Here is a 263,591-nt window from a genome sequence, read left to right on the forward strand (position 1 = left end):
GGAACATGGAAGAGAGGGGTTCTTAGCTCTTTGAAGAAGGGAACAGTGTGTTTTCATTTTCTGTTAATTATTTTTATTATTATGAAAGACAAAAGCAACAAACAGCCAAGTTGAACACATTACATTGTTCTTCTGGGCCAGTGTGAGAGTCTGGGTGTATGATCCTGTTTCTTGAAAGAGGTTTTCTTTCTTTGGTCTCACCCAGACGACTCCATCAGTCTAGGGTCAAGTTTGTACTACCACAACCCTTTCAGCCACTGTTTCTATGACAACCAAATTAAAAACAAGTGCAAAAACCTGATGAGCCAGAGGTGCTGTTGTTTTGCGGACCCCACTGTAAATTCAGCTATTGAATAACCACTCCTCTCCCTTAACAAACATTTGACCCCAGTGTGCAACTCCAAGAAGCATTTGTGAGTGCTCCAATGAACCAGGTAGAGTGAGCCAGCTCTTTTTATCCAGTTGTTTGTCTGCTAACAAATAGGGTTGTCCCCTCAGCTTGTTTGCAAGGAAAGCAAAACCCAACAAACTTAATCTATTTCCATTGAGAGTCCAGCAACTTCTGAGGGGAAGAAACTTAATGTTTTGGTGTGGTTCAGATCCTAAGCCTGGAAAGAAACTTAAGCAGAAAGATGAACTGAGAACAGTGGAATGACTGGCCATTCTAAGAAAAGTTCAGCAATTAATAACAAAAATCACATTTATATGAAAACCAGATGAACCCTCACTATCTGTGGGCATTAGTGACTGCTTTAAGGAACAGATTCAGTGCAGCAACACTTGTTTGTTACTGGAAAGAGCAAGATGGGGTGGGGCCAGTGAGTTGGTGCACTAGATTTCCCCCTCTAATTATATGAGTTCAATCTTGAGTTAATTCATACATAAAAAACAGTGTGTTCCTAACTCAGTGCCCTGTCTGCATGTATCTCATAATCAACCTGGCATGTTTGAGAGCTTTGTTCTGTTCAGCAGAGGCCCACTGCTGAATGCTGGAGGCATGCACACAAATTAATATAGGGTGGGTTTTTGTTTCTTTGAGGTGGAAATCTCAGTGCAGAGAGACTAAGGCTCTGATTCACCATTGAGTTGCACTAGTTTTATGCCAGTGTAACTCCAGTGCTATAAGATTGCAGTAATACAGTGGTGAATCAGTTTGATAATCTTTGTTACAAAAGTGCAAACAGATATTTGCTAGTTTAGACTCGGGGAATAGGGGTGGAGCACAGTAAAGATAATTCCCTCCAGTAATTGGAAAGCACCATGTGGATATGTTATATTAGAACTGGTCAGTTCTGGTTTTGTGTCTCCAAAAAAATTAAATGACCATTATGTAACAGCTTTTAGTCAGTCGCTACTTCACGTATTCAGTGACTGTTTTCATAAGTTGCATTATGTGAGAGGAGCATGGCCTCCCAGGACCTCCAGTGTTCTAGGGTAATATTTTCAAAAGAGCCTGAGTCCCATTTTCAACAGTGAATTCATTTTGAAAATGGGACCTATGTTTCTATGGTACGTCTCTGAAAATTTTACCTCTAAACTCAGCTCAGACACGTAATTTCTCTGTGGCTTTTGTTACAGAAGCAGCTCTGCAGATCACTTTGAGAACTGTTGATTTAGAAAATTTCCCACCACACTGTTGTTGTCACTATTAAAACAGTGCTATTTAAGTTGTACCAATTATTTTAAAAAGAATAAAGACCAACATTTTCAAACCTCAGTGCCTATATTTGGTTACTTATACCCCGTCGAATCAGAGTGGCCTGATTTTTTCGGAAAGACCCCCAAACCCTTATCCTTTTTGCCTCTGCTTCATAGAATCATAGAATATCAGGGTTGGAAGGGACCTCAGGAGGTAATCTAGTCCAACCCCCTGCTCAAAGCAGGACCGATCCCCAATTAAATCATCCCAGCCAGGGCTTTGTCAAGCCTGACCTTAAAAACTTCTAAGGAAGGAGATTCCACCACCTCCCTAGGTAACACATTCCAGTGTTTCACCACCCTCCTAATGAAAAAGTTTTTCCTAATATCCAACCTAAATCTCCCCCACTGCAACTTGAGACCATTACTACTTGTTCTGTCATCTGCTACCACTGAGAACAGTCTAGAGCCATCCTCTTTGGAACCCCCTTTCAGGTAGTTGAAAGCAGCTATCAAATCCCCCCTCATTCTTCTCTTCCGCAGACTAAACAATCCCAGTTCCCTCAGCCTCTCCTCATAACTCATGTGTTCCAGTCCCCTAATCATTTTTGTTGCCCTCTGCTGGACGCTTTCCAATTTTTTCACATCCTTCTTGTAGTGTGGGGCCCAAAACTGGACACAGTACTCCAGATGAGGCCTCACCAATGTCGAATAGAGGGGAATGATCATGTCCCTCAATCTGCTGGCAATGCCCCTACTTATACAGCCCAAAATTCCATTGGCCTTCTTGGCAACAAGGGCACCCTGTTGACTCATATCCAGCTTCTCATCCACTGTAACCCCTAGGTCCTTTTCTGCAGAACTGCTGCCTAGCCATTCGGTCCCTAGTCTGTAGCGGTGCATGGGATTCTTCCGCCCTAAGTGCAGGACTCTACACTTGTCCTGGTTGAACCTCATCAAATTTCTTTTGGCCCAATCCTCTAATTTGTCTAGGTCCCTCTATATCCTATCCCTACCCACCAGCGTATTTACCTCTCCTTCCAGTTTAGTGTCATCTGCAAACTTGCTGAGGGTGCAATCCACGCCATCCTCCAGATCATAAATTAAGATATTGAACAAAACCAGCCCCAGGACCAACCCTTGGAGCACTCCGCTTGATACTGGCTGCCAAGTAGACATGGAGCCATTGATCACTACCCATTGAGCCTGATAATCTAGCCAGCTTTTTATCCACCTTCTAGTCCATTCATCCAGCCCATACTTCTTTAACTTGCTGGCATGAATACTGTGGGAGTCCGTGTCAAAACTTTGCTAAAGTCAAGGAACAGCACGTCCACTGCTTTTCCCTCATCCACAGAGCCAGTTATCTCATCATAGAAGGCAATTAGATTAGTCAGGCATGACTTGCCCTTGGTGAATCCATGCTGACTGTTCCTGATCACTTTCCTCTCCTCTAAGTGCTTCAGAATTGATTCCTTGAGGACCTGCTCCATGATTTTTCCAGGGACTGAGGTGAGGCTAACTGGCCTGTAGTTCCCCGGATACTCCTTCTTCCCTTTTTTAAAGATGGGCACTACATTAGCCTTTTTCCAGTCGTCCGGGACCTCCCCTGATCCACATGAGTTTTCAAAGATAATGGCCAATGGCTCTGCAATTACATCCGCCAACTCCTTTAGCACTCTTGGATGCAGCGCATCTGGCCCCATGGACTTGTGCTCGTCCAGCTTTTCTAAATAGTCCCGAACCACTTCTTTCTCCACAGAGGGCTGGTCACCTCCTCCCAATGCTGTGCTGTCCAGTGCAGTAGTCTGACCTTGTTTGTGAAGACAGAGGCGAAAAAAGCATTGAGTACATTAGCTTTTTCCACGTCCTCTGTTGCCTCCCTCATTCAGTAGGGGGCCCACACTTTCCTTGACTTTTTTCTTGTTGCTAACATACCTGAAGAAACCCTTCTTGTTACTTTTAACATCTCTTGCTAGCTGCAACTCCAAGTGTGATTTGGCCTTCCTGATTTCACTCCTGCATGCCTGAGCAATATTCCCCATCTAGGATAATTTTTGCCTGCCTCACAGGGTTATTGAGAGATTTAGTTAACGTTTGTAAAGTGCTTAGAATCATATTTAGGTATTAGCTCTTATGATTCCTATGTGTTCAGTATTCTAGTTCCATCATACTCTATAGGTTGTATGCATTCACCGCACAGAGCAGAGTTAGCAGTGTGCTCATTCCGTCTCACTCCCTTCTTAAAAAACACCCTAAGAAGAAAACTAAATCGCAAACAGTTATGTTCAAATACCATTAAGTATCTGACTAAGCCCATGGAGCAAGACAATTTGAAGTTAGCCTACTACATAGTCACTTGAACATAAGATTGACCAGATTTACATTCCGTCAAACCTCCGTGTTAAAATGACTTCCAAACACTCAAATATCTTGTAGTTTTCAGAGTAGCAGCCGTGTTAGTCTGTATTCGCAAAAAGAAAAGGAGGACTTGTGGCACCTTAGAGACTAACCAATTTATTTGAGCATTATAGTGTATATCTATGCTGTGAGACCACGCCAAGGCACATTGTGGGCAGAGGGAAGGACATGTTTGTTTTTGTGGATTTACTTCACATCCTTAACACTGACTGAACTTATTTTGGGGTGAAAGGAGAGATTTTAATTAAACACACAAGCTAACAAGTATAAGTGGGATATGTGTGACTCTGAGACGACTGTATAAATCAAATTATGCACTGTGCTATTGGAGAAACCTTGCAAAGCAGGAGCAGGTCATATTGGTCATAGCGCCGATGGAGCTATAGCCATTTATACCAGGTGAGGATCAGACCCCCGGTATCATTCTCCAGTGCAAGCGTCGTGCATAAAACTCAATACTTCACAAATAAGACTTGGTACCTACAGCACTTTTCATCTGAAGATCTCAAAGCACTTTACAAACAAACGAATTAAGCCTCACATCTCCTCGGTGAGGTAATGAGGTGTTACTGTCCCTATTTTACAGATGGGGAAATTGAGACAGCAAGGTTACATGATTTGCAGAGGGCTACCCAGCAAGTCCGTTTTGGAAGAACAAGCAAGCGAGCACAGATCTAACACCCAGGCCTGTGCTTTGACCATGGGGCGCCTGTCTACACAGTGTGTTAGTGCTCACTAGCTGAGATGTAAATTCTAGTGTGCCCCAGTGTGTTGTACACTAAGTGTCCATGTGGACCCTGCTGTCATGCACTTAAAGATCCCTACTGTGTGTTGATGTAGTACTGTGTGCACTGAATTTACACACGAGCTGGTGCACACTACCACACTGTGTAGATAAGCCTTTGACATGTATCCTTTCATACCCATGTGGATAGCTGTGCCCATATGGGGCCTGATCCAAAACCCACTGAAGTCAGTGGAAAGACTCCTGCTGACTTCAATGGTCTTCGGATTAGGCCCATAGTAGAGGAGAGTCCCAAGCCTTTTATTTTGAAGTTTAAGGATGTAGAAATAGAAAAAGCAAACTTAAAATGGGTTCAAACCTAGCAGTTTACTTTTGAACAGACCCTGAAGCCTTTTTATTTACTTATTATTATCATTATTGTTTGGATTTATTATTATTATTATTATTTTCTCTGGAGTCTGGACCTTGACTAAACCTTGACCAAGAAAATTGACAAAGTATAATTGACTATCCCTGCAGTATTATTTGTTAGAATGGCCAGTAAAATAGCAGTCCTTTTGCTGGCAGTTAGTAAGTTGCACTGTGCTGCATGGCATTCTCTCAGCAACAGCATTGAGATACAGGAAAATGTCTGTTTTGGATGATGTCCTATGCTGAGGGCAGTGGTGTCCCACTCTGAAAATCAGACTGCAGACTAAATTTCTCCTAAAGCCTCACTTTATGAAGTGGGAGCAGAACTGGTCTTTACAGACTCTCAAAACCTATGGCCATGTCCTTCCCTCCCACCCCTTATGTCATCAGTGTGGGGACCAAGAAATGTGAAAGAGCATCCCATTAGTTTGTAGCCCTTTACCTTGTGGAGCTAGCCCTGACAATGTAACCGAATATTATGCTTGAAAGCTTGTCCCTGAAGATCGTAGTTTATTCAGCCTCTCACAGCCACTGAGAGCTGGGCTTTGGGAACATCCCAGTTCAAGTTCGCAGATGTAGGTGCACCTCCACTCAGGATACAACTAAAAGCATGCTCCTTACCAGCTGTCTACCTGTGGCTAAGTCAACTCCTCTGCCGAAAGTGAGAGTGACCTCCACAGCAAGAGAGGCAGCGTGATCTAGTAGCCAAACCACCCCTCTGCTACTCCCATGTTTCCAGAGTCCCCTGCCAGGCTAGGACCCCAGACATCCTGAGTACCTCCCCTTCCACTGACAGAGCCAGCAAGTTTTGTGCAGCTTTGTTTCCTTCTCCCGTTGCTGTTTGGGGGAGGGCATATTGACTATAAATTGAAGATAATGCTTATATGTAAATTATTTGCAAATACATTAGAACCTCCGAGTTACAAACACCAGAGTTACCAACTGACCAGTCAACCACACACCTCATTTGGAACCGGTAGTAAGCAATCAGGCAGCAGCAGAGACCAATAAATAAATAAATAAAAGCAAATACAGCACAGTACCGTGTTAAACGTAAACTACTAAAAAATAAAGGGAAAGTTCGGAGAAAAAAAGATTTGACAAGGTAAGGAAACTGTTTCTGTGCTTGGTTCATTTAAATCAAGATGTTTAAAAGCAGCATTTTTCTTCTGCATAGTAAAGTTTCAAAGCTGTACTAAGCCAATGTTCAGGTGTAAACTTTTGAAAGAACAACCATAATGTTTTGTTCAGAGTTACAAACAGTCTCCATTCCCGAGGTGTTTATAACTTTGAGGTTCTACTTTATGTAAAATGGCTCATTAGATCAGCTGGACAAAATGTCCTCTATGGAGTGGCAGGAAACTGGGTCACTGTGCATCTCTCTCACGGAAGAGGGTTGGAAACTCCCGCAAAGGATAATTTTGGAAGCAAATGACGTTGTGCCACCTTTTCATCCAGCGCAGAATGCTTGTAGTGTTAGGGTAATCACTGTATTTTTGGTGCATAATTATGAAAGTGAGGGGGTGAAAAAGGAATGAAAACACAAACTTTGTCCTTGAACTCTTCAACATCTGGCCTTACAAGATGAATTTAAGGAATTTAACACCCAGGGAGACTCATGGAAAAAAATCAGTATTTTTTTTCTTTTTATTATTATTATTTATTTTATATATTTGTACACAGACCCGTTAACTCTCTTTCTTTACCTACGTCATTTTGCTTGCCCATGCACAACCCTGAAAAGCTTATAATGGAAATATTTTTTGTATGTATGTAGTGGAAAACGCCAGTTTAAACAGGATGTTTGAGATCACAAGGACTGACCCAGAATCTGTGCCGGGACAGACATGAAAGCATGAAAATTTCATTCACAAAGGTTTTCTGAGACCACTTGTTTTTTTTTAAAAGCCTAAACAGAGTCACGCACATGCTGGCTCAGAAGCTCCCACAGAGTTTCCAGAGCAGAGCTGATTGCTTTTAAAGTTATGCAGGGCTACATCCTCAATGGACAGGAGCCATGAACAGGACTGGGAACAATTACCAGCTGCAGGAGAAGTTCATCTGCAGTGGATGCACTTTTGCCAGCTACTACCCTTGGATGGCCCAAGGAGAGAGAGACACACAGTCAATCCCATGCCTACTTGTTTTCTTTCCACAGTTTCAACTGATTTTGATTACGCTGGCGCCAAATAAATGAAAACCTCTCATAGGCATACAATCACCCGTCACTGTGAAGAAAGGAAAAATGCTTATGTACTGCATGTTTATAAATACACTTAATGAAGAAAGGATAGCTCTGTCGTTCTAACCTCGTGCTGCTGGTAGCTAGCTGAATGTCATCAGGGCAAGCTGCCTGTTGTTTTTTTTCTCTATTCCGGACGTGGTCTCTGGGATGATATGAATTGAGAGGTGGGTCCCCTCCCCAGTCCTAAAGGTTAGTGCTGATTGGAGGTAAGTGATCTGAGGCTTTTGAAAGCCAGAGTCAAGTGTGTTCCCATGCAGAGACATATTGTAACAGGATCACATCAAAGGGAGGAAGGACTCTTTCAGATTTAGTCTGAATAATGTTGCTCAGCCCAGGGTAGTAAAATGATTCTGAGGTCCTCTGCAACATCAGGGAGTGTTCTCAATGCCAAGAGAAGGGGAGAAATACAAGGGATAATTGGCATGCCCTTCTTGTGTGTGTGTGTGCGTGTGTGTGTCTGGTGTATAGGCATTAGATCATACGTTATGTGCTAATGTTCCTTGTGAAAGCATGCAAATCTTTTTGACTATTTGGCAGCAATAGAAAAGCTTTTTTTTATAAAACATGGCATTACTGTTACTTTCGGTTTGCATTGCACTGAAGAATGTGTATTTTTATCAAGTACAATACTTTTAAAGGCTACACTTAAAATACTCTTTTCCTGAAAAAGAAAAGAAAATCCCCCCCCCGCATTTTATGTGCAGAAAATAAAAGAACAAAATAGCATGAAAATATTATCAGACCATGTAAATTAAGCTTTTTGACCCTCCTTCATTGCACATCATATCTCAGATCTGCTGATACCCTGCTATTTGCATTTGACTTGGACACACAAACACTAGCAAAATGTTTGCCCTTTGTAAACTATTGTCTCTGCTCTGGTTCATAGAAATCATTAATGCAAAACTTCTCTTCATCTGAATCTCCAAAGGGCATTGAGTGGGAAAGAAAAGCTTCCAGTAAAAGGGCTGAAATGCTGTGGCAAGAGGTGATAGTGTGAGTCTTTTGTGTCTGACTGTAGGCATAATCAAATTGCGCTTCACAGTGTGCACGCGGGCGTTGGGGAAGGGCAGGAGACAGGGAGAAAGGACAGTTTGGATACAAGGACTGCAACTGAACTGCTACCCTTTGGCAGCAACGTCCTAGAAAGAGGGAGAGGAACAGGCAGAGTCCCTTGCCCTTATGCCCCCACATTGGGGGCATCTCTTTATTACGGCACAGAGAATTTTTTAACACTTAAATTGTTTTTTATTTAAATATTACATAGCTAACACAGCCTGGCCAACTCTCGCAAACTTCATGTGAGTCTTGCAATATTTGATGGTTTTTGGAAAGCCCCAAATCCTGAAGACAAATGATTCTGTGGGAATCTTGGCTTTCATTTAAAATTAACTCCAAAAGGAGGTTTCTAGCACCTATGGTTGCAGAAAAAAGTTTGAAAATGTGACCACAGTGTAATCTAAAGGCCCCAAAACCTGAACATTAACCAGATTAATTAACCAAATTAAAAGAACTTCAAATGTATTTTAAAGCCAATCTCTTGAGTTTGGGGGGCTGACTCATGATGTCGGAATGGAACGGGGTTGGCAATTCTACCGACACAACAGCAATCAGAGCTTGGTATTGACTGCAGTCCAGAGCTACGCCTTCCAAAATGGAGCATGACCTTTGGTCTCTACAGCCTCACCCACATTCTTAAACCACGACAACTACTCTGGTGTCAGTGAACAGATTTCACTGGCTATGGGGGAGAGGGGGCAGGGCAGAGTTTGCTGCATCCTTTAAATGGTAGTATTAAATTACTGTTTCCCACCACCACCATCACCAGCAGCAGCACACAACAGAGTGCTTCAGGAGATAATTGGTCTTGTCTGATGCAGGATGCCTCCTAGCACACTGCGCCTCCGTACCATCCCTTTCAGCCAGCTGGCCATGCCTAACAGCCACAATTTAACCCTAAGAGGCTACTTTCTTCCTTATTCCTACAAATAATAAAAAGGGGGAAATGGAATGCATCCCAGATATAATTGCCATCTGCACATGTGCCTTAAGGAGTTAAAACAAAGCTTCTCCCATCTGATGTGAGAGCGACAGCATGCTTGCAAAAACCACACCTGCGTTCCCAAGTTGGACATATGGATCTGATGAGCAAAGTAAAATATTACCTAAGTAGACATTTTCATAATGAACCTGACCTGTGTCTAATTTAAACCAGACCCTGATTTTAAAAAAAATGTAACTGGGGATTGTCTTTTACTTGGGGGATTAGACGAAAGTGAGTTTTGTTCACATATTCCTCAATTTAGACAATTTCATGGCTGTTGTCCAGTCATTGATATTGAGACATAACCATCTAGCCATTCCTCTTGGCTCACTGGCTTCCATACTGACCGAGCCAGTATCTCGGTGGCAATTCTTACATGATTGCCTCAGGCCAGTCTTCCAGGTTACATACTGTTTTATCCCTGATTACCTTTCAGAAGAGGACAGAAGGTTGTCGTCCCTTTCAAGGATGTACTGTAGTGACTTGACTTTAATTTAAGGCTCAAGTGGTGTAATTAAAACAAGAGTTAAGTGAAAAGAGAGAAAATAAGCTTAAAACAAACAAACAAAGGTACCTGTCATGTATCTAGTCCTGAACTTGGCAAGAGTAAAGCTATGTAAAGCAGACATGAAGGGCAGGTTTGTGGTTCAGACAATAAATTGTGACTCCGGTGATTGGGGTTCAGTACTTCATTCTATCACAGATGCCCATGTGACTTTAAGCAAATCACTTAGCGTTTCTGCCTCAGTTTTCCATTTGTAAAATTGAGATAATTTCTTGTCTGTCTTGTCTATTTAGATAGTAGACTCTTTGAGGCAGGGACTCTTGTATACGATGTGTTTGTACAGTGCCTAGCACAAGAGGGCCTGGATCTGGGATGGGGCCCCTATGCCCTATTATAATACAAATGATAAATAAGAAGTAGTGGATCTTGATTTAGTAGCAGAAGTGCAAAATTGTCACTTTATCAGAGGGCTTTCTGCTTTTCTCCTGTGACCTGTTCACCACCTGTCTCAGACACATCCTTCTTGGTTTTCCCTCTCTTTACCCCTTACAGTCCAACTATGCCTTTCACACACAGGTGCTGGGTTGTACCTTGCCCTAGGGATGCTCAACCCCTGCTCCGCCCCAGGCCCCAACTCCACTCCACCCGTTCTTCCAAGCCCCCACTCCCGTGCCGCCGTTCCTGCCCAGTCCCACTCCTCTCCTGAGCATGCCCCGTCCCCACTCCTCTCCCCCAACCCCCCTGCACCTCCTGCACACTGCAGAATAGCTGATCATGGCGGGCTGGAGGCACTGGGAAGGAGGGGGAGGAGCTGATCAGAAGGGCCCGCTGGCAGATGGGAGGCGCTGGGAGGGCATGGAGCTGGCTGCTGGTGGGTGCTAAACACCCACTATTTTTTTTACATGCCCAGCCCTTTCTCTCCCCCATGCCCAAGTGGTGTTTGCCAGGGTCTGTGCCCATATTCATGCAGGCATGGACTGAGTGCTGGTGTCTAAACAGTTTCAGTTCCTGACCTTCTGTTCTATCTCTGCATCGTGTCATCCCAAAGCTATCTCCTTTTTTGTGCTGGCCTTAATAACCATGCTTGGAAGTGTCACTAAGACCAACTCAATCTTCTTTAAAAGATACAGGGCTAATATAATTGTAAAATTCATTCTTAACATTTTTTCTGCATTCTATCAAATGTGAATCAGAGAGAGGCTAACTAATCTGTCATGGTCTCCTCTTAAGAGCAGCTTGTCACTTCAAGCATTTAACTTCCAGTGTGTTAATTTCACCTGCATCTGGATCTCTGGAATGATTCCATGAACTAGAGTGTAGGTTGTAATATCAGCAGTACACTCCTGAAGAACTTGGAATGTGGACAATGTTTGGAATAACTTCAGTTGCCATAACTATGCAATTATGGACTAGAGCAGTGGGTTATTTCCTTGCTGGGCAAGGTTTTAGCATAGGATATGTATTGTAGCCTACCTACCCTACTCCTTATACAGCTTCTGCAGAATATTTCACTTTTGCTATGTATATCAGCTAGCAAAAGCAGAACACTGTGTTGGGGCTCAGGACAACAGCCAGTGTGGATTTCACAGGAAATCTTTTTGTGATGTAGGTGGAGGTACCGTGTTCTCATAGCAGAAAGTGGAAGCTCATTTATAAAACTACCAGACCTGCAATATCCAGAGAGTGTCCATTCCTCAAACTGTTGTGGTCAATGGAAAATTTCCAGTGACTTCAGTGAGAGCAAGAATTTCTTCAAGAGTTTAATTACGCTATTTTCTACTCTTTTCTCTTTTATTGCATTGGGGTGGCACAACAGGAAATAACGCATGTGATTCTAACCGATATTTATGTTACCACTTCTAAAACATCAAGTAAAAGGAAGTGAAATCAAGCCACTTAGACAAGTACATTTCATATTTTTAAAAGGAAACAAAATGAGCCAAGTTCATCCTTAATGAAAGATGATTAGATTCAGTGGAGTCTCACCAAGGATGCATTTGACCCCATGTTTTCTTATTTTGGCTGGCATATACACAATGCTTTTATTCAAGGAGGTGTTTGCAGCCCTATATACACTGAAACTGTAAATGGCTTTTCAAAGGATCACAGCAGAATGAAGGGCATGTAGCTATTACTCTAGATCCACAAGGATTAACTCTCAAAACAATGGTATCAGACTGCAATATCAGAATGTTTTTCCTAAGAAGCCCTGAACAGCAGTGCAAACTCTGCAAAGCCTGCTTTAAACAAACTCGTTACTGAGGGCTCTGGAAGACAAAAGCAAAATCCAAACTACATGGGTTTGATTGTAAAATACATTTTAAAACCCGTGGGCCCAATCCAATGCTTACTGAAGTCATTTGGATTCCTTCCACTGCATTCAATAGGCATTATATCAGCCCTAAGTCTTTTGGAGTGGCAGTTTATACAGATCTCCTTGCTGAAGAGCACCTGTCGCAAACCCCTTTTCCTTGGCATTCTGTTTGTTCACGTGGTCTTCAGACCGTACATTGAGAGCCATTATTCTATAGATTGATGTGCTGTGTGACCGAGATCCAGGAGGAAATCCAGGGATTTCTCAAGTGACCTCACATGAGGACATTTGTCATGGGATTTTCTAGAGAAAAAGAATCTTTGAGCTGCATTTAGTTATACGTTTTCAGAGTTCCATGTGCAGTGTAGGACTTAGAAGCTCATGCAAGCAAGGAAGCACTCCAAATTCACTATGATCTCTGTTGTACATGAACCTGTGGTTTTGTTAGTTATATTATTGTAAATTATTTTCAATAAGAAATCTGAAGATATGAAACTCGATCGTACATTATATTTTCTATCATTTAAGAAATTAATTGATCATATTTTGGGTGTGGAAGAAAGAGCTTATTTCTTTTAGTTGCATTTAATAACCCTCGTAGAGATAGCATCCTGATAGTGAAGCCCTCTTTTTATCCTCAGTATGGGTGTGTACAGCATATTATATATCAACAGTGCAAATATCTACCTGCTGCCCTGCGACTCCTCAGTTCTAACGTGAAGGGACCACTTCTTGTGGTATGAGGATTCATGGTTTCCACATCAGTTCAATTCTTGGCTTCTCTGACTAAATGACCAAAAACCGTGTCAGTGTTAGTGGTTTTTGAGTTGGGCTCTCACTTGTGTTCTAGAAATTAAACTGAAACCACAAACGCACTCCATCCAACAGTGTTCAGCTAATAACAGTGTTTTGACTCTCTAGCCCACTAGATCGAGCTACCCAAACTCTTATGATTTGGAGATTCTTCCTCCTCTTGTTTTGCATTCTGGATCTGAGTCCCATACTGCATTCCACATTGAGGTTCTAGAAGATTAAGGACCATTGGTAACCCTGGAGCAAGGGGAGATCCTCAGGCTACAGGTCCAACTTTCATTGCTCAAATGGAATGTTCACCAAATCTGCATCAAGAATAAAAATGCTTTAAGAATAGAAATAATAGTAATAGTAAAAACTAAGGAGGGAAATAGGGTGACCAGACAGCAAGTGTGAAAAATTGGGACAGGAGGTGGGGGTGGGGGTTAATAGGAGCCTATATAAGAAAAGGCCCCAAAATTGGGACTATCCCTATTAAATCAGGACATCTGGTCACCCTAGAGGGAAATGAGAGAGTTCTACTGCCATGATTTATTTTTAAAGCTATTGCACCTTGCCCACACATTTGAGTGATACCAAGCAGTCACCATCCTCTCAGTGAATGCTAGGAATAGAGCCACCCATGAATTAGATAGATGGATATACTCCATGTCAAAATTTTGAAAAGCAACTACTGATTTTGTAGTACCTTTTGTAGGCCTTTGGGTACCCACCTTGAGCCACCTTCTGAAAATCAGGCCTTTTTGTTGTGGCCCAAAAACACCAAAAAGTGCTAGTCACTTTTGAAATTCTTGGCCTTCAAGTCTGTAGAAAACTTCCTAATTAAAACAGTATTTCCATACAAGCAAGGGAGCGCTCTGAATTCACTGATCTCTGTCATACATGAACCTGTGGTTTTGTTAGTTATATTATTGTTAATTATTTTCAATAAGAAATCCCAAGACATGAAACTCAAATCATAGAAAATATAATGTATGATCAAGAAATTAATTTAACATAAGCAGAGGTGTGGGAGAAAGGAACAAAACACCATGGTGTTTTTTTCAAAGCTGTACCAAACACACAGAGTTCAATCTATATGGATACAAAAGCCAGCCTTTCCATACTGTTACCTTTTGTGCTGTCATCATGTATAAGTCATGCAGCAGGAAGAAGAGGATCCTGATTTGATGCTGTGGGGAAAGGTTTCCTCATGGTTTCGAGGGTTGCTGGGGGGAAAATCACAGCTATTAGAGTCAAATTCTGTTCCCAATTACTCCAGGGTAACTCCATTAAAACAGTGGATTTGCTCTTCATCTACGTGCTGTACGTGAGGGTAAAACTTGACCCAGTAGGTGGAAAGTAATTCAGTGGTTGTAAATTATGAATCAAGGGTATTTTTCCTCCCCCTAAAGATTTTATTTTCAAGTTCCCTCTCACTCTTGGGTCTGCATTTTGAATGCTCAGCACTCTTCTGCTTGTAGGAAACCTTGTACCTCTCTGTACGTTGGCCAATGTATGATCAGCTTTTTAAGTGATATGAAGGGCACTTTCTTAACGATGATTGGACATCTCAGCCACATGGTATCCCATCCATCTATTCAAAATGCAGTTTTCTGTCAGGATTAAAGTTTAAACTAACTTCATGTTAAGGGAAACTCTCATAATGAAGTGTTCCATTTACTTCATCATAATGCCAAATACTGTGCTGCACAGTGTAAGGCAAACTGCACTGTACATGTATACCGCAGAGAAGAAAAGGAAAGAAATTATTACATTGATTTATGTAGTGCACATTGCTATACCGTCTGGGACATCAGATAAGAAGCTGCTGGCTGCATTGGGGGTGCAGGGTCAGGGTCTAATCTTCTGCATGGAAAGCAAGGTTAGTAATCACTGTGCTACTGAGCTATTCTAAATTAACTAATCTACCTCACAGATGTATGGCGGGTATTTTTGGAAGGGAGGACAGTAGGTTCTAGAAAAGAGGTGAAATCTCATTCTGCTTAAGAGAGCCTGACAACTAATAACAGGCCTGATCCAACACCCCTTAGAAGTCAGTGGAAGGACTCTGACTTTAGTGAGGCCAAATAATGTCAGTCAATGGGTGTTAGTGTATTTAGGGTCCATTCTGATTTGGAGCCTCTATAGTCCAGGTGAAGCCCTTGAGGAAATACAGATAATGACACTATCCTGGCTATACTAGCATTTGTTGTAAACAAAATGAAAGGGCATTATTTCCTCTGCCAGAGCCCTTACTGGGGGCCAGCAAAAAGTTAGTAGCAGATGGAATAGTAAATTATTATGTGTTTGACTACAAAGGAAACTCAAACCTTTTCTTGCAGGATGCACCCAGTTCACAGCTGCCATCCGCTTCAATTTAGCACATCTCCAAACCTGCAATTAACTCTCTTGAGCGTTTCACTTTGTGGAAAAGGAGCAAACGCAGACAATGCCATAAGGAGTGCACATGGAAGAAAAAGCAGGCAAATCCAGCATGGAAAACAAGGTAAATGATCCCTTTAACCATTCTTTCCTTTTGTTAAGGTAGTCCCCAGCAATCCAATCACGGCATTAAACCCTTCCTTTAAAAGAACTGTGATAATAACTTTTTGCAGTGGTTCCAGGCAACTAGGCATTGACATGCTCTTTCATCTTAAGTCTACTTGAACGACAGCATTCCTCTGCTTTATTTAGCAATAAAGGTTCATTTGTGTGATATCAGGTAAATTTTTTCATGAAGGTCTGGCATATCACTCAACCTCCTCCCTGACAGTCACCTCCACTGCACTCTATGTGAAACACAGCTGCTAAGACCCTCTTCCTTGGCCATTACTCTGACCTCATCCCTGTCTCTTTGAATCTTTCCATGGGTTTCCCACTTTCTGCTGCACCAAGATCAAGTTTTGTGTCCTCAGCTTCAAGACCCTTCACAACTTTTCCCTTCCCTACTTCTCTGCTCTTTTCTCTTTATCATGGCGCCTGATCCTTACGAAAGCAATAATGCCAACTTCAATTTCCTGATTACCAACTTCTCCCACAACCATCTTGGACCTTTCTTCCATGCTGCCTGTGCATAGAACATCCTCCCTGAAGTAGTGCTTAAGGCCTTCCTTTTCTCCCTTTGAATCCCTCCTCAACACCAATTTCTACTTCAGTGCCTACGTAAAATTTGCCATCTAACAATGGCTAGGTAGAAGGCCAGTTAGAGTAGTTAAGTATGAAAATTTTGAAAGGCACCTATGGGAGTTAGGTGCCCAATTCCCAATTAAATTCACTGGGTGTGTTTGAATGGTATGTTATCCATTCCTAAAAAAATTTCCCCCAGCCTTTATTTATTTATCATTTATTTGATAAAATGTAACCCCCAAAATGATCTGCCAGTTATAAAATTCTTATGTCTATTAGTAGCCTGCTAGCTGTCAAGGGAAGGAGAAAACTTGGGGATAAATGTTTATATATAAACATCGAGGTACCCATTGGAAGCGGTCAACATATTTCAATTGATTTTTTTTAAGGAATGTTAATTTTTTTGGAAATTTTCTGTTTCTCCATCACCCCCATCTCCTCCCAAAAAGTCCTTCTGTAGCAAGCCAAAGCTAAAAGGATTTAAAATATATATTTATATGTTTTTTGATACCCAGATAAACTACATTACAGAAGAATACTTGTGGCACCTTAGAGACTAACCAATTTATTTGAGCATGAGCTTTCGTGAAGTGAGCTGTAGCTCACGAAAGCTCATGCTCAAATAAATTGGTTAGTCTCTAAGGTGCCACAAGTACTCCTTTTCTTTTGCGAATACAGACTAACACGGCTGTTACTCTGAAACATTACAGAAGAATGTAGGCCCGAATCCTGCAAACACGTATACATGTGATTCAGAAGAATGATTTTACTGGGAGCACTTATGGAGTAAGATGTTACTTAGGAACAGTTACACATGCTTAACTTTATTCAAGTGAGCAGTCCTCTGACTGCTCACATGAGTAAAGTTAAGTATTTCAAAATCCTTTAGACGTTACCTGTGCTTAAATTTACACACATTGAGTCCCGTTGACTTCATTGGGACTACTCTCATTCATAAAGTTAAGCATGTGTGTAACTGTTTGCAGGTTGGTGGCCTTCAGTGATGAAGCTTCTGGGTACAATCCTTGCTGACAACTCATTGTGGGTAGTTGTTACAGACACATCAATTTATAATAGAATATATTTTTCTTTCCCCTCCATGCCTCCCAAACCAAACCGTGCTTGTGCAAATGTTGGTGCTGAATTTAAGGGGTGAACTATGCCACTAGATTAGAATCTGTTCAAGTCAAAAATAGCCAAGATAATTTGCAAAGAGGAGAAGAAAAAAATGAGAACTTTTTTACAGACTCATTATCCATTTGCATTATGTGTTGTTGCTTCTGTAGCATGTAAGTTCTACATATTCAATTGAATAGTTCAGGGATCCTTAAGGGAGAGACTGGAGTCTAACCCTTGTCCATAATATTTGGGAAAGAATTCTTAACCCTGTCTTATTGATATTAGTGACAGGCAAACTTCACAATGCTCTGAGGCTTTATATGAGCCCTGTAAGTACTGACAACTTTGGAATCAGATTTTTTGAAATTTAGTTCCTGCTGCCCCCCAGTTGGGGTGTACATTTGGCTCTCTTCATACACTGGCAGGAGTCAAAAAGAAAACCAGTGTCACCTTTTCAAAATGTTTTATTGAAAATAAATAATAACATATGTGAAAAGATCCACAAATGCTAGAGGATAAGTATCATAATAACAGAATAATGGTACTCAGCCTCAGCATAGCTGCGTAGATTTGTGTAATATTCTCTTGTAGTAAATAAGTGCGGAAGGGGTTAATATCTGCCCAAATTGAACAGAAAACGGAGCTGTGTAATTTATACATATCATGCCATCCATTTGTGGGGAAAATATCTTTCCAGTTGTTGGCAGAGGGCATGGCTAGAAACACCCACCGACAAGGGTGGGGGAAAATGAGGATGCTGTTAGGGGAGATAACGCTATATGTGAGGCAATATCTGCAGTTCAGGACTACGGTGTGTAAAAATGTGCAGTAAGCTTTACTGAGCCACTTACCATCCGAGATGAGAGCCAGATGACCTGCTCCTCCCACACCCACGCAATTCACTGGTAACTCTTGTTGTCGAGGCAGCCCCTGAAAAGTTTATATTATGCATCAACTTGCTACGGTATTAATTTTCTGTTTCATATTTCATGCTTTGCAATGTTATATGGCTTTTCCAGGTTACAATGGCCCATTGACATGTCTAGCCATTCCAATAATTCAATAAAAACATTCTGACGTAAGGTTTCTAATTCTTTAACTCAATGGCATCTGGCTTATAAGCATGATGAGGTTTAGTGTTTACACTGGTGGCTTTTCCATTTAAAAGTCAGAGGAAATCTACAGGTCTCATTCTAATATTGTGCTTGGTGGGAGAGGACTAAGAGAAAAGCCGGAACATTTAAGCCTGTATGTCTCCTTCCAGCAAAGAGGTAAACAAAATGAGAGTTAAAAAGGATAAAATGTCTCAAAAGCAGCAGATATGGGCAGCTTTTCATCAATCCTGTCTCCCACCCCCACCCTCCTTCCCTTCACAAAATCCAAAGGAAGCCTTGCCACATGATAGCGGGGCTGGAAGAAGTCGTGTTAGGGTGCATTGTCCATTCCTTGCCGACAGCTGTGGGAGGGGGAATGATGTCCAGGTATAGTAGGGACAGAAAGTGGCAGCATGTCTCCTGAGACAACTCTGTCACCAGGTGTAAGGGGAATCGGAAAAAACAGAATGGAAAGGCTTCCTTAAGCAAGGTTCAAAATTTGTTCAGAAGCACGTGCTTTTAGGAACATAAGATGTAAACTAGAAGTGAGCCCCAGGGACGCTGAATCCAGCCCTCTACCATCACAAGCAGCCCCCTCATACAATTGCACTCATAAATTTGTCCAGTGCAGGGACATAGACACAGGTGGGCTGGGGTGGCCACAGCCACACACTTAGCATCCAGGCCCACCTGAATAGGGGCTGGAGCTCCCTGAATCCACAAGCTGGGAGGGGGTGAGTCATCCCAGGAGGGGCAGGTCTGGGTGGGGCTAGTGCTGGGGCTGGAGACTGAGGCAGCAGCACGTGGCACTGGCTGGAGAGGGACACAGCCAGCCAGGCAGATGGACACCAAGCTGAAGTCAGCCAAAGCTCAAGCCCTGGAGGGGTCCCCCTCTGCCCCATGGTGCACCCCGCAGCCTGTGTGCCCCGGGCAGCCTCATCTTCTTGTGTCTGCTAAGCAGTAAGGGCCGGCTGGAGGGGCTGGGGAGAGGTGCCACCCCCCGCCCCATCCATCCTGTTCCCCTGCCACCTTGTCGTTGCCCACCCACCTGAAAGTCGAGGCCCACCCAGTTTTCCTGTCCTGGCTAGGCCACTGATCCAGCTCTCTCTTCAAACTAATTAAGTACTGTAGTTTTCCCTGACAACTCCTATAGGGAGGCTGTTCCAGAAACTCACCCCTCTGGTAGTTAGAAACCTTCTAATTTCCAGCCTGAATTTGTTCATGGCCAGTTTATATCCACTTGTTCTTGGTGCTGACACTGTCCATTAGCTTAAGTAGCACTTCGCCCTCTCTGTTATTTACCCCCTGATGTATTCGGAGAGAAATCACATCACATCCCAGCCTTCATTTTGCTAGACTAAACAAGCCAAGCTCTTCCAGTCTCCTCTCATAGGATAGGCCCTCCATTCCCCTGAACATGCTCTTCTCTGTACTTGCTCCAGTTTAAATTAATCTTTCTTGAACGTAGGTGATCAGAGTTTTGTAGACAGTATTCCAAATATGGTCTTACTAATGTCTTGTACAATGACATCAATACTTCTCTATCTCTACTGGAAATGCCTTGCCTGACGCATCCTGGGATCACATTTCCCTTTTTTACAGGTGCATCACATTGGTGGCTCATAATCATCCTATGATGGACCCACACACCCAGATCTCTCTCCTCCTCTGTCACTTCCAACTGATGAGCCCCCAGCTTGTAGCAGAAATTCTTATGATTAGACCCTAAATGGATGACTTTGCACTTTGTACTATTGAATTTCATCCCATTTCTATCACGCCCCAGTCTTAAAAGTCATCCAGCTCTTCCTGTGTAATATTCCAGTCCTCCTCTGTACTGACAATGCCTCCCAACTTTGTATCATCAGCACATTTCACTAGCCCACTCCTGCTTTTTGTGCCAGGGTTATTAATAAAAATATTGAATAAAATTAGTCCCAAGACCAGTCCTTGTGGAACTCCATGGGTAACCTCTCTCCAGTCCGATAATTCATCTTTCAGCACAACCCATTGCCTTCCCCTTGGTTAGCTAATTCTTTCTTCATCTTACAATTTTTGTACTGATTCCCATCTTCTCTAATGTAACTAATAATTTCCCATGTGGTACTGTCATATGCTTTACTGAAATCCACATCTATTAGATCTACTGCATTTCTCTAATCTAAAAAATCAGTTATTTTCTCAAAGAAGGAAATCAGGTTAGTTTGGCATGATCTACTTTTGGTAAACCCATGGCACATTATTTCCCGTTTACCATTTACTGTACCTCTATGGATTTAATTGTTCTTTCCTTCACAATTTGCTGTAAAGCCTTGCAAAATGCTGAGGTCAGACTAACAGGTCTGTAATTGCCTGGATCACTTCTCCACTCCTTTTTTAAACATAGGTCTAATGTTAGTTATTCTCCAGTCATATGGTACTACCCCCAAATAGGTAGTTTATTTGAAAAATCCTTGCTACTGGATTAGCAATCTTATGTGCCACATCTTTCAGTTTTCTGGGATGGAAATGATCTGATCCCTCCAAGTTGAGAGCATTAAACTCTTTACGGTTTTCTTCTACCTCAGATGTGGCAACTTCTATTTCTAGACACACATTTCTATCAACCTTCATGCCTTCGTGCACATGGTCCATATTTATCATCCTTATTGAAAACCGAGGCACAATATTTATTTAGTTTTAGGCCATACCTGGATTACCTTCAAAGTCATCCATGCCACATAGCAGGCCAACCTCACTCTTCCTAATTATTTATATAACTTTAAAAACCCTCCTGTTTATTTAATTTCCTTAGCAAGAGCTAATTCAGCTTGACTTTTAGCAATTCTCACGTTAGTCTTAAGTTTTCTAACCTGCATGGTGTAGTTTCCTTTGCTGATCAAGCCCTTTTTCCATTCTTTGTAGGCTCTCTGCTTATTCCTAATTACCTTTTTGAGGTGGTTATTCATGCAGCTTGGTCTGAAGCCTTTCCCTACTTATTTATACTTCTCTGTGTTGAGCCAAACCTTACTGAGGGGTGCCCATGACTAATTAGCACACCAAATATCACACATCTGAGAGGATGGGCCCTTGCTTTTCACTGTAGCAACAGGATGTGTCTAATACGCAGACTATACCCAAGGGCCCAATAAGTGCTGTATGTTGTGTGTCTGGAAGACCTCAAGGGATTAAAGTGATTCTAAATTGAAAGGAGGGTGAAAACTGAGAGCCTGATGTCACTGGAGAAAAGAAACCCTTTTGTTTATGTACAATTGGTCACTTGTAGGGCAGATGGAAAAAATGTGGGCCTCCCTACATTGTTGTGTCAAACCTCAAACTGGAAACCTGACCTTGAGACTCCTCCTGAGACAGACCGGTGTAATCCCCAAATCATTCTGCTTGGGTATCTCAGCAGCTTGTGGCTTTCTGCAGCTGGGTGATGATTTGCCATTGGTTACTATGATCTTCAAGGAAACAATTAGTTTCAACAGAGAGATTGGGCACTCTAAGGGTACGTCTATACTGGGATAAAAAAACCCACGGCTGGCTCAGGTCATCTTACAGGGCTCTGGCTCCAGGCTGAAAATTGCTGTGTAGATATTCGGGCCCCACAAGCCTGAGTTAGCTGACCCAGGACAGTCGCAGGTTTTGTTTCCTTGTGTAGATGTACCCTAAGAGAAAAATACTGTTGATGTGGGCATTTTCACATATTCACATAATTCATCTAATGAGGTCATGTTCCTAATTTAGCCTTTGAATGAAATTCTGAAAGCAAGAAGGATTTGCCTTTAAAATCTCAACTGTTTAGTTTCACCCTGTGACTTCTTTACTTTTTCAAAATTTGGAAACCCCACTGGAGTTTGAAGAGGACATGTTCACCTTTAGCCTAGAGTCAGATTTCAGAGTATTTAGACATGTACAATGTCGAGACCTATTTACCTGAAGTCATGTTCCAGCTAATGACGCTAGCTAATGGGGTCATGTTCCTCAGTCAGCTGTGGGAAATAAATTCTTTAACATCATTAGACCTTTGACCCCTGCCCAATACACCATATACCAAATTGAACAAATGACTACTGGCACATTAATTTGCTCTTTCATAGTGTCATGTGGCCACTTGATAATTTGCTTCATGATGTGTCAGTTTCCAGAATTAAGTATGATATTGCCTAAATGTTAAAAAGCTGTTATTAGAAAGCAAAGGACCCAAGATAATAGTCCTATGATTGTTATGCAGAACTTTATTTAGAAGAGGCAGAGTCCAGATTTTAAAAAATCTAGGAGACCAATTTTAATTAGACAGCAGCCCATAGTAATATTTTCATAAACTCCTTGGGGCAGGGATTGTTGCTGTGAGAAATGCTTCATTATCTTCCTTTATTTGTACATTGCCAGATAACCTGGCAATAAATAATGACATATATAACTATAGCTATAGCATTTCCATTACGTTTTACCTAACACCACTACAAAACGATACCTCAACACATTCAGAATTTCTGCTAAGAATTGCCAGGTGTAACCCATCTTTGTTAGTATTAATGGAGAGCTTCCTTAACTGGCATAACACAGGCCTGGGAATATAGTAGTTAATTCTTCAATTTAAGTTTAGAATGGGCCTGAAAAACAACATTCAAATCTGGGTTCCAGTGTGCTGTTCTGTGATCCCTTCCCTAAAGTTCAAAGTGTGTGGATGTTAGCAAAGCATTTTCAGATGCTGTTTTGTAGCAGAGAAGAAACTGCAGTGGCAGGATACATGTTGAAACACTTCGTTTTTTCTCTTGCATCATCTGCAGTAATTCTGAGGCGTTAAAACCAGCCCAGTTGTTGCTTCTCACATAGCATAGTTATGCCATGGCTGGCGTGGCAAACGACTGAGGTGAAGGCATTAACATAGCTCGCATTCAGCATGCAGTGGCACTTTGTCCCTAGTGCTATGCCCACAGTCTGGCTGGCCGTTATAGCATATGCTATGGCTACCTGAGTATCTAGCTGCCTGGGTGTCTGGGAGCTTTCCCATCCCTTTGATTATTAGAACAAGGGAAATAAAAAGTGGCTTTAGTTATACCTTAAGACTGGAATCATTGCTGTGTTTTATAGCATTGAGTTACTAAGGCTCCTGGTGGAAGCTTCTCTTACTTGGTGATCTAGACAATGGGTTAGAAGCAAGAGCCAGTCAAAGTGGACAAAACTGATTTTTTCCCCCCACTTTCTGTAAAAGTAAGTTGGTCCAAGCATTGCCCTCCACAGCCCTCCAGAATTTCCATGCATTGATTTCACTAGAAAAACATGGATCCCCTTGGTAAGAACTTCCTAAAAGAAATGCACATCCGATTTTGAAATGACTTTATCAAATAGAACTGAGCTAAATCATAACAAATAACTTATTCAACCAATTTTGCCTTGAATCTTGCATGTCCCTTCAATGCCTGTGAACAGATTGTGGCTTTCTTGTGTTTCTTATCAAAATAATAATTTAAAACTTATTTTTGTGGCTTGTTTGGCCAAATTGTGAGGTGTGTTGCTGTATATGATTGGCTGAATAAGCCCCATGATACTGTGGCTGTTCTCTAATTAGCTGAGCTTAATCCTCACCACCAGGTTTCTGGTGAAAAGGCTTGTGGAAAGTGAATCTGGAATTTGCTTTTCATGAGTGTTCAGATGCGGTAAGCGTAAACCACATTTTCCAATGGGCATTCATAGAGTAAAATCCATTTGGATGAATGTTCATGGAAAGGGAACACAAAAAAGGAGAAAATATTGGAAACATGAAAGTGAATTTGTTTTAAAAAATTAGGATAGGTGCTGGAAGTCAGGGTACTGGGAGTACAGCAGCACCCCCTGGCTTAACATGGTTTCCATCATAGGCAGGGTTTACCTTACAGTTTGATCCAATGGTTTTCAGCACCCGCACTATAAAAATTGTTCCAGCACCACTGAAAATTAGAACAAATATCGGAGGAAGTATTTTTGCATTATTCATCTAGCTCTATTATTAAGTAATTTGGACTCTAAATATTTGGCCAGCCTTTGTGTTTAATGGATTATAGAGGGGGGAAATACCTAGCGTCCACATCCCAATCCCAGCGTTCTTGCAGGACCCATCTGAGCTCCCTCTGCTGGTTCAGACATAGCAATTACCAACCTGATGCTGTTCCCAGCTCTGTGTTGAAACTTATATCATCACTCACACTCAGGCACCAAGCAAGGAAATAAGCCGACAGCACCATGTAAATTGCAGCTGCTTTAGAAACACAAGAGATAAGTCAATGTTAGCCAAATGGAAAGGACAAAGTCAATGGGGGAAAGCGATTTTATTTTCACACAACAAAATTAGTGTAGGGAAAAATCCAAAAGTATTGAAAGTATTGAAAGTATGGGTTTGTTATTATGTTATGGAGATATGATTCAGGTGGGGGAATCCTTATTCCTGTGTGGAGCCCAATGGATGTCAGAGGGGTTTTAGGGTCTGTGTGCATGAGTCCAATTGCAGTACTGTGGACTTAGATTGTCAGCTCTTCAGGGGAGGAACTTTGTGTTCCTATGTGTTTGTGCAACACCCAGTTCAATGGGCCATGACCCAAATAGGGGTCTCCTGTACCTACTGCAATACAAAATAATAATGACATCACAAATGTGTACCACTTTTTCTTCAGGCTACACTTTTAACTGTGTTTGTCACGTATGATGTGCAGGACAATACTCTTTCTGATGTGTTGTGTGAATTGGTTCATTTCCTCTATTGTTACTGGTTCCTTGGCAAATGTTTAATAGCTTAAAAAACCTGTTGAGCTCCAAGCTTCTGTACAGGTGTGAGGTATCATATTGATTTGCATTGAAGTGCAAAAAGGTAGTTGTCCAGTATTCAGAAGAGGTGAGAAAGGAGACAATAGCTGGCATAACAGTCACTTCATTGTTCTGACATAAGTAGCTTCCCCCCCACCCTCTCCGTACTGTTCTAACCAGAGTCAGACCAGCATGGGCTGGGCTATTCTGTTTGTAAAGGAGCTCCACTGTTTTAGACAGAAATTTAGAATATTGTGTTCTTTGATCAATCTCTTATTCACTATATCCTAAAAACTGATGAGTCTTTACTCAGTTTTCACTCCAGTAGAACTCCTTCTGAAGTCAATGGGAGCTTTGCCTGGGAAAGGACTACAGGATTTGGCCCTTTGGCAGTAACTTACAGTCTTTGTTGCCAGCTTATACAGACTGACTTCCTTCAACAAGCCCTTTGTTCCAGATTCTATAGGTTGAAATTCATAATCTCTTCTTTTAATTTTTACACTGCAGATTTTTATCCCTTTATATTCTTCTTCAACAGCTAGTAGACTTTTCCTACAGCTGATTCCTAAGGTTTTAAATGATGACATATGCGTCCTCCTTTAGCAGCCGACTAATACCAGGGTTTGAATTACTATTGAATAAGCAGCAATGAAATCTCTATCAAAATAATCGGTAGTTCCAAAAACCACAAACAACAAAACAAGCAGAGTTGTACTAAATCAGCAAGACCATTTCCAGAATGAGGGGCTGTGAGTCACTTTTTTTCCCTCCCTCTGCAAAATCTACTCTGTTTCTCAGCCTAGGGGAGGGCAGGTGGAGTGGAGAGGGCATTGCTTAGAAAGTTTTGGGTTTTTTTTAAAGTCGACATCACTCAAATCATGTGATCGGCACAGACCAATTGAAACAGGTTGTGGAAAGGGGAACAGTTAAATTTGTAATTTTGGTTGTGTGAAACACTTCTTTGGGCCTCATAAACAACCACAGAACCACAAGTTGGGTACAGAGGCAGTCACACAAGAGCGGGTCCGGGATATTGGTCAGCAGACAGGGCAAATCGTTTTGACTGCAAACCACAGAGTTTCGTAGAGTGGTAAGCATCATCAAACCACAACTGATCCGCTATTTTTTTTTTAACAATTTCAGTGTTTGTTTTAGAAAAAGAATCTTATTATCTGGCTTATGTTGCTTCAAAGGCACTAAGATAAAATAGAAAGCAATGGCTAGGAGGAGGGTTATAACAATGACCATTCTTACTTTTTCACTTCCCAAGGTGAAAGAAATAACATATTCCCCCACTTTAAAGAAAGAATAAGTTTTAAAGAGGAAACTATGGCTTCAAACAGCGTATTTGAGTCATTTCCTTCTTACCAACAGTGCTTCATGAGAGGTAAGTGCTATTCAGTGCTGTTAAATATACTTTGGACTGTCCTGTGTTTAAGAAAATGCGTGCTTGTTGCACATTTCAGGAAATGCTTATAATACATAGTTTTCCACTTCTGTTTTCTTTGAGAAAGTCTTACTGGAGCTAATGTCTGAGGTTGTTGCTTTATTAGTTCACTACTTGTCAATTCTTTAGAGATGTTATTATACCTCACTTTAGCTGTTCAAAGAGTCATGGCATCCTCACAGATTTTCCTTTTGTAAATCCAGGCACGTTATACTATTCATCGGAGTTCCCCACACTACAATAGCAGTAGCATCAACCTTTTTGATTCTTTTGGCAGAATCTTTGCTTTTGAGCTACAGCCATTAAAAGTAACAGCCAACGGCATGCTGCACATATCACAGACTAAATACAGTACTGAATGATGAGCAAGCTCATACGTACAGCCAGCAGAGCGTGATGCTGTCTCATTTTTGCTACTTTGTCAGTTGGGGTAAAGGAAGAAGAAGCATGCTTACTGGGAACAAGTAAGAAAAGCTCAGAAACTTGCTTGAAGGTAGTTGCAACTCACATAGCCCAGGCGAAGAAGAGGATCCATACATGTAGTGTTGCTTTTGGTGATATGTCCCTCTCGGATGATTCTAAATTATTGGCTGAAGCCATACCACGTCCTCTGAGCAGGGGGGAAAAAATGAAACTGCAACCTCCAGAGAAGTCTGGCTTTTCCAGACAGTGACAAAGAAGTTTCACAAGCCTGGTCTAATAATCTCACAGCCCTCGGTAGATCAGATGCTTTAATCATTAGTTATTCATATTAGTAAGCAAGTGGACTAGCGTGAGAAATGTCTCTGCATTCTTGCAGTTAGCCCCCTAAATAGCCTGATACAACTGAACTCTTTCCCCTAAACACCAATCTTCTGACTGTTTCAAGCCATGTGTGCAGGGACATGCATATTCCGTCTGAAATGAATGCAAAGCCGTACACAGATCACTCATCGATTTGGTGGTGGTGCTGTGGGAGAATAACATTTTATAACTCTTTAGTTACAGAAAGTTTCCCGGCCTCGGTAGTGTCAGCGTGAGTCATTAGTTATTCATATTAATAATCGAGCTGTGGAATGCGGAAGGCTTGTCAGCTGCCTTGTCACAACCAGCTACATTGCAAGCACCCTGTTGCTGCTGCAGCTCGGGGCCCCTCTGGTTTGAAAACAGGGTGAATGTACAGAAGAAAAATGTCATTCCAGCTCTCTTTTTACCCTGCAAATGAAAGGTTTTAAGTAGATTTCTACTGGCATCGGAAGAGGTTTCAGTCATGATGAGCCGTATGAGTCACACATTCTTACAGCATCTTCTAGCCTCTGCAGCAGAGATACTGGAGCTCTAGCAAGAAGCTGCTAACTGCTCCCCTGGCTCCTTCTGAACTAGCATTTCCTTTGGAGCAAAGGAAGCAATATTGGTAGAATAACAAGAATGATCTTCCTGCATTTAGTCAGCTTTTTTTCTAACTCGCCCAAATGTTTGTTTGCTATTTTATCTGCAGTACAGGAAGACTTATTGAGGAAATTTTGTTCATTTGATAAGGTAATGAAGAGTGAACCCTGTGGGGCAGTGCTTGAAGTACTAATGCCCAGCCAGCCTGTAGCAGAGTTCCGGAGACAATAGGAGCTATACCGAGGCACCATATTTAAGTAGTGTCAGGGAAGCTAGTAAAACACTAAAGACCAAGGGCCAAATTCTCTGCGGGCATGAATTGCTGAAGCGCTGTTACAGGTAGTAGAGCTGTGCAAGTTTACACTAGCAGGGAATTTAGCTCCAACACATTGTGTGCATAGCGAGAGTGTCCAACTGTGCATTATTATTCATTATTTATCTTAGCGTAACCCCTAGGGGCCCCAGTCTGGGCCAGGAGCCCATTGTTCTAAATGTTGCCTCGATACCTTGGACCAGATTCTGATCTCAGCTATTCTGGTATATATCCAGAGTAAGTGAGATCAAAATGGCCCACTAACTGTGCGTTAGGAAAGTTTGGGCAACAGTTCTTCAGTTGAGTTAGAAAGTGACTGTTTCATAATCACCAAAGAATAAAGCATTTAAACATGAAAGCCTATGAGAGTTTTCCAAACTTTCTTTTTTTGCTTCTTCCTCTTCTTAAATGAACTTCAGACAATTTAAAATACTTCACAAAAGTGCTGTTTAGGGCCTCGGGGCAAGAAAAATAATCATTCCTCTGGATGAATTGTTCTCACCCATATTTCTCAATAGTGTTTACACAGACTAGTCATTAGAAATGTCCAAAATAGTCTTATTTTTCCCGCCAAAATTTATTGCACTTTCTCTCTTAAGTGAAATTATGAGGTAAAAGGGAAAATAACAAGTTGTTTTGTGCCATGAATTTACTTTATCAGTCCATGCAGTCCTCTCAGAAGGAAATCCATAACTCTTTTTTAGCGTGATACTATGTGAAAATTGGGAAAAAAAGAGGGGAGTGGGGAAGCAAAACAATTGTTCCACCGTCTGTGAACAGTGACAGACTTAGAAAGCCTGACATATTAATTTAATGTGGTACACCACAAAGGATATGGCCCTTTTTCTATCGCACCACACCAGGTCCTCTCTTGTGCCACTAGGTAAAGAAATGAAGACTGTATTGAAACTTCTGCTGGAGCATCATGCATGCTGAACACATTAAAATATTTGTCAGGACTACTTCTAAGAAGTGCCTTATTTTCCTAGTGGTATGATTTCAGTGTAAGTTTGGGGTGGATGGCAGGAGTTTACGGGAAGAGTACTCCTAAGGGTCTTGCTAAACTGCAGCCAGCAGAAAGCAGTCAACCCATCTTTCTGTCGAATATGGGATTATATCATCAAGGCTCTTATGTTGTAGTTTGTGTCTGTTCCTCCTGCGTAACCCCCTATTATTGTGAAGGTTTTCTCTCCTCTAGAAACATTCCAGTCAGGTTGTATCAATGAGGTCACAGCAATGATATTTTTGGAGCAGGGAGAACATGAAAACGAATTCCCTCGGAGTTTCTTGTGGTTAAATAACATACAAAATAAGAAATAGGGATTTGAAAGCTGTTTCCTTGCATTCTTGGAGTAAAAAACATGTTACTATTACCTAATGCAGCCTAATAATTTTGCTTGTTATGAAAAAGAGAATCACAAGTCTTGTTGTACAGGTTTTTAGGAAGATGCATGTAACATGGAGTGTAATATTTTGGAAGCATAGGTTATATCTCCTCATCTTCCCTTTGTTGTGAGGTCTGGCTAGTTATTTCCATATATGGAAGAGGTTGCTTCTGGATTTTGTCTCTTTGTTTTTTAGTTAAGGCACTTTAAAGCTTGTGGATAGGTGCAATTCTCTTAGAAAAGTACATGACTTGTTGCTGTCTTATTACTTATAATTTATATTATGGTAGTGTCCAGATTGGGACCCTTTTATTCTGAGTAATGTACAGAAATCTTACTGACCTTGCTCTAAATAGTTTGCAGTTAAGGCCCAGATCTTGAAAACACTTACACATGTGCTTATCTTTACGCATTAAAGTCCATGGCTCTGACTTGTCTTGCAGTTGGATCCAGGAAGTCAGTAGTTCTCCTTGGGTCAAAAGAGTCTGTCTAATCAGAAATTCTCTATTATCTGAGTCTAGATTAAGTGTATCCCCTGGTTATGACTCACTCAAAAGCTTCTCCGGTTAGAGGGTATGAGTCTTCCTTTCATCTGAATATTTGTTTCTAAAATATTTTGGACTAATGGTGGTATAATAGCTTCTCCAACACCTACCATAAAAGCAGGTTATCTGAATAGCTTTCTTGATATCGCTCTTTGAATCTAGATGTTGAATGATATATGTGGCATGGCTTATACTTAGCAGTGTAAATAAACACACGCAGTGACTGCAGTCAAGGGTACTATTCATGGTAATAATCACCGGCCTTAGTGGTGTTTCCATGATCAGACTTTTAGTTCTAATATAGTTTTGGTGCATGTATACATTTGGGGATTGCACATTTGTGAGAATAGCCACATGCAAAGTTGATTTCCAGTATGAAGCATTCAACACTGTAACAAACATTTCCTGTAAGGATGGCCATGCAATAAAACAAAGAAAAGAAAAAACTCTGAAGAATGGATGGCATAGCATCCAACCTACAAAGTAGTCTATGGACTTCTGAGACAATCTGCTAATATTTGGGGTCCCTTGAGTGTTAAGATATGTTTCCTATTCCAAACTCTGCTTCCCTCCCAAATGCTGATCTCTGCATGGCTCATCTGTGGGGGTGTTGATCCTTAGAGAATTTTCAGAAGGGAAAGAAATAAATGAACACAGTGATGATGTCAGCCCACTAGAACCCAGTATATTATTCAGAGGATTCATATATTGTAAATATTGGAAATATCTCTGTAGAAAAGACATTTTTTTCCTCTGAGAGATATACAGCATCTGACTTTAAATTAATATTAATTTGGAAAACTCTATTCCTCCTCTTGCCCAGGTCAGTGACTTTTTTTGCAGGTGAGTAAAACAATTATATTTTCAAAATAGAAAAAAATACACATTGCCACTGAGTGGTGAGGAGAGAGAAAGACAGTTCTAGTTCTTTGCAGACTGTCAGAACTGTAACAAAAAGTTGACGAGTGTGAGCACTATAGAGTTGGTAGTGTATCTTGTGAAAAGGAAGTTGAACTAAAGAATCTCATAAAAACCACGGTGTAATAAAAGAAAAAGTGTACACAATGTCTGATTTACACAGCCTCCCCTCTGTGTTAGACTCATTTTATCTATCTATCTATCTATCTATCTATCTATCTATCTATCCACACACACACGAGTGAGTGACTCTGTGTGTGTGTGTGCATGTGTGTGTTTATTTAAAAGGCTTGTATAACATTGAGAAACCAGAACACTGGAATCACTGAGAAGAAACAGGTAAAGTATCTTGAATAAAAGATTAATAATAAAATAAAAGATTAATTTTCTGGTTAGTAAGACTGAAAGATCATATACTGGGCCTGGACACTAAATTCAGTGTCTAAGCAAGCCGTAAAAGAAGTGATGTGCTGTGGTGGCAGGGTTAGACAGGATTCACGAGCCAGTGGATATGACTGATTTACAGATACCCAAGACTGTCTCACTCTTTATCCTTTCACCAACAGTGCCCCTGGGTTACATTTCAACCAGAGAACCAGACTCTAGCTCTGATGTACTTGTCCAATGGGAAGTAAAGATATCTAATATATATATATATATATATATATATATATATATATATATATATATATATATATATATATATATATATATATATATATTGCCAATACGTACAACATTAATGCAAGAGAAGTTGCATTATTTTGACAGATCCAAAACCTGGAGGAGCATCGCACAGTTTCATTGCCAATCAGAGGTGGTGCTAGCTCATTGGGGGCCTTAACCAGGAATATTTTTGGCTCCCATCCCCCCCAACACTTACTAAAAAAAGCAAATAGGGGCCCCCTTCAGCTGCTCAAGGCCCTAAGCAATTGTTTAGTCTGCCTAGGCCTAGTGCTGGCTGTGTGGCCAATGTGTCGTCCTGTATTGGTTCTACACAGCAAAGTTTCAGTACTAATTGACCATAATAAGAACAATATGCTCATGTTTAAATGACATTTATAATCCTATGATGTTGGCAAGTTCATGGTGGTGAAAGGTAAATTAAGTATTTTATTATGAAGCGGAAGCAGACATTCTCTTTAGCCTATTATCTTTGAAGAGGGAATCTACAACTAAACATGGGAGAGAAATTACTATTGATTTATGTATAAATGGACATAATTGCTGTTAAAACTTAAGTGGAACCACTACTGAGGAATCTGTGAAGCTATATTCTCTGTGTCTAGCCTCGTCTTTGAAATCTCCACTATAAAACATTATGGAACCATATTACCAGTTGGGGATCAGGGAACTCATCATGATCTGGCCCCCATCATGCCCATACTCCACAGCTGGTGCCAGTACACGCTCTGGATGTTCAGGGGTTTGGGAGGGGCTGAAATTTCCTGTGCTGGGGCAATCCCCATCAGCCTGCTAGGGCTATTTCAAGGCACCCCTGTACTGCTCCGGTGGCATAAAGGTAGCTTGGCAAGAGAAGAGGAATCAGGCCTTTTGAATGCTCACTTTAAATACAAAGATACAGCACTGGAGTACATCTACTGGGGGAATGGAAATCCTTTTTCTTCACAGAGGGTGGACCATGGTTATAATTTGAAAACTAACTGTAAAAATGGCATCATGTCATCTACATCTATCTCTCAAAAATTTTCAGATCAAATTTGCTCAGTTTATAGTAATAGAAGGGGATATTTCTAATGGCCAGCCCTGCAAAAACAACTTGCCCTGAAAACACAACAAAGTCAAGCTGAGTTTTTTCTGGCTCCTGTTTCATTGAAAAGCAACAAAGATTCTGCAGTCAGAACTGAGTTAACAATTCAGATGAACTAGAACAGAACCTGGCTCACCCACCCATAGCTGTGTTGGCCTGCAGCTGTAACACCAGAATGAGAAACTAAAGCAAGCAACTTTGACTGAATAGGAAAGCAAATCAGTGTTGAATAAAAAGGTATACACATCACTGAATGTAACCGCATTTTAAATTTGAGTCCTACCAAATCCCTCAGTATCCACTGTGAAGCTGCAGGCCTCAAAGTAGGATTTTGGTTTCAATTAAGCTGTGTGAAATTACTGGTGCAATTAATATGTTAGCATAAGGCTCCTAATATTAACAAAGTATTCTCTAGGATTTCAAAGTGCAGTCAGAGCTAGTGACATACCACACAATCCCTTCGCTGAAGCCTTCAGATTTTATACAACTTTGTGTATTGCAATTTGAAAATCTATAAGTTTATTCAGAGTGAGGTCTGATTTTTTTTTCAAAATTACAGACACACCTCCAGTCCTTACTCTTTATGGTGAGGAGGAGCACATTGCACATTGTGAAACAAGTCCTCAAGCTGATCTAAATTCATGTGTATCCGAGAAGCTATACCAGAAATAATTTTTCAAAGAATGTGTTGTTAGCCTCTGGAACTCATTGCTACTGGATACTTTTGGGGTCAACGGTTTAACAGGATTTGTAAAAGGACTGGACAGTTATATGGATAACAGTATTCAGACTTAAAATAGCGAGACTTAAAAGAACAGGAGCTTTGGAAGTGTTATAATCCCTCCCCCTTCCCCCCCCCCCATGTTTCAGGGCATAAGCCAACCTCTACTGATTGATGGGTAGGAAGAAATTTTCTCTTGTAGGCAGGTTATTCCAAAATTGCCTTCTGCAGGATTACTACGCTTTCCTCTCTGGAGCTAGCCACTGTCAGAGCCAGGATACTGGACTAGATGTACCTCAGGTCTAATTCAGTAAACAATTCCTATGTTCCTATGACAAGCCACAAGCACATATTACACTAATGCCCTCGCCACCACCTCCCTTCTGATCTTATGAGTGTATATAATATGTATATGGAGCTGTGACAAACTAATATAACTCTCATAAAGGCCTGTAGTAATTTGGTATCTCCCCTGTATTTGATAGCTTCAGACTTGTCTGAACAAGTATCTGTCTAGCCCCTAGAAGAGCACCATATACAGCAGATTTACCTCTGTTAAATTGAGAGTTAGAGCTGGAAATGAGGCTAGAAATTTCTGGGTTGCCAATATAAAGTCTTCAAAATAAATGACTTTTCTTCCACATTGGTCCCAGCAGGATAAATTACAGGTTTAAGTACAAGATATTTATTAGTGTAAAACATAGAATTCGCTATGAAACTGGATGCAGATATTTGAAATATCCTAAAATGGCATTAGTAGATTTGATCATAAGTCTGAGAAAGTAGAGAACACTTGGAGTTGCTACCCTCACAGGAATGCTTCCAGTTCATCCTTCATACCATCTTCAGTGCTTACCACTTCTGCTTGTGAGGAAAGCTGTGTGAAATTTGTCAGTTTCACTTCACAGAGACTTGTGAAACCATGTCCTATGGTTTTGATCTATCTGGGTTTTTTACCCCATATATTTAGTTTTGAGTTTCAAATTCCAGTGAACCCAAAACTCACTCTGAATAGTTTAGAGGGTTTTTTTCTTTTTGGTTCTGATTTCATGCTGAAGTCATGAAATGATCATGATTTTGAGACACACTCGTAGTCTGTCCTCAGGTTTGGTTGTGACTGGGCTAAGATACAGCTGAAAGATGTGCATCTCAAAGCAAATCTTTCCATGAATGTGGTCTGAGTTTAAGGAAACCAGAAATCAGCTGGATTACATATGATTTGCTGCAAACATTTCAGCCAACCCATCCTTGTCAACCCATTGACCCTATCAGACCCTTGACCCTTTAATTTGCCCTTTTATGGTCTTTAAAGGGGAGAGCTGTCCATCTGTTAAAATATTTTTAAAGCTACAAGTACAGTCCCCAAATATGCAACAGATGCACAAGTTCCCCTTATGACAAATATATTACACATTCTAAATCCTGGTCACACCCTCATCTCTCATTGCATTTTAACTGCTTGTATGGTGCACACCTGTGGTGTTCAGGCAAAGCATGTGGCTTTGGGATAGTCATACATTCATAGTAGTTTTCAAATTATTTTGCACTTTTTAAAAAACATATATAAAGAGGTCTATATCAACAAACAATGATAAAGCTTCATGCACAAACCTAAATTACTTTATAGTCAGATAACACAGCTTCTGTTAGCATGTTGAGCTTAGTATGAAGCATGTAGTTTCACACCATTTTCAATGTGCATATGAGCTTTTTCACCTCTTAATGGATATGTCTGTATTTATACTTTGCACATCAAAGAGTAACATGTTGAAAAGTTACTCCTGGCGTAATTCTTAGCATGCAGTCCTGTCCTCACTGAAGTTAATGACAAGACTCCCACTGACTAAAGTGGGGCCAAGTTTTTGCCCTTTAATCTTATAGTAACTATATATAAAAACCTGAAGAAAAAAATCAAAGGTGGGAACAAGGCTAATTGTGAACCTCTGAGGGTCTACCAGTGGAGCCTAGAGAATTGTCACTAAGCCACAGATGTCTTGAACTGGTGAAAATGGGATTGTCAGAATTGGAAGGTTGCTGGGGTGTGTGTGTGGGGGGGGCGTTAATCCATAACATCTTTGCCCTAAACAATTACACATAACATATGTTATACAGCAAGTTTAAGAGTAACTTTTTCCTACTCGTAGTTATTGGATTATATTTTAAAAGTTAAAGAGAAGAAAAGTTACTAAGTGACTGGCCTGATATGGTGGTGGTCCTGAACTAAACGGTGTGAGCATTGTAGGAGTCTTGATATGAGCCTTTCTTTATCACATATCATCCTCTAGACATACATAGAAATCCCACTGACATAAGTATGAGCTCTACACAAAAGAGCAAGGTGAGGATATGGTCCTTTAACATTTACAACAGGAATTTTGTGAGTGCAACTTTAAGTTCTGTCCCTATTGCATATTGCCATATAGAGAACGCTGAAATGTGAATACATATTGCCCCTAGGCCATAAGAAGGGCAACTGAGTGTTACAATACAGTCACTAGATAATATCAGGCTTTTGTAAAGTGTTACTGGGTTTTTTTTTGTTTTTTGTTTTAAGGCCTGCATGTAAATATTTCTGATTTTGCTTAAACTGGGTGTAACAAAATTCATAGCCCGAGGAGCAAAACCAACAACAAGCTGTGACTGTGGGCTGCCAAATCCGTGTGAAGAATTTATAAAGCCCTGGACTTGTGTGGTGGTAGGAACACTGCTGTAAATGGAGATATAACCTGATTTAACGAGAACACTTACATCTGAACTAAATGCTGGAAGTCTAGCCAGACAGTAGAGACATATGCTTTCAGGAGGGTTAAGTGAATTTGTTGCCTTTCAAAGCTGACAGATAGATAACAGTGTCATCTTATCCCTAGAACAAGTATCGCACGGGGGGGCAGCAATGCAAACGTCCCTCCATCCACCTGCTAGTGCACCTTAATAGCCAGGCCTTCAGGGACCGCCTCGAGGAGCAAATGGGTACTATAGTCTACATGCCCATTCATGTTTTTGGCCTTTATGTTGAGACTGCATAAAGTAATAATGAGTGGTGGGTGTTTAATGTTGGACACCAGCCCATTGAAACCAGCGCTGTGGATGGTCCAGTGATTGGGGCACTGGTCTAGGCCTTGGGAGACCCAGCTTCAATTCCCTGCTCGACCACAGACTTTTTGTGTAACCTTAGGCAAGTCACTTAGTCTCTCTAGGCCTCAGGTCCCATCTGTAAAATGGGGATCATAGCACTGCCCTGCTTCACAGGGGTATTGTGAGTCTAAAGATTGTGAGGTACTTTGATTTCTACTGATGAGAAGTGCTATTTGAGAGTTAGGTATTATTGTATCATATACCAATAGTAACATATTTTGATCACCATTTGCCTAGGGTGCACTGCAGCACATAACCTGCAAGTGAGAAAGGTGAGTAACATCTCACTATCCAATCCCCTGAGCCATCTAGTCCTCTGCCCTCCCCCTCGCTCCCCCCCTCCCCCCGATTAAAAGGGTTAATCTCCCAAGCAAGTATGGGAAGTCTCCTGGTTACAGTATGTCAGGCTATCATGAAAACAGGAGATTAAGAAGGAGATCTCACATTTTCCTGTGTGAAGTTATGGGGTAAACTGTGAAAGCTTTATTGTGATAATCCGATCCTCTTGCTGCCTTGCAGTTCTTTGCTAAGCTCTCAGCTGCAGTAGATTGTTTTAATGAATGAAAATTCCCATTTGAAGTGTCTAAATCTATGCATGCCTGTTCTTCATGGTATGTTCAGTTCTGGAAGAAGTTTTTTCTTCTGTTTAGATTGCAGTAGTTGACAAGTGCTGTCTACTCATTTGGTTTTTACACTTGAAAGTTGTACTGGTAGGAGTGTGACTTTTTTTTTTACACAGAAATAATTATGCTCGTACAAGCCCTAGCATGGATGCAATTGTAATATACCATACTGTAATTAAAGTGCCATATACTGATATAGCTTTTTCTCCTTACTGTGTGGGCATAAACTATATCCATATATTCTTATAATTGCATCCACATCTGCAGGAGGGAGGGTGTTTACCACTTTAACTACACCAGTATAGCTAAAGCCATACAACCTCCCGGAGTGGACCCTGCTATATCTGTCTAAAGGTGCTTATTCTGGTTCTAGCTATATTGGTATAGTTAACGTGGTACAACTGTTCTGTGTAGTCAAGCCCAGATTCAAAACCCACTGATGTCAGTGGAAAGACTCCCATTGACTTCAGTCAGCTTTGGATCAGGCCTCTAGTGGGCAGCTCCCACCACGTAAAAGTCAGAGTGTTAACCACCCAAAATAAGGGTACAGTGCTAATGCAGCTCAATTCAGCAGTCTCTCATCCCGCAACTCTACAAACAAATGAGTGCAAAAGAAAAAGTAGAGAGGCTAATTCCTCTCCATTGTAGACGCTTGCCCCCTTCTCAGGAGCTACCTCTGAAGCAGTTTCGCTCCTTTTAATTGTGTTTGCCAGGGCCATTAAATAAAAATTCCATTGTATATATTGGAGATCACATTTCAGGCTGCCTGCTGACTGGAAGACTCCTTTTTACATGCTCATTAGACCAGCCTCCACCTGCTCCCTTTTTCTCTCTTACTCCCCCTGTTTCCATCTCTCTCCTATGAGAGTTTCATGCTTTCAGCATGCTCCAGCCCCCTGAGCCCTGCTTTGACTAAACGCAGCAGTTTAAGATCAAAAGCATTATTTAAACAGAAGCAGTTGGAGTTTTTTTTAGACTTTCATCTTCCCTTTCGGCTTTCAAAAAGCCCACTCCAGCCAAAGGGATTAGAAAATACAACAGGCCCACACTGCAGGCTGTTGCTCTGGATCAGCTTTGACAACCCCTGCTGTGTCACAGTGGATTAACCTAGTATCCTACAAGTTACAGGCCACACACTTTAAAACGAGAGTACAGTCTGATGGGTTCTTTTTTAAGTTCTGCAAAGATCTGCTAAGCCAGAATGCTGCCTATTTTCTGCTCTAAGCTTTTGTTATTAAGCATGCTGGGCATTATAAATTATTACTGGAAGTGTACTGGGCACAGGGCAGGCACGTCCATTTTTAATTGTCTGTGTCTTGCTGTCTGAATTTTCAATGTCCAGTCTTCATCCAGTTATTGGGCATCCTCGTCCACCCCTGATTTTGCATAACTGAATAGATAGACTCAGAGGGCAGATCCTCCACTGGTGTGAACTGGGATAACTGTTGAATGGAGCTAGGTGGGCATTTGGCATTTGTAAAGGCTGTCTTTTTAATAGAAACCATTGTGTTTGGTTTCACAACCATAAACTGAGTTAAAACAGCTTTTATTCCAGAGCAGAGGGAGTAACACCTGACAATATTATTCAGTGTATTTCCTGTTCTGTTTATGAGTTGTCCTCTCTGTGTCTCTGCAAAATTCTCCCATTGATTCTTTATTCACAAATTTCTTCAGCAAATAACTCTCTATTGTCAGATCATTGATTACATATGTTCACAATCCACATTAGGTTGGCTTTTACTTACTTAAGTCGTGTAGTATCATTTCTGTTCACCTATTGGTCAAGCTGACCAAGACAGTATGAACTGCCTATTTTACAGTCTCCTGTATAATCCATAATTTGGTTTTGGTGGGTAGTTGAGCATACGAGCTTAAAATTGTAGCTTTTTCTGAATGTTCATACTAGTTAAGCTTGTTTTCTCAAGTGACCTTGGAAAATGAACACAAAAAGGTCAGAAACATGGTTGAATTGAAATGTGCTTAAACATTTAAATGAGTATTCTTGGGGAAACCTTTACCACAGTTCCCTAACCTCAAATTCATTCTGAAATGATCTTTCTTTCTGAAGTAATTTTTTCCTTAACATTTCAGCTTCTTTTTTTGCCAGGATATTAATCACAAGTTTTGTTGTGTGAAATGTTAACAAAATTCTTATTTAAAAATGCCGCTCCTTGCACATCATTCACACTGCTGTTCAGGGAGGGGTTGAAATAAGAATCAACACAATAACCCACCTAAAACAAAACAAAACAAAAAAAACTGTTTGTCCTGTTTTAAGTGGTAGTTAATTTTGGTAATCTTCCCCTTCCCTATTATTTCCTTACAGATGAGATAAATTACTCTAACATTGAGTTTTTTCTACTATTTGCCCATTTCAGAGGTTCCTTCAGTAAATAATCCTGCACATTTCTAGTACCTGGGTATTGCGTTGTCAGGTTTGCTTGTATTACAGTCCAGTCAGGCACATGGAGACTAATATATCATTAGTTTAGGGTGACTAGATAGCAAGTGTGAAAAATCAGGACTGGTGGGGAGGGGTGATAGGTGCTTATTTAAAACAAAGCCCTAAATAGAGGGACTGTTCCTATTAAATTGGGTCATCTGGTTACCCTACAGTAGTTAGATAACTTGAGTCATAATCAAATCCTAAGTAGGTGGATCATGTCTTTGATATCCAAACAGTATGTATGAAAATAACTGCACTCATTTTTTTCTGTCATCAGAAACCAACACAGAAGCACATGAGTGTAAAGAATACAGCAAGAAGGGAAGATCTATTTTATTGTGTAGGTCTGATTTAATTGTTACATTGCAACATGCCAGGAGAAGTTCTGTTGGCCTCAATACAGTAACTTTGGTGTATACCATTCTCACTGAGTTCCGAAATTAGGCTCTCCATCTCCATTGGGATCTCCTCCCAACCAATTCTGACTGGCACTTTTTGGGGGCTGGAGGTGGAAACATATACGGCTGTTGGTATCTGATACACAGGTGTTTAAAGTTGCCTTTGCTAGCTAGCCAGCGTCAGTCACAATAATGGAATATAAGTAACTCCCACAGTTGCTGTATGGGGAGAGTAATCCATTGGCATTTAGCCATCTTTTAACAAGCTTGGTGATTGAATTAGGGCCACTGTTCTCAGCCCCATTTCACATACCTATTAAATTCTCTCCCTTTCTTCACGGATATTTTGATTACAATAAGATAGATACAGGTGATGAAATAAAGCAGTGCTTCCATGCCTAACAGCTGTTACAGCTCCCCTTTGTTTGGTATTTCTGCAATACATCTTGGGCTCTTTCAAGTTGGTACACAGAGTAAAAGAGAAAAGGGGATAGAGAAATAGGCCCCTGGCGGTGATGATGTTCAGTAGTTGGTTTTCCAAGTTCACAGCTGGCACATTCATCCACTACCTTTGTATGGTCCAGCTGTTTCGTTAGCCTTTCTGCTGAGTTTCGGACCCTGCGGTTCCAAATTGTGCATGCTCCAGAGGGCATCACTGGGTTCTGTGTTCCGATCGTCTTATCAATAAAAACAGCATGCTCCTGCATGTGTCTGAGGATGTTTTTTTGCTGGAAAGGTGGTAACCCTACTAGTGTCTCTTGTGATGCGCTAAGGCAATTCAGTCAGTGCAGAGACAGAAGTGATTCTAAAAAAAAAGTCAGAAAGATATTCTGACGTTCTTTCACATAAAATGCGTGCCAAGGAAATGAGAGATTTGGGTACTGATGAAATTTATAATGTAGAAGACAGACATTAACAAGGTTGTTGAGCCAAATGCTTGACTGAAGCAACATACGGAAGGTTATGTCTGTAAGATTCCAGGCTTTAGGATTTTCCCCTCTGTTAATCCATGCTGCAGTGGAAAATAAAAAAGAAGTTGAAATGTGTGGCTTTCAGTAAACAAATAATGTATGTACATTTTCAGTCATATTCTGTCCTGGGCCAACACTGAAGTCAACCACCAAGATAAAATTACTGTGAAGTGCCAGTCAGAAGCTGGCTCAGGGATTAGAGAGTGGCGTTCCTGTACCTGATACCTTGTAATCATTGCTGCTAAAGGATCTGTGCTTGGTACTTACTGTTTTAAGATAATTATCCTTTGTGGGAGTTGGGCAGTGTCCTTCTCCCTCTCCTTCGTGTTACCAAGACGCTTTGAGCGATGTTAGCCTACATCTCCAGCATTTTGCTACAGTAACTCATTTTGGCGATATTGCTAGAGAAGTTCTTTGTATTGGAATGTATTGAGATCTGCCTCAAGTACAGCAGATAATGACAACGTTGAATGTAAATATTCTCACCATGTTGGTAGTATGCTCATTCAGTACAAGGATGGCAGTACTGGGAAAGGCTCTTTTTATTAGAGCTGTGGAAAAGTTTTCATTAAAATATTTGCTGTTTTTTTCCTTGGTGGTTACTGAATCTCCAACATTTTGCTTCACTGGGAAATGTCAGGAGGCTGGTTGATTTTTGTTCAAAGGAAAGCATGAAAAAATGTGGAAATCCCCTTTCATGGAACTATGGGGTTGGTGAAATTTCAGACAGAAGCTCTCTCCTTTCTGGGGTGGGGAGGGAGGTAATTTAATTTGAATTCAGAAAAATCTAGTTTGTGTGCAAGAAAGGGGCATGTGAACTATCTGGTTTATCATGCACTGTATGTACCAATTTGGCCCAGTTTTTTGAGGCCCTACACCTAAGAGGATAGGAGGGTGTAAAAAGAGGAGATGGCTATCTACCTTGAGCTTGTGTAACAGATTACACACAGGATGTAATTTCTGGAAGCATCTTAAAGTAGCAGGGCAGTAGCATTCTCCCCATTTTCCAGTCAGAGAACTGACAGAGAGATTATGTGATTTACCCAAGGAAGTGTGTGGTAGAAGTGGGAACAGAACCTTAGTTTCTTGATGCACAGTTCAGTGTCTGAATATCCACAAGACCATCCGTCTTCTGTGCTTTGAATTTTACATTTCCTAGAGTGACTATTCCCACCAGAAACCTAATTTAGAGTTATACTCATCCCAGAAGGGTACAGAAATTTAGAAGCCCAATCACAACTGAGCAACAGAACTCAAAAAGCAAGGCATAAATTAATGGAAATTCATGAAAATGTTGTCCAATAATTTTGAACAGATATATTTTTTTAAAACTGAGGGCTGTTTGTGGACATTCTTCAAACAGGAAAAGAAGGAACACTTGCTGAAAAAATTATTCATTACATATTATTTGCTCAGCTCTTCTGGAAGTATTTAAAATATCATATACAGGAAAAATAACTCACTAGGGTTTTCTTTGGACTGGCTTAAAAACATCACATTTTCCCACCAGTCAAAATGGCTTCTGCTGGCCTTCCTGAGCCTCTTGAGCACATGGGATAGGCTCAGTCAATCAGAAAAGCCAGACATGTTATGTGACTTCAAGCATGCCATGAAAATGAACCAAGCCAGCTAAAAAGTGCACCACTAAAAGATGCACTGAAATTTTCAAGAAATCAGGAGGTGTAGGTGGTCCTTGGGGGGTGGGTGGGGACAGAAGCAACTAGGCACAAGTTTGATATTTTTTTCTGACATGAAAAATTTCAAAGAAAAACTTTGCTTTAGGGCAAAATGTTCCCCTCAGAAGCACAGAGCTACTACAGTGATGGGCATTTTGGAAAAAGCCTTAAAGATCAAGATTTCTGCTGCAGCCCTCCAAGACATACTCTGCAGTGGTAGAATTCAGCTTTCCATTGCTAATTTAACACCGGTTCTGAGAGAAGACTATGTAATTGAAATCTGGAGCATGAATCTGAAAAGCAAATTTTGCTCCCGGTAAGACTAGGCAGTACATAAAGGATAAGTGTTGGCCATGTGATCACTGGACCCTGGGCAAAAAAGGTATTTCCCTTTGCTCATATCTGACTTCTGAATAGAAATCCATGCTTGCCGTACTTTGCCCATGTGCTTAAGTGCTCATGTAGATACGAAAGAATTGTAACTAAGAAAGGCTAAATGACCGCCAATAGACACACACAATCCCGCAACCCGAGTAGCAAAGCTTGGTGCAGGGGGTTCCAAAAGGCTGGGGAGGAGAGAGACGGAAAGGGGCCTCAGGAAGAGCTGAGCCACAGCCCTGGCAAAGCCATAGTCGCTGCTGCTGGACTTCTGCTCTCTGGGACCAACCGTTAATGCATCTGCATAGTCAACCTGTCCTGCCCCCAAACCCCACTATGTAACGATGCAGAGGGAGCCTTTGTGGAATTGGCTTCATAGCAAAATATGTTGACTCCATTCCCCTGTGCTATGGAGTCGCACTGACTCTTTTGCAGGTTGGGAGGAGTTGGGGGAGGATGAGATTTGCCCCAGTAATTGAAGTGCAATGCTTTAGAAAACAGCAGCAAGAGAAATTACAGTCTGGTCTAAAACAATGCTTTGGAATCCCGTAATATGAAGTGTGGACTTTGTAACTCCAAACTGCAAAGAATCCAGAACACAGGTACGTTTGTTTGTTTTAATCGGTTGCTCCAGAGAGGAGACCATTTGCTCCTCATTCCTTCTTTTAGTTGTGGTGCACCTGAAGAAACTCCCCTGAAACAAAAAGTGGATAAGCATTGCCTCTGAGGTGGAGCTGCAGTGCCTCTTTCTGTGAAGTGACAGGGAAGCTGACAGCTTAGAGGGAGGTATCCTGTTTGTTGAAAAACAACTGACAGTTAAAGCAGGGTTGCAAGAGCGAGAAAACCACAGGTCTCTGAGCTAAGCTGATAACAGGCCTCAGCAGCTTTTGCAGAAGTTCCGTCCCTACTGAACACTGATGAAAAAAATGCTCAAGTGTCACTGGCTCTTTCCTGTTTCGCGCTTTTAAGCAGTGCCGTTTCTTGCTGTTAATTTATGCCACATTTTTTCAGTTACTTGCTCATTTTTCAAAGTATCCTCCACTGCTATAAACAGAGTGACAGGCACAGAGCAGGCTGTGTCTGACCCTTCAAAACGATGATTACATTTGCTAAATGACTACAGTGGAAGCCACGGGTGTCCAGAAATTTTAGAATTTAGCAGTCTAAGGCCCTCATCCTGAGAAGAGAACTGCATGTGAAGTTGCTCTCCTTTTAAACACTTTGTTGTATCTTAAATAATAATAATAATAATGAATAATAATAATAGCTAGCTCTTATACAAGACTTTTCATCCTTAGATCTCAATGTGTTGTATGAAGGAGGTCAGTATCATCAAACCTTACACTCAAAATACATTTAGAAGAAAAATCCAATCTCTCAAGACGGGCAAAATTTTCAAATCTGGGGACCTAAATTTAGGCCTCTAAATCCATATTTAGGCCTTGATCCTGCACAAACTTAGATCCCAATAATGCAAACACTTATGCATGTGCTGAACTTTACTACCAAGAGTAGATCCATTGATTTCAATGGAATTACTGGTTAGATCCCAATAATGCAAACACTTATGCATGTGCTGAACTTTACTACCATGAGTAGATCCATTGATTTCAATGGAATTACTGGTGGCAGGAAAGTTAAGAACACTCATAAGTGTTTGTGTTTGCAGCATTAACTTTAAATGTGTAAGCGATTCCTCCCTGCAACTGCTCAAGTGTTTAAAATTACATACACATGTAAGTTGTTGAAGGATCTAATTAACTGTGACCTGTGTTGCAAAGGTGCTGGGCACCTGGAGCTCCCACCAAAATAAAATGAGAACTGTGGGCGTTCAGCACCATTGAAAATCAGACCATTTTATTTAGTGCCTAAATATCGATTTGGGTGACTAACTGTAGGCCCCCAGGTAGGAACATTTTGACCATAGCGCCCGGTACTCAAGTCGTATAAAATGGCATAACTCCATTCGCTTCAGTAAAGCTGCTCGATAGAGCTGGTGGAAGATATTTTTGTTTTTCATTGTAAAATGGTCTTTTATTATAAACAAAATGTTTCATGAAAATTTGTCAACATTATTAAAATGTTCTGGTTTTTTGCACACAAAAAACGGTGACATCTTTAACAGATAATTTTATTGACATTTTATTAGCATTTTTATTGCCATCAGTTTCAAATTCAGCATAGGGAATTTTTGTTTTCAATATAGAAATGCAGCTTTCAGAAAATACATTTTGGCTCATGATGTTGAAAACTATTTTAACAAAAAATCAATATACTTTGGGGAGAGGGACTGACCAACCAATAAATTCCACGCAAAAGGGTTTAAATTTGAACCCCGTGAAACAATCCATTTTGGAATTTTCAAATGTTCCTCAAAGACCTTTTAGTCTGTTTCAGCCAGTTCTAGATCTGGACCCTAGAAGCTGGGCAATCATATAGGGAGGAGGACATAGTTCCTACACCAAAGAGTTTACAGTCTAGAAAAGGGACCAATGCGAAAGGACAGGCAATAGGTGCATACCATCCAAGCAGACACACTGATACTGCAAAGACTGAAGCACACGTGCAGCTTGAAACGAAACAGAAAGATAAATTGTTTTGAATAGCGCTCACATCAGTTTAACAAATGTTTGAAGAAGTGTAAAAGTACCTCTTCCCCTACAAATTATTCTCTCCCCCAACAACACCTTTAATTTTCTCCTGCAGCCTCCTGACCACCATTGTTGCCCTCTTTTAAACTCCCTCCAAATTGTCTTTCTGGTCAAAAGGATCCAGCACTAAAAGCCTGTGGTGCTCATTGGCGGGAGCTCCAGAGACAGATGATTGTTAGGAAACCAGTTGTAGCTCCCTGATTCTGAGGCCACTTTGGCACTAGCTGTGGCCCCCTGTGGAGGTTGTTCTACATTCCAGCAGCTGGTGATGATCTGCCTGGACTCGCCCTCCACGTGGGGACTGTTAAAGTGCAATGCTGCAGACATGCCCTGTATGCCAGAGGCTAAAGGGGGGCTATGCAATGGCCAGGCAATCCCCAGCTAGGGGAATGTAGCCTGTCTGCTCCCTTTGCACCATCAGAGTGACACAAAGTGTGTGCAGTGCACAGAGAACCTGGCCTGATATTCCAGGTACAACTGTACTTGATTTATATCAAGAGAGATGATTAGCTCATTGCTTTGGGATGACAAGTCAGTGGTTTGTAGTCTGAAATTGCACTGACTATTTTTGTGCAGAATGTGATTCTTTAGTATGAAGATTATTTTTCTTTGGATATATTTCTCAGGGCAGGCTCCTGGAGACCCAAAAGCTGGGTGGAACAAAGTAATTTGGCATTCATCCCAATATGACAGTGGGCGGAAACCACTGTAATAGAGCTGCCAACATGCTCCCCTGACTCAGGCTTGTATGACAAATCACAGGGATGCACGGGGTGATTCTGAGAGGTTATGACCATATTTTGCTGCTGTGATTTTTTAAAAAATTGTTTTACATTGTGTTTAGCATTTCAAAGACTTCTAGAGGGTAGAGGATGGAGCAATCAGTCCCTTCACTCAGCTACACAAGGAGGAAGAATGTGTGTGTATCTAAGGGCTCGTAGGAGAGAACAGAAACAGGGTTGGTGAAGTGGTTTTGATAGTGGAATATTAGAGAGAGCTGCCCATTGAGCTGACAGTAAAGGCATTTGTCAAGGTGCTTGACTAGCCAATATAAAGTACGCATTTTCTTCTCTTCCTCCCTTCAGTTCACATGTCTTTATTCTGTTAAGCAAATGCTACAAGTATGAACTTGGCTGCTAATGCAAGAAAACACCTCAGTGTGCTAAACACTGCAGAATTCTCAAATAATGAAACTATTTCTTTTCTACTTTCCCATTTACATCATGCTAATCCCAGTTCATCCTTTCCCTGATGAATGCACCAGGTATGCACATTAAATGCACTTCTTCCAAATGGCTGGATGTTCTTTTGTAGCATTTTCATCGGTATATCCCAAAGTGCTTTATGAAGGAGGTCAATAACATTATCTCCATTTCACAGGTAGGGAAACTGAGGGGCAAGTGACTTGGCCAAGATCACTCACCAGACCAGTGCCAAGACTAGAGCCTAGGTTTCCTGAGTCCCAGGCCAGTGCTCTATCTACTAGGCCACACTGCCTCCCCAGTCAAGCTGGTGAGCACTCATGCAAGGTGGTAAGCACACTGAATGCCCATTGATGCTGGTGGATGTTAAAGATGCTCTTTACCTTGCAAGATTGAGCCCTAACTGAACATGCTATTTTTAATTGCTGCTGAAACATACATATGGTGTTTGCTTGGTGTAGTTTTTATTTTATTTTATTTTCTGAAGAGCAAACACTTAAAAGAAACCCAGTACCACAATGCTAATCAATGGTTCTGACTTTATAAAGCTGTGATTGGCTTTGATTTCATCTAGTAATTGCCAGAGAAGTGAATGTGATGATGTTTACCCTGATGAGTTACAGAGAAAGTGAAGCCACACAAGTATTAGGTTTTCTCTTGTGGGAAAGCAAAAGCCACGTACACCGCTAATTCCACCACAATCATTCCCCGGTTGCTGATGATAGGCCAGGATGAAGGTAAACTGGGTACTCTGTTAGGCTGCAGATATTACCAGTTGACCTCATTTTTTGTGACTATTTCAGCACTTAAATATATCAGATTTAAGTTGTCTGACTCCTCGTATATCTTTCCATGTGTTCTTCCGAGCAGCAGAGAGTTGTAGTGTGGGCCCCAACCCCCCAAAAAAAGCACTCTGAAATAGTGTTGCTGTGGCAAACTTTACTCTGGGGTGAAACCTGGTACAAAAGGGCTTAGTTAGGGAATAGATTGGGGTTTGGGTGAGGAGGGGTTGCAAAAACTTGGCATCACCCAGTTTAAAAATGCACCTAATGAAGGAAGAAAATTCTGCCTTGATTTATACTCAGTGTCACTGGCATTCTCTACAGAATACAAATATATATACTTTTTTAAAATTTTATTTTATTCCTCTTGCTAAAAAAAATCATTTCTTTAAACAAACGCAATGATGGATTTTGGGAGAAAAAAAACTCGACAAGAATAGATACATACACATCCAAAAAACCTATTGTGCATATATGGCAGCTCTCTTTTAATTAGTGCTAGGTGAACCTCACCTTGTTCAGACTTCAGTTTTGTCAGACTTCAGTTATTTAAATTGTCCAAACATTTGAGGTCTCCTAACCAAGCTGCATGCACCACCATACCACCTCAAGGTTCTCTTCTGCCAGCTTCTTTTCTTCCATTCCCCACCAACTTGCACCTCTCTTGAATATGCATGGGCTCTCCTTTACCTTATAGGCAGGGTCAGATACAAGGTTTCAAATCCAACTCTCCCTTCCTCTTTGAAATGTTAAGGTCTTCAAATTTGAGGGTCCAGCATTAGCCCATCTGTAACCTTATATGATGGAGGGTGAAGCTTATAGAGTAGGATTTTCATTTCTTGACCCTATAAGAGAATGGCTGATGAGTAAACCCTGAACATTTATTAATAGGTTCTAAAACCAACTGTATGGTGGTTGCTGTCTATTCCCTACTACCTAATTTGCCATACAAATGACTTTCTTCTGATAAGATATTTTTCCGCTCAGACAGCCACAAAACCATGTTTGTTAACTTTAGTTACAGTGGAAAGTTAGACTGTCTCCCTTACAGGAGAAGTTAAATGGCAAGTGGCAGCATTATCTCTTTGTTGTGTTGCTGGTCTCAGAGTATTTTACTTTCTTAACAGAAACCTGTACAGAAGACAGTTTGTATTAATGACCAGCCTAACAGAGCCTTTTGGCAGGGATTTCAGGAAAGTCAAAGAGGTATCATCTATGCTAGAGAATTTCTAAAAAGATCTTTTGAGGCAATTTCAAACAGTACCTTTGAATGCAGATACGTTCCCTCCTAGAACACTGGTGGGTGCCACAAGTCCTTAGTACCATTCATAGAAGCTGAGACATCCCCAAGCAGCATGTTATATCATCAAGCTTTTTAGAAGCACCCTGTAGAACAGCTACTTAGCAATCACTACGTAGTCAGGCTGTTCCAGACCATCTCCAATGTGTGTGAAAAGCGAAGGACTGTCTAAATGAGTTCATTGCACTCTTTAGACAAATAAATAACGCCTTTGTGTTCTTGAAGGGTTCCTGCTTAAGAGCACTGGAAATCAAAATCTTCTCACCACAGAACAAATAGAGGAGGGGCAACAGCAGCACTTACTTCCCACATTGCCCTACTAGTAATCCAGCCTCTTTCAGAAGGGTAGATAGGGTAATTATCTCCATTAATATTTTCCAGGCTTACCCTCTTTGGGAGCAGGCAGGAGTAGTTGGGGTATCAGACGCAGGCAAGAAATAAGTGTTATTTGGGAAGGGGGCCCAGCTGAGAGGAAAGGTCTATTTAGGCATGGGGCAAAATATCAGTGGATCCTTAAGATGTGTCCAATATCTACTGGAGTAACTGATTAGATCCATCTTAGGTATTTATATGGCCCCCATCACCATAGTATCTGAGTGCCTCACAGTCTTTAATGTATTTAACCTCAGAAATCCCATTTTACAGATGAGGTCTGAGGCACAGAGACTAAGTGACTTGCCCAAAGTCATACAAAAAGCCTGTGGCAGAGTAGAGAATTTAATCTAGACTGGCTTTGAGTCTAGAATCCCAACCGCTGGACAACCCGGCCTCTCTTAGAGTACTGAATCCATTTAGCCTAGTCAGTGAGTGACAAAAGATTATATTTTGCAATGGTGCAATCCATGGTACTCTTGCCCAGGATGACAGGGTTATGGAAGTTACGTTGAACCTGTTCGGTCTAAATTCATAACATGACGGGTACTGATAGCTTTATAAAGTGATGGGGTAGACTCTTATCCACCTGTTGTGTATCTGATGAATTCTTCTGTTTAGTCATGCATTTTTTTATGCTGTGCTCTAATGGGCAGTTAATAAAGTACCAGAAATATTGTGAGAGCTTCTGAATAGGACCAAGTGATTTAGCTACTGTGTAAATCGGGAAGTGTGCACTGTTCCCTACCCCTCATCCTCATGTGTGTCTTTGTGGTATGCCACAGTGGGCTGTTTTGAGTATTCTGGGCTACACTGCAAACATGTAGAGCTCTGTGCTGGCTCACAAGACTTTCACTGCCACCGTCTGTACGTTTCTTTTGGCGTGGTTGAGGGAAGTGGTTTTTCTATGCGTTCATAGCCATTTAAATAGGTGAAAAAATAGGTATCACGAGGCTAGTTTTAAGAGTCTTCGACCGCAGAGCGAACTGCAGAGGAGCGGCAGCATATGCCACGAGTGCAGGTATATTGGCTTTCATTGTAAGGATGTGATGCACGGTCTCTGTGTTACACATTCATTCCAAGGTGAACTTGTGCATCGCTTATGGAGGAGTTTGTAATTTGCATAGTTTTAAAGAGAGATCACCTTTAAAGACTATAAAAGTTAAACAGTCAACCCTAAACAAAGGCACCTTTTCTCTTTCACTCCTAAAACATGGCTGGCCTCACTACGCTGCCCCATTACAACAAATTAGCCATACTTTGTAGGCTGGAAAAGGTTCCTGTCCTCATCTACAAGGCCTGTTTGCTGTAAGAACAACATGTTAATATAAAATTCCTATTGTGGAGTTACATGGATGATTTGTGAGGCTGACATGGATCCTTTAGTCATGAATCTACATCTGCTTCTTCAGGCCTAGCCTTCAAGTGCAGATGCCTCAACAGGCTGCTCAAGCTCTGCCTTAGGCTGCTCAAATTGATACCTACTCCCATCAAAAGAGGGAGTTATGGAGTATGGCTGAGGCAGCTTCAGAAGGGATTGTGGGTGTGGGTTGGCCCAGAGGGGATGATGCAATAGGAGATACTTTTGGAGGGTGAGGGGATGGGTGGTTGAAGGGATCATCAGGAAGGGCTGTCTTGCAGGGGAGAGAAGATGGGGTGGGGAACTAGCAAAGGGCAGTGGGATGGAGAAGATGAAGTGTGCCTTGAGGGAGGTAAGTGATTGCAGAATGGAAGGCCAGGGAAGCACTAGGGCTGACCTCAGGAAGATTCGGTCAGGCGTTTCCTCCCCTTCCAGACCGGTTGCTACAAGGGAAGTGATTTGCATGTATTGTGCTCAAGGCTGACTAGGGCTCAATATTCTACTGGGCTGATACCTACAGCTTTGTATTCAACACAGACAACAACATCCCTGTTACAAACTCAGAGAGAAGCTATCACTTTAATTCCATTTCCCTACAAGATAGCAAAGTTCAGACCAAGTGAACTTAGCCTGCCTTTGCAACCACCTTTAGTAAAAGTTAGCATCACTGATGCCAAAAAGGGTTCTTGCTCCTATAAAGGCCTGGAGTTATTTTCACCCTGTATCTGGGGTGCATCTGCAGTAGAAGCTAGTGAAGCAGATAGATTTAAGGCAGCAGTATATATGTTGTTTCTCATTAGTCTTCAATATCACTAGCAGATACAAAAACCCTTGTACAGTTATTTGCAAAATATGCAGGGGAATACAACACCATTATATCTGAACCTGATGTTAGATAAGGGGGATTATGCCAACAGATCATATTTACTTTAGTCACACAAAAAACACTAATTCAAAGTTTGTTCCTGGCCAGCTATGTCCTTAATCCAATAGCACCTGCCACAGGACATCCAATAACCTACTCTTTAGTTCAGAGGAAAACATACAAAAGAGAGTCTGCAGTGTGACTCATATTACAAGCCAGCTGCTCACTAGAATCCGTTAGGCTTCCAAAGTATAGGGTCCAGATCTCTCTTGTGGCTTTCTATAGACTTTATTTAAAGACTGGAAAAAAACACAGTACACACAAAAGCTCAGGAAGAAGAACTATTTTACAAGCAAGCCAAGAAGAAAGCCTAGGCTTTGATTTGACACATCTTAGTAATTGGTATTAGCAAGAGACCTTAAATTGTATATTATATATCATCACAATAAAGGCTCAACCTTCCACAAGGCAGAGTCCACTATTGATGATGCTGGTGTGTTCTGGTGTAACTTGAAACATGAAACACAATGTTGGTATATTGAAAGAGATGGACTTGGATTTTCAAAGGATCCCAAGGGCGTTACTTAATGGAGTTAGCCTCAGAACTCTCTTAGGGTCCTTTTAAAAATCCCTGTCAGAGACACTGGGATACTTGCACAGAAAGGGCCATATACTCCTTTCAATCTGCCCAGGAACATGCTCACTGATGTCAAGTTCGGAAAAGTTGCACAATGCCAGAGATTCCTTTTTATTTTTCCCTTTGCCAGTCTATAACTTTTACAAAGTTAAAAAAGATTTGAAAAATTACAGCATTAATAAAAGAAGAAATGAAACATGAAAAAATGGGATAAAAGAACCTGGACATCATCCATTTTATTGCACTAAGTAGCAAAAGGGAAAAATGGGGAAGAAAGGGAGAGGAACCTAAATAGTAAAATATTTTTTGGGAAAAATATATTGCAATTTTTTTAACAGGTCTGTATCAGACCCCTTCAGCATTTTCATGAAACTGGTTTTCTATCTTTAAATGAGTTCTAATCCCAAACAAATCTTGATCAAAGATTTTTTTTTCAGAGGCGGGAGATGATAACCATCTGGTAAATTGCTGTGATCTACTGATTGTCACTGAAAGAGAAGAAAAAAGTGCTTCAACCACTGAAACACACCACTGAAAATGGGCAATTTTAGTTCACAAATGTTGAATCTCAAGTATATACCCATTTTTAGCATAATCACTACTCCAGGCTTCAATGTAATTAGCATAACTGAATATATAGTAGCTTTAAAGGGAATGGCTCTCCAGGACAAAAGCTGCGGTCGTATCAGGACATCACAGTCTGTGGAAAAGGAAATAAAAATCAATTAGTTTCCAGTCACTTTAACAGTAAGAATCACATATATTCATTGAGATTTTAAAAGCTAGTCGGTACAGTAAGAATATGTCTACACTGCAATTAGATACTTGGCGTTGGCCTGCGCCAGCTGACTCAGGCAAAGTGGCTCAGGCTAAGGGGCTGTTTAACTGCAATGTAGACATTCAGGCTTGGGCTGCAGCCCCAGCTCTGGGACCATCCCACTTTGAAGGGTCCTAGAGGTCAGGCTGCAGCCTGGGCCCGAATGTCTACATTGCAGTTGAACAGCCCTTTAGCCTGAGCCCTGCAAGCCGAGCCAGCTGGTGCAGGCCAGCCACAAGTGTCTAATTGCAGTGTAGACGTACCCTAAGTGCCTAAAGGAGCTGCACAATAATTTGGCCCTGAAATATGTTTATTTAAACTTTTAATTTATTTGTGGTAAACATACTTAAAATATATTTTCATTGGGCCAATGCTTAAGAATGAATGGTCATGACTTTCACACTCCTGTCTGTCCCTAGGGCATTTAACAAAAGCCCGTAGATTTCAGTGGGATCTGGTCAGGCCCTTACACTGGAGTTAAAACAGCATCTGTGTTTCAAGCCTTTCTGATTCATGCTTGTGGTTTCAATATATTTATCCCAGCATTTTTCCCTTGAAGTTCTAACTGTTAAAAATATGTTTGCTCTAGATAACTTTATATCACACTGACTTTTTGTAGCAAAACTTTTTGCACAAACAAACTTCACTATGGAAACAAATTAGTCCCCAGCCCAGCCAAACTGGCACAGGGTTAAAGAGATGCAGTACTGTTTTCCCTCTCATAGATCGAATTTCCATTTGACGCTGTTCTAAATTCTTTAGGGCAAACAGTAAAACCACTGATAATTGCCTGTTATGCAATGCACACACGACTGGCTTTCTCTCTGAAAGCCATGCATCTGCCTCTCAATTACAATCATGAGACTTTTTTTTTTTTTTTGGACCAGTGGCTCTTTTTATGTATGTTCCTGTTTGATAGCCTAACATAGTGAAATTTCATCTTGTGCTCCAAACTTCCCTTGTTCAAACCCATTGATTATCATGCTGTAATCACTGTGGTCTTATTCATCTGATTTAGCAGCATGCACTCACTTACTATTTCTAGCACCCGCTAATTATGTTACTACTTTGTCAAGAACAGTTACGAGGATAGATTCTAGGCTGTGCCTCCTCAGAGGCACAACAGAGAAAGTGCAGTCCAGGTGAAATGATGGTGAAGGTGGCTTTAAGCCACCTATCTGCTGCATAGAATCTGTCTGTACTGGAGGCCAGTGCAGCCTCTGGCATAAATTAGAGCATCCCCAGGAGCTGCTCTGATTTATGTAAGCTCCCTTGTGGCTGGAAATGATCTATTTCACATAGCACGAAGTGCTGGGAGTGAGAGTGGCCAATCTGTCCTATGCTATGAGGCAGGACAGCACAGGGCCACATGTACCTACACAGCTCCTGGATTTTCCCCCAGGTACTTAGCATATACAGCTCAGTGGTGTTAAGAATTTGGCCCACTATCTATGATAATACCTAGAGACCTCAACCAAAACCAGGACTTCATTGGGCTAGGCACTTTTAGTAAGAGAGAGTCTCTACCTCAGAGAGCTTACAATCTGAACAAGCAAGACTGACAAAGAGTGGCAAAAGGAGATGGTGTTACCCCGACTTTACAGATAGAGGGAACTGAGGTACAAAGAGAGTGCACGACTTACACCTGGTCACACAGGAAGTCTGTGGCAGCACAGAGAATTGAACCCAGGCCTCCCAAGTCTCAGTCCAGCAACTTAACTATGAAACCATTCTTCCCTTCAAACGTATTAAACTTTCTGGTGTTCCCCTCCCCCAGTGAGATATATACAATGGCCTCAATATCTCACGTGGACAAAAAACCTTATTTTCAAAATTCTCAAGTGTTTTTAGTTGTTTGGGTTTTCCAAAGTGTGAAGTGGTTGTTGTCATCTCGGTCTTATCACGTTTTCAGAGGCATCTGGAAACGCAGCACCAAACTCATGTGCAATAGTCCAAGTACCCCCACTGCCAGTGAAAGATAGTTTCCTGCTGTGTGTTCTCAATTGTTTTCTTCTGTCTAGTTTCAACTGACTCAAGCAATGGGTCTTCTGACCATTTCCCCTGGGAGCCTGTTCTGTAGCTTAAATAGACTACACCATTGGCAGATTTTCCTAATATTCATTCTAAATTTTCTTTCACTCAGTTTCATCCCATAATGCCTGTTCCCAGCAGAGATAACGTTGTTGGGCTGGGGGAAGCAGCCATTAGAGTTGGCAGAACTTGTATCAGCATGGCTCATTGATAGAAAATCTGACTTCCTTTTGAAACATAGGTGCACAACTTGGGTGTGATGTTAGATCCTGGGCCAGCAAAAGATAAACAGGTTTCAGAGTAACAGCCATGTTAGTCTGTATTCGCAAAAAGAAAAGGAGTACTTGTGGTACCTTAGAGACTAATCAATTTATTTGAGCATAAGCTTTCGTGAGCTATAGCTCACTTCATCGGATGCATACTGTGGAAAGTGTAGAAGATCTTTTTATATACACACAAAGCATGAAAAAATACCTCCTCCCACCCCACTCTCCTGCTGGTAATAGCTTATCTAAAGTGATCACTCTCCTTACAATGTGTATGATAATCAAGTTGGGCCATTTCCAGCACAAATCCAGGTTTTCTCACACACACACACACACACCCCACACACACAAACACAATCTCCTGCTGGTAATAGCTTATCTAAAGTGACCACTTTCCTTACAATGAAGCAAATACTCACCAGCAACCACATACCACACAACAGAACCACTAACCCAGGAACCTATCCTTGCAACAAAGCCCGTTGCCAACTGTGCCCATATATCTATTCAGGGGACACCATCACAGGGCCTAATAACATCAGCCACACTATCAGAGGCTCGTTCACCTGCACATCCACCAATGTGATATATGCCATCATGTGCCAGCAATGCCCCTTTGCCATGTACATTGGTCAAACTGGACAGTCTCTACGTAAAAGAATAAATGGACACAAATCAGATGTCAAGAATTATAACATTCATAAACCAGTCGGAGAACACTTCAATCTCTCTGGTCACGCAATTACAGACATGAAAGTTGCTATATTACAACAAAAAAACTTCAAATCCAGACTCCAGCAAGAAACTGTTGAATTGGAATTCATTTGCAAATTGGATACAATTAACTTAGGCTTGAATAGAGACTGGGAGTGGCTAAGTCATTATGCAAGGTAACCTATTTCCCCTTGTTTTTTCCTACACCCACCCCCCTCGGACGTTCTTGTTAAACCCTGGATTTGTGCTGGAAATGGCCCACCTTGATTATCATACACATTGTAAGGAGAGTGATCACTTTAGATAAGCTGTTACCAGCAGGAGAGTGGGGTGGGAGGAGGTATTTTTTCATGCGTGTGTAAATAAAAAAATCTTCTATACTTTCCACAATATGCATCCGATGAAATGAACTGAAGCTCACGAAAGCTTATGCTCAAATAAATTGGTTAGTCTCTAAGGTACCACAACTATTCCTTTTCTTTTTGCAAAAAATAAACATCTCCATGATGCTCTCCAGCCACTTGGCAACATGTCTTCCTTAGGAATCATGGTAGCACCGTTGGTTGTCCCCTAACATTCTGCTGAGTGGCTAGATGGTTCAGAGGAGGAATTAACACTGCCAGAATTTCTGCTAGAAAATCTGGTGTGGGGTAACATAGGGTGAAGATTCTCCCCAGCTCTCCCTCTACCCCCCCCCCACTCCCATGTATGCAGAGAGCTCCAACCAAGAAGCGGGTAAGTATGTAGCATGGAACAAAGCCACTACTCCCCTTCCACAACCTCATCTACTTTCTCATTGGCTTTTTACCTTTCCCTTACGTAGGCAAAGGGAAGCAATTTCAGGCCCAGGGTGTGAATCACCCTTTGTCTATTCGTACCCTTTCTACAATGAAAAAAGTCTTTCATTCTGCACTGTGTAAATCAGAGCTTCACACACCATTGTGTGGAAAAGCTGCTTTAGGTAATTTTTAGAGGTGTCTAAAATAGAATCATAGAATCATAGAATCATAGAATATCAGGGTTGGAAGGGACCCCAGAAGGTCATCTAGTCCAACCCCCTGCTCAAAGCAGGACCAATTCCCAGTTAAATCATCCCAGCCAGGGCTTTGTCAAGCCTGACCTTAAAAACCTCTAAGGAAGGAGATTCTACCACCTCCCTAGGTAACGCATTCCAGTGTTTCACCACCCTCTTAGTGAAAAAGTTTTTCCTAATATCCAATCTAAACCTCCCCCACTGCAACTTGAGACCATTACTCCTCGTTCTGCCATCTGCTACCATTGAGAACAGTCTAGAGCCATCCTCTTTGGAACCCCCTTTCAGGTAGTTGAAAGCAGCTATCAAATCCCCCCTCATTCTTCTCTTCTGCAGGCTAAACAATCCCAGCTCCCTCAGCCTCTCCTCATAACTCATGTGTTCCAGTCCCCTAATCATTTTTGTTGCCCTTCGCTGGACTCTCTCCAATTTATCCACATCCTTCTTGAAGTGTGGGGCCCAAAACTGGACACAGTACTCCAGATGAGGCCTCACCAATGTCGAATAGAGGGGAACGATCACGTCCCTCGATCTGCTCGCTATGCCCCTACTTATACATCCCAAAATGCCATTGGCCTTCTTGGTAACAAGGGCACACTGCTGACTCATATCCAGCTTCTCGTCCACTGTCACCCCTAGGTCCTTTTCTGCAGAACTGCTGCCTAGCCATTCGGTCCCTAGTCTGTAGCTGTGCATTGGGTTCTTCCGTCCTAAGTGCAGGACCCTGCACTTATCCTTATTGAACCTCATCAGATTCCTTTTGGCCCAATCTTCCAATTGGTCTAGGTCCTTCTGTATCCTATCCCTCCCCTCCAGCGTATCTACCACTCCTCCCAGTTTAGTATCATCCGCAAATTTGCTGAGAGTGCAATCCACACCATCTTCCAGATCATTTATGAAGATATTGAATAAAACCGGCCCCAGGACCGACCCTTGGGGCACTCCACTTGATACCGGAGTTAGTTATATGTTAGTTATAATTTTCTGTTCCTCCACTTTTCTACTGCCAGATTCATAGTACTAAAAGAGCCTGAGTTTACTAAAGAGAGATGAAAACTAATGCTTCAAGGAGCGGTTTCTGTTTTTAAAAAATCTAAAATAGTCTTCCTGCAAGATGTGTGTCATGCACAGAAGACATGATGGTGTGGCATAAAGATGTTCTTGGCACTCATTTGAGCTGACCTCAGCAGTGGTTTGACCGCTCATGAGTAATGTGGCCTTTTTAAACTCATTTGTGTGTAATTAGGTTTTGTTGTGTAGATATTATATAATTCCCACACATGTATCATAGTGTATTTATTACAAACACACAGTGTATTCAAGAGCTGGGCATAAAATAAACCTCCAGATCTCAAATTTGAGGCTCAGGATCTGATTTTTGGTGTGTGTACATCTGTAAACAGTGCACATGTGTATCTGTAAAATACAGTGTATACACATGCAGAGAGAGAGAAGGGGCCTGATTCTCATCTCACTTACATAGGTGAGAGTCTATTTCCTTGAATGGAATTATTTCTGAACTACACTAGTGTGAGAGGATAATAAGGCCCATTCTTCTTGGGGGGGTGTGTGTATGTGTGTGTGTGCTCATATTGTACACACACTGTTAAACTAGAGTGGATTTCTACATCCTGGCAGCTGTTAAGTTGTTAGAGGAACAAATAGCAATATCAATGTGCTTTTACTTCTGTCTGTCATTTTCAAGGGAAGTTAGAAATGGGATCAGCATGACAGAAAGCATTAGAAACAGTCCAATGCTCAATGTAAAAGGTCTGGAAGGTCATCCTGATAACTCTGAAGATCTCAGTACAAAAATAGTAGACTAAAGGGGTTTTCAGCATAATTTTTCACTATTGATATCGACAGCATGAGAGAGGAATTTTCCCTTTCAAGAACCTTACAAAATGGAAACTGCTGTAGCTGAAAGTTGAAAGATGAAAATAGCGGCCTTTCATTAATGCAACTGTGTAACAGAGTGGGGATACATTGAGAACATGGAACCATTTTTTCTTGCTGCTTTATGAGTTGCAGGCAGTACACCAAAAGCAGGGCAATGACATGCTCCTGGACTTTAATTAAGCAAGTTGCTTTGTCTACCCCGGCCTAAGGAAGGATTTGCATCATTAGAAGCACTGCGACTAAATTGCACTGTAACTTCATTTCTGAGAGTGCTGCCAGCTTGGAGGCAGGACTTCTGAGCAGGATGTCAAAGCACAGCTGTAGAACATACTTGTGGACATATGTGTACCTGTAAAATATTCAGGGGTTGCAGGCAGGGTTCCAGGGTTGGGGCGGGATTGCTCTAATTCTAGGGGGGCGGGAGGTTTACACAATAAAGACGGTATAAATAATAAGAGTGCCTAATGTAAAATAGGTAAATCAATGGATGTTTGTTGTAAAATTTGGCTTTTTTTATGTGCAGACCAATTAAATTACTCGGAGCAGGGAAAAAAATCAGTTGGATCTGACTTCAATTTGACTGAAGTCTGGAACCAAAAATGTGGTGCTTTGAAGGACAGAACAGGCAGTTTCCTGAGTCATAAATTGAGTCACACAGACCCCGAATGGTGTTTCCAGGACTGCAGACAAGCTGTTGCTCTGAGACAAAAGGTAAAAACCTTTAAAAAATAAACTGGACTTTTTGGCAGATTTCCAGGAGGATCTGTAATGTCCTCCAAGGTATACACCCTCTCCCTGAGGGGGTGTGCTGTGAGCCTGCATCTTTCCGTGGCGTGTGCAGAGGGGCGCATGGCTGGTGATCAGAACTGAGAACTGCACAGCAGCGGCCATACGTCTGGGGAAGCCCAGCAGCAGAGGTTTACTGTAAATCTGCTGTGTTCGTAAAGTGAAAGCCAGTTTTCAGGACTGGAAGGCTCAGAGAATTAGTCATTTCTCTACAGACACATACGTGGACTAGATGCCCTCAAGAGGTCCCTTCCAGCCCTACATTTCTATGAATCTATAATTCAGTACTATAAACAAGCAAATAAGTAAACCCTTGTAAACTAATCAGGCTAGTTCTCCTATGGGCTGTGAAGGAAGAGAAAAAGGGATTGTTACAGTTGTGTTTTAAATTCTCGGGAAGCACTCAGATGCTACAACAATGAAGGCCAAATAAGTATCTACACAGCCGAATATTAATCACTGATATTCTAGCAACGCTGAAAGGCCCCAATCAGTTTTGGGGCTCCATTGTTTTGGGCACTGTACAATCAGAGGAAGAGGCAGTCGCTACTCCCAGAGACATAGATGGACTTCTCACCTGTAGATCACCATGTCCAATCCAGCCCTCATCAGTAGTGTCTGAAAGCTGTTATCCTCTGACAGGCCAATGAACAATTACGTGTCTGAGTCGTGTGTCCATATTGACACTAATTGACACCCTTGCTGGAAGACACAGTAGAGAAGCCACTGACTGAATGTGCATGCAGGCTGAACTCCTTACTGCCATTGGAGGTGGTCCTTCCAAAAACAGGTGGGGACACACCGGTGGGGTCTTGGGGAGAATCTTGCACCATTGCCACCTGTTTTAGTTTCCATGGCTGTCCATGAGGCACCTTTCACAAGCGAGAAATTTGGATACACACAAACTATTATTTTATATTAATACTTTGGTGCAGGTGCTTATGATTGCCTGCTGCGATGTACCAACACCACAAGCATTCATGTTAAAGTAGGAGTTTCCAAGCCACCCGATGGAAAGAAGGTTAAGTGATAGATAAAGACAAGAAGAAAAATACCAGAAAGAGCACAAGAGCGAAATCTAAAAGGAGAAGTGTTGGACAACACTAAAACACCTCTGAGTTATCCTCCTTTTCAAAAAAACATATTTAGTCACTACTCCAGATTGTAATTCCTTGATGAACATTGTTGTTGCTCCTAAAGAGGTAGAAATGGTCTGTATATTACAGTAAATAATACAGGTCCAGATACTGCCTTCACTTGCAATCAGTGCAACCTGATTGACAGCTGAAGAATTTAGCCTATGCTGAATGTTTGAAGGAGCACCTGAAATATTGTTCTCTGTGCGATCTCGTGCAGCAGCACCTTGGATATGTTCCCTAATGGGGGGTGAAGCACAGTCTCGTGGCTAAAGCACAAAATTGGGAGCCTAGCAATATGGGTTCTATCCCTAGCTCTGCACCTACTTGCTGTTATGCCCACCTATATTTCAGTGACTCCCCAGTCCATGAACTTTTCTAATCTCCCTGAACACATCCTGCAGATTTCTCCTTTTGATACCTGTAGCCTGAATATACAGAAGTCCATTTGTGCACCCACATTAGCAGACCCTAGTGTGGCTGCTTTGGTTCCATGCCTGGAAATAGAAATCCCACCGTACTGGTAGGGGTTTCATGTTACTCAGTCAAATGATTACATACTGTTTTTTGGCAAGAGAAGGCATCTAAAACAAATAGGCTGTTTACACTGAGGTGGCCTGTCATAAAACTCCTTTGAGTTTCCATGTGAAATTAGACTTTTAGACAAAATCTCATTACGATGAAGTCTGACAGCAGAAAAGACCATGTTAGTCTGACTGAGGATGAGGGTAACTGGGTAGATGAGCCAAGACTTTGCTTTATTCTTTTTAAGGTGAATCAGAGACACAGCTGCACTTCAGCACAGAAATCCCCACAACAGATGCCGGAAGATCTGTGTGCTGTATGGACTGGACTGTGCATGGGAGATCACTGACTCACACTTGTAGTCCCAAAGAAGACAGTGGGACTGCTCATGTGAGCCAATGTGAGTTTAGGGTTACATAGTCTGGCTCTATCTAAATATTAGTTATTCCAAGGCCAAGTTAAAAGAATGTCTTGTCTGTCTCTCAATCTCCTAGTAATCAACAGCTCTCTCTCTCTCTCTCTCTTTCTCAAATGCTAAATTGAAGGACATGCTAGGTACAATCATAGATTAAGCACATAGGTTACAGATGGCTAAATCCTGCCCTCTGGTGTGCAAGATGTGGAAAGGGCAGGGGGGTCTTTACTTACCATGCACTTAGATGCTCCATAGCACACAGAAGAGCCCAGGCAGGTAGCATACTAGGGCAGGTGTCATATCCTCAACAGGACATGGTGTCTTATTAGGAGGTGTGTCTAGTTTGTCAGCTGGTGGCAGCTGTTGTTGTGCTTGGACCTGTATATGGTGGCTGTGCAAATGCCAAAGCCAACAACAGAAATTCTGTGTCCTCTTTTCCAGTTCAGAGGAGCAGGAAACAGCACACTGCAGTGGCCCAACAAAGCTGACCAGCACCTCAGTGCCTAAATGCCTATTCTGCCAGATGTGTGGCCAGCAATGGACTTCTAGTCCCTCCCTACCTGCACCCTCACATAAGGACAAGCTGGAGGAGTAGACTTCTTATGTCCTCTTCGCTGTTGTATATGGTACAGTACCCACATTTTCAGAGGAGGCATACTTTGCATTAAGGTAGCACCTTGCCTCTGATCATCTCAAATCACTCAATCCCAGAAACATTTCACAAAATAAACCTTGAAAGAATCTTCTGAATCTTTTAGGAGGCTGTTTCCACACATGCCACAAAATGGGAGTTGATTGTTTTTAGTTAGCATTAAGTGTTCCAAATGGGACCTGAATAATTTCTACATCTATTTTCTTGTGATAAATGGGATGTGACTGGAATTCAGTGTCTGAGAAGTCTCCTCCCGAGTTGGCTGTGTTGCTGTTCAGGGCAGCTAATGACAAAGCCATAGCCTTGTAACTGTTTTACAAGAAAGGACTCCTGTATATTCCTAACGCTGGTGATGTCATGCAGGAGCACTCTTTCACAAGATTAAAATGAAGCAGAAATGGATGAGTCACTTCTTACAGGCAGCTTTTTTCCTTCTTGTTCACTCATCATTGAAGTGCAAATCACAGCTTAACTATGTGCAATTGTAAATTTGTTTGGCACAGTTGTGTCTAAATGTACTGAGTTTCCCACTTGTGGGAGTCTCCCATTACCCTTGCTCCTCTCTGACTCACTTGCATGTGTACCAGTGATTTCACTACCAGCTGTCCTGCTGCTCCTAAAGATCCAAGATTTGCTTATATATATATTTAAACTCTGCAGTTTTGGCATTGTACATATAATATAATATACATTCCTACCCAGAAACATTTCACTTTAATATTAATCTGTCTGTGGTGACTGCTTTTACAGACTGGAAAACCAATTAGAATGCACATTTCCAAAAAAAGAGCATGGAGTATTAGCCATGGGATTCCCATTGGGTTTAATGGGTGTTGCATGCCTAAAACCTTGTGCAATTGCTTGGTAAATTTAGGGGATTTTAGGAGATTATGCCATTGTTTTCCTGTTAGACTGCAATCATTATAATGAAGTCAAGCATTATAAAGAGAAGGCCAGAAAAAATAATACCATCTAATTATTAAACTAATTTTGGAAGATAAGATCATGAGGCTGCTGACAGAAATTTTAAATGTACTGTTTGACTATGATTATTACTACTTTTTTCATATTTCTGTTATAGCAAATGCATGTCCAGAGGTCACCCTCAGGAACTGAACCTGATTTGTGCTAGATCAGTGGTTTTCAACCTTTTTTCATTTGCAGACCTCTAAAAAATTTTAGATGGAAGTGCAGATCCCTTTGGAAATCTTAGCTAAAGACTGTGGACACCCAGAGGCCTGCGGACCATAGGTTGAAAACCATTTTTCTATGGTAATCACAACCTTTCGCAGACCCCTTACACATAGTCAACAGACCCCAGGGGTCTGCAGACCCCAGGTTGAAAACTACTGTGCTAGGTGCTCCAAAATCACATATGAAGGCATGGCCCCTGCTTCAAAAGAGCTTGCAATTTAACAAAACCCATGATGTACAAAGTGTATTGGGAAAGTGATGCAATAAACTAGATACAATTTTCCTATACTTTTGTTACAGTAAAATGAATTACAAATGCCTGTCAAGCCGTCAGTAATTGATTGTGTTGATGTGTTAGAATAGTCGAGTAGAATCTGATTCCCCTTTAGCCCAGCAATTTGAGTTCAAGTCGCATGCCAAATATCGGTCTGGGTTTCAGTGCTGACACTTCAGTGTTATGGAAGTTTACAGCTGAACTGCCAGAAAGTACTTTTATAGGTGCGAGAGTGTAGGCTAGTGGACTGAGTGTGAGACTAGAAGCAGGTGCTCTTGAGTTCTAATTCCAGCTCCCCACTGCCTTGCTATGTGACTTAGCCCTCTCTACCTGTTTCCTTCCCTGTAAAATGGAGATCATACTTACAGTAACTACCTTATATTGAAGATGTAATTCGTTAAGGTATAACTTAGTGCTTTGAAGTTGTGAAGTGCTGTGTCACTATGAGTTGTGCTTGTCACTAAGATTTTGTTTGGCTATTGCCAGTAGTTGGTTTTTCAAGGTGGTTAAAATTTTGTCACATTAGCCTAAGTACACCTCTACCCCGATATATTGCTGTCCTCGGGAGCCAAAAAATCATACCACGTTATAGGTGAAACTGCATTATATCAAATTTGCTTTGATCCACCGGCGTGTGCAGCCCCACCCCCCCGGAGCACTGCTTTACCACGTTATATCCCAATTCCTGTTATATCGGGTTAGAGGTGTAATTTGATTTAGCATACGTTGGAGGGTGTGGGGTGCATTCTTTGAACAAACAATCTTCCCCATCCTAATAATAATAATAACAACAAGGCAACACAAGACGAGTACAGCATCAGCACATACCACCAAAACATTCCAACCATTATTTATTTATGTGCTGATTTTATATATATACATACATACATATAATACAAATGCACAAAAGGAACCAAAAACTGGTCCTACTGAAGTCACCGTAAAATTCTTCTATGGATTATGAAGACACCAGGACTTATCCCAACATTTGAACCTTTTTGTTGTGTTGACTTAGGGGCAAAAGGAAAACTAAGCTTTGTGACATCAACCAGACAATAAGTTCTGCACCTATGAAAAATTGTTTTACAAGAGTGTGACTGAAGAAATTGAGACCTGCGGGTTGTATTTATTGACCATGGTCACTCTCTGTGGGCCATCATCATGCTCTCCTGGGATCTGATCCAAAGCCCACTGAAGTCATGGGAATCCATTGGTCATTGGATTCACGCCTATGATTCCAATTGTTATTTTTTAAACTGAGATAGACCTGAAATGTGATCGAATTGGATTCAGACAGAATGACAATAGATGATTTACCAATATTTTTTTTCTAACTTTCCTTTGAAAACCAATTAGCTTGGCAAGATGGAAGCAGACAAGAGTGACGCTGTCCCTCTCTCATCTTAACATTTTAACTCTGCTTAGCAGGAAGAATGCATAGAATTTCAAAAGTGCCAGTATCTCTTTAGTCCTAAGGAAACTAGCTAATTATCTGATATCTATCACTTGGGAAGTGACCAATGAACAGAAAGTCTGTGACACCACTGGGAGGCAGTGTGCCAGAGAGGTAGTTGCTGATTGCTGAAGGCCAGGTCAGATATTTGGGAGGAGCAAGTCTTGGCCATTTCTACAGCCATTCTGCCGGGAAACTCATCCCTCCACAGCCTGCCCTTCTGACCTATTTTCCCTTGTTGCTAGTTACCAGCCTGTAAATTAGTGCCTTCGAACTGCAATGCAATATACCAGAATTGCTGCCAATACGTTCTGCACAAATCCAGCTAACAGGCTTGGAAACTTGGTTTTGAAAAATAATGAAGTTGAATTAGAAACATGTTCAGACAGCCCTAAAAAAAGATTGGGTGTAAATGTTTTTTTCTACTTTCATAAAACGGCTGTCTTAAACAGAAGCAGCATCTGTAAATGATAGGTAAGCTGTCAGCAGATTGGAAGTTTGGGTTTGCAAGGCTGCTTATCTGAACTAAGCCTAGCTCTCAGGCCTTCGGAACTGGGATGGAATTTTCATGAGACTAGGATTTCTTGTGGGATTTCCAGCACTTTCTGCTTTTGGAGGGCCAGAAATACCATGAGAATGGTACATATTGAAGTATTTTGGCACTTCCATTTCTAATCTTGGCTAGAATCTGGAGTCCAGAGATGTGCAAAAAGGAATATACAATGTGAAGAAAGATGAAATAAACTTTTATAAAGTATAGAAAACATTGGGTTGGGTTTGAGTCAAGTTTGCAATGGAAAGGTGGGGAGGCGGAACAGGATTGGAAGTCTTTTCTTCAAACTATTTCTAATGTTGAATATTCACTCTAGGCCAGCTTCATAGTTTGCATAACTTTCAGCAATGTGGGTCTCTCCTCCTAAGCTGCTCTGTAGTAACGCTTTGTCTTTTAGTCCCCAGTTCGGCGGAGACCTATGCCCCATGCATTCTGTCTGTGGTAGCAATAAAGGAACAAGACCACTAGTTTTTTTTTAAATAGGGCTCTACCAAATTCACAGCAATGAAAACCGTGTCACAGACCATGAAATTTGGTCTTTTGTGTGCTTGTACCCTATACTATACAGATTTCACAGGGGAAACCAGCATTTCTCAAATTGGGGTCCTCACCCAAATGTGAGTTGCAGGAGAGTTGCAAAGTTATTTTAGGGGGGGTCACGGTATTGCCACTCTTACTTCTGCACTGCCTTCGGAGCTGGGTGGCTGGAGAGCGGCGGCTGTTGGCCGGGCGCCCAGCTCTGAGGGCAGCGCCCTACCAGCAGTGGTGCAGAAGTGAGGGTGGCACTACCATTCTATGCCACCCTTACTTCTGTGCTGCTGCTGGCGGCAGCTCTGCCTTCAGAGTTGGGCTCCCACCCAGCATCCACCCCCTCCAGCCGCCCAGCTCTGAAGGCAGCGCCGCCGCCAGCAGCAGCACAGAAGTAAGGGTAGCAGTTCCGCAAGCCCCCTACAATAACTTTGCAACCCCCGCACAACTCCTTTTTGAATCCTACAATTACAACACCGTGAAACTTCAGATTTAAATAACTGAAATAATGAAATTTGCCATCTTTTAAATCCTAGGACCATGAAATTGACCAAAATGGATGGTGAATTTAGTAGGGCCCTCCCTATAAAGATATTCACATACCTGTCCACAAACTTCTGGTATTTCCTAATTAAGACTTTTGTGTTATGAGATTTGATCTCATAAACCAGACCCAACTTCAATTTGATTAGTTTGAACTCATTGACAAGTTGAATAGAATATAGTTTGCTATCGGAAATGAATGATGTTTCCTTAGCGCCGATAAAATAAATCAGAATAATGGTTGGACTGCAGTTCTAGGTGAAGAGGAAGGTTTTTGACCTATGCACACCTAAATGGCTTGGGTCTTTGCCTTAGACGCTACCTCTAGCCTAATGTGATAACATGGCAGTTGTGATCAAATGAGCTGCTTAAGCTTACTGCCTCCTGGTTTAAATGCTGGAAGGAGGATGTTTTCAATGAAGAGTCCTTGATTCTGCTTGGTCAGACCTGGATTTATTGACCCTCTGGGAATACTGCAAGGCCTGTTGACTTTGTCACCCTTTTTTTCAGGATGAAGATGGAGGGAGAAATGTTTGTAATTTTTGGTGGGGTAGTAGATTGTTATGTGGATATTTGCAGTAGAGATGTATATGTGGTTTTATAAATTAACACAAGGTACCTTGTGTATCAAGAACCTACTCCATTGTACCCCACAGTCCCGCACAGTGGAGCTGGTAATGGGGAGGAATTGGTAGCCAGCTCTGCTGCTTTCTGTCTCTGAGCAGCAGCATACTTTATAGGATATAGCCATGCCAAAGGCCATATGGCCAGAACTAGTACTCAGGAGCACCTGTCTACCTCTTCTGAGTTCAGCAAACTAGACTATGGTGCATTGATCACAAAGCTGCTTCACCTAGTTGGGACTGCTGTCGCTAAGCACTGCTGGACTAATGTCTCCCGTGTAATCAACATAATACTTAAGGTATAACTATAGATTTAGTAACAATCTCATATGTATGAATCCTACTTAGTTATGCCGAAAAGCAAGTGAATTCACATACAGCTTCTTAAGACAGTTCCCTGAGCATGAGATCCTTTTTTTCTTTTCACTGAATCTAGTTACTTGTTGGCAATTATTATCAGACCGGAATAGCTGGAGACTGTAGAGTTGTATTTGCATTTCTGTTCAGTGCCTATACATGTACTGCACACTGTGTTCCCTGTAAGACAGGGTAGTTTGTTGTCCAAAAAGGGGTGTGTTCTGCATCCAGTCCTGGAGCGGGAGTGTCCCTGATTGATCTCCGTCTGGAGAATTCAAACCCAACCAGCCAGTCTCCTGGACAGCCACGCTCTAAAACATATTAAACATACCAACTAAAAACCTACTATTTGAAATGGATGTTGTTTTTTCCTTCTCTTTATTGCTTCCCCTCCAAGGTCTTAGGTAGGTCAAGCAAATCTGCCAGCTGAGATTCCTTCTCTAAAGGCTCATTCTAAACCACTCCTATAGCAGCCAGTGCTGATAGATCAAAAACAGGGACAGGGCATGCTGATTCTGGAGTAATCCCCTTCCACTGGCTCAGAAAGCAAAGACTCAAGCTTGGGGCTTCAACTTGCATCCCCTGTCTGGCGTCAGATTATGCTGCCATTAGACACTGTAAGGCTGTTCATTAATGAGAAGTGTTCAGAAACATCATATGCACCAAATTTGTGTCGTTTGGTGCCGTTAGAAAGACAAGGTGGGGGAGGTAATATCTTTTATTGGACCAACTTCTGCTGGTGAGAGAGACAAGCTTCTGACCTGACACAGAGCTCTTCCTCTTCAGTGACATTGGCATTTAAGGCTGGGTTTGAAAAGGAGCCAGGGGAAGTCAAGTGCCCAAGGCCCATTAAATTTCAGTGGGCATCGTGGCACGTGACGCCCTTAAGCTCCTTTGAAATCCCAGCCTCAAATCTCTGTCCCAACCCTCAAACCAGAACATAGAGCAAGAAAGCTGCCTATTGATTCTTCATGCGATTCTCACTAAAAATGAGAAGTCTCCTAAGAAAAGTAGCTGAGTTTCTCTCTCTCTCTCTCGGCATGAAAAATGTCACATAGAAAGTAGTTTTGATTACACTGGAAACATTAGTCCAGCAGTGCTTAGCGACAGCAGTCCCAACTAGGTGAAGCAGCTTTGTGATCAATGCACCATAGTCTAGTTTGCTGAACTCAGAAGAGGAAGACAGGTGCTCCTGAGTACTAGTTCTGGCCATATGGCCTTTGGCATGGCTATATCCTATAAAGTATGCTGCTGCTCAGAGACAGAGCTGGCTACCAATTCCTCCCCATTACCAGCTCCACTGTGCGGGACTGTGGGGTACATTGGAGTAGGTTCTGTTCATTGCATAGTGTTTATTGATGGAAGAAATCAGTACCAGTCATTGTAGAGCAAGCAGAGGAGTGCCATAAGCAGGTGGTGCTATTTTCTCCCTCCCCTCACATCTGTACTTCCAATGCACATCCTTGTCCAGCTGAAGATCTTTCTGTTCTCACCACTTTCCTCTTCCTGTTTTAAAAAAGCAAACGGTCTATTGCTGTTGCTCTCAGCCTCAATGCCTTGGCTGCCAAAGGGGCACTGTGCTCTGTTTGCATGTTTATTGGACTGGAACCCTTGGAAGAGATCTAGACGGGCTTGTGCCACGCCTGTTAAGGTGAGCTGCACAATCATATCCAGCGGTAAAATGCCCCTGCGACTCTGCTGTATAAGACTCTGTTATTTCATATATGTGCTGACTATCTTGTAGAGGTTGACACATGGGAGATTGAACCAGGGACCTCCAGATCTAAAAGCATGAGCTGCTACAGCTTCAATTAAAGAGCCAAGACTCTCTAGCTGGGGCTGTAATAGACTCTCACCCTCCATGGACTGGGCACCGAAGGGGGACCTGTAACACTCACCCATGGGTTAGAAATGCACATTCGGAAAAGCAAAAATCTAAAGCTAAGCAGAACAGTGTTCATTAAAGAGCACAATTGCAGCAACAAACTCCAACTTCTTGAACAAACATGGGTGCTGGGTAAATATACTTGATTGTAATCCCTTCTTTCACTGGAGGGCTAAGAAGGCACAACTCCATTGAACTGGTAGCTGCGTTGGGGCTTCAGATTTTGTTTACTCTCATCACCTCTTTTGAGGAGCTCCAATTGGGATTCCCTCTTCCTGGAATGGGACTTTCCGAAGGGAATACCCCCACCCTCCTTTGTTGTTCAGTCTGATGCAGTAGCCACTTGGAAGCTTACTCAGTATTTTCATGGGAAAAAGTCAGCTCATAACCTGAGCTTCCAAATTTAAAAATAAACATTGATATTGATCTATATCCAAAGCACATTCCTATGACATCAGATCAGCGCTTTTCTAGTTTGTGGGCCTGACAAAGCACAGGCTTTACAGCCCTCGGAATGAAATTCAGAGGGGTTGCCACACAAGGGATGTTGCTTTGTCTCTTCCAGCAGAAGAGCAGTGGCACAGGTAGCGGCGGAGGACCTGATGTTTGGTTGGGCTCCAAGGGTAATGAAACAGCCAGTGAAAACTCCGGAATGACATGCGCCTGGTTGTATAGCACAGCTGTGCCGGCGTGCACTGGGGCCTGGGCTGAGTTTGTGGGGGCTGTGTGTATTTGACAGAATCCAATGTCCAATACATATATATATCCAGAATATAAATATCCAATATATAAACCCAGTATACAGCCGTTGGAAATTTTCACCCTGTGCAGCTCATCCTCAAAATTCATACAGTAAAATGTCAAGTTTTTCTCTTTCTCTACAATAGAGAGAACATTGTGTGCTACCCTCCTCTCTACTCCTGAGGTGTAACCTCCCTCCGTTGATTAAACAAAGGGTTTTTCCTCCTCCTTTTCTTTCTCCTAAGGGAGCCTAAAAGAGTGTGTCAGGAACCAGCTGCTGTCTCATTCTAATAAGCAGAATGGATGGTGACTTCATTAGCCACACACATTACAGAGCCCTAATCCCCATGCTCCCTGCCTGTGTGTCAGCACTCTCTACCCCTTGCATGTCTGGCTCTTCCCTGGTAACTTGTTAAACACTCGTGTTCTCACAAAGACATAGACTGTGGCTACAGAGCAGACTAAACTGGATTTAATTGAATCTTTAGGCAATGATTCACTGAACAAAGATCTGACTGTGTCTGACCAGGACTTCTCACAGCCGAGAGCTTGTGGGACAGTCAGCATGGTCTAAATGAAGTGTACTGGTCTGGCATTGATTGAAGTTCAAAGTCACATTAGCTGTACTGTGTGAACATGAACGTTTGGGGATCAGTGCTTCCACCTTTTAGGGCTAGTGTAATATTGATGCCATGCTTCAGGAAACACATGCTTGAGCAACAGAAAATCATGTGGGTAGTGGACAAGCCTCCAGCTTACTATACACAGCCAAGACAGGGATTCATTGTATTAGCTATCTTGTTTAACATCAAATTACACCTGAATCCACTTGCTCTTAGAACATTATCTCTGCTTTAGCTACGGCTATCATAGGAGTAGTGACATTCTGAAGGGGTTGAGTGAGAGGGCGGGTGGGACGCCTGCTAATAAGAGTAAATAGTTGAACAAATTTCACGGAGTGTTGCATGTTTCCTGGACTAGTGCAAGGCGAATGACAAGCAGGAACACGGTGACAGCACTGCACAAGGCCAGACTAGTGGAAAGCTTGAATTTCCTCCCAAATGTTCATTAAGCTCCCAGCACATCTTCCATGCCCCAGAAGTTTGTTTTGTTTTAAATGGGGTGGAGGGGGGGGGAGATAAGGAAACCCAGATTTGTGTTGTCACACTGTGATTGCCTTTAAAAGGCAACATTTGCCACCACTTACCAGAGTTATTTTCGATCCTAAGTATAGGGGGCATATAAAAGGAATCTAGGGCACCACTATGTGGTTATTGTTGGGCAAATGGTGCTTGTCCAGTCTCATTGTATGTTGATGCTAGTAAGACAAACTTCCGTATTCAAAACGGCTTTCCTATAGTATGCACTGGGGGAGTCTTTCCATTGACTTCAGTGGGCTTTGAATCAGCCCCTATTTGTACTTGATAGGAAAGAAAAGAGTAAATATTGTGCTGGGACAATACGGTGCCTGTGGAGTGCTTCTAATGGAAAAGGCTAATCGGTGGATAGTCAATGTTAGTCAGAGTACAATTTTCCTTTGTGCATGCATTGAAGCCTATGTGGTTCAAAAAAGACCCTGTGCCCGTACTTAAATTGTGTGCCACCTCCCAGTACAAAGATGAGTAACCAAACTGGTATTTCCCCCCGTCCCCAAGTGTGTATCACACACAAGCCTGCTAGAGGAGCTGATTATTAGGAGTGTTTAACCATTCAGTCATTCGTGAGAGAAAATGAAACGGCTCATAATGGCCGCAACTGCGTAGCAGGATTGTACATACTAATGATGGTGTCAGCACTGGCTACTACAACACTATTAATGAGGCTATAGGGGTGTCTGGACTCAATTAGAGCTCAAGTCCGTTTTCAGTGGAGGGTCCTCAGCTGTGGAATTTGCCGTTTGTTTTGCCAAAGCCCAAACGTGTTGACCTTCAGGTCATGCTGCATGGCCTATTAGTTCTCCCAGACTTTTGGGGGGGCACGAAGGGGGGGAAAGGAGGAGAGGAGGAAAGACTGGAGGGAGTGTTGGGAGAGTTCTAGTTGTGGAGGGATCTGGTCCTTGACGTTGATTTTATTATGAACGTCCATGCACTCAGATCATTGGATGGGTGTATAAATTGGCACAATTGATGGCTTTTCTGAGCCTGAACCATGCTTGGGAACAGGAGGAGGAGGTGGTGGGACATCATCTGATAGGCAGTGGTAGATGATGAAAATGCAAGGAACAGGTGCCCCTCACTGCACCTTTGCAAGCAGGCCACACTGCCAGGTTTGTGGGGAACAGCGGAAGGCTTTGGTCCCACCCTCTCCCTGCCTAGAAACAATCCCTCTGTGGCCACTAATGCTGATGGGATTACTAGCTGTCCCCATCTTACTGCCGCAGACTATGCCTGGCCCTTGTACATGTACCAGAAGGGGTGTGCTCCCTGCACCCTTACCCCCTGTAGCACTCCTGCACAGGAAGAAGCATAATTTAGCCCTCTGTTTCTGGCACAGGCCAGTAGGAGTCCCTTGCACACTGGGAGACAGATTAACACAGCAGAATTCCACTGTGTCCATCCGAGAGGAGAATTTTGCCCATTCGCTTCTAAAACTGTCTCGTTTCTATGGCTTCAGCTCTCACTTCAGTCCCCAAGATGCACTCTAACACCATTTTTTTACCCAGAGACCGTCTCCAGCACCTCCAGTGTTTATGGGATCTTGTTCGTTCAGTGGAGATCCATCAAAATGTATTTAAACCCATATTCAGCAAGTGAATTCAGAATGGTCTGTCGTGACTTTATGTGCAAAACGTCTCTAGGGCTCAATCCTGCAAAATGCTGAGCGCTGTGGCTGTGATCCTACACAGCACGAAGCACACGCTTAACTTTAAGTAGGAGTGCTCCCATGGAAATCAACAGCGAGAAGCCCTGCAGGATTGGAGCCAGACTGCTCAGCGCCTTGCAGGATTAGCCCATTGTACTTTCGCTTTTTTTGCTTGTAGAAGTAACATTACCAAAAGCAAAGTATAAAGGGCCAGATTCTGCTACTTTTTCTTACTCATGTGGAGCAGCACCTTATTTCACAAACAGGCCTGTTGAAATCTATTGCTGGGTGACCCTGAGCAAGTCACTTCCCCTCCCTGTGCCTCAGTTTCACCAACTGTAAAATGGGGCTAATGATACTGACCTCCTTTGTGAAATACTTGGAAAGCCACTGATGAAAAGGGCTGTATAAGAGATAGATATTATCTTTTGTTATTGTTCAGAGTATTGTACTACTCAGTATTGTACTACTCAGGGATCCGGCTGGGGGTGTGGGCTCTGATGTGGGGCTGTGGATGAAGGATTTGGAGTGCAGGAGGGGGCTCTGGGCTGGGGCTGAGGGGTTTGGAATGTGGGAGGGGGCTCTGGGCAGGGGGTAGAGGGGTGTGAGGGCTCTGGCTGGGGGTGCGGATTCTAGTGTGGGGTTGGGGATAAGGGATTTGGGATGCAGGAGCAGGCTCTGGGCTGGGACCAAAGGGTTCGGAGGGCAGAAGGGAGATCAGGGTTGGGGTGTGGAGGGGGTGTGGGGTGCAGGCTCTGGGGTGGGGCTGGGGATGAGGAGTTTGGTGTGCACGAGGGTGCTCTGGGCTGGGACTGAGGTGTTCCGGGTGCAGGAGGAGATCAGGGCTGTGGGAGGGGGTTGGGGTGCAGGGGGGGTGAGGGCTTTGGCTGGGGGTGCAGAATCAGGGGTGGGGTTAAGGATGAGGGGTTTGGGGTTCAGGAGGGTGCTCCGGGCTGGGATTGAAGGGCAGGAATGGGAACAGGGCTAGGGCAGGAGGTTGGGGCCTGGGAGGGGGGAGGGGTGCAGGATCCAGGTGGTGCTTACCTCAGGCAGCTCCCGGAAGCAGCGGCGTGTCCCCCCTCCGACTCCTACATGAAGGCGTGACCCGGCAGCTCTGCGTGCTTCCCCATCTGCAGGTGCTGCCCCCCGCAGCTCCCATCGGCTGCAGTTCCCGGCCAATGGGAGCTGCAGAGCCGGTGCTTGGGGCAGGGACAGCATGCATAGCCCCCTGACTGCCCCTGCACATAGGAGCTGGAGCGGGGACATGCCACATGCAGTGCTGACCGGAGCCACCGGGGTCCCTTTTCAACTGGGCATTCTGGTCGAAAACCAGACACCTGGCAACCTCACTGCCACCATTTGGAATTACAAACTCTGACTCACCTGTGTATTATGTTTTACCTGCTTTAACCTCTCAATAACGCTCACTTCCTTTTCTTAGCGAATAAACCTTTACTTAGTTTATTGTAGAATTGACCACCAGCATTGTTTTTGGTGTAAGATCTAGAGTAGTGGTTCACAAAGCCGGCCTGCCGCTTGTTCAGGGAAAGCCCCTGGTGGGCCGGGCCAGTTTGTTTACCTGCCGCATCCGCAGGTTCAGCAGATCGTGGCTCCCACTGGCCGCGGTTCGCCGCTCCAGGCCAATGGGGGCTGAGGGAAGGGAGGCCAGCCCGTCCCTTGGCCCGTGCTGCTTTCTGGGGTACCAATTGATCTGGGGTAAGTGACTGGTCTCTTGGGATTGGGAGCAACCTGATTTTTGGTCCAATTTGTCCGGGTGGCAAAATAGATGGGAGAGGCTAAGGGGGACTGTCTGTGACTCCATGGTAAGAGTGTTACAGTGATCCAGGAGTTCACATTTGTTACTAGCTTGGTGAAATCTAATTATAGAACACACCACCAGCTTTCTGACAGTCTGCCCGAGGTAGGCACTCATGGTCGTAAGCTACTCCAAACAGCATGACAGTCCCAATCTCTGTGCCCACATATCTATTCAGGGGACACCATCACAGGGCCTAATAACATCAGCCACACTATCAGAGGCTCGTATACCTGCACATCCACCAATGTGATATATGCCATCATGTGCCAGCAATGCCCCTCTGCCATGTACATTGGTCAAACTGGACAGTCTCTACATAAAAGAATAAATGGACACAAATCAGATGTCAAGAATTATAACATTCATAAACCAGTCGGAGAACACTTCAATCTCTCTGGTCACGCAATCACAGACATGAAGGTCGCTATCTTAAAACAAAAAAACTTCAAATCCAGACTCCAGCGAGAAACTGCTGAATTGGAATTCATTTGCAAATTGGATACTATTAATTTAGGCTTAAATAGAGACTTGGAGTGGCTAAGTCATTATGCAAGGTAGCCTGTTTCCTCTTGTTTTTTCCTACCCCCCCCCCCCAGATGTTCTGGTTTAACTTGGATTTAAATTTGAAGAGTGGTCAGTTTGGATGAGCTATTACCAGCAGGAGAGTGAGTTTGTGTGTGTATGGGGGTGGGGGGGATGTGAGAAAACCTGGATTTGTGCAGGAAATAGCCCAACTTGATTGTCATGCACATTGTGTAAAGAGTTGTCACTTTGGATGGGCTATCACCAGCAGGAGAGTGAATTTGTGTGGGGGGGTGGAGGGTGAGAAAACCTGGATTTGTGCTGGAAATGGCCCACCTGATGATCACTTTAGATAAGCTATTACCAGCAGGACAGTGGGGTGGGAGGAGGTATTGGTTCATATTCTCTGTGTATATATAAAGTCTGCTGCAGTTTCCACGATATGCATCCGATGAAGTGAGCTGTAGCTCACGAAAGCTCATGCTCTAATAAATTGGTTAGTCTCTAAGGTGCCTCAAGGCCTCCTTTTCTTTTTGCGAATACAGACTAACACGGCTGTTACTCTGAAACCTGCAGTGTTTCAGATACTCATGTTCCACAAGCTGCAGTGCTTCCTCCTCATGGCTTGGCCCTCTGGCCAGGTCACTGTAGTTCCTCCACCCCCACTCCACCTCACTTTGGGATATCAAAGTCTCTCTGAACAAACCATCACAGGCAGTCTTCAAAGTTCTATGCCCTGTTTGTGCTACTCCCCGCAGTGGCTGATAGGGGAACCCAGTCCATCCCTCTACAGTGGGTTCTAGCCTAGAGAGCTGACAATCAGCAGCTAAGGTCCATGCCATCCCACCTTTGCTGCAGCCCATCCTTTCAAGTAGCCCCTTCAGAGCCATTTTAACCCCTTCAGGGGTAGCGTGGGGTGAACACCCTATAACACACCTTTATGCAATAATCCCAACAGACTGTGTAACACTCTGTACCAAAAAAGTCTTCTGTGTATTGACACTTAGTTGTTTTTTTGGGTTTTTTTAATAGTAATCTAAAAGAAGGGAGAAAAATGAACAGGAAATAAACCCCATAAAAAGGTTAAAGAAATGTTCAGGGTTAAATTTAGGCTTAACTCAGTTTACATTACAAATGTGAATTCTCTTATTTCATGGAATAATCAAACTTTAAGAAAAACATTTCCAGTCCAAATCCTGTTCACTTAAGGGAGAATAGGATTGGGCCCAAAAGATCAACGTCTTGAGATGAATATTGCAATATTATTATTGGCTGGAAAAGGGCCTACAGACACTGTGATCTAGACATCTTTGTTCATGTTCGTTATGGTCTGGTTCCTTTAGACTTTTTAATCTTTTTCTGAAATTCAGATATTTTTATTCTTATAAAATTACTAGATTAGAGTTGAGGCCAAATAAACAATCATTTAATTGGAGAACTGAAATGGACATTGGGTTCATTTGCTGTAGTTTGCAATGAATGGTGCTGTATTCATGAATGGGCCAGATTCTAATCTACACTCTTTACATACACTTTACGGCTAGATACTATAAACCATATAGTATAAAGCACCCTTGATGTAAATGAGAAATAGGTCCATTGCCTTTTAAGCTTGAAAGATTCCCGAGTCATGCATACAACTTCTGGGAAAGGAAAATTGGAGGGAAAGGTACCTATACAAGAGGATTCTATTGCACTTCTGTAGCTGAAGTTCAAATTTCTGTTGCAATGCTGGGGTTTTAAACATGTTCCCTTTATGAGATGTGAGTTTCCATATTCATCACTGAAGTTACAATAGTTGAGGGACAGTATGTGAGAGCAGTGAAATTCAGATGATAAAACATTGAGCCAGATCCCAGCTGATTGAATGGAACTGTGCCAGTTTATATCAGCTGAGGTTCTAGCCCATTATGTTTAGTTGCAAACCTGTGATATTTTGGGAGTGAAGTAACACTACTTCTGAAGTAAATTTTCAAAATGGAATGCAGAGATTTAATTGAACATCTCCCACTGACCTCAATGAGAGCCGTGTGGCTAAAGGACTTTGAAATTTTCCAACATTTTAAACTGGCAAATTCACTGAAGTATCTTTTCAGTATGATATTCAAAATCCATTGTTTAGGTTTACACTGTAAATTATATCTTGAAACTTGTGATGTAGTCATGTTTTGCTTTCTCTCTTTGAGTTATTAACATATGGTCATTTCCAAGTTTTCCACCATAAAATAAGTTGCCTTTTATGCTTATTATTCCAGTTTTTGCATTTTCCACTCCTTTGTGTTTGCTTTCCATGTAGATTTTGTCTGCCATGTAAAACAAAGAGATTATTCCATTTAAATCTTTGGAAAGTTCTGTTCTTTGGCACAGAGTCATGTTGCCTGATACCTCTTTTAAGTTTTAGATTTCTGGAAGGGAAATCCTTCCTATGAGGAGACTTAAATTTCCATCAGTCATGGGGAAATCTGTTCCCTTTGGGAGACTAGAGGGTGGGCTTGGAAGAGAAGACTCAACAGAAATGAAATTCCAGATTGCTTCGTTTTGAAGTCGAGAACTTTTTCTTTTGAGTGGTTATATTTTCCAGTTTCCACTTCATTATTCAAATTTAGTACATTGAGTATAATAACCAGGAGATATAAATATCTGCAATGCTGCAGACAGGAGAAAAGTAAGGTATCTGTTACTGGGTCAATATCTACAGCATAAAACATGGTACAGTGCTGCTACAAAAACATAAAATCCAAGCAATGCAGAACTGTAGCAGGACTGACTTTTCCTCTTCGCTGTCCCTATATTTCTTCACTGTAGTTTGCATTGTCATTGTAGAAGATGATGTGGTCACTTCTTGTCTTTGTGGGGTCTGTAGATGAATACTTCCTAATGTGGCCACTACAGGTCACCGATAGACCCCAGGGTCAAAGGCTTCCTGGACATACACAGTTTGATTCAGCCCTTGGATGTCCCAGTTTCCAACTGAGTGTTATGGTAGGGCAAAGTGTTATCCACCCCCTACTCCTGCAGATGGTCTGGAACAGCTAGTATTGCTTCATAATGGCCTGTTTCCTATTCGCGAAGTGCATGCTAACACCCTAGGCACCACAGGCAGAAGTCACTGCAAAATATCAAGCAGAGTAGAGTTACCTTATATGCCCCCTCTATGTAGTTAACTTCGATTTCCTTTGGAAAATAGAGGCCTTGTTTAGCATATATGCGAAGATATTTTCCCTTTGGTCTGACACAAGTCTTCACGTGACAACACTAGTGCTCACATACACGGTATAAATGCTCATTAGGCATAAGTCAATTGCTTTCAGTAGCATGAACAACACTGAACCTTCAGGCAGATGAGTGTTCAAATAATGAACCAGCTCTCTTTGCTGTCAGTAGAACTGGCAAAAACTTCTGTCAGTTCTTAAATTACATTTCAACAGATGTTTTTAAATTTCTATATTTTCTTACTTAAACGTGGCTCACAAAAAGAAAGTTAGCAAATGGTGAACGGGTTATTGTTTTTAACCAAGAAATACATAGCTGCAACACAAGGAGCTGTCATAGGCAAGCCAAGGTCTTTCCAACAAAAATAATTTCCTTCCCAGAACCACATCATTACTGATGCCATTCTGGATGATGTGGAAAGAAAACACAACACATTGGGGATTGAATTAAAGGCACACGTATATTGAACTGCAGGGTTACCTGGCAGCCAGTAGGCCCCTGGCAGTAAGTTATCATCCAGTGTGAGGGCACCCACAATGTGTCCTCTGCTCCAGGGAGAAACAGCTTTCCCAGATCATAGCAGTAGTGGGGATGAACATGTTGTCTGATGGGGAGGAAAGGGCAGTGCCTGAGCTCTGTGTGGGATGGGGAAGGGATTACTGTGTCCTCTCTCAGACATTCCCTATTTGGCACATCTGTTTCTGAACCTGAGCAAATAGCCATAGTCCTGGCCGCCTTTCCCAGAATATCGTCTCTTACTGCAAGGAATTCCTACCTGTCAAGCTGCAGCGCTAACAACTGTCCCAGCCTCCATAACCTAAATGCACCAGGGAAGGGAACTTGTCCTGAATAGGGCAACTGCCTGAATGTCATTTTTTGCGAATGCTGCCTTCAGCCCATATGTACCCACTGTAAGATCTCAGTCTTTTTGTTTCCTGACGGATGCTCCAGTGGAAGGTGAAAATTAGTTTGCCCACTGTGTAGTGAGGGGGAAGTTCTCCCCAGCTCTATCTGATGATGATCATCTTCACTCTTAGCATGTGAGTGGGGATAAGACTGAATGATTCCAACAGTATGAAAGCAATTGTCATACAAAACCCAACATAAGCAAATTTGTATGTTTACACAGAAGAAAAGATCCCTCCTTGGGCAAACTCAAGGAGGGTGAGTGGGGAGCACCTCAGCTGATAAGCAAAGAAACAAGTTTGACTTTTTATTCCACTGGCAGCCTCTTTTTAGCCCTTGCTGACATGAGGAGCCATGTGAATCCATGTAACAAGGACCCCCTGCTACTCCCTCAATGCTAACTCCTCCCCGCTACAAACTCACATCCATCTCTCCAGTCACCAGGGTCAGCCTCCCAAACACTCCCCATTCATACCTGGACACGTCATTTCAGAAAGTACACAGCCAAGCAGAAGACTCAGAGGAGAGCAACAGCAATGATAAAAAGTTTGTAATAAAACTGGTTATATGAAGTCTGGAGAAAAGGTAGCTAAGATGAGACCGTTGTCCCACAGATCTATGCACAAAGGAAAATTGTAAAATGATATGGCTCAATTATTGTTGCTAGTCAATGAGACCAAAACAAAGTTACTGGCTTAAGCTATGGAAAAGGAAATCTAGGTGAAAGTATACCAGAACAGTTCAGTGATGGAACAAGTTCAGAATGAGTTATCGTTGGCGATGGTGAAGAGTAGGCTAGATGATCCTCACCAAGGAATGATTTAGGGTCCCTGCCACAATGCCCAGTAAAAAGTCTCTTCCAACCCAAATGATCCCACAAATACAAGAAGAAAGTTTTCTTCTGAAAACAAAACTTGATATTACATTAACCAGCTAAAGTGTTAATGAAATGCACTAGAAATAAAAAATAACACAAGAAACAAATGCGTGGACATGCCAGGATCGGTCGTCCTTGGAGAAAAATGTACTGGCATTGGAGCAAGGTGTCTGTCTTGCCCATGCATAAGCAAAGAAAGCAATGGTGAGAGGTATCTGAATCTTGCTGTACACATAAAATCCCTTACGAAAGATTTGACTCCGTTGTGTGTTAGACAGACATACTAAAATACTGAACTGGTGATAGTTTGCTTTCATTCGAAGAAGTGAAAGAACCATACGGTATTTTATGAATTGCCAGAAATCATGGCAGAGAATGGAACTTTACCCGCACTGTGCTGAGTGTCAGGTTTTTCTGATGCTTACCACTGTTACCAAAAGTACTGATGCAAAAGGATTAAGTGAGGAACATGCACTTTTCAGGGCATCTCCTGCACACAAATCCCACTTCAACCTTAAAATACTCCAATCCTGAAATACCACAACTTATATAGTGTCGCAAAAAAATGCTGGTGGATTTAAAATAATATTAAAAAACCCTAGTGAGGATGCAGGCCTTAACATTTACGTGATAGGATAATTTTACAGCTACAGTTCTGCTCTGTTTGCAGATTAATTTATGTAATAGATTTTTAGTCCCTGAAAAAATGTCCAAATATCCAGAATAGATTCTGAGCTGACCACTGTAAAATGCTCATTGAAAATAACTAGACAGTTTCTTTTGCTAAGTTAGCATGACACCAACCTTTGGACTTTCTTTCAGTTCTCATTCCTTTTTAGCTTATTTGTGGAAACTTATAATTAGATTTTCCTTCTCCTTTTGTTCCCTCCTAACTGATAAAGTACCATAAATCCTGGACATCGTTCCTGAGTGCAGTCATTTATGAATTTTGCTATTTTTTGCACATTGCACCATATGTAAGACAAACTAACATAGAGGCACAGTTTCTTATTCCTGGCATGCAGGAGAGTCACTGAGAGATATCATATGGTCTCCTGGCAAAAGTACAAAGTGGCTCTTGTTGTTTGATCTACTGTCTTAAACTTAAATGCAAAATCTGATAATTGGGTCAGGCAGGAGAAGAACCTTACTAATAAAGCTCTTTTCATTTCCCTTTCCTATGTTTCCTCTTTTCATCTTTTCTTTCTCTTTTTCTGGGTTGGTCCTGATGAGCAAGAATCAGCTGTTCGCCAAAGGTTTAGAAGTGGAGCTTGGCTTATGGCTTTCAGCTCCTCCTAGAAATCCCTCTCTGGCTCTCCTCCTTTAGCATAAACCGTTTTCTTTGACTTCCCTGCCAGTACATTAACATACCACGTTGGGCTTGCTTTAGATATTCTCTGGTAATTGTCTCGGGCTTTATAAAACCAGACTCCTGAATATGTCTTGAATGTTTGGAAAATTGCTGCCTCTTTAGGCTTGGCTTTCCTGCGGGGGAAGGGGGGACTTTTTTCATCTTACAATCTCTATTTTAGGCCATTTAAACAAAGACAGAGGGGTGTACTTCAAAGAACCCAAAAGATAAATGAAAACTGAACTGCCTTTTCAAGCAAAATATACTCTTTAGCATAAGAAGCCTGAGTCCTAGTTCACTCAGCTGAGTGGTTTTTAAACAGTCATAGAAAACTTTTGTTCTCTCTGAGGATTAACGCAGCAAGAATATTTCATGGTCAGGTTCACGGCCCAAATTGGATGATTCATGGTCGCCCACATTATTGGCTTTGTCGTCATATTTTTGCCCAAATTTAATCCAAAATGTGAAACCCCAATCCTGACAAATACAATAAACTACTTACAAAAGGAACTGAGACTCTAAAGCGGTCAACAATTCTATGCTCTCTGCCTCTCATTTAGTATTACAAAGCTTTAAAATTGTTAACTGTCTGATTGGAGCTTTCCGTGCTGGGTGGTCAGTAGAATAGATAAATCAGTTCTGATGTGATTGCATTAGCAGGGCTTTTCAGTTGTATAAAAAAAGTTCACAGAAACAGGATTGCTGGCCAGAAGTGACTGAATAATAGTGGTTTAATTGATCATTAAGCCCCCACTGTGATGTACTTAACACACAGGAAGCCCAGCAGGATCCCAGAACTATGAGAGCAATCAGTTTTATTGCATTATTATTACTATAATATTGACTGTCATTTAACAGTCAGGGACCTGTGACTTTGCTCCATAGCTCACCTCTGGGAGGCTTGGGAACTTTTTTAAATGTAGAAATATGTTCTCTGTTTGCGAAGAGCCAAAGTAGATTTTTTTCTCCCCTTAATGTCAACTGTGAACATAACAATTGCTCTTGTCTGATCACAGAAGATGCCTTTAACACAGTTGTTCTGCAGCTAGCCAGTTACAGAGCAGGGTTGTGTGTGGCTACAGATGCTCTCTAAACTGCATCCTTGCTGACATATTTATGAGAATGATTGAATGACTGCAGTGCTTACAAACTGAAATGACCTGCTGATTAAGAGTTCATAAATAATTACATCACTCAAAACAGAACCTCCAGTGAAAAAATTGCTTTAGAAAACATATGTTTAGTATGTTAGTTTACAGTATGGATTGGAATAAGTTACTTAGCAAAGACAAGTTACATTACATTTTCACTGTGCTTTCCAAATTCAGCCTTATATACTACATTGTGAAGTATAAAGAGGGAACTTTCATAAATGTGCATTTTCATACAATAAAATATTAGAGGTCCTTATTCTTATTGCCAGCACATGCGTAAAAACATAAGAATGGCCATACTGGGTCAGGTCCATCCAGCCCAGTATCCTGTCTACTGACAGTGGCCAGTGCCAGGTGCCCCAGAGGGAGTGAACCTAACAGGTAATGATCAAGTGATCTCTCTCCTGCTATCCATCTCCACCCTCTGACAAAGAGAGGCTAGGGACACTATTCCTTACCCATCCTGGCTAATAGCCATTAATGGACTTAACCTCCATGAATTTATCCAGTTCTCTTTTAAACCCTGTTGTAGTCCTAGCCTTCACAACCTCCTCAGGCAAGGAGTTCCTCCGGTTGACTGTGCACTGAGTGAAGAAGAACTTCCTTTTATTTGTTTTAAACCTGCTACCCATTCATTTCATTTGGTGGCCCCTAGTTCTTACATTATGGGAACAAGTAAATAACTTTTCCTTATTCACTTTCTCCACACCACTCATGATTTTATATACCTCTAGCATATCCCCCCCTTAGCCTCTGCTTTTCCAAGCTGAAAAGTCCTAGCCTCTTTAATCTTTCCTCATATGGGACCCGTTCCAAACCCCTAATCATTTTATTTGCCCCTTTCTGAACCTTTTCTAATGCCAGTATATCTTTTTTGAGATTAGGGGACCACATCTGTACGCAGTATTCAAAATGTGGACGTACCATGGATTTATATAAGAGCAATAAGATATTCTCCGTCTTATTCTCTATCCCTTTTTTAATGATTCCTAACATCCGATTAGCTTTTTTGACTGCCGCTGCACACTGCGTGGACGTCTTCAGAGAACTGTCCACGATGACTCCAAGATCTTTCTCCTGATTAGTTGTAGCTAAATTAGCCCCCATCATATTGTATGTATACTTGGGGTTATTTTTTCCAATGTGCATTACTTTACATTTATCCACATTACATTTCATTTGCCATTTTGTTGCCCAATCACTTAGTTTTGTGAGATCTTTTCGAAGTTCTTCACCGTCTGCTTTGGTCTTGACTATCTTGAGCAGAAAACACAAGTGTAAAATAAAGTAAAAGAACAATCATGCAAATCCTCATTCTTTCGCATTCTCTCCCCAGTAGTTTTATGCACCCACAGCTTCCCTCTCTTTTAAACTTAAAATGATTTTTGTTAAGGATCTGCCTGTTGCACTGAGGGTTCTTCCTCTGATTTGAGGCCTGAGCTGACGTCCATTGAAGTCAAAGGAATGACCACCATTTTCTGCAAGGGCTTTGGATCAGGACCCTAGAGATCTGGACCCTAACACAATTAAGAAAGTGAGCTGGGGTTCATAAAAGGATAAAAACCTTCCTACGACTGGTTTCAGAGTAGCAGCAGTATTAGTCTGTATCCACAAAAAGAAAAGGAGTACTTGTGGCACCTTAGCGACTAACAAATTTATTTGAGCATAAGCTTTCATGAGCTACAGCTTACTTCATCGGATGAATTCAGTGGAAAATACAGTGGGGAGATTTATATACACAGAGAACATGGAACAATGGGTGTTACCGTACACAGTGTAGTGAGAGTGATCAGGTAAGGTGAGCTATTACCAGCAGGAGAGCCGGGGTGGCGGGGGGAGCTTTCTACAATCCATTACCCTCTGATCCCACTGAGGGTTACCAAAAGAAACTACAGCATTTGCTCAAGAATCTCCCTGAAAAAGCACAAGAACAAATCCGCACAGACACACCCCTGGAACCCCGACCAGGGGTATTCTATGTGCTACCCAAGATCCATAAACCTGCAAATCCTGGATGCCCCATCATCTCAGGCATTAGCACCCTGACAGCAGGATTGTCTGGCTATGTAGACTCCCTCCTCAGGCTCTACGCTACCAGCACTCCCAGCTACCTTCAAGACACCACTGACTTCCTGGGGAAACTACAGTCCATCGGTGATCTTCCTGGTAACACCATCCTGGCCACTATGGATGTAGAAGCCCTCTACACCAACATTCCACACAAAGATGGACTACAAGCTGTCAGGAACAGTATCCCCAATAATGTCACGGTGGCTGAACTTTGTGACTTTGTCCTCACCCATAACTATTTTACATTTGGGGACAATGTATACCTTCAAATCAGCAGCACTGCTATGGGTACCCACATGGCCCCACGGTATGCCAACATTTTTATGGCTGACTTAGAACAACGCTTCCTCAGCTCTCGTCCCCTAATGCCCCTACTCTACTTGTGCTACACTGATGACATCTTCATCATTGCTTTTTTCTTGGTGTTCATGAGAATGAAAAATTCCTTGATAATTAATTAAAAGGGAAATACTGCAGCTTAAACAACCCCTAATCACTGGAATGAACCAGTGCCCTTGTGGCAACAGAGAGCAAAAGAGAGAGAGAGAGAGAGAGAGAATAAACATTCTTAGCAGCATGACATCTGCCAGTAATCAACAACTTCATGTCTTTAATTATAGCTCTTATTCTTATTCTAACGTCACTGCTGCAGTGTTCAAGTCTGCTTAAAACTTCCTTTGTGGGATTCCATTTTGCTGACATTCTGAAATCTGCTCAAACTTTTCACTTCTGTATGTTTACTAGTTGACATTAAAAAAAAAAGAGTTTTACTTGAAAGGGCAGAAGAAATGACCATGTTATTTTAGTTTTAAAACATAAATGTGAATGGAACTGCTCTTGACAGTTAACAAATATGAAATACACTTGACTTCTCGGCTATTAAAGAAAAGCAGCAAAGTGTTCCCAGCAGTTGCTTAATGCAATTACTTGATTAGCAAAAGGCATTTCATTTCTTAACCGCTACAAGAATAAGCCATATAGCTGTCAATAATTTTGCACAAGGCCTCAGGTCTGGTGGTCAGCATCTGACCACATCTTTACATGGTCATTAACGCATTTCCATCAATGCTTAAAAATGCACCCAGCAAAGCCTTAAGAATCTTAAGGGATTTCACTGGTATGCGAATGACCTTTTCCTTCATCAATTTCCAGAATGTTTTTTCATTACTGAATATGCAGCACATCATAATGTTTTACATCAAGCCTCCATTTAAGTCATATTGTGTTATATTGAGACTTCCTATACTCCTGACTGCTTTTTTAATCCACAGTTTTAGGTACAAATGAGATGCTTTCCTGTTGGCTACGCAAATTAAGACCCTGTCAAGTGGATGAAGGCCTCAATATGCTGTGTGCAGAATTTATTCTTTAAAGTATGAGCTTGTGATTTGTCTTCCGTGTGGCTAGCATCCTAATAATGAAGTAGGGGGGAAGTGACTGATTAGTTTTATGGCATTGAACTGAGCTGCTAAAGCAAATCATACAGCGAGCACAGTTTAATTTCCAAAAACTTGTTTAATTGACATTAGGGCTGAAATTCACTCCACCCACAGAAAGTTAGGTCCATGTCACTGCAGTATATTGGATTTGTGGACACAGGGTGGGTGACATGCACCCCTAATCTGCAGTCAGGCCACAGAGCTACAACCTAAGCCTTCTGGATACTATGGGCTGAAAAAGCATCTCTAGCCCCTCTGCTCCACTTGCACAAGTTGCTAGGGCTGCTGCATCAGAGTGAATATGGATTCCTTGGCCTTTCCCTAGCTCTGTTTATACTGGCCCAGGATATTATTATTGTTTGTTTGTTATTTGTGTAATAATACAAGTCATGGACTGGGATTCCATGGTGCTAGGTGCTGTACAAAGACTGGGGGGGGGGGGGAAAGACAGTCCTTGTCCCAAAGAGTTTACAGTCTAAGTACAGAGCCATGTCTGGGATGCAGGGCTTTTGGAGCACCTTACATGGCTGCTCTCCTGGCAGATCCCCTGGTGCTAGGCCACCAGAATGTTCAGATGATGTAAAGGTCCAGGCATGATAGAATAAGTTTAGTAAGGAAATCCAGAGCGTAGGCTACTGCTCCATTCCTAGCTGGGGTACTAACATAATAACTCTTTCCATTACAATGCCTTTCATCCAAGGAACTCAAAGCATTTCACTGACATTTATTGAGCTTCGCAATGCCCCGTGGTACAGGAGATTTTATCCCTGTTTCACAGATGGGTAAACTGAAGCAGGGGAAATTTAAATAATTTGCCAAAGATCCCATGATGGGTCAGTGTCCAGGCTGAAAATACACCTAGAGCTACCTGATTTACAGTGCTTTGCTTTAATTGTTAGATAAGCTTCCTAAGCTCAACACACATACAGTGCACAAGATCACCCAATTCTAGCTGGGATTGAGTTAGTGTCAAAGTAAAAATAGCCCATTAAAACAGCCTAGACAACTTAATTGTTAAAAGTCCTATCTCGGGGGAGGGAGAAGGGAGGGCAGATAATTAACTTATTGCCTTTTAAAGAATTAAATTGGAGGCAAATATCACCAAGTTTCACCTTTTCAGGTGTATTTGATGCCAACTCTTGAAAATTAGGGTTTATCATTAGAAAAAGCAAGTGACTTTTAACTGAAGTATATCATTTACAACAAAATTATACTTCAATACTATTTCAATGTGGAAGAACTTGGTGCTTTCTCCAGTGGCAACAGTAATTTTCTCATACAATAGTGTTTATACGTTCATTTTATTATTTACCAATAGCGATACCTTACAAATATAGTATCCTCCATCGCAAAGCAATTTACAGACTCACTCTCATATATGAACTCTATAGCACTTTAAATGTTCAATGCATATTAAATAGGAATATATGGTATGGTATAGATCAGGGATCAGCAACCTTTGGCATGCGGCCCATCAGGGAAAGCTGCTGGCAGGCCGGGACGGTTTGTTTACCTGCCGCGTCCGCAGGTTCAGCCAATCGCAGCTCCCACTAGCCACGATTTGCTGCTCCAATCCAATGGGGGCTGCAGGAAGCAGTGCAGGCCGAGGGATGTGCTGGCCACTACTTCCTGCAGCCCCCATTGGCCTGGAAGGGTGAACTGCGGCCAGTGGGAGCCACGATCATCCGAACCTGTAGACGCTGCAGGTAAACAAACCATCCTGGCCCACCAGCGGATTTCCCTGACAGGCCACGTGCCAAAGGTTACCAATCCCTGGTATAGATATTATACATATACAAGTGCTGACAGTCTCTGAGGATAATAGCAATAAAATATTGCCTGAAGGGGAAAAAGAGATCCCTGAGATTGTAGAATGGTATGTTACCCAAAGCCAAAGAGGTGTGCACAGAGATAGGCACAATGAAAAGCCTTGACACGTTAGGTAGCTCTGAGAACAATATTATTATTATTGTCTTTATCTTACAGTAGTACCTAGAGGTCCTGACTAAGATCAAGACGCCCTTGTACTCAGTGTTTTATAAACACAAAGTAGGTGATAGGCCCTGTCTTGAAGAGCTTACAACCCAAGGTCATGATACTGCAAATACCTACACATATGAAACCAGTGGGGCTACTTTCACCTGCTTAAGTTACGCTTATGTGTAAGTCTTTGCAGGATTGGGGCCTAAATATTTCATAATCATGTGAGCTCTTTTTACCCATCAGAATTTGAGTATCGTTTACATCTTGGAGACAGCAGTTAAGTATTGGCTGTATTGAGAGTTGAATATTTTCACTTACAATTCATTGATCTCGTTATATGCAATGTATAAATACATTCTTTATGTGTCATAGTGGGGAGACTGCGAGAGCTGTCTTACACCTCATAAACACTGTAAAGAAATTAATTCATAATATTGTGTTGTGTGTAGGCCTGAACCTGCATGGTGCTATGTACCTGCTACTCTCACTGAAGGCAATCGGAACTGAAGTCGTTCACAACTAGAGCTAGGTGAAAATGTTTGGCAAAAAATTGTTTTTTTGCTAACAAATGCAGATTCGGGTTGACCAAAACATTTCGTGAACTCATGTCAAATATACTAGATTGCTTCAGTCAGAGTAAAACCCAAGCAAAACAAGACAAAAATCAACATTTTTTTTTAAATTTTTAAATGAAACATTTTGATTTTCGATTCAAAACAATTTTATTTTTAAAAAAAATTTAAAAGTTTCATTTGGGGTTGACCAAAACATTTGGCTTAATTCAGTCTTTTAGTTCACCAATTTTTGTTTGTTTTTATTTTATTTTTCAGAATGGCCAGCAAAGCAAACAATCAGCATAGCTCTGTTCACACCCTTGCTTGCTTAGCCAAAAACTGATGAAATCTCCAATATGTATATTGCCGTGCAGTGCCTTGTACATTAAAATACATCTTTGAGAACTGAAATTGTACAGACCCACCTATTTGTTTATAATACCATTTTGTGAGTGATCTCCACTTTAAGAGTAAAGAAGGCTACTTTTAAGATAAGGTTTTTGATGTGGACACAGCAGCAAAAGGAGGACAGACATATGTACAGAATTAAATAGCAGGCTGCAATTTTTTATAAACTTTTAGCACAAAGCAAGGGCTGATCACCCATACCATCCGATACCAGGCATTTAATTGGCTCCACGGTGGGGGTCATGGGGTTCCTTACCATATAACCGATAGTATGGGGTAGAGTCTCCTCAACCGACCCCCTAGGACTTAGTTCTCTCTGAGTCCAAGCAGCCTTCTCCCCTGCTAGGAGGACAGAGGGTGCAGAAGGGTGGAGACCTTGGCCTGCAAGGGCCACAAGGTATCACCCTATCACATGAGTCCTAGGCCCATCACCAAAATCCTAGGTCTTTTACCTCTGGGAACCTTTCATTTTATTCTCTTAACTACCACAGGGAGTGCTGATGACTAGCTTGTTTGCTCCCCCGACCCCGCCACACTTTCAGGTATCACAATTCCCGTCCAGTTCATTCCCTCACATCCTGTAGCCATGTCTGACAAACGTACGCCATCATCCCTGAAAACTGATGGCCAATTGTAACGGATGCCTCTCTGCTGTATTGCTGAACCCCCTGTGTCCAGGAATATGTTGGTCACCTCTCTATTCACTTTCTCTCTAGCCTTGTCTGCACAGGCTGGGTCTGCAGCTCCCTGCCAGACCCGCCTTGTGAGCATTTCCAATCATCCTAGCCTCACCCCTGGCCATAATTGCCTAACTAAGCTAACATCCCTCTGGATGCTGTCCCTTAAGTTAACTCCTGTACAGCCCCCGAAATTGTTCTCCGCAAGGTGAATAACCAGGACGGGTGTGAATTGCTTGTCCATGAGTACAGAAGTGGCATGAGCTGATCTGAATGCGTGCCTCTTCTGCCGAACCATTGGCCACAAACTACTTCGGCCCTGAAGCCCGGCTGAGACCCAGCTGCTGTCCTGGCTGCCCTTTGGTGGGCCCAATGCACTGTAGCAGTGTTTCTCAATGACTGGTCTGCGGACCAGCATCTGTCCCTGAGATTTCCCTAACACAGTTTAGGAAGGCAGCAAACCAGTGCCTGGTATCAAAAAGGTCGAGAATCACTGCACTATAGAGTGCCCACAAATCCAGACGTTGCATCCGCTCTGCGTTGCTCCTGAACCAGACAAGCCCATTAGGTTAGTTACGTTTTGCTGCTCCCTGCCCTCTTTTCCTTGGTGTGGATGTAAGTTTTACTAATTCTGTCAGGGTTTCCAGTGTTATGGGTAACCTCTCATCCCTCCAGTGCCCGCCTCTCCTCACCCACCTTTGTAAGAGTTTCCACACTATAAAATACCTACTTATGTCTGGGAAGCCCACCAACTCACTGGAACAGAGACAAAAGAGGCTCGACATAGCCCCTGCGCTGGGCTAAATTCTGGGAGGTGGGGAATGCTGACCAATCAGCTCCCCTCTACCCCAGCTGGCCAATGGGTGCCAGAGACTCCCATGAGAGGAGCTACCTATTGTCTCTTGGCAAGTGCCTCCCACTCTTGCTACTGGGAGTGTCCCTCTTTCACTGCTGGCCCCATGAATTTCCCCTCATGTTGATGTGGGTGGGTGGCGTTTCTCAGTGAAACCAAAGTCCACAATGTATTTTAACTTTTAATGTGAAATGGGAAATTTTCAGGGTTAAGGATATTTAATGCATTTTGGAGAAATGTGAAGTCATCAGTTCACAAATGATTATTAATGCTTTTGCTAGTATGTGGTAGAAGGTTGTTAAAGGATGCGGCTGTAGGTAGGAATCTAATACATATCAGCAAAGAATTTATAAATGGAACCATAGCTGGATTCCCTGTTCTGCGGCTCATCCTCCTGCCTCTTACTCATCTGTATTATTAGAGAGTGCACACGTGGCGCCTGATTTCCATCTAACTCAGCCCAGTGTAGCTCCAGAGCAACTCCATTTAGCTCAGTGGAGTTACACCGGTCTAAAACTCGTGCCAGAGAAAGAAGAATCAGGGCTATAGGTCAATGTTATACATTTGTGACACATCCATTGTTTTCTACATTTTTTTTTAAATCCAGTTGAGTGTAATGTATCAGATTGTGAGCCCTGACAATGAACATCCTTTGTTCACAACACAAGTACCGCACAGGCTGTGACAGCGCAAAGCCTCCTCGCCTCGCACATGCTAACAATGTGTCTCAACTTTGTTCTGGAGGTAGCACGTGTAGGAGTGAGAGCCTGTAGTTCAGTGTCTGCCCTTTCAGTCCTCAGCTTCTCAGTTAAGGATGACCAAAAGGGCACCAATTAGCATGCGTGGGTTTGTGCTATAGTTAAATGTGGAATAATGTGAGCAAAGTCCAATGTGCAAAAGCACCAAGCCAAACCTGAACAAATTAATTCCTAGTTGGCCTCAAGAATGCACCATCCTTAATCTACCCCACACTGCAGTTTTCTAGCCTCACATTAAAATGAATTTGAACATGTGCATTGTCATATCTGGGAAAAATATAATTCACAGGTGCCTGTCCCAGATGTTTTGGTTTGTTCATTCTCCTGCTTAGTTTATCAGGAGCAGAGTTCTTTCTCCTTTTGGATCTACGGTGCAGACAGAGAGGAGAAATGTGTCCTATGTTTGCAGTTTATTTTTCAAAGGCCCAATCTTTCCACATGTAATATTATAATGGTTTGTGACTTGGGGATTTTTAAGAGCAGTCAGGACAAACACCTGTCAGGGGCGGTCTAGAAAATACTTGGTCCTGCCATGAGTGCAGGGGACTGGACTAGATGACCTCTCAAGGTCCCTTCCAGTTCTAGGATTCTGTGACTTGTAGATGAGACAAACTGTGTGTTACTTGTAGTAAGGAGAGGAGTTAATGCAACGTTCTTTCCTCTAGAAAGTTGATGTTTGCAATTGTGGCTCTGGCTATGAAAGGGCATTGCAGTCGCTTGAGTTGCCTATCAAGAGCTGTGAACTGCCCTTGCATGTAATGCCCCAGACTCTGATATTGGATTGGTAGTGCAGTAAGTGTCTATGGAGAGTTTCTGTCTTATCTTTTTTTTCTGTCTATTGCAGGCTGAGCCTGTAAGCACTTTACTCCCGTGAGTAATTCCACTGAGTTTGCTCCCATTCATAGGAGTTTATAGGGCCCTTATACTGCATTCATCACTGTGGTATATGAGGGCATGTCTACAATGCCCCTCAGTTTGGACTATGGGAATCTGAACATCAGTGCACACCAAAATGCTGTACTGTAACTCCCCTAGATGGACGCTGCGGGTTTGAACTAAAACGTTCCTAGTTCACATTTATATAATCCTGTTTGAAGAGGACAATATTAGTGCAAATAGGAACCTTTAAATTTGCACCCGCAGCTTCCACACGGGGGAGTTACAGCGTAGCACTTTGGTGTGTGTTGCTAATCACACCCCATAATCTGAACCATGAGGCAGGTAGACATGCCCTGAGTCTTAGTGAAGCCAGGAGGGAGTTTGGATTTGTGCAGTGGATTTTGTAGTTTTCTCATTTCAGTTTAGTAGGGTTTAACTTCTAGCTCTTGATAAATATATTTTTCTTTTTCCAAATGCTGCCAATACTGTGAACTTCTCATATAAAATTACAAAGCAAACAAAAATGCTGCAAAGGCTCATATTTAAAGTGAAATACATCTGCTGTGACCTAAGAGACTGAATTATATTTTGCTGTCTCTTGTATGTTTGCTGTGTCATTTCCATTGCTAACACAAACTGCCAGTAAGTAAGTTATATTTAATGTCTAATGTATTCATTTGCCTTGTTATTATATGTTGCAGTCATGCTGGGGCCTATAATACAGCAAATATGCATGAAAAATGTAGAGCTAGCTGAAAAACGGAAACATATTTTGCTAATTGTTTTAAAAATCCATGTCCCTTCTTTGTCAAAAATATTGAATTTTTTTATCAGCTTCCATAAAAATGTTCTCCAAAAAATTGTCCCTTTTTTCTTGAACTTTTTCAAAATTTGAAATATTTCCACCCGTGTTGTTCAATTACATTACATCTTCTGTGTGCATCTGCTGTCCATCAGGGAAGACTTGCTTCCAGCCAGGGATTATAGCAGTTTGCTAACCCAAAAGAGGTGTCATGAAGCAGTTTTTGGAGTTCTCTCATAACAGCCCCTTTCTCATTCTAGCCCATCTCCTTTTCCTGGTCAGGTAAGTAAGCAAAAAATATTCACTGTTTCTGTAGTGCAACATCAGTTATCACTAGGGGATGTGGGGGAACCCAGATCATGGAAATGTTACACAAAGGGGATCAGGGACCAGGTGAGGAAGGCAGCTATGCATTAGTAACATCTCCCAACACATCAGAGACTCTGTCCTCTTTGCAGTTTTAAAGTCCAGTCAGAGTGATGCATGGCAGAGTAGGAGTTGGGGAACGGTGACTGTGGCATATTCTCCTCTCAGAGCAGCATCATTTGCAGTGAGGTAATAATAGCCTCTGCTGAAGAGGGGTGACATACGCAGCAGGCTGGGAGCTGGTCAGTGGCAGCAAGGTATGTGCTGCCAGTGCTGGAGGTGTGGCTAGAAAGGCACAGAAGCAGCGATCCTGACACACATATAGATGGCCTGACGTCTGCAGGCTACTCCTTCCCGCCCCACTAATCCCACTGATCCTCGGCTTTAATGAAATTAGAGGCCTGTGCGCCCTCTCAGATTCACACTGCCCCCCAGCCCCACCTCTCAGAAGGGATGGTGCAGCAGACTGGAAGCAGCTGGGGGAGCCATGTACCTTTTCCAGCAGGTCCTTTCATTCTTATGCCTCGTTACCCACAAAGGGGAGGAGATGGGTTTAAATCCTTAGGCTCCATAGTTCCTGAAGTGGTTTTGTTTCACTTGTTCTTTCTGATGTTTAACTGAGCTGAGCCACAGAAGAGAAAAATCAAGTGTCTGAAGCCATTATAAATATACAAATGGAAGAGTAATAGCCTTTTCAGGAGGAAGAAAAATATCCCCTTTAATAATAATATAATAATAAGTAGGGAAAATGACAGGGAGGGAGGGGGAGAAAGGAGAGAAAACAAACGGGAAACCTCACATGCGGAAATCCAATTGGATGTCAGAGCAAGGGCTTTGATGTTGGTGAAGGAGATTAAATGTCCACATAAAGGATTGGACTCGGGTGGTCTGTACTGTTTCCTCTCACATGCACCGCAGTGTGACAATTGCTTTTCAAACATAAGAAATTTACCACAATTTACCAGAACTTTAAAAAAGACATCAAAGAGCGGAACACTTCTGGGAAAGGTCTAAGCATTGGGCAAGTTTATACGCTGCACAATTATGAGACGTTCTATTAATTGATTTATTTAACTTTTCAGAGTAACCACCATCTTTCTCTACACAGGAAAATATAGTTGTTTTGTGATACAGAAAAATGTCAATGTCCAGACCCTCTAATAGTGACATGTCCTGAAAGGGCAGGTCACAAACAATTTATTCCAAAACACACCATACTGGACAAATGCAACAAACTCTCCAGCATGTACTCCTGAAATGTGATGGGAACTTTTGGGGAAGCAGTTTTCCTTGTTTACCTTTGCACATCTACTTTCTCAGCTGTGCCCCAGTTCAGCAGTCCATTCCTATTGAAAGCATGTGAGCACATGTCTAACTTTAAGCATGTGCAAAAGTGTCATTGATCTCGATGAAACTTTAGCAAAATTTTAACTTTAACACGCTTAAGTGCTTTGTTGAATTGGGGCCTATATCAGTAACTGCTTTGCTGGACTTCTGAGCTCAGAACAGTAAACTTGTGAGTTTCGTAAAATAAGAGTTGATTAATTATTCATTTTTGCCAAATGCACAGATACTTAGGAAAGCTGATGTTGCCAAATAAGGCAATAAAAATCTTCAGGCTTAAGGATTAATGCACAGTGCAACATGTACACCAATATGCACAGTGTACAGTGCAGGGTTTGAGTTTGTTGTTTTCACTTTTGATGCTGTATCTGCAAACATAGATAGGGTAAAAGAGAAGCTCAAAACACAATTTTCTGTTTTATTATCCTATGTAGGCCTGACCCAAAGCCATTTGAAGTCCATAGGAGTCTTCTGATTGCAGTCAATGCGGCGTGGACCAGACGAATAGTGAGAGATAGTGCTCATAAAGCTAAGAACTGTAGACTCCTTTTAACTGCAGTATTATGGGGTGATCCTCTTGCCAATGAAGTTAATGTAGAAACTCTGATTGACTTCACTAGTGTAGGACTAGGCCTTTTGTTGCTACATTCAGGTTATGTCTACACAGGGATTTAAAAAATAAATTAAAAAGACTTGGCTGGCCTGGGTCAGCTGCAAATTTTTTAGCCTTGCATAGACATAACCTCAGTGCCTGCATACTACTGTGGTGATGGGTTCATTACCAGTGTCTTAGTTTAAATATTTCTACCTGAAATGAGTTATTTCACCCAACTACTATTCATGGTTCTCCATAAAACATTTTCTGATTACACAATTTGCTATTTATTATTGAATTTTCTACATGAATTATAATCTCATTCATCTTAATATTGGCAAGTATTTGAATAGTCCAAGAAACAGGAAGTTTAATCACTAACTAAATGTACCTCCAGTTGGGAAAGAAGTGTAATTAAGAAAAGCAAACCCATGGATCCCTACATTTTAGAGGCCAAGAGAAATCCTATGTATTAAAACAAACTGTGGACTTGAGCCAGCCATTCAGTTCCACCCCCAATTTTATCAAGACAGCCATGTGTGCTAAGTGTGTCATACAGGCCAACAACATTTAAAATGAGCCTTCTAAATTGTGCCTGCAAAACTTGCATCTATACCTATTTGCACTTCTGCTGCTCCAGTTTAGACAGTTCTTGTCTGTCATATAATTTCATAATATAGTCTAGTATAAGAGCAATCCTGTTCACTAACCTTTCAGTCACAGTTTTTAGGACAGTTCATTAATTATGAAAATATATAGTCCTAAACAGAATTGTAGAAGATAGAGTTTTGTACTTAGAACAAAATTTTCATTACTGAAGAGTTCCTTTGCACCACAACCATAAAGAAAAACACTGAAAGCATAAGAAATGTTGAATAGAAACTGAAACTGCTGTATTTGTAGTAAAAACATTGTGGATTAGTGAATGGAGTGTGGTTATTGCGGTGATTAGTTAATGATTTTGTCACGCTGCAGTTTGAGGGTAAGTTTGCAAAGCTTAGCAGAAATTCAATGAATATAGTTTTGATTATGTGTGCAAATTAAACATTGGGTTGCATTCTATGTGTAACTCGAGTGCTTTTTTTTATTTTCTACTATGGCTAAGATAATTATATTGTGTGGTTCAGAACACCACACATAAATCAAAGGATTTAGCGTCGTTTTGTAGAATACAGAGACAATCTTAATTTACCAGGCTTAAGTTACTACATGTGTTTTTCATTAAATAATCCATCGCTGATCTTCACAAAACCCCTCCACCACCATCAAAAATCATTGTCTAGAGCAGAACATCAAACAATAAAATTATCATTAGCTTTCTAGACCATTAAGGAATGAGAACCCCTGCATTAATCTTACTGTTATTTGGTTTTTGTAAAGTGACCTTCAAAAAGAGTTTGAATGAATAAAGCACTAAAGCATTTGCTGTGGAGTAGACAGTCTGACATTTAAGAGAATTCTCCAGTTTTACTGTAATCAACATAACATCACACATGCAGAAGTAATGATTTTTAAAGAAAGGCTGGGAGATAAAAAGATCAATTGCTCAGTCAAGGAAAGAACATTTATTTTGACTTCTGGATGTCTTGAATACATTTTAAAAAATGTATATACTGAAGTTGAAAAGATACAACATCATCTTTAGGCTGTAAAGCAATCGAATAGATTGCACATTGACGTAAATTATTTGCAAGAGGCATACAAGTGGAGATGTGTCAGATCTGAGACACCTGTATTCGTAAAGTAATAATGCCTTACATTTATGTACTGTCTTTCATCCATAAGAACCAGATCCCAAGATGTTTTGTAGAATGATAAAATGCAGCCACCTCTGGGTAATTTGTTAGTGCCAAACATGCTGTAGGTTAGGAAGTGAAGAACATCTTGTCCAAATGAATCTACAGTAAATAAGAAATTTGGGTATGTGACAATAAGAACTTAGCCAGGATATCAGAACTGGTATCTCTCACATAATGTCTTTAAAGACCGCAAGTGGTTATAGCTAGAGATGGGCCCCAACTGCAAAGTTAGGTGATGGATCTACATTTTTTTCAAAGTTCAAAGGAGGTCTGATATGGGGTTCTTTGTTCAAGCCTACCTCAATTTATGACTTTGTTTACAGTCCATCATAATGGCACCTCCTGTAACTCAACTCATTGGTTCACTCTACTTTAGAAGAAAATGTTCAAAGCAATGTGTCACCTTTATCTCTTCCAGAATCAGCTTAGGCTTTTTTCCTAAAATGTCTTCTGTCCATATGGCGGCAAATATTAAACCAGTGTAACTATGAAGTGTAAGAAGGTCACAATTCAAGGTACTATAGAGAATTGTTACCAGCGCAATCAGAGATTGTACAAAAGGCATGCAGCCTCTCTGTGGATGGTCTTTTCCTCCTTGCAGTTCCCTGGAAACCCAACCCAACTCAACTCTTGTTTTCATAGATTCCAAGGCCAAAAGGGAGATTGTGATCATCTAGTCTGACCCTACTGTACAACACAGGCCATAGAACTTCCCCAGAATAATTCCTAGAGCAGATCTTTTAGAAAAACATCATCTTGGTTTAAAAATGGTCAGTGTTGGACAGTCCACCACGACTCTTGGTAAGTTGTTCCAATGGTTAATTACCCTCACAGTTAAAAATGTATGCCTTATTTCCAGACTGAATTGTTCTAGCTTCAACTTCCAATTATTAGATTGTGTCATACCTTTCTCTGCTAGATTGAAGAGCCCATTATTAAATATTTGTTCCCCATTTAGGTACTTCTAGGCTATAATCAAGTTACCCTTAACCTTCTCTGTGTTAAGCTCAATAGATTAAACTCCTTGAGTCTGTCTCTCTAATGCATGTTTTCTAATCTTTTTATCATTCTCAGAGCTCTTCTCTGAACCCTTTCCAATTTATCAACTTCCTTCTGGAATGGTGAACACCAGAACTGAACACGGTATTCCAGCAGTGGTTGCACCAGTGCCAAATACAGAGGCAAACAAACCTTTCTTTTCCTACTTGGGATTCCCTAGTTTATGCATCCATGGATTGCATTAGCCCTTTTGTGCACCGTATCACACTGGTAGCTCATGTTCAGCTGATTATCCCTCATGACACCCAAATCTTTTTCAGTCACTGTTTCCCAGGATAGAGTTCCCCACTGTGTAATTATGGCCCACATTCTTTGTTCCGTATCAGTGAGTGACCTGCCCTCTTCATTATTTACTACTCCCCCAATTTTTGAGTCATCAAAACTTTATCAGTGATGATTTTATGTTTTCTTCCAGGTTATTAATAAACGTTAAATAGCATAGGACTAAGAACTGATCCATGTGGAACCCCCTTAGAAATATATCCATTCAGTGATGATTCCCTGTTTACAGTTACATTTTGTGAGCCAGCTTTTAATTCATTTAATGTGTACCATGTTAATTTTAAATCTTGCTAGTTTTTTCATCAAAAAGTCATGCAATACCAAGTTAAATGCCTTACAGAAATCTAAGTATATTACATCAACACTATTACTTTTATCAACTAAATTTGTAATCTCATAAAAAAAGATATCAAATTTGACAGGCTCTATTTTCCATAAACCCATGTTGATTCGCATTAATTATATTAACCTCCTTTAATTCTTTCTTAATCAAATCCCAAGTAAACCATTCCATTATCTTGCTCGGGATCAGTGTTAGCATAACAGGTCTATAATTACCTGAGTCAATCCATTTTTAAATATTGGTACAGTGCTATTTTTTTCCAGTCTTCTGAAACTTTCCCAGTGTTCCAAGACTTATTGCAAATCAACCTTAAGGGTCCAGCAAACTACCTAGCCAGCTCTTTTAAAATTCTTGTATGCACTTTATCCAGACCTGCTGATTTTAAAATGTCAAACTTTATTCACTGCTGTTTAACATCTTCCTGAGATACTAGTGGAATGGAAAGAATGTTATCATCATATGATATGACTACATCATCTGTTTTTTCCCCAAATACAAAACAGAAATATTTATTGAACACTTATGCCTTTTCTGCATTACTATTGATAATTCTACCATTTCAATCTAGTAATGGACCATTGTTATGATTCTCTTTGTTCCTAATAGACTTCAAAAAGTCCTTCTTATTGTCCTTAATTCTGCTGACTTTAGATTTCTCCTTGTGCTCCCTTTGCTTCCCTTATCAATTTTCTACAATTCTTAGCTTCTGATTTATATTCATTACTATCAACTTCCCCTTTCTTCCATTTGTTATATAGATTTATAGCTTCCTCTCTAAACCAGGTCAGGTTATTTTTAACCAAGATGGCCTTCTTCCTCAATTTTGAGATACGTAGAAGAATCCGTTGGTTTCGGGAGCCAAACACAGTATTCATTATGGTGGGGAAAAGGCAAATGTTCTGCCCTAAGGGGCCTAAACCAAATCTCTTAACTCTCCTAGCATGAGGGATTGCCCTTAGATGGAAAGAAATTCCATGGAAATGCAATGAACAATTTGACACTTTTGCTCCTCTTCGCTACAGGTAGAGTTTCAACGTATCTGAGCTCTCTAAAAGCAGCTTCCACTGTGTTGCCATTATTATTTATCACTTCCGATTATTTTTAGTTACTAAGGGATACATAAAATAAAATACAGTATTCATGGAGTTTAGATAGCTTTAATTCAGAACACATTTAAGAGGGACATTCAAGGACAGATGAATACTTAGCACATGGTAGACCACATGTTCTTCTTTCCTTTCATCTGAAGGATTTGGAACCTAAGCTAAAGTAGAATCTACTATTATTAATTATACTTCAAATCATTAAAGCTCCAGCAGCCATTCAGCACTCTCAATTTATCAACATTCTCAGACACCATATTCAGACAATAAGTCCCATCTCACGCTAGTCTCAGAGCACTGAGTTATTAAGCATTGTCTGGATCCCAATGAAACCTAAGGAAAAAATGTTACAGAAAAGAAAAATCTTAGAATGGAATGTCCCAGAATCATGCTTCTTTTATGGGTTGTGTCCAGCTGGTCACATTAAATTGAATTAAAAACAAATGGAAGGGAAAACATGAAGATTGAAGAAAGACTTACGAAGGCAAATGATTGATATTATGTTACTTATAGAAGCACTGGGCCATAAAACTGCAGATAAATAATCATCATGATATTTTCATCCTTGCTACCCTGGTTGGAGATTTCATCAACTTTCATAAATGAAGCACAGCCAGGTGAGCTCAGTACTTGGGTAACAGGCCTCCAGTAGGAAAGCGCTGCCCGTAGTTTGGCTGATGATTCCACGTGAGGCTTAAAGGAGCGCTGTGTTGCTAGAGTTGCCATATCGTGATGAAAACCAGAACCAAGGTCATGAGCACTTGAGTGATCGTTGAAGATCCCCTGGCACTAAGCTAAGTTAGCCCTGGTTCCAGTGAGGGTAACTGCATTATGCCTACCTTAATTCCCCTTGTAGGTTACTGGAGAATTTATTCCTGTGTGGAAGCTGTTCTGATTAAACAGTTCTTGCACCCTCCTTAAGTGTGGTTGCATTTCTTCAGGAGGGAGAGTGAAATGATTTATTCTGTTTATTCTGGAAGGCTCAATAGGCCTCTTTGGGATTTAAGGTACCATATAAATGTAAATTTCTATAATGATGATAAAAGGGAAAAAAGGTCTTCAAATATGAAAACACTGAAAATGAGGTGTGGAAAATATAGCTTACATTTTTAATTGAATTTTCGTACCTTCACAGAAGGACAAAACAGTAGCAATCATGCATACAAATACTGGAACTTTGATAGGGGAGGAAAGACTTTTCATCTGCATTGTTGCTGTTGTTTTTTTTTGCCAGTTCTATGATTTAAATTCATTTTCAGATTATACACAATTCAGTATTACTAACTATCTTATTTATTTACTTGGGGATAAGAATGGACACACTTTGCTCCAGGCTGAAATTTGTAATGCAGTGTCTCAGACTCAGAAGGAATTCATATCTTTACTACATTCAGCAAAAATCTGTTTAATCCAATTTGAAATAAGAGAATGTAAAATAGATTTTTGGCTTCTGGCTTTATCTGCATTCACATACCTAAATGGGCATTATTTTCAAAACTAAAAATTCAAATGAGATTATTTCATAGTAGAATCTAATTGCTTTAGATATTTGGCATAACATGGTCCAAATTCAGCCTTGGTGTGCGAACGCACATGTTCTACCTGGAACTGCACCCATGTACTCGAAGGGCTGGATTTGGCCACATCTTTCAGTAGTATCATGTGCAATGAAAACTTTGTGTTGGCAGAATCGCAAAAGCTTCAGTTCTTTTTTGGAGAAGCAGAGCTACAGTGTTTATCTGGAGATTATCTGAACTTTCTAAATCTCGTTAGCCTCAAAATAGGGCTAAAAATTTTGCAAGTCTAGGCTTTTCTAAAACATTTCCAGATCTGATATCAGAAAACAGCACTAAGAGAATCAACATAGATAGAGTTTGTTTATGTCCACATTCACCAGATGGAGTGGAATACTGCATGGTTTAAAAACGTACATTTATTTTTGCTGGGTTTCCACGGGCCTAATCCTGTAAAGTACCGAACATCTCCTGAGTGCTTCTGAGTGCTCTCAGCCTTCAAATCTCATGAAATTTGAGGGAAGTTGGCACTTCGATTGACTTTCTATGATTTTCTTTGCCATTCCAATAACTTGGGTAAATAAACAGTATATCAATGCATGTTACAAAAATGCATACAAGTGTTCTGGTCTGTCGGGGAAATACTCCAGTGCTCTAGATTTTCAGTTAAACTATGTATTGTAAATGTCTATGCAAGGTTTAAAAAATAACCACCAGTTTACTCAAATAACATTAAAACTGTGTCACAGACTAAAGGGAAAGTCAATGAGACTTTATTGGCATGACGAGGTATAGACAGGCTCTTCACGTATCTATCAGGAGTTGGTAAAATCCACCCAGAATAGGGCCAAACACTGTGTGCTTGGGGTTTGATTCCATAGGTCCATCTGTCATTACCACACCTTCCTGATCCAGTGGCAGATTGCTACATAGTATGATGCTAATTCTAAATCAAGGCTCCTTCTCCATCTTCAGATCATACCCCTGAGAAACTCCTGACGATTTTAATGAGAGGTTAAGCTATTCCCTACTTTTGATCTGCTCTCTGAAGCATCTTCCTTGATTTTCTATACCCTATCTTTTGTTGGTGTCGTTCACAAATATTTAAATGAAATTTATTGTCTCTATTTAAGTTTAAAATGTGAAGGGCGGAGGCGGGAGAAACCATATGTCAAGAAAACTGAATCAAAGTGAAAGTGGTATCAGCCTGAGGAGGCTAAATTTGACCTGATGTTTTCTATTTTAACTACTGGAAAATTTTGGTGAGATGTGGGCTCTGTGCGACATCTGTTTGGCTTTTGGGCGTGTGTGGCAGGGACTGATGTCTTTCTTTGTATGAAACTGCACAGTATCATATGCTGATATAAAACGTGAACACCCACATAGAAAATTCATGTAGTCTGCTGTGGTATTTCAGCTGTCCTTGTTTTGGTAGGTTTAACCAATGGTGTCTCTCAGGACACAAAAAAAAATGCTTTTCCACACTGTCAATAGTTCTTATCCAAGCTCTAAACCAGTGTTTTATTTTGCAAACTGATGGAACAAAATCATTATTTTTAATAAGCATACTCATACCGAATCCATCCCAGTCCGTTAATTCAAGCTGTAAGGACATGTTGAAACGTTGATCTCAGAACGTCGCTCCAATTCACATTGCACATATGGATTTGAGGGTGTAATATAGCTCCCATCTCTGTTCTGTCTAGTTACCCTAAAGTCTAATGGTCTGATTTTCAGAGGTGCTGAACCCCTAAGACTCTCATTGAAGTTATCCCTGAAAAATCAGACCATAATCCCACCCCCAAGATCAGAAATGAAAACAACCACCTTTTGAAACAAATCTTGGGTTTTGTAATGTCCCCTACTTCTCAACAACACAAACACTCATTTGTAAATCCAGGCTTTTTTGACAAAAATATTTAAATTGAAATTTTAGCATGTTCTATATGGCTCTACTGAAACCAGAGCCTAATATTTCCAGGGCTTTACAATCATGTGCCTGCAATCCAGCTTCCCACCCCATTGCTGGCAATAGTTAGCCATTCAGACTGTACTAAAAGATGCCTGAAGGCGGAGAAACATTGCTAGATTTTTTTTTAAACTGTCAATATTTTAATTGCTGCTGCTGCTTATTTTTATATTTCCATCCCGATGTTCCTTAGGGCATCTTTAGACAATCAGGAAGATAGTGTTGCACCTAACCTGAAGGACAATCTTTAACATTTATCAGTTTTTCAGTCACTAAAGCATTTTATGTTAGTGCAGTTTCTATTTCCATGTAAAATCCTGAACATCTGCTCCACAGGAGATGGGGTTGCTACCAAGCACTACTGTTAGATTTCTCGCCAAGGAGTTTCAGTGCTTCATGTGGTTTGTGTTTTATCCTTTAAACAGTTGATTATGTTTTATCCTTTCTTCCATAAAAGCTAAATATAGGCAAGATCTTCACTAATCTGAAACATTTTATGAAAAGGACAGTATTTTTTTTTTAAATTAGCTTTCTGGGTAGATATTACAAATGTATAAAATAAGTAAGCACAATGTCTCTTATGTTACATCTGTGTAACAGGGAAGTCTCAAGTAGGAGTAAAGTATTTATTTGACCTGTATTTGGCACTGGTGCAATGGCTGCTGGAATCCTATAGCCAGTTCTGATGCCCACAGGATGTTGATAAATGGGAGAGGGTTCAGAGAAGAGTCATGAGAATGATTAAAGGATTAGAAAACATGCCTGATAATGATAGAGTTAATGAGCTCAATCTGTTTAGTTTAATAACGAGAAGGTTCTGGGGTGACTTGATTGCAATTTAGAAGTATCTAAATGGGGAACAAATTCTTAATAATGGGCTTTTCAGTCTAGCTGAGAAAGGTACAACACAATCCAATGACTGGAAGTTTGAAGCTAGAAAATTCAGGCTGGCAATAAGGCGTACATTTTTCACAATGAGGGTAATTAACCATTGGAACAGTTTACGAAGAGCTGTGGTGGATTGTCCATCACTGACAATTTTTAAATTAATATTGGATGTTTCTCTAAAGCTCTGCTCTAGAAATTATTTTGGGGAAGTTCTATGGCCCCTGTTATAAAGGAGGTCAGGCTGGATCATCAGAAAGGTCCCTTCTGGCCTCGGACTCTATGGTTGCAGACATACAGTAACCAGTATTTGGCCTTGTCCATTCCACAAATGCCAACGTTGTGCTTTATGCATCTTTCCCTGAAGCAGGTGAGACTGTCCAACAGAATGAAAATGAGATCTTTCAGAATTTTTCATGGAAAAAAAATGAGAGAGTGAGAGAGTATCTCCATAGCCCAGGGATTAGGGCACTTGTCTCGGTTGTGGGAGATTCTTGATCTGGTGCAGCAATTTTTATGTTTCCAAATACGTGCTATTTTTACAATTTGTGGGTGAAATCTTAGCTCCACTTAAGTCAGTGGGAGTTTTGCCATTGTTTTCCACAAGGCCAGGATTTCATCTGATATCTGCATATTTTTATATACTCACATCTGTTACTGTGATTTGGTTTTGATTCAGAAATTACATAAAGTCCTGTGACAAACTTATAACATTTCACCAAAGATGCTGCCTGACCTTCTCATCTGCCCCTTGGCATTGGCCAGGTTGAAAGATAAAGATTGCTTACAAGAAGTCACTGAGAAATTAGAATGTGAAGGATATTCTAAGAACAGTTCAAACATTCATTCCAAACATTCAGCTGCCCAGCTTAAGCTTCTTCGCTATGTGTTTTATATTTTCCCTCTGTGAATTATACCCCTGCAAATCACATTTCTAAAGACAGAACAGAACAGACAGTAACTATTCCTGGTGAAGGAAATGTGGATCCCTATTGTTAAGTTCTATCAACAGATCACTCGTGTTTCTTCTTAAGCTAACTTTAATGGGACTGCTGCCTTCTCTGTTGGACCACACAGCACAATGGTCAAGAAATAGAAACTCAATGCTCTCATTATGAAACTTCAAGCACTTTTTATATTGGCCTCCAGCATAAAGTAATTGGGGAATATGAATTCTGAAAACTGAGTTACAGTCTCAAATTATGGACACCCCTAGCTATTTATATCCAGAAAATACTACAACCACGCCGTGTATGTTTTCTGGATTCTACTCTGCGTCTCATGCCCACACAGGTCACATAGCTAAACCCAAGGAACACGCATTACTTTGAAAATGTTCCAAAGCTAGCTAGGTGCAGTGTGCTTTCAGTTTCCACCTTAACCTGTCTCTATATGTAACCATTTATTTAAATAGCCTATTAGTGTGATTTCTTAGTGAAGACAAGATTCTGCTCTTGGTGCCCTCATTTTGAGCTTGGGGGTGGTGAAGTGTGGAGGAGCTGCAATGAGGCTGAAGACTCAACCAGAATTCTTCTTGGGGCACTCACACCAGAACAGTAGCTACCCGAGCTTCGGAGTGTGGTCCCAACTTTGCAGGCCCTCGTAGAGGCAGAGAGGCAAGTCACTGCACTTCCCCCTTCCCCGTTTTTGTACACCTACTGACTGCCTAGGTAGTGCTAAGAGGGAATAGACACTATGCTTCCCAATGCGATTCTTGTCAGCCATTAGGGCACAGGTGGAAGGAGAGACTCCTTGCACCATCTCCTGCACCTACACGCATGTGCAAGGACCAGGTAAACTCTGGCTCATAAGGGTAAGTCAGGCCCTCTTACTAAGTTATGTTACAGTGTACTTTATATCCAAGTTTATTGTTAGAACTAGATAGCATCAAGCTACCCGGTTTGGGACGGATGGATTTTGGAATGTTGATCTAAGAAACTGAATTTCCCTACATCTGCTTCACAAAGACCTACACAATACAGCCATACATTAAAATATTTAGATTTGCATTGCTTGTACTGCAAAATGTATTATCTGCTGTTGCCTAGCAAAACACCACTTTGTATACTAATAGTTTGCAAGAAACCTGGCAAATTTGTGTTGTATTTACATAGAGATTTGCAATAACCATTAGCTTCCACTGTGCTGGGCTTTCAGAACACTACATGCCATTGTTTTCATTAGAAAGCAAAAGTATTAATGACTGCAGACACTGACAGTAGTACTGCATGCTCTCTTCAAGAGCTAGCCTTGAAAATAATGGTTACTGCTGTTTGGAAATATTTCTTCTAGTCTTCAACAGATTTTGCACAAGTGTCTCTGAAAAGCTCATTCAAACGGGGTCTACAAACATGTTTGAAGAAAAATTCTAGTTAGAAATCATCAAAATATTCATGTTTTTTTTTCACAGTACACCTGTCTCCAAGTTAGCAGTAACAATTAGCCAAGTAGGAGACCTTAACAACCAGTTAGCATATATTACCTTTGAGTCACACACACAACTCCCCACTGATGTCTGTGTGGATAGCCCACTGTGTGCAGCCCAGAGAGGTAAGGGAAAATGAGGTCAGAGCCTCTGTAAGGAGCCCTTTAATTCTTCAGAGGTGTTTTGTGAGGATATAATACTGTACATGAATTTCTATGCCTGTGTAATTCCATAAATCCCAATGCTGTAATTGGATTACATTTTTGATGGTTTTCTTTCTTTCTTTCTTTCTTTCTTTCTTTCTTTCTTTCTTTCTTTCTTTCTTTCTTTCTTTCTTTCTTTCTTTCTTTCTTTCTTTCGCAAAGCAGGAGTGAAGTTCTCTGTGATGCTTGAATTCGCACACTTTTCCCACTTATGCTTCAGTAATTCTCTGTGTGAATTCAACAGGGTTCTTAGCATTAAACACCTACATCAAACTGCTGACCTTTTGCATCACTTAGACTTTGCTAAGAGAACCCATGCTTTCAGGAGCAGGGATTTGTACATCAGAGAAATTATCATAAGTCTACTGAGCCACCATTTACAAGCATTCCTCGAATGCTTTCTCATACTTTTGTTGTTTTCCATTGAGTGTTGATTCTACAAGAAGTCACTGAGAAATTAGAATGTGAAGGATATTCTACACTTGATTCTACACATATAAAAGCTGTAACCATGGTGGAATGCCTGCTACCTAATGAAGGATAATATCAAAATACGTGCTGGCATATCAATTACCTGCTTCTATCTGTGTTTAAAAAAGGAATCAGCTTTAAATGTTGGTTCGTACTGCTCTGCATGAAATCACGCTGGGATAGGCCTATAGCTCAGACTATAACCTAATGCAGTTTAAAAGGTTATGTTGCACTGGGCAACAAATGTAAATAGGACCTACGGATGGAGGGATACATAGGCCACCAGTAGTTTTTAAACAAGAACCTCTGTTGGCAGGAGTGACTTAGGGCTACCAGAAGTTTCCCATATGAATGTCTGCTGTCCTCGAAGGGAGGGGGCACACCAGCAGTATTTCCAGAAGATCCTTTTGGAGCAAAGCCTGGTACAACATGCTTATAACTTATATATAGCATATATAACTTGTCTAACTTTTCTTTGTTCTGATTGGTTATGTTTGTGCAGCATGCACAAAACTGAGGGCAAAATTCCAAGGCTGAATTTAAGGCCCGGAAAAGTCATATTTGCATTAGTAAAAAGTAATTGTCATTGTGATGGATTGCAGTATTCTTACCATATTTACTTGAAAAGAAGTTCAATTGAAATTAATGGAATACCATTACTATTCAGCGCCAATAAAGGTATAATAATCTGCCCCATGGTTACTGATGTTAAAGGTATGATTTGAAGGTTGTTTTTTACAGCAGTTGGATTTTCCTATATATTTTACTCATGTGTAATGTATATTTAGTCTATATCTACATAATACATATCAAATTAAAGTAGCAAGACTTGCAGAAATGCTGTGGCAACACAAATCAACCTGTCAAGTTTTATTCTGTATCATAATACTTCTCACTTCGTATTTCACAAATTATATGTGTGCAAAGTTCCAAACTCAGTGTCTCCTAGAATTCTGTAATAGTTGTCTCAGCCAAAACGGAATTTTATATATAGTACTATGAGCTTTAACCTAAGATATACCTGCCATGTCCTGGATCTAATTTCATTTCAGCTGTAAAAGAGACCACCCAATTGGAGAAGGAAATATTTTTATCTCCATGCTAATTGGTAAATGATTTTTTTTCAGCAGTTAGGCTCCCCTGGAAATGAGCCAGGTATGTAGTAGAGTACAAACCATTGAAAAATGAACAGAGACCACCAAACTCTCTTATTTTCAGACAATCTCACTGGCACCTGATAAACACAGAGTGGTTTTGTGTTCCTACTAGCACTGGAAATAGATTACAGACTTCTATATGGATCACCCATCTTTTCCTCAGTATCACAATATTATGCCATGTTCACATCTTATGCATTTTCTTGTAGTGTCGAGACTAAATTTTTATTATTGTTACTAAGGTTTTATTGACCATCTCTCAATGTAAGCTTTTATTATCAGGCATTTAAATCAGAGTCTGTCTTGCTTTTATCTATTGTCATAATTGTTAAAAAATGATTGGCTCTCTGTGTTCTAGATAAGCGTGCCATTCAACAACTGCCCAAAGGTCCAGTCCAGCAAATCCTTTCTTACACAAATAGATCAGCTGAACTATTTGCTTGAGGGCTTGTATGATTGGGGCCCCCCAATACTTTGTGTTATTGTAAAATAATTATACACAGATCCTACAAAGCAGCCATGAGATTTAACTGGAAAGTCTCTTATCTGTTTCCCTTTACTTATAATGCTGATGCTAAAAGTTAAAGTAATATGATACTAGCTAATTACTTTGCAGCTGTCTTTTATGTACAATTGGTGATCTGGCCCAATTAAACAAGAATCAAACTTCCAAACAAGTTTAACATTTACTATTTACCTTTTTTTTTTTCAATTTTGTGTATGTGCATTTCCTGTTGTTAGTCAGCTGCTACCTGAATGCTGGAATACTAACAGAAATTCTGTTCATGTGATATTATCTACTAGCCTCCCTTCTGAGAGGAGGAAAAACCAGGAATCTGCATGGCATGTGGAAGTCCTGGGAAGACAAATAAACTAATTTCCTTGCCCTGGTCACCTGAGCAATAGCAGGACTACGTAATGCTAATACTCAGCAGACATTACAGAATTCTGACTGAGGTCAAGAGGAGTTTGCAATATAGACAAATGACAGGATATGGCAAAAAGACAGAATTTCTGAGTATTTTCTTCTCATATACTTCTCATATACATGTGATGTGACTGTTATTTTAATAATATATTATCAGATTGTGTAATCTCCACCTTTTTCAGTTGCTTCGCTGGCTTCCCATTGTCCACTGCAACACACTTAAATATCTTGGGTGAAATCCTGGCCCTATTAAAGACAATGGGAGCTTTGCCAGGATTTCACCAGTTGACCTTATTGTCACTCTGCTACTAATGCTTTCTCCCAGCCTGTTCATTTTGTCAGCAATCAAGAGCAGCCTTCAGTGCCCTGCTTGTCTTTTCTTCTTTCCGTCTTCATACCTTTTTCCACCTCTCACTTCACTGAGTCACCACCTGCTCGGCATTCATGTCCCATCTAAAGACTCTCTTCTTCGGGTTGCCCAGGAGAAGTGAATGAACATTTTAAAATACCCCAAACACTGTAAATCATTTCTCCCTCTAGGCTTTCCAGTGCATGCCATTTCTTTCTCTATTGCAAAAGTTCCAAAGCTGTGCTTTGTGGACCATTGGTGGTCATAGAACCCTCGTTCTTGGTCGGAAGAAAGGTGGCTGCTCACAAAGTGCTGGGTTTTCTGGTTTTGCCACTGCTCAATCATATTAAAGTACATTAAGGGTCAGATTTTCATTTATGTTAAGGCCCTTTTACATCACTCTGACAATGTACAAGGGCCTTAACATGGATATAAGCCACATTATGTTCCTAGAGCAGAGCAGAGGGGCCTTAGTGTAATTAAGAATCAGGCCCTAAATGTTTTCCTAATGTTACCTTTTTATGTGTCAGGCTTCAGAGTAACAGCCGTGTTAGTCTGTATTCGCAAAAAGAAAAGGAGTACTTGTGGCACCTTAGAGACTAACCAATTTATTTGAGCATGAGCTTTCGTGAGCTACAGCTCACTTCATCGGATGCATACCGTGGAAACTGCAGCAGACTTTATATATATATGTGTAACTGTGTAGATACCAGGTACCACAAGGATATTGTGTGATTGTGAGTGGGAAGGGAGGCGCCCACACAACACTTTCAATTAACAATTTCACTGTACTATAAAAGAATCTGCTAGATTGTAAGGTCTTCAGGACAGAGACTGGCTTAATTTTGTGTCATGCATAGCACTAACAGCTTGGCACTGGTTAATAAGTAATAACTAATAGTCAGTAGTTTATCAAGAAAATAAAGACTATCATAAGACTCATGCTAACTTTTCAGTGGAAGCCAGGGATTAAACTGGAATAATTCAAACATGTTAAACCTGGTATAGTTCAGAAGGGTTTTGATGTGTTATATAATGGCTTCAGCTCGTTCATTTTGGAGTCTCCTAACCAGTATAAATCTGTGTACACAGCCAATCCATTTCTTTTTCTCCTTTTCCTTTTGATCCTACATCCTCCTTCAAATTTTGTAAAGTAGGCTTATCATTATGCACCATCTGATTGCTTTGAAATAGCTATATAGACACCAGACCAAATACCAAAGATCAAATGTACTAGTAAGTTTCATTTTGCTATCAGTCCATCAGTGATTGGTTAAGGCAACCAACCAAACTAAACCTTCCCTTTACACCATACGAAATGTTGGGTTTGGGGGAATGTATGTTTAGCACACAGGGTTGTGCCTTCCTACATATACATTAGTAATATACAGTTTCTTAATTCTAGGACTGTGAAGAAATGTAGAATAAGGAAGACTTCATAATGAACAATAAATGGTAGCCTTAAGAGGTCCACGTTTCTCTTCAGTACTGCTGTTAGCTCAGATGTACCTATGCTCTGTTCATTTGACCTCTAATTCAGATTGACATGAATAATATAAAAAAGGCACAGTGTGCTGTGGGATGTACATGATAATGTTTGACTCCATGGGAATTTTTTTCACCTGTTTGCATATAATGGAGATCCTTTCATATCTGAATTTATACTGAAAAAGGAAGAAATGAAAGGATGTGCTCATCAGTGACCAATTAATTAGTTCAGTGTTCTATCTCCTATTAATGACAGTGATATATGAAATCAGGAATCCAAGGCAACAAACTGCTTGTAAATAGAAGCGAATACAGTTTCTCCATCAATGTAACAGTACTTTGTTTATAAAGCAATACTTCTCTTTTCTGTTTTGGATTGTTGGGGTTTGTTTGTTTTTGTGTTTGTGTTTTTGTTTCTTTTTTTAATTCAAACATCTAGCTGTAAATTTGGCCTATATTTTCCCTACTTTTTCATTTCTGTTAGGTTTAATGTGTACTTTATAATAGTGCAATCAGTGGAACACAAGCTGTGTTAGTAACTAAAATGCATAATTCCATTTAACAATGGATCGCATATCTGACATTGCACTCCAAGTGGCTGCTTTCACATCTTTTCACTTGTTGTGTCAGAAAATCAATCAATGACTTCAGCAAAATCTTGATACTTTTCTCCCATCTACAGAGAGGGACGTTAATTATTTATGGCCTCTCTTCTTTTTCAGAACTCATCTATTCTTAACCTAAACACCTCACAGAATATGCATTACTGAATCTGCCTTGGTTCTCCTGTTACCATTCTTCTGAAGTTTAAGTAAGTCAGGATACAATGTCTGGTAATTCAAAGCTTTTTAGCAGCCAAAAGAAAACATTTGAAAAGACTGATAATAAATCATTCTGAATGTTAAGCTATTTCATATTTCACTATGCTAAGCTCTGTTCTATGCATTGCATGCACAGTAAAGTTCACATATCAGCATATTTTCACAGGGGTGATGGTCTTGGTGAATTTAGTTTATTAGAGGCTGAAGACTTCCTGGTTCAATGGCCAATGTGGCTGGGTATATGATGGAACACAGGAAGCTGTTGGCAGCTTCTTGACAAGAATGACTTACTAAAACTGTAAGAGAAGATTTTAACCCGAAGAATGTATTAACAACTCAAGTTCTGTCAAGAACTTTTTTTATATAGGCTCAGGACCCAGGGACTATGTGACCGAATGGATCTATGTTCTACCACAAGGCCCCAGGCTTTGTAGCATTGCAGTGCAAAACCTATGGCAAACTGGAAATTCTGTGGCAGCATCAAGTAAATCCAAAAATGGAGGGTTTTCTTGAAATAAAAATGGAAAAGGAATAACATAGTCAGTAAGAGCTTATGTTTGTAAAAGTCTAAATTTGGAGGCAAATTTGAGTTGTTCCTTTGTGTTCCGTTGCTGTTGTGTAAGCAGGGACAAGAGATGGAGAATAGGTCTCCCTTTGAAGATAATGGCAAATCTATACTAAGTAGTGTGAAGTATTATGAGAAGTATTTTTAAAAGTTAGGCATTTGATTGTATGATTTACACATGATGAAGCAAAGCAGAGCCACAAATGGGTAAAAAGAACTAGATAGGTTCATGGAGAATAGGTCCATCAATGGCTATTAGCCAGGATGGGCAGGGATGATGTCCTTAGCATCTGTTTGCCAGAAGCTGGGAATGGGCGACGGGGATGGATCACTTGATGATGACCTGTTCTGTTCATTCCCTCTGGAGCACCTGGCATTGGCCACTGTTGGAAGACAGGATACTGGGCTAGATGTATCTTTGGTCTGACCCAGTATGGTTGTTCTTATGTTCTTAATGTCACATCATCCCTAACAAGTGAAAATATTTCTGATAGGATCTTCTCCACTGTGTATTCAGGCCAAAATTTTCAAACCTGAATACCTTAAGGTAAACTTCTGAATCCATGATTAGGTAGCTAAGTAACAGGGACCTGATTTTCAGCGAGTGAAAAAAATCCCATTGAAGTCAAGGGGCGCTAAAGGTGCAGAAAATCAGATCTCTTTTAGTTTAAGTGCCTAATTTTATATACCAGGTTTGAAAAGGTTGGCCTTGGCTCATACAATTTATTTATCCCTGTGACTGCTGCACATATTTATAGAGACAAGCACAGTTTCTAATCACTGCTAACTTAGAGTTGATTGGAAGTGATGACCTGCAATAGAGATGAAAGGCTATGTAGCCCATCTTCTGACCCCAGGATTTATCTCTTTGTCTTCCTTCTTTCTGCTGGTGTTTCAGACTCATCCGTATATGTCCTCAGCATTTAGGAGTTTCAAATGGGGTACTAGGCTTATTATAAACAATGTAGAAACTTCAGTGACTTCTCTCAGTGCGGGGGGTGGGGGGGGCAGGGGTGTGATACAGAAAACACATCTGTAGATATCATTCTTGTTTAAATTCAGTGTGTGTGTTGTGTGTTTTCATACGTACTGGATGTTCTAAATTTAAATACTACCAGTCCACTGCAATAACAATGCAATACTTTCATTTGACAGCAGTTAAAGTTGCATATGGGTTCAAGTTTTAGACAACACTACTTGTAAAATGCCTTTCCTTTTATAGCTGAATATTTTTAGAGTCTTCTAAACTAAACTCCTGAACTGAGTATGATGCATCTAGTCATCTAGCCCAATCAACAGCAAAATCACAACTTCATGTCAGTGCAATACATTGTTAACTGATATGTCAGAAAATCAATTAATTACTTTTAAGTAGCAGTTAAGAGTATCCACACAATACTGCCATTTGAATTATTAAAGAAAGCAAGATTGAGCTTTCTCCCAAACTGAAATCCTGCCCTAGAAGAAAGTGCAAAATGCTGCTTCTGCCCTGAAGCCTAATCAACATTATTGAATAGGCTACAGGGGTAGAAAGAGTGGTGGAGGGTACAAAATTGTGAAAATGCTGGATTGCCAGGCAAAGGCAGCTGCTAAAGGAATTAGAAAGTTTGGATAGCAGACTCCCTTCCGTAGCAACAAGAGAGTCTCCCAGCGAGAATAAACATGAAGACTGTTCTCTGAGTCTTTGGAGATCCAGGCTATGTGAGGAGGGCACAAGCACTCCTTCATCCCCTAACAGAACTTCACAAGGGGCATCCTCAGTCTAGGTTCTTGTGCTCCTCCTGTCATAGGTTCTTGTAGATAAACCAGGGATGCATGGCAAGGTCCCAAGTGGACTTCAAGAAGCCTTCTGTTCTTCTCCCTTCCCTGGCTGTAAGGGACCCTATTTAGGTAGATTGCAGGTTTTGGGGGGGAAGAGGGATTAGGATTGAGAGGGATGGGATTTTGTTTTTGATTGTGGTGGGAAATCTTTTTCACAGAACAAGGACTTGCAGTGTAAAGCACATAATGGCAATTACACTCTGGGTAGTCTGAATTCCTCTGCAATCTCATGACCTGGCCGGATCCTCTTTAATGAGAACTAGACGCTCCATAGCATGTGGGATTGGGGAGAATGGCGGTAGCATGGCTCTACCTCTGCCACACCTGTCAGTGGAGTAGGACCAGCAAAGAAGGGAGTATGCATTCCCCCTTTCAACTCACTCACTGGCATGGGCTCCCAGAGGAATACAGGCTGAGCCAGCCAGAATGCCCCTAGAGACTGGTGCTGAGATGGAACAGCCTCCCTCTTCTCCAATGCAGGCCCTTAATGTAAAAGCCAGAATAAAGCCTTATAAATGTAAGTCAAATTTCAAGACATTTCACTGGAATATGGCAGTTGCTACCTTTGCTCTCATATCCCATGACTTCTTCTCTCCCTTGTTTACCTGTTATGTAGTTTTGTTTTCTTTTAAAAATTGGTTTATCTAATAAAAGTTCGACTCTGACTCTCTCTGTTCAGCCCTCACAGCGAGCCAGGGAGGGGCGTTGTTGAGAGGCAGATGACACACCTGTCATCCCTCTCTGATTACAAGATATTTTCTATCCAAAATCTATCAGGCTGCTCCGTGTGATGTGGCCCCTCATTACATTTTCAGTTTGAGGAAACAAGCAGGCTAAGGTTCTAAAATAACCAGTATGCTCTGTTTTAAAATACTTGACCTGTTAGCCAAGAGGGAGCTTTGGTGGAGCTGGGGCCTGTGAAGGTACCGTTGGGGCAGGATCTCAGATGGAACAACTGAGGCAAATAGCCCACATGCCCTCTCATTTCTTCACCTCAGGCACATGCAGATGGTTCTTCTTCCCACCTCCTCCTTCCTTGTGTGGCATAGCATGCGGGGACAGGAGGGGTTACATGCTGCATCCAAGTCCAGGCTCTGGGTCTTATCCAGCCTACCACTGCAGCCATTGGGCAGTAGGGGTGGTGTGGGACCAAATGATTGGCTCCCATCTGGTGTGGGGTGTGTGTGTGAGAGAGTGTACAGTTTTCTTCCTGGGTGGGGAAGCTGTTGTTTCAGCCCCACCCTTTCCATCTTTCAAAAGGTTGCTAAATCTGTACAATGCTGGAAGTTAGGCTGGTTCCCAGTTTGGGAGTCTGGAAGGGAATTTTTCCTGTAGGGCAAAACTGGTGAGTGGCTGTGTGAGTTTTTTTCACCTTGCACTCTACATCCAGGAGCTCTGGGTTTGAGGGGTTAAATTATAATTATCCTAACTTTGGTGATTTCCAGTGCAGTTGGTGGGTTTGAAAGGGACCAGTGAAGGACTCTAAAACCCAATAGTGGCATGGCCTTGATGTCTGGTGCAGCTTGTAGCTTCTCTTATCTCATCTCTTCTACCTCTGGCATGGAGAAGGTTGGGACTCTGGCTTCCAGTCAGGATCTCTTGCCTGACCTAAGGGTGTACAGGGGGCATGTCCTTCATACTCCCCGTCAGGTTGAGGGTGCCTAGGGCCATTGGTGTCAGTTGAAATCCGTACAGGAACACCCCTGCTGGGTGATTTGCCCTGGTTTGATATTAGATGGTAATAAAGTTGCAGCCTCCACATTTGACCATGTTGAGGTTTCCATAGGCACATCAGTGCTACCTTTATTTTAAACCAGTTCAGGAGACAGTTCTGAGACTACGGGCCAAGTTCTCTGCTGGCATAACACCAGTAAAATCATTGGAGCTGTGCCAGCAGAGATTTTGACCCTATCTCAGTCTTTTGGTACCTCAGTGATTACAAGCTAAGTTCGTCTGATATAAGCAGAAAATCATGTGTACTGAATTTAAGCTTGGCTTGAGAAAAGTGTGTGTGTGTGTGTGTTTACACATGTGTACTTACCACTTGTATATTATTGCAAAGCAGTTCTCTTGTGGTAATAGTTGTTAGCTGAGGATAGATGGAAACAACTTGTCAGTCTAGAGCTCTGTGTCTGCAGACATCAAAGAAGAGATGTAGAGGTTGGCCAGATGCTCTGAGATGAAGAGTGAGTTGTCACTTGGCAGTGGATACAGCTAGCTGATTTGGGGATTGCTGGCCTGGCTGGTCATTAAGGAGCTCCCCCTCCTGGCTGATGTGTGCACTTGAAGCAGTATTTTCCTGCTTCTGGGCAGATCTGCAGCAATGGTCTGCAGAAGCCATGAAGGCAAGAACGGGAAGTAAAAAGGAAATAAATAAATGAATGATACGTAGGTTCTACACATGAAGCTGTCTTTCGTGCTATAGCTTAAATGATGATATTTCATATTTAAACTGCAGCGTTTTGGGCTGTTCAGGCATAGCCATCGCTCCAGACTGTTGTTCTTAGCAGGAAATACAATAAATGTGTGAGTACAGACTTGAAATACTGGGTATTTTTCTGACAGTAACAACTTTACAACGTAGACTATTTTTAAAGAAGGCAGTAATGGGAAAAAAAGAGCCTGCCAAAATATTAGCTTTTGATAACTTTTAAATATTTAGTAAGACGCCAAAAAGTAAATAAAATGAAACAGCTGCAACTCAAACTGTCTCTCAAGGTGTGGCCTCTTAGAAGAGTATGCCAAGTTTTTGCACAGTGGAAGCCTGTGCAAACATCCCAACAAAGAAGTCATTGTCTTTTGGATTTTACACAGTAGCTCTATGTATTTGTTAGGGAATCCCGCCCTCGACTGCACTTTACCAATCCTGTCAGAATCACCAGAGAATGTGTGAGACATCTAGCATATAGAAAAATAACCTGCTTCAAGGAAGAGTTGCTAAACACTCTGCAAAAAGGATTCAGTGCTTCAAAGCCAGTTAAAGATAGTGCTATACGTTGAAAACAGGATATGTAATATGTCCTGTTTTATTTTATTTATTTTACCTGCCTCTCTTTTTGTTGGAATTATATTTCAAAATATGTAATTCACTTAGCTCAGTTCAGAGAAACCTAAAAATACTCTTTACCAGAAAGTAGGGCTCTCAATACCATCTTGGATAACCTTTCTGGAGTTGTTTTTTTTTTTAAATAGATTTTAAGGCTGGAAGAGACCATTAAAGCCTCACTCTGACCTCCTAAACGACACAGGTCCAGGGCCGGTTCCAGGCACCAGCTTTCCAAGCAGGTGCTTGGGGCGGCATTGAGAATGGGGCGGCAGTCCGTGTCCCGCAGCGGCAATTCGGTGGCAACTGCTTGGGGCGGCAAAATTGTTAGAGCCGCTCCTGCACAGGCCATAGAATTTCATCAGTTACTCCTATACAGAAGCCAGTCACTTTTTTTGACTAAACATCAACATTACAAGTAAATAAATAGATTTAGGGTGACTCTGAACTTTGAGAACAGACATCTAAGACAACACTTAAAGTACTGTGTGACTTTTGGAGAGTACCAGTTTTTGTTAACTGATTGAGTTTTAAGATCAAAACTTTGAGGATATATTGCTAATGTCACTGTCAGATTGGAAACCTGGCTCCACCACTGTTTTGTGCTTGCTTTTCATCCACACACAAATGGAGCACCATAAAATAGCACAGTCTTGCTCTCTATTACTCCCTTTTATTTTAAACTTGCATGTATATTTTTGCTTTAGGAAACAATTTGTGAAAACCATTGTGGACTAGTTGTAAACTGCATGCCGTGCCCTTGCTTATTGTGATGCCATCTTCAATGAAAACATTATCAAAGGCCGGATTTTCAGAAGTGCCGAGCACTCACATCTCCAGCTGAAGTCAATGAGAGTTGCAGATACACGGCACCTTTGAAACTTAGGTCCCAAGTGTTGAAACGACTGTCTTAGCCTATTGTACTTGTTCCTTAAATATGCCTGAGTCTAGAATTAGCATCATAAACATTTTTCCTGTGCATATATAGGAATAAAGAATGCCACTATCATCTCTCTTCTGCCCTTGCCACTTTCTGGTGCTAGACATTTCTGTAGAAGACATCTGAGATGAGGCCTCTGGGCTTGTGAGCATGTCGGAGGCAATAAAAATACAACTGGGGTCTCATTCTCATGTATCAGACTGCCAAGACTGCCACAGCACATTTCACGGGGGTGACAATATTCTCTTGCAAGAATCGGAAGCTTCCTCTACATAGCAGAAACCACAAAATAAAAGGAAATTGAAGTCAAAGTCTTTAAAATCCTACTCAGTTTACTATATCACCAGGCTCAACCAAAAGCATAATATTATAATAACAAATTTAAAAACAAACAAAAACCCCAACTCCATTAACAATCTGAACTCCATTTTCCCTAGAAGTCTATGCATTCTGGTGGCAACAAAGGTGTCCATTATACAGCCCCATCATTTCTTATCTTCATGTAAATGTACACAAGATGCTCAAACTCTGATAGAGAGGTACCAAGCATTAGGAAAAGGAAGATGAAAACTGTCTGATAAACATGAATGAAGGAATCTAGTAATAAAGATCTGTAAATTGCGAAAGCTCGGAGCCAATGGCACGGAAAGAAAGAATGTTATCCATATTGTTACCATTTGAAGATAGTGGCTAGCAGGGGTGCTTTATCTGGTCGGCAACAGAGATTATTGTACCTTCACTGAACCACTGTCTGCAAAACCCAGGAAACATCTTGCTGTGCAGTTGATGAAACATTTGCTTGAGGTCCCTCCCAGGCCTTCTGTTACAGTTGAATAATGTTACAACACAGGCTTGTGCAACAATGACTAGGGTGGTAAAGGTTGTGCTGTAGCATTTCGTGTCATTTTTTTCCCCTTCTCCATTTTTTTCCCGGGGAAATTAGGTACAGTGCTTGTAAAGATCTCTCTTCTGTTACCTAAGACAGACTGTGAAAATAAAGAAGAAAAATAATAATGCTTCTTGTTTTTCTGGTCAGTATGAGATCAAAAGACAAACAGCTACTACACAAATCTCTACATCAGGTGTAGCCAGCCATAAATTTAAAATGTGATGCATCTTTTGTGGTAGCTATGGTGCTATTCCTGATATGTAACAGGAGTTTAAAAAAATAAACTTAATTTAAAAGTAGGTGTTTGTTGGATCAGGGCATTGGTCACAAAATGTGTTAGCTGAGATTTCATGTCAAATTACAGCTGCAAAGAAGCTTTTTTATTTTATATCATATATAAAAACGCCACAGTGGCTTCGACTTTAAATATGAATTTTGGTAAGTGACATAGCCATAATAAATCTAAGGGCCTAATGCTTCCCTCCATCCATACACACATACCGGCCAATAGACTTCAGTAAGGCACCACACACTGAATGGTGGCAAGGATTGAGCCAATATTTTGAAACTCAAAATTCAGTACATGAGCTGTTACTTTCTCCATGCTGTTAAAAAAATAAAATACCCTAAATCCTGATATGATAAAATGATCATATACACTTCCTAAAAAAAGAGAAGTCTTTAGAAATGTTTATATAGCAGAATGTGGGCTGCTACCCAGTCAGCAGTGCAGTACAAAGGTGGGCTTCTCTATGGTTATCATTAAGGGCCTGATCCAAAGCCCACTGAAGTTAATTAAAAGCCTCCCTTTGATTTCAGTGGTTTTGGATCTGGCCCTAAGGGCCTGCTCTTAGTGAAGTTCTGTTTTACTGTACCCTAAAGCAATGTCCTCTCTGCCTATCTCTGAAGTTTTCCAGGTGTAATTTACCATTGCTTATCTAGATACTTATATCCTCCTTGTTGCTACAGTATATAATTATCTCCCCATTTTACAGATGGAGAAATGGGGCACAAAAGATTAAGTGAAGACAAATAGGAAATATTTTTAGCTTTCTAGTCAAATTCCCTTTCTTTAAAAAAAAATAAAAATCAAATGTTAACCATTATATGAGCTGTTGAGTTCATGATTGCTACCCTGGCCTATACACTCATTGTCTGTGTCATTCCAAAAATGCTTTACCCTAAATACAGTGCAATATAAATTCACATTGTGAAGTCAATAGGCCAGATTCACTGCTATGCTCTGCCTCCTTGCTCCACTTCAGTGACACAAAGCAGTGTTAAATCCAGCTTGCAAAAGAAGCAGAATGTACTGGTGAATCTGGTTTAACGTTTTCAAAATATTCACAAATACACATTTTCATGAGCACTTAAGCTCTACTCTGTGAAGTCACTGAATTTCATAGTGACAGAACAGATGTTATTTTTTTTAAGTCTCTCATGTTAATGCATATGCTCCTATGAAGAATTATATGCTTCTACATTCTACAGTAGTAAAATGTATAACTTTGTCTGTTAGTACAGTTGCAAGCTGCACGGGTATCGGCTAACTTTTGTTCTTGTGCTGTTTTACAATTATCAGCACAAAGAAATGGCCAAATCCTTCTCTCCTCACTCATACAAGTACTTGTCCCAGTGACTTCAATAGGATTATTCCCATGAATAGACTGAGCAGGGTTTGGCCATAACTTGCACAATATAGTCCCTGAAATAATCTTCTCTTTGTAAATAAAAGCACTATTATGGTACCACTGTATGGTGTTCATGACTGTAAAAGTGCTTTGAGTATGAAAACACTATATAAAAATAATTATAGTTATTAATTATTATTCTTTATGTATTTATTACTCTATCTACTGGTAATAGATACTAGTATCCTGAAGAAAATTTATCAGCAAAAACAACAACAAAATATTCCATCAAACAGTTACAACCTCATTTCCAGCAGCAAACCTGTAAACTGTAAATCTTCATCCATTTCCACTCTAATTGGGTAGAGGGGGAAATCATATGAGTAGCTAAATGAAAATTTCAAGTCTATAAGTGCCTGAGGCAAAAAAAAAGAAGTGAAGTCTCTTGTGAGTTTGGTTAGTGAAAAGAAAAAAAAACATATTAAGCATGACTGCATGTCATTTTTCAATTTGCTTGTGTTAAATAATGATCTCTAGGGCAGAAAAAGAGTGAAGTGAAAAGGAAGAGCTCCATTCTGGTCTTGTTTAGTTTTTCCTGGTCTTTTGCAGAGAGTCTGGCTACTTCTTGGTTATCATATTAAACTTAAACATGAACCGTGGACAGTTTGGCATGTCATCTCCTCTATCCTGGGCCATGTACCTGATGAGGAGAAACAGAGCAACCACTGGTATCTTTGGTAAAGGTTTATTTATCTTTCTATTCAAAAGTTTTTGTTGGTGTGTTATCATGGAGATCTCTACTACTGTGTAAACATGGAAACTATTTGATGGGAAGGAGCTTAAAAGTATATGATTTCTACTGGAGCAAACAAAGCAAATACATTAGTGTATATACATTGGCTTTCACTAGACTATTAAATATGTTGTAAGATTTTCAAAAATGAATTAAGTGTTTCCTCTGAAGAAATTTAAAGGTAATTTTTGTTATAGCACTGTGGATTTGGGTTTCATCAAAGTCAGTGAGAATTTTGCTACTGACTTTAGGGGTAGGATTAAGTCTATTAGGCAGTACTTGCTTTTTTGGCATTTTAGCTACTTCAGAAAAGCAATGTTATCATACGGGATAACTAGTGTAAATGGGAATTGTCAATAAATGTGTATTAAAATCTGTGGAGCTATGCCGACTGGCTATGCTGATTTACACTAGCTGGAGGTCTGGCCCATATATTATATCTTTAAATCCTTCAAAAAATATTAATGAAATAAAAAAGAGTTTTTGTTTCATATCAAAGCTAAAGAGAAAAATATCATTTGACAAAATAACTTGAGCTTGAATGACACATTGGTCAGTTCAGTAGGTTCCACTTAGGTCAATTCTGTTGTAGTTCTACATAGGCTGAGAATGTTATTTATGGTGCTTTTCAAATGAATCATTTGCCAGAATGAAATACAATATGTTCGGTCTTTCATATATTTGACAAAATTCAGATTTTGTTTTCTTTTACATCATCCTGATATTATCACTGTTCTTAGCTGACCCTTTCCACTAATTATATCCATAGCTATACAATACAGTATCGTGATGCAAAAGGGACCTGGGTTGCGTAATATGACCCGAGTATGATTATTAATATGGCTAGTTATTGTTCTATTCAAAACCTTACTGAACAAGGATAGAAGGCCAGAATGAGGGTTAGGAATTCTAGAATAATTTTGTCACATCTATTATATTTAATTCCCATTTTACAATATTCCTTCACTTTCCTCCTATCGATTTTTGTTTCAACCAGTTGGCATGGTGTGATTCTCAGCTGTTTACTGTTAACATTATAAAGGTTATATTTAAACTAAACAAGGGAATACATTATGTTCTGATATCTACCCAGTGCTGCCCTTTTGAAGTCCTAATCCCATTGGTTCTAAATCAGAGATTCTGGGCCAAATTCTGTGCTGAAGTCAACATATACTATTGTTCTGTCAAGAGAGGGGTATGCTCCTTGTTTCCATTATACAGTGTTTTGGAGGTATTGTCTAATCATTTGGTGATAACATGTACATACTGAACAGAGTTCAACCAGGCTAATTTTCCATATGGGCTTTAAGACATAATACGTGGCATATGGCTGTAAAATTATAAGCCATATATCAGTTCAGTCTGTAAGAGTTGCTATTCCAGTTTTTTTTTTCTCCCAGTAGCATTGTTCTGCATGTACTGAGGAGAAAGACAAAAAATAATGACCGAAAATGTGATGTTTGGTACGCTTATTCAAAAATAGCATTCAGCCAAGAAAATGAGACACCATCCCAATGTTTCTTTCAGGGCATAGTGCAAGTGATAAACATACCCTACGTCTGAAGTAGTTTGGAACATCTGAAGAATATTTTTTGCTTTCTAAAGCAGCAGCATGTTGTCCTTCAAGAGAGTCCTTTCTCCAGCAGCATGGTCTAAGGAGTGATTTATAAAGTGATGGGAGGGAAGTGATTAGGAGGCAACACCATAAACTGTGGCTGGTGTGTATGCACTATATAAGTACTGCAAACCAATTCAGCTTTAATAAAATTATAAAAGTTGGAAAGATCTGCTGTATTTTAGATTTAGTTTTCAGGTGATGGGTGTAATTCTTGCTGTCCAGTAGATTGAAAAAACATCCCTTTTGATACTCTGTAAATAAATAGTGGACCACATGAGAAATGCTTTGTTTAGTGCATAAATCACATGAGGAGATAAAGTTGTTTGACATAGTTATGTTTAGGTTCAATTTAGCAGGGATTATTCTTCTTCTGGACACTCCCAGTTTTATAATTCCCATTTAAAAACCATGCAAACAAAATACACATTGGCTAAGAAAGGCTTGAATATTGCCTAACATAGAACAGGGCTAAAGCACTTTTAATGCGTAATTTCATAATCCTGCATAAGTACTGAAGGGAAAAACAGATTACAGTGTAGCATTGTGCTCAAAATAAACTTGGCAATGTATAGATAACCCATTGTGTCCCTGGTATCATACAACGCATCTGCTAATGAAAGGCTGTAAACAGATATGCTCCCAAACCAAACTTGCTAAGATATTTGCCTGAGTATACAGTAAATTCCCTTTTAAATAAATGTAGCTTATGGAGTGGCTAATATTAAGATATTAAGCATACAGAGTCTTAGTGCAACTCAGGTTTGGCTGGTCCTCCCCTCCATACCCATCCATGTGCATCAGGTCACAAAACCACTCAATCTGGGGGCCTAAGCAAATGTGATTTCACAGCCATTTCCAAGATTTCACTGATTTTATTCAAAGTTGCTATTTCCATGACCTTTGTGCCAAAACTGTATCCTTATTCATGCATATTTGAAGTGAATTTAGTATTTTGAGGTGCCTGATTGACAGTCTAGGACGATGCAATCCTGTATTTATCAGAATAGGCAGCAACAATGTAAGCTCTTGCCCTACCAGTATGCCTCAACCCCACCTTGGAAGGTCAAACAGCAGTTCAGTCTGTGACCATTCTGCTAAGGCTACTCACCATTCTGCTAAGGCTACTATTTTGGGGCTACTTTGTCCAGCTGAAAATAAACTGATACCATCATCTGATTTCACACAAACTACCAAATAGCTGTCAATGTTCTCTATTGACCTGGGCTTGAACCATGAATCTAACAACTTCTCTCCTATCCCACTAACAGTTTACTGAGCCAGTCAGTGTAGCCTTATTTTAAAATGTTATCTCTGCTATTTGTGCTCTTATCCAAAATGACTGGGGCTCCATCTATCCCTTACTGAATGTGTCCTCAGAAGGTCATATCTTGGCTTCATAATCAGCCAATGTCAGAAATGCATCTCTGGCCCCAATCCTTGGCTGGCGTGAATGGAGCTGTATTGATTTACATCAGTTGAGGATTGAGTCTTTTTTCTTTCATAGGAGTTGGAGTTGGAAAGGGAGAGAGTGTTAGGTCATGGAGAGCCAAAGGGAATTGCCACAATTTGTTTAGCGTCTTCTGTCCTGATTCTTAAGGCTCAAAAACTTTTCTCCCTATAGCAATAAAAATAGGCATTTTGGGGGAGGAGGGTTAAATAAAAATGAATCTGTCTCCAGAATGAATTACTCATTAGGGTCATGGTTCTGGATATCCAGACCTGTTTAAAATTCCCCTAGCTTTTTTGTGGTGATGGAGACCAGTATTTCCTATCACTGCTTGATAAAAGAGTCCTCATGTAGCCATAGCCCACCGACATAGAAAGTACTGCAGATGCCTGCACGTGTCAGCCCAAAAAAGAATTGAATAATAGCTAATGAAATGTCAAATAAAGGTATTCAAGTGAGTTAGTTACACTGTAAGAATACTATTGGAAGCTGAGTACCATTTGAAAAAGAGAAGATTATGAAAAATAAAAAATGTAAATAATATGGGGAAGAATAAGCTCCTATCATTAGACCCTTTAACAAACATAAGGATTAGGAAAAGATTCCATGCCATAAAAAGCATCATGAAAGGCCTGAATTCGGCATTGCCTGGGTATACATTTGTTTCAGTGGGAGAATCAGTTGCATGAGGAATGCAGAATCAGGCCCTTATCTGCATCTTTTCTATTATTATACTTTATTGTTTTGATATGCAGGACATCCATTGCTTTGCAAACCTCCCTCTATTCACTCATGCTACTGTGGAGGCAATTGTGTTCGAATTTTTGGTAAAGTAACTTGTATCTTACAATGCTTGTAATTTCCAAAGGTGAAAAGACCCAGTAAAAGAGTTCTTTTTAAATACAGATTCTCAGCTGCCAATTGATCAATGTTGATATCAATGGAGCAATGCTGAATTATGCCAGCTGTGGATCTGGCCAACTGACTTCAGATTCACTAAAAACAAATAAATACACAGCTAGCAAATAAAGGCAGTTATGTACAATCACTAGTGAAATATAATTAACAACATGAGCTCTTAAAAGATTGGGGCTGTGTTGTATATAAAAGTGTGAGTGTGTGTAGCAGGGTGTGGCAGGGCCCTCTTGGCTCCTATCCCTGTTGGGTTGATAAAGTCACTTGGAGACCCAGTGTTTAGTAACCACTGGTACACTTTATTCTCAGGCTTGTTCCCACCACCATTTCACCATGTACAAGTTACTCTTCACCGTCTGCAGGCAGGAGGGAGTGGAGAGCTACCTCCCTGCTTCCATTCCCTTCCCTTTTCCTTTTCTTCTGCTCTCCCCTGGCTTCCTTTCCCTGTGGCTTTTATGCAGCCCTGGGCTAATTAGGTAGCAGTTGTCTCCACCTCCCCAATGAGGGCCAAGTTACCTCCAGCCCATCCTAATTTGTTCCCCTAATGAGGAGCGGGGCTCACAGAGGGCTGAATCTGCAACCCTTTGCCCAGCACCCTGTCACAGTGTGCATACACATACATATAGCAAATCCTGCCTGTAAATCCCTTTTATTGTTGTTATTTGTTAGTGGCCATACTTAGGAGCCCCAGTCATGAACCCCATTGTGCTAGATGCTGTACAAACACATAGCAAAAATCCACAGCCATATTTCAAACAAAACAAAACAAAAAACAGCTAAACCAGAAAAAACACAATAATGAACATTCTTATACTGGCAAGGAGATGGACTAAATGACCTAACAGCCTTACCCCTCTTTAGACTCTAACGTGTACACACTCATACCAGCATTGCAAACAAATCTTACAAGATGAATTCCAGAAGAAGGTGACATATTGATATATTAAAATTATGTTAATTTCTTGGATTAAACAAATCAGCATTTAACTGGAATTCATCTTACACATGTATGTAAAATATTTATAATCAAATATTTTCTAATTATTATAACATTAAAGTCTGTGTCTTGATTATTTGAAATGACGTCTTTCTTCAAGTCTATTCTTAATCCTGTTGCGTATACATTACCGTAAACTAGATTATATACTAAAGCTGTTCCATAGTGGGGGAAAGGCTATAATAAGACTGGCAACAATATATCAGAGCCTAGAGCATCTAAGTGGTACACTGAGCAATCAGTTGCAGGTGGAATGTTAAGTGGAAAAGAAACAATTTATGAGATTAACTTGCGGCTTTGTCTGTGGCTGTGAAAATGCATTAGTGGTGATGATCGTGGTTGATAGGCCTTTGCATTTCAGTTAGGCTTTCTTCCTCCATCTCTGATTCAGGCAAATGATCTTGTGGTGAAAATCCCAAGCATGGTCCCTTAACAGCTCAGAGGCAAAATGCCTTCTTTGTGTAGAGTCATTTTTAGATGTGCACCATGAATGTTAGAAGGAATAAATGTTTGGTTCATCAAGGCAGTGGTATGTGAATAACATGCAACTCAATTGCTGGGTCAGGGACCTTTTTTTCACCTGACTATCTGAGGTCTGGTATGTACTACAGAAGAACAAGAAATGGACATTCTCAGAACTCCTTCTTACTTGTTCAGCAAATCTCCTTGCCATGTGTATATTAAAAGTATGTGGCCAGAAACTACTACCATACTCACATTCAGTATAGCCTTACCCTGTGAGTAGTCTCCCATTTTGTCTACTTGTGGAGTCAGTGTGACATACTGGAGTACAATCCAGACCAGTGAGGGGAGGGGTGCTGTGTCACCCCTGCCCTGTAATCTGGGGTGCCTTGAAATGTCTTGTGTTTAGCCTCCAATCTGGACTGCTCACAACCAGATACCAGCATACAGGTCACTCCCAGATGTCTTTGCTTTAACTGCAGCCTGCCAGTAACACCTTGATTCTTACCAGCCTTGGTTATATGGCAGGGTGATCCCAACACACTCCCCAGTCCTGGACTTTATAGAATCATAGAACTGAAAGCGACCTTGAGAGGTCATCTAGTCCAGTCATCTGCACTCAAGGCAGGACTAAGTATGATCTAGGCCATCCCTGACAGGTGTTTGTCCAACCTGCCCTTAAAAATCTCCAATGATGGAGATTCCACAACCTCCCTAGGCAATTTATTCCAGTGCTTAACCACTCTGACAGTTCGGAAGTTTTTCCTAATGTCCAACCTAAACTGCCCTTGCTGCAATTTAAGCCCATTGCTTCTTGTCCTATCCTCAGAGATTAAGAAGAACAATTTTTCTCCCTCCTCTTTGTAACAACCTTTTACGTACCTGAAAACTCTGTCCTTTGTCTATCATGTCCCCTCTCAGTCTTCTCTTCCCCAGACTAAACAAACCCAATTTTTTCAATATTCCCTCATAGGTCATGTTTTCTAGACCTTTAATCATTTTCGTTGCTCTTCTCTGGACTTTCTCCAATTTGTCCACATCTTTCCTGAAATATGGTGCCCAGAACTGGACACAATAGTCCAGTTGAGGCCTAATCAGCACAGAGTAGAGTTGAAGAATTACTTGTAGTATCTTGCTTACAACACTTCTACTAATACAGGGGTTCCCAAATTTGGTTCGCGGCTTGTTCAGGGCAAGCCCCTGGCGGGTCGCGAGACGTTTTGTTTACCTGAGCGTCCGCAGATACGGCCACTCTCAGCTCCCAGTGGCCGCACTTTGCCACTTTTATGCCATTATCTAAATCATTGGTGAAGATATTGAGCAGAACTGGACCCAGAATGATCCCTGCGGGAACCCATTTGATATGCCCTTCCTGCTTGACTGTGAACCACTGATAACTACTCTCTGAGAATGGTTTTCCAACCAGTTTTGTACCCACCTTATAGTAACTCCATCTTGCTTGTATTTCCCCAGTTTGTTTATGAGAAAGTCGTGCGACACAGTATCAAAAGCCTTACTAAAGTCAAGACATACCATGTCTACCACTTCCCCCTATCCACAAGGCTTGTTACCCTGTCAAAGAAAGCTGTTCAGTTGGTATGACATTATTTGTTTTTGACAAATACATGCTGACAATTACTTATCAAATAATTATCTTCTACGTGGTCACAAACTGGTTGGTTAATTATTTGCTCCTTTATCTTTCCAGGTACTGAAGTTATACTGACTGGTCTGCAATTCTCTGGGTTGTCCTTTTTATAGATTGGCAGTATATTTGCCCCTTTCCAGTCCTCTGGAATCTCTCTCGTCTTTCATGACTTTTCAAAGATAATTGCTAATTGTTCAGATATCTCCTCAGTCAGCTCCTTGGGTATACTAGGCTGTATTTCATCATGCCCTGGTGACTTGAAGATATCTAACTTGTCTAAGTAATTTTTAACTTGGTCTTTCCCTAATTGAGCCTTGTTTTCCTCCGATCTCATTTTCAGTAATATACACTAGCCTGTTATCTTATATAGTTACCCAGAAACTTCAATTTAAACACACTGGATTAAATAAAACAATAAAACAAGTTTATTAAATACAAAGAGAGAGATTTTAAGTGAGTATAAGTATTGAGGCATAAAAGTCAGAAATGGGTACAAGAAAAATAAAGAAAAATCATTTACTAGTGCCTAACTTAACAAATTATATTAGATTCAAGCCAAATTTTTCTCCACATGCTTCCAGCAAAATTACTGCTCAAACTCTTCAGTCAGAACCTCCCTCCCCCCAGAGTCCAACAGCTGTTTCCTTTTGTCTTCTCAGGTGTAGAAAATGCAGTGGGCAGGGACAGAGAGAGAGGGATCTTATAACTTCACATTCGATGTTGCCACACATATTTTATCAGGACAATGCTGACCAGCAAATTATGAGTTTCAAATGATACCTTACAAGGCATACTTTGTACAAAGAGTATTCCAGTAGTGTGTAGGGTGTGAATACAGGGGTGTATTCCATCACACTAAAGGTAATAGTCAGTGTGAGAAAAGGTGGCAGAATCTGTCCTGTGCTACATACATTCATTTTTGTGAGAAATGTAACTGGAGCTAAGACTTACGTTGCATGTTTACCTCACTCTGCAGTTCCTAGGTGTTGCCAAGATGTCAGAGGGTAAGTAATCTTCTACATTATGTCTTCTATTGTAATTGAAATCACAAAGTGGGTTAGAGACAGAATGGCAGCCTTATATCTCAGCCAATAAAACTGAAGCTGAGGCTCATGATGTAATCACTTGTCATTGTGTGTCTTATCAACACTCTCCGTGAACTCCAGGAAGAGCACAAAGCACAATCAATTTCCATGATGCTTACTTGTGAAACTTTGAAAATGCTAAGCAAATTCACTGAGGAGAGCTTTCTACTATGGGCAGCTAAGTGAAGGAGCTGCCAGAATTCACCTTGTCTCCTCACCCTAGAACCAGTGTACAAGATGTGGAGGGAGAAAGAAAGGGGAGAAAGCAATTCACTCTGTCCTTGCAACCACAGTATATGAAATCCCATCAAAAGCCTAAACCTTACAATGAACCCATGTAGGCTGATATTATGTAAACCTTAGTATAGAAAGGTGCCATTGAAATCACTAGGTGTGAAAGATGTTATCTATACTAACAGAGGCATGTAACTCACAGTATAATGGTACACAGTCCTCATTTAAGTCTTCAAAACCAGCTGCCACACACACACAGTAGTAATTATTCAGATCACTCACTTCCATGCTCTCTACACCCCACACTCCTATGTATCTCAGGTAACTGGGCTTCTACTCTCAGAGTAGCTACAGTATTATAATATTAAAGGGAAATTTTTAATTCAGCCTTTTATTTTCTTGCTTTTGAGCTGTGCAAAGAAAGAAATTATCAGAAACCAGAGAGTATTTTTATAAGTTCATTTTTAGAGCATCTGTAAATTGGCTTAAAATCATTAGGGCTTCCAAGTCATCGTTCATCACTGCGTTTTTGGGCACCGTGCCTACTAGTTCTAAATTTTCTCCGTAAAGATGCTTCTCAAGCTGTGACTTGGAAAGTTCAAGTGATGTTGCAGCATATTCCACTGTCTATTTGATCTTATGATCAGAATTTCCCCTGCTCTTAAAACTGACCTTATTTTACTTCAGTTTGCATCTGTTATTTCTTGTCTTATCATTTTTAAACTAATGAAAACAGTTCCTCCCTTTCTTTTTTATAGTACCCTTTTATGTACTTGTAAACCTCAGTTACGCTGTCCCCTTTGGCTTTCTTTTTTACCTCAAATATATGGATATATTGTATTCCTTTAATCTTTCCTTATAGGTAGTCCCTTCCAGACCTTTAATCACTGTAGTTGCTCTTCTCTGGAATCTCCCACATCTACTGATATATAGCCAATAGTATGATGCCCAGAACTAAATACATTGCTCCTGCTGTGATCTGAGTGCTGAGAAAGGGGGAATAATTGCCTCCTTGGTCTTAGATGTGATCCCTCTGTTTATGTATTTCAGAAGAGCAGTTCTCTGCTTTGTCTACAGCATTGCCTTGAGTAACCAACTTCATTTTTTTTAAGTTGCATCCAACCTGCATTTCAAATTTCTAATCAACACAATATGGAATGCCCAAATTAGAAACTGCAGAAGAATGGCTTTTCAATGGAAACTTTGACCAATCCTTCACTGCAGCATGCCAGTTTATGGACATCAATGTAGTACACAAAGTAAAAATATCCTGTATATAAAAAGTTTATAGTGTATGTAGGGCCAGCTTGTGACTTGAGCTACATCTACGTGCAATGGACTAAAGAGGAGTAAGAGCGCACCTTACCCCTGCCTGGGCTATGCAGATCTTGGATCTGGGCATGCTGGTGTCTGCATGGACTGCACACCCAGTTACTCTCACACACCCTGAAGCAGGTGGGCGGGGAGCAGCTAGGAACGAACAGAATCTTAGCTTTGACCCCTAACAAACCTGCCAGAAAAGTTGAGCCAGCATTGGGGAGTATCCATAACTGACTGCTGGTATAGCCCAGCAGCAAATTACTACACCTTTGCCTCCTCCTTGGAGAAAAGAGGAATCGGAGAGTGGATTGTGCCTCAGAAGAGTGTCTCTGAGACACAGGCCCTCCCGGGGGGCCACTCAGGATGTGCAGTTTACACAGAGCTGTGCCTAATCGAGCCTTGAATTGTATCTTTTTTTTTTAAAGCAGTAGATCCAGTGTTCAGGGTACTCATTGTAAAAGCAATAAGTAGGACCAATGTCCCACCTCTGAAATCTCCCCACAATTGAGCTCTTTCCTACTCTTGCCTATCAACTCATTCCTTCCCATGGGGAAAGCCTGGAAGAACAAATGGGCGTGTCACTGGCTGCTGAAGGTGAACAAATCTGGGATTTGATGCCGAAAGCATATTCCACAGATGAGAATCTCTCCCTGAACATAAGGGTATCCAACTCCCCACCCCATGCCTACACCAGGGGAGGGGGCTAGTTTGAGCGCCTCAAAAGAAAGAAAGACTTTTTAACCAACACGGCTTTCAACTAAGAGCTGCACCTTCTGAATGGTCTTAAAGTGTAATAATAATAATAATAATTAATAATGCTGCACACTTGCATAGCCTTTTTCATCTGTAGATCTCAATGGGTTTTACAAAGATGTCTTAATCCCCATTTTGCGGATGGGGAAAGTGATTTGCCCAAGACTTAGCTTCCTGTAAACCATATTACAGTAACAGAGTCTTGAAGTGACAAAAGCATTGGTCACTCCAGCCTGGGTCACATCCAAAAGAAAAAGTGACAAACTTCTGGTCAAGAGTAAATAATACAATGTGCTCTTGGCCACTGTTGGCACTTGTGTATTCAAAAGTGGTTGGGGATTCAATAACATTCCCTTTGCACCAAACCTGACCAACAAAAGGTAGGCAGATGTCCAGAGGTCATATCAACTGTGCCATTTCTCTAGTTGGCTCCCCGACATACCTGCACAACCTCAGCCTTGCCTGGGTTGAATTGCAGCCAAGTTACCCTCTTCCAAGCCGAAGTCCTGGCATAACAATAGATAAGTACCAGCCAGTCCAATTAAATATATAGAGCAAAATGTCTTCCACATATTGGAGATCTCACATCCCATTTCATCTCTCATACACATTAATTTACTTTAATTAAATATATATATTTCAATGTATACACGAGGCCATTGTGGGATATAGTGAGGATTACATGGCTATAACTATAGAATACTACTTTTCTAAATGCTGTATTTAATCATAAAACTCAAAGGCAAGCAGCACAAAAATATTTTAATATGTTAAATAACACAGTAATTGTTTTTAGCCAATTAAATCAGACTACTCATGATGACAATTGCTATTCCTAACATTAAGTGTTTGCAGGATCAGTTGTAAAGGTCTGATCCTACAAACTCTTACTCCCAGAGCAGTCCTTCAACATATCACATGTAGAAGCAAAGACTTCTCACACAATTTCTTTGGCAAGAGGGCCTTAACAGACAAACTAAACAATTCAGACACAAAATGTACTAACTGACCCAGAGAATAGTTCTATTTTAGGCCCCAATCCTTCAAACAATGAAGCATGTGTATAATTTTATTCATATGAGCATTCCCATTAATTTCACTGGGACCACTGCCCAGAGTAAAGTTACACAGGTGCGTAAGTGTTTGCAGGATTGGGAACTGGAGCCCTTTTTGTTGTTGTTTTTGTTTTAGATTGTACTTTTATTTTATATGGGCCAATTCTGTTAAGGTCTACATCTTTTTTCATTTCACAATATTTTTTTTTTGCTCTTTTTCTTCTGTAAAATATGCTCAAAACCACATGCATTTAAGCTATTCAGAACAAGTATATTTTTCTTCATATTTGCCCTTAGAGTATTTGCATGCAGCAGCTGTAACTTGCATTGCATTCATGTTCAATTTTCCCAGTGCAATTTATATTGTTTGAAATTCATCCCTAAATCTGCTTTCTCATATTTCCAAAGCTTTTGCTTAACTGTAGTAGTTTAAAAAGCTCAGTGCTTTGTGGTCTCACAATCCCATGTGACAGAAGCAACCCATAGTGGCTAGAGAGTCATATGTGGTTTGTTTACAGCTGTAATAAATTGATGTTAAAATACAAATATAAGCAGTGCAGTATGCTATCTGTTTATCATTAAAATACAAGTTGTGTTCTGAACTGATTCTTATACATAACCTTCACAATATCATATGACAATTCTTAGCCTTTGGAATACTAAGAAAGATTATGTTAGCAAAAAATATTGCCTAATATATGTATAATTGGCCTCCATATATAACAACCATCATTTCACTAGTAATTGTCATTTTATTCATGCAGCCTGTTTATTTCATTAACTTCTTTCAGAGTATTTACTCAGAATAACTCCACCTACAGATTTTCACCGTACAGTGGATTCAAACTATATTTCTCTGTTCATCAGGATCAGTAAAATGGAAGATGATAAACTGAATTAACCAAAAGATTAAAACATTCTTACTGCTGCCTTAACCCTAACATACATGTAATATACAACATTTAAGTTCATTTATCAATTATCTCCATCACAGTATTTACCACATCCACTCCAGTCTTATATGACCCCTTGTTACAGCTTATTTTAACATAAAGCCTGGCTTCAAGCTTTAAAATGCTTCATTATTACTCTTGGTTTAGTAATACATTTCTTTTCAACATGGATAATGCCAGCTAAATGGTGCAGGGTTATAAGGATGAAATATTTCCTCTGTCTTCTATTAAACATGGAAATTTTGTGTTTCCATTTTCATTTGTGTTTCTATTTCATTTCCATTTCAACTGACTAAATCAGATTAAGAAAGGATCATTAATGAGTGAAATTCAGCTCAGTTTACTAATGAATCTTAAAACTAAAGTGCCTCTCAACCACCTGACTAAAGCTGAAGAATCCTACTTGACCTAAAAAACAATCAAATTCTGTAGATGTGTGTATTTTACATGATGTAATATGTACAAATATGCAGATGTTACATCACTGAAATTATTCTCCTTATCTATTCAATGTCTATAAAAATGTTATCCACCACTAATATATCCCATATGTAATAAACACAGTAAACTGTATTTTAAAAATCCCCACTTGCCTTTTTAATTGCTCCTAAAAATATAACGAAATAGATCAGAAGTAATTTAGACTCGAGATAATTTAGCACAGGCGAAAGTTGTACAGTAAACAGTCCACTGCAATGATTTATCAAATGCTGGACCCTGTAATTCCTTAATAAGTATATTTAGTAATCCATGTAGCCTTCATTCACTTTGTTATGTAAGGACCTATTTTATATGTGCCACTAAAGGTTCTGTTAAGATACTGTGTTGTAAACAAATTTCGAACAACCATCAAGATCCTACCCTGTTAGTTCTGGGGGGAAATACTAAAATTGCATCACCTCTATATCCTACTAAAAAAATGGAAGCTATAGAGCGACGAAAAGCCATTCTAAAATGAAACTGTTGTTCTCTTGTATTGAAAGAGACTAGAAAGGACTGCGTCTGTCTGATGGATAAGAAACTTTTCGTTAGGGAACGGGAGATACCGCTCAGGACGCGTTGTAAATGTGGTGGTCGTGTGTGTGCAAGGCTGGGAGAGTATGCAGCTTCTGCCGGTAACGTGCCTTCCAATAACGTTTAGTTCCCAGGAAAGGGGAAATTGCAGCTTCTGGGAGGCACCGTGCATTATACAAGAAGCGGGATCCTGGAAATACGAAATGTGAAAACGCTCCTTCGTGCAACAACGGAGCAATTTTAAAACAAATGGCTAGTGAATTTGCAAGATCACAGGCTGTGCTCATCTCTCTTGAATTAAATACCCATCGGAAGCCTTCTGCAGAGGGTTATTGACTAACCAAATAGGCGGCATATTAGGAATTAAATCCCCCCTATGAACATGCTAATGAAGGGCAAGAATTTCCCGCCTCTGGGAGAATTACACAGCGAAATACTCCGCGTTCGCTTCATTCTGGGTAAACAAGATCTGGTGCAACTTTAGTGCTTTTCCTTTTGTTAAAAAAAAAATTATTCCTATCACCAGCTTTGTGAAGCTCCGCGCCCGGGCTCCGGCTGTGTTTGAATGGGAAGCGTTAGCCACGTTGAACTTTTCCCGCTTGTGCAATGAACAGAAGGGCGATGGAGCCGGACAACGGCTGGCTATGGAGCCGGCGGGGTGGGGAGTGTGTAATGTGCCCCCTTCCGTGACTTGGGGGGCACACGCCATCCTAACACAGCTGCTTTCAAGCGGGGAACTGCTGGCTTGCGCTGCGCTCCTCGCGCACCCCAGGCTTGGCTGGCGCAGGGACCGCAGCGCGCAACGAGATCTCCCTGCTCCAGCTGGCCGCAGGGGACACGACTCAGGAGGGTTGGGACCGCGGCTCAACACGCCTAACCCGGGTGTTCCCCTTACTGCCACGTCTTCTCCCCCGCAGGGCGGGCGCTGCCAGGGTACGCAGGCGTCCTGCGGCTTGAACCCCTGAGTTGTGTGGCTCGGGGATCAAGCAGTTCTGCGCCCGCCACCCGATCCGATCCCTTCCCTGCTTCCCGGCTTGTTAGGTCTGGAGGGGGGAGCTGGTGAACCCCTCCCAGCAGTGGGCCCCACCCTGGCTGGCCGAGCCGCCCGCGGCGAGGATCGCTCTTTACCAGTTAGGACCCGCTCGGTGTGGTAACCCGGGGGGACGCAGCATTTCGCCCAGAGCCTGGCTCAGCGAGCGCTAGGTACTTGACAGCGTTCATCACCCGGACTCCTTGATTCTGCCCGGGATCTGCTCTCGGGCAGCCTTGCTGGGGGCTATTGCTGGGGGGGGGGGGTGCGTGTGAGTCGCCCGTGCGAAGCTGTGCAGAAAGACCGGGCCTAGCGCCGGCGTGTTTTGCCCCAGAGCGGGCTGAGCGGATGCGGCTCCCTGCACGTGCGGAGCCAGCTGGCCCTATCGCTCGGGGCAAAGGACAGCCGGGCTCGTTCCCCACCCGCGCCCTGCGGCTTGGCCGGAGAGTGCCGAGGAAAAAAGGCTGTTGGCCCCCTCTACTGGCCGCTCCGCGTTGCTGCAGCGGATGGCGCGTGGGGGCGGTGCAGCGCCACCGCCTTCCCCGGAGTTTATTTGCTGTTTTGCTTTTGCATTAAGGGTTTGGCTTGGTGGGGTTTTTTTTTTTCTTCCCCCGATTGCGCAATAAACCGTAGGCAGCTCAGAGACTCCAGGAACAGGCCTTCAGCTTGCTTCCTCTTTGCTGTTAAAGGCAGGGCCTGTTACCACAGTACAGCTTTTAGCAATGGTTCTTATTAACTACCGTGCCTGCTCCCCCACTTCCCCTCAGTCATTGGGGGACCAGCGGTTGTTGCTTCTCCTCATCCCTGTTCTGAACTGCTGCCCCCTCTCCCCCTGCACCATACCCCATATACCCCTGTATGGGACTAACTGCTGGGCCCTCCCTTGCTGCTGAGGCCAGGACTGGGATGGAGTGTAAGGAAATAGCCCTTGATGTGACACAGAGAGAGAAGGGGGGAAGGAGCAGCTTCAGTCTCCTGCAAGAGGGGGAAGCAGGAAAGAAAGAGAGGACAACTTTGTGGCCTCTAGGCCCCTGGGGCATCTCCTGGGAAGGATAAGGAGGCAGAGACAGGGTTGTTATCTCAAAGGAGTGCTGGCTCTGGCATGGCCCAGAGAGGTAATTTCATTAAGTCATTAGCACAGTTTTAGGTCTTGGGTTGTTTAAATGCTGCTGATGGCAAGGAGGGTATGGGCCAAACAGTGTCTGCCGAGTGGCTATGTTAGATCATGTTGGCCTTGTCTATACTTGCCATCTTCCCCACAAAATGTCACATCTTTGCTACCACTAATTCAGCTCCCCCAGCCCTATCAGCAGGAAGAGCACTAGTGTGGAAAAAGCACCAGCAGAAGCCAGCGTTGGTAACCCCTGTTTTATCTAGCTCGCAAGGGTGTGAAATTTCAGGGAGGCAAGGCTAGCCAGGACATAGCCATGAGAGAGGGCAGCTGGGGCTGGGCCCAGAGCAGCTTTGCAGCACCCTCTGCCGGAGTGATTCCTCTTTGGCAAAGGGCAACAGCTTAAAAAAATCAGAAGAAAAACCAAACTAAACCCATGCCATCAATGTCCACAGTGAAATGCTACAAACAGAAATCCCACTACTTCCATTTTGACCATGGGCAGTCTAACAACCTGGCTTACCCTCCTGTCCTGAAATAAGCAGGACTTGTCAAGGAAAATACCCTGGATGCAGGGTGGCCAATGCTGTGCTCCCTGTTTGAAAATTGGAGAACTGTGTTTTAGAAGTGATTGGATCACCGACCCCACCATAGTGGTGCAGGGGGGACTGTATTTTTTGGCTGGGTCTATGACTTGAGCTGTGACTATGGCACTACCAGAGTGGTCGTACAGGGGCAGATCCTGAGAGGGAGAGGCCGAAGGGGACTATAATAGTAGTTGTGAGAGGGAGAGTAGGGGCCCCTAGCTGTTGCTAGACCGGAGATGAGTCACTGGGCTCTCAGGGGTGATAGGAGATCCTAAACAGGCCAGGTGAAAGGACAGTTGGAACAAACTGCTGTGGTTAAAAAAAAAAAAAGTGAATGCTTGTGCAAGCTGTAGTTTGCTGGTCCCACAATGTTACTCAAACCTCATTTATCTTGGAACTGTGTAACAGCAGGAGGGCATGGCGGGAACACAGGTAGGGCCGTTCACCCCTGCATTGCCATATTCCCTTTCTGGCTGAATATTTTGTGACTGAAATAGCATGATTTGTGCCTTTTTAAAACGTGATTTGCAGGCGTATCTATGGTGGCCATTTGCCAAAGACTGCAATTGTCCTGGCCTCCCCTGTGGAAGAGATTCTAGAGAGACAAGTTTCAGAGTAGCAGCTGTGTTAGTCTGTATTCGCAAAAAGCAAAGGAGGACTTGTGGCACCTTAGAGACTAACCAATTTATTTGAGCATGAGCTTTCGTGAGCTACAGCTCACTTAATGCATCCGATGAAGTGAGCTGTAGCTCATGAAAACTTATGCTCAAATAAATTGGTTAGTCTCTAAGGTGCCACAAGTACTCCTTTTCTTAGAGAGACAAGGTGGGTGAGGTAATAGCTTTTATGGGACCAGCTTCTGTTGGTGAGCAAGACACACTTTCCAGCTACACAGGGCTGGTCTTCAGGTCTGGATTCTATGCAGGCACTGTGCATATGTTACAAGCCCAGGAGTATGGAGGACGTAGAAATTGTGTAAACCTGAAAGCACCCTAGCAGGAGGGAGGAAGAAGTGACAGATTAAACTGGGGGAGGCCCGATAGCCTTGCAAAATTGTGTTTGTCCAGACTGTGTATTTTGGGGCGAGTGCAAATATCATTACACATTTCAATATAGTCAGTCATCCTGATAAAGTTCAAGTGATTATATTTGGTGCCTGGGAGAGTAATTTTTCAAAGCAAGGCTGGTTATGGACAGTTAACCCTGCCCTAAGCGACATCCCAGGGACCCACCTATCAATTGCCTAGTAGAGGTGGTCTTTAAATGTAGTTCAGACAAAACTGCAGTGAAGCCCGAGGGGGTGGGGGGGGGACTCTGAAGGGCTGGCTTAGGCTAGGGGGTTGCTTGTCAGTTGCCGTTCCCGGTGCTGGTGTCACTGCATATAATATCCTGTAGCAAACCACAGGCAGGGAGCTGAGTGCATTATGCACAGGGCTGCTGCCGCTGCCCCCGCAGTCGGTGTTTGCGGTGGGGGTCTGAGGAGCACCAGCAGCCGCACATGGTCTCTGCCTCTGTGTGTGTGTTGTGGCGGCCGCGGCATCCCATTGACACTTGGGCTCTGTACAGTAGCTCCGGCGGCAGCGCCCGGGCCAATTCCAGGAGCCCCCGGACTGGAGCCGCGCCCGGGCTGATACCGGAAAGGGATCTGATTGGCCGGCGTCCTCCCCATATGCAAAAGAGCTAAGGGGATGACATTCCTCCGCACTCTTACAGTAAAAGCAAATTCATTTCCAGTCAATCTCCATTCATAGAGCCAGAAGGGCGCAAGGGAGGAGGGAGGACCAGGCTTTCCAGATCAGCATGAGCAAACAAACAGCTCCTCACAGAAGGTCGTAAAGCTGTGTAGCCAGTGTTCAGTAGGCAGCCAGGAGGAAGCTTTCCCTTCGAGTCCTGTGGACACGCGAAGACTTTCAAGATCTCCCCGCTTTGGAAATGGGCTTTTTTTCTGAGCTATCTCCTGGGCTGGATATTTTAACTTCTGCCGCGTCTGTGAACTTCTGTCGTTGTTCTGTGTGAGCGAGGGCTACAGCTCCCCTCTCTTTTTGGAAGGGACGCTCGCAGTCCTTTGCAAACAGACATTAGTGTTTGCTTGCCAGCTTTCGGTATCGATCTCGTTGAGTTGAGGCGAAAAGAGAAAAAGCGTGTCTCCGAAAGCACAATTCCACCTGCTGTGGTTAAAATATTGTCAAGCAGCTGGCTGCTGCGGCCGAATTAGAGGAAGATTGTCTCAGAGATTGCCAAAAAAAAAAAAAAAAAAAAAAAAGTTGTCTGACTCACCAAACTGCTGCAGATTGTTGGTTGACTTCTGAAGAGAGAGTGTGTTTGTATGTGAGAGAGAGAGCGAGAGAGCGCGAGCTGTTGCACACCCCAAACCACAGAGAGAACCCACAATTTAACCAACATCCCCAAACCCACGTTTTCATGTGTGGACTTTTTAGCCTCAGAGCTTGAGATCGGCTGCGACCTTTCCAAGACTTTATGAGAGACTCTGTACCAAAGGCATTTCTGTCGAGACTGAATTCCATGCACTGAACATTTTTTTTTTTCAAAATTACTGACAGATCATGACACGAGTACTTCTCGAGCAACGCAAGTCAAACTACTGACGCTGATTTTCAAGGCTACTTAAAAAAAAAAAAAAAACCCTGCAGAGACCATTAATGGATTTCTGTTGTGTTTAAATTCTCTACAGATTATACTGTAAATATTTGATGAAGTACAGTATATGTGTGTGTCTGTGTATAGATACATTGTTCTAGTCAGCTGACCTTTGAAAATCCTAGCTCGCGCATTGTATTCTTTGAAGACTGAAGCCGATTTTCGCCATTTTAGAGAGCGGCTGTTGTCTATGGATACTGATGTATTTTGTATTCTATTGGGACTTTAGAAAAATCACCTGGAAAAAACTGATAGGGAATTAACTCCTGGGAAGCCCTAGGTTTTGCTTGTGTGTCTGAACGTGTGTCTTAGCTTTCCCTTGCCTACACATTTCCTCGGTGTGCGGGATTTTTGGAGGGAGTTTTGCCTCTGATAACGCTTGTACCAACCAAAGACTAAATGTGCAGCCTTCACAGTAAACCCCCGTGCGGAAGATTGTTTCGATTACTGGATTAACTCTTCTGTTTCGCAGGCCCAGGAAGCCAAAGAGTTAAAGCTCAGTTTATTCGCTGCCTCAAACTGATCAGCAAAATTAACTTTGGGGCCAGGCATAGAAACGACCCCCCCCTCCCCAGTGCTAAGCCTGTACCCGTTTAGCCTGGTCTCCAGAGGGTGATCGCTGAAGAGTTACACTCCTGTCGCTGCTTTGTAAGAACTCTTGGGAGATTTTTCACTCAACAGGCTTGTTGTGATGCGTATCCCCGTAGATACCAGCACCAGCCGCCGCTTCACGCCGCCCTCCACCACTCTGAGCCCGGGGAAGATGAGCGAGGCGCTCCCGCTGGCTGGCCAGGAGAACAGCGGCGCCCTGGTGGGGAAGCTGAGAAGTGCAGACCGCAGCATGGTGGAGGTGCTAGCGGATCACCCCGGGGAGCTGGTCCGCACTGACAGCCCCAACTTCCTCTGCTCCGTGCTCCCAACGCACTGGAGGTGCAACAAGACGCTGCCAATTGCTTTCAAGGTATTTGGCCTTTCGACACTTCTCTGGGGGAGGTATTAAACCGGGGGGAGAGGGAGGATCAGTGGGAGCCGGGTAGGGTGACCAGATAGCAAGTGTGAAAAATCAGGACTGGGATGGGGGTAATAGGCCTCTATATAAGAAAAAGCCCCAAATATAGGGACTGTCCCTATAAAATCGGGACATCTGGTCACGCTAGAGCCCGGGGTGAATTGGGACAATGTACAAACTCCTCTGCTGTGCACACGGTAAGACCAGAAACGCAGCGTGCATGTCATGTAACTGCTTCCCGGATGGGAGGCTGTTCATCTGGCCCCCTTGCAGCGCGGCTCGCAGAGTTTGGAGATGTGTTTTAGGCGTAGTCCCACCTAAGGAGGCCGGAGTTGCTGTAGGGACCGGCTCTGTGTATCCCGATTCACTGTATTGCCCTTTATGCACCGGTGAGTATAGCGGGCCCTCCTGTTTTACAGTATTTAGCCTACTGATTTGCTAACATGAGTCACTTCGTAGAGCTGGGAGAAGGGGAGCTGGGGGCAGGACGCTGACTTTGGGGACTCTCTCTCCAACCGGTCTGTCTCTTCATCTCATTCATAAACATACCATTCAGGAGTGGTTCTATAAAAAGCAAAGAACAAGGAGCTGAGTGTGTCTCTCTACCTTGTGTAACAGGATGCAACACAATCAATCACAGGGTGGATACAAGTATCAATAGCCTAAAATGACCCTTTCTGGACTGTAGTGTGTTTTGTACATAGAAATAACCCACGACAATGGGAACGGGACACTTTTAAAACATCGGAGTTTGGGGTACTTCTGGATTAATATGTTTGCAAGACCATAAATGTGCAGGCCACAATGTTCAGAGTCTCGTGTCTAAAGTTTCGCACTTACACGGTGTTGAAGGCGCCTAAATAATGGAAGCTCAGAGGTGCTAAGCCCCCATTTGTGTAGAGTGGCAGGTCCTCATCCCTGTTAGAAGTCAGGTCTTTTTTATTTTGGTACCTAATTTAGGCAGCGGTTTGTTCTGGGCGGATAGTGAGTTAGAAAATAATCCGTTTGTTGTTAAATATATCAGTGTTTTTCCAGATTCTTTTTTAACTAAGCCCACCTTTGGCAGATCTCTCTATGAAAAGTGCTGGCTTTTCTTCTGCTGGAAGTCACTAAACCTCAAAGGTTCGAAACACTAGCGTAAGGCCGCTTATTGAGGAATGCTCAGTTCGCACGAAAAGGATGCATGATCTTGCGGTTTCATAGACCATCAACTTTCCACCGGGGGTGGTGGTTTAAAATTAACCGGACAGAAGTTTAGAAGCCTTTTCTCTTTTGATTTTTTTCGTACTTGGAGTTGCTGTAGTACACTTACCCAGCCTGTCTTAAAACATCTGACCTTTCCCTTAAAACAAAAACAAAGAAACAAAAACCCGCAAGTGTAAAACTTTAGCACGACCCCATCTAAGACAGATGCTTGTTCTATGTGCTGAAATCGACCCCACTAAAGTTTTGTGTCTGCCTCCCTGGATAATCAGTACAATGTGTCTTTACAATCAAGAAGAGTAATGAATGTAGATTACATTTAGAATATAATTGCGGCAGCTTTTCTTGTCTACATGGTCCGATTTCCTCTTATTTGAATTCAAGTATTCAGTCCCCCTTGCCCGCTTTGAAAAAAAAAAAAAAAGACTTTGGCCTATAAATAATTTCTTTATAATGCTGAACTCCCTGCCGTTGATTTATATGTTTCCAACCATGAAAAAAAAAAAGGTTTTAATTGTCTCCAAGGATGAGTCCCTGTTAGGGTGTAGCTCCCCTAAAGCCTTTAATGGCGTCAAATGGTTACATTTAAGATTGGGAGTAGGACAGTCTGAATCAGCCTGTTCCTTTCCACCGGACAGGCTTCTTTCCACCAAGTTCACCGCTGCCAAACCAGATCAGAGCAGTATCCATTTGATTATGTGGGGTAATCAGTTGAGCTCTTAAAGCCTTAATACGTATCAGAACAGGGCTTTAGGATAAGTACAAGTGTTTATTTTGCCTACTGAGGGTTTTGTTTAGGAAGAGAGGGGAGAGGTGGGAGAAAGGAAGGTCAAGTCGGAATGATCAATTCCGAAAACCAAATCCCCCTTCACACACTTCCATGAATTTTTCTACCATTCACAGTACACATAAACTGTACACAACTGCAGCGGAGTAGCTGGGACGCTGTAACAGGACAACGTTATTGCTTTAAAATAGACTGAACCCCCCGCTCCCCGGGTCCTAGAGAAGCGAAGTCTGGAAATCTGGCTGATACTTTAGAATTCGCTTCTTCTATTTCGATGCGCTCTTGGGCGCAGGCTGCAGAGCAGCTGGGGGCTGCCCAGCGTGGCGCGGTTGAAACCTTTTCATTTTACCCTGTATTGGAAGGCGAAGGAACCAAGAATGTGACTAATACCCAACGCCTGCCCCGCTCCTTGTAAACAGGCTCAGTGTTTCCAGCCAGCCACCTTCTTTCCCCTAGCGCCTCTGAAATGTTGCGGTCTGGTCCCAGCTAGAGCGGAGAGCTCAGCTGCTGAAAGGGATCCGTTCCGCGCTCCCGTGTCTGAGCGGCTGGTTGTTAATGGGATGTTTGAATGGAGAGAGCAGCTCTTCTCAGCCAGGTGAATGGCCAGGCTTGGAGGAGGGGAAGGGAGGGTGGATTCACGGGGTAACCGGCCCTCAGCTTCTTTTCTGCTGGGAACTCGCGCGTTATGTTTTAAATGGCTAGCCCCTTGCTACTTTTGCAAGCAAAGTAGGGGAGTCAAACGCTCAAACCAGACAAGATTATTCCTTTCTAGCATTAAACCTCACACCCTCCCAAGGAAAGGTACAGCGTTTCCTGGTGAATCTCTGAACTCCTACGGTTTGACAGGTTTCAGAGTAGCTGCCGTGTTAGTCTGTAGCCGCAAAAAGAAAAGGAGGACTTGTGGCACCTTAGAGTCCACCTGCTTTCTGACTCTCTTTGCAGCTCCGCCCCCCTGCTCACCACCGCCCAAAGTCACCGGCTAGTGGGAACTGCAGGGGAACGAGACCTGAAATATTTGACTGATTATAAAAACAAACACAATCCGATTGTAAAGATTACTGTGTGTTTTCCAAAGGTCCCTTTTGAAAGTATTCCGATCCATCTGAAAATAATCTGTATCGTGCGAGAACTGGGTAACACATAATACCTAGTTACACAGAGTTCGGTTCAAATCATCTATATACTGCCAAGATCCTATGCTCAAATGTAGCAGTGGGATTTGTAGGGTACTTGGTAATATTCATTGTACCAATACAAACCAAGAGATTTCTACAGATCGATATGCCCTCTTTCTCCCTATGCTTACACTCCAAACAATAAAATAAAATAGATTTTTTTTAAAAAGAATCACTTATTGCATATAGTCTTTAGAATCACAATTCCATTTTAAACCAAAAACATCCAGGATTTTCTTTTAAAATAAAGGAAAGTTATAAGGAATTTAAATATTGTAAATTGCAATTATTGATGCAGATTAATAATAAATTGTAATATTGGTTAATTGTTCAACATACTGTTAGGAAATCATCTGAATCCTAATTTAAGAGACCAACTTTGTTTGGCTGATGGACCAAGATTGGGAGGTTTAGGTGTGCTGTGGCATGGGTTTGCTGATATTCTGAACATATATTTTTAAAACAAAATACTAGATATCTCCAGTCAGCAAGTTCCTACTTATCTGTTTAGTCTGTTTTATAATGTAAATGTTTGTATTTCGTCAATGCCTCTCGTTTATGACTTTTCATTCCAGTTTTTTTTTCTTCTGTGTGTATGCACACGTTTTATATATTATTTTTATAATCATTTCTTCAAATAGCTTATCATAGAAGTTGTCTTTGGTGAATTGTAAATATGGTGAATTTTAAACATATTCTTTTTCAATTTAAGAGCATTATCTCAGTAATTCATGAAGGTTTGTTCTCCACTTAATATACGCGTACATAATTCCTTAAATAATCACACAACTACTCATGTAAATGGGGTTTTCCTATATGTTTTTCCTTATATCTGAAGTCTTTAATATATGTAGAATAATTATTTTATTACAGGCTTTTTAAAAAAAACTTGGTAAGCACATCAGGTTCATGATTGAGGATTTTGAGAGCCAAATTGCCACACCCCACAACAGTCTGGAGAGAAAAAACATTGCATGCCAAGAACAGGAGGATTTGAAATACATAATTCTGATTATACAGCATTTTTGTTGTGTACAGATGAGAACAAAAAAATAAACACATGGGCTGCTGAAGAGGGTTGGGGAAGAGGAAGTAGAAATATATGCACAAAGAGGGAATTTCGACACAATGAGCACAACTCTATATGTGGAATCAAGAATAAGGGTTATAGACTATTTAGAACACATCAGAGAACATTAAGATGCAAAGTGTAGCCTATGTAAGTGAAAGGGAGATCAGAGACTTCTGAATTATTATGAGTAAGAAATAAGTATAATAAAGAGAATAGGTAAAGGAGCTATGGACCTGTTCAGAAATATCAGAGTGATGTAAAAGTAACAAATAAACTGAGTTGTGAAAAGCAATGAGACATTTTAACTGCATGAACATGAACTAGAAAATGCTAAGAGGAAGGGAAAAAAATCAAGCAGTACCTCTGAGGACGTGAAGCAGGACTACTTACTTCCTCTTAAAATCTATAAAAGAAGAAACTAAAAAGAGCTAGATTTTATTATAATCATCATTTTATTTTATTATTTCACCAGTGTAAAACTTGTCTAAGTGAGGTCAGAACTGGGTCTTGCACAAGAGTTTAAGATGAAATTAAATACTAAAATGGTTAATGAACATGAGCACCGTGACACAGTTGAGAGAAATCAGAAAAGTTGAGGCTAGAAATCTAAATGTCATATAGCACATTGTGTCAGAAATGTAACATCACATATGTTCCTAAATATTAGGTGATTTTTATAGATATTGGCACTGCTGAAACACAATGGAAACATTAGTGACAGAGCTTAAGCCTTTGATTTAAATATGTCGGGTTTTATCAGTTCACATTACAATTTTAACAAAGTTTGGGGACAGTTCTAATTTCATTAACTTGCTTTCTTGTTTCTAAAAGGAAAAAAGAAATGGTTTTGTGAACAGTGATCAAATGTATATTTTGGGCCTGATTTCCCACAGTTTTGCACTGGTGTATCAGCATTAAAATCCATGACATTACATGACACAAAACTGGATAGACACTGTGCAGAATCAATTCTGTTATGTCAAAGAGACAATAGGCTTGGTTTTGTTCTTGCAGTAATTTTATACCAGTGTAATTCTATTGATTTTGATGGAGTTATTCCCTGACCTACACTGATGCAAATGAGATCAGAATCAGGTCCTGTTGTTTTGATTTATTTATGTATTGGTAAATATAAATGTATGCATGTTATGTGTATTGTACATATTTAGGTGCAATTAGGTACTTTAGACATATATAGATACAAATATTTGTATCTGGCTCTGTAAGCTACATTTGGAAATATATCCTATTTACTCCAAGTAGCCTTTTAATTTATATAATTTGTTGCTTTTCCCCTTTTCATCAGGTTATTTACTGATACATTTCACTTACGAAGACTGAGGATTCTTCTATTTAATCTTGCAGGTAGTGGCCTTAGGCGATGTTCCTGATGGGACACTGGTCACAGTAATGGCTGGAAATGATGAAAACTACTCTGCAGAGCTCAGAAATGCTACAGCTGCCATGAAAAACCAAGTAGCAAGGTTCAATGACCTCAGATTTGTGGGTAGAAGTGGAAGAGGTACGTATTTGCTCACAGCTATATTTTGACTGTTTACTACTTGAATCAAGTTTCAATTACTTAGGGACAATTTGAACACAAAATATGTCCAGCTTCAGCACGGGAGAATCCTGCAAGATCTGGCTTGTGCAGACTCTCGCAGTACAGAAACTGAGCACACATTTTTAGTGTTCTACACAAGCCAATCCTCATTATGATTTACACTTCCTAACAGTGTTCTTATTTAAAAGCATATCCAAAAGACAATCCTGATTGTGCCCTTAGTTACATCGGTGCAAGCTCATTAGCTTCACTGAAATCAAGGTGATTTCATTGGTATAACTAAGGGCTGAACAGAGCACCTACTTCCGATTAAATTAATTTGTGAACAGGGCCCAACTTCAGCTGATGTAAATCAACATGACTCTAACGTCCAAAACTATGGTTGATAACTCCACTCCTAAGGGACAATGAAACTTTCTACGGTAAGGATAAAGATTGTCTGTGCAGGAGTCAGTGTTCTGGGGGGAGGGAGGGGCCGGGTCCTTCCCCTCAGGCTATGGAATGAACTCCCGCAGGAGCTCAGGACAATTCCAGACCTCCCCATCTTCTGCTCCAAGTGCAACGTGTGCGTCCTTGACCTTCCTTTCTCTAACTTTAACCATATAGCAACGTGTGTGTATATGTATGTATGTGGGGGGGGGATCTATATAGGTTTTATTTTTTATATTTTACATATAAATTCCACCACAAAACACTCCACTGCACACACTTCTCCCCCTGGGGAGAGGAGGAGAGAACAAACACATGGCAGATGTTAGTCACATTGCTTAATGTAGGGCACTGAAATACTGCAGTGATGAGCATGGTATAAGAACTTGAAAAGACTAGAATGGAAGACTTCAGTGGCTGAGGATCTGGCCCTCTGTATCTCTTTGGTAACTTTTAATTTCAAGTAAGAATAAAAAGGCATCATTGCTATATGCAACAACTGAGATTTTAAAATGACATGGAATATAATTCCACCCCAAAAGATGCTAAAATCCAAAAATTATAGTATTAGCACACACACAGTTCATTAATTAACATGTGAACTGATGATACTGGCCTGATTCAATGGGAAAGTCTCCTGTTGATTTCTATGGGCTTTAGTTCAAGCCCGTAATCATAGAAAACACAAATTGTAAGCAGCCGTGTTTATATTACAAGATAATTTTTTTAACTCATCTTACACTGCTCTCCTTACTCATGTAATTAGTCCCATGGACTGTTCATGTGAATAGGGTCTGTTTGCCAGAGTAAGGATTGCTGGATCAGGCCCATAGCAGAAAAGCTGATGAAAATTTGAAAATACAGCCTTCCAGTTTTAGGGTAAGGTGCTAAAAAGTACTTCATATTCAGTATGCTTTCATAAAGTGCTTACAAATATATTGTTCTTCTGTTAAGTTCTTATCTTCAAGTGAAGTCAAAACATAAGGTTTGGCTGACTAAATACAATATTGTCAGTTTAGGTTAGTTCAATGTTGTAAAATTTATAAACCAAAATTGACGTTATCTGGTGCATTCAAGTAGGTTGGTTTTACTAGTTGTTTTGCAGTCTGTTGTCTCTTTGGAACCAGACAGATCCCTTTATGGCTTATTGTTCTTTCCCACCCCCATTTTTATTCTTCTGTGTACTCTCGAGTGACCTAGTCTCCTCTTGATGTGTGTGTGCATAACTCCTATAAACATGAATGGTGTTATAAGCATACTTCAGGAGGATTGCATAGCTGGCCCATTCCTGTTCCTTGCAAAGCTGCATATTACAATGGGAGTGAGATCAGCCTTTTGACTGTGTAAGTTACGCTGATTATAGACAGCAGAATTTATTTGCTTTTGAAATTAAACTCGTATTTTGTACAATTTTTTTTCTAATATAAAATCCGTGTGCAATTTGAGACCGCCATACCCCCTGGAACAGATTTAAAGATGAGTCATAAATTCAGAAAGCAAATACATTGTATGTGTAAAATATCCAACCAGGCCTGAAATGTCTTGTAGCTTCATTAGCCTGCCGTCATTCAAACCTGGTTGTTTGGGTTAGCTTCAGAATCCAATTGGTGGGGGTGAACTGCAGTTGAAAATGTAGCATAGTAATGCTAAGGAAGGATAATAATAGGGTAATGCAGGGATAATTATATCCATTTACTGAAAACATAAGAGATGCAGTAATGTATAAAAGTATCAGTCATTAAACATGTTCATTTGTTATATTAAAGGTTCCACCTTTTCAATAAATGGTATTTGCATTATGATTCAGAGATGAGTGTTTAGAAAACATTTTGAAGATTCAAATGAATAGCTGGCAAAGTGGTTGAGAAGCTAATAAAAATAGACTTGCAGTTTGGTTCCTGGCCATGCTAATGAAGCTAGAAATCACAACTGTGGTCTGTGTGATTTTTCAAGGTCAAAATTTGATAGCTGAGGGAGAACACTAATTGTCCAAAAGCTTGTAGGGAAGATTTTTGTAACCATTTACTTTGCTAATATCTTTTGCTTGCTAATAACAATGATCGTTTATATACAATTAGAAGTTTTATTTTAAAAAATCCTGTGCTTGCTGTGATACCTTAAATAAAAAAAGTTATATGGGGACCTTGAATGCTACTAGTCAGGCTTGGAGGTTTAATCTCATAAACTCCATTAGCTATTCATATTTTGAGTGAATGACTAATATATGTTTTTGTTTACTCGTATAACACTGAACTGTTTTCCAAAGGTGTGGCTTGTTTGCATTTGGGTGCATGATTTCTGATGTTATGTTCTGTTGCTTTTGCATAAAGCCTAAATAATAAGGTAGCTGCTGCATCAAAGGGCGTTGCTTCTTTTGATTCTTCAGTATAGGAAAATCAAGTGAAACTCTGTTTGCTGTGTAATATTTGAGCTGGGGTAAATTCAGCTCCCAACAGTGATAATGTGATGTCAATTATACATGAACAGTCATTGGAAGTTTGAGTCAGGTATGGTCATTGTGGATACCATTTGTGTGGTTTGAATTACTTGAAATCAGTACTCTGATGTAACAAAGAAGGGCTTTACACTGTGACAATTCAAATTCATGCCTCACTTTCTCTTATGATGTGTCAGTTATCGGCGGTGTAAACATCACCATTAAAAACCTCACAGAAATGTTGACAATCCACTTCTCATTTTCAGAGGATAGAAAATAATCATTCTCACTAATTTTAACACTTACCCTTAATTCTGAGCCTCAGTGGTGCTGTAAAAGGAACGTGAGCCATTAACTATATATATAGGTCACTATAGCTATTGTTTCATGTGTCCTTGTTTAAAACCACAGGTCAGATTCTCAGCTATGTAAATTGACAATGCTCCATTGACTTTAATGGAATTACGCTAGTTTATACCACTTGAGGATCTGGGCCTGTGTGCACATTGATGCACAAGTGTGTTCCAAATAGTAGCTGAAAGTTAATCAAATAGCTGAGTTACATTTTGATGTTCATTTTACATTTAATAGTGAAGCAACAGGCCTGTATTGCTATTGCTGGGCATGCAGTGTGATGTTCATTATTTAAAAGAAAACACTTGATTTTCTCGATACCAACACAGGAAGGTGAGAGTATCACAGATCTTCAGAAACACCAGGATGTTGTATTTAGGAGACTTGGCTTGCCCTCCAGTACAAAGCAGTTTGCATTGAAATTGGCTGATGTCCAGGATTACTATTCCTCACCCTCAGTTCAGAATGCCACTGGGAAAACCTGCCTGTCTGGCTTGTAGGTCTTAGTAAGTAATTTCTAAAAGAAAAATGTAGTTTAAGGCTTAAGAAACTCTAAGTGCTTCTGCCTGACAAGCTGGTAAACATCTTTCTTTATTTTTTTCTACCAAATTTTCCCTTCACTCATCCATTTTTCAAATGTAATTATTCTGTACCAATGCAAAATAGGTAGCTTTCTTAATATAGCTTACTATGATGAAATAAAGCTAACATGAAAAGCCAAATACCACACAGGAAGTTCATTGGCTAAAATGAAATAGAAATAGTTAATTTAGAGAGGGAAAGGTTCAGGGTCTGGTGGCCACTACATTGTTTCCACATGGAATCATTTATCCAAATACTGTCTGCTTTGTAGATGGCAATATTTTTTTTCATGTTTTCTGGAGAAAACTATTTTGAATGGATTAATATATTAGTAATTGATGTGAATGTATCTTGGTTTACCTGCAGAAGCTGTCAATCTTATCTCTAAACATTTTGCGGGCATTTAATGGTTATTATAACTAGTTTTATTGCAAGATCTTTTTAAATTGTATTTTTTAAAGAAATAAAAATGAAATTTAAAAATTCAGCAACTGGCAGGGTCAGAACCACATGAATAATTTGGCAGATAAGAATATGCCATTTTTCATTTCTATGAAACATAAGAAAATGTAAGTCTGTGGCACTGGTTTTCACTTCACTAGCCTATATGAGAACACTCAGAGGATATTACAAGACATAATCAGAAATATTCGTTCCAGGTCTCTTTCTTCAAGACATAAATTTGAGGAAGAAAGCTCAGTTTAAACTGGATGTAGATGACTAAAATATGCTAACAAGTTACTGGGCCAGATTCTGAGTTCATTTGGTTTTTACTGGCCTTCTAATGGCAGAATTTGTCTCATTCTGTGTAGCTTCATTTTCTGACATATTATTGAAGGACACTTTTGTGAACCTTTGCTTTTACTAAAAGTTAAACTCATTTAAAATTATAATAGTATTCAGAGTGCAGACTGGTACTCCATTCAACAGAGTATAAAAAGGAGTACAACTTGACTTAAGCGATTACCTGGGGCCTGATCCAAACTCATTGACATTGATGGAAGGACTCCCGTTGACTTCAGTCGGTTTTGTATCAGACCCTTGGATAACAATTAATTGGGGTTTTAAAATAAAATACTGTGGGGAGGGTAGTCTCTTGAAACAGAAGGTTGCCTAAAAAGGATGGCCTCTTATATAGATTTCACTGTATTAGAATTGATCAGATGGAAAGAGAAGAAAAGTAACAACAGTGTATTTGAAAAAGAAAAGTTGCAATGGATGTAGTCTAAAAATAACACTGTTGTATAACATACGATATTGTGATAAACAGCAAGATAGACAGAGGTGATGGTCCAGAGGTTTGAGAATAGGATACAAAGCCAGCACTGACTGCCTGTGTTGTTCATATTCTGTGTATTGATAAAGGACTTCTGTTTCTGGGTTGTCAAGTTAGTATCATCCTCAATCACTAACTTTCCTAAGTTTCCTAAGCCACTGAATGCATCCAATGAAGTGAGCTATAGCTCATGAAAGCTTATGCTCAAATAAATTGGTTAGTCTCTAAGGTGCCACAAGTACTCCTTTTCTTTTTGCGAATACAGACTAACATGGCTGCTACTCTGAAACCTTTCCTAAGGGTGAAATTCATCCCTGCATGGAGGACCAGCACACCACTGATGCTACACAATGGGATTCTGCGGGGGGAAAGTTGTGATTGGAGGAAGCTGTGTTTCCCTGTGTGCTGTGGAAGGTGGTGCTGGAGGGTAGCTTGGGGACGAGTCTTGGGATATTTTGAGTATGCCAATCCAGTGTCCCTAAGATTTGTTGCAATTGGTGAAGGGGCAGTGGTCACTACTCTAGCCTATAGGTTGTGGCCTGGGTTAGAGGGGATACATTTTGCCTCCTACTATTTGCATATTTTACCTGCATAAAATTTGATGATTCACGCTTTGTATGAGTAAAGTGAATATCACCCTGAGAGAGAGAGAGAGAGAGAGAGAGAGAGAGAGAGAGAGAGGTGTTTTTTCACAAGGCAGTGTGCAGCTGTTTGTTAATATTATTGTAAAATGTTTGTTTTTCAATTGGTAAAAACATTTTTTCTGGTTTTCTTTTTCTGTTTGTTTATTTGTAGAGAGCTACTCAAAAGTCATTGATCTTTTAGGACTGGGAAAGTAAAAGTTGTTAGTAAAGAAATTATTAGAAAGCAGGAGTCTGCAGGATAGGGACTATCTTTAACTTTGTACAGCATCTAGCATGTTCTTAGTGCTTAACAAATAAGTATTATGAATTATACTATGCCAGGTGAGTAAGATATGTAAGCACAGAGATAAAATACAATATAAACAAGTTTCAGCTCATCATTTCAGGTAGGATAGGAAATATTCCTTTAGATTTACATGGCAAAATCTGACATGAAAACTCTCTGCATTTATATAATGTATCATAGATCTTGCAGATCAAATAGTGGTGATCCATCAGTGTGGGGAAAAATATGTGAATTATATTCATTAATAACACAGTCCTTTAGACAAAGTCACTTTCTTGGTGCAAGCTTTCATTGGAAACTTAGTGGGGAGAGTGGAGAAGAATTCTTTATAAAACTGTACAACCAAAACAGACTTGTGTTTACAGTTATATATTCAATGCAGACATTTTTGTATGAATTGCTGATTGTTAAGGAAGTATATGATGCAGTTCAGTGAGGATATTTGAATTGAAAACATCATGTGGTCTGGAGGGTTCAGCATGACTCCTGCTATCTTTGCCAGCTCACAGACATTCGTTGGGTTACTTAAATTTGGTCTGGCAGAAGAAGTTTCAATCAGAAAGTGTCAATAGGAGAAAAATAAAGGTAGAGTGATTTTTAGAGCTCCCTGTCTCCGGGAGCATTATGGTTGTAAACAGTGCTCGTGCCAAGTGCTGAACTACTGGCCTAGTTCCAATAACAATAAATCTACTTTTTGGTTGCACGGAGCCATGCTTGAACATTTTGTTTTAATCTTGGGATAATGATGATAATGAGATAGCGTGTTGCTCTCTGAGAGTTTTCTTGTTCTGTATGATTGTAAAAGAAGTTCATCTTAGGAGGATGGTGCTTATGGAAAACAAAGTATCTCACTGAAAGAAGAGGTTACATTGTTTCAAGAAAACTGTTTGCCTTTCAGCATTTTTTGTTTTGTTTTTGGTTTGGTTTGCTTTTCTTTCTTGTGTGCCCTCTTTTAGACTTCTTCTCAAGCAAAACTGTCTGGAAAAAAAGTCACACCAAGAACAGCTGCTGATTTGTAGTCAAAATAAAATCATTAAGAGAAAAATAATTAGTGCTCAGGCTTCAGGGCACTTTAATGAACTTCAGATGACTACTTTAAAGTGTGCAGCTCTCATCAACTCTCTTGTACTTAGCAAAAGGACTGAGGGTGTTCTAAATCAGTGGTGCACAACTGTTGCCATCCGGAGGGCCATGATAAGAATATAATGTGCATATAAACTTACATAAGCCTCCAGCAATTTTGGGTCAGTTTGTATTGCATCCTCATATAGCATTTAGAGTAAATGGCGTGAGGGGCATTTTGTTTAACCTTAAATCTTTTGCTTCTCTTTTCTCCCATTTTTAATCCCTTTTCTCTCTTTTTGACTATGACTTTTCTTCTTACACCATTTATCTTTCCCTTTTGTTCTCTGTCTCTTTAGCTAAAATCTCTCCTCTTTTTCTGTATTCTCTATCTCACTTTTTCTCTTATTTCTGCTCCTTTATTACTGCTCCCCCTCCATTTCTTGTTCTGGAGCCACTGAGTGAAATTCTGACCCCATTCAAATCAATGAGGGTTCTGTCATTGACTCCAGTGGGCCTGGGTTTTACCCGTGGCCTTTAGGGTGCCTCTTCCCAGGCCAGTTGTAGCCCAAAGCTCAGCTCTGCTTTCTTACGCTGCCAGCTTCAGACACTTTGTGCCTGATTCTCCTTTACATTAAAGCTGCTTTACCCTGCCAAGATGGTATAAATTATTGTTATTTAATGTTTATATTGTGGTAACACATAAAGGATGCAAGCAGGTTGGGCCCCATTGCGCTAGGCAAAGTACCAAAATGGCTTTTATGTCAATGAAAATAAGGCCCTCTAGTTTTTAGCCTCACCCAGTCAACTAGCAGTAGTACTTCTGCTCCCTCCTTGTGGACAAGGGGTTGCTTCTAATGCTATGCAAGGAAGGGAGAGGCACTGGGTGGCGGGAGTGGGTGTAGAAGGAGGAGCTCCTGGAGGCTGGCAAGGGGGACGTGGGGAGGAGCAGCTACTGGAAGGAAGGAATGAAGCTACTAGAGCTCTGCAGGGCAGTGCATGCAGTGAGTTTCCTGTCCAGTTTCCTGAAGTTCAGTGAGAAGCTGTAGGAAACACATTGTATAATTCACAGGCTGAAGGTTACGCACCACGGGTCTAAAAGCTAACATAGTAATGTCCATGTTTTGAAGGCTTAGCTACGTTAGAAAGTCCCTCTGAGGAACTTTCTATTAGTGGGAGGTGTCAGGTGTTCATACAAAAATCTATCCGTATCTGTGGTTCTTGGACATCCATTAATACAAGTTACCCCAAGGTGTGTATCAGTGGGTGTTACATCAGTGTAATGCCAGTGTAGATGCGTCCTACTCCCAAGACAAATAAATCATTGCAAACACTCCTCCTGTTGATGTTCCACCCTTGCACCACTCACTCCAGAACTGACCTCTCTGGTCATCTTTCTACCCTCCACTGCTCTGGGGTCATCTGGGCTGGAGGTCACTCACTTGTTCAACTAGTGCTGATAAACACACACGTGCCATTTGCTAGCCATGTTCAGAGTGAGCACACTCCACCCTTTTGAAGCCTGTGTACTGACACCATCTTTGTTCATGCATCTGCCTGGAGCCATGCGGTGGTCATTGGCTTCATTGTTCTGCAGTGTGAGGAGTGTGCTCAGTCCCAGCCGGGAACTAATCGCCAAAATGCTAAGATCTTCCAGTGTCTGTCTGAACAGGTGGTTGAACTGGGATTTGTCCAAAGTGAAAACCAGTGCAGACAAAAGGGCAAGGAGCCAAGGCACAATCAGTAAGGATTACAGCAGGTGAATCAATAGCTGGTACTCTTTAAGCTATTACACAATAAGCACCCAGACTGGGAATAGGCCTTACTGATATTTGTAAAGTACTGGGGGGCTCTTTTGCAGTGAAAGGGTCTGTGTAAATGTCAAATATTATGATGGATGAGTCTAAAAAAGCAGCACTCCTGCATACATAGGTGGCCATAACTCAAAAGGACCAAGCCAGTATTTTGAGCAGAAAATTCACTACCGAATGGCAGAAATGAAGTGCTATATGTCAGGCTGATCTTTGTGGGGGAAAAAAAATCACTCTTCTGTAATTCAGCCCTCCGAACCCCTTTTACAAACATTAGTAACATGCAAATATTTATGAAGTCCACGTATGCCTTTCAGCGCTCAATAATATTTTTGCAATAAACATCACATTTTTGCAATCAAGCCGTATAATCCCTTTGTACTGCCAGTGTGCCACACAGGTTGGGCACCCAACAGCGTCTCATTCTTCCTGTACTGTAATTATTGTCTCCACCCATGTTCCTACGAATTTTATAGTGGCGCTGCAGCAGATCTACTTATAGTTCAAGGCTGCTTGGCTTCTCCATTAAGAGCTCTTTTTTCAGTCTTTTAATCAAATGCTTTAATTCATGCTGAAAACTTGATCTGCAGGCCTCCAGCCTAACAAAGCATTCCCACACAACATTCCCTATAAAGTGGAGCTGTTGTTTCTTAGGGCAGGATGAAATATATTCCCTTTTTCCCCCCCTAGTTTCCAACATTATTCTTACTTCCAATGTACACTACCCTACACCACACCGCTGTGATGCTTAAAAGGGGAAACACATACAATTAAAGATGTTAATGTACAAATATATGTAGCTGGCCAAATTCCTGACCGATGAACTTGACCAGTGCCATGATGTCATCTCCAGATATATTGCTTTTTAGTGGGGGACAGTACTGCTGATGTTGATGTAATCCCACGTAGGTAATCAGATTCAATGTAAGACAATTATTCTGCTATCACCATGCTCTCAGAGACCTCCCTTCTGCCAGATCTGGTCCCAGATCTGTAGACCTCATGCGTAATCTCCTCCCTTTTGCTCAGTTACTTCCTGTTATACTTCTTTCCTCCCACTGCCTCCTGCCTGATACGTGGCTGTGGACTTTATCCAGCTAGCATAACTGAGGATGCTAATATGCAGACAAATCAGGAGGGAAGACATGTATCAAGAAGTTACTGAGCAAGAGGGAGGAGATTAGGCATGAGATCTATGGGTCTGGGACCAGGATGGCAGGAGGGAGGTCTCTGAGAACATGGTGATAGTAGAACCATCCACAGTCTACTAACAACCACCATTTGGTATCTAGACAAGTGCGGAAATCGTGCATTAGTCACATCTCTGATTTAGTCAATTCACTTGCCCTGTTCCAAAATTCATAAAATATAAGCAAGGTTTACATTTTTAAAAAATCAATTAAAGTAACTCTGTGGAATTCACATTTATTTAAAACATCAATATTTAAAAACTGATAAATGAATAATCTCAATTCTTAAATGGGAAAAGGGTTATCAAGTCTCTGCCAAGCAAACCATGGAACAGCAGCACCATCTGCACGGTGACACGCATTCTCAGAGCGGCAGGGAAAACTTGGGTTCAGGGACTCCCCGAGCGGTGAAGGAGAAGGGTGGCATCATGCTAGTGCCTGAGACTGGGAAGTGAAACTGACCATCAATGCAGAAATGAAACTGACTCTACATAAAACACTGTCAAATGAAAAAGTAAACAACTGAAAAATAGAGAGAAAATCTGTCACTGTTCACAATCGGAGGGCCCAGTCATGCAGCTCTTACTCACACGAGTAATTCTTATTAATGTAAGCAAGGATTGCTCTTCCAAGAATTGCAGGATCAAACCCTAAGGCAATAGCTGTTACAGTAATACATAAAAAAGTGTTCAGACAGAATTGTGCTATTTGCGTTCACCATGTCCCATTTGTGGTGTGTATACTAGCGTCCTCAGTCGTGCTGGTTGGAACGTGTACTGCTCGGGGATTCTTTCTGAAGCAAAGAGGAGGCGTTCACACACAAGGCCAGATGTCAGCTCTGCTACTGCAGGGCAAAGGGGCAAAAGAAAAGAAGGTTTTTTTTCAGCCATGTGAATTAGCTACCTGGGGATTCGCCCGTGTCAGAGGGTTCCTCAGGGAGCACAGGCGGCATCGCTGGTGCAGAGCGCTGTGGCCAGAGCACTGTTGTACACCAGCAAGACCCTGTCTGCCAGAATAGCCCCATGGGGCGTGGAGAGCCAGACACCTCTTTAGACCTGTGTGTCGGCTCTAAGTCGCTCGCACGTATTCTGAAAAATGTTGAGCAACTCCATCTAATTCAACATGCAGGAAAAATTAATTCTAAATCCCGAAAGCAGTTGATTTGCTCGTTGTAGACATGGTGGGTGCACAGGCAGGGAAATGTGAGAGTACAGCTTGCATCTCTTGTTGGTCAGCCTGGGTGTGTCCCCACAGAAGCGGGAAGGTATAAAGTCCAGCTTGAGGAGACAACGCCACACCAGCTCTGAGCTACCACGCTAAAAGAAGGGGTGTAGCTGAAGTGGTGCGATGAGCTAGCTCCCCCCTCCCACCAAGTACAATCCCAGGTGAGACCTTGGGTGCATGCTCAGGGCAGCTAGCCCCTATCGCTACTTGAGCCGCACTATGTTTTTAGCCCCCTAACTTGATCAGAACTAGCGTGGGTCTGACTCCGTAAACTGGAATCTACACCTTCCAGCTCCAGAGTAGACATACCTTATGGAGTGTTGCAGGAAACAGAAATGAGAGCAAAAAGTGGAAGCCACTGGCTGAGTTGCACCCAAATTACTGGTGTCTGGGTTGCTGAGCCATTAGTATTCAGGTGATTCGGAATCTTATCACACAGTGGATTAAATTCTGTGGTTCTTATTTGGGGCAGAGTATGAAGGGCAGGATTTGGCCCTATGGATGAAATCCTGACCCTACTGAAGTCAATAGCAAAACATCTATTGATTTAATTGGGGACAGGATTTCACCCTGTACAGGTAAATGTAGAAGTAAGAACTTTGTGCAATAAGACACTTGGAATTATCCTGTAGAAATGTTTCAGAATATAGCCATAAGGTTAAGTTGATGGGATCACTTGGCTGGAAGGGTGCAACAGCTGCATCTCCAAAATCCCAGATTTCACACACATAGGCCTCTATTTTCATGTGAAAAAAACCCAGTCTGTTGTAGGTGCAACTACCTGTTTGTGCACACAGTTATTTCGTTTCTAGGTGCAAATAAGCATTTGTACACAGTTTTGCAGGCATACCCATTGTGCTCTCATTGTTAAATTTGGCCTATAGTGCAGTGGTCACCATTAAAAATTCTGTATTTGACAACAGGTGTCACATAGTAGTATATGAAATTACTGCAGTTTCTCTTGCGCTTGAAATAGTAGCTGTCTATGGTATCTATGTGATAATGGTGAACAAAAGTTAATTCTTTAATATCTTCTACTTTAACTATAATTGTTCTCCTATGAGATGCCCACTGAATGAAATGCCATTGGCAAAGTTGTGTCCTTCGTTGTCTGAAACTGCCACTGAAGACAACAGGAACAAGACAGACATCTGAGGACAGAATTTTACCTTGTTTAGTTTTTCCTAGACTGTCACACAATTAGGTGAAGCGTTTAAAAAAATAAACAATGCACTAAGCAACAGCTAACTAAGGGTATGTCTACACTACAAAATTAGGTCAATTTTATAGAAGTCGATTTTTAGAAACTAATTTTATACAGTCGATTGCGTATGTCCACACTAAGCGCATTAAGTCAGCGGAGTGCGTCCTCACTACCTTGGCTAGCATCAACTTACAGAGCAGTGCACTGTGGGTAGCTATCCCACAGTTCCCGCAGTTTCTGCTACCCATTGGAATTCTGGGTTAAGCTCCCAATGCCTGATGGGGCAAAAACATTGTCACGGGTGGTTTTGGGTACATGTCGTCAGGCCCCGCTCCTTCCCTCCCTACGTGAAAGCAATGGCAGACAATCATTTCGCACCTTTTTTCCTGGGTTACCCATGCAGACGCCATACCACGGCAAGCATGGAGCCCGCTCAGCTCACCATCACCGTACGTCTCCTGGGTGCTGCTGGCAGATGCGGTACTGCATTGCTACACGGCAGCAGTTCCTTGCCTTCATGGCAGATGGTGCAGTAGGACTGATAGCTGTCGTACGTCTCCAGGGTGCTCCTGGCAGACCTCGGTGAGGTCGATCTGGGGCGCCTGGCCAGACATAGCTATCCTCCTCTTAGAGCACTGAATGGGAGCCAGAGACTCGAGGTCATTCTCTTCTTTAAGTTTCGTCTCATGGAGATTCAGTCCTCCCTGGAATATCACGTGAGCTGCAGGCTTCTGCCTCAGGCTACTCTCCCAGCCACCAGCAACGTGCGGTCGCACCTACCTCAGCTTACCCCTTGCTCCCATGGCTCATGAAGCCTGGACAGTAGTAAGGAGCAGTTCAACTATAGGCTGAGCAAGTGCAGAATGGTGGTAGAATGTGCCTTTGGACATTTAAAAGCTCACTGGTGCTGTTTGCTGACTGGGTCAGACCTCAGTGCAACCAACATTCCCATTATTATTGCTGCTTGCTGTGTGCTCCACAATCTCTGTGAGAGTAAAGGGGGAGACATTTATGGTGGGGTGGGAGGTTGAGGCAAATCACCTGGCCTCTGATTTTGAGCAGCCAGACACCAGGGCGATTAGAAGAGCATAGCAGGGCATGCTGCGCATCAGAGAGGCTTTGAAAACCAGTTTCATGACTGGCCAGGCTTCAGTGTGACAGTTTTGGGTGTTTCTCCTTGATGCAAACCCGCCCCCTTTGTTGATTTTAATTCCCTGTAAGCCAGCCACTCTCCCCCACTTCGAAATAAAATAACTATTGTTTTGAAACCATGCATTCTTTCTTTATTAATTAAAAAAATGAGATAACAGACAAGGTAGCCCAGGTGGGGTGGGGAGGAGGGAAGGACAAGGCCACATTGCTTATTGTAACCACACTAAAAATCAAACTGTTTGAATGACAGCCTTCTGTTGCTTGGGCCATCCTCTGAAGTGGAGTGGCTGGGTGCCTGGAGCCTCCCCCCCAACTGCATTCTTGGGCATCTGGGTGAGGAGGCTATGGAACATGGGGAGGAAGGTAGGCGGCTATACAGTGGATGCAGCGGGGGTATGTGCTCTTTTTGGCTTTCCTTTCATGTCCGTTTGCTCCCCTAACAGATGCTTCATCATGTCTGTTTGCTCCCCCATTAGTCTCAGCATCGTGTCCTGCCTCCGCTCTTCGTGTTCACTTAATTCTTTCCTGGCCTCTGCTACTGAATGCCTCCATGCATTAAGCTGTACCCTATCAGTGTGAGAGGACTGCATGAGCTCGGAAAACATGTCATCGCGAGTGCGTTTTTTCTGGCTTCTAATCTGCGATAACCTCAGGGACCGAGATGATAGGGGGAGTATAGAAATGTTCTACACTCTATGATTCTGGGGGGACTGCATGGTCACCTCTGCTGCTGAGTGGTGCTAAGTTTGCCACGCTAACCAAACAGGAAATGAAATTCAAAACTTCCTGGGGCTTTTCCTGTGTATCTGGCTAGTGCATCAGGGTTCAAAGTGCTGTCCAGAGCGGTCACAATGGAGCAATCTGGGATAGCTCCCAGAGGCCAATACCATCGATTTGCATCCGCACTACCCCAAATTTGACCCACCAAAGTTGACCCACCAAAGTTGATTTTAGCGCAACTCCCCTTGTCGGGGAGGAGTACAGAAGTCGATTTGCAGAGCCCTTTAGGTCAACAGAACGGGGTTGGTTGTGTGGACGCAGTCATTTTTAAATCAGGCTAACCCGGCTAAATTCGACCTAACCCCGTAGTGTAGACCAGGCCTAAGGGTCAGTTCTACTACTCTTACTCATATCAATTTCAATGGGATTATTCAAGTAGTAAGCTATTAATCAAGAGTGGCAAAATGTTTCCCTAATGTATAGTTGTTAATGTTGTGTGTGTGTGTGCATGTTTGTATGTGTGTATATATTGCGTGTACATACACCCACATGCATTATAAAAAAAATAGTAGAGATCTTTACATTGGCACTTTGATATATACCTAGGGAAGTGTCATGAGAAGTTTGAAAGATATATAACAATAATAATTTAGCACAGTTTAATAAAATCAGCCGAACACACAAGTATGAAAAAGTAGTAGCAGAAAATATTGTACCATAATTTCTCTTACTACAACCTGGAAACCTCTCTCAGACATCATGGAATTAGCCAAAATATCATTTGTGTTGTATTGTGTATTTTTGTATTACACTTCATATTTTTTCATCCATATCGCTTGGTCTTGTCAGCACAAACATTCTTGGCTCCTTTCCCATTTTGGCTTCTTTTCCAATTTGTTAAAATAATGCATTGTAATTACTTAAGAAAACCAATAATATTCTATGACAAAAGAAATCCTAAGGCAGCATATAGCTATTGTGGCCGTATCATCAGCGTCTCTTGCTTTTTTTCCCTTCCGCACCTTATTGGCCCAATCTTAAAGCTTTTACTACATTTTTGTTCAATCCTCATTCAGACACCCCCTCCTCCCCACATTGATTCAGCCGGGAGTTTTGCCTGAGCAAAACTGAATAAAAATGGAATGGGGAACTCATCATATGGTCTGTAATCTCTAAAGTTCTTCTCTCATCTCCTCCCACTTATTTCTCTTCCACAACCACAACACACATGAGAAGACAGAAAACCATCTTTTAAAAACATCTGGTGAGCCCTGCTGGTTACATGTCTTCTGTGCTACTTTCTGTTTGCCATTCTCTGTAGCTTGTCTGGGTGTGCTGCTTTGCATCCACACACATTCTAAAAAATGCCTCTCATCCATAGAGCCACCCCGTTCTTGTAATTGCGTCTCTCAGGGATGACTAATGCAATACACAAAACCTCTTTGCATGTTACTAGGTTGTTGTCTGGGATTCGCTATTTTCCCACCTTGACTTCATTCCCTCTCAAAAGCTGCAAAGGCCCCAGATTACAGCAACCCTTTCTCCAGCTGAAGAGGCTGGAATGCAGCTCCCTGAAGAGCCCTTCAACACTATGTCAAGCATCATCCAGAGGGGGCACTTCAAGTGTCTCACTTTTCCCTGGGTCTCACTGCACTCTTACTGCATTTCCAGTCCCTGCCAGACTGTAAATGACAGCTGAGGACACAAGTATGGATGCCTGTCTGGCAGAGCAGTGCACTATCATTGGACCATCAAGCTATGATTTTTAGAAGATTTTTTTAAAAATCTATCTTTTCCTTTGACACTTTAATCACCAGTTGCTCTAGAGAGCATTCCTGTGTGGTTTCTAATGCAGCCGTCAATGTAGTATCTAGGCACCATATACAAAATTAAGTTTTACTTATTGCCTGTCCAGAAATACAGCTAGTTCTCTTCCCCGTGTTAAATGTTTTTTTCAAGTGAATCATGGTGGGGATCTTGCAGGAGAAACATTGCTAGGTTGTTGTGCTACCCTAATATTGGGGACAGATCTGATTGACTGAAACAGTGAATCTTGTACTGTACCTTTAAAGATGCAAGACTTGGGCTTATTTTGTTGTTGCTGGGAGTATATTCCAAAGCCAAGGGCCCTCTGTTGAAAAAGCCCTAGCTCCTGAAAGTTTTATCCTTGGGACCGAGAGCTGCCATGGATAATTACAGAGGGAGTGGCGGTCTCTAAATCTTGCTCATTAGCAGTGTTAAAGATAAGGACCTCATACGAGATCATTCGCTATTCTCACCCAGTACGCCCGCATATGGACAGTAATTTCCCATTTTAATTGCCACATACTGTGTGTACATGATCCATATTTCATTTGTGCCTAGTCTTTCCATTTGTGCTTTGTGGATTGTTTAACCAGGGGTCTCATCTCTTCCCATTAGCTAACAAAGGGCTGTGTACTAGGGAAAGCTGACTGTCGTTTATCAAGAAACTAATCTGATATTATTTTTGAACCAAAATTTAATAACCAGTTTTGACAGATCATGTGTGTTTGCATACATCTCTGTGTGTAATAGGCACATGTGTATCTGGATAAAATACTTAGGCTGCATGCTAATACACAGATGCAAGGGGAAAGTCTGGGTGTGCATTCATCCTGTGATCTTTATGCACCTGTATTAACTGTATGCCTGATTAATTCAACTAAAATTAGATTGGATGCATTTCTAGCTAATTTTACCTGAATCAACCAGACATATAGTTAATACATGTGTAATGAGTAAAACTAAATGCAAATTAATGGCCAGAGGACTACAGTGGAATTATCAGAGAGTAACAGTAAGTGACACATAGGCATATGGTTATGTAGTCCTGTGGTTAACCAGCATGTGGTTAATGGGTAGACTTCTATAAACAGTAAAAGGTAAGCGGAGTGTCTTCCTGCTTTTGCCAAATTGTGTCACAACAGGCACCATCATTTTGAAATCTAATAAGTTTTGAAGAATATCTTTAAAGCAGTTACAAATATTGCACCTGGCCCTGATTCTCTATAGTAATTTTTCTGATTTTACAATCATGTTTAACTATTAAAAAATATTTTTCTCGCTCCTTGTGCTGTGTGAAAAACGTACAGAAAGAACGGGGAACTGATTGAGTGTGTTAGGGAAACAGTGAAAACGCCCCCATTAAGTGCTATTAAATGTCCCAAGTAAATAAACTGGAAACATTATAGCTAGAAATAGATTAATAAATAGAAAAGTATTATTTTTCTCTAATCTCTTTCAGTTATAGGCGTTTTAGGTGCTACTTGTAATAACAGTAGGTAAAAATATTTTCTTAAAGAAGCAGGATATGTTCTTTGGCTTGATGATGTCCCTTTAATATTAGTTAAAAATCTCATGTCTTGGGGTGTTAATTTTCTTGGGGAGTTTTTAATAGCACTTATTTTTGATCCCTCATAGAAAAGTCTGAGTATTGGCAACATAATTGCTATGATCTGTCTTACAATTTGGTATTTAAAAAATGTCAAAAACACTTTAGCCTTGAGTCTGGCTGAGTGGACCCAAGCCAGGGGTCAGCCGTCTTGAGGCATGGATCAAAGGTGGCTTTTATGCCACCTCTACAGCTCCTCCCAATACCCGGAGCTACTTTTCAGCAGAGGTTGGAAGGGTATTAGGAAGGCACTGGACTGGGATGCAGAAGAACTGAGTTTTTATTCCCGGCTGAGCTACACACTTCTTGTGTGACATTGGCTGAGACACTTAGGGCTTGTAGCAGTGCATACTAGAGGGGTGTGAATTCTAACGCACATCAACATACTGTGTACTAACTGGCCTGTGTAGACCCTGCTGGTGTGCACTGAAAGTTCCCTAGGGCACATTAATGTACTACTGTTTGGAAAGGGACCACATTAGCGTACAAGGGAACTTTTAGTGCACGTCAGCAGGATCTACATGGGCCAGTTAGTGCACAACACATTGGTATGCTCTAGAATTCACACCCCCGTAGAGCGCATTGCTGCACTGTGTAAACAAGCCCTTATTTAACCTGTGCTTTACTGCTCCATCCTAATTCACTGGGACATTGTGAGGACAGAAACCATTAATGATTATGAAGTGCTCAGATATTAGTGCTGAGGGCCATACCGATACCTAGATAAGAATTGAGTTCAGATACTATTGTAAGTGAAGCTGTCTTATTCTCGTCACACGTGGATGTATACCTACATCTAGATAAACAAAGCAAACTATAACAATGGGAAGCTTTCATCAGAAGAAGCCTGAGACTTGGATGACAGAAATGTTGGAGTCCAGCAATGAGGTACCTTTTGTAGAGGTGTGTGGGAAAGTTTGTACAGCACATGCCTGTGCAAGTATAACCTCAATTATCTGAAACTCCCCATTGTCCAAATCAGGGCCGTGTTTCTTGAAAATTTCATGATTATCCATGTCCCCCAGGACATTCAGATAACTATACTGAAACGCGCTACGGGTAGTACTGTAAATGCCAAAGTAATAATTAATATTTATACAGTGCTTTATATTGTCAATATGCCACACATTCAGTAACTAAATAATCTGAAGGACACTAGACAAGTAGTAGTATTATCCCCCCTCCCCAATTTTACAAATGAGAGTAAAAGGAGTTTACACCAAAACAGAAACAGAAATATTTAAATGCATCATAATCATGGCAGCATATATCATAATTTCTTATCTCCATTTGAACCACCAAAACAACTAATTTTCAAAACTCAGAACTATGGCGTGCACATACCATATCTGAAAAGTCTTCCCTCTGAATTATAATGAAACCCACCATAATATCTTAGCAAAACTTTCCATAGAAATCCAGGAAGCTAGTTTTTACCCACAAAGGGATAAAATTAAAAAAAAAATGGAGTTTGTATAAAATATTCTTGTCCAGGTTTAAAACAAGGGGGAGGAAGTGGAGGAAATCCAGAACAATAAAATCTCTGTTATGTCTTCATGGAACTCTTTAATTCCCTTCAGACAAACTATAGAGATTTTTTTTTATCTGTTCTCTGTAATTTCTTGGAGGTATGGTAGTAGATTTCTCTGTATTTTAAAGGATTCCTGTTTATTCTGTAGAATTGATCTAACAGTAGCTTGAAGCATCTACCATGGGATTTTCAAAGCTTCCTAAGGGACTTGAACACCCAGTTCCCTTTGGTGTTGATGGGAACTGTGTGTTCAGATTCCTTAGACAGCTTTGGAACTCAGCCATAATGTATAGGGCTCTGTGAATTAACACCCTTAACAAATATAGATAATTTGTAAGTGGTAGTGTAGATAATTTAAAATATAACTGTCCAGCTGTAAACTGTGTATTTTACAAAGTATAAATAACATTAACTGTAAATCAATTATACTTGCTTGGAGCAGTAGCCATGTATGGAGTATACACAGCCTTGGATTGCCCTGAAGTGGATGTGAAATGCTGCACCGTATGGGCACATATATAATATATAGAGACTAAAATATTATGTGTTTTTGAGCTGTTGAAAATGACAGATACAAATTCTCTCAATGCATGTTGTATTGTAATCATCAGTAAGAGAGTAATGTGCTTTCCTGTTGCAGGGAAGAGCTTCACCCTAACCATCACAGTCTTTACAAATCCTCCGCAAGTAGCCACGTATCACAGAGCCATCAAGATAACGGTGGATGGACCTCGAGAACCCAGAAGTAAGTGATCTGGCAACAATGTTAATGCAGATGTGAGATTCCACATTAGAACAGGGGTTCATCACCTGTCAGATTAAATGCAGCAAAATATAAGATTCATTGGGAGCAATGGATGTGCTTTGAGCTAAGGCTATCCACTAATGATTTTAAATATGCCTCTCTAGAGCTTAGTTCTGCACGAGTGTATTCGGTTGTTCAAAAAAGTATTTGAAGTGCTCTGCACTTGAAGGCAACAAACTCAGGTAGGATTTGTCTAGTACACAAGACAGAAGGGATATTGGGTAAAAAAAGGACAGGACATAAATTATGCAGCATTTCCTGGTCACTTTGACTTTCAGATGGTCATAGGATTTTTAACTTTAGAAACCAAGATGCCACTGATCTAACTTTTCAAAGTTGGCAGACAAAAGCAAAAAAAAAAAAAATTCAGAAAGATGACAACTGGCTGTTCTTGTGTATAGTTTATTGTGCCTCATGCTGGTTTATAACTTAGGAAAACTGTAATTGTTAAAAACAGCCCTTCAAACAGACAGATGGAATTTACTCCACTGGGGTGCACATTTTCACAGACAGTCGTTCTTGCCAAATTTTTTAAAAGCATTAAGTATGAATAGAAGATGAATGATTTGATATCTGTAGGGACAAATCCACAAATTTCACACAAGTACAGTTTTGGGAAAAAACAGATGTACAGTCATCAGATGCTTGTGCAACACATGCTCTGCTTATTACCATGGGCAATAATTAACCTCAGTCACTAACCTTCATGTAGAATTTTCATATTTTTTATCAAAATGCCCTGATGTAAATTGAGGTTTGTGGTTTCCTTCTTTTATTCCCTCTGCACATTTGGCATAGGTTCTAACTGTTGTTTAAGAGAAGTCATCCCAGGAGAGGAGAACAGAAAAAAACGAACACCCACTAGAGGGTGATCCGTGTAAGCCAGGGTTATTTACTGAGTATTGGAAGAACAGTGAGGTTCCAATGGCTAAATATAATAGGTTAGAAAACTCTCCGGCTTTCAGCTACCTTTTATTCTCAATAGTTGCCTGCAGTTATGGGCTAGATCCTCAGCAGGTGTAAATCAGTGTATGCAGCTGTACTAATGTATTAAAGATCAGGTCCCAGGGTTTTTAGGATTTGAGGCCAGCCTTTGAAACACAGAGGACTTTTTCTTTTCTTTTCTTTTCTTTTCTTTTCTTTTCTTTTCTTTTCTTTTCTTTTCTTTTCTTTTTGTGGTGGTGATGTTTTGTTTTGTTTTGTTTTTTGAATGAGTGTCTACATTGTTCCTGAGAAATATCTCTAGAAAACCAGCAACTGTGCATGCAAAGCAGGTATTTGTATATGCAAATACCAGATCTGCATGCACAATCACCTGGCCTTAGGTTTTTTGAATACGTGTCTGATAGAGTTCTAAGAAACAATATCATTCTGATGATCTACCTCCTGGTTTAGATCAATTGCTCAGTTGGTATAATAGTTAATATTTAATATGGTTTTACATTTAAGAGAGGAAGTAAAGAAAACATCTCTGCTGAAGCTACATATGTATCTTCACAACTCAAACACATGTAAAAGCCTTTTTGTATGCAATTTCAATTTGTCATAGGGAAGTCAAACGTATAAAATGAGTAGTACACACAAGGAAGTTTTATGCACGTAGTACTAAGGGGTCAAATTTCCTTTTGATAGAGACACATAACTCTCATTATTGCCAGATAATCTGTTGTATATAAAAGAACAGAACATTTGCTACTAAGCACTGTAGTTTGATATCTAATCAAGAGTTTCTTGAATTGCAGCAATGGTTACATATATATGATACATGCAATACACTTCAGATAGTTGAGGAAAATGCAGTGAACTGTTTGACTAGATGGGCCTAATCCAGCCCCAGTCAATGCAGAGAAGACATGCTACCCAGAGCACACGTTATAATAGGCTTATGGGTAAACCTCAGTTTTCCTAAACTGTGTCATGTCACCTGATTTTTATTAATTAGGCAGAAAATTCCTTCCACTGTCTAATTCTTTTCAGTATCTCTCATAACATTCAGGCAATTGCGGCAGTACTGAACCATATCTTATTTTTATATACTCTCTCACTCTTTGTATTTATGGCACTTTGGATTTGTTGAATCAATTAGATCCAATGCAGTCATCTGAACAAAAATAGCTTGTGTTACTGCTATCTGCATAAACATATTTTAAGGGGTTCCTTGTAGTACATGCAGTGTGTTGCAGGGATTGAAAATTACACTGCTCCAAGGTCAAGGCTTTGCTATGTTCAGACCTGAACCAGTGTCAAAAGAAGCACTGCTGGACTGAGGGGATCATGAAAGATGTAAGCTCCAGTATCTCAAGGCCTGCCATGCTTAGAAATAAATAGTTCACAATCAAATTGCAACTTAAAAAGGAAACATTAGTTCAAAACTTTATTGACATGAGTAAAATTATGCACATGCGTAAGTGTCTGCGGGATCAGGACATTGCTAACTCCCTCATGAGCATGCCCCTCACAGAATCATAGAATATCAGGGTTGGAAGGGACCTCAGGAGGTCATCTAGTCCAACCCTCTGCTCAAAGCAGGACCAATCCCCAATTTTTGTCCCAGATCTCTAAATGGCCCCCTCAATGATTGAACTCACAACCCTGGGTTTAAAGCAGGCCAATGCTCAAACCACTGAGCTTCCCCAGGGTCCCTCAAATATGCCCATTTTCCTTTACACTTTTTTTAAAACTCTGTACATTTGCAGGTAACATGGGGTGCATATCAGTGCCCATTCTGGAGGCCTGTCCCTGGTGCTCAGCTTTACATATGCTCATACATAGCCTAAGATTGCATTTTCATGGATGTGCAAATAGCCTTGCCCAAAGTGCTGTATCTGTTTCAAGGATTTGCTAAATTGCGGCCTAAATAGAAATGTTTGGGGGAGGGGGTTATGGTTTTATAGGAAGTCTTTAAAGTCATGGCACTGTTTCTGTTCGTCTTAGGGGATGGGCTTTTTTTGTTTTGGTTTGGTTTTTTTACAACATTTAAATTGAGGGTCAAATTTGAATTGACAGTGTGTCTCATCTCTAACTCTAGTGGCTTGTGATATATTGTCTGCAAACATCATGTTGAAGTTGAAGTGGGGAAAAAAACCCAAAAAAACCCAATCAAAATAATATGATTTTAAGGTACAGTATCTCGCAGCCTGCCAGGGCTAGAAACACTTGGACAGGCACACTACTAATTGTGCCTTCAGGACCAGTAATCTCTCCCAAGCATTGGTCTTGTACCCAAGGATCAGACAGAAAAATGTCAATTCTCATATTTTACTTTTCACAATAGCAGGCTGACACCTCTGCTGGGGCGCAGTTAAGGTAGTAATCCTAATACAAAATTGTAATTGTTCTAGTTACCAAGTATTAACCCTAAATATTTGAAAACATGAGGAACTTGTTATGGTCTTTTCTTTTCTTTTTTTACCTTGCCTTCAGAATTACAAGAGTGCAAAATCAGCCTGATAATGGGGCTGTGGTTGCAACATTAACTTTGGAAAGATTATCCCCTCTTCACAATAAATCAACACACACCTGCACAGTTGATCTTTGAACCCTGATCCTTCAAGACTAAAACCACAAGCCTCTACCACTTGAGCCAAAGGAATATCTCTCTGAGCTACTTCTTGTATAAATGCCTCCGTGTTCTTTCTAAGATCTTGTCTATGTTTGCAGCAGCACATAGGGTATGTGTAGCTACATGCCACAGTGAAAGGCAGGCTGTGTCCACACTTGTCACTGCAGTGTGTAGCTACACATGGCAGTGAAAGTCTCTGACAGCGGGGAAGCAGCAGGGAGGCAGTGTAAAAATAGCAGTTTAGACTTTGCAGGTATTGCTTGGGCATCTAGAGAGCTTTGGAGTGTATGTATATACCTATCTAAATCTATCAGCAACAAAAATTGTTACGAACTTTGTTTTATACATACAATATAATTACTTTATAGTCATCATATATAACTAGTGCCTACGTTTTCTACTGTATGGAAAGTTTGAAAAAGCAGCAACAAGCCATTTTTGAGCTAAGAATAAATTTAAGACAAAGGTCAAAATCCAAACCAGGATAATTTTTAATGAGATTTATCTTAAAAAAAACCAAGCAAACACAGATCAACAAACTGTCTTCAAACTTTGCAGAAAAGCGCTCTCTTGTCTTCAGAGATTATTTAGTCAAACATGTTTGACTCAAAATTCTAAGGGTGTGGTATTAGGGCGTTATAATGGAAGCTGGCTGCCTCCTTAATTTATGTGCATAGGACGGGCAAAAGGTGAAACAAGAACATCTAATGAGATTTTAAGCCATTTTTGTCAAGTAGAAAAGTACAGATATCCAAGGATGTAAAAGCAGGTATCCATTAACTTCTGGATTTTTTTTATTAAGTATTTGTGATGTGTAAAGGTCTACGTAATATACCATGTACTACTGTGAGTGCATGTCTGCATAGATACATACAAAACCAAATTTCTCAGATGTGGATCCTGAAGTGCTTGCACAATTATGTACTTTATGGGTAGTTGATTACAATGATTGTGCATGGAAATGGCCAATTATTTGTTTATTAGTCAATTTGCATATGTAAATACCAGATTTCCATTTGTGGTAACTGCATGTACAAATTAGTTACAGAATTGTGTCTGGTTTTAATTTCTTTTTTTTTTCTGCATTTCTGAATATGCATATCTATGCAGTGTTTCTTGTAAAATGATCATAGTGCACAGAGCCAAAGCACAAAAGGACATGAGTCTTCCTCCACTACTTTTATTTATTTTTTAAAAGTTTTCATTTTCCAGATTTTCATAAATGCTTATTTTTGACTTTTGTATAAGAGGGAAACATCCTGTGCTGGCAAGGAGATACGATGACCTCAGAGCTCATTTTCAACTCCATCTTCTCTGATTCTATGACTCATAAAGCAAGTTGCATTTCTATGAACTAACTCCATGGGGAAAATCATTAGCATTGCAGATCAAGAGAATTGCTCCTGGAAACTTGGTAGAAATATTATGACGATTCTTACATTAAATATGGCCCTAAGGCTGTCTGACGTATGGATGCTCTTAAAAATTATTTTCCTTCTTTTGACTTCTTTTAGTTCTTCCTTTTGGATTGTTTGAACTATACAGCTCTGAAGTGATTCTCTAGTAGAGCTCTGTGCTGAAGGCACTGTGTAAATTCCAAAGGGTTTGTAAATTTATGCCACTTACTTTTTTTTTTTTTTTTAAGCTGAGTTGTCCAGGCAAAAGCTGAATGTTAAAGGTGTTTGTCGAGCATGAATATATGGTTGTCCCAATTAATTTTGGCCACACATAATTAACCATATGAACTCCTCTCAAAGAGCAGTCTGGGGTGTAGGTTGTTGAGCAGAACTTGAGGAAGAATGTAACAAAGGGCATGTCTGCGCTAAAAACTTAAGTCAACCTAATATAGGTTGACTTACAGCCGCCGCAGTAATTACTGCGGTGGTGCATGTCGACACTACAGTCCTTCAGTCGGCAATATGCGTCCTCACCAGGAGCACTTCCACTGACCTAATAAGGCCAGTGTGGGGAGCTGTCGGGCTCTCAGCTCCACTTGTTGCCCCCCAATGGGCTCCCGGCTCCACACCAGCTGCCCCACCGTTCTCTGTTCCCTGCACACCCCTGCCCCCCTGGAGCGGGACAGCCATCTGGGCTCTTGCCTGCCCAGTCCTCACTGGGAGTGGGGCAGCTGCCCAGGCTCCCAGTGGGCTCTCAACAAGGAGCCCAGGCAGCGGGCAGCAGCTGGGCTGAGAGTGGGGAGGACTTGCTTGTCAATTTCACGGCTCCAGCATGGAGTCATGAACTTGGCAAGAATGACAGCCAAAGGCCGATATAAGTAATGCAGTGTCTACATGGACACTGCATCTCCCTAACTACACCAATATCAGCCCTATGCCTCTTGCGGAGGCAGATTTATTATGTCGGTGTAGTACGGCACACGTATTAGGGAGCAAGGCTGTAGTGTGTACGCTGACATAGTTAGGTCGATATAAACTGCTTTATGTTGACCTAACTGTGTAGTGTAGACCAGGGCAAAGAGGTTGGCCATACAGACATTAACCAGTTCTATTGCCATCTGGCAGCGTTAACAAGAAGACTGAGGTCAGTATTCATTCTCCACCTTTGATCCTTTATGATCCACTTTTGATCAATCAGTGTATTTAAGCTTGTCCAGAAGCTAGTAAGTGATTAAATCCCAGCTGTAAAGATCAGGGATCAGATCATCCCTTGCCATGGAAAAACCTATGGAAGGTGGCTCTGAGGAAGGAACTCTCCAAGGATCCTCTTATGGAGAACTTTTCATTGGGGGATTGCCCCTCCTCCTCTCCCAGGTATCTTTTCTGGGAATTCTCCCCAGGGCTGGAGGGGTGACATCGTGTGTCTGGCCAGTCCATGCCTTTCCTTCACCTGTGCAGCCTGTTCCCCACTCTGCACAAACCCTGGATCCACGGAGCACCTTCCACATGGTTTGGAGGGGGTGGGAAGTGCCTCACAAGTGAATGATCCCTCTCTTCATAGGTGCTGACTCTGTGGGTGCTCCGGGGCTGGAGCACCCTGGGGAAAAAAATAGTGTGTGCTCAGCACCCACCGACAACCCTGCGGATCTGCTCCTCCCTCTCCCCTGCCCCAGTCCTCCCGCCTCGCCGAGCAGCTCCTTTCACTCCCTCCAAGCACCTCCCACCCGCCGTGATCAGCTGTTCAGCGGCATGCAGGAGGCACTGGGGGGGAGGGGGAGGAGCAGGGGCAGAAAGAGGCAGAGCATGGGGTGGGGTAGAGTGGAGTGGGGGCAGGGCCTGGGGCAGAGCAGAGGTTGAGCACCCTCTAGGAACTCAGAAAGTCATAGCCTCTGCCTCTCTTTCCCACAGGAGCTGGGAGATCTGTGTACAGAGGTTCCCCTCTGCATTCACATCTGGGATGGATGATCTCACTGGGTTTTTATACATCTACGATTTTTAAACCTTGCTTTCAGGCTTGTATACAAGGAAAAGCTATTGCATTGCTTTGGGACCTACTCTTTTGTACAACCTGACTTTACAATATATGTTAGATTTTGTCAGGCGAGGGTTAGATAAAAGCTTTAGGTCCCAAAAGTGAAAACTTATTTTACTAGACATATTGCATTAATCTGCTAACTCCTTAGACCCCTACAGAGTAATTTAATGATCATAAATTCGTTTGGGACTTCTGTGTCTGTACTCAGTTTCTATTAAATACAGCTTTGACTGAAAGCCAAAACATTTTTCAAATCTTTCTTTTTGTCTCAATGAACTAAAATAATGTTAAATGCCTTCAAATCCTTTTTCTTTCTTTCTTTCTTTCTTTCTTTGGAACTGAGACTAACTTTTAAGAAAAGATTTGTATCAAACTGTAATGTAGAAATCACATATGAATAAGTGGCTGTGTCGCTGTCATAAAATGATGGTACCCCCCAGGATTTCACTGATTACTTACCAGACCTTTTCATTCACCTGGGGATTTGTAATATTTCACAGATTCTTTGGCAGAAAATTCAAATGAAAAAATTAAGTGATATTTTTGGCTTGCTAGATAATAAAATGAGAGAGTGATTCAGAATCTTATTGCTTCTATAGAACCAGTTGTGTGCTAAGCACTTCACAGATCATTTGTCCTCTAAGGATCAGCACCCAAAATTGCTAGATACTTTTAAAAAATCTTGGCCAAGGTACTTTTCCCCTAAGAGCTTCCAATGTAAATAGATCATGTATAGACAAAGAATGCAATGGACTGCAATGAACACAAATGATTGAGCACTGATGTGTGCATATTCTGTATTCATGTATTTTCTTGTATTATTAAAACTTAGAGGGGAGTAGGAGTTCTGGGTTTAAATAATGAATACACAACAAAGACTTTTAAAATCAGCTTATATAATTTTCATATAGAAGTGTACAGCAGCAAATTTAGATTTGAGCTAGAATGTTTTGTAATTTCACACTGCTGCTGTACACGTCTAGTAAAAAGAATATATATTATATATATATAATTTCATTGATTTTAATTTCATTTTTTTTCCATATGTGAGTCATGTTGGGGAAACCATTCAGGAACAGTGACTGAGTTCAACTTTAAGCAGAATAAAACACTGCACTATGTGAGCATATACAAAAGGAAACATGGCATGCTGAAGAAAAGACATTTGAACAGATGGAAAATGCAGGGCATTCCCAACAATCTATCAGTTGCTGGGATTGCTTTGCATTCTCCCAGAGCAGCAAGGAAATGTTGGCACAAAAGATAAAGTTCATGTCATGCAGATGTCAATTGTCCCTCCCAAGTATGTATATTGCCCATTCCAACGTCTAATTTTTAAAATTATTTTGTTAACAAAAACATTTTGCTGTAGGGCATAATGAGAGCAAGAGACGTAAAAGAAATAAATTGTGTTGTCGGTTTGTGACGAGTGATCATATGTTCTGAAAAGAATCTAGATTATGAGGAAATACGTCTGCTTATGACACACAAATGTTTACATGACGGCATTGAATTATAGCAATGCGCTCTGCAAGGGCTTGTGTTTTAGGACCATCTGGAAGCCATTGTTGGTATGGAATGTTGCTGGTTACCTGCTTGGCAGTGGCAGCTTCAGAGGTTAATGTTAAATCAATTCTTCAAAGTCCAAACTGACTTCTCATTGAAGGTGCAATTTCAGGTGTTGAAACTGATCTATAAAGACCTTTGTGGTTTGGATCCTGGCTACCTGAAGAGACCCCTTCTCCTTATGTGAGGCCACTGTTCATGATAGTCCCAAGGGTTGAATGTCTTGTGGCCAATGGCAGGGTGTTCTCAATGGAGAGCCCTTGACTTTGAAACTCACCACCAGGCTGGTAGGGCCTAAGTCTGTTGACTTTCAGGGTATGGTGCAAGGCCCATCTATTCTTAGACTGTAACAGAGTGATATGATTGGTAATTTAGATCTATTCAATGTGGGGTATTTTTCTGCTGTCATTTGTGATAGGCACCTATTTTATAACTTTCATAATAATATAAGCAGCTTTATAAATGACACACTGACATGTGTGTTTGCATTTCACTGAGAAAATATTTTATTTTAGGAGTAGGCGAGGTATAGTGACTTATGATGTGAGACAAGTCATGTTCCAGTGGTAAGAGCATGAGACTAAGGGCTTGTCTTCACTATGGGGGTAAGTCAACCTAAGTTACGTGAATAACATGAATTACGTGAATAACGTAGCTGGAGTCGACTTAGCTTAGGTTGACTTACCTCAGTGTCTTCACTGTGGTGCATCAATGGGAGATGCTCTCTGGTCGACTTCCCTTACTCTTGATGAAGAGCTGGATTACTGGGGTTGACTGGAGAGCTCTCTGCCATCGATTTAGCAGGTCTTCACTAGACCCGCTAAATCAATCCCTGCTGAATCGATTGCAGCAGCATCAATCTCCCCATAGTGAAGACCAGCCCTAAGAGACAGTAATTCCAGCATTCTAGTCCTTCCTTAGCCAATACGTCCCTCTGCCCGCGCCACTTCCCGCAGCCCCCATTGGCCGGGCACAGTGAACCGCAGCCAGTGGGAGCCACGATTGGCCGAACCTGTGGACGCAGCAGGTAAACAAACCGGCCAGGCCCACCAGGCGCTTTCCCTGCACAAGCGGTGTGCCAAGTTTGGGAAACGCTGGTATAAGCCAGGACTTGCAGCAGTGCAGCTTACTGTGGGATAAGTTGTATCAGTGCAAGTCAACATTTTTGCTGGTGTAGATACACTTGTGCAAAAAACTTCAGTATAGACAGGGTCTACCCACCTACATTCCTAGGTGTTTTAATTAGCTAATTGTAGCACCTAGTTCACAAGAGGATCAGTCCACTGTTGTTTGTAAGGTACTTTGAAGGTGAAACAAGAAACACACAGATTACCTTCAAGTAACCACCCCAAACAGTAACCACCCCAAACAGACCAAGAAATCAAGTAACCACCCCAAACAGACCAAGAAATCTGCTATCCAGGCACTCTGATACTACAGAACATGCTCCGAGGCGAAAGTCCAGGATACACTCCTTAACCGCCTTCACCAGACAAGGGCATTTCACCAGAGAAGTAGATTGCAAATACTCCGGGAGAACTTGCTTTAATATAGGACATAAAAACCTCCAACTGCACACTGATACTTGTCCCCTACACCCTACACTGGAACCCATAGAGGGTATCATTAAACAATTACAATCCATACTCAATGCAGACCCCATCCTGAAATAAATCTTCCCTGAGCCCCCTTTTCTGGCCTTTGAATAACCCTCCAACCTCACCAAGCTCATCATTAGAAGCAAGCTCCCTACAGACCAGGACACCAACTCAAAGCAGCACCAGACTCTGGCATAACAACAGATGCAAAACCTGCAGACTTATCTCCACTGCTACAATGATCGGTACCCCCCACAACACACCTCTCAAGATCTATGGGTCATACACATGCCTATCATAACAGGTGATGTACCTCAACCAGTGCATTAAATGCCCCAACAACAACTATGTAGACGAAACAAAACAATCACTACGCTCTCAAATGAACTCACACAGAAAACGGAAAAAAGACAGAAACACCATATCATCTATGGGTGAACACTTGTTACAAAATGATCACTCCATATCTGACCACTTAGTACTCATCCTCAAAGGAAACTTGCACAACATCTTCATGAGCCTGAGAGCTTAAATTCATAACTCTACTAAACACCAAAAATGATTTGTGGCTCATTACAACAATCTACGGCTGTAAGAGTGTTAACTGCCCACTTCACCTTGAATGGTTTCTTGCAACATGTGTTTTCTCTTTATCTGTTCTGCCTTGTATTTAGCTGTGGCACTTTGAGTCCCTTTTCCCAGACCTCAAGAGCTCTGTGTAAGCTCAAAAGCTTGTCTCACTCACCAACAGAATAACATGAGGGGGAAAGGAGTCCAGGAGAGCTGGCTGTTTTTAAAGAATCCTTATTGAGGTTACAGGGACAAACCATCCCAATGTGTAGAAAGAATAGTAAATATGGCAGGTGACCAGCTTGGCTTAACAGTGAAATCCTTGCTGATCTTAAACACAAAAAAGAAGCTTACAAGAAATGGAAGATTGGACAAATGACCAGGGAAGAGTATAGAAATATTGGTCGGACATGCAGGAGTGAAATCAGGAAGGTCAAATCACACCTGGAGTTGCAGCTAGCAAGGGATGTTAAGAGTAACAAGAAGGGTTTCTTCAGGTATGTTAGCAACAAGAAGAAAGTCAAGGAAAGCGTGCACTCCTTACTGAATGAGGAGGCAACCTAGTGACAGAGGATGTGGAAAAAGCTAATGTACTCAATGCTTGTTTTGCCTCTATCTTCACGAACAAGGTCAGCTCCCAGACTACTGCACTGGGAAGCACAGCATGGGGAGGAGCTGACCAGCCCTCTGTGGAGAAAGAAGTGGTTCAGGACTATTTAGAAAAGTTGGACGAGCACAAGTCCATGGGGCCGGATGCGCTGCATCCGAGAGTGCTAAAGGAGTTGGCGGATGTGATTGCAGAGCCATTGGCCATTATCTTTGAAAACTCATGGCGATTGGGGCAAGTCCCGGATGACTGGAAAAAGGCTAATGTAGTGCCCATCTTTAAAAAAGGGAAGAAGGAGGATCCTGGGAACTACAGGCCAGTCAGCCTCACTTCAGTCCCTGGAAAAATCATGGAGCATGTCCTCAAGGAATCAAGTCTGAAGCACTTAGAGGAGAGGAAAGTGATCAGGAACAGTCAGCATGGATTCACCAAGGGCAAGTCATGCCTGACTAATCTAATTGCCTTCTATGACGAGATAACTGGCTCTGTGGATGAGGGGAAAGCAGTGGACGTGTTGTTCCTTGACTTTAGCAAAGCTTTTGACACAGTCTCCCACAGTATTCTTGCCAGCAAGTTAAAGAAATATGGGCTGGATGAATGGACTATAAAGTGGATAGAAAGTTGGCTAGATTGTCGGGCTCAACGGGTAGTGATCATTGGCTCCATGTCTAGTTGGCAGCCGGTATCAAGTGGAGTGCCTCAAGGGTCGGTCCTGGGGCCGGTTTTGTTCAATATCTTCATAAATGATCTGGAGGATGGTGTGGATTGCACCCTCAGCAAGTTTGCAGATGACACTGAACTGGGAGGAGAGGTATATAAGATGGAGGGTAGGGATAGGATACAGGGGGCCCTAGACAAATTGGAGGATTGGGCCAAAAGAAATCTGATGAGGTTCAACAAGAACAAGTGCAGAGTCTTGCACTTAGGACGGAAGAATCCCATGCACTGCTACAGACTAGGGACCAAATGGCTAGGCAGTAGTTCTGCAGAAAAGGACCTAGGGGTTACAGTGGATGAGAAGCTGGATATGAGTCAACAGTGTGCCCGTGTTGCCAAGAAGGCCAATGGCATTTTGGGATGTATAAGTAGGGGCATTGCCAGCAGATCGAGGGACGTGATCATTCCCCTCTATTTGACATTGGTGAGGCCTCATCTGGAGTACTGTGTCCAGTTTTGGGCCCCACACTACAAGAAGGATGTGGAAAAATTGTAAAGCGTCCAGCGGAGAGCAACAAAAATGATTAGGGGACTGGAACACATGGCTTATGAGGAGAGGCTGAGGGAATTGGGATTGTTTAATCTGCGGAAGAGAAGAATGAGGGGGGATTTGATAGCTGCTTTCAACTACCTGAAAGGGGGTTCCAAAGAAGATGGATCTAGACTGTTCTCAGTGGTAGCAGATGACAGAACAAGGAGTAATGGTCTCAAGTTGCAGTGGGGGAGGTTTAGGTTGGATATTAGGAAAAACTTTTTCACTAGGGGGGGTGGTGAAACACTGGAATGCATTACCTAGGGAGATGGTGAAATCTCCTTCCTTAGAAATTTTTAAGGTCAGGCTTGACAAAGCCCTGGCTGGGATGATTTAGTTGGGGATTGGTCCTGTTTTGAGCAGGGGGTTGGACTAGATGACTTCCTGAGGTCCCTTCCAACCCTGATATTCTATGATTCTATGATTCTATGAACAGAAGTTGGTCCAATAAAAGATTTTACCTCCCTCACCTTGTCTCTAGTTTTGCTGACAGTACAAGTTCCTTTCTTACATGAGCAGTAAATGAGAGGATGTCAGATATATAGCAGATTTGAGGCAGTATAGGGAAGGGGTTTCAGTAAGAATACACTTCATTATAAAAGTTATTTTAGTTTCTTTTTGTAATCATCAGTTCATCCTACTTGATCCATCTTTCTTCAAACAGTTCAATTTTGAATCTAAAACAGTCACCAAATCATTCAGTTTCTCTTCAATCTTCTCATTCTTTCTGACCTTATTTCTGTAGTGGGTGTTTGCTTTTACAACCTTCAATCTCATTTATTGACCATGATGCATATTTTTAAGTGTTTATTTGTACTTGTATTTGTATTCTGGGATCTTCAGACATGTTCAACATTGGTTTAACTCGGCTCCCATTGAAGTCAATGGTTAAACTCTCAATAAGGTCAATGGGAGCAGAGTTAGGCCAGTGCAAATGCATTTGAAAATCCCTCCCTAAAAATGCAGTAAATACTCCACTTCCTCACCAGCTGACTCTGCAGCACTGCCAAACCCCTGCAGCACACAGAGGAGAGGTGATCATCATTTATCCAAGGAGAACCTTGTATTATTAAGGCTGGTGAACAAGTACATCTTTCTGACTGTTCCATAGGAATATGGGGAAATACCAAGTAGACTTGTGTGTAAGCAAAGATGTTTAATAGGCAACCTAATCAAGTTATTTTATTTAACATAATATGTTTATTTTAGCAGGCAGAAGAAAGCACACAAAGTAGACAGCTGGATATATACCTGTTGATTATTCCTTCTCACTTAGAATCCAGTCCTATAGCGTGCTGCTCAGCACCTCACAAGACCAGGCCCTTTAATTCTCTCAGACTTATCTGTCTTGTCTTTCCTTAGTCTTCCTTTTGTCATTAAGGACCATATTCTGATACTTGATTTAAAGCCTGAACCAATGAGAGGTTCTAAGCTTCTGTAGGGGCCTTGCGTGGGATCAGGGGAAATGGAATCAAGCCTAGGATGTGCTGTGCAACCAACTCATTGCAGTTTCCAGGCTGCAGTACATAAATTGTCTACGCGCCTACCACATAGGGTGGTTAGCCAATGGATCTATATAGTTTGTTGACCTACTGGCGTTGCCTCTGTCCCATTCTGCATCCTCTCCCAAATGCCTTCTGCATTGCTGTTGAGAGAGCTGCCCTGGAGCGAAGTCCAAAGGTGTGTGCCAAGGGAGTTCCACCAAGTCCCGTTACATGACATCTCCACCGTCCACTTCCTCTCTCCAACTCCATGCAGCGGAACACCTGTGGTTCTTCTGCTTTCCAGGTCCTGTCACTTACTCCAAGAGCGGGGATCGGAGTGAGGAGTCGTGCCCCTTAGAACTGGAATTTAAAAGCAAAAATATTCCTACATGATGCTGTGTTGTTCAAAACAATCTGCTGTAAATGCAGAGCTTTTATGGAGTCCTGCTTAGTAAGAAGTTTTCTTAGTTATGAGTTTTAACAGAATGGTAGCCACTCAGGGTGACGGCATAGCTTTGTGTCTGCACAACATCATTGCTTCCCAGTGAGCAGCCGTGTCTTTCACGTTGTGGTTAATTGCTAGAAGTAAAAATGCTTTTTTGCTGCAGTCAGAGCTCAGCTTGTCTTCTGTTATCAGACGCTGTACCTGTTTCCTTCATGTAGACACACAGAAACACTGGAGGCTGTCATTGTTGTATCCTTCTCTGATACGCTGGAATGAACAAGTTCCTGGAAAAGAATTTCTGCTCCAGAGGTGATTCAGATTCTTGCCTTTGGCCTATCAGCCACGATGGGCAAAATGAAGAAGCAATTGAGTTTTAACAAACGTTAAAAGGTGTTTCATGGGGGCCAGGCTGTTCACATGTTTGCAATGGCCTCTGCCAGAGGAGTTCGACTCCTATGTCCTAAGAGAGGGAGAATGATGTATAGAGGAGGCTGTGTACTTCTATCTGTGGAGTAACCAAGAAAGATTTGTCTGTCCTACAGCATACTCTGTCAATATCTGAAACAATATTAGCCTACCTATCACAGAAAGAGCATCTTATTTGTTCTCCGTACCCCTGAACAGATGAGGAGCAGTATGTACAAATGGAGGAGGGGAGATATGTGAAGGAAGTTAAACCAGCCAGTGATGGAAAGTGCTCCCATTTCTTTCTCCAGCATAAAACTTTTCATCCAAAGTATAATAGTTCAAGGCAAAGAACTAATCTGACCAGCTTCCTAAGACTGAGTGATCAGGAACTGTAAGGCTACGGTGTAACCTTAACACAAACTGGCAGAAAAGTTTAGGCTGTAACTTTGACTTAATTACTAAGAATCTGCCTGCCTTTCCTGCCTACACACTGCATTATGGACTGGTCTTGGTTACCTGCTCTACCTATCTTCACAATCTAGCCGCGAACAGTTTTGGTTGACCACATCACTTCCCTGTTGAAAGTTAATACTGTTTGACTCATTCTGTGTTGCTAACACCACGCCAAAGAAAACAAGCTTAAAGAATAACCTGCTTGTATGCAGTTTGGAAACTACTCAGAGGCCCTGCTTTCAAAATACTATACAGTAGCTTACTATATCTCTCTGCAGCTGCAAAGAAAATGAAGGAAGTAAAAATGGTGCAAAAATATAAAATAAAGACTAGGCAGAACCACAAGAAATTCATGAACTCTCAATGAGCTGGAATCCTGCTTGGGCATTACATAGTATTACTACAGTGGAGAGACTGTTAAGTCAAAGAAGAAAAAGTTCACGCCATTTCACTGAAAAGTCAGGTATTCTGAACTATTGCACAGCAAAACAATTGTGAGTTAAATTACGTTCCCTGTACTCAAGGAAGGCAAAGATTTTTTTAATTTTATTTTCCTGCTGAAGTGAAGAAACAGATTGACAAAGCCAGAAGAGTACTCAGAAGTCACCTACTGCAGGACAGACCCAAGAAAGAAAATAACAGAACGCCACTAGCCATCACCTTCAGCCCCCAACTAAAACCTCTCCAACGCATTATCAAGGATCTACAACATATCCTGAAGGATGACCCATCACTCTCACAGATCTTGGGTGACAGGCCAGTCCTTGCTTACAGATAGCGCCCCAACCTGAAGCAAATACTCACCAGCAACCACACACCACACAACAGAACCACTAACCCAGGAACCTATCCTTGCAACAAAGCCCGTTGCCAACTGTGTCCACATATCTATTCGGGGACACCATCATAGGGCCTAATCACATCAGCCACACTAGCAGAACCTCGTTCACCTGCACATCTACCAATGTGATATATGCCGTCATGTGTCAGGAATGCCCCTCTGCCATGTACATTGGTCAAACCGGACAGTCTCTATGTAAAAGAATAAATGGACACAAATCAGACTTCAAGAATGATAACATTCAAAAACCAGTTGGAGAACACTTCAGCCTCTTTGGTCACTTGATTACAGACCTAAAAGTTGCAATTCTTCAACAAAAAAACTTCTAAAACAGACTCGACTGCTGAATTGGAATTAATTTGCAAACTGGATACAATTAACTTAGGCTTGAATAGAGACTCGGAGTGGATGTGTCATTACACCAAGTAAAACTATTTCCCCATGTTTATTCCCCCACCCTCACCCCCCACTGTTCTTGTCCGACATTCTTGTCAACTGCTGGAAATGGCCCACCTTGATTATCACTACAAAAGGTTCTTCCCCCACCCTTCCCGCCTTGGCTCTCTTGCTCGTAATAGCTCACCTTAAGTGATCACACTGGTTACAGTGTGTATGGTAACACCCATTGTTTCATATTCTCTTTGTATATAAATCTCCCCACTGTATTTTCCACTGAATGCATCCAATGAAGTGAGCTGTAGCTTACGAAAGCTTATGCTCAAATAAATTTGTTAGTCTCTAAGGTGCCACAAATGCTCCTTCTCCTTTTGCAAATACAGACTAACATGGCTGCTACTCTGAAACAGTGTAGCTAATTTTTTCATGGGAGAAGGATAATGTTTTCATGTGTTGTCCAAGTTTGAACAGTAAATAGCTAAGGTGGGGAAAATTCACTTTTCCTGTTGTAATTCCCTGGCTTAGACTCGGAGAATGAGCAATGGTTATTGTAGCAATGCAGGCATAATCCCGTAGTGTAGACAGAGTCAAAACTGATGGAAGGCTTTTTCTGTAGGGGAAGGAATGCCACCTTCCCAAACAACAGTAGCTAGGTTGATGGAGGGACTCTTCCATCGACACAGCTGTAACTAGGGTTTAGGTGGGGGTGTGAATTTTTCCTTACCTAACTTTAAGTTTAGGCCAGGTCTTAGATTTTGTCATTCCAGTTGAGGCAAGGTAGGATCAGGAAGTATATACTGCCTAAAGGAATTAACTCTCCCAGGTTCCCAATCTGGTACCTTTTGCAAGCCCTCAAATGTACTGATTAAATCATTTAACCAAAAAGGAATAACAGTATGAAACTAATGTCTCTTTAGATTTTTACTTTGGACAGAGCTATCATTTTCTACTTTTGTTTCCACACCTGTTCATTTATTCATGTCGCCAGCAATTATGTGTTAGTCCCCAGACTGTAGATGTGGCCTATTGTGGCATAGCTAAGGTGCTGTAGCTCTGCTGGCATAACCCTTTAGTGTAGACGCAGCCTACTACAGCAATGGAAGTGGTTTTTCTGTTGGTGTAGGAACGCCGCTGCCCTGAGTGACGGTAGCTAGGTCGATAGAAGCATTCTTCCATCAACCTCACTGTGTCACCACTGAGGGTTAGGCTGGCATAGCTATTGTGCTCTGGAGTGTGGATTTTTCACACCTCTGAGTGCAGTAGCCATGTTGACCTAACTTTTAAGGCCTTAGCCCCATGTCTGGAGTATATTTTTAGGGAAGTTTATGTGAGGGAAAATGCAAACAATAAAGAAACAAAGGAGGCTTTTGGCAGTGTGTTGCTCATGTTCTAACCTTGACAGGGATTAGCTCTTTTAAAAGTACATATGTTGTGGTTAAAAAAAAGTAAGATGAGGGTATAATTTTGAAAACCAATGTAACTTCCATGAACTGATTCTTCTTTAAAACATTCCATATGCTCTGTTGCATTATTGTTACGTCAGTGAGCTGGCCTATTCCCACATGTGAACCTTGTGATGCTCCCAGCAGTGATGCACGTGCATGAGTACCAGCCTCAGGGCAGACGGTTAAAAAACAGGGCACAAACCCCACATCGGTTGTGAGTTCTGAACTTAGATTTCACCAACGAACTACATCAAGTGCAGACACTTCAAGCACTTTAACAGCCTTAACGTGGAGACACAGACAGGCCTCTTCGGTACTCCAGTCTGTCTTGCCACCCAGGGGAGCGCATCGCTGTGATAGATGGCCCCGTGTAACATGAATCACAGCAATATTCAGGTTACTCCTAAACCCAAAGACACAGTCACTTATCCCAGGTCAATTGCGCTTTTGGTCTCACACCAGAGACAATGCTTGTAGCCAGTCCTCCAGTAAACTATATGAAGATGTATTAAATAGCAAAAGGAAATTAGAGAGATTTTACAAGTTTAAAGCAAGCACACATAGTCACACAAATGAGTTACAGACTTAGGTTAGAAAAGGTAATATAGGCTTCTATAATCCGCAAGCTCTATTTGTCCTTTAGGGCTAGCCCAGGCTTAAACAGCTGGTGTTCTCTTGCTTATGCCTAGAAACACTTTGCCTCTCCCACTCCTTAGAATCCAACCACCTTTGGTTTGGGGGTTTTATGCCCTTCCTGCTATATGCAAACTCAGCTGATGGGAGGAATCCACTTACATGACTCATGGGGACAGAGCAGAACAGTCTTTAGTCCTTTTGTTGATGGCATCTCAATCCACATGTAGGGAGGGTAAGATGCAGCTATAGCCTGTCTGGTATTGATGGGTCTCCTTTTTGGAGAGTGGCGTAACAATTTCTGTAGAAAAACAGCTCTTCACACCAGTTCATGTCCCTCTCCTGAATGGCAATTCACACAGTCACAGAGACTCACCATACAACTGCTCAAATATTACAGTACCATATGGAGCACTGATATTACAAGTGAGATTAATGCATGCAGCAACTCACAAGCATTCAGTACTGAACGCTTTCTGATAATTCCGATACCTATTTTATCAATATTAACTCACAAGTGAGCCAGTCAGATTCCAGCTATGTATCTGTCAGTGTCCAGTTGAGACATGAGGACCTTAGCATGAACTGGCCCCTGGCCTGCCAGCATCCATATCCATATCAGTCACCAGTCAGTAGAAATGTTGGTGGAGGAATGGGAAGCAAAACAAATTTCCTTTTTGTTAAGGTTTGGGTAGGGTATATTCTAGCTACCAGTTAGTACTGTACAGCAGGGGTTCGCAACCCTTTTCTTGCTGAGGCCACCCTCAACATGTTATAAAAACACCAAGGCCCAGTGGGGGCTCTCGCTGCGGGCGGGACCCTTGTGCATAGGCATAGTTTTACTTCTATTTGGGGAGCAAGGGCTCGAGCCAGCTCTGCACTGTGGGGTCCAGGGAGGGAGCGCCACCTCCACCCCCTGACTGACTCAGGAGGCCACCCAGCCTGTCTGGGCTGTGTGGGATATGCAACCAAAAATTATAACTTCAAGTGGGGACTCAGTTCAAAAAGTTTGAAAACAGCTCAGGGTACAGGGAGAGGGATATCTAGGGGCTGTGTGCGAGCATGGGGGTAGCTCAGGATACAGGGAGAGGGGTATCTAGGGGCTGTGTGCAGGCAGGGGAGTAGCTCAGGGTGCAGGGAGGGGTAGCTAGGGACTGTGTGCATGCAGGGAGTAGCTAGGGGCTGTGTGCGAGCATGGGGGTAGCTCAGGGTACAGGGAGAGGGGTATCTAGGGGCTGTGTGCAGGCAGGGGAGTAGCTCAGGCTGCAGGGAGGGGTAGCTAGGGACTGTGTGCATGCAGGGAGTAGCTAGGGGCTGTGTGCGAGCATGGGGGTAGCTCAGGGTACAGGGAGAGGGGTATCTAGGGACTGTGTGCAGGCAGAGAAGTAGCTCAGGGTGCAGGGAGGGGTTAGCTAGGGACTGTGTGCATGCAGGGGGTAGCTAGGGGCAGTGTACACGTGCCGCGGGGTGGGGGAACCCGCAATGCGGCTTCCAGCTTTGGAGGGGGGTGCTGGGGCTTCTGGCTTCAGCCCCCTGCTGCTCCTGGCTTGTGGGGGGGAAGTTTGCCGGCTTCAGCCCTGCCCCGCTCCCAGCTTCATGGCCCCCCTGAAAGTGTTCATGGATCCCCAGGGGGCCGCGGACCTGTGGTTGAGAACCACTGCTCTACAGTTCTTGTCAACCCAGAATGTACTTTTTTGAACAGAACAGGTTTAAACAGGAGGATGGGGAAAAAAAGAACATGGAAAACTAATTTAACACATGTACAAGTTGGATTATCAGGGTGGAGAAATAGAAATGCCCAGACAAGTTCAGGAGCTGCCAGAAAGGCAGCTAAGGTTGTGAAGTCTGAGTCCCATAGTAGGGAGAGATCATAGTGGGAATGTCTAACATCTATAAATGCTTGCAGATACCAACATTTCAGGATATTTACTTTGTATATTTTGGCATGTGATGTTGACAGTTTGTGTTGTAATGGTTATAAAGCTTTAACTTTTTGAATTCCAATGTCTACTGTCATTAAATAATTTTTGTCTGACCCTCCCCCTCCCAGTGTACCACAATGGTGAAAATTTTAATTGATAAAAATTGAAAAATGTGCTTAAAAATAAACATTGATCTTGTCCATCAAAATTATTTTAAAAATAAAAATTGAATTCTGCCAAGGCTACTCTTAAAATAATATGCAGTTTCAAAGAGGAGGTAATGTAGCTTGAGGTTTTGGACTGGAAGACTAAACATATTCATATTTTATGTCTTTTCTTGTTATCTTCTCTTCTTTTCCACCTGATTCTGTAAATATAAATATGTAAGAAGTTTAAAGAAATAAATAATAAAGTAGGCTTAAAGGAAGATAACTCTGGAGTTTATTTCTTTTTGCAAGAAGCAAGAGGCAACTAGAAATGCTGACATTGTATCCCTATGGCCAGCCACAATATTAAACACTAAATGAGTAAACATTTACAATTAACATTCAGTGTGCAAAAAAATGGGGGCTGCCAAGATATTTTGGTTTTGTTATTTTCAAAATCCAGCATTCCAGCCAGATGGACCCAGTCCAAGCTGAATGCTCTACAGTCTCTTAAAGCCTATAAAACTGCACTTCCCCCATTTAGAGGAAAATGACTTTCATGTTTCATTATTTCAGTAAAAATATCAGAACAGTTAGTGTTTTTGCTATGCACCTTATTTCAAATTCTGTGCAAAGAAGGTGATATTTAAAAGGGATATAAAAATGTGATTCAACCAAACAGATTGGATGCCCTGTTTATTCTAAATAGAGTCCTAAATACTGCATTAATTCCATGACCTTGCACTCCAGGAAAAAACCTGCCACCCCCTTCTTCCCTCTCTGTGTTCAGAGGACACTTGACGCAACAGAAGCAATGGGAGTTTTGAGAAGGCAAGGAATGAAGGGTTGGGCCCCAGTGTCAAGTATAATCTATCATTTGGCACTACAAGCGCTGAGCCCAATTCTCCTTTCTTACATCAGTTTCACACCTCACTGATTTCAGTGGAGTTACTTCTGCTTTACACAAGCTGGAGTGCGAAGAGAATCAGATTTTCAGGGCCAAATCCTAAACTGCTGTAAAGCATTAACATCAATGGAGCTGCACCAATTGATACCAGGTGAGGATCTGGCCCACAAGAGAACAAGAAGAAGACTGTTCAATTGACTAACCCATGTGAGGGAAAACAAATCACGGTCTGGCAAGTGACCTACCACAAATTATTCTGTTTCATAAATACAGAACACCTAAATGTTTTTATGTTCACCCTTAATATTATTACCTCTCTGTTATTTTCTCTCTGCCTCTCTGCTGTGACTGGTTCCCTTTGTTCCCTTTAAACTCAATACTGTCACTATTTTCATGGGCTATAAAGTGTGAGAGGACTGCATTGTGAATGAATACCTGTTCCATCATTCGCCATCCTCACATACAGAGGAAGGATGGTTTTGTGATTAAGCACTAAATTAGGCGTCAGGAGTCTGCCACTCACTCTGTTACTGTGGGCAAGTCAATTTTTCTTTCTGTGACTCAATTCCCCCACCTATAAAATGGGGATAGTAATAAATCCCTCCCTCACAAGGCTGACATGAGGATACATTCACCAACGTTTGCAGACTGCTCCGAGTAAAGCCAATAAATAAATACGTTGCTCTGGGAATACTCAGCCCATGCATTTTTGTAGCCTGGGGAAGCCATTTATATTAGTTACATTTTTCCGATACTGCATGTTGACGCTGCGCAGACGCTTGTGACGTTAAACTTCTTATGTTGCTGCCTGCCAGCGTCATCTCGCAGAAAAAGGCTGCGTAGCTCGGTTGGTTAAAAACCAACCACTCGCTTTTGCAGTAAGTGGCACTTACCTGAAATGACATTTCCAGTGATATGTCTCAGTAGCTCCCATCACAAAGCTGCCACACAAAACAAATGACCGTTTCCTCAAGACGCAGCCAGGGGAATCCTGTAATTCTTCTAAGTAACATTTACATCAGTGGAATCTTAAAAGTCCTGGTTCAAATCCTCCCCCTCCAATCCCTTGCTCTCGCCACAGAGATTCCCGCTGCCAGGCTTTCGCACTGAACTGCGCTGGTCACGTAGGGCACACGTAGCTGTGCCGTTATCGCACGTTGACACTTTGCCTCCTACATTGATGGAAAGGGCTGATGTTGTTAACGCCCCGCTCAGAGAGGTGCTAGGCCAATGGAAGAATTCTTCTGTCGACCTAGCCGTGTCTACACGGGTGGTTAGGTGGAGGGAATTACATTGCACGAGGCACACAATTTTTTCACAGCCTGGAGTAATGTAGCAAGGTGAAAGCTAATTTTTAAGTGTAGAGCTGGCCTTAGAGAGAGGATTTTGTAAACTGGTTGAAAGAATCCTGGGTACTGGAGCAGGTGCACTCTCAGAGTGCTTAAAGTAAATTGAAACAGGAAGGGGAGCTCTCATCTCACCAGCTTTTGTCCAGCCCTCATCCCACTGACTTCAGTGGGGTTACTCAAGTGCCACCAGTATATCTAGGGGTTGTACAGACAAGCCCTTAATTTCCATGCCACAGGAATAATATGTGATGCCATGAGAGCAGCACCTGACAGAGAAGAAGGAGGGAAGCTAAGGGGGTAAAACATTACACAGAGCACTAAATTAAAAGCATAAATTGATTGATTTGAGAATAACATATATTACGTCAATAGATTTGCTAGGGGTTACTCTGAATCCTGGCCCAGGGGCCTTCAATCCAGCAGGCTCATGTTTAATATAATCAGAATGTACGAGACATTTTACATATGTACACAGCTTGCGTGACTCAGTGTGTTTGCATTCAAGTCAAGTGCCATAAGCTAAGGATTTGAATCAGAATCCAGATTTGCATTGCTGACAAATGAAAGAAAGTTGTGTTTGAACTACTAAAGTGTTGGATGAAAGTCTCTTTTTTTTCCCCTTAAAGCCTTCTTAATGATAAAATCACGACTCTAGACTGTGTCTTTTTAATTTTTTTCCCTGGGATAATTTATAGTGCAGTGTGGAATCTGAGAAAGTGCAAGCTGCGCCAAAGGGTCTGGTCGGAGAAAGAAAACTGAGCCAGTGAGATTTGGAACCATAATGCGAGTTATAGAATTTAATTTTAGAATTGTAGCTACTGGGAACTGCTTTTAAATGTACATTTCCCCCCTAGAATGAAAAAAGAAGTGCCTATGTCTCGATTAAAGTGTTGTTACAGCTCTGTGAAAGAGTGCTTTGTACTGTAGGGGACAGACAGAACTTTTCAGAGAGCACTCTCTGTTCGTTTGGTGATAGGTCTCAGGTGCAACACTGGTAGCTGTATGTTTACATTTAGAATCTTTCATTTGCATTCAGCAACATGGTGTCAGGCTCTAATGACGAGATACTTTGATAGTGAGCTTAATCATATAGAACTGGAAGCAAGGGGACACAAATGGGATGGAAAGTGGTGACAATATGTAAACTTTTAGGCAATTAGCGAACTCCTTTCCACCCCCAGGAGGCAGGAAAGAGATGACTCAGAGTTGTCCTTTCATGGTGCCCTTGTGCATCTGGACAGGGCTTTCATCCCCTGAACCAATAGACCTTGGAAATTCTGTGCTGGATCTGTGCCATTCCACTGCTTTCTCCAAAGGCTGTCCCCCATGCTCACATACTCCAGACCTCACCCTCCCACCACCACCAACCCAACAAAGTTTTACCAGGAGGCTGGAGCAGGGCTTACCAGGGCTTCCCCCATGGCCACTGGCTCTGAAACTCCCCTGGGATGGCAGCTGAGTTCACTGTGCACTGGCATACACCACTTAAGATAGCAACGAGTACATCAGCATTATCTCGCAAGATGTTCTTCAGGGCACAGCAGGGGACGGGACAGTCCAACCTTTTAATGTTTTGGAAACGCCCGATATTAGTAAAAGACACTTTGTTTCCCCATAGTTTCCATTTGTTAAACACGGTGTCTTGTATTCCTTTCCTGTTCATTTGTAAAGAGCAGTTCCTAAAGCATCCGAGAACATTATTTGTTTGGGGTTGGGGTTTTATTTCTGTAGTATCATTCCTTGTCTAATTGCAGTGAATTATGACAATCTGGGTTTGAATGCTTGAGGAGCTACTTCAGTACAGGTTTAGGTGACAGAAGCTGAAAATATGTATTTGAAAGGCCCTCGCCCCACCAAATGCACCTTTTTTATACACAATAATAGGGATAATAGGGTGCTGTGACTTCTAGTGGATTTTTTTTTGAGTAGTCCATACCTCATAAGAGTTACACCGCTTTGTGATATCATTACTGTGCATGACTTGATTGTGTCTCCTGTTAATACAGAGCAAACAGTCTTTGCTGAATTTCAGATGGCCACTAGCCAGTTAGGTACATTGCCAATGGACTGAGGAAAAAAAAGGCATATGTCAGTGAGATTTTCTGATCTTTTTCCCCCCCTCCCACACTAGGACATCGTCAGAAACTAGATGAACAGACAAAGCCCGGGAGCTTGTCCTTTTCAGAGCGTCTGAGTGAACTGGAGCAGTTGCGTCGCACAGCCATGAGGGTCAGCCCACATCACCCAGCCCCCACACCTAACCCACGAGCTTCCTTGAGCCACACCACTGCTTTTAACCCTCAGCCTCAGAGTCAGATTCAGGGTAAGTACCTGAAACCTCCCCTAAAGTGAAGGAACCGCTGTTGGTCATCAAAGTCTTAACATAGTCTGCAGTACTAGATGGCCCTTCAGGTTGCTTTTCCCCCTGCCACAAATAACTTCCATGTTGTTTTGGTAACCAGGAGATGCATGGAAGACAGCACAACAGCTGTGATGGTAGGGTGGCCTACATGAAAAGCAGTTCTTCGGGACCTGAGGAAGAGCTCTGTGTAGTTCTAAAGCTTGTCCCGCTCACCAACAGAAGTTGATCCATGAAAGATGTTACCTCCCCCACCTTGTCTCTCTAATGGCAATTCCATTTCCAGAGGTCACTTGTGACGTTTTGATAAAACACAGTGGGAGGAAGATGGGGGTGAGAAAGGCACATAGAACAGATTTTCTTCGCTTACCTTGCAGCATTCAGCTGTGGGGTTTTTTTCTAACAAGTGACCATATGTTTTTTTAAAGTCTAGCACCTTTTTAACGTGCATCTACTGTAGCAACTTTCACTTGGACAGTAGAGTTCATGGTGTTATCCTCAGATGTCTTGGGACTGTAATTCTTCAAGCCTTCTTAAAAAAAAAGATGCTGTACTCTTGGATTTTTTTGTATATGTAGCTGTATTCCCTGATGAATATTTAGTCAGTGAATTATATGCATTTGTGAAGGAGACACACTGTCAGCAACTTGCAGTAGTTTTCCTAAGAAACCATTTACACACAAAAGCTCTGAGCCCATTGTTCAGCAGAGAAGACCAGTCTAGAACTAAGTACTTGCACTGCTAGTAAGAGCAAACATTTGTGATATAAGGATATTCTATAGCTTTTATTTTAATTAAAACTTCTAAGAGGGGACTCAAAATGTTGACTTCATTTGTGATTCAAGTCCAGATAATATGAATGAAATCAAGCAACCCAGTCTTGGATAATTTTCTGAAATCTTACTTTGCATCCATTAAATCAGGTGAAATTCAGTTGGCATTGAATCAGATGACTCCTGTATATTTTACAAAATTGTCAAAAATGCAGATGTATAATTAAGCACATCTAAAATTAAGGTAAATGACCATATTTATCTTAGCAAATGCTGTTGCTTGATGGAATTAAACTTTGTCCTTCCAGTCAGAATGAAATAGATTTGATCAAGCTTCTCCCCTGGTGTTCTGGATAGAACTAGTTATAGTGGTTTTGAATCAATAGTTTTTCTTCAGTGTTCTATTTTTTAAAATCTGGGTTAGCGTGCAGCACTCTTTGCACTACTTGTAGAAAAGCGTATTACTTCTGTAACTAAAGTGTTCGTTATATATCCTTATCTTCTCGGGCCTGATCGTGGGGCCATTGAAGTCACTTGCAAACCTCCCATTGACTTCAGTGCGTACAGGGTCTGGGTCTGGCCACTACTGAGAAGTAAGTGAGTTGTTGAATTAAATCAACATGCTATCGTGAATTGCATTGCAAAAAAAAAAAAAAAGTATGCAGAAAAGTTCAAGGAGCACATAGGTCCTTCCTGGAGCTGCTCCAATTTACACCAGCAGAGGATCTGGTCTTACATCTCTAAAGACTTTTGGCAGTCACCTTGCTGAGAGTCTGATTTGGAGAACAAAGTAAGTTTGATTTCTTCTGCCTTCAGATATATTGCTATCAAAGAAAATGAATGTATTATTATGGCTACATGGGTGGAGGTATTAGTAGCAGACTTGCATTCTTCAACTACTTTGGAACACTATATGCGTAGCAGAGTATCAGGTTTAACATCAACTATCCCTCTTTTCTTGTTCTGTTTTAGACCTCTTCAGTAGTACAACTTCAGAGCAATATAACTCTTTCACACTCCTCTAGGGATTCAGCTGCTACTTCCGGAAATGTATTTAGTATATTGCTTTGCTTCTTAAAATATAATTTTGATACATTTAGCCTGTGAATTTATAGGTGTAGGTCAGAAAATGATAGCAATTGAACTGCTAATGTTTCCTCATTGATATTCTTATGCTAAATCACCAGTTTAGTTGTTTTTTTCCCCCTCCATGAAAATTGCACATTAGCCTGACCAAAATTTGAACAGCTTGGTGAGACTTGTAGCCACTAACAGGAAAATAAGGCTAAGGCTAAAGCCTCTTTCGGTCAAAATGTAGGGCTATTTATGCAAAGACCCCTTTTTATTTTACACCCATTTTGAGACCATGCTCTCCCACAGTGTAAAGAGGCTTTAATGTAAATGAGAATCAGAGCTTTGATATATTTCTCAAGATCTGAAGAATGTCTGATTTCCAGATTGAGCTTCTATGTTACACTTAAGGAGCACAGGGTTTTGAGGGTGTGTTGTTTTTTTTAAATAACATCATTAAATTGCAGAATATAGCCTAACAGAAATGAAATATTTCTGACATTTTCCATATTATTACTCCGCTGATGTATAAATATTTGCAGCTTCAGATACTTTGTGTAACCACCTATTGAATGAAGAGAGCATTAGACTTTTTATAGACAGGAGGCAAGAAAAATGTACAGTGCAGGCTTTTAATTGGTGGTGGTAAACTTTGCTTTAACTTACCCCAGTATGAATCACAGGCTACTCCTCTGTTCATCAGAATGTTTTTTTTTTTGTGTTTTTTTTTTTTTAAATCCTAACTCAAAATAGACATCTTGGGCTAGTTCATAGATTTAAAGGGGCAGATTGCCATGCCACTAAACCACTGTTTATTTGTTGAGGTTTTCATCTATAAAGGGCTTGAGGTTAATTTTAACTTCCCATTTTATCAGGTCTTGAATTTGAACATAAAGCTGCTTGTGTCATGGATACAAGTCCATGCAAGTTAGGAGATCATAAATTGCTGTAATCGAGTTTTATGCTTCTTTCATATCACAAGAAGGGAGAAAGTACACCTGTTCATTTGAAAGATCTAACCATACCAGTTCACCGACAAAAGCTGGTGGGGGGAGAAGAGCAGCTACCACATCACACATGTTTCAAGTTGAAAGATTACTTTGTGCAAGTACCAAGCCTATAATGTTAACGATCTGACCTAACATCCCAAAAACAAGGAAATTCAGTTAAGGCTGAAAATCCAGATAACTATTCAGCCTCAACTTACCCCCTTTTTGTGAGAAAGAAAGAAAGAAAGAAAGAAAGAAAGAAAGAAAGAAAGAAAGAAAGAAAGAAAGAAAGAAAGAAAGAAAGAAAGAAAGAAAGAAAGAAAGAAAGAAAGAAAGAAAGAAATGGCAGAGCAGTGTGAGCTAGGCCCAGATAGTTGCTTTTGAGCAGTTAGGTAAGGCCTTTGATCATGATTTAAGTATATACTTTTGTGACTGAGTTTCCTGTGGTGTCATTCTGGAGTGAGTAACTACATAACTAGGAAGTTGGCTTTTCATAATGTTGACTGGAGTAGGTAGATACATAATTAGAAACTTTTAAAAATATGGATTATATGGTTCCATTTCAGTTTGTCTGGTCAGGGCCAACATAAATATTTTTAAATTTGTAGATCATTCACCCAAGAATCTGCTCCTGTGGGGCCATTAGAGTTGAGCCAATGCACAGTAACTACATAAGCAATTTTAAGGGGTAACATATATTTACATATATTTCCAATGAAAGACCTACATAGTTTTGGTTTATTTAAATTAGCCAAAACAGTGTTTCCAACTCACGATTTATTAATCACCCATAAGTTTGAAAAATAAATAAGACAGCTATTTTTCCTGTCTAGAAAAAGCAAATAATCATCTTCAACAACACACTTCTGGTTCCTTTTACACCTTGATAGCCTTAAAAAATTGGAGCTTTTTAAAAAAACCTGTAAGCTAATATGTTAAGTTTCATCTGGGACTACATTTTTATGGCCAAGTTTAAAGACCCTGGAAACAAGAATTCATAATAAAAATGTTGACAGATTTTAACCAGTGTTGCAGTTTATAAACAAAACAAAGACTTTTACATATTTATGTGCTTATTTTATTAATGTAAAGATCTACTCTTTGGGTGAGTAAGGAACATTAAAACTGAGATTTTCTGGTTACGACCCAGTCTTTTGTCTTCTCCCAGGTGCAGTATGCTTTGTTTAAGAGACATTTCAAGGTCCATACTATCATAATCTTGTTCCACTGAAAATAGCCCTGTTTATCAGGGTTCCCATGTACTAAAGAAACAGTGAAGTGGAATCAAGGGCTATGTGTAAGCACAAGGAATTTCAATGGCTTTGCTCCTATTACAACTGTATCCTGTCCCAATTTTTTTCCCCCACTTTTAAATCAGCTTGGTAGGTCATAGGCTAATAGTTTGCAGTGTTGTTGTAGCCGTGTTGATCCCACCTGGTTTCTCTAATACATTAACAGTGTTAGAAGTGTTCATAGGGTAGGGTTTCAGAATGGTCTGGCAGTCAGTGACATTTGCTGCTGAGGTCTTTGGCTTAAGTGTAAAATGTAATTTTTAAGGCACTGTAGAGAGTTCTAATTGACTGATTTCAGACAGGCAGACACTCAAGACTAGGACAGTGAATTGTCTTTTCACTGTGTAATATTTAAAAATACTTCTATTTTTCTAAATATGTTCTCTCTGGATGATGCTGTAGCTCCCTCTTTTTCGATTAATGTATTTTTCCTTGAACTGTAGGTGCTTACAATAAGTATATAGCTTATTAATGAAATATCATGTTGTTTTCTTTGATTAATCTGAGTAGTTTATTATGCTGATTTATACCCCATAGGTCAAGTAATTGCATACTTTGTACTTCTACCACTAAAGCTATATAAAAAAGGTTAAATATGAGATCTCAGACCTTAACATTACTGATTACAAGTCTGCACTATATTTTCAAACAATTTTTGATTGTATATTTATGCTGGTTTCTTTGTACCTGTGATTGTGATCATTATATAATCTAAAAAAAGAAATGGATAATGAGGGGTGTGGATCAAATTCAGACTTCCTTAGTCAATAGCTGCAAGAACAGGTGTACACATTTGCTGGCAGAGCAGCATTCTGTGTGCCTGTATTCCTCCACCAATGTCCCCCATACTACACCGGTACAGTATTCTAAGCAGCAATATTCAAAGGCACGCGATACAGATTATTCCTGTTAGGAGCATGACAAATCTGCTTTGGTGGAAGGAAAACATAGTTGCCATTGCCACTGGGTCAAAGGATGTTTGAGCACCAAGGTATGGACCTTTGCCCCACTCCTAACCCCAGAACGCTCTGCCATCATTTCTGTTGCAGATGGTTTGCAAAGCATCCTCCCCACAGCTTTGGAGAGGATCCAAGAGAGGGCTGGAAAACTTTTGTCCCATGCACCCTGTCTTCTGTATGTTCGTGTTTGTGTGTGTGTGTGCACACATACCTATGTGTGCCTGGCAGCCAGAATCCAGCTCTATGGGTTTTCCTGAATAGGGCAAAAGATTAACTAAATTATGTTTCTTGGTTGGGTAGAGACTGATGGACATCATCTTGTAAAGAAATGTAAGGCATTCGATGTTAATAGTGAAAAGAGATTTCTTCATGCCTAAGAAGAATGATCTCTTCACTTATCTTTTAAATGTGTTAGTGAATGTCAGACAGAGAAATCTGCTTTTTTCTAAGAGTACAATATGTTTCTTTGACTCATGTTTAACCTCTGATCAGTTAAATTGATATAAATCATCTCAGCAGTTTGTCCTTTAAAAATGAATGGTGTTGTTCTACAGGGTTCAGAGTAGCAGCCGTGTTAGTCTGTATTCGCAAAAAGAAAAGGAGGACTTGTGGCACCTTAGAGACTAACCAATTTATTTGAGCATGAGCTTACGTGAGCTACAGCTCACTTCATCGGATGCATCTGTAGCTCACGGAAGCTTATGGTCAAATAAATTGGTTAGTCTCTAAGGTGCCAGAAGTCCTCCTTTTCTTTGTTCTACAAGAGAAGCAAACCCTCGATATCAAATTTATTTATTGTGTCACAAAACAGCTCTTGTAAGACACGGAAAGCATACCATATTAAAGTTCTCATAACAATTTTTCTTTCATTAAAATAAATAGAATTCTAATCCAGAAAAAAGTTTCACACTGCTTTCCTAGAAGCCTACCACCATAAGACTATAATGGGTCTGTTGATTTTTAAAGGGGCCTAATTCTGTCCTTCAGTTTTGCGGAAATGAATGCTACCACTTTTGCCCAGCATTAACTGTGCCAACCAAACCGAAGGTATTCTTGAAAATCTGGTTTTAAAAAAAAAAAATCAAACTAAATGGGAGCACCTTTAATGCGATTCTTTCCATCTCAAGCATGGCAAGACTAGGTTGCATAGCACTCTCTGTTGAAAGAGCCCGCTCACTTTGCCAAAAAAAAACCCATCCCGAAATCCCCATTTTCCCAAAGCCGTGTCTGTGTCTGACAGAAAGTTTGACAAGTAGCAGGGCATAAGATGCGGAAAAAAACATAATTTAAAAATGAATATGGGGAAGCCATGTGCAATGTGTGTGCATCAGGAAATATATAACCTTGTTTTTGTGTAATCCTCACCTTCACGTTTTCCATTCTCTTGGACCCTCTTCTTTCCATTGTGTGTTGCTCTTACTTGTTTTATTATATCTAAAATTAGCCACCCTGGGGCAGGGTGTGTGTGTCTTTTATATGTTCTGTAAAGCTCCTAGCGTCCTTTGGGTCTTCTCTAAATATTAATTCTTAATGGCCATGATTTTGTTACCAAGGGCATCTCCACCAGCTCTGCCATGGCATATTAGGGAGATGGTTACAGATTTTACATCAGGAAGTCTCTTAGAAGTAGGAATAGTCCAATGGAATTCCCTCCCTTTGGCATCAGAATTCCTCTTTGGACCTCATGACCATAACTTCTCTCTTATCTATGTCCACGCTGCAATCTTAAGTCGACCTATCTTAGGTCGACTTATAGCCACCACGTTAATTCCTGCGGTGGCTGATGTCCACACTACCCTCCTTCTGTTGGAGGTGTCCGTCCTCACCAGGGGCACTTCCACTGACTGAAGAGGGGCAGTGTGGAGGATTAACAGCCAGGGCTCTCAGCTCTGTGCAGCTCCCTACCAGGAGCCCAGCTGTCCCCCAGGGCTTATCACCTCTGTTTATAGGGTTGCCAACCTTCCCGGTTTTGCCGGGAGTCTCCTGGAATCAGGCCCTATCTCCTGGAGGCTACTGAAGCCAAACCGGGAGATTTTAGGCAGTAAATGTCCACAGCGCAGCGGGGCTAAGACAGGCTGCCTGCCTATCCTGACCCTGCGCCGTTCCCAGAAGCACTCCCTCTGACAGCTGGTCCTAGGTGGGAGGGAGGGGGAGGTGGGTCTTTGCATGCTGCCCCCACCCCATGCGCCAATTCCGCAGCTCCCATTGGCTGGGAACTGCGGCCAATGGGAGCGGGGGGGCCGGTGCCTGCAGGTGCAGGCAGTGCACGGAGACCCCCTGGCCCTCCCGCCTAGGAGCTGCTGCTAGAGGGACATGCTGGCTGCTTCTGGGAGCAGCACAGGGCCATGGTAGGCAGGGAGCCTGTCTTAGCCCCGCTGCACCACCAACTGGGAGCTGCCCAAGGTAAGTGCCTCCTGGCCAGAGCCCCCACCCCTCACCTCCTCCTATACTTCTGCCCCAGCCCTGAGCCCCCTCCTGCACCCAAATTCCTTCCCAGAGCAAGGGGAAGGGATGGAGCAGGAGCAGGAGGTAGGGCAAGCGTGTTTGGGTTTGTGTGATGAGACAGTTGGCAACCCTACCAACACTGCATCACCCTAGCTCCGCCGACATAAGCCCCAGGCCTCTGGTCAATGTGGTTGTATTATGTCAGCATAGCAGGGGAGTTATATCAGCAGGAGAAGCATTTCAATGTGTACACCTCCACTGTTTTGTCAACAAAAGCTGACTTTTGTTGACAAAACTGTGTAGTGTAGACAAGGCCTAAAATATCTCCCTCTCTGAGACAGGTCACTGCTTTTGCTGCTACTGACCAATAATCTCATCCTATGTCTTCATTCAGTCAAAACAATGCCAAATTGCAGTCTTCTTTATGGGCAGGAAACTGCTTGGGGATTCCCTTGACTATTTTTAAGATCTCCAGGATGAGATAAAATCTCTGTGAACTCCTCAGACAATTCTTATTTCCACTTAGATTGCCAAATATTCTGGAGCTCGTTGAATACATCTTATTTCAGATACAGGTTCAATCAGCTATCTAACACCAGAGCTGCTGGAATAAACTAAAGCCAGCTAAGAGTTTTTGTTGCCAGAAGTGTAAATCTCTCACTTTGCCTGTTAAAGGAAAAACTTCATTTCAAACTAGTGCATTTCCTTCACAGACGTGCAGTGTGTTCTGCCTATCATCATTTCAGTGTGCTTCATGCAGTTCCACTCTTTCCCTCTAAACCAGAGGTTCCCAAACTTTTCTTATTGTGTACCCCCCTTGGGTCTACCAACTGCCCATGTACCCCCTTCCAGATGTACCAGCTGCTCACGTACCCCTATCCTTCTCATCATTGATACTTTGTGTGTTCTTCTTAACACTACCTATCTTTCGCCGTCTGTCCATATTTTACTGTAACATACAGATATAGTTACAGTACAATATATACAACTGGAAAAAAAAAGAACTCTGAGTAAGTTCTGAGCTCAGTTAGACTGGACAGTTGCTGGGCAACTGAACCCACTCTGTACGGTGATTGGAGGTGAGGGCTCTGTACCTCAGGGTCTCGATGTGTCTGTGTTCTCATTGGTACATCTTGAAGTAAACTAACGACTGTATTTTATATAACAAATTCCCACGGGATTTTAAAGCTTCATCTGAGTAGCCTATTATGAAAATGCAATAAATAAAATCTACCTTTACACAATTTCTCCTGCGTATCTGCCAGAGATGGCTTGCATACTCTCAGGGGTACACATCCTACAGCTTGGGAACCGCTGCTCTAAAGCACAGACTTGGCCCTCCTCCATCTTCTCGCACCTGGGGAAGAGCAGAGCAATGAAACAAGCTCTTCATCACCCGGCAGGACTCCAGAGTATGTCCACCTTCATGGCAGAAGCCTTTCTCAGGAATATAGTCTGTCCCCTTATTTTCAATTCCAAAAAAAAGTTCTGTGCTCCACTTGAAGTGGTTCAGCTATTTAGTCAACTGCAGACTCTGATGGAGAGAGGTAGGCACATCATAGTGTGGGTTAAGCCAGGCAATTTCCTGGTGTTTGTAGGTTTAAAGGATATTTGTCTTCATATGCCAATTGCTCTGAAGTTCCAAAGATTCAAAGGTACTATAGGCGGGGCAATATAAATGGCTTCTCAGTCCCCTAGCAAGGTCTTCTGCTACCCAAGCTTGCTCTTATCTATTTCTATTCCCAGTGTTCGCAGGAAGGTCCTAGCAGAAAGAGCAAATCTGACTGGAGGAATGATAGTCTGGGGTTAAAGGCAGAAAGCTGGGAGTCAGGAGACCTGGGTTTTCTTTCCAGGTCTGCAACAGACTTTCTGTGTGTCTTTGGGCAAGTCATTTAGGGCCAGATTTTTAAAGATATTTAAGCACTTAAAGATGCAGATAGTTGCCTAGTGGGAATTGGATACCTAAGCATTTTTGAAAATCCCAGTAGGCACCTATTTGCATCTTTAGGTTCCTAAATAGCTTAAAAAATCTGGCCCTTAAGCCCTGGCCACAAAATTGTCTGTCTGGTCTATCACATGACAAGGTGGAGCAAAGCATGATGTCAGATAGGTGAAGACTTTTTACAGAAAGCTAATTTTCAGGTAGGAAAAAATGTCCTTGTTTCAGTTTTTAATTAACATCACAAATCTTTTTTGTAGTTTTTAGGCTCACTGAACCAAACTGTTCTCATTTGCACCAGCACAAAACTAGAGTCACAAGGAGTTCTCCTGGACTTATAGTGCAGATGAGAGCAGAATCTGGCCTGGTATATTGCACTGGTTCGTGTGCTCATTAGTTGTTGTTGCCTTCAGTTTTCAACAGAAAAGAGTTGAAATAACTTAGATTAATTTCAGGCTTCCTTAACACCATTACACTTTTACCACCAGTGCCAAAATAATTTGTGGCTTGATCCTTCAAGATTCTGAGCACTTAGAGGTTCTGATTTCCCTCCCTCCCTGTTGACTTCTGTGGGAGTTAAGAATGCTCAGTACCTTGCAGGATTGAGCCCTTAATGCAATTATTTAAGTCATGCTATTATTTATTTGAGTTTCATATTTGCCATTCAGATCAACAGTGGCATTGAGCAATTAGTATTCTTTCACTAGACAACCTGATTCTGGAGCTCTAGCACGGCTCCTTCCCCCACTACTCTCACCTTTCACATTAACACAGTGAACTTGCTGACTGTGAAAATACCTTCCTGCTTAACAAGCAGGTGTACTGACTATCCTGGACTTCAGACACACACAAGCTGATGCCAATTTGATCACATTTTCACATTCGAGTCCTACACCCACTAGTTTTTGGATTATTCTTTAATGGCCTTTGAAGCATGTTCTTGGCCTTTGAATAGCCCAATTGTGATGAAGATTAAAAGTGCTGATTGCAAAACTCTGGTAAATAAAATCTCTTAGTCTTTTACTGACAAACCCAGTTTCTTTCCATAGAATTTGCTCCTTTAATCCCTTCTTGGCAGAACACTTCATGTTTGATACCAGAGCTCAAATTACCTCGCATGATAAATAAAATAAACAAAAAATTTTAAAAAAGAGCTCCTTACCCTAAAAATAAAACCGGCTGAAACGAGCTTATTATTCATCGGATGGCACTCGTGTGCCAGAAGAGACCAATTTGATTCTGCAACTGATTTTTTCCCCTGGTTGTACTGTGTAGATATTCTCCAAATTGCCAAAACGCTCAGCAGCTGTGCCATGGAAATCACATACATCTCTAAATGTTACAACTACATTAAAATGAAGAAAGATAAAATGATGAGAATATTGTTTGAATGGTAAGTTTTCAATATTTGTTTTTTCTGACTATAAATGCATCCAGCAGAAGTCAGATATTTCCCATGATGTGAAATTCACCCTGAGTGAAATTACCCTGAGTGAAATTTCACCCTGAGTGAAATTCACCCCTTTCTAAATACAGACAAGACTAGCCCAGGGGTAAAATCAACCCACCTAAACCACAGGTAAGCTCATGAGGCTGCAATTCCTATTAACTGGAGTAGCAACCACAGTCTTCACATCCATGGTGTGTGAGATCCACACCGCTAAATCCAGATAATTACGGATCCAACAACCTCTCCCAGGTTCACCCCCACAACTCCACCCTCACACAAGACTCTTTGAGCTGGCATGACTTCCCCCCAAGCCATATGTGACATAACAGGGTGCAATCCAGACTAAGGAGTAGTGGTGTCACCCCTGCCCTCTAACCTGGGGTGCCCTTTCAATACTTTGCAGCTGTAGCCTCCAGCCTGGACTGCTCACAAGCAGCCTCCAGCATGCAAGTCACTCCCAGTTGTTTCTGTGTGTGTGCTGCAGCCAGACACGCCTTGGCTCTTACTAGCCTTGGTTATACTGCAGAGTGACCCCAACACACCCCCAGTATTAGGTTTTCCCCAAGACATTTATGTCCAGTGCTGCCTAGGCCTCTCCTGGACAATACAAGCTTATATAAAGTCCATTATTGCTTTAATAGAAATAATATGCAGAGAACTTGCCACCCCAAATGGAGTTTCCCAGACACTTCGGTTAACCACACTGGATTAGATAAAGCAATAAAACAAATGTATTAACTACAAAGAGATAGATTTTAAGTGAGTACAAGTAATGAGACATAAAAGTCAGAAATGGTTATAAGAAAAATAAAATGCAACTGGTGCCTAATATACCAAACTATGTTAAACTCAAAACAAAGTTTTCTCACTGCATGCTCTCAGCAGTCTTACTGACCAAACTTCTTAGGTCAGGACCCTTCCCCCAGTCCAGTGCTACTGCCTTTGTTCTTCAGGTGCTGTGAAGGCGATGGGCAGAGAGATGGGGAGTGCTGTGGGGGTGTTTGTCCTTCCTTTTTATAGTGCCAGTTCCCCTCTTGAAAAACATTTCCAGATGACATTCAGGAGACAAAGAGTCTATAGGGAAGCATGTTCCCTGCTGCTTTTTCTTCACTTGTTTGAGCACCCTCTATTTCCCTTCCTGCTTAATGACTCTGTTTAGTGCTCAAACACAAATTAAGCAGAGCACACATTCCTTTGTTTGAGACAGACCTGTTTGCCAACCTCAGTTTGGAACATGTGTTAAGAACACCATATGGTGGAATCTTATAACTTCATATACGACATTGCCACACACATTTTATCAGGACAGTAATGACCAGCAAATTATGAATTTTCAAATGATACCTCACAAGGCATATTTTATACAAAGATTCAATAGCGTGCAGGGTGTGGACATGGGGTATATGCTAAATCCACATAATCACGGATCCAATGACCCCTTACAGGTTCACCCCCACAACTCTACCTCCACACCAGACTATTTAAGCTGGCATGACTGTTGCAATAGGATTTTCACTGTCTCTGCTTTCTTTAAGGGTGGAGTTTATGCACTAGATTTTTTTCTCTTAAAATAAAATATAAAGAGCAGATTTCCCTTGTCACATTAGCAGGTGTGGCCTTTACAAGAGGCTGTGTGGACAGAGTTGCTGTAATGGTCATGAGTGGCTCACAGAACCCTCTCCAGGAATAGCATAACAAATACACATTGAGCACTTAGCATAGCTATAAATAGGTACACCACTGCAGCCACCCAAATCATTGGAGTCTGCCTGTCATTGGAGGCTCCCTGTGCATCCCATACAGTATGTGGTACATAAAGAAAGAGGGGCTTGATTACATACAAAACAAAATGTGATGGGATAAATTTTGAAGAACAGTAAATTGTATGAAGAAGCGCATATTATATGCTCAAGAAGATTAGTGTCACAATATGACCATTCTTCCTCCATTAACACATCTCAAATACAAGAATTGATGTAGTGGGAAACATACTCATATACATTGTGTGAAATCTACACGAGCAAAGAAAGTTGACTTGACATTTCTAACGAGTGCTTTCTTTCTGTCTCTGTTTCAGAGACTTGTTAATTTTTATCTATGGGCTGAGCTATTCATGAGCGATTAGTGATTTGGGTTGCCTCCATTTTTGGATGACCATCCTGGAACAACTTAGAGGGGCCTGGTTTTCAGAAACTGCAGATCACCCACTTTCTGAAAAATCAGACACTTCAAGATTTCCAGATGAGCACCCAACAATGGAAATGGATCACCACTCACTTTTGAAAATTCAGGCCACAGTAATTTACATTGTTTGCTCTTTTGAACAATCATAATGATGAAAGCTTTTAGAGGTGACTTGGTCAATTATAGGTTCTCTTAATTTCTTGGAAATCAAAAATAAAATCTAACCAAATATCATTTGATCTTTGTTTTATTCACTGCTAAGTGTTCAGTATTCAGAGAAGTTGTTATAAGCTCCCCTTTTCTGAAATACATTGTGTTGTCAAGCAGAATTGTAGAAATAGCAACACTTTGACATACGTGATTATTTATTTGTATAATATGGTTTAAAGCTAGGCTAACAAACATACCATTTCAGTTGATTTCAGTTGTCCCTCTGAGTTACCCAGGAGCTCCATGTACCAAGGTATTGAAATGCAGTATATTTTATTTTAAACATCCTGATTACAAAATATGCCCAATGGTTGCAGACGCGTTTGCTTGTGAGTAACTTTACTTATAGGAACAGTCTCTTTGACATCAATGAGACTACACACATATGTAAATTTACAAGCAACGGTGTTAGCATATGTGGGCGCTATATTACTTATTATGAACAATAGTATCACCTAGAAATGTCTGCAGCTGCTATACATTATAAAGGTGAAAACTTTAGTAATGAGCATAAAACTACCTCAAGAAGGTAGTCAGGTAAAGACTGCAAATCTGGGCTTGCAAACTATATTTGCCTGGCTTGCATGTAAACATGCATTGATTATTAGCATGTTGGCATTTTTTTCCCCTCTACAAATACTTCTGTAAACTCACTTTCAGCTTCTTTATTATTTTAAGTGCATACCTCGCTGCTTGTGCCAGACTATCATGTTGATTCCACTCAGGAGACTCTACCCTTCAAAGGCCACTCGCAGCTGTGGCTCAAACTGTCCAGCCAAAAGCATAAAACCAAGCAGGTGTGTGTGACAGAAAAATGGCCACAGCTCCACAGCTGTGAGTGCCCTGGTCTATTATTGGAGCGGATATGAATCGGCTCTGAACTGGGGGAGCAGCAGTCAGCCTGTTGACTTTCACTCTGCAAGGGAAAGGGAGTACTGACAATAAGTGTTACAGAAACAGAGGAATCGCAAAGAGAGAGCTATGCATGGCTTAGTTAGCTCCCCTGGGACAAAAGAGTCATTCAGAGGGGTTGTGGCAGCCACTAGGAAACCAGGACTTCAGAGCCCAGTCCTGGCTTCTGAAGGGTGCACAGAGCCCCAACTGCAGTGTCAGGGAGCAGTCACTAGAAGGTAAGGGCTGCAGAGTCTGGGGCAGCCAAAGATGGCTGTGGAGATCTAGAGCTGCCGTTGCTGTTCCAAACGGCAGCCATTAGCAAGTCAGGGTTTCAAACACTGGACACAGCCACTGGAGGGTGCAGAGAGGCAGGACTGGTGCATGTGACAGGACAGGAAATAAAGACCAGTCTATTACTAGCACTTCTGTGTGTCACACCTTTATTACATGGTGTCAGAAATAAACGGAATCTTTTCACTAAAAATAGAGCAAACGAAGCTGCCTGAATCTGGAAAAGAACCTGGAGGAGGTGCCCACCGGGTTCCATAATTTTCCGGACAGCAAGTAGTACAGCAGAGAACTCGGAGTGAAATTTTCTATCCTGTCCATATGATTGGGGCCAGGAATCAAAGCTTAGTCTCTCATCAGCACTCCTGTATATCACACCTTTATTACAGCTCTGCCTTCTTGGCTCCTACAAAACCAGCAGTAGTGTGTCAAAGGAGGAATAATTCTTTGGGCAGGTTTATGAGATCGTGGATAACCAAACATAACCGAGAGGTTCCTTAATCCCAGATTCTGAATTGTTGCTCTGATCTGTCATGGGAGTGATCCAAATTATAGCCAAATGCAGATTAGGGTCTAGTTCAAAGCAGGAGATGGAGAAGAGAGAGTAAAAACTGGTTTTCCTGGAAAAGTGAAGGAAATGTATATGAGAGTAAGCGGCTGTATTAATTCTCGTGCTTGTTTGGTCATGTTTAGAGCCTCATAAACCCCATGGACAGGGAATGATTTTGTTTTGTTTGAATGAGAGTAGCTGGTACAGAATGCGTGTACGCAGGATTTCTAGACATTAAACATTTCCACGAGATGTAATTCATTCTCTCCTGTGCTTTGAATAAAGCAACTTCACAAGAAGTGCTACCTCACAAACAGCGAATATGCGAGGGCCGTTGGAACAAGACAGGGCAAACAGAAAGGTGTCTGTGCTAACTGCTCCACCCAGCCTCTCTTTATATGACAAAAAAAAATGTTTCTAATAACCCAAACAGGCAGGGTCTGATCTGCACAGACAGTCTGCAGGCATCTGCCCAAGAAGCTGACGGTTGGCTGGTACATCCTCATCTGATTTATGTTGTGTGTGTGTTAAGCCTGAAATTGTTGAGTCTCTGGCTGGCTGCAGTGGTATTACTGGATGGTTGGTGCATGTTTTCAGTTCACAGAGCTGGCTCTGATACTGGGGTTGTTGGTTCTGAATCAGCTCCAGTCTCACACCTGTCTGAAACAATGAAGGCCTTGTTAGACACATCTCCAGCAAAGTCTGTCTTATTACTTATTTTTTGCATGGGGGTGAGGGGGGAGCATAGAGAGGAGACTGAGGAAATGCTGTCTCTTTAAAAGACACATTCCTGATCCTCTGATGCAGCATCCTTTTTCTTTTCTTTTTTTAAATTTATTTGACGGGAAAATGGATTTACAAAACAAAAACAGCTTAATCCTGCAGTAAAACATAAGGGAGTGCTATTCTCTAAGGGGCAATTTTATAGGACTGCGCTGGTGGATTAGACATGGGAGACATGCATCTAGTTTGTCACACAATCACTGAAAACATACCTCCTGCTGCTTTAGTATTATCAGTATCTTCCCATCGATTTGTCTTGCTCTTCTGCTGCTGCTGCTCCTTCCCTTCCTTGAGAATTTAGTGTTTGGGGGTGAATTTAGTGCTTGGGGTGCTATGTTTGACAGCCTTGGGGACTGGAGTACTCTATTTATTGACACACAAGTGGTACAAACATGGGCAAGTGTAATGCAGGCTTCCCTTCGCCCTCGACTCACCTTCTGTCAATCTTTGGTTCTCTGTTCTCTTGTCCCCTCCCTGCCCAAGTTCTCCTGTTCCGGTATCTTAGGCCTGGCCTACACCTAAAACTTAGCTCGACCTAGCTACATCACTCACACCCGTGCCAGACCTATCAAGCAGACCTAAACCCTGGTATAAACACTGCTAGGTCGACGTAAGAATGCCTCCATAGACCCTGCTACTGGCTCCTGAGGGCTGAATTAACTACAGCGATGGCAAAACCCCTTCCATTGCTGTAGCGATTTAATTGCATTATGGCGCTCCAGTGGCACAGCTGCAGTGCCGTAGCCGTGCCGCTGTAGTGTAGACATAACCTTAGATAGACTTGTGACCTTCAGAAACTCTGCTATTGGCTAGTCCTAGTCCTGCATATTACAGTGTTACGTCAGAGTCAAGTTCTGATTTGTTCTCTGGCTCCGTTCTTTTCCTGTTATTGGTCCTAACCTTGTGCCGTACTTTTCTGCACTTTTCTTTGAGGTCTTTCAGGTGTGGAGGAAAAGGGAAATGTAGCCCATGGCCCATCAAGGTTTTTTTTCTGTCAGGTATGTTAATGGCAATGTTTCCTCCATCAGGAATGTGAAGAGGAAGAATGGTCTTGTGGTTAAAGGACTTGTTTGAAATTAAAGGGATATGGGTTTCATTTCTAATTCTGCAACAAGCTTCCTGTGAGGTCTTGTTCAAGTTACTTAATCTCTCTTTGTCTCAGTTCCCCTCTCTAAAATAGGGACAAAAGTATCTCCTGACCTCATAGGCATGTTGTGAGGACACAGTCACTAATGTATATGCAACACTCAGATATTATGGTGCTGGGCCATAGTACAGATGGAAGATTGCTCATCTGCGCAATAATTTTCCTACCATCTTTTTATCCCCTCCATTTATGTCCTGACTCCTCCATGTTCTGTCCATATCATCACTGATCCTACTGATAATAACCATGCAGAGAAGAATGTGTATATGAAGTGTAGAGAGAAGTGGAGAGGGAAGGGGTGGTCCCTATGCTGCAAAGTCTCTTATCTCTCTCTATCTCCCCTTTTACTGATCTCTCTGGACTCTTCCCACAAATTGACCGATATGTATGTTTACAAGGGTTTTTTTTAAGGAGAAGAAGAAAGACATACGTATTGGAAACCCTATTTGTTTGCAGTTAGGTTTGAAAGAGATGAAGTTAAGTGAAAACTATGGAGCAGATTGTCAGCTGAGGTAAACTGGCATCGCTCCACTGACTTCAAGAGAGCTACGCACATTTACATCACCTGAGGATCTGGCTCTGAATCTTGACAGGGTGGTCTGCAGCATAAAAATAAATGATTAACCAGTGCAATAAGTGAACATAAAGACAGATGTTATAATATGCTTTTGTTGGTACTTGCATTTTCTTGTTTAAAAATACTGCAAAAGCCCTGAGGCGATGAAACACAGACAGGAGTGTGATGTTATCTCACACCTATAAACCTTGCTCCGAGTCCACTGGTGGCCACTATCCAGAACGACTGAGTTCAGACAGACTTGGTTGTGCTAAGTACAAATGGCGCTTTCAGTCTTTAGTAAACAGCATTTTGCTCCAGGGCCCAAATCCTTCAAACATTTGCCTAGGTAATTGTCTGCTTTTGCCTTTTAGTGTCTCATCATCAGCTTATCTATAGGTTCAGACTGGCTAAAGGAGCATGTGAGGATGGGGTGGGAGCAAGCCATTTTGTATTTAATTCACTTGCAAGAGAGATTAACACAAGGGCAGCTAACTCATCATTTTGGGATCATGTTAGCAAAAAATGTAAAAGATGGCACTTTCCTTTAAAGGGACTTGGCTTCTTGCCGTCACTTTGCAGTTTTAGGTCATTTTAAAAAGACAGTCAAAATGGCTTTGATCGTATTTGTTCTTGCTGTTGTTTATAAGAACTCTTAGGAGTCTTGAAAATGAAATCCATTTCCTGATTGAAATTGTTTTTTGTTGCATTGTACACACACAGACCAGGTTACATGTGAGCGCTCAGCCACTGCCATTATTTCCCCCCATTAGAAATAATGAGCTTCGAAGTATTTCTTTTTAAAACTAAATACACGCACATACAAAAGTTCCTGGACTTTCCACACAGGCATGAACAAAAATGTACAGTAGGTCAAATTTGGGGTTTACCAGTCTTGACATACCATTTTAAATAAAGCAGGAAACTGCATATCAAGATTCCTTCAGCTTTGAGGGTGTTTCTTAGCAGGTTTGCCGGGGTAAGGAGTGCACAATAAGGTCACTGGAAAATTATTGATTAACTCTTTGTCTTCAATGCATTTAAGGGGGTGTCATTGGGATCAGTCAAGATTCTAAAAAGTTTTAGATATAGCTGCTGGTGTGTCAGTATCCATGATTAGGGTAAGAGCTGTTATCTTACTGATCTTTCCCAGCAGAAAGTCTAGTCAGATGACATAATTTGAGACACAGGAAGTGTAACTCATCTTCCTGAAACATGGAGGAAGGAGGAGCCTTTCCAAGTTGTTTGAAAAGAGTTGTGGTTACTTTATCAGTGGTTTAATGCAAATTCTTTTTTTAGTTACACAAATAATCAGAACATACAATAGTTTTCCTTATTCATGCTGAGCTATGCAAAAAACTGATGTTCTCAGACTGTCAAAAAAGTTATGACTTCTTGTTAATTATTAATGTTAATTATTCATTTCTTCATATGTGCCATTTTGCAACATTTTTTTAAATAAATAGTAATCAGATATTATGATGAAGATTGTTTTATAATATATTACAATTTTCCTTTAATTGTACTGCGTAGTTCCAGCTATATATAAATTTATTTTCATTCCCTAGTCTATTGTAATACTATCAGGGCACAAAATGGAAATGAAGGCCATTCTTTTTAATGTAGGGACCTACAGTTAGGAGCACAAATTCATATTTCATCACTTATATTAAGTGGCCTGTTTTTGAAAGGTGTTGAGTCCCTGCAACTCCCACGGACATCAAATTGCTAATAGATGAAATGACTACAAGTGACTCAGTAGGAGCCGAGAGTGCTCTGCACTTTCGAAACTCACACCACATATTTAGGGACCTAACTTTAGGCACCTAACTTTGCAGATGCTGGCCAATGGCTCCAGTCCTACAAAGACGTGTGCACGTGGTTCATTTTGTGCACTTTGGATGGGATTTTCAAAAAGTGATTTAGGAGTATAAACTCCATGGTGCTTCTGAGAATCCCACACTTGGACTTCACAGTTTACGACTTATATCTCTTCTCCGTCAGATTTAGATTTGTCCTGATCTGAAATTTGTCAATGTAGCATTGAAAAGTGAATTGCAAAGTTAACATTAACATTGAACCAAACCCAGATACGTGTGCTTGAAGACCCCTGCTTATATGACCTGGGGGTGGGGGGGAGGCTATTACATTTTCACTTACCTTTCTTTTACTACTTTCTTTCTGGAAATGAAATCCTCTGGCATTTTCCGATTGCCTAAAGAATCACAAGATACAGCCTTCTGTGACTTCACTGGTGCCATAGGGCTGCATGGAATTTCTGATATCCACAATGTTACAGTAAGTTGCATTCCTCAACTAAACAGGAAGTGCCAGAGGATTTCACAGAGAGAGGAAAGCATTTTTTAAAAGGTATGTTAAATGTATTTATGGGTTGAATGTGTCCCACCGCCCAGTTAGTTGGGGCTTTCAGCACATTTTTGGGGGCTTAACTCATTTTTCATTTCAGCTTTGCAGATCTTCTGTAAACCAGTTTGATGTAAATCATTAGCTCAGTGTTTAGAAAAGCAGAGATTTTAATATTGTTTTCAAGAGCTATTGTTTTCTTCACAAGTCACCCACTTCATTTAGGACTTTAAATAGCAACAGTTTCTCAGTTATCTCAGTGCATCCAATGAAGTGAACTGTAGCTCACGAAAGCTTATGCTCAAATAAATTGGTTAGTCTCTAAGGTGCCACAAGTACTCCTCTTCTTTTTGCGAATACAGACTAACATGGCTGCTACTCTGAAACCTGTCAGTTATCTCAGTTATCTACTTTAAAAAACCCACGGTACAGTCTAAGCCAACGTAACTTTAAAAATATATGTTCACATGATGGAGTCCTTACTTCACCTTGTAAATCAAAGCTGTACTTTGGAGAGAGGTTTCATACTACTGTGCTAGGTATCATTTTTCTCAAGGTGACTTCATCTGTTAAAGTCTGAAGGTTGCATTTGATATGTCATTTACTTTCTCTAAGTTAATAAAATGAACCAGTGCATCTTTAGATCATCAGAGGTCTTCTTATTAACAAAAGTTTTTTTTTTAAATAATAATCTGTGTTGGAATTTAAAAGAATCCCAGCAGATTTAATTTGCCATCCTGAATAAAAGTTGGGGGGAGGTGAGGGAAGGTGTGATATTCTGCTGCTGTGTGTAGAATGCCCCTAGATGAATTCCACATTATTAGTTTATGTTCTCTCTTCTGAGCACTAGGGATGAGATCATGAAAGTGTAAATGGCTGTTATCTTCAAAGGCCTCTTTTATACTGACAAAGCTCCACCTTGCCAACCTGTATTATTAGTCTATTTCAATCCTAATTAGTTCACATCAAGGTCAAGTTTTGTGGTGGATAAAATGACTGCAAACTCCAGAGAGCAAGTTTTTTCTTATGCAGCTTTCATGTGGAGAGAGAAGTGCTGAAGGTATGAAAGACGAGACTGGGAAGGAGTCTTTGCTTATCTGTGAGCTAGAGAACTTTAATATGGTGTAATTAGTTCACATCTTCAGGAGCTACCTGTGAGATACTTGACGCCATGTTGTAGTCATTCTTTATCACTGTGTCCCACAGCAGTCTGTACAGACTCGTTCAGGTGACTTGCTTCTTTGCTACTCTTTATTTCCAAGGGGAATAATTCCTCTAAGAAATGTCCAACCTCAAATTAAATGGTCTTCAAACATATATATAGAAATAGGAGGCAATTCTACATGAATTAAAACCAGGCTGTGTGCCTTCTTGACTGTCCTTTCGAACACAAGATCCCAAGTCCTTCTATGACATTTCAAGAAGATGTCTTAGTGGTTTGGCAATTGGCAAATTACGTTTCCAGTGACCCTTACCCCAGGGCTGCTGAGAGCAGGCACAACATGGTGGAGCTATGAAATCAGAGCAACCCCACTTCCGCTGACCACACGGCTCATCCTCCTCCACCATTCCCCATGGACTGGCACCAGAAAGCAATTGGTGGGTTCCTTGAATCTCCCCTCTCTTGTACAAGAAAAATATTGTAGTAGCCACCAGGAGATGGGATGGTATTGTGGTTAGGGCACTAAACCAGCACTCTAGCTACGTGGCTCTGCTACAGATCCTGAGACCTTGAGCAATTCACTTAAGCTTTGATTCAGCATTTAAAGCACACGCTTATGTGCTTTGCTGAACTGGAGTCTTGATATCTGTGTGCTCCAGTTCCCTATCTGTAAAACTGAGGATTATAATAATATTGTCCTTCCTCACAGGTGTGGTGTGAAGGTAAATTCATTAACATTTGTGGGGTGCTAAAATTCTGCAATGCTGGGGAATGTATAAGTACCTAGATAAACAGATGTTTGAAACAGTGGAGCTGAAAGGTGGGCCAATAATAATGTTTGTTCTGTGTTATTACAGTGCCTAGCACAATGGGGGCCTGGTGTATGAAGGGGGTGCCTAGGAGCTACAGTAATACAAATAATAATAATAATAATAATTAATAATAAGGGTCAGTTATATGCCAGGCCTTATTATAAAGAATATAGCAATAGCTTGTGTGAAGCTGTCATGGTAGCCAAGGTATTCTTTGACTCCTGAGTCTTAGAGCTATGATTTCCTAGCTATTCTTTTTATGCTCTAGGAGAGAATTTGGGGACAGGGAGGGGGGAAAACTGCACCATGCCAGAGTCTGCTTGAGTGCCTTTCACAGGAAGCCAAAAAAGTAGAAGGTCAGGGTTGAATACTTTGATTTCATTCATTGTTAATATTCTTTTTTGGAGAGTGAGGAAGATGGGTGTGGGGGGAGAAGGAATAGAGTTTTTTGAATAAATAAATAAATCACTCTCCAGGGTGAGTCATACCTCAGAAGACAAAGAACAATTCATCCTTAATTTACAAAACTTAGCTTTCTGATTTCTGTGTGTCGCTGGCACTGCGAGACTCTGCCATTTGCACATAACGCAGTCGTCTTCTTCAAAGCAACAGTGACGCCAGCCCAGAAAGAGTGTGCTTACTCAGTGGGAGAGATGGTTTATATTTCATCTGAGCAGCTTATGCACTAACCTGCTAGAACAGCACACACACTGATTGTGAAATCACAGTTTTCACAGTTCAATGCTTGCTCTGTTGCGCCTCCCAGTGTTGGCATCAGGTTAGCAAGAAGAACGGCAGAAGATGCCCAGGGGCCCCCAGACAATCAGTATTTCATAAGCACTCCATCTTTATTATTTATGTATTTATTTGGCAGTACAATACAGCATGCAAGCTGTTCTCTGCTTCTAGCTTGGATAGTTCATTAGGGAGGACCTAAACCACAGTGTAGGAGAATGGAAGGGATGGGGGCTCCCTTCAGCAAGTACTTTCTTCCATTGCCTTTGGTATCCTTTTGCCATTTTAGCTATTTTGCAGCATTCACTTGCTGACATGGCCTGGAATAGAGTGAAACAAGTTAAAACAAACTACTAGGCAGTGCTTGTTTTTTCCCTTCTGTAAGAGGGCAGCCCTACCAGAGCACCCTCATGTGGCAAGCACACCTGCCTTAGTTTCCCCTCCTTTTAAGTCCCCAGAAATAGTCCAAAGCATCTGCCCAAATATACACATAGCCTGTGTGGAGTTCATGTAATCCAAAAGTACTGTGCCCCTAAACCATTACAGAACCAGTCCCAGTACCATAAACCAGCAGTCCCCCAACATAGTCCAAACAGTAAGTGCAACATACAACCCTGGCATTCCTCACCATGTCCCAGCTCTCCACCACAGCCCCAGCTTCCCTCACCACACCCCAGCACTCAGCCTAGTCCTCTCCTGTCCTAGTACCAGGAGAGCCAGCCCTGCCCTTCTAGCTGGGGTGCAACCCCGCTTTTCCTAGTGGGAACCCCCTCAGCCTCTATGCTGGGAACATCCTAGCCAGTGGAGCGTCACTTGTCATGGTGCCTCTGAGCCCAGCTTTCCAGCCCTGGAGATGTCAGAGGGTAAGTCCCTCCACTGCACCCCTGCCTTGAGCCCTCTCTGGCCCTAGGCTCTGGCTCAGAGCCAGCAGGCATCTCCCTCTGCTGCTCTTCCTGCCTTCAGCCCTTTCCAGCCCTGACTCTCTGGCTTGAAGATGCCAATCAGAAACCCCGCCTTGCTGCTCACCTTGGCTTTGTAAACACCTTCTGCTTCCTTCCAGGACATTCTCCAGTCCCTCTGGCCTCTTGCAGCTCTCACCTGCCTCTGACTGAACCAGTCTGCTCTAACTCACTGGGACTCTTATTTCCTGGTTTCCTCCAGGGACTTCACTGGGTCTCTCCTTGATCCTTTTTAGCCTCCAGCTGCAATCCTGGTCTTAATCGGCCAATTAGGAGAACCTGCTCTGGCACAGGGGTTCTGGACCTACTTCATTTACGGGGGCCAGCTGCCCAGTGACATCCCCTGACCCACCCATTTTTAAAGAAGAAGTAGTTGAAACTGTTCATGTGTTATTTTACAGAATTGCAGTGGGGGAAATTAAAAACTGGAGGATGACGATCCCCAGCAGTTAGAGGCACTCCGGGATTTGCCTCCTCAAGACTCATTTCTTGGGCAATGCCTAAAAGAAAGTAGCCAACTGACAAATTAGGGCTACATAGAAGGCAAGTTGGGGACTGATGATACATAGAAAATAAATAAAAAGCAAAACTAACACTAGAACTGCCAGCCATCACCTTGGCCTCTTGGCCTGTTGTGTCTCATCCTCTCCAATATTTGTGTTTCCTTTTTCGTCTCTCACATTATAGGCTGCGCACTTTGTAGAGACTGTATCTTCTTACATAGCTGTAGAACACCCAGCATATGTTGGCAACTTCTGCAATAATAATAAGCTTAGGGAATTCCACAAATACCGCAGTAAAGGTAAATTAATATGGTGCAATTAAGAGTAACCTTTTGAAAGGTTGCCACTCTAACCCATATTGTGCTCTAGAACCTAAGGAACTGATGCCAATGCAGGAATTGTGTGGAACTGCACGCATTTCATGGTCCCATGGGAAACAATTCAGAGGCTCAGACTCCTCTAGAACTCCTCAAACAGTTTGAACATTTCACAAAACCTCAGAAGCGCTGACATAAAAGTAAATACTGGGGTATGAGGCCAGTGCTGAAAGGTGCCTTTTCTGGAGATTAAGTAGCTTTGGCAGTGCCATGAAAACATGATGTGCACCGTAATCTGGTGTGGCCTTCATTGACACCAGTTCATATAGTGGAAGGGCTACATGAGGTAATCTGGGGGCTCCACACAATCAGAGATTTCAAGCCAACAGTGTGCCATGAAGTGCATATAAAAGGGGGGATCCAAAAATCTTGCGGCTCCCGCAGAGGAAGGCACTGAAGTCAATGTGGAACAGGCAGCTAAACCTTAAGCATGTAAAGACAATGGAGTGGTGGCAGCCACTGAAATTCTCTGCCAAAAGAGCCATCGTCAACCATTGCAAATCTAGTGTGAGGTTTTCAAAGCCGCAGTGGGGATTTGGATGCCCAATTCCCATTCATTTCCAATTTTCAAGCCCTGGGGTGGCTTTAAAAATCCCACCCCTAAAATTTGTGCCCACTTCCATGAAGCCCAAACATCTCCTCGCCGTTACATTGGGAAATGGCTCTGTGCTGTGACAGAGCAGCGTAGTAGTTTCCACCGTGTGTCATGCTCAGGGGAAGCACCCTGTATAGTGAAATAGGTGAGGGTGGAATTTTTACAGTTTGCTCTGTAATTTTCCAGTTCCTCATATTCTAGCACTGAGAAGCGTTAGAATATTTGCCTTGTGTGTCTGCTGCTGCCAGCGATGACCTGGCCCTTTGGAAAGTGCCACCTTCTCAAAGTCACTGACTAATCCTTTCAGCTGCTGAAAGGTGACACAGCTTTCCAAAGTGCTGCTGTAGGCTGGGATTTAAGGCTTGTCTTTGTGATTTGTTGGTCCCCAAGTTGGTAGGAAAGGGAGAGAGTGATGGAGCCATGTTGGTCATGCTGCTGGATGGGAGATCAGGTCAAATCCGTGCAAGATTGTAGGGCCCCAATCGGTCCTTTGTGCACCTGAGGTTGGAAGGAGTAGATGGAAGATGGTGAGGGTGGCAGTGGATGAAGCAGAGAAAGGAATGTGAAAGATTATGGAAAAAAAAGGGAGAGTAAAAGGACAGAGGGAGAGAGAAAAAAACTAAAAGAACTTTGCAAAATGTCTTCATTCTTTTCCTGAGGCCTAAAACTTCCCTCCTCTCAGCCCATTGCCCCTGTTCAGCAAGAAACCTCTCTGAATGAACATGTCTAATCAAGACCATTCCTGACTTACACTGGCAGAGAGGGAAATTCACACAATGAGAACAGCTTCCCTTTGGAAAGTTTGGCAAATCATGCAGGCGGTGGGGAAAAAGAAAATGAATACTGGAGTCAGTGAAGCTTCGTAAAGTAGTTGATGGCCCTAGTCATTTCTTATCTCCCTCTGGGATGACATTAGTAAGCCCCTGCTTAGCCATTGAGATGGGATCCCAGCCTTCTTTCATCCCATCTTTTGTGCCAGATGTTCCCTTTAAGGTGCTAGCCAGGACCATGGAGGAGTTGCAAAGCTTGACACTATGTGACTGGTAGAAATTTTGTGTGTGTGACTGACAGACATTTTTGGAACTTGAGAGAAATGGCTGGCAACTGCAGAGGCTGTTTCACATTTTGTCTGCAGCATGCTACCAGGGACTGACTCATGTTATTATGGAATTTTAACTGATACAGATATCTGGCTAAGCAACTGTTTGCTACTTGTATATACTTGTGGGTGACTCCCTTTTACCCATTGACCCTTGTGCTGTAAAATCATTTCTGGAAGGAAAGATGTCAAGATAATAAGACTTTTTAGCTAGGTATGTATTGTTTATGGGAATGAAACATTATTTTCATGTGGTGCCTTTGGAATTTACCCTAGTTTAGCCAGGGGCGTCCAGGTAAAATGGAGGTAAAATGCACCCAAATCTAGTCAAGGGGGTACCTATTACCTTGCTGATTACTGATGCATCATTCTCAATCCTGACTCGCACCATGAAAAACTGACTCACATCCTGCAGCTCCTTGCTGAAGCTTCCAGTAAACACACTATGTCATAGTGAGATTTGGCTCACATTGCTCCACTTGGCTAAAATCAGACTGTAATGTCTGATCTGCCGTGACACAGATCTGTCTTACTCTGTACTATGCAGTATGCTGTCTCACTCTGTTCTATGGTGGCACAAACCATCTCCAAAGGCAGATTGTATCCTACCCAGCACAGACAAGACAGAAATTCACATAATCGTTAAGACAGTTCTCTTCATTCTCATAGGCACAGTGGTACCACCTATCTGATTTCCATATCTGATTGACCACTTAAACTTAAAACTTCCAATCTCTTTAAGAGATTAGTTTTATACCACAACGATTAAGAAGTTTTAGATTGTAAGATCTTTTATGTCGTTTCCCTCCTATGGTCCAATATGGATTTTTTTTTACCTTAGAAATCAGTGGGTGATGAAAACAGACCCATCCACTACCACAACAAAGGGGCCAAATCCTCAGCTTGGGTAAATTGGCACAGTTCTATTGAAGTTTATGGAACTGTGCTGATTTACACCAGCTGAGCATCTGGCTTTATTTCGCTCTACATTTTGAAGTGCAAGTCTGATCTGAAAAGTGGTTCTATAGAAATGGCATCGTGAAGCTCTGTGTTTGTTGTGTCTCACTGATTTCTATGTCATGTGTGCTCAGTTTACAGGTAAAGAGCTATTTGGGAGGTTTTTTAATGACTGCCCCACAAAATCACTTTGGGCTCTGAAGCCAAGCTGAGTTCTCTCCTCCTCATGCATCCTTGCCATTAATAAAGGTTCTGTAGGCCAAATTATGCCCTGAGTTATATCTGTGCAACTCCATTGCCTGGCAGGTATTTGCTCACTCTTGTTCTGCAGTGCTAACAAACAATAAAAAAAGAGAAAAAGTCCCTAAAGTCAGCAAATGAGACTGAATACAGATCTGCTAAGTAAGAAGGCACTACTTTTACACAATCACTTTTCAGAGTACAGTTGTGGGTTCTACTGGACTAAAGAGTGTTACAAGTATTATATAAATGGCTTAGACAGCTCTTGGGAGAGTTGCATGTGCAAAATGGCATTTTGCATGGGGACTCAAAGCCAACCTTACTACTGTTTGCAGTCGTGGGTCATACAGTTCTGGAAAATCACCACTGTTAAGGCATGATACTTCTGTAGTGCAATTATTTGGTGCCAAGCACACATTAGCTGGAATATGTGTTAACAATTATGGGGCTGTGCAAAAAGTTCTCCAGTGCCACCTGCTGACAAACCAGTGACGGTGAAATCTCAGGTTGGAAGGCAGAATTATCAACATTCTTTGAAGATGCCAACCTTCTGCAAATTATGCTTTGATTTTCCACTGCAACAATCATTAGAAAAATGCTATATGTAAGACCACAAGAAGCAACATGGGAGGGAAGAGATTTAACCCTCTTACCTGAGTCTTTTGCCAAAGCTTATTTTATTAACCATTAAACATTACGCAACATTGGCACTGTTTAATTATGAGGGCTTTTTTAAAAAAGCCAAACACCACAACGTTTTCATGGCACTACAACATGACGAGGCATAAAAGATGGTCCAATACATCATGCTTAAGCTTGTTAGGCAGGAGGCCGAGATCTAGTGACTACACAACAAGGTGTGAATTACTGTGCTGTAATTATTGCCCTGGAGTGTTTTATTGTAATTACTAACTGTTTTCATTTTTTGAAATATATTTTCTCCTATGATGAAAAGCAGAAATGAAAGTACATGCTAATAGGAGAAATGCAGAAAGAATTGGGCCCAGATCCTTAAATTGGTATAAACAGCTGCAGCTCCACTGACTTCATGCTGTTTTGATCTCCTTTTAAATAATTCTGCAATCCTATTTGGCATTAAGACCCCAAAGGCCCTAAAGCCCCTATTATTTTCCCTGAGGTTAAACTGGAGTACCTCCGGCTCTCTCTGCAGATTCTTTTGGAGATACTATGGTTTGTGAAGAAACTCAGATTTTTGTAAAGCAGGTTTTCATACTTCTCTCTCTCTCTCTCTCTCTCTCACACACACACACACACACACCCCAACTTCCCCACCCCAGGTTGCTTCATTTTGATAAAATTAAATCTTTACTCTGATTGGAAGAGAATGGTGAGTTTGAGGGGGGGAAATTGTATTTCTTTAAACAGCCTCATTCTGCCTCCAGCTGTGACAGTCTGCAGTTCAAGTTAAGATAAACTGAAAGCTCACTGTTGGGTCCTAAAGAACGAAGGATATCAGAAATATTTCCAGCTCCCTTTGAAGTCAGTGGAAAAGCTCCCATTGACCTTCGTGGGAGTTGAACGAAGCCCTAAATACTGAAACAGTGGCAGAACCCTCTCCCCACCCCCACCCCTCAAAAAAAAAACCTACAGAAATTTTCCAGTGCTATTTTCATCACTTTATTTGGTAGTAAATGACTGAAGGAAGAGGCGGATGGGGTCAGTGAGTTTCCAACCCAGGTATTGTGGTTATGCTGCATTAGTGTAATTGAATGGAATGCAATTTGTTAACCAATCAGAGCTCTTCATTTTTAAAGCCATTCTAGGCCAACTACTAATGAAAATTATGTGTTTGGGTATTCAGGTAACAAAATATAAGCTTGATTTTTGGCAGTTAGATTTTTTTTACTTGAGGAAGACTGAGATGGGTTATGGGGTTAGTAATGAGATACAGAGCCTTTCATTTCTCTGTCACTGCTTCAAATCCATCTCAGGTCAACAGTAATTGACAGTGGACCTTGAATGAGCTAGAGCAAATATATTGGTAGCCTCTGTCCAGTTGCTAATGGGCATGTGCAGGCATCATAAAATACACCACTCTTGGGTTTCTGGCCAGGGCACAGCACTGAGGCAGTTGAACTGGCCTTAAAAGAGGGGTAGAGTTCGTATTTCAGTGTTCAGACTGCTGACTCCTTTAGTTTTAGACACAATCAGTGAGAAGGTGGTACTGATCCATCTACGTGGCATAACTGGAATAGGTGGTGTGACTGCCTCCCATTATCCTTTCCAAGAAGAGCCAGAGAAAGATGATGGGTAGCTACTGCTCCTTCCCAAAGTTACTCACATGTCGATCCCCATAGGTAGAGATCCTTCCTCACTCTTCTTCAACACCTATCGGCCAAAACAGAGCACGTGAGAGCAGGAGATAAGTATGCTGAATCACGGGGGTTCCGCTGTGAAACAAACTTCCAGGGCCGATTAGACTAATTCAGAGTATGACCACATTTAGGGCATGCTGCAAGAGCCTTCCCTCTTTGAAATAGTTTTCCTACCATAACTGGAAATGGTGGTGAAGGAAAACAGAAGCAAATACAAATGAAGTGGAGCTTCTTCCCTCCAAGGAAGAAAGAAAAGCAGAGAGTCCAGAAAACCCACTAGGGACCTTCTTCTGCAGTGATGGGGGTATTAGAAAATCCTTCAGATAAAAGAGGTAAAAAAAATTGGCTTCTGGGATAGCAGTCTCAGCAGATTCACCAAAGACTGAATGGGCAAGGAGACTGAACTATACAGTTTCCCTGCTAGAGTTGGTCCTTCCATGATCCAATTATCCTGGCACTCAGGTGAATAGACATATTGAAATCAATGGGACTAGATTGATTTAGTAGGTTTAATCTGCAAGTAGCTTTACAAGTAACTTTTTAAAAGGCCAGGTTACTCCACTCTGCTTTTGGATAAATCTCCACTTCCAAACAAACAAAAGAAACGAAATGTAGATCTCATCTCCATAATTGGCAACAAAATAAAAATCTCCAAATATGGTTTCTTATGGAAGCTCAAAGTCCTTCACCTAGAACTTGAGAGCATTTCTTTCCATGCTGGTATTCATTCTGTGCATGGTATCAGCTTTTTGCCACTCTGATATTTGTGTCTTTCAAAGAGACAATTGGTCAGTTTGAGCGGTAGGAGAAAATTCTCACTGTTGGGAAAACTAGTGAGAAACCTCAGATTTGTGGGAAAAAGAGACAATTTCCATTCTTGCTTTGTGTTTTTTCCTGAAAGTAAAAGACAGGTTGTGCAGGTGGGAAAATGCCAGTTTCACATGTGGATGCTCAGTTGGCAAAAAGAGGTGATTCCTACAATGAACAAACTGCTTTGGACAAATATAAATACTGCCCCTCATCCCTGCTACAAACCTTTGACCCCAAACTTAAGTCAAACTAGTTCTGAGGCTAAAAAATAATTGGTTAACTTTCTGCCCTATTTAAAAAAAAAACTGTTTGCATTTCCAGATTTCGCCTAGAAGCACCAGAAATCATGAAATATCCTGTTTTCTCAATTTTTCAGTTCCAAGAGGCTTGCACAAGAACTCCTGTTTCTGAAGTTCATCCAGCTCTATTCGTTTCATTCACATCTATTAACAAATCTTCCGTAATCACTGTAATCACTATTTCTAACAAAATTAATTGTCACAGAACGAAGTCTGGAATTTTCAAGTAAGCTTAAGGGCATTAGACACCCACACCCTTTTGAACTGGGCACCTAACTCCCTTAGCATCCTTTGAATATCCCAGTCTAAACTGTCACAATTTAGCATAGCTGTCTTCTACTCAGTGACATGTGAGTCTTACTTTTGTGGCACAGCAACAGCAACACTGCACAAGTGAAATACTAATGTACCTCAACAATGAACAGTTTGTGCATTGACACTTTCACCTTTGGAAGCTTAGTCCGCTTTTCCCTGACCACCATCATTGTGAATTAGCAAAACGCTTCAACTGATCAAAAATCCCAGCAGCACAAATAACATTTTAAAGAGCCATTCGTCTGAAGGCGTCTTAACAAAGGGGAATGTTTGAAGTGAATTGTAATGATGTTTCTGTATAAACCATTGGGAGGAGGGATAGATCAGTGGTTTGAGCATTGGCCTGCTAAACCCAGGGTTGTGAGTTCAATCCTTGAGGAGGCCATTTAGGGATCTGGGGCAAAAATTGGGGATTGGTCCTGCTTTGAGCAGGGGGTTGGACTAGATGATCTCCTGAGGTCCCTTCCAACCCTAATATTCTATGATTCTATGATTTGGTTCAGTTCCTATGTTTGATCACGGGTGTTTAGAAGCTAAAAATAACCTCTCTCTCTCTCAATACTGCTTTTCGTTTGCAGATACAAGGCAAGTACAGCCATCTCCTCCGTGGTCCTATGATCAATCCTACCAGTACTTGGGGTCAATCGCGACGCCCTCAGTGCACCCTGCCACTCCAATTTCACCTGGGAGAGCTAGCGGCATGACATCCCTCACTGCGGAACTCTCAAGCCGACTCTCAAGTAAGTACCTAAAAGTTATTCACACTAAACAGGGTTCGGAGCAGCAGCCGTGTTAGTCTGTATCCGCAAAAAGACAAGGAGGACTTGTGGCACCTCAGAGACTAACCAGTTTCTCTACAGTGCCACAAGTCCTCCTTTTCTTTTCACACTACACAGGTACCACCAAAGCCATGTGACTCTTTCCAAACCACAGAGATACCAGTGGTTGGAGCTTCTTAACTTTTTACTCAATTCGGGATGAAAAACATGTTGAGTCTGCAAGAAAATGTTTTCAAGTGTTTACTTGGCTTTGCCTAAGTGATGGGGAAATCCAGAATGTCACTGTCAAAAACCAGAAGAGAAATTAATTTGAGCTGCTTTGAAATGGGAGATATGCAGAACTATAAAAATAGTTTAGATTGCTGGAAAGCTGCAATATCTGCCAAGAAATGAATGCTGCGGATGTTTCATCTCTGCTTCCTTCCCTCACACTAAATTCAGAGCAGATCACAGAAGATTAGGGGCTTACAGCTGAACAGAGGATGATGGGTTTTTTGACATTTTAAGTGTTGTGTTTTACTGTGTCATGTTATGTCTTTGTCGAATTGCACTGCAGAACTTTACAGGCCAACATAAAAATGTATCTCTAAATGAACACTTACCACCTGGTTTTTTATCGTTTACCACAGTCCATCTACTGACATTAACCCCCACATTTTACCCAGGAAAGAATTTTCTGTAGTATCTGGCAGGTGAATCTTGCCCATATGCTCAGGGTTTAGCTGATCGCCACATTTGGGGTCGGGAAGGAATTTTCCTCCAGGGCAGACTGGAAGAGGCCCTGGAGGTTTTTCGCCTTCCACTGTAGCATGGGGCACGGGTCACTTGCTGGAGGATTCTCTGCTCCTTGAAATCTTTAAACCACGATTTGAGGACTTCAGTAGTTCAGGCATAGGTGAGAGGTTTTTCACAGGAGCGGGTGGGTGAGATTCTGTGGCCTGCGTTGTGCAGGAGGACGGACTAGATGATCATAATGGTCCCTTCTGACCTTAGTATCTATGAATCTATTAATCTTGAACCAACATTTGGGTGTTCACCATCATGAATTCTCTTTAAATGAATGGGAACCACACAACAAAAGTTCCTGCACAGCTCTTTGGAACTTTACCCCTTGGCAGCAAATTTTGGCCTTGTTGGAGTCGGTAGGGATCCTTCTGACATCAGTGGGACCCTTTGAGTGGTCTATAGTCTATGCTGCTGTTGGACTTGCAGTGGGTTGTACATGCTTAAAAATACTGTTTTCAAAGATGCACTTTTTAATCACTTACCTATCCTTATCTGGGCTTCTCAGTAGAAGTAGGTTATCTTGTCAAGGTTAGGGGACAGCTAGATATTAAAGCAGGCTGAAAATTGATAATGGCTTTTTGTGGAAAATTAAAACTTAAAAAAAAACTTCTGTGAAATGGTTTTGTTTTTCAGTGACAAGCTAAAACCAAGACAATGAAACGGTTTGATTATTTTTGTTTTTTCTTCCTCTTTCACTCCTTTTTTTCCTCCCACCACCCCCTTTTCCATGAGCAAAATAAAAAAAGGGAGAAAGAAAAAAGAAAAATCAGGAGGAAAAAATCTTTAGCTGACAAACCAGAAATTTTTAAACCAAACAAAATTGTCCAGGAAAGATTTTATTTACAAATGAAAAACCATTTTTTTGTTGAAAATTGTTTTGAAACCAAACATTTTGACCAGCTTTAACATACAGATTGTGTGTGTATGTGTGTGTGTGTTAAAGATGGTAGGAAAACTAATTTAAACTCTTTTTTTTTAAGACATATTTTTGCCCCCATTTTTTCTCCAGTTTGTACATGCGTACAGGTGTCTGTGTAAAGGGAACACTCTTTCATCTTCCCTTACCACTCCGGCATAACATTATCACTGACAGGAAAATCACTTCCAACTCCAACACATAAAGAAATACACCACATGCCCTGAGTTCATCTCATGCGGACAGTATTACAAAACCTTAATGCTGATCTCGAGGAAATTCACTTATAGCTATTATAGAAATATGCATACTAAGTTACTGTATGATGAGTTATTTTATGTGGGAAACTGTGAGATCGGTGGAAAGGTTTTACATTACAGCACGTCAGATGAATTTGAGGGGTGTAATTTGTTTCTGTATCTATTGGAGGTGGAAGGGGGTTCCATGTGGAGATGCAGAATCTGTCAGTGACCGGAGTTAGTGTTATAGAATCATAGAATCTTAGGGTTGGAAGGGACCTCAGGAGGTCATCTAGTCCAACCCCCTGCTCAAAGCAGGACCAATCCCCAATTTTTGCTGTCTGAGTGCTTCTTTCACTTGCAATTTCCTTGCTTTCATGGGTCTGGGTGGGTGGGTTTTGCCTTCAAGCAACCTTAACTAGTTTGTAATTAAGTTTTTGTTTGTGGGATATTATTTAGATTTTAAATACTCTTCCGTAGTCACATAAAATCTCTCTTTGTATCATTGTAAGTCCCCCAGGAAAACCCACACTTGCACACAAAAACACTCCAAGGAACTTCTCCTTGGCAAGATCAGCAAAACAACAACCTGGAAGTTTGTAGGGCAAGTTAACTGCAGCTCTGATAGTCAAGAAAAAAAATGAGGAAAATTTTCAAACTGATGAACAGGGACCTTTTTGAAACATCATAACATTAAAATTCATTTTCTGATTTTGTCAGATTTGCCATAAACAAACCCTGTCCTGGCCTTAGGTGTGGCATGTGAAACTTCAAAGACACTGATCTTTCTCTGGAGAAGTTGGTAGTAGAGGGAGCGTTGAATATCAGGACCACAATGTGAACCTAGCGTCAACCTTCACTGTAGATTAGCTGCCACCATTCCATAATACTGCATAACTGCAATTTAAAATTGCAATGTGGTGCTGTATGGTGGAAGGAAGTATTCAGGGGTTCATTGATCTTGTTAAACAAAAAGGCAGCCTACTTGTAAGATGGCAGACTCAGAAACAAAGCCTACACCATATGTCAGAGTTCTTCTAAGAAAGGTTTAGAAACTCATTGAAGAAAGCTGGCTATGACACGCTGTCAGAACCTGACACTGTAATATGTCTGTTCTACCTTTCAATCCAGTCAGAGCAGAGTGCTTTGTTTTCCTTCTTCCTAGTGCTTCCTTCTGCACACACATGCCTTTCATACAGACTCCGCCCCTTGTCGGAAAGAAGTTGTCTTAGGAAAGTTTTCTTATTATTGTTATTTTGATAATACATAGCTGCCAAGTCAGAGGACTGACAGCTTCCATTCATCTGAGTCAGGATGAAGATCCTTTTAAGGAGGCCATTATCTGTTCAGGTTCTTTAATCCCTTTGGCGGAGGCAATGGTGGGAGGAAGCCCGCTTTCATCTGTGTCAAAGCAATGGGACCAGAGTTTAGCTGTCATAAATAGAAAGGAGCATAAACACTGACAAATTACACGTAAAAATGTAATAAGGAAAGCCAAAAAGGAGTTCGAAGAACAGCTAGCCAAAAACTCAGAAGGTAATAACAAAATGTTTTTTAAGTATATCAGAAGCAGGGAGCCTGCTAAACAACCAGCGGGGCCCCTGGATGATCGAGATACAAAAGGAGCACTTAAAGACGATAAAGTCATCGCAGAGAAACTAAATGAATTCTTTGCTTCAGTCTTCACAGCTGAGGATGTTAGGGAGAGTCCCAAACCTGAGCCGTTTTTTGTAGGTGACAAATCCTGAGGAATTGTCACAGATTGAAGTGTCACCGGAGGAGGTTTTGGAATTAATTGAGAAACTTAACAGTAACAAGTCACTGGGACTAGATGGCATTCACCCAAGAGTTCTGAAAGAACTCAAATGTGAAATTGCGGAACTATTAACTATGGTTTGTAACCTGTCCTTTAAATCAGCTCACTGTACCCAATGACTGGAAGATAGCTAATGTAACTCCAATATTTAAGAAGGGCTCTAGAGGTGATCCTGGCAATTACAGACCGTTAAGTCTAATGTCAGTACCGGACAAATTAGTTGAAACAATAGTAAAGAATAAAATTGTCAGACACATAGAAGAACATAAATTGTTGCGCAAAAGTCAACATGGTTTCTGTAAAGGGAGATCATGCCTTACTAATCTATTAGAGTTCTTTGAGGGGGTCAACAAACATGTGGACAAGGGGGATCCAGTGGACATAGTGTATTTAGATTTCCAGAAAGCCTTTGACAAGGTCCTTCACCAAAGGCTCTTATGTAAATTAAGTTGTCATGGGATAAGAGGGAAGATCCTTTCATGGACTGAGAACTGGTTAAAAGACAGGGAACAAAGGGTAGGAATAAATGGTAAATTTTAAGAATGGAGAGGGGTACCTAGTTGTGGTCCCCAAGAGTCAGTCCTTGGAGCAATCCTATTCAACTTATTCATAAACGATCTGGAGAAAGGGGTAAACAGTGAGGTGGCAAAGTTTGCAGATGATACTAAACTGCTCAAGATAGTTAAGACCAAAGCAGAATGTGAAGAACTTCAAAAAGATCTCACAAAACTAAGTGATTGGGCAATAAAATGGCAAATGAAATTTAATGTGTATAAATGTAAAGTGATACACATTGGAAAAGATAACCCCAAGTATACATACAATATGATGGGGGCTAATTTAGCTACAACTAATCAGGAGAAAGATCTTGGAGTCAATGTGGATAGTTCTCTGAAGACGTCCACGCAGTGTGCAGCGGCAGTCAAAAAAGCTAACCGGATGTTAGGAATCATTTAAAAAGGGATAGAGAATAAGATGGAGAATATCTTATTGCCCTTATATGTATCCATGGTACGCCCACATCTTGAATACTGCGAACAGATGTGGTCCCCTCATCTCAAAAAAGATATACTGGCATTAGAAAAGGTTCAGAAAAGTGCAACTAAAATGATTAGGGGTTTGGAACGGGTCCCACATGAGGAGAGATTAAAGAGGCTAGGACCTTTCAGCTTGGAAAAGAGGAGACTAAGGGGGGATATGCTAGAGGTATATAAAATCATGAGTGGTGCGGAGAAAGTGAATAAGGAAAAGTTATTTACTTGTTCCCATAATATAAGAACTAGGGGCCACCAAATTAAATGAATGGGTAGCAGGTGTAAAACAAATAAAAGGAAGTTCTTTTTCACTCAACGTACAGTCAACCTGTGGAACTCCTTGCCTGGGGAGGTTGTGAAGGCTAGGACTATAACAGGATTTAAAAGAGAACTGGATAAATTCATAGAGAGTAAGTCCATTGATGGCTATTAGCCAGGATGGGTAAGGAATGGTGTCCCTAGTCTCTGTCTGTCAGAGGGTGGAGATGGATGGCAGGAGAAAGATCACTTGATCATTACCTGTTAGGTTCACTCCCTCTGGGGCACCTGGCATTGGCCACTGTTGGTAGACAGGATACTAGGCTGGATGGTCTGACCCAGTATGGCCGTTCTTATATCAGATGTTCAGCTCAGTCAGATGTGAAACATTTCCATAAAAAAACCCACTTCAATCTTTTAATCCCAAAGTATCCCACTTGGAAACAAATCTGCAACAGATGTCATTTTGTTGATTTCTTAAAGCCAAGATTTTCAAAAGTCAGTAGTGATTTCAGGAGACTCCATTTTTCAGTGCCCAATTTTGGACACCTTAAAGAGACCTGATTTTTCTTAACTTCAGTCATGTTGATAGGCAATGTGGACCACTATCATTAGCTGTAGTGTACAGAACACATATATGTATACCTCAAACCAGAGTCTGCTCCAAGGAGCTTCCGATTTTTAAGACAGACAAATAAGGCAGTTATAAGAGACTAAGCGTTGGACTGAAAACCTGCAACACCTGCATTCAAGGTCCCATCTCTGCCAGTGTGTGGTCCTTGGCAAATTACTTAGCTTTGGTGTCTCAGTTTCCCCCTCTCCAAAGCTACTTGTTACTATCGTATTCCTACTTGACAAGACCACTGTGATGACTATTTTGTTAATGTTTATAGAGCACTCTGAAACTGTAAATGCTGCGTAGGCTGTAAGTGCTTTGAGAACAAACAAACAAATAAAACCTATAGGGCAAGGGCAATCCCTCTTAATTGCCCCTTTACTGAAATGAATCCAAAAGTTTCAGATAGCCAGTGTTACCCAATTCCCTATCACTGATCCGCCATAAGAAAGCATTGTCCTTTTGTGACTCATTAAAATCTTGTTCTTTCCATTTAAAATTGATTTGTTTTTCTTCTCTCAAAAACTAGGTGCTTCTGACCTAACAGCATTCAGTGATCCCAGGGTGGGAATTGATCGCCCGTTCTCTACTCTTCCTTCAATTTCTGATCCTCGTATGCACTATCCTGGAGCATTCACCTACACCCCAACACCTGTCAGTTCAGGAATAGGAATTGGTATGTCTGCTATGACCACTGCCACAAGATATCACACTTATCTCCCTCCTCCATATCCTGGTTCTTCTCAGTCTCAAGGCAGCCCATTTCAGACCAGCTCACCTTCTTACCATCTCTATTACGGAACATCAGCAGGGTCATACCAGTTCTCCATGATGTCTGGGGGAGATCGGTCACCCCCACGTATCCTCCCTCCTTGCACTAATGCTTCCACAGGGTCTACTCTCCTCAACCCCAATCTTCCAAACCAAAGCGATGTGGTAGAGGCAGAAGGTAGTCACAGCAACTCCCCTACCAACATGGGCACCACAGCAAGGCTGGAAGAAGCAGTATGGCGACCATACTGAATTAATTATAAGTAGAGATGGGCCAGGACTAAAGTGCTTTTTATCTGCTAATGTCCATAGGTATCCCATAAATAACTTTTCCCGCCTGTGGGCACTGCCATGTTTATACATCACTTTCAGAAGCAAACGGTCCAGAAGTCAGGACTTCAGGAATGATGTCATGGTGTTAGCCAATCAGTGAAGGGATGTCATTCCAGAAAAGTAGCCTTTTTCAAGGGCTGAACTTTGGAAAGGAAAACATTGAAGTTGGTCTAGAGATAGGGAAGGTGGGTAGATAGACACCCAGGCTGTTTTCGGACCGGTGGCCTCCAAACATCCTTTATTTTGGAGGTCTCCAAAGTCCTAAAAAGTGCTTTGGTTCACTTCTAATTTTCAGACTTAAAATCTAACACAATCTTAGTGAGTATACTTAGTCATAAGAACGTGTTAGTTATAAGGAAGTATAGGAAGATTCCCAGAGGGAAACTGTGAATGCTTCTGATTTAGCAATGCTGTGAATGAGAAGTTTTATATCTTGGACGTTGACTTTTTTACCAGGTTATATATTCCAAAGAATATGGATTTTTTTTATTATTATTAATTTTTAAGGATGCAACTCATCCTGCTTTGCATCTAACTTCTCTTATTTCTTTTTTGGCACCTTATACATTGCAAAAAGATTTCACTTTTAAAAAAAATCATGCTTGCTTCTTTATTGCTTTGTCAACTGAAAGAATCAGCCCCTTTTCAATGAGGTAGTTTAACTTTTTTTTCTTTTGGACTTCGTTTAATGCAGTGGCTACAGCCTTAGGTCATTTTCAACTACTGTACTATGATGATTTCCTCAATATTTATGCTTGATGTTTAGACTTTTCTTATTTGTTGATACTATTATTATTTAAATATGCTCTTTTTTTTTACAGCAGCCAAAGGTAAATTTATAACATTGAAAAAAGGCTGACATAACGATGGGTAACGTGACGTCTAGTTATCTAGCCATATTGTTTACATTTTGCTCCGTTTATTTAATCTGCCATTTGAAACCCTATAAAGTCATTCTTTTCCTCTGCTGGTCTTTCAACACCAAGGGTTGAAACACTTTAAGGATCAGCAGTATGGAAGTATATAATTTGTAAAGCAGACACAATGGGGTCATGCATCTCCCTTCAACGAAATATTTAGGGCCATATTCTGCTATTGATCCTGCCTGGGCTTCTTATTGACTTTAGTAGGAGTCAAGTACTCATCCAAGGACAGAATCTAGCATATAGTTGGCACTCCAAGAGTGAAATCCTGGTGCCATTTAAGTCAATTGGAGGTTTGCCATTGACTTAAATGGGGTCAGAATTCCACGCAAAGTTTCCAGCACAACACTCTACATACCAGTGTATTCAAAAAGAAAGCAGATTAACAAATCACAAGTAAATGGAGCTGAAAAGTGCTCTCAGACTCAACTGGAAACCAGAATATCAAACAAGTGGAGTTTAAAAGTTCTGTGGTCATATAGTTCTGAAGGAAGAAGAATATTCAAAACTGGTGCACAGAATATTCTGTCCTGTAGAAAATTTGCAATGCATTATAATAGTACTAATCTGCTATTATGGAATATCACTGTTGCCCATCATTAACAGCACAAACATATCAGATGTCACTGTAAATTTTAAGGCACTATTTTATTGGAGGGTTTGGTCTGAATGCATTTGTTGTACTACTCATTAATTACAAACTGCTGATGTTGACATGTGTGCATTCAAAATGATCTGATTGTTATTTAATGTACCTCTTAAATTAGTGAAACAATTGCAGGTCCACTCAGAAGAGTATTTGAAAGCAGGACTTCAGATCAGCGTTTGATGTTTAAAAAAAAAAATTTAAAGGATTTGAATTACAAAGATCCTTGGCTGCAGGCAGCAAAACAGCTGGACTTATTTAAAACCATTTGTTTTTTTGAGTTTTCTTTATATAAATATATATATATATATTATATATATATATATATGTTAGGTTTTGCTTCTTTGTTTTGGTCAGATGCAGTAGCACTTTGGAATAAAACAAGTTACAAATTGAAGCATCTAACATGGTGAATAAGGTCATTCTCATGCAGAAAATGGGGAATGTTTCAAAGGATCTCAGTGGAAGCTCAAAGTTGTTTTCTTATTATTTAAACTACATAAATTGGCATTGTCCTTTTAGTTCAATATAAGAATTCTATATTAAATTTGCTAAGAACAAAAGAAGTGGAAGACACAAAGCGTTAAAGTATATTTTGAAAGTACGGTGACCATCCTGAACTTTAAACCAGCCTTTGTGACCCTTTGCATAGTCAGTGTCTCTTGTCTCCAGTGACCTTGAAAAAAGTCCTTCTTCACTGCTTAGACTGTAGCGCTACTGGAGAATCCATACAAGTCCACATGAAAAATCATAAATTGGCCAGAAAACAAACCACATCTGTCTTTTGAAAACTATCCCCCCTTCATGCCCAGTAGCCATATACTTTGTTTTTAAGAAATTGTCTTCCTCATCAACAAATGATGAGGACAATGTACGTGGCATGTGTTTGAGACTGTACAAAAGCACTTAGCAGTTGAAAGAAGGAAGTTTAAAGAAGACATTTCCTGTATTCATGCATCTCTAAATTAATTCAGTGTTATCATTCCCATTGTTGAATTAAACCTAAAAGGACAGTTCCATTTCCCTACAAACTGTTCTGCCCCAGCAGACGGCTCAGGATTCTAATCCCACTACAATAGACAATAATTCATATTTTCCCCCAAGGGTTGGGTTTGAATGTTCTTTTTGCAAACTATCATTTGTAACCATGTTTGAAACAACCCAGCTTAGCAGTCAAATTACTATTAGATTTAAGTAAATATAGGACTTAACTCTCATTTGCATGATGGCCCCTGTACACTGCTCTGTAAGTTACATTTATACCCACTTTAAGGCCCCCCGTTACACAGCCAGAGCAGGCCTTTGTGTATGTGGCAGTCAGGCCCATCCTGTCATACTGCTACTGAGGATTTTTTGCATAATTATGATAAATAATTTTTTGGAAAGGAAACAATCAATTTCCAGAAAGTGGCCCACAGTCTGAGATAGGTGATATGTGTCCTGGTTTACCTTTGTCTTTGAAACATTCATTATTATTTTCTGAGTGACCTTTTTCATTCGTGTATTTGACAATTCAGAAATAATAGATGATTTTTTATTTGAGCAAAATTCTTTCTTGTTTACCTGCATCATAACAGTTTTTGTTTATTTAGCTTGGTCAGTACTGATCACTTGGCATTTTTTCCTCCTTATTGTAGAAGAGTTGCATCAACAGACTTACTTGTATTTATGTATGTAAATAGAGTTAAAAAGCTACATAGCAAAATCTTGTTAGTGCTTGTAATTACTCTGCATTTTTTAAATTTTTCTGCGTTTTTAATGAATTTATCCTTGTGTTGGCTAAATACTGGAGTGAAGCTTGTTTCTTTCCAACTTAGTTATTTTAGGCTTCAAAATTAACTACATTTTATTCACTTTTATAAACAGTTATAGCATGGTCTCTCTCAAACACTCTTCACTTCTTTTTTTTTTTTTTTTTGGTAGGGGTGAAATGAATGTGCAAACAACTGTGGGTTCTTTGTGGTTTTCTGGCTGTGACAGTTATGACTTCGTTTTAAAAAAGAAACTTTCAGTCTGAAATGACTGTATGGTAAATCTGATAGAGAACACAATGGGAAATGTGATCCTATCAGAACAGCACCAGAGTATGTTTGTTCTGCATTTACTGGATATGTTTACAAAACAGACATTGCAATGTACTGGAATGGTCACATTTTCCTTCAACACTGTCACCCTGAACATTTTCAGAAGGGGAAACTTTCAAGCACTGGTGGTTTATTTGTTGTTGTTGTTGTTGTTTTAACCAGATAGGAAAAGAAAATGGAGTAGATTTCCCCCACTACAAGATGTCTCTAGATACCACGTCAAAGTAGACACTTACTGTACGTAGTGAAGACAGTGTCCAGTGCTACAGGAAAATTCATTATGACTAGCATGCCGAGCAGCGGGACTGCTAACTTAGTTCGAATGGAGACTTGCTTTCTTTCTTTGTACCACAGTTTCTTCTGTAAATTCAATATTATAATTAGTGTGAATGACAAATAAAATGTTTGGCAAGTATGCACGTTGGATTGATTTGTTCTTTTATTAGGAAGGGAATAGCCTATAACTCCGACAGTGAAAGGCCATTGGCAAGGTATCAGTCACAATTTCAAAAAGATTTTCCTTAAAGTTTGCCAGTCATATGCTGACATGCTTACTCTTTTCTTTTCTTTTTTTTAATTCCATACCCTTCTGGAGAAGGCCAGCAAAAGACCTATTAGGCCACTTCAGTCTTCAAAATCGAACTTAAGTGCTGCGGAGGCCTAACAATTGAATTAAGTCTTTGGCTTCTTAATTAAATCAGAACTTTCCAAGAGGTCCTATATCTTCTCTCCCACTCTAGATCTTTCTTCAGATACAAAACATTAAAGTAAATTTCCCCTGTTTCAGAAGAGACTTGCAGTCTTCAGTGCGTGTTCCAACAGTATCTTATCTCTTTCACCACTTTATTTGGCATTGTAGGATGCATTCTGTCTGGCTCTGCTGAGCAGTACTTTAATTCAGGAAGCATCAAAACAAATAGTCCTAGATAATGTAACTTACAAGGGGCATTGGCAATTTTTTTTCAAACAAATGAAGAAATGCTATGCCAATGACTAGCATTAATGCAACATTAATGTCAGGGAATCGAGTGGATCAACAGAGCTAAGACTGAAAGTTCAATCTTACATCTTCCATTTGTGCATATATTTTAAAATATGTTTTTGTAGCTTTACACTAAATTTGTCAATATACTGTATTATATAATACAAATTAAGCCTCTTATCCTTCCATACAGCAAGGTGCAGTACAGTATATATCAGTTTTGCCTTCATTTACGTTGTCAATGAGATCTACAAAACAAGCCAGTATAAAGAGAATCTGTTCTGCTATATGACACCTTGTCAGACACCACACAGTCCCTCACGTGATGATTCATGCAATCACTATAAAATTATGGTCAGAAACATGAACTAAGGAAAAACTGTTTCTGAATTAGAGATGGTTAAACTCTCTTACTGGGCGCAGTAACCATACAAGCCACACCCCAGACAGAACCATGTTCTGTGGAAGCTTGCTCTGATGTGCTCATCTGACAGAATTACTGGTAACTCAGTTCAGTATGGCCCCGAAGCAGCACTTGCCTCAGCACAAGCAGCATTGGGCTGCTGCTATTTTAGCGAAGGTCCCCCACACAGATTTTCCTCCTTTGCCTGGGAAAAGCCACACAACCAGAGTGAGTGCACTTGTAGAGAAATTGGTGAGGTACTGGGAATCTATTCATTTGGTTTCTCGCTTAAACATGCCAAGCAGGGAGGCAACAAACACCAAACACTATTATATCAAGGGCACACCAGTGGAAATGTTTATCTTAGTTCTTGAAAATGATACTGAGGCTAATAGAGCGGAGCTCTCAGCTTGCTTAGGTTGATGGGAGCAGGTGGGAGTGAAACCTTACTAGAGGAGTCTAGGGGGATCCAACCCAGAGCTTTCAACCGTAACACATTTCACAATAAGTTCCACTTTAGAGCCCCTTGAGACTCCCTGTCCCGCAGTATTGCTAAGGTTGACAGTGTAAACTGGACTGCAGCAGCTTGGACAATAGTCCACATCAGCTGCCAACTGGTGGCGGGGTGGAAGGAAGAGACACTGTCCAAGGAGCACGCTCCCGGGCTTGTGTGGTGGTGGTGACATGACTATGTGCAGGTCCCAGGTGTGTGTTGGCAGCACCTTCCCTCTTCATGCACATGGAAGGAGCCATTGCAAGCCACCATCTGCTGCCCATCTATATCCCAAGGAAGAGGAGCCAGGAAGGACCCTGAGGAGCTGCCTATGCCTTCCATCTCCACCTCCCTAGATGAGCTTGCTGTCTGGGCAGATAAGAAGGTGGGTGAGAAATTCAAGAGGAGACATTGCCACCAGAACACTCCACCGTTGCTGTTCCCTGATAGCTCCAGGTAGTTTCCTGATACCTTATTTTGGGAGTGGAGTAAGAGCACTCTTATCTTCAGCCTCTGGCTCATTTGGGAAGGGCAGGAAGAGGGGAGGGTAAAGAACTGGGAGAGGGAGCCAAATGGGGAAAGTGATGGAGACAAAGGACAGAAGCAGCTGTTTGTGAGAGGAGGAATGACATGGCGGACAAATGAGCTGTTGCATTTTGTTGAGTGTCAGATTTTAATGGCTTATAATTATAAAGCCTGTTGTTAAGGAGGTTTCCTCACTGTATGCATCAAATAATAAACCAGTTTTATTCAAACAGTGAAAAAAAAAACATCTTTTAACACAGGTTAGAAGCCATTAAACACTAGAAGCCACTAAACCGTCAGCCATGGGGACAACACACAACAAAGCACAGGAGTGCCACATTTTGGTCTCACATTTCCGTGGTTTGTGTCACACGCTGGCAAGTTTGGAGTTGGTCTGAGCCTGGAAATCATGTTACAGCCCTTCTCAAGAGCAGGTATAAAACATCCCGGTACACCCAGATAGTTAAAAATTACATTATAACCATGGTTGGTGAGGACACACACCTAGCTATAAACTCAGTAAAATCCTCTTGTGCATAGGGAGGCCCTTATTCACAGTGTTTACATTGTATGGTTCCAACAACACTACCGTTCTCCCATGTTGGAAGACTGGCTTATGCCACCCTGGTTTCCTAACACAGCTAAACCATGGCAGTGTAAATGGGCCAAAACTGTATTTTAAACTTGCTCCCGCTTTGTGCAACAGGTTCGGGGTCTTGCAGAGCTATAGAATGATTTGGGAACCTGCCTAAACTATGGTTTCCCACCCTTCTTTACGGCAAGCTCACAGCACATTTCATTTTTTTAAGTATGTCCGGGAGCTACCATGTTGCCACCGGGCTCCCCAGTGCAGGAGAACTTAGAATGTAGGCAGCACCATAGTCAAAGAATGTTTGAATTACAGCTCGTCTTAAACTACTGCAGATCTTACGTTATTGCTTTGTGGGGGAGGGAGACAAGCTGTAGATAAAAGCATGTTTAACCCTGAGGAGAAGGAAAATAAAAACTCAGAAGCTACAGGTCTTCAATGGAATGTCTAGCTGCTGAATTAGGGAGCTTGTTTTCTGGTTTTAAATTACAGGGACACCTAGAAGTCTTCCAGACTGCATTAGTCATTGCGAGTCACTGTCTAGGAATTGTTTGGGTTTGCAAGAGGAGGCTAAAACAAATTAGACAGAAAAGCTAATACAGTGTTTTCAAACACAATGTGCTTTCAAAGCTCTGAGGGGGTTATGTTCAATTTCAGGGCTTCACAAAACAGAGAGTCATAAAAAAATAAATAGAGATGGACAAGTTATGTCACATCATATGGCCCATCACCTGCCACATAGGACTGCTTCCTATCACGCAGTTAAAAGTGCTTCTGTCTAATGTAGTTTTAAATGTCCCAACTTAGTGAGGGAGCATCTGTGGCTTTTCTTTTGGAGGCTATTCCACCAGCTTATAGTTATCTGAGTATGGAGCACCATTGTTATGTTCAGTGTTATACAAACAGAGGAAATACAGCCCGTGTCCTATGGAATCTACAGTTTAGCAAGCTGTGACTGAAACAGGGTTCCTATGGAGCTGTCCCATATTCCCTGTCTAGCTAGGGAGGCAGGGTCCTGATGTGCACCCTGGAGGTGGTGCATGTTGGCTGGGAAGCTTTGCTCCATGCATGCCCAGCACAGCTTACCTCCGTGCTGAACACTGGGAGACCAAGATTAACAATAGGGGATGATGCTCACTCTGTGCGGGGGATCACCACACAGCCTACATAGCACTGAAAAGCTACTTTGAGGGCTGAAATGGTGCATTGGCTTTGTGCTGTCCATCTGCATGAGGAGAAATTTGCCCATTTTGCGCAGGCACGAGAGGTGATGGCCAGCGCCTCCTAACTCTGCCAAATCTCAACCAGTTTTCCCTGGAATACCAACATCTCTCACTGAGGAGACATGGCACTCATTCTGCCCACGTCTAGTTTCCTCCCCAGGACATTTGTGGTGTTGAGATGCCCAGAAGTGAATGTCATATTTTACCCGTAGTCTCATCAAAAGACTTAAAAGGGGACTATTATTATCGTGTATTATTTGTATTGTGGGACTGGCGGTGGCCCCAGTGTGCTAGGTGCTGTACTAACAGCAATAAAAAGATGGCTACTGCCCCAAAGAGCTTACAGGCTAAGAGTAATGCTACAGAAAGCAGGTGGGTATGGAGAACAGATGAGGGGAACACAAGGTAACAAAACGATGATACTGGTCAGCACAATGGGCAGCGATCTCAGCACACCAGCTTGTCTACCCCCTGTTCAGTGTCTTGTAGGCATCACAGCAGAGGAGACAAGGGATAACATGGTGGCATCGAGGATGTTTACACGGAGCTTCTCCCATGCTTAGCAGCAGCTTGGGAGAAAGCGCCAAAGGTGGTTCTTGGAAAATTTAACACACACACAGGCAATGAAGTGAGAACAGAGGGAGGAGTCAACATCCCAACAGCATACAAGAGAGGATAAGCAGGGTGGGGATAATCTGGGGCTATCACTTCCCTGCTTTGTAATTTGATGCTTCTCCATGGGCAATCCATAATTGCACTGGCATTTTGCTGCCATATTTCATTGCAGAGTCATGTCTAATTCGCTGCTTCCTATTGCTCCAGAATCTTATTCACCATTATTGAGACAGAAGAAAAACTACGTGTGAAAAGCAATGAAACATGGTGGGTGCACAGTTCATAAAGGGGGGTTGTTCTCCAGACATGCCCAGGAGGCAATCTTTGTTGTCAGAGGTGCTCTCTGTCTCCATCACTTCCTGTTTCTTATGAGGTGACTGGGCTATGACTCTTCAGGACATGTTGGTCAGATTTTAGGGTCTTTGGGCCAAAAGTCTGTCCAGGCCTTGCCTTACCATGTATGCCCATACATTCAATGGCCAAGATGATCCCAGACTTTGATTCAGTAAATCACATGGCATGATTGGGAGGCCAGTCATTCATTCAGTTCCCTCATCTGGAGTGGTGGATGTCACCAACCGCTTTGATTACAGCAGATAGTGTAAAAAGACCAAAAGACAGGCAGCTCTTGTATCGTTCCTGGGTGCAACCCTGGACTGTGCAATGGTTTTAAAGCTCTGTTTACTACAATAATCATAAGCACATAAAAGGTCAAATCCTGTTCACCTTCCACAGGTGGATGCCTGGCTTCAACGGGGTGACTAATCATGTGAGTAAGGCAAGCAGGATTTGGCCCAGGATCTTGCTTTTCTTAGGTCTGACCTGTTCAAACAAAGCATATTTTTTTCTGCATCCTTTACTTCCCACACCTATTTTCTGACTAGGAAAGAAAAGCAACATCAGAAAAGAAAGGGAAAAATAGAATGTAGACTTATGAATTATTGTTGTCAAGATGCTATTAAAAGCCCAGTGTCTAAAGGCTAATTGCTCCTAGGAGCTCATGAACAGGGCTGTAAATAACTGAAGAGAACACCCCTAAGTTTTGTTTTATATCCCTGATAAAATAAACTGCTCATCAGAAACCAGGACAGCAAAACTATCCAGTGGGTTATATTCTCCTTTGTGTCACTACAAAGCCAGATCCTGCAAGGTGCTGAGTACCTTCAACTCCCACTGAAACTAAGAGGACTTAAGTGTGTGCTCAGCATTTTATATCGGGACACAGGACTTCTCGGGGGTGGGCCCTTACAGTGTACTTTGTCTCACAGCCCATATGAATTGTACAATTGTATGATCCAATACTCCCAATTACTGGCAATTACTCATCATTAGAAACTGACAGATAGCCAGGGATCTGATTATTGCATTGACCATTGTTATGTGGCTCTAAGTGCAGATTTTTCTAGTTCTTTTCAGTGCTTTGGAATCATTATCTTTCCCCTAGACTTGTCCAGTTATCACTGGTGCACACGCACACACACACACACCCTTACACCCTTTTCTTGCTTTCACATTTATCCATGCACAACTAAAGGAAAGATTCAGTATCCTTGACCAGCTTGAATAGGGGCAAACCATCTCATTAGCTCACCTACCTCTTTAGAACCTTACTCCAACATCTGCCACTTCAAAACATGCCAGTAAATTTTCCTTCACTGATGGTAAAGAAGGTTCATTTGCTATGAAGTTGGGTGTCTGAATAGAAGAATTTCCCTCATCAGCATTTCCCACTTGCTTTAATAACGTTCAGCTCTCGCTTTAGATATTCTTTAGCTCTGGTTTAGTAATTGTGCATCTCCCTCCAGCACATGCCTCCTTTCACCCCACCTTCCTCAGGTATTTGGTTTAGGTACCAAACATCTGACTCAATCAATTGAGTCTATTGTGTAGAAGAGTGAATTACTCTTCCTTGCTTGTGTGTTGAGAGATTTAATGGGGTGGTTTGCTACGTACATAAAACCAGGTCTTGAGGAAATAAAAGCTTAGGATATTACCGCACCCCAGTGCCCTGCATTGGCCTCTCAATGGAGAAGTTAAATAGAACTTATACCGATGGTCTGTCCTATGCAGGAGGTCAACCTGGAAGATCATTATGGTCCTCTCTGGCCTTAAAACCTATGACTTCCTGATACCTCGTTTCTTAGAGAAAAGCGCTCCAGAGGCAATATTTTTGAATCAAGCCAGAACCAGCTGCATTACTTAAGAAAGGAGCAAGTCCACACAGTGTTAAGTATTGCCCTCAGCTACACACATGCATCTCCCACTGTAGGAGATTGGACTTGCCTGTAGAATTTGACCTAGGCTGCTCCTTCTTATATGGCATCTCCATTACTGGAGGTTTACAACCATGGTAGTCCATTCACTATGATCTGCTGCTAATCTCTTTGTGAATGAATAGCCCTTTTGATCCACACAGGACACCACATCATCCATCCAAGATCTTCTTTTGCTGCCGCGTGTTCTTCTGCCGTCAACTTTCCCTTCTACTCCCTGTAACCATGCTAGGGTAAGTTAGGGTAGTTTAATTTCTTAGGTGCCTCTTTTTGAAGCACCGTAACAAAATTAGTAAAATAGGAAAGCGGCCAAATGCATCTGGAATCTCATCCCAGTCTTTAGACACCCCAAAGTTCAAGAGTTTTTTGTTTTGTTTTAGTTCAACCATTATAGATATGTGGCTGTCATAAATATAAAGGGAAGGGTAAACCCCTTTGAAATCCCTCCTGGCCAGGGGAAAGCTCCTCTCACCTGTAAAGGGTTAAGAAGCTAAAGGTAACCTCGCTGGCACCTGACCAAAATGACCAATGAGGAGACAAGATACTTTCAAAAGCTGGGAGGAGGGAGAGAAACAAAGGGTCTGTGTCTGTCTGTATGCTGGTCTTTACCGGGGATAGACCAGGAATGGAGTCTTAGAACTTTTAGTAAGTAATCAAGCTAGGTATGTGTTAGATTATGATTTCTTTAAATGGCTGAGAAAAGAATTGTGCTGAATAGAATAACTATTTCTGTCTGTGTATCTTTTTTGTAACTTAAGGTTTTGCCTAGAGGGGTTCTCTATGTTTTTGAATCTAATTACCCTGTAAGATATCTACCATCCTGATTTTACAGGGGGGATTTCTTTATTTCTATTTACTTCTATTTTTTATTAAAAGTCTTCTTGTAAAAAACTGAATGCTTTTTCATTGTTCTCAGATCCAAGGGTTTGGGTCTGTGGTCACCTATGCAAACTGGTGAGGCTTTTATTCCAACATTTCCCAGGAAAGGGGGGGTGCAAGTGTTGGGAGGATTGTTCATTGTTCTTAAGATCCAAGGGTCTGGGTCTGTAGTCACCTAGGCAAATTGGTGAGGCTTTTTACCAAACCTTGTCCAGGAAGTGGGGTGCAAGGTTTTGGGAAGTATTTTGGGGGGAAGGACGCATCCAAACAGCTCTTCCCCAGTAACCAGTATTAGTTTGGTGGTGGTAGCGGCCAGTCCAAGGACAACGGGTGGAATATTTTGTACCTTGGGGAAGTTTTGACCTAAGCTGGTAAAGATAAGCTTAGGAGGTTTTTCATGCAGGTCCCCACATCTGTACCCTAGAGTTCAGAGTGGGGGAGGAACCTTGACAGTGGCGTATTGAGGACTGTATTGGAATTGTAAGCTATCGCTTTAAGAGGGGGGAGCTTTCAGACTAGGAAACTCTATAGTGAAGCGTATCTGCAGACAGACAGTGAATAGTAAGGTGGGGTGAATTGTGCCTCTCTGGTTTAGTGAACCGGCTACTTGGTGTCCCTCTGTTTTGGGGTTCTTGTGTGTTATCGTTCTGAATTCTAAGAAACATAGTAGTGTAAGGTTACAAACTGCCAGAAAGAGTATTTATGATTTTATCTAGCTTCTCCATGTTTAGGCTGTGAACATAACAAGATCTAGGACTGAGTAGTGAACCCTTTACTCGCATGTTCACTCCCACACTCGAGAGACCTTGCTGAAAGGGAAAGAAAAGAGTTCAGTTTCTCCCCTTTCTGCAGCTGTGCTCTCTGCATGCACTTTTATAGGTCAGTTGCAGACCACCTGGATCCCCTAACTAAGGACCTGATCCAAATCCACTAGAGGCAGTGGAAAAACTCCCATTGACTTAATGGGGTTTAGATCAGGCTCTAAGGAAAACGCTGTGAGTCAGGAAGGGGAGACAAGGGTGGGAAGAAGTGAAAAGGCGAGAAACTGCAGATTTCAGGGGAGCAGCTAGAGAAATGGAGAGTGCTGTCCAGAAAAAGGGAGACAACAGAAAGGGCAGAGGAGAGACCTAGCACAGATGCCAGGGGGCAATGGGGAGGAGGAGACAGAGGATGAGGGGAGACAGACCCAGTCTGTGAAATAACAAAGTGAGGGAGCAGGAACATCGCTTAAGACTTCAAAGACGTTAAACTTTAGACATTGTGCCCTTAGAAGCCTTTGTCTCCCATTGAAAAGCTCTTGAGCTACTTGACTTCAGCAGGAGCTGAATATGTGCATCAAAGGGCGAAACGTGTGGCACACATGGACTGAAGATGCTGGAATAATAAAGGCCTGATGAAGCAACGTGACCTACTTGTTCTTCATTCAAGCAGCAATTTGCACTGTGTGAATCTCTTGCCGGCGTGCTCTCATGTGGTTATTAACTTTATTAACTCTCCAGGGTGGACTGTACAGCTACAGTTTTCATTTAAAATGTCACCGTCCCTCCTCCTCCTCCTGCTCTCTGAAGTCAGTCTTTTATCCTACTGTGAACTCAGCTCACGGTTGCTACCCTAGCAAACCTCTGAGGTGACATCCACGCTACACGCTGCTTGTGGCAGTGTGTCACGTGTGTGTAGCTGCACACCCCAGGGAAAAGCACGCCGCGTCCACACTGCAGTGTGTAGCTGCATGTGTCAGTGAAAGGCTCTGACAGAGGGGAGGCAGCAGGTTAGGGCTCCAGTGGTGTGGAGCGGCTGGAGTCTTCCCCTGCTGAGTGAAGGCTCTGGCAGCAGGACATTACTTTGCTAAAAAATAGCAGTGTAGAGTAGAAGGCGCAGCTTGAGGGAGTCGAGAGCTGTGCCAGGTATGTACACCAGTATATATCTACACCCTTTTCTCTACTTGCCTAAGCTGTGTGTCATTTCTACACTGCCATTGATACCCCTGCTGGGGGGGGGCTACATGTGTGTGTACGGTACACGCCACTGAAGGAAGTGTGCCGTGTAGTCCTGCAGGCAGTCAGACAAGTGGTTAGTAATTGTACCACTAGAGGGCAGTCACTGTTAACACTGGGAGGGTACAGCAGTTTCCACAAGGTGCTTAATACAATGGATTTGTCATTTCACAATAACGTATACTACACTGTTACACGTTACACCATTATATACATTTCAGATTGGGGAGTTACTGAGATTAAAATGGTGATTGAGCTAAAACCTCAGTGTGTTTACATATATAGAGAGAAGCCCAGATATATGGAAACGATTGTGCAATTGGTTGACAAGAACTGGCAATCCCAAAGGATCCTAGGCAGCTACCTGGTGTTATGCCTGATTTTAGTCTTTCCTTCTCATCCCATCACTGCAGCAGTGTCTCCCCAAGAGAAATGATTGCACCAGCACAGCACCAAAACACTAGACTACCACTATTCCTTCCACCCCAAATGGAGGAAAGATGGTCTTGGGGTTAAGGCAGTGTCCTGGAACTCAGGAGACCTTGGCTCAATTTTCAGTTCTGCTGTAGTCTTTCAGGGTGAGCTTGGGCAAATCAACCCTCTCTCTGGGCCTCACTCTGGGCCCTCTCTCTGGGCCTCACTTCCCCATCTGTGACACAGGAACACTAATACCTCCCTCCCTCCCAGGAGTGTTCTGGGGCTGAGTACAGTAATGATGGTTATGTACCAAGCTGCTATAGTGATTGTGGTGTTGGGGGGGTGGGAGGGAGAGATGTAAATATCTAGTTAGACAAAGAATGACTCAAGGTTCTATGCATCTGCTTTGAAATGTCCAGATTCCTTGGACTCTCAGGGTGAAATCCTAGCACTGCTGTCTTAGCCCTTCATCTATTTGCAACAGATACATTGTGAGCCATGCTGTTTACTATGAAGGTGAATAAAAGCTGCCTGAGACTTTAAAAACAGAGGTCTTGCCGGCGCTGTGTGGATGTTAAAAAAATCCCATGTCACTAGCAGCGGTTTGCTGTCGTATCAGAATTTCCCCTCTCTCCACCCTGTGCGGCATGCAGCTGGCTGCTACCCATTCCACTAATGCTCTGAGTGCCAAGGTTATGAAGCATTTTGTGGTCATTCTGGATGAAAGGTTCTAGTAGAGACATCTCAAATATCATGCACTATACTATACTTTCAAAGGCTGATCACCGGCCACTGGTAGTTTAAGCATTGTGGCACTGACAAAGCAACAGTAACTGAAACGAAGCAAATATAAGTAATTGTCAGCCATTAAATCTAATGGTACATGGAAGTTCAACATCTCAAACAGGGCTGAGCTATTTGCTGGGAATCTGAATGCTGTTTGGTATGCTGGTAAATCAATAAAGTTGGGAGAAGTGTTTGCAAAGTTTGCTTGTCGTCTGTGAACTTAGCAGATATTTTCCTGGTTCACATGGAGCTGGCTTGCTGAGTTTAGGTTGAGAAGGTCACTATAAGAACTAGTAACTAGTGCCAGCACTGAATGGAAAACTGCAACTGTGAGTAAGAAAGATCTCTACTATACTGCACAGGTCCAGCTATGGTTCATGGGCCTCCAAACCAGACTAACTGTGACACAGAACTAACTACAGGAATGAATTAAATGTTTTAGTGGTTGCTTTAGTAAGAATAACCATGTGCTTCTTTTTTCTGATGGAACTAAGTAAAAGTTAACTGACCTTGTCTGTAAACCCATTTCAATCTAGTGTACTGAATAATGAGGGTTTCAGAGTAACAGCCGTGTTAGTCTGTATTAGCAAAAAGAAAAGGAGGACTTGTGGCACCTTAGAGACTAACCAATTTATTTGAGCATGAGCTTTCGTGAGCTACAGCTCACTTCATCGGATGCATACCGTGGAAAGTGTAGAAGATCTTTTTATATACACACAAAGCATGAAAAAATACCTCCTCCCACCCCACTCTCCTGCTGGTAATAGCTTATCTAAAGTGATCACTCTCCTTACAATGTGTATGATAATCAAGTTGGGCCAGCAGGAGAGTGGGGTGGGAGGAGGTATTTTTTCATGCTCTCTGTGTATATAAAAAGATCTTCTACACTTTCCACAGTATGCATCCGATGAAGTGAGCTGTAGCTCACGAAAGCTCATGCTCAAATAAATTGGTTAGTCTCTAAGGTGCCACAAGTCCTCCTTTTCTTTTTGTGAATAATGAGGGTTGAGATATTCAAAGCAGCACCAAGGGATTTAGCTAAACAGCTTCCACAGTGGCAAAGGGGATGTAGTCACGCAACTTCTCTTAAAATGAATGGAAAACATGTGGCTAACTCTCCCACGCTGCTTTGAACATCTCAACCACTGATCCTGTTCCCCTTCTCTACGCTTTTTTCTGATTTTGTTTTATTTCTGTACATGGGGAAGATACAAGTGGCCCATTGCGATGTAGTGCCATCTTGTGGCCTATCTGAACATTGCTATAAGTTTGGGCAACATAAAGCATCCAAAAGTCCCAGTAAGGATGGGTGCCCCACTGTGCCGGATGCTGTATGAACACAGAAAAGAGACAAACCCCAGCCTGAAGGCCTGACAATCTAGAGAAACACAGAGATGAAGGATAGGGGGATGAGGATACAGCAAACACACACATCAACACAGTACAGAACTGGCACAATTTTGTTACTCTTTTTTTAAATTGGATATGAAAGCACAGAGGAAGGGACTAGGACACAGAAAGAAGGGGAAGGGAAAAGTGGTCACATCTTAACTCTGCCTAGCCATGGTCAGCAGGCCAGGTATTGTAGGCATCATGACAGGTGAGGCTTAAGAAGGGATGAGGAAGGTAGTGGCTGTTTGGATTTTATCAGGGAGTTTCCCCATGCACATTGGGCAGCACGGGAGAAAACCCAGAGGGAGCATCTGACTGGTTAATGCTGGCAGGGTCAATATCATGACAGGTGACTAGGTCAGCTTAGGATATCGGGGGGGGGAGGTTAAATTGTGTTGTGGTAAAAGACACAAAGGTTGTAGCTGATGTGGAGATGAAGGGGGAGCGGGTGAAGGGACTCAAAGAGGGCATTGGCGTGGTCACAGTGACAGCCCAAGAGAATGCTTTTGGCAGCAGAAGTCTGATTAGAGTTGAGGCCAGCAAGGTTCCGTAGTCTAGTCCAAAAAAGAGGTGGTTTCAGCCGTGAAGATGTGAAGTGATGAGGGCTTGGAGGAGAGTTTTGGAGGAGAGAGGAAAGGCCAGATTTTAGAGATGATGTGTAACAAAGTCATGAACATGAATACTTGGTCCAGTGAAAGGGCCAAGTAAAGATTACACCCAGGTCATTGGCCTGAGTGACTGGGAGCATGGTGTCACTGTACACAGATTTCAGAGTAACAGCTGTGTTAGTCTGTATTCGCAAAAAGAAAAGGAGTACTTGTGGCACCTTAGAGAGCAACCAATTTATTTGAGCATAAGCTTTCGTGAGCTACAGCTCACTTCATCGGATGCATCATTATAATTCCAGGTTTAAGGCAAATAGGATAAATTCTCTGGCAAGATTATGTAGGTCTGTTGCCGCAGCTATGCATCAGATGCCATGGCTCAGCATGGTACAGGCCTCCTAAAGTACTCTGTAAGCAGCACAATTCCCATTTCACTGGCAAGATTCAGAACATTACTGCCCAGTAGTTGCCTCCAACTCGTTCGGATCCCAACACCTGGAGGTCAGGGGTATCGGCATTGTGTGACCCTTGGTTTGCATGGCTGCAGGTTTCTAAGGACTGGTTTGACTCTGTGACAATGTGCCTGGAGCAGGCTCCCATCGAGTCTGATGTCGTGACCCTGAGATTTGTAATTTTCTCTGGTGGACCCAGCACCAGCACAACGGGCACAGAGTAAAGGGCAAAAGCAATCCAGGTGACAATCAGGACATTTCTCTAACTTAGTGGCATTCTGCTTGGTAAATGTTTGCACTCATTCAAGCTCAGGCATACTTTCACCTCACCAGAATCAACAGGAAATGACAAATAAATCTGTTCACTGGCTTCTTTGCCGTGGTAAAGCCCATCTCTATAAATGGCCCCACCAAGAGGAACCAGGCAATTTTAAAATCAATTAGAGATGAGCACTGGCTGATGAAGGTCTGACCCAAATCCATATATCATGCAAAAATCCAACAGAATTTGGTTCGATAAAAGATACTACCTCCCCCATCTTGTCCCTCAAAAATACAGGGGGGGTTCAGCTCTGGGGTTCTGATTCAAACCCATCTCTAAGAAGTAAAGGACAAATCAGAGAGAAACTCAGTTAACAGTGGGTGTTTCCGAAGAGCAGACACAGTGCTGGCACAAATGCATTCAAAGTCCATGTGGTGCTGACCCAGAAATTCCAGTCCACCCATCAGATGATGTAATATTCAAATAGTCCAAGTGATTTTATTTACATATATATAAAGCAGCGTAAAAATCCGTGAGAGAGACTCTTGGGCTAGGATTTGCCTTGGAACCAAAGGGGATTAGATGCCCAGTGAGATCTGGCCATCTAAATCTCTTAGGCACCTTTGAAAAAGCCGAGGCTTGGGGCCCAGTTCTGCTCTCATAACGGTGTATGGCCAGAATAACACACCTGATCAGAGGAATTACTTCTGATGTACACTGGGGTAACAAAAGGCAGAATTTCCCTCTTCTGTTTCAAGGGTATTCTGGCAAAATGGCAACAGTGAGAAAATAAAAACACCAGTAGGACCATTTAAGGTTCCCACAGTCCAACCCGTGACATGAAAGAATGGCTCACAGAGGCATGCGCCATCATCAGCCTCGGCCATTTCACCTGTGTGCTCCTTAAAATACTATTATTTTAATATGTACTCATCACACAAAGCGGGAGTTTGTATATTTCTGTGACAGTGGCACATCCTCTAAACTGGACATGCTCTATATGAACTTTGGAAAGTGGTGGTCACTTGCAGTGTATTCTCCCATTGCAGAACCTAGCTTGGTAATAATTGCTGACTCAGTGTCTCATCCATCACTTTCTTTTCTGACTCAGTGTCTCATCCATCACTTTCTTTTCTTTTTTATAAAGCTAAAGTAGTGCTAGCAGAAGGCATTGGCTCGACAGTGCTAGGCATACAGATTTCTATTCTGACCCCAAACAGGCACAGCACTGGCAGTGATGGCTTCCCTCACTCTGCCCCTTACTGTGTCTCTTCCATAACATCTGCCTGGAGGGGGTAAATCAGCTGCCGTACCTATTCAGTTCTTGGTCCCTCTGCTGAGACTGCCAAGCAGGGTTTCAGTGCTGGTGTTTTGACATGGACAGCTGCCCTCTAGAAGCTAGACTGAGACCACCATCCTACAGGCCCTGATCAGCCTTCCCAGAATAATGACTTTTGGTCCGCGCCGATTCAATATCTATGTAAGAACTGGCACCCTCATAGAGAGACTCCATAGCTCATCATTATCAATCCCCTGAGCAACGCACCAGTACCATAACTTTAATGGTATGTGGATATTTACTAGAACTAACAAATGCCATTGCTATAATGGAGGGAGAAAGGATTTCAGAAAAATATGCTGGCTTACAAAGGCTGGTTCTGTTAGCAGGTTCGGTCTCCTGGCCAGCAATGCTGTGAAATAATATGAACCAATATAGGAATTCTAGAGCCTCTTAGAAATATTAAACACTAAATGAGACAGCATGCATAGGACCTTAACAACCTGAGAAGACACAGGAAAGTTGCAGAATGCAAAAGTGAATAGCTGTCTTGTATGCATAAATGCAAAGGACTCTGTGAAACACAGCTGGAACCAAAGAAGAAGCAAGACAAGTCCCAGGGCACAGTGGTGTAGAAGGAGGTCAGTTATGAGCAAGACAGTTGTTAAGAAGATGATCAGGGATTAGGATCTTTGGAAAATGTCAGAAATAGTCAAGCCCCTGAGGATATACTGAACTCTAATCATAGAATCCTAGAACTGGAAGGGACCTCAAGAGGTCATCTAGTCCAGTCCCCTGCACTCATAGCAGAACTAAGTATTATTTAGATCATTCCTGACAGGTGTTTGTCTAACCTGCTCTTAAAAATCTCCAATGACAGAGAGTCCACAACCTCCCTAGGCAATTTATTCCAGTGTTTAACCATTCTGAGAGTTAGGAAGTTTTTCCTAATGTCCAACCTAAACCTCCTTTGCTGCAATTTAAGCCCATTGCATCTTGTCCTATCCTCAGAGGTTAAGAAGAACAATTTTTCTCTCTTCTCCTTGTAACAACCTTTTACATACTTGAAAACTGTTATCATGTCCCCTCTCAGTCTTCTCTTTTCCAGACTAAACAAACCAAATTTTTTCAATCTTCTCTCATAAGTCATGTTTTCTAGACCTTCAATCATTTTTGTTGCTCTTCTCTGGAATTTCTCCAATTTCTCCACATCTTTCCTGAAATGTGGCGCCCAGAACTGGACACAATACTCCAGTTGAGGCCTAATGAGCGTGGCATAGAGCAGAAGAATTACTTCTCATGTCTTGCTAATGTAGTGGGCGTGAGGAAGACGATCCACACGCAGCCAATTTATGTCTTTCAGATGTCCTGTCTATACACATCGCATCTGTTGACATAGGAAACCAATGCCAGACTGCCACTGAGTTCATAGTTATCGCCATCTTGACCACATTCAGGAGAAAGAAATTATCTTGGCAGCTGCTTGGGAGAAAAGTGATTTGATGCCAGATGTAACAGCTGTTACCATCTTGCTATTATAACATATGAAAAGATACTGGAGAATAATTAAGTGACAGGAAACACTTTACTTAACTTGTTGCCAAGATCTATACAGCCAGGCCAGATCTTGCAGGCTTGCCTACCTGATTTCAACTGCAGACAATGCTCATAATGATTCCCCTCATACAACACTATGTGTAACTTTTGTTCCTACTCCAAAGTTCCCACTATCATTATGCCACTGGCATAAATTACTGACGTCCTTCAACCTAAATCCTGATACTGAGTTGGGGAGGAAGGAGCTGGCTACAGCAAAGTAAGATTTGAGGAGAAGTGGATCTCTTCTGTGACTCTGTACCCAGTTAAAGGCAAGGTTATTTGTAAGTAAAAATATTAGTTCATGTCTCATTTAATCTTGCATAGCTCTATTAAGAAGTGAACTGCTCTATAGCTGCAAGTAATGAGATTGGTTTGCTCAAATGACTGGTCATAGGATCCATCTTTACTCTTAGCTGCAGCTTGAATCAGCTCCATGGTGCTACTGCATTAATGATGTGACCTTCTGCTGGATAGTTGGTGGGCCGCATGAAACGAGTTGGTAATCTCTAGGTCCACTGCTGTGTGCACATGAAAATTGGCACTAACGGCACTATTGTTAGCAGTCTCAACAGGGAGGCCAAGATTTGACCAGAAATAGAAACTGAACTGCCCTCTCAGCTCAAAAATGGGTTTCTTGATTTCAGAGCTTAAGCACATTAGTCATCACTTCCTCTGCATACACAGAGGTCTTCAGAGCTATCAGTGGGGAAGCACTAAAATGGGTTTAACTTAAACCTGTTTCTGAGGTGACATTTATTATCCAAGTCCCAAATACATTAGGTCTCAGCTGTACATTTTTAACTATATTTGTGTCTCTGGATTTTATACAAATATTGTTGCACTCCACCTCACACACTCAGTGCTTTTATGTCATTTACGTCATTTTATGTCATTTTCCAATATCCAAATGACAACAGCTCATACACTCACCCATTCCATCTGCTCTAACGCATATGTGTACCTGGTAGCTGGCACGATAATCAAAACCATGGAAAGGCCTCCATAGCAGGCATAACAATAAAGAAATGCCAGCATAACAAAATGCCTCTTTGCAAAGTCCCGGGTAGAGGAAGAAATTGCAACCTCAATTATAGCAAGAGGTAAGCTGTAAGCAACCAGCTCAGATCTCAAAGCTGGGCAGGTCTGGTCACAAGAGTTCGGGAGGACACTGAATAGGCTCCTCCCTAAATGGCTGATGCCACTAGAGTTCTGGCTACTTTAAAGCTCCAATCTGTAATCCCTAGGGAGAGTTCTGGTGACACTGCTGTCCTTTTATTGGCTCCTCACTCTGAACTCTAGGGTACAGATGTGGGGACCCACATGAAAAAACCCCTAACCAGCTTAGGTTAAAAACTTTCCCAAGGCATAAATTTCGCCTTGTCTTTGAACAGTATGCTGCTACCACCAAGTGACTTAGACAAAGAACAGGGAAAGGACCACTTGGAGTTCCTATTTCCCCAAAATATCCCCCCAAGCCTTACACCCCCTTTCCTGGGGAGGCTTGAGAATAAACAAGATGAGCACAAACCAGCCTTGGATTTTTAAGACCCAAAAAACCAAATCAGATTCTTAAAAACAGAACTTTATTAGAAGAACAAAAAAGATAAGAGAACAACTCTCTAAGATCAGAATGGAAGATAATCTTACAGGCAGTCAGATTCAAAACATAGAGAATCCCTCTAGGCAAAACCTTAAGTTACAAAAAGACACAAAAACAGGAATACACATTTCCTCCAGCACAGCGAATTTCACAAGCCAAAACAAAGAAAACCTAATGCATTCTCTAGCTAGATTACTTACTAACTTTACAGGAGTTGGTGGGCTTGCATCCTTGATCTGTTCCCGGCAAAGGTATCACACAGACGGACAAAAGCCTTTTCCCCTCCTCCAGATTTGAAAGTATCTTGTCCCCTCATTGGTCATTTTGGGTCAGGTGCCAGCCAGGTTACCTGAGCTTCTTAACCCTTTACAGGTAAAAGGACTTTGCCTCTGGCCAGGAGTGATTTTATAGCACTGTATACAGAAAGGTGGTTACCCTTCCCTTTATATTTATGACAGGGCTGAATCCCTGAGTGGTTTATCAGGCGCAGAGAGATTTCAGCTTGTAACAGCTTTTCTGAAGCTGGCCAGGAATCAATAGCTCCAATCTTGCACACGCTTACACATGTGCTCAACATTCAGCCAGTGAGCAGTCCTACTGACTTCAGTGAGATTACTCACAGGCTAAAAGATGAGTGAGTGCATGTTTGCATAATCAGGGCCTTTAAAAAGAAGTCATTTAATACATTTGTTTTAAAACAAGGGCATTTTTCCAACTCTTCATAGGAGAGAGTATATTTTTCTTGCAGAAAAATACAAAGCCACAATGTAAATAGATGGATATTTAGGAAATTATATTTCTGTCTAAGGTACTTACAGGGCCCCAATCCCTGTCGTATCTGAACTCCTCAATGTTTCATGTATTTAGCCTCCCAACACCACTGCGAGGTAGGGAAATGTTATCAGCCCCAAGGGGAATTCAGACACTAAACAGCTTTCCTAACATCACACAAGGGGTCTGCAGCAGAGCAGGGTCTTGAAGCCAGGACTCCAGATGCCTTAACTAGCAGGCTAACTAGTGGACCATCCCTTTCCATGCTTTATTGACATTCATATTCTGAAACATCAGTAATCTGCAATATCCATGCATCGATGAAGTGCTCCTACACCGTGAAATCCTGTTTGTAAATGCAGTGTTCTTTTCCCAGTAAATAAAAGCTAGGTTGCCCCCCCACCACCACCACCATGGTGTTTTCTAGCTGCTTCCTTAACCACTCAAAAGTGCTGGATAGTCTGTGCATGATCAGTACTCACACCAGCTACTTCAAGACACAGCTGCTTAATGGATGATATGAGCCAGTTTCATACAGCAAGCACTGTTTTTTTGGAGATCAATAACAAATTAAAGAGGCTTACAGTAAAACTAAGTAAACTTCGCAACCATTTGCAAAATGTTTCCACAGGGTACTTAAACTCTCTCTGAAATCTGGGGCCTTGTCTACATGGGGAGCGAATACACAGCAAGTTCCCATGTAAAGCTACAGCGCACTAGCTGCCATGAACTAACTGGTCATGTGAACCTACTAACACACACTAAAAGTGCCACAGTCCACAATGACTTATTGCTGTTTCAAACAGGACCAAACCATTAGGTAGGCATCATTAAAGTCTTTTAGGTTGCCTGTTTTCTTTCAGAAAGGCTTATTTATTTCTTTTAGTAACAACAGTGCTTCTCTTTCTAGGAGTGTTTATATAACATGGAGTGTACAAAGAGGAAGAAAGGTCTTGTGGGTAAGGCCCTGTACTGGAGAGATGGGTTCCAGTCTCAACTGTACCATAAACTCCTTGCATATCCTTGGGGAATGCTCTTAACTTCCATGCCTCAATTTACACATCTGTACAATGGGGATAATAATATTTCCCTATGTCATAGGGGAGTTCTGAGGGTAAATGTCTCAGTCTGTGAAGTGCTCAGATTTGACAGTGATGCGTGGCACTTGTGGGGAAGATTATCTAGTTGTCAGGGTCTTAAGTCCTTCAACATGGGGGGGGGGCGGGATTGGCAGGGGAGCCCAGGCCCTCCCGCTCCACTAGGCTCTGGGCCAGGGCTCTGAGGTTTGACACCCAGGAGTGCCATAAGGCTGCCTTCCCTGGGACATGTCCTACTACCCCATTATTGTCCACAGTTTGTAGTCTGTGGCAAGGAGACATGAAGGGGGTCAGCTCACCCCTGGGCACCTCCTCATGGCCGTGCTTGGCTCTCTTGGGGTGGTGGCTACCTCCTCCTGTGACTCGGCCCTCCAGCCAGGTCAGTTCCAGGTCTCTCCCCTATCTGGATAGTCCACAAACAATACATAGGGAATTAGCACAAACAAACGAGTTCACATGAGAGTAAGAGGAGATTGCCTTCCTCTCAGGGTGTATCTGTAGCAGGTCCTCCCTTCCCTCAGGGAAGGACCTATGATCAGTTGTTGGTGGGAGATACCCTGCCTTTCCTCAGAAGCTGCAAGTTGCAGGTCTGCTCTGGTCCCTGGCCTGCCCAGGAGTCAGCTGTTCTGCTCCTTTTTAACTCCTCCTCCAGCCTGTGCATCTCTTGCAGGGGCAGTGGGGTGGGGCTTACTGGACCCAGAGCAGTTCCTTAACCCCTTGTTGCCCAGTGATGGAGTTTGTACACCCCATCACAGAGTGCAATAGCAAAGTAAATAAACAAACATGCATCAGTGTGTAGACATTATATAGTATGAAGCTTGAATTCCATTCAGCCAGTGGGAAGAAACCCTCTTGTTGTCATAAGGAAATCTGTGATACCAAGGTGATTGAATGCCTGTAATACATAACAATGGAAAGCGCTCAGCTGTCAGAAGACTCAAGCTGAGCAAAGTTTTTGGCTTGATAGGTGGAATGATATTAACACCCCAAATATTTAGTGACGTGGTCTCACTTCTGATAAATCTGCCCAGGCTGCCTTCATCCTCATGCATCTATCTCATACTTTTATTTAGTCCTGGTGATTTGGCTTACTCGGGAGGCTTTGCTGTTTATTCTGTTTCTTGGCTGTTTGCTATGCCGACCGCTGGCGTCACTGGGATGTTTGAAATCTTTGCTCTTTAACTGGCTTCCTTATTAAGATGCAGAAAGGAGACAATGTAAGACCTGGGGCTAGTTCCTGCACTGCTGATAGCTGACCCCTTACTCCATTCCAAAGTTTGCATACATGTTTGGGAGATTCTCCTGTTCAAGCAGCGATAACACAAAGTTAATGTGTTTGCTTAAGAACAGAAAAGAGCTCTGACGTTGGAAACTCTATTACCAGAATGGCACAAAGCAAATCACCAAAAATAGAAAGAGACATGTCGCCAAATGTCAAAACGCAGGTTAGTAAAGTGGAATTTGATTGGGAATTTGTTCTCTAGGTAATGAGGGGAAGCAGAGGTTTAAAAGTGCATAGCTGGGATGGTTCGTTCAACCAGACAGAAAACGTGGACGAAGGAGTCTTGACAAGCTTTGTAGAAAAGTGCTCACAGTAGAGACGTAGGACTCAAAAAGGTCCTATTTGGCTACAATGGAAACTGGTGTGTTAATTCACATTCTTATAGCTGCTGTTGTTTCTACAGCTTTTCAGGCATCTGCTTCTCCAGGGGTGCCTGAAAAACTGCAACTGCAAGAAGGTAAGCAATGCTGCAGTGCCATCTCACACTGTGCCACAATGCAAGCCAGTGTCTCCGTGCAATCCTGGCACTATACGAAGCTTTTAGGTAGTGAGTTTGAACGAAAGAAGAGTTCATAAGAGTTAATTAAACCAATGACGGGACCATTGGTTTCACTAGAACAAGAGCAATGCTAATTATGTTTGGGATAGATTCTCAGCTTCTACACATTAGGAGAGTTCCACTGAAGATAATTGAGCAATGCCAATTTATACAAGCTGAAGATCTGGCCCATCGAATGTATTGTGTCCTTTTAATGCATGGCTAATATGAACAGAAAGCTTATCATGACGGAACTTTTTATAGCCAGTCGTTCAGTTTAGTTAAACTATCAAGAGTAAATTGTTCTAAAACTCTGTTTGAGAATTGCACTTTCAGGAAATTCAATGCTTTCCTTGGGTTATAAGTGTAAGAACATGAGGAAAGGTTAATTTATATACACAGAGACAGCGCTACATGAGTTCTTAATTTGAGGATAATCTATATTTTGGCAGTTTTATATATGTATGAAAATATTTTAGATAAATCGTTTAAAGAAGTGGTAATGTTCTTCTTTTTCCAAGAAGACAAAAGGCGTACAGCTTTGGAAAACCCTGCAGTTGATCAACAAGGGAAGATCCTGAAAATGTTATCGGCATTTGACGAGGCACAAAAATGTGCCAATCCCAGATTAAGCCCCAAAACCACTGGACGAAAAGGTAATTGCAAAAATATCTTTTGGTTCAGAAGGTGTCTCTTAGTTAAGGTAATTGCAAAAATATCTCTTGGTTCAGAAAGTGTCTCTTAGTTAAAATGCCACTTGTTTTTTTGCTCAGCATGATTGTTATGTGCATCGAAAACAAACAGAGATTAGGTACAAAAGTTGTCTGAAATGCTTCCTTGCAATTTAAAAGGTAGACACAGAAAGGTAACCCTTTGAAATGCTGAGATTTTTTTTTTCCTGAGAATTCACCTTCTGCTCAGATCTCAATACATAGGTACCGAATTTGTTTCCAGGTAGGTATTTGAAATAAAATATATATGTGAATTACTGAATCATTTTGAATATACTTGTAATGTAGCTATATTGAAATATGTTTAATAGACTGCTGTCTTGCATTTATGCATAGAGCTATGAAAATAATGAAAAATTTAATTTTTGGTTAGACTCTAAACAAATTTTTTGAATTGTCTGCAAACTAAAAATATCTATTATTCACCCAGTTCTATGCATAAATAATGGATTGCAGTCTAGTAAACATGTTTCAATATAACTAAAGTACAGTCTATTTCAAAACTAATTTCTGTATAGAAATGAGCAAAACTGGAGATAGTTTGGATTTTTCAAAACCTTGTAAATCAAGTTTTTTTGAGATGCACGGTGGTTCAGATCTGGGGCTTATTTACGAGTCCCCTAGATTCTAGCTGGAGTGTCAGATCATTAATTCATTTTTTACCCACCTCTAAAATGTAAACAACAGCTCTACAAGATGAGTTAGTGGATACTAATGATTAAAGCTCAAGATTGGAGGTCAGGAGATCTATCTATGTATTTTAAGTTTTTATGCTGCTGCTCATTACCTCAGTATCTGAGCACCTGCTATATAAAATTGATAACAATAGTGACTTCATGGAATCTCTGATTTGCTTTTTTTGGGGGGGGGGAGTATAAAAAGTCTGCATGGGGTACAGTTGTTTTCTGTTGGTTTGGTAGAGGAGATGAGGGAAGGTTGAAGGAAGCATCAGTGTTTGAGTATAATCTGGCAAGTCGCTTACCAGTAACTGCTTGGTGACTCAGTTTCCCCGTCTATAAAATGGGGAACAATAATACTGCCCTAGTTCAAAGAGTACTATGTACAAAAACCCTTCAGTCTTCTCTGATGGGAGATGCTATAGAAGTGCAAAGTATTTAAAATGTTAGTGAGGTTTGTTTTCTATGAGATGCTAAAATTGAGGGAAGTGTGTAACAAAATACAGTATATGTTATTGCCAGCACTTAATGGGGGAAAGTACTGTAGTTTTTCATGGGTGGTATGAGTCCTAGTATTAATTTCATACATTTTACTCCCAATATTATTTAAGGTGTAATTCAGATATTAAATATTATTCAAATATTCAGTGCAGCTCAAATTTTGCATAATTTAGGGGCCATATCTTCTGTGCATAGATCAAGTTTAGCCATGTTTGGAAGCAATAATACATTTACGGAGAAGTTTTTAAGAACCCACCTAAAGGAGCTAGCAGCACAAGTCCTGTTGACTTTCATTTGGCAATTGATGTGGTCCTCCTAAATCCCTTAGGTGCTTTCTAAAATCACACCCACATGTATACCCTTATAGATTGTTTTCCAACTTCAAGAACTTAAAGTTATATAGTTTGATTTTCATGTACACTGAGTCCATTTTATACCACTTTAGCCAAGTAAACGGACCAAAAATAGTGCAAATGACATTTATGCTCACCTGAAGGCCCCTTTCTGTCACCAGAGAGCTATAAAATTATTTTAGTGTTAATGAGAATCAGGGTATTTTTCTTTCTAAAACCAGGTTTAAATAAAGAACTTTTCATTACTGCATCTTAATGTTTCATATACAGCAAATTGTTGTGTTCAGACGTGAAACATAGAGAGTGCCATTTAAATCACAAACTTCTAGGGCTTGGGTTAAATATTTGTTCATGGTCCTGCTATAAAACTTCTCCACGAAACACAAGACACAAAATAACAGGGACTCATTATAACTTAATTAATCAAGTACTGAAAGTGTGCAAATGAAACCTAAGAGTAGGATTTATCTGAAGGGTCGAAGTTAACCCTATTGCTGAGATACTGGATGCATTTAAAGGAAGAATGTGAACCTGTGTGCACTGAACACTGTTCTAAATCACTCCACGGAGGGGCTGGCATGGGAAGCAGCAATAAATGTTACTTATCCATAAATGGTATAAAGTCAAGGCAACCAAACCATACAGCTAAACACCAAGCCAAATAAAAAGAGACATTTTCAGCCGTGTTAGTTTGAACCTCTAAGGGATCAGAGCACCAGAGAATAATTAGTCTAGGATTAAAGCCTCTGCCAAATATGAATTTTAAAATATATATTCAGGTATTTAGAAGGACTATATATATTATAGTCAACTGAAGTGTCATATACTGTATGTACAATGGTGATCCATGTTATTTTCATAGCTGTCATCATGTTATCCAGCAGGATTTATTGCTTGATTTATTTATCAGGAGCAGTAGTTTCTATGTGAATCAAGGATATATGGTCATGGGAACTTAAGAACATAAGAACGGCCATACTGGGTCAGACCAATATATCCATCTAGCCCAGTATCCTGTCTTCCGACAGCAGCCAATGCCAGGTACCCCAGAGGGAATGAACAGAACAGACAATCATCAAGTGATCCATCTCCTGTCGCCCAATCCCAGCTTCTGGCAAACAGAGGCTAGGGACGCCATCCCTACCCATCCTGGCTAATAGCCATTGATGGACCTATCCTCTGTGAACTTACCTAGTTCTTTTTTTAATCCTGTTATAGTCTTGAACTGCACAACATCCTCTGACAAGGAGTGAGAAATTATCTCCCAATAACAAGACTATTAATATCATCGTGACTATTAGTGTCACGATGTGTATTTATTGTCCCAGATTCTCTATGCAACAAAGATTGGGGGCTCCCAGGGAGCCAGTCATGGCTCCCTAATTCTCAGGATGGGGCTTCCCAGGGTTAGACCAGCCTTAGTCTCCCTTGCTGCAAACTACATTGATTACTTCTTGTCCTAATCTCATTGGACATGGAGAATAATTTATCACCATCCTCTTTAAAACAAACTTTTACAGGTTTGTAGACTGTTCTGATGTGCCCCTGAAGTCTTCTCTTCTCTAGACTAAACACACCCCGTCCTTTCAACCTTTCCTCATGGGACATGTTTTCTAAATCTCATATCAATTTTGTTGTGTTTCAAGTTTCCAAGTTCACCCCTCTTGGAGTTGTCTGCACTGGGGGTAGGGCCATTTTTTAAATAGGAAAACTGTATTTATTTAATCATTTCAGAACACAGAAAAAGCTGGGGGGATTTTGCTGAAATTTTCCAGTAAAATTTTCTTTGGGGCAGAAACCCAAGCATGGATCAAGCTGCTTCATTTTGCTTTGCGCTTATTTTCTTCCTGTTATACGTTGCTCATCTGTCTCATGTCATTACCCTATGGGAATGGTCATTGTGTTTCCATGTCTGCTGTGAATTCACTTCTTAAATGTATTCACTCCCTTGCTTCACCAATTTATCTGGCATTGTAATCACTGCTTTATTATACTTTGGGCCATAGGATTTCTGGTTATTCTCCTAGTATTTTGCTTGATTTGGTCTTGTCCCATAATTCTGTTACACATTTCACTGGTTCCAACTGCAGGTGGCCAATATACAGTTTGCACCTTGCACAATCTGAGTTGGATCCTGCCCTTGCCTATTAATTTGTGGCCATACAGGGGAGTAGGAGAGAGTAAGGACTCCCTACCCCATGCACATAAGGGCTCCCCAGATTCCCAGTCCAAGGACAGAGACTGTGCCCCAGATACTTCCCCTGGGAGCAGCTGAGCAGAGAGTAGGTGGGGAATGAGTGGAGCCAGTATTGTACTCCCTACATGCTGGCTGACAGTGTGATGGGTGGATGGAGAAAGAGCTGCACCCCAGAAAGGGGGGTTGCAAATTGTTTTGTCCCCATGCCAGCATTACTGCATGTCTCCGAAGCTCAGTTCTTCTGGTCCACTCCTGGGGCAGTGTAGCTTTCATAAGACATAAAAATGACCATAATGGGCCAGACCAATGGTCCATCTAGCCCACTATCCTGTCTTCTGGCAATGGCCAGTGCCAGATGCTTCAGAGGGAATGAGCAGAACAGGACAGTTGTCGGTTGATCCATCCCCTCTTGTCCAGTCCCAGCTTCTGGCAGTCAGAGGTTTAGGGACACCCAAAATGTGGGGTTGCGTGCCTGACCTCTTGGCTAATAGCCATTGCTCGACTTATCCTCCATGAACTTACCTAATTCTTTTTTGAACCCCATTATAATTTGGCCTTCACAACATCCCTTGGCAACAAGTTCCAAAGTACTTCCTTATGTTTGTTTTAAACCTGCTGCCTATTAATTTAATTGGGTGACCCTGGTTCTTGTGTTATGTGAAGGAATGAATAACACGTCCTTATTCACTTTCTCCACACCAGTCATGATTTTATAGCCCTCCATCATATCCCTCCTTAGTCTCCTCTTTTCTAAACTGAACAGTCTCAGTCTTTTTAATCTCTCCTTGTCTAGGAGCTGTTCCATACCCCTAACCATTTTGTTGCCCTTCTCT

At 41.5% G+C, this 263,591-nt stretch overlaps 1 protein-coding gene and 1 long non-coding RNA gene across 7 annotated transcripts; both read left to right on the forward strand.

The window, feature by feature from the left end:
• Positions 1–26,114: 26,114 nt before the first annotated feature.
• Positions 26,115–236,762, forward strand: RUNX1 (RUNX family transcription factor 1). Of its 6 annotated transcripts, XM_073361398.1 has the most exons (9): positions 26,115–26,312; positions 26,493–26,609; positions 142,356–142,609; positions 148,260–148,416; positions 168,413–168,517; positions 193,722–193,913; positions 225,621–225,782; positions 232,016–232,162; positions 236,406–236,762. In XM_073361398.1, the coding sequence occupies exons 2-9, from the start codon at positions 26,552–26,554 to the stop codon at positions 236,486–236,488; spliced, it is 1,158 nt and encodes a 385-aa protein (XP_073217499.1). In that variant the 5' UTR covers positions 26,115–26,312; positions 26,493–26,551; the 3' UTR covers positions 236,489–236,762. The 6 variants fall into 6 exon arrangements, with proteins under 6 accessions (XP_073217499.1, XP_073217466.1, XP_073217484.1 ...); XM_073361365.1 differs by lacking the exon at positions 236,406–236,762 and having other exon boundaries at positions 232,016–233,155; XM_073361367.1 differs by lacking the exons at positions 26,115–26,312; positions 236,406–236,762 and adding an exon at positions 112,981–113,069 and having other exon boundaries at positions 26,534–26,609; positions 232,016–233,155.
• LOC140917876 (uncharacterized) lies at positions 26,622–40,266 on the forward strand. Its single transcript, XR_012161030.1, has 4 exons — positions 26,622–31,123; positions 35,976–36,028; positions 37,063–37,097; positions 40,172–40,266. It is a non-coding gene; the product is annotated as an uncharacterized LOC140917876 (long non-coding RNA).
• Positions 236,763–263,591: the final 26,829 nt, after the last annotated feature.

The sequence above is a fragment of the Lepidochelys kempii genome, chromosome 1 (genome assembly GCF_965140285.1).
Source record: "Lepidochelys kempii isolate rLepKem1 chromosome 1, rLepKem1.hap1, whole genome shotgun sequence".
In the NCBI taxonomy this organism is placed as follows: Eukaryota; Metazoa; Chordata; order Testudines; family Cheloniidae; genus Lepidochelys; species Lepidochelys kempii.

Coding starts and splice junctions, on each gene's coding strand:
- RUNX1 (XM_073361365.1), top strand. CDS start 26,552: ATGGCTTCAAACAGCGTATTTGAGTCATTTCCTTCTTACCAACAGTGC. Junction 142,610..148,259: donor CGCTGCCAATTGCTTTCAAG/GTATTTGGCCTT, acceptor TTAATCTTGCAG/GTAGTGGCCTTAGGCGATGT. Junction 168,518..193,721: donor TGGACCTCGAGAACCCAGAA/GTAAGTGATCTG, acceptor CTCCCACACTAG/GACATCGTCAGAAACTAGAT.